Source organism: Mesoplodon densirostris, chromosome 1 (genome assembly GCF_025265405.1).
Source record: "Mesoplodon densirostris isolate mMesDen1 chromosome 1, mMesDen1 primary haplotype, whole genome shotgun sequence".
Lineage (NCBI taxonomy): Eukaryota > Metazoa > Chordata > Mammalia > Artiodactyla > Ziphiidae > Mesoplodon > Mesoplodon densirostris.
The window spans coordinates 190,330,955-190,614,364 of NC_082661.1; the positions used below are offsets into that span (position 1 = coordinate 190,330,955).

A 283,410-nucleotide genomic window follows, 5' to 3' on the forward strand; every position below is an offset into this window, starting at 1 on the left:
CTACTACAATCACCCGACTCACGCCCTTACTTTCACAGTCTTTGTCCCCAAAACACCTTAAACCCAATTACCCTGTGCAATCATGTTAGCGAATGGACTTCTCGGCTTGAAGGAATCCTCTCAGAATGCTCTCAAAACATCACTGACCCCTGGCTGACAAATGCCAATAGCTCCATTCCCACAAATTCACCAATAAACAATGCCACTTAGCTGGAGTCCTTTGTGCTCATCCGGTTTCATCTTCGTTTGTGAAGGATGGCATCAGCCCTGGGTTTATAAATGTCTGGATAGTTGGTGAATGGGAGGACAATTCTCGTTAGGATATCTAGTTGTTCAACTATCCATTCATAACCGATCTGAAACCAATCTCTGGGCCAACCCCTTAAGCCCACTTCAAAGAACCTAATGTTAAGTGCCCAACAGGGTCCATGACTCTGGGTCTGTCTCCTTGGCAGATCTTTCCTCCTTTCTTGGTTTGGAGTACACATCAATGAGCACATGATTAGAAATCTATCCATTATCCTAAGTTACACAGCTGATTCCACCCCTAAAGCAACAGCTGCCCAACAACAGGCTTAGATTCTGTCAACTTTAGTAATAGAAGAGCCAGTTTTTTCGCTAGCAAAAGCAAGTTTATTTGGGAATAGCCACAGGAATTACAATTCAGGATATGCAAACTATAGCAAACCATAGACAAATCCAGAAAACAGGAAAGAGGAGTTTGCTTTTATAGGGAAAAGAGGGAGTTGGGATAGACTGTAATAACGAAAGAGTTCACTGCAGGAGGCTAGGGGTCCAAAGTACGGAGGCTTCTCATTGGTTGGGCAGCTACCGGCTGATTGGCTGGGCTGTCATCAGACGGTGAGTTTTCTTCTTCCTGCTGGATAGTAGAGTAGGCAACACCTTCCTGTCTGAGATACAGGTGCATATCTCTTCCTGTTTGGCGTAATCGGTGATGCACTGGTTGGGGGACTCCCCCTACAGGTCTGTCTCCACTCCAATTTTAGCTGAGATTTCTTTAATTAATACCACAATTCCTTAGCTAAGGTGGTATTAGACAAATTGCCCTTAGCTAACTCCTAGTAGAACAAGGTAGTATATGCTGGCAGCAAGAACAACTTGCTGCACATGGATAACTTTCTTCAGGGAAGTAGAGACTCAATTACATAAAATCAGGGAACAAGTACACTGATTACAAGTTTCAACTGATTCCCCATGGTCCTTCAATCTTTAGGACAATTATACAAACTGGATTTGTCATATTACTTTTAATTTTGACTTGTATAATCATTTTAAAACTTTGTACCAGAGGAGAGGGGATTAAGAGCACTGCTTAAAGGAGCTCCAGAGATGGGCGGGAGCCGTGGCTATCAGCAGACCCCAGAGACGGGCATGAGACGCTAAGGCTGCTGCTGCCGCCACCAAGAAGCCTGTGTGCGAGCACAGGTCACTATCCACACTTATCCTCCCGGGAGCCTGTGCAGCCCGCCACTGCCAGGGTCCCGGGATCCAGGGACAACTTCCCCGGGAGAATGCACGGCACGCCTCAGGTTGGTACAATGTCATGCCGGCCTCTGCCGCCGCAGGCTCCCCCGGCATCCGTACCCCTCCCTCCCCCGGGCCTGAGTGAGCCAGAGCCCCCGAAGCAGGTGCTCCTTTAACCCCGTCCTGTCTGAGGGAAGAACAGACGCCCTCCGGCCACCTACACGCAGAGACGAGGCCAAATCCAAAGCTGAGCCCCGAGAGGTGTGCGAACAAAGAAGAGAAAGGGAAATATCTCCCAGCAGCCTCAGGAGCACCGGATTAAATCTCCACAATCAACTTGATGTACCCTGCATCGGTAGGAATACCTGAATAGACAACGAATCATCCCAAATTGAGGAGGTGGGCTTTGAGAGCAAGATATATTATTTTTTCCCCTTTTCCTCTTTTTGTGAGTGTGTCTGTGTATGCTTCTATGGGAGATTTTGTCTGTATAGCTTTGCTTTCACCATTTGTCCTAGGGTTCTGTCTGTCTGATTTTTGCTTTTCTTTTTTACTTAAAAAATTTTTTTTCTTAATAATTATTTTTTATTTTAATAACTTTATTTTCTTTTATCTTACTTTATTTTATCTTCCTTCCGACCTCTCTCCCTCCCTCCTTTCTTTCTTTTCTTTCTTTCTTTCTTCCTCTCTCTCTCTCTCTCTTTCTTTGTTTCTTTCTTTTTCTCCCTTTTATTCTGAGCCGTGTGGATGAAAGGCTCTTGGTGCTGCAGCCAGAAGTCAGTGCTGTGCCTCTGAAGTGGGAGAGCCAACTTCAGGACACTGGTCCACAAGAGACCTCCCAGCTCCATGTAATATCAAATGGCAAAAACTTCCCAGAGATCTCCATCTCAACACCAACACCCAGCTTCACTCAATGACCAGCAAGCTACAGTGCTGGACACCCTATGCAAAACAACTAGCAAGACAGAAACACAACCCCACCCATTAGCAGAGAGGCTGACTAAAAACATAATTAAGGCCACAGACACTCCAAAACACACCACCAGACATGGACCTGCCCAGCAGAAAGACAAGATCCAGCCTCATCCACCAGAACACAGGCACTAGTCCCCTCCACCAGGAAGCCTACACAACCCACTGAACCAACATTAGCCACTGGGGACAGACACCAAAAACAACGGGAACTACGAACCTGCAGCCTGCAAAAAGGAGACCCCAAACACAGTAAGATAAGCAAAATGAGAAGACACAAAAACACACAGCAGAAGAAGGAGCAAGATAAAAACCCACCAGGCCTAACAAATGAAGAGGAAATAGGCAGCCTACCTGAAAAAGAATTCAGAATAATGATAGTAAAGATGATCCAAAATCTTGGAAATAGAATAAAGAAAATGCAAGAAACATTTAACAAGGACTTAGAAGAACTAAAGAGGAAACAAGCAACGATGAACAACAAAGTAAATGAAATTAAAAATACTCTAGAAGGGATCAATAGCAGAATAACTGAGGCAGAAGAACGGATAAGTGACCTGGAAGATAAAATAGTGGAAATAACTACTGCAGAGCAGAATAAAGAAAAAAGAATGAAAAGAATTGAGGACAGTCTCAGAGACCTCTGGGACAACATTAAACGCACCAACATTCGAATTATAGGGGTCCCAGAAGAAGAGAAAAAGAAAGGGACTGAGAAAATATTTGAAGAGATTATAGTTGAAAACTTCCCTAATATGGGAAAGGAAATAGTTAATCAAGTCCAGGAAGCACAGAGAGTCCCATACAGGATAAATCCAAGGAGAAACATGCCAAGACACATATTAAACTGTCAAAAATTAAATACAAAGAAAACATATTAAAAGCAGCAAGGGAAAAACGACAAATAACACACAAGGGAATCCCCATAAGGTTAACAGCTGATCTTTGAGCAGAAACTCTGCAAGCCAGAAGGGAGTGGAAGGACATATTTAAAGTAATGAAGGAGAAAAACCTACAACCAAGATTACTCTACCCAGTAAGGATCTCATTCAGATTTGATGGAGAAATTAAAACCTTTACAAAAAAGCAAAAGCTGAGAGTTCAGCACCACCAAACCAGCTTTACAACAAATGCTAAAGGAACTTCTCTAGGCAAGAAACACAAGAGAAGGAAAAGACTTACAATAACAAACACAAAACAATTAAGAAAATGGTAATAGGAACATACATATTGATAATTACCTTAAATGTAAATGGATTAAATGCTCCCACCAAAAGACAGAGACTGGCTGAATGGATACAAAAACAAGACCCATATACAGGCTGTCTACAAGAGACCCACTTCAGAGCTAGGGACACATACAGACTGGAAGTGAGGGGATGGAAAAAGATATTCCATGCAAATGGAAATCAAAAGAAAGCTGCAGTAGCCATTCTCATATCAGACAAAACAGACTTTAAAATAAAGATGATTACAAGAGACAAAGAAGGACACTACATAATGATCAAGGGAGCATTCCAAGAAGAAGATATAACAATTGTAAATATTTATGCATCCAACATAGGAGCACCTCAATACATAAGGCAAATGCTAACAGCCATAAAAGGGGAAATTGACAGTAACGCATTCATGGTAGGGGACTTTAACACCCCACTTTCACCAATGGACAGATCATCCAAAATGAAAATAAGGAAACACAAGCTTTAAATGATACATTAAACAAGATGGACTTAATTGATATTTATAGGACATTCTATCCAAAAGCAACAGAATACACATTTTTCTCAAGTGCTCATGGAACATTCTCAAGGATAGATCATATCTTGGGTCACAAATCAAGCCTTGGTAAATTTAAGAAAATTGAAATTGTATCAAGTATCTTTTCCGACCACAATGCTATGAGACTAGACATCAATTACAGGAAAAGATCTGTAAAAAATACAAACACATGGAGGCTAAACAATACACTACTCAATCACGAAGTGATCACTGAAGAAATCAAAGAGGAAATTAAAAAATACCTAGAAACAAATGACAATGGAGACACGACGACCCAAAACCTATGGGATGCAGCAAAAGCAGTTCTAAGGGGGAAGTTTATAGCAATACAATCCCACCTTAAGAAACAGGAAACATCTCGAGTAAACAACCTGACCCTGCACCTAAAGCAATTAGAGAAAGAAGAACAAAAAACCCCCAAAGTTAGCAGAAGGAAAGAAATCATAAAGATCAGATCAGAAATAAATGAAAAAGAAATGAAGGAAACGATAGCAAAGATCAACCAAACTAAAAGCTGGTTCTTTGAGAAGATAAACAAAATTGACAAACCATTAGCCAGACTCATCAAGAAAAAAAGGGAGAAGACTCAGATCAAGAGAATTAGAAATGAAAAAGGAGAAGTAACAACTGACACTGCAGAAATACAAAGGTTCATGAGAGATTACTACAAGCGACTCTGTGCCAATAAAATGGACAACCTGGAAGAAATGGACAAATTCTTAGAAATGCACAACCTGCCAAGACTGAATCAGGAAGAAATAGAAAATACAAATAGACCAATCACAAGCACTGAAATTGAAACTCTGATTAAAAATCTTCCAACAAACAAAAGCCCAGGACCAGATGGCTTCACAGGCGAATTCTATCAAACATTTAGAGAAGAGCTAACACCCATCCTTCTCAAACTCTTCCAAACAACATCAGAGGAAGGAACACTCCCAAACTCATTCTACGAGGCCACCATCACCTTGATACCAAAACCAGGCAAGGATGTCACAAAGAAAGAAAACTACAGGCCAATATCACTGATGAACCTACATGCAAAAATCCTCAACAAAATACTAGCAAACAGAATCCAACAGCACATTAAAAGGATCATACACCATGATCAAGTGGGGTTTATTCCAGGAATGCAAGGATTCTTCAATATACGCAAATCAATCAACGTGATACACCATATTAACAAATTGAAGGAGAAAAACCATATGATCATCTCAATAGATGCAGAGAAAGCTTTCGACAAAATTCAACACCCATTTATGATAAAAAACCTCCAGAAAGTAGGCATAGAGGGAACTTTCCTCAACATAATAAAGGCCATATATGACAAACCCACAGCCAACATCGTCCTCAATGGTGAAAAACTGAAAGCATTTCCACTAAGATCAGGAAGAAGACAAGGTTGCCCACTCTCACCACTCTTATTCAACATAGTTTTGGAAGTTTTAGCCACAGCAATCATAGAAGAAAAGGAAATAAAAGGAATCCAAATCGGAAAAGAAGAAGTAAAGATGTCACTGTTTGCAGGTGACATGATACTATACATAGAGAATCCTAAAGATGCTACCAGAAAACTACTAGAGCTAATCAATGAATTTGGTAAAGTAGCAGGATACAAAATTAATGCACAGAAATCTCTGGCATTCATATACACTAATGATGAAAAATCTGAAAGTGAAATTAAGCAAACACTCCCATTTACCATTGTAACAAAAAGAATAAAATATCTAGGAATAAACCTACCTAAGGAGACAAAAGACCTGTATGCAGAAAATTATAAGACACTGATGAAAGAAATTAAATGTGATACAAACAGATGGAGAGATATACCATGTTCTTAGATTGGAAGAATCAACATTGTGAAAATGACTATACTACCCAAAGCAATCTACAGATTCAATGCAATCCCTATGAAAATACCACTGGCAGTTTTCACAGAACAAGAACAAAAAATTTCAAAATTTGTATGGAAACACAGCAGACCCCGAATAGCCAAAGCAATCTTGAGAAAGAAAAATGGAGCTGGAGGAATCAGGCTCCCTGACTTCAGACTATACTACAAAGCTACAGTAATCAAGACAGTACGGTACTGGCACAAAAACAGAAATATAGATCAATGGAACAGGATAGAAAGCCCAGAGATAAACCCACGGACATATGGTCACCTTACCTTTGATAAAGGAGGCAGGAATGTACAGTGGAGAAAGGACAGCCTCTTCACTAAGTGGTGCTGGGAAAACTGGACACAGACATGTAAAAGTATGAGCTTAGAACACTCCCTAACACCATACACAAAAATAAGCTTAAAATGGATTAAAAACCTAAATGTAAGGCCGGAAACTATCAAACTCTTAGAGGAAAACATAGGCAGAACACTCTATGACATAAATCACAGCAAGATCCTTTTTGACCCACCTCCCAGAGAAATGGAAATAAAAACAAAAATAAACAAATGGGACCTAATGAAACTTAAAAGCTTTTGCACAGCAAAGGAAACCATAAATAAGACCAAAAGACAACCCTCAGAATGGGAGGAAATATTTGCAAATGAAGCAACTGACAAAGGATTAATCTCCAAAATATACAAGCAGCTCATGCAGCTCAATAACAAAAAAAACAAATAACCCAATCCAAAAATGGGCAGAAGACCTAAATAGACATTTCTCCAAAGAAGATATACACGCTGCCAACAAACACATGAAAGAATGCTCATCATCATTAATCACTAGAGAAATGCAAATCAAAACTACAATGAGATATCATCTCACACCAGTCAGAATGGCCATCATCAAAAAATCTAGAAACAATAAATGCTGGAGAGTGTGTAGAGAAAAGGGAACACTCTTGCACTGCTGGTGGGAATGTGAATCGGTACAGCCACTATGGAGAACAGTATGGAGGTTCCTTAAAAAACTACGAATAGAACTACCATACGACCCAGCAATCCCACTACTGGGCATATACCCTGAGAAAACCATAATTCAAAGAGTCATGTACCAAAATGTTCATTGCAGCTCTATTTACAATAGCCCGGAGATGGAAACAACCTAAGTGTCCATCATCGGATGAATGGGTAAAGAAGACGTGGCACATATATACAATGGAATATTACTCAGCCATAAAAAGAAACGAAATTGAGCTATTTGTAATGAGGTGGATGGACCTAGAGCCTGTCATACAGAGTGAAGTAAGTCAGAAAGAGAAAGACAAATACTGTATGCTGACACATATATATGGAATCTAAGAAAAAAAATGTCATGAAGAACCTAGGGGTAAGACAGGAATAAAGACACAGACCTACTAGAGAATGGACATGAGGATATAGGGAGGGGGAAGGGTAAGCTGTGACAAAGTGATAGAGTGGCATGGACATATATACACTACCAAACATAAAATAGATAGCTAGTGGGAAGAAGCCGCATAGCACAGGGAGATCAGCTGAGTGCTTTGTGACCACCTAGCAGGGTGGGATAGGGAGGGTGGGAGGGAGGGAGATGCAAGAGGGAAGAGATATGGGAACATATTTATATGTATAACTGATTCACTTTGTTGTAAAGCAGAAACTAACACACCATTGTAAAGCAATTATATTCCAATAAATATGTAAAAAAACAAAACAAACAAACAGAAAAAAACCTTTGTACCTGTTGCCTGTCAAACATCTGCAGAAATGATGCACCAAACAGTATTATGTCAGCTCAGTGCTTTGAGATGATCTCCAAGGCTTACAACCTTGATAAGACATCATTTAAGAATGGGAGACGCCTGAGAGCTCCTCCTTGTACCTTCTGTGTTGCTCAAATGTGGCCCTGCGGTTTCCAAATGCTACTTGCTCTTTCTCCCCAACATAACTCCCAGGAAAGGTCCTTCCCAGCAATGAGGGACACAGACAAAAAAATTTCAACCAAAAGAAAAAAAACCAACCTGATGCTGCATCAGTTATGCTTTCAGAGAAAGATCTTGATCAAAAAGGAGAAATGTGAAAATGGATAAAGCATACTTGATTTTAAATGGAGTGGGAAAGCCACAAAAGAAGAGTTCTTATCCTTGGTTTCAACTCACACAGCCAGCAGGAAGAATGATTTTTGCATTTCTCAGTAACAGCAAACGGACCGTCACTTACAACCAACGTGAAACTGCAAGAACCCTGAACTCTTGTTCTCCTCTAATGAACTTTTATTCAAAACAACACTCCCGGGCTTCCCTAGTGGCGCAGTGGTTGAGTCCGCCTGCCTATGCAGGGGACGCGGGTTCGTGCCCCGGTCCGGGAAGATCTCACATGACGCGGAGCGGCTGGGCCCGTGAGCCATGGCCGCTGAGCCTGCGCGGCCGGAGCCTGTGCTCCGCAACAGGAGAGGCCACAACAGTGAGAGGCCCACATACCACCAAAAAAAAAAAAAAAAAGAAAAACCACACCCCGGTTTCCTCCCAGATTCCAATAAAAGCTAACCTTCCCTTTGTTCCTCAGATTTGCCTATGGTTTGCCATGGTTTGCTTGTCCCGAATAGTAATTCCTCTGCTATTCCCTCTGCTAAACTCATCTTTGCTTAATAATAATTGTTGTTAATTTTATTTATGTTTGGCAGACTCTTCCAGAAGCACTTCATAATGAACAAAGAGGTCTTGCCCGCTCATTTCTTTGTAAACTGAGGTATGACAAAATAGCTGTTAAGTAATGGTGAGAAGCTGGGAATAAAGCCCGAGGATATGGCTCGCCCTCTGAGACCGATTATATTTGAGTTGTTAAAGCCAGAACAGAAGAAGCTAAGAGATGGTCAAGGCAAGCACTGAAGGAAGGGGAATGAGGACAGCTATTACCCCACTTTACCACAACATGCTCCAAACTCATCCTCCTGCCCCCACTTCATAAGGTTGAAAAGTTTAATGAGGAAAGAGCCTGTATTGGTCATAAAGTATAATCTTTTCACTTTATTTTTTCAAGTGCAGCTCTTCAAAAATTTCCTTTAAAAAGATCATCTGTAAGGAAAAAAAATGTGCTTAATTTAAACACTGATTTTAAACATCCCCATAAGTGAATGAACAAAACATCAGGCTAGGTTTATAAACTCCAGGAGATCCCTGCAACAGGAAAAGGTGGCCTGTCAATAGGTGGCTGCCAAGATGATTTGATTTTAGGGACAGCAGAAAGGACTCCTGCTTTTTTCCTCATGTCTTTCCTCTCACCTATGGCCGCACTGATGCCTGAAATCAATTTTGAGTGTCCTGGGTCCTTCAGTGTCTGTCTGATCCTGCAAAGGAGCTGGGCCTCCCTCACTGTGACTTTGGAGACACACAGGTCTTACCAGATATTTTCCCCTCTGCGTAAGTGAAGAGGTAACGCTTTGCCCTGAAAGCAGGTTTTAATCAGGGGCAAAGGGCACTGAGCACCAGAAGACTAGCTTTCATACAAACAATTCAAAATAAATACTTAAGAGTGACATTAACATGACACAAATAACAACCATACACTCAATGCCTGTCAGATGCCTGTATAATGTTAAGGATGCTACTATCTTCTAGGAGAAATACCAGCCTATGTCCTCCTTCCCCCATCCCTAACCGCTGCCCTCCCCCCACCAAAAAAAAAAACTTTAGCAAACCTTCATAGCATAGGTGAATTCACTCTCTGCTTTTAACTCGCGTTTCTGATCCTAGTCATGTACTTGTCTGGGCTGGCAGCACTCATTACCGTAGTATAAACTGTGTAGCTGAAAATGAGAGGAATTTTAACATATACATCATTTTCTCTAATATTCCAAAGAGGGGAAAAAAATCCGAAGCTCTTTTCCTAATACTTGGGACCCAGGACAAGAATACAAATAGAGACCCACATGTCAGGCTATTTAAAAGTTATAATTCAAAAGCAACCACACAAGTGTTCTTTCCTATGTTGACAACACTGTGGAAGGCCAAGTTCAAAATTCTCAGACTCCCCAGAGTTCCACACTGTGGCAATGAGGGAGAGCTGGCCTTGGCCTGCAGCCCTGCTCTGCCCACCCCACATATGGCATATATGTGGACACTCATCTAGGCTTCACGCACCACCCCCAGCAAACAGCCATCCCTTGGCCACCACCAGGCACAGGATGTCCATGAAGGCTGCACACCACCATCAGGAGACCAACACCCAGGGAAGTGGACCACACAAGCCCTGGAAATGGCTTGGGTGCTGTTCAGGACGAGAATTCCAGGGTTCTGGGTACTTGGGCCAGACTCTGAGTGGATTCTTTATATCATGGGAGAGTCAGAGGAAGGCCAGAGTGGGGCCCCGAAAGCTCAGGGATCAAGACAGGGGGTCCACTGGCCCAGATCTAAGGATGAAAAGTACAATGTCACTTACTCAACATTCTGCAGAGCAAGAGACCCAAATAACTTGTGCACATGCACATACGCATGCACATACACACTGAGGCTCCTACCCTTCACTCCCTTTGACTACCTTTTGCCCCAGACACCAGCTGGGATGCCTGCTCAAAGCATTGGGAGCGGGGCAGTTTAGGAATAGGCACTGGCACCCCACAGCTGAATCAAACACTGGGCTGAAGACAGCACTATGAGAACATGAAAAGCTTGTCCAAGGGGAACAAAGGTTCCCTGAACAGGACCTCAGCTGCTTATTTACTTTAGTCATAATTTTTTTTCCTTCAAAAAAAAATTTTTTTTTTTGGCTGCGTTGGGTCTTCATTGCTGCGCGCAGGCTCTCTGTAGTTGCGGTGAGCGTGGGCTACTCTTCGTTGCCAGCTTCTCACTGTGGTGGCTTCTCTTGTTGTGAAGCATGGGCTCTAGGTGTGCGGGCTTCAGTAGTTGTGGCACGCGGGTTCAGTAGTTGTGGCTCGCAGGCTCTAGAGTGCAGGCTCAGTAGCTGTGGTGCAGGGGTTTAGTTGCTCCGTGGCATGTGGGATCTTCCTGGACCAGGGCTCAAACCTGTGTCCCTTGCAGCAGGCCGATTCTTAACCACTGCACCACCAGGGAAGCCCTTTAGTCATAATTCTATTCTCCATCACTGTTTTAATATTGTCTCTGCTTATAGCCACAGCAGAGGATGGAGTTCCAGGGCAGGGGACTGTAATTTTGTAGCATAGCACAAGGGGGCAGCATAGAGATCCTTGCTTCTGTTCAGACATTTCTAAATATTAACCTCACACACTGAACAGACGTAGCTGATGGTAATCATTGCATGTAAAAGGCCTGAGAGTCAGGGATCTGTGTTATTTCTGGTTCACTGGTGATAATCATTTAAATGTAGATCCTGTTGGGTTTTCAATTATACAATAAAGAAAAATGCTTCTTGGTAAACTGTTTATAACTTCTGACAATTCTATTTCGACAAAACATTCGCCATTTAAACATTCATAGCCTTTAAGTCAGTAATCCTACTTCTGGGAATTCAGCCAAGGAAAATAATACAAAAACGGGGGAAATGTACAAATATATTTATTTCAGAGTTTTAATAGAGGAAAAACTAACAACTGGAGAATCTTTAATTCAATTATACTACATTCAATTGGTTATGATGCAGCTATTTAAAATTATAAGGGCTGTTCACAGCATGGAAAATGCTTTATTAAAATAAATATAAAAACTATTTGATTATACTATTAATCTTTAAATGAAATATTTATCATTTATATAACTATTTAAAAAACTATAAGAACACAAAAATAGGTTAACTATTTTTTAAATGACTATTAAAAAGGCAAAATTGTGCCCATCTGGAAAGGGTAATGGTGAGTTGGAGCTCACTCCTACAGGCTGGTGAGAGTCAATGGTTAAATATGCAGGAAGTTTATGAGCCAACTGTAAGCTTGAAATAGGCCAGGGTGAGTATTTACACCAAGGAAATCAATAAATGCTACAAATCAGGAGAGTCTTTTGTTTTTGCTCTCTCTGCCCTCAAAGAACTAGTTCACTAGCATAGTGCTAGGTATCATTTGTGACCCAACTAGCTCATTTGTTAGAGTGGGAAATACTGATCTGCTTTTCTGTAGAAGATTGTTTTAGCTGTTAGAATATCGTTTATGGAATTAATTTTTTAGCAATAATCTTTTTATCTGGACATACTTAAAGAAAAAAATTTCAAAGAGATATATTCCTATTACAGTGCAAAGTGAACAGAGTAACACCAGTTTTGAAAATGTCATTATACCTAAGGAATCTTAGAGCACCCAAATATACAAAAGTTAATCTAGAGGCCGTCAGGAAAACTACTGTTTTATATTTGTGTGAAAGAGGATCATTTCAAAGAAAAAAATCAATTGGGTATTTGAAACTAAAAATCCCTTTACAAGTTTTATCCATATTAGGCTATTTCTTGAAGAATACCATTTTTGATATTCTTGCCTTGAAGAAAGAAGGATGTTGAGAAAGTAGGAAATGCTGGGTTTTGGAATTTATGGAGGTAAAAGAAGGAGATAAGACTCTGTGATGACTTGCTGCCTCTTCTATTTTAGGCCCTACCTCACTGAGCTGGTCTTGGGCACAGAGAAGGCGATCAGGCAACACCTTGAGGGGCATGCGGCCACGAAGTGCGGGCTCTTGGCCTATTCAGCCGTGCTGTGATGGTGACGGCGGACCTTCAGAGTTCCCTGTACAAGTCTGGTGGGGTCTGCGTCTCAAGTTTAACTAACCACTTCCTGTGGCAGTGGCAGTGGCAGCCTGGCCCAGCGGTTCACCTCAAAAAAAAGGAGGTGGGTAAAATCCCAGGCTGTAGACCCAAGAAGCCATTGCTCACAGAATGCTACTATCAAGGGCACAGGCTAAAAGGGAAACATTAACTTAGGCACTGAATCAGCTGTGAAATGAGCACGGGGGTAGCAGAAACTCCCCGGGAAGATAAAGGAAAGCCAAAGGTATCTAAAGCTTAGTACTAACAGTGAAATTAAGGAGCTCCCAAGCAGCAAAGGTGGTCCCCAGGTAGACGGATTTAGGATGAGCATGTCATGCCCTCCTCCTTCCAGATCACTCTATCCTCCTCACCTTTGTTTTTCTCCATGGACTCCTCACCTGACTTTTGCTACATTTGTTTATCTGTCCCTCCCTGCCAGTAGAATGCTGGTCCCAGGAGAGCAAAGAGTCTGTTTTGTCACGGCTGGATCCATAGCACCTAGAAAACCTGCTCTGTGGGAGCCCTCAGATCCCTGCTGAGCCAAAGAGTGCAGGAGAGAGTCTACTGTGCCACGGTGATGTATGAACAGACGTGCTTAACATGTCACTTACTTGTTATAAACCGGAAACACTGACAAAACCTGCATAGGAGAAATCATATTAAAAATGATTAGAAATTCGAAAAGATTCATGCACCCTAATGTTCATATCAGCACTATTCACAATAGCCAAGATATGGAAGCAACCTAAGTGTCCATCAACAGATGAATGGATAAAGAAGATGTGGTGTATATATACAATGGAATATTACTCAGCCACAAAAAAGAATAAAATTTTGCCATTTACACAACATGGATGGACTTGGAGGGCAATATGCTTAGTGAAGTAAGTCAGACAGAGAAAGACAAATGCTGTATGCTATCATCTATATGTGGAATCTAAAAACAATACAAGTGAATATATATAGCAAACAGAAACAGACTCACAGATATAGAGAACAAACTAGTGGGAGAGGAGGAGGAGGAGAGGGGCAAATTAGGGGTATGGGATTAAGAGGTACAAACTACTATGCATAGGGACTTCCCTGATGGCGCAGTGGTTAAGAATCCGCCTGCCAATGCAGGGGACACGGGTTCGACCCCTGGTCCAGGAAGATGCCACATGCCATGGAGCAACTAAGCCCATGCACCACAACTACCAAGCCTGTGTTCTAGAGGCCACGAGCCACAACTACTGAACCCGCGTGCCACAACTACTGAAGCCCATGTGCCATGTGCCCTGTGCTCTGCAACAAGAGAAGCCACTGCAATGAGAAGCCTGCGCACCACAATGAAGAGTAGCCCCCGCTCGCCGCAACTAGAGAAAGCCCGTGCACAGCAACAAAGACCCAATGCAGCCAAAAAAAAAAAAACAAAAACCGAAACAAAACTATTATGTATAAAATTAGCTACAAATATATTATATGGTACAACACAGGAAATACAGCCAATATCTTATAATAATTATAAATGGAATATAACCTTTAAAAATTGTAAATCACTATGTTGTACACCTGAAATTTATGTAACATTGTACATCAACTATACCTCAGTAAAATAATAATAATAATAAAAGACTATTAAAAGGTAGGAGAAATACACGCAGAATATCAATAGGAATAAAATAACCACTGAACACTTCGGTGTATCTTGGGGTGACAGAGTTAGACTTTTGAAACCTTTCTCTTTTTTTTCTTTTAAACAAATGAACACGTTACAACTACGCTTTTTTTTTAACATGCAGAAAAACTCAGGTGAAGATGATACCTTAACCTAAATGGTTACAAGTTCAGAAAATGTTTTTCTTTTAAATGTTTTCAACCAGGTAAAACTTCTACTCTAATATTACTTGATTTCAGAAGAATTTTTTTTTTTAAATCACTATTGAGAAAGACACCAAACATCCTGGGTAAAAGCTAGACATCGTGACACAAGTTACCTGAAAGAGCGTCTCCAGGCTGAGGTTTCCCTGGCCCGTGGCATTAAGAGCTTTGATGGCAGGTGTTCTGTAAGGACAATGGTCAAAGGTCACTTGGCACTTCAGGAAACTCTGAGTCCCACAAGCTCTCATTTTGGGAGGCTCAATGCAAGGCCTAGCCTCATTATCTCCCTTTCCCCCAAACAGACTCTGGCCCCCATGCATGTTTGCTACCTTGTCTCAAATCACCATGTGGAATTAATTCAACCCCATCTGCTCAAGGAAGCCAGGATGATGAAAATGTTTTCTGTGAATTGAACAGTTGCCACCAAACACACAGGTCAGTAAAGCCAAGGAAAAATATATAACTACTTGCCTTTTGGGGACGCACTGACTTATAATTATAGAATTTTCAAAATTAGAAGGGAAATTAAAGCCCCCCAAAAGCTTATTTATTTAAGTGCAGGGAAATGTTTTCCTTCCCAAAAAGTCTCACATAGAAAACCATGAACCTTGTTCCATCCTTTCCTTTTACAGATGGGTGAACAGAGGCCCAAGAGGCCACCCAGTGAGTCATCAGCAGAGCTAGTGGTGGAATCTAGAACTCCTGAGCCTGAGGCAAGAACCAACCTTGTCTTCCCAACACCCAGCCATCTGCCAAGAAGCTCCTTGCCATGCTCTCCACCACATACCACACTCTCCCATCCTGGCCAAGGGCTAAGGTACATTTTCTGGGAGGGGACAGCACCTATAGTCCTCTCCAGTTCCCGTAGCAAGAGGAGCACATTCTCCTGACCGCAAGAAAACACTGCAAACCAGGGAGTGTTTAGAGACTACCTTCGGTCATCTCTCTTAGGCACTGGCTTCCAATGGTCATAATTTGTCTCAACTCGGAACCACCTGCAACACAGCACATCATCTTGTCTTAGCCAAGGTCATTTGGGACACAGCTAAAGAAAAAGTATAGAAAAATTAAAAAATACCTTGTTTCACCAATTAAAGAAAAAAAAAAGATTACTGATACAAAATGACCAGAGCCTTTAATTCTACTCACGCTCCATTTAAAGGATCTAGAGGCCATATGTCTGCTGGGCCATCTCTGTTCCTTGTGATGACCACTCCCTCCCGGGGGAATGTGCCACCAACAATGTAATAAACATCAGCAATAAGGGGAGCCTTGGCCAATTTGTAAACAGCTGCTTCAAAGTTTTCTGATTCACTCAGGGTCTGAACAAAAAAAAACAAACCTGCATTAGCATCATCATATGCGGCAGTTATCCATACCAACTGATGGACAGCTGGTCCAAAGCACACTCTCCTGCTATATTAAGCCATGGCTATAATCTTCAACTTCTGTGACCACATTCTCTTGTCATCAGGGCTCCTGAGATGGAAAAAGCCTCGATGGAAAGCCAACAGCAGCAGGGTTTTTCTCACAAAAGAAGAGAACTTTGACAAGTTCTCTTTGGTGAGAGACCCAGCTCACCAAACACAGGCTGCATGATTTCGAGGCAGATCACCCTCGCAAAGATCTCCCCATGCTTCTTCATTCATTTGTTCTTTTAGCAGATATTTCCTGAATGCCTGCTATGTGCTAGGCACTGTGCTGGTGTGGGAACAGAGCCGTGAATATGATGGACCCAGTCCTTGTTCTCCCCAGACTTCCAAAGATGAAAGTAAAGTCAACAGGCAATAGTGACACAATGTAAGTGTCAACACAGGAGAAGGAGATGCTGTGGAAGTCACAGCAGGGGACCCATCCTTACCCAGGCCATTGAGAAGGTCCCTCAGGGAGGTATCGCATGAGCTGAGGTCAGAGAGACAAACAGAAGTCAGACCAGAGAAAACCATGGTTGTGGGGTTGGGAGTGGGCGTGGGGAAGAGAGTTGTAGCTCAATGGAATAGACTGGCAAAGGGCTGGAGATGAAAGACAGCGTGCTGCATTAGAACATCGAGCTGAACTGGGCTTCATCAACACTTCCATAGGTCTGCGGCATGGATGGATAAGAGGATCACTTTCCAAATATTCAGCTTCCACGTGTGCTCCTTCCTCAAGCTCATCTGCTCGAGAACGTCCTGGGTAGAGGGCCAGCCCCTCCCACCTATACCTTCACCAACACTCTTCCACCACTTTTGGAAAGGACAGCCATCCTGCTCACCCATCCTGAATAGTGCCAAAGCACAGTGTCAAGGGCGGGGAGAGGGTCAAACAAAAGAACAATCCAAAACATTGGTGTCTGCAAAGGTGCCATCGTTCAACACCATAAACCATTAACCACGGCAAGCTCTGCGGATGGTTCCCTGCCTTATACATATCACTGTTAGGGTGGGGGATTTAGACTTGAGTTGGTTTGTTCTAAACTCAGCAAAATTATAAGTGAGGCAATAGGAGTGATGGAATAGTTTTTGGATTACATCACCTATAGCATCCCCCAACTACTATCTAAGAATTCATCGCCTCTAACAGAATTCTATGAGAACAATGCAAAAGAACATCAGTAAGAAATACTGAAGGCAGTGGTGCCTGATTTCATTCACCCAAGTGGCACACTCAGGGGGAGACGGGTACCTTATCTATCTCAGGGAATGGAGGAAATGGGCAGTGACTGCTAATGAGTACAGAGTTTCTCTTTAGGGAAATTAAGATGTTCTAAAACTGACTGTAGTGATGGCTGCACAACTCTGATAAGTACACTAAAAACCAGTGAGTTGTATACTTTAGATAGATGAATTGTATGGCATGTGACTTGTATGGCATTACCTCAATTAAATATATGTCTACCTTATGACCCAACAATTCCACTCTTAAGTACTTCATAACCAACTGAAATGGATATATGTTTACAAAAAGACTTGTACAAGAATTTCTACAGCAGCCTTATTCACAATAGCCCCAAACTGGAAACAACCCAATGCCTATCAACAATGAAATGTATGAATTGTGGTATACTCACACAATTGAATCTTCTTCAATAAAAAAAAGGAATGAGCTAGTGATACAAGCAAGGATGAATCTGAAAAACATTATGCTGAGTGAAAGAAAAAGAGTCCATATACTATGATTTCATGTATACGAATTCTAGAACAGGCAAAACTTCCTATAGTGATAGAAGTCGGAGTGGTGACTGGGGGAGGTTGGGTGTTGGAGGAGGTTAGAAATTGACCGGAAAGGAGCACTAGGGAAATTTCCAGGGACATTTGGAAATGTCGGCCAACTAAACATGGTCACTCACCATCTGCCTCTACAAGGATTAGGTCACTAGCCACTGCAGTCGCTGACCTTCAACACATCCTGAAAGGAGTTCAGGGTGGAGATCAGGAATAAAGCACTCTGTGCTCTGGGAAAAACTGGCAGAACAGGTCTTCAGATAGTTAGATATTTTCAGGAGAAGATTTTATGAGCCCAGTTCTTGCATCTCCTCGTACCTAGAAAAGCACTAAAATCATTAATGGTGACATCTGCTCCTTGTGACCAGCAGTGAGCCTCAGCCAAAATGTGTGCCTGACTACACATACCCTCTTCACTAAAATCATATATAACACTGACCACTCCCCCTACCTCTCTGAAGCAGTTTCTCAGAGCTATGTGAAATGCTGTCTCCCAGACTATAGTCCTCATTTTGCCCCAAATAAAACAACTCACAGCTCTCATATTGTGCTTTTTTTTTTTTTAGTTGATACACTCTATATCTTGTTTTGTTGGTGGTTACATGGATGGATAAATGAGTGTGTAAAATTGTTAAAACACACTGAATTAAACCCTTAATATCTGTGCATTTCATTGTATGTAAATTATATCTAAAAATTTTTTTAAATCACTGGTGTTTAGATTCCCCTAGATTGACTGATTGATTGATTGATTGATTTGTGTGGCTGCACCAGATCTTACTTGTGGCATGCAGGATCTTTGGTTGTGGCATGTGGGATCTAATTCCCTGACCAGGGATCGAAGCCGGACCCCCTGCATTGGGAGCACAGAGCCTTAACCACTGGACCACCAGGGAAGTCCCTCCCCTGGATAGATTTTAAATTATAGTTGTATTTTTAAATGTCAACATGTACAATACACTGGATTTCTGCAGCTTTTTAATCTTATGATGAAATACTTTAGAAGTCATCTTTAAAAATATGTGAAAGATGCATAGTTTGTCAACATCTTTAGGGAATATTTAAGTAAAACATTTAGGAGAGGGCTTCCTTGTTGGCACAGTGGTTGAGAATCTGCCTGCCAATGCAGGGGACAAGGGTTTGAGCCCCGGTCCAGGAAGATCCCACATGCCGCGGAGCAACTAAGCCTGTGCGCCACAACTACTGAGCCTGTGCTCTAGAGCCCACGAGCCACAACTACTGAGCCCGTGTGCTGCAACTACTGAAGCCCATGTGCCTAGAGCCCGTCCTCCGCAACAAGAAAAGCCACCACGATGAGAAGTCCGTGAACCGCAATGAAGAGTAACCCCCAGCTCGTCGCAACTAGAGAAAGCCCGTACGCAGCAACGAAGACCCAAGACGGCCAAAAGTAAGTAAATAAAAAAATTTATATAAGAAAAAAAGTTTAGGAGAATTTCAAGTCCACAGGGGCTTGATCATTTAGAGCAGGACAAGGAAGGGCCAAAAAGGCTAAACCCAGGCAGGGCCAGATCCTTTCACCAGAGATGTGCTCCTGAAAATGTGCTTTCTGTGGTCAGATTACAAGTTATATGTGGCCTGGAACCCTGCTGACTAATAGCGAACCTAAAGCTGATGTTCCTTTTGTTGTGTGTAGAGCTACCTTCTAATGCATTTGTTTTGCTAATTCAGATACTTGCAAATGGAGATTAAGATATCTGCAATTGGAGATTCTAAAAGGAAGGCACATCTATATCTGTAGAAAAACATATCCTTTATCTCAATTAGCTATTGTGGAAAACTCTAGCCTATGACAAAGATTCTCTTCTTGACCGAACTCTATCCAGGCTCCTGGAGCCCTCTTCTCAACTATGCCTTAACCTCAGCCTATAAAGACTTGGACAAACACTATCACAGCTTCTGACAGCTCAAGGCCGCATTCTTACGATGACTGCAGCCCCCTTACAGTGCCTGCCTGAAAAAACTCAAGGCTTCCCAAAGAATTTACAGCTAATACCTGAAGATAGGGCCCCTATGTCCCAGTCTCTGCGGGAGGGTAGGAGGCTGACTTACTTCACATGGACAACTCCTTCCTTTCTACTTTTGCTTATTTTTCACTTCTCTGATTCTACTGTGCTCCCCTCACCCCCTCCCCATTCCCTCATTCTCCCTTTAAAATATTCAGTCAAGTAGAAATTAAGTTCCATTCACGCTGGACAATTTTCCCTATTGCAATATTATACTACTGATAAAAATCTGTCCTTAACACTTTAACTAGTGTCCCGCTTTATCTTTGGTACTTATTATCAGAAAAGGTGATAGGCATTTTGTAAACCTTTAAATGCTTATTCTTGTCAGGAGCTTCTTACATTAAAAACAACATTGTTAAATGACACAGCATCATAACATGAACACAGTTTAGAACATGACATTAGGGTGATGTGGGCTCGACAGTAAAAATACTCACAGTGCGGATCACCCAGCTGACCGGTGAGTGTCTCTGAAAAAGGGCAGCAATCATATTCTCCCACCACCAGCCTTTATCTGCCAAGGATGGAACAATAAGTATATGCTCGAGTTGCTGCCCCAGAGCCACGTTTTAAAATTCCTAAATTTTGTTTCTTTCCCACAGTACAAGTTGATGTGGGAGAAATGGTGGTGGATGAAGAGTGATTTTATTAGCAACCAGTTTTCAAAGATGAAGCCCAAATTTTATGGCAACATATAAACATGTATATGTATATGTGTGAGTGTATATGCATGTATATGTGTATTTCATATGTGTGTATGTATGTGTGTGTATATATAGTCTTTTACCTGGAAACAATGAAAATTATGTTAAAGGAAATCACTCTATTATATTACTTCGTGCAAAATGAAATTATGTAGCTAATAAGAAAAGTGACTCAATGGTATTTGGAAGGGCTTCCCTGGTGGTGCAGTGGTTAAGAATCCGCCTGCCAATGCAGGGGACACGGGTTTGAGTCCTGGTCCGGGAAGATCCCACCTGCAGCAGAGCAGCTAAGCCTGTGCGCCACAACTACTGAGCCTGTGCTAGAGCCCGCGAGCCACAACTGCTGAAGTCTGTGCGCCTAGAGCCTGTGCTCTGCAACAAGACACCACAATGAGAAGCCTGTGCACTGCAACAAAGAGTAGCCCCCGCTCGCCACAAGTAGAGAAAGCCCGGGTGCAGCAACAAAGACCCAAAGCAGCCAAAAATAAATAAAAATAAAATAAATAAATTTATATAAAAACACAGTATTTGGAAGACTGTAGAGCACGTATATATTTCAGAACTTTAAGTAAGATTTGGGCTCATTTATTTTAATGCTTTTTAACATCTTTAAAATTATCTGTAGGGTATTTCCAAAGAAAAATTTTCATTCAAGCAATATGCATTTCATTCAAGAAATAAGCATCTACTAGCCACCATATCCAGACTTGGTCCAGACCCTTGGAATTTAACAGTAACCAGAAGAAACTAGTGTACCATTAAATAACAAGGTTTTGATAACCATAATAAAGTAAAACAAGAATGTAATCATGAGTGACAAGAGAGGACTCCTCTGAGAGGAGCGTAAGGATAGCCCCTCTGAGTTATGGACATCTAGCTAAGGCGGGCAGAGCATTCCAGACAGAAGGCATAGGTGTCAAGCCTAAGGCAGGAACAAGCTTGGCAGCTGTCAAGAAAAAAAAGAACGCCAGTGAGGTCCAGGTGGAGTGAGGGAGAAGGAGAAGCATAAAATGAGGTGCTGGAGGTGATCACGTAGAGTTTTTTTTGTTGTTGTTTTTTGTTTGTTTGTTTGTTTGCGGTACACATGCCTCTCACTGTTGTGGCCTCTCCCGTTGCGGAGCACAGGCTCCGGACGCGCAGGCTCAGCGGCCATGGCTCACGGGCCCAGCCGCTCCATGGCATGTGGGATCTTCCCAGACCAGGGCACGAACCCGCGTCCCCTGAATCGTCAGGCAGACTCTCAACCACTGCGCCACCAGGGAAGCCCGATCACGTAGAGTTTTGAGGTCAGAGTCAGGGCTCTGGATTTGTCACGTAAAATGGAAAGTCAGGGACTTCCCTGGTTGGTCCAGTGGTTGAGAATCCACCTTGCAATGCGGGGGACGCCAGTTTGATCCCTGGTCGGGGAGCTAAGATCCCACATGCCACGGGGCAACTAAGCCCGTGTGCTGCAACTACTGAGCCCATGGGCTCTGGAGCCCGTGCATCACAACTAGAGAGGAGCCCACGTACCACAACCAAGAGCCCACGCGCTGCAACAAAAGATCCCATGTGCCTCAACTATGCAGCCAATAAATAAATAAATAAAAATTTTTTTTTTAAAGAAAGAAGAAGAAATGGCAAGTCATGGTAGGTTTTAAGCAAGGGAACAACCTGATCATGCAGCTTCAGGGTGGGGAAAGTACAGGGGGGTGAGAACAGTAGTGGGGAGACCAGATGGACAGCTAGGCAGCAGCACAGGTGTGATAGCCTAGCAGGGAAGGTGGAGAGAACGGACAGGGAGAGTCTCGTTTTGGTGGTAGAGCTGACAAAGCTTAGGGACCGAGGGGTCAAAGGATTCTCCTGGTAGCAAGTGGTTCAGGAGAAGTGCCATTCCCTGAGACATGGAAAATTAGGAGAGGTGTAACTTTGGGTGGAGGAGGTTACTAAGGGCAGGGAAAGGGGAAAAGAAAAGAGCACGAGATGTGCTTGAACATGTTAAGTTTGGGATGCCTAGGAGACATCAACGTGGAGATGCTGAGCAGGGAGTTGGACACTTCAATCTGGGGCTCAGAAGAGGGCCAGCCCAGAGATGCAACAACAATCACAGATACGTCTATGGCCCTTGCTCTGTGCCAGGCATTGCTCTAGATACCTTACATACACGAACTCATTTCATCCTACAGTGGCTATTATCGTCTCTGTTTTTCAGATGAAGAAACTGAGGCACAGAAAGGTTGAGCACCTTGGTCATGATCACCAGCTAGCAAGTGACAGCACCAAGGTATAAGCCCAGGCGGCCTGGCTCTGGGGTCTGAGATCTTATCCGCAGGTGGTTAGGTCCCCCCCACTCTATGCCATTTGTTAGTCCTCCTCCTTTTCTTATCCTTATTCATATACTAAAGGCACTGTTGGCCCTCTCCATAATATCCAGAAACTTAATTGAAGATCTTAATTAGCGCTATTAATGAAGAGATGTTATTTTATCATTCAGGCATTTTAACTCAGTCTTCGCAGACTAAAGATATAACTAGTTTTCGTTAGCTTAAGGTCTAAAAAAATTTTTTAAAGAAATCTGACAGTATTTAATTAAATGTGTATGTAAAAGAATAACTCAGTTACTTTTAAACTGCTCATACCAGAACTATCAGTTAAATAATTTGAGTCACAAAATGATGGAAACAAAGCCCCTTTTGTTTACACATGTTTACAGTCATTCTCTGTAAAACTTCAGTAACTGTCATGCTGTGGTTTGGGTACCACTGGTTGAGAATTAGTCTCACTCACAGCTGCCATTTGAGAAAATGATGAAGAAATACATGAGGATAAAGAACTGAGTCCCTTGGACATTGATATATCCTTAACCAGCATCTTCCTGGTCCAGCCTATGTAAAAAGATAAGAATACATCAAAGGAAACAACAAGTTGATCAGGGGTTCATCAGATGACCAACACTACACTTTAAGAGGCTCCATGTACCTGTCTTTCTCCTTTATTCAGCTGTAATTCCTGAGGACAGAGACCAAAGCTGGCTTATCTCAGGGTTTCCCACATATTGGGAAACTGAGTGGTGTCCCCTGAGATTTAGGGGATGGCAGTGGGGTTATTTAATAGAGCAACCAGGCAAGGACCCAGGAGATCAATTTGAGAACCATCTCTCCCATCAACTAGCTGTCCTTTTATCTTGCAGCCTTAGTTTCCTCCTTTGCATAATGGATGCGGTTCATAATATCAGCCAGGCCTATCTAATAGGACTGTTGTGAGGGCCTAATGAGAAAACTTAGGAGTAAGTGCACAGAAAACCTTAAAGTGTTTTACTTGTATAATGCCACCATATATCCTCTGATTACTGCAATAGCTTCCAGACAGTCTTCTGCTTCCATCTTAACCCAACATGATCTAGTCTCTACAAAGCAGCCAATGATAGTTAAGAATATAAAGGTAAAACAGATCTGTTCACTCCCTGGCCTACACTCTTCCTAGGGCCTCCATTTTGCTTAAAACCCAAACTCCCCCTCATGACCCTGCACCATGGCCTCAGCCTTCCTCTCTGTCTCTACTGTTGCCACGGACCAGCCGGAGAAAGAGGATTTCACCGCCCAGGGTCAGAAGGGAAGGGGTAAGGAACTGAAATAGCACCAACGAATGGGGTCAGAAGGACCAAGACAACTGATGGTTGCAAGGCAAATTTTATTATGCTATAGTTGCAGATTATATAGACTAGAAAAAGGGAGGTTGGTTGCCAGATGGTGGGTTACATCATCTACAGACTGTCTCGGCTTCAAGGTTAACTTCCCTGGGAGGAAACCCATAAGCCCAGAATCATCCAAAATAACCTGCACGTGTAGGGGGGAGACAGCTTTGCTTGTCTCATTTTACATTCTTTCTGATTTCTGGGCCCTGGTGATTTATCTCTCATGGAATGAAACAAGGAGGGGAACAAGTAGGCACAGTCCCTCCGAGCAGCAGTGGCATGCCTGGCATGTCCGCAGCTTGCTCTCAAGGCCGACCGTTTCCCACATACTGTCACTCCCCACTTACTCCATCCTGTAGCCACATTACACAGTCTTTTGTGTCTGGAATGCACCAGGAATGGTCCTCCCCCAGCTTCTGCACACCTGGATCATGTGAGTCAGGCCCTCCCTGACCTTATACCTGCAGCACCTGCTGCACGCCCTCCTTCATTCTCTATCACATCTTTCTGTTTTACTTTCTTGGTAGCATTTATCAGTAGCTGAAATAATCTTCATTGCTTACTTGCACACTGCCCACCTTCCCCCACTAGAATGGAAGCATGTAGCGTGGAAGGTGTTCCATATGTTCTGTTGGGTGAGTGAATGAAGTACTTGGATAAAACTGAACAGGGATAGGGCTAAAAGTGCTTGGGAGTTTGTTTTGATTACCTCGTTCGTCGCCAGAAACGGTAAACTTGTGTGGACTCTGACCAGTCCATAATCCTACATAGCCAATAAAGGTGGTTCCTGTGAAGGCAACCTGAAATCAAGAAATAAGGCATCATCTCAACACTCCAACCAAATGTACATTGCAATCGCCTGTTTTGTCCCACAACTTCATGGATTGTTTTTTTCTTACAAGTTCCAACATAATAGAATAAAAACTCTGAAATAGCCTTCTAGAAGATTTAACTTTGGGGGTCCATGGATAGAAGTCAGTGGATCTGTGACCTCAGATGGAAAAAGAAAAAAAAAGGTACATCTTTATTTTCACTAGCCTCTCACTGAAATTTTACTCCCTCTGTAATGCATGCATGCAAGAACTCATGTAGTCATAGCAGTGCGTGTGACTCCATCACCAGGAGAAATTCAAGTATTTTCACATACATAATGGCATCATACCTATGTTGATATGGTATACATACATATCTTGAAATATCAGTCATACTTATCACTACTCTGAATTTATGGTAGTTTCTAGACATACTGCTAAGTTTTACCAGTTAACGTGTTAAGAAAAAGTATAATATTGAAATGGCTGTATTTCAACATAACTGGTTTCTTCACAATCTCATGAATTTTATGTATTTATGAAACATTATTTTGAGAAGGGATCAATAAGCTTCATCAAAGGGCTCCTCGCAGAAAAAAGTTAAGAAGCTCCATCCTAGAAGTAGCAAATGGGCTTCCATTTAAAAACTTATGTTGACTCGATTATAAGAGGTTAATATCATGCATCTTACAAGCCCTGTTGAAGGGGAAACAAGTGAGACGGTTTGTCAGTAATAATCAAATTTAAATTTTAAATATTAAAAAATTCTTTTACATACATCTTTCATTTAATCCTCATGATTATTCCATGAGTTGTTGGGATCACACCCACTTTTCTTTTTCTTTTTTTTGCTTTGCTCCCACTTTAAATGAAGGAAATGAACTCTAGTGATTACAAGACACCACTATATCCCTGAGGAGAAAAACAAACTCTATCAGTTATTTCAGATACCAGACACCCAGCTCACATGGTTCGGTAAAGATGAACTAATACTTCTGTATTTTGAGAAATGAACGGGCCTAGCTTACTTTTTTCCTAGAAATCTGAATTTTAAGTCAGTAACTTTGCATTTAATTGTTTATTTCTACCTCGTCTGGTTGTAAAATAAAGTGGCTAAATTACAAGGGGAAAATGCAATGGTCTTAATTTCATAAAGGACCTCTTCCCTGAGACTCAATGAGGGTCTTCCATGAATTTTCCCCATTTCCATTCACGGCAGTAAAACAGAAATAAGTCTACCTCACTACTAAAGCCCTTATAAAACATAACTATAGGGGAAAAAGTAATCACACAGTCACTTCATTCACATGGCACACCAACCCTCACATCAGTGTTACTCTTGAAGAGCCAGCAAATTAAAGTTACAAAAATCAAAATCCCTGGTAGTTTCCAAGATAGTTTATAACACGTAACTACAAATAATGATAAGATATTATTTGTATGATATTGTATCTTGTAGCTGTGAAAAACTGTATTTCTAAATGTCTACGCCTTCCAACCGTCCGTGCTAGGTCAGTTAACATAAACAAAGCCCTAGCTGGGGCAGGAGACTCTAATTTACAATCTGAGTTTTGGGGAGCCAGCTACTTGAAGGCTGAAGGCCTGGGTTTTGTCCCACCTCTGCCTCATCTCCTCGTGTGATGTGGAGCAAGTTAGTCTCCGTAAGTCTCGGCCCTTTCATCTGAAAAATGAGGACAGAAATGTTGACTTGAGCCTGCCTCGCAGGACTATCATGAAGACCAAAGGAATTCCTGTATCTGAAAGTACTTTTAAAACTATGAACACTAGATAAGAATAAGGGCTTAATTATTGGATGAATAACCTGTTCTTAATTTAGCAAAGCAATTTACTAGCCATGAGCCCTCAGCAGAAAGACAATACCCAAGTGTAAACTGTTAAATTCGGTAATAATAGCCTGAGCACTGAGATAAGCCACACCAATAGACCATTTCCCATGAGAGCTCCAGGAGAAACAGAAACAAGTGAAGCAACACCTGTTAGTTAGGGTGAGTCTAGAGGGAACAGTTGAAATTATTTTTATTGCATTTAATCTTTTGTTGATTTTTAAGAATTTTTGCTCATTGTAGAATAATGGAGAAAAGCATAAAGTAGTAAAAATAATTATTGTCCCCTATTATTATTCAGTAATAATTACTAACATTTTAGCAGCTGTCCTTTCAGAATTTATTTTCATGGATATTCTGTCATTGCTATCACTTAAAACCATTTTTGAAGTAAATCTTCAGCTATAAATTAAATTGGTAATTGTGGTGAAGTAAAGGAATGAAACTGGGAAAGTAGAAACTTTCACCTTAAATATTTCTGTACTGTTTGAATGTTTTATGAGAAAGTTTTTGTTTGTAAAAGCAGATGACCAACTGAGTATTTAGTGAATGAGTTTCTAGTATTTGTGACTCAACCCCTAAATGCAAAGAACTAAATAAAGTCCTTAAACAGTGTCCCCCCACCAAAGCCAAGATCTGACTTTTGCATTCTCTGTTCTGTTTCATGCAATGACATGCTTTGTGTACACAATGAACATTGATTACTGCTATCTCTCTAGATATTTACACAGAAATGTGACAATAGTACATACTAGGTTGTACTTTTAAAGGAACTATGATGAAAATAAAATGATGTATACGTATAATTTCTTAAAGATCAAAAATAAGAGTAGTGTGGGTCAATTATACTTTTAGAGTGAAGGACTATTTATTATTTGGCCACTATTTATCAAGCATCTACCATATGCTTTGCATAGATTACTTCATTTAACCTTTATAACTATCTCCACAAAGTAGTTATTAACCTCTCTGGGCTGTAATCTGCAAAATGGGTTTAAGTAATTTCCCAAGCTCACAAAGGAAGTGACAGAAGCAAACTTCAAACCCAAGACTGTCAGATCCCAAAATTAGGTGTTCCTAGACATTACACTACCCAGCCCCTCTATGCTAGAAGCAGCCTGAACATGGGAAAGCAAAGGAAAGAGCTGATTTAGCATCATAAATGGAGACCGATTATTCACCCACAGAAATTTCCCTAGGGAAAACTGATTGACCTCTGTAAGTAGATTCTCAATAATAATAAATGACCCTTGTTTCTACAAGCATACTTGATGTAAATCTCTCTTATGGTTTTGTTTTTCCAGGAGATTGATTTTTTTTCTATCTTAAATTGATAACACAGTTAAGCTGCAGACCATCCAAGTGACGGCTAACTTGGGTTGGCAAGTCTCTATGATTTCTGAATCTTACACTGTACGGACTATACCTGCCCATTCTTTATGAACTGCACATCCACTGTCAACTTGCGTAAGAAATTTCCAAAAGAGTAATCCAGATTCCGGCCATGATAAATGTTGCCTTTGGAGTCCTGAGCCACAATACTGGTGCAGAATCTGGGAAAAGGGAAAAATTCAACATAAGTGAACAAGAAAAAGGAAATGAGTTCTTCCTTTTAAAAATAAGTCCTCAAATTAAAACAGCTTTCTTCCTTATAACAGACACATATGCTATATAATCCCTGTGGATCATAATTCAAGATGAAAAAGACAACTGGACACAACTCAACAGCATTTGTTCAGTGTTACTAGACCTCTGCCCTCAGCACACAGGACACTGAAAACATATTGAATGCAAATTTCATCCTAAATCTAAATCTGAAACGGACTCATTCTGGGCTCAGCGAGTTCACTGAAATTTGCTTAGTCCTCTGCTTGGCAGTATGTAGTCTATTTAATACACCATTCAAGGCTGGCTCAAACTAAACCCTCTCTTCTCTGGATTTCTGAGAGCAAGCACCATGGAAACTAACTATTTTGCTCCACAAATTGTTTCACTTGGTCTCCTAGGAAAAAGGGTGAACTATTTAGGGGCTTGCCACTTTCCCTGTCCCCCTTAAAGCTCCCTGCAGAGAGCTAATAAGAGAAAAGGATCTTTTAAGAACTCCCAGCCAGAGAGATATATTTTGAGGAAAAGACGAAGAGGTTTGTTAAGATGTCCAAAGGTTCATATTCTCTGAGAATATGTAATGTTATGTAAAAAATACTTGAATACATCATGTCCAATTCTGGGACAGGGGAAAGATATGTATACACACACACACACACACACACACACACACACACACGAAATATCCTGAAGGATGGATAGTCATTTCTGAGTAACAGGATTGTGGTTAATTTTCTTTATACTTTTCTGTATTTACTAATTTTCTATGATTACATATTGTCTTTATAATTAAGAGAAAACAAATGTTACCTCCTTTTCTGTTTGTTTAAAAAAGGAAGCTTGGTCAGATTTTAATTTTTTCCAAGGTCTCTGATTTTCAAAGAGTTCACATCAAGAAGCAAACTGATCAAACACTGGAAGTCGCTAAAGCAAAGTTTGTAGACTCTCAAAGGTGATTTTTCAAAACTGGAGAGACAATTCTTTCATGTCATGCCCAAATGTTTTGGTGTGAGGTGGCCCACAAGCACAGGGAACAACTAGGGAGCCAGGCTCTGCTTTGGGAGATGCACTGCACTGTGCTGGGGACACGCGCTTTTAGCAGCAACTCTGACCACTCACCGTGCACCTGACTTTCAGCAAATTGTCCCCTCTGAGGCTTGGTTTCCACATCACAAAAGATAATACAATCTCCAGTGCCTCATACCCAGTAGGCTCAATAAAGCGTCGCTAGTCTTACTTAATCTGATTCAAAAAGCCTTATACCAGAAATGAGGACAAAACATTTCCTTTGTTAATGCTAGTGGAGTCTGATGGTGCTTTTTCTTGCCAGGCGATTCAGTATATACCTTAATATCAAATCCAAAAGTTAGAATTTTTTTTACTAGAATTTTTGCTCTAGTTGATTTGAATACAGTGACTCCAACAAAGGAAGGGGAAAATGAAAATAAATTGATTTTTTTCACTGAGAAAACCACATGTCAGAATAGGAAAAAGATGGGGGTAGGAGGCGAGGAATGGCAAAATTAACTTAGGTCAATTGAAAGGCACTTTAACACATCTGTGTCTTATCTGTGTCTTAAAATATTTCCCTGAAGAGGAAGGCAGTCACAGTGCTTCTTAACCCACTCTACCTAGATGTTCTGGGAAGATGGCAGCAGGCAGTAAAGTTTCATTATCCACAGGAAAAAAAATTTTTTTAAACATCTTTCGGCAGCGAGAAGCTATAAGTATCTACAAGATGTTACTAATGAGTCCGGTCTGGTGGCAAAACAGTAAGTCCTGAAGACAGAAACCAAGTCAAATCTCTCTTAATTCCAGGACCTGTTACTGAGCCCACAGACTTGAGGCTCTCCCTGCACTTTGCCTGGGATCAACCACACACTCCGTATTGCTTTCCCGTGTGTGTGCCACAGTTGATCATGTCCACTCCAGGTACCAAATACTGGCTTGCCCCTACTAGCCAGAACAGTGTAGCCTGTGACCCCAGCCCTGGAGGCAAAAGGCTGAAAAAGAGGAACCATGATCGCTAGCCATGATGAACATGGAAAGTCAAATGCAGGGGGACAAATGAATGCTGGCACAGCCCCCTGCATTATAAGGCTGGGCAGTCATTGGATTAACTTGAGTGGGATTATTCCAAGACCTTCCTGGGAAAGTACATGTTGAGCAGAGTTTCAAAAGTGGGATGCTACCTGGATTGATGAAGGGAGAAAAAAGGGGACTTCAGGTAGAGGAACAGTTCAGTGTTGAGGTCAGAGAAGCTGCTTTCCTTCTCGAAGCTCATAATCTGCTGCTCAGCTTTACCCAGAGAAGCAAAGAGGAAGCACTGGTGGTTTCTGGGCAGCCCGGTCACCACCCTGCTTTTATTACACTGAAAACATGTCTCCTTCCACTCAGATGTGGCAGGAATCCGGGTCAAGTCTCAAGTTAATCCGCGCTTGCGCGGGGCACTCACGCGGTGGACTCGTAGGCCAGGTTAAGGAGGATGCAGTCGGCCAGGTTGAAGTTCAGAGCGTCGCACTGGCCGCGGATCTCGTCGGTGAAGGGCTGGGGCAGGAAGAGCTCCAGCTCCCAGACCGCCTTTCGGATCAATGCGAGGACCCATTTGGGGACATTATCCCTAGAAATGAAGAACCACGAGAGTGTCTGATCTGATCAGAGGTTCGGAGGGGTGTGTGTGTACTGGGGGAGAGGGTACCTAAAGCTCTCATCCTTAGGAGTGAGTTCTAGGTGCCTCGCTTACCCAGAGAGCTCACAGTCCAGGTCCAGCAGGCATCACCCAAAACGCAGTGTCCAGAAGAGAAAAGAACACTCCGAGAGAGGGAAGTAGGGCGACCGAGAGTGGTTCCCAAAGGGGTGGGCCTGGGGGCCCATGAGGCCTGCTAGGGGTGCGGGGCTGCGTCCCCTACTCGGTAGCTGAGCAGCCAGCCGGGGCGACAGCCCGGGAGACAACCCGCGCGCCACCCTGATCCAGAATGGCTGGTGGACTGGCGTGCCACTGGAGACACCGAACTTGAAAGTCAAACCAGCTGCGCGGGATCATCCCCAGCCCCGGCGCTGCCTGGGGCACTAGCAAATGCCAGTTCTGGTCCCCGCCACCCCCGCACACGCCAGACGCCCGGGGTGAGCCGCATGGGGTGGAGGGCAAGGCTGTCCGAGAGGGAGGGGAGGGTCACAAATCTCAGTTTGACGCACATTTGGCAGCAAGCATCAGGGCTTTGCCTCTCTCCGACCCCCGCCCGCTCCCCCTGTCCTACGCTCACCCGATGATACGCGCCATAGAGGCGCGCAAGAAGTCGCGGTCGAAGTGCTGCAGCACTGGCAGCCAGCGCAGCTCGGGGGCCACGTCCAGGCTCACGTTGAAGAGCGGCGGAGCGGGGGACGAGGCGGCGGCCGACACCCCGGCCCCGGCCAGCAGCAGGAGAGCCAGGGCCGTGCGCGTACTCGGACCGGCGGCACTCATAACTTGGGCGGCCTCAGTTGGACCCCTGCGGCCGCTGCCCGCGCACTGGGGAAGCGCTGGAGGAAGAGGAGGAGGCGGAGCCTGGGCGGAGCGGGGAGGGCTGGAGGCGGAGCCCGCGCGCCGCTTGGCCCGGCTAGTCACGCGGGACCCGGAACGGTGAGGGGAGCCACCTCCCCAAGTCTAACATCTGCGCTTCTCGCTCCAGTGCCTCCGTGCCACGCCCCTGCCCCCGCCCCCGGCCAAGGGTGCCGCCCTGCTCCAGGTCCCCCGGGGGCGCTAAATGCGGCCGCTAGCTTCTAGCCCCCGAGTCTCCGCCCCATCCCACCCACGTGGGCCGAGAGAGCGTAATCGGCGGCCTGGAGGGCGTTTACGAAAATGGTTTTCAGCGGCGAAGAGGGAGCCAGGAGAGTCCTATTGCGGTAGGAAGGGCCTTCCCACCCCCGCCTCATTTGCTCTTATTTAAATTCTTCAAAGGTTTATCTGGATTTTATAAGGGGAAGGAGAGCTTTTTCAGTTCAGCAGTCCCACTTCTTTTCAGTTACTTTAAAAAAGCTAGAAAGGTAGCTAACATTTACGTGCAAAGTGTTTTGCCCACTCTGTGTCATTTGACCATCAAAACAAGCCAGAAGATACGTTCTCCTGACTCATCCCTGTTTTCCTGATGAGGAGTGTTATGTAATTTGCCCGCGGTCACATCGCTGGTGAGCTAGCCTCAAAGCCAGACTGTCAAAATCCAAATTCCACTTTCACAATCATTAACCTGAAGCAGCCTCACCTTTTCGCCTTCCCAGTTTGGGAGACAAAAGGTGTTAGGCTCAGGAAAATCACCAGACTTAATAAGGGTGGAACATTCTTTAATGGTTAGCACGGTCGTCCTTAGGTAGAGTAAGTGTGTAGGGGAAACTTGGAAAGTTCGCTTTTTTCAGCCCCCTCCCCCAACTAGAATACACCATCACTACCTCTGATTTTTTCTCTTTTTTTAAATTGAAGTATAGTTGACTTATAATGTGTTAATTTATGCTGTACAGCAAAGTGATTCAGTTATACACGTATATATATGCTTTTTTATATTCCTTTCCATTATGGTTTATCACAGGATATTGAAGATAGTTCCCTGTGCTGTACAGTAGGGCCTTGTTGTTTATCCATCCTTTATATAATAGTTTGCATCTGCTCATCCCAAACCCCCAATCCATCCTTCCTGCACCCTCCTCCTCCTGGCAACCACAAGTCTGTTCTCTAGTTCTGTTTCGTAGATAGGTTCATTTGCACCATATTTTAGATTCCACTGACTTTTCCCATTTTTGTGGCTTACATGTCATTGGGCTAAAGTTTCAAGCCTCTGTTCCCATTTCTTCCTGGTCTTTCTGTAAAATTTAAGACCCAGGTGTTAATTTGCTGATTTGCAAAGCCTGAGTAACAGCAGTTGCCTGCTTAAGCCATAGGTGCATTGAGAGAATCACCAAGGGAGCAAACAGATTAGCTGGGTTCAAAGAGATGTGCTTGCATTGAAAAAAAAAAAAAGTGACTTCCTGTCACTTCAAGAGTGATATTAAAAAGATAAAAATTAAAAACAAATGCAGAATTTTTAAAACAACCATGATAAAATGTATTCAATGAACAAATCTACAGTGTGGTAAAATAGGTGTTATTCACAATTAAGCTTAACTAAATATAATTTCATAAAATCTATTCCTCTATTATTAAAAAGTTATACATATGTTACAGGACAGTTTAAAACAAAGATAAAAGGGAGATCTGGAATAACAAAACTATGAGCCCTCTCCCTTCTGCTGCTTCTATATGCTGTGCAGATTTCAGAGATGCTATACACTGATTTCATGGTTTATTTATGGAACTGAATCTACAGTTTAAAAGATACTTCTGTGGAGCGTGCAAGAAGGTAGATGATATATCAGAAACATGGGATATAATGTTTTTATAGCTTGCATCTCATTTTGTTCAGTTTAAAAGTAGTGTGGGGACTTTCCTGGTGGTCCAGTGCTTGAGTCTCCGCGCTCCCAATGCAGAGGGCCCGGGGTTCAATCCCTGATCAGGGAACTAGATCCTGCATGCCACAACTAAGGCCCGGGGCAGCCAAATTAAAAAAAAAAAAAAAAGTAGTATGGTAGTTTTAAAATAGATCTACATATTCTTCAATACGCCTCCCTTCCAATGGTGGAGCCTAATTCCCCTCCTCTTGACTGTGGGTTACATTTAGTGACTTGTTTCTAACATGTAGAATATAGCCAAAGAAGTAATGGTGTCTGACTTCCAAGACTAGGTCACAAAAGACATTTTGGACTCCTTGCACTCTCTCTCGGATTGCTCACCCTGAAGGAAGCCAGCTGTCGTGTTCTGAGGACACTAAAGAAGTCTTATGAAAAGGTCCCTAACTTGAGGAACTGAGACCTTCTACCAAGAGCTGGAGAGGAACTGAGGCTTCTTCTTACTAACAGTAGTATGAATAAGCCATTTGGGGAGTGGATTCTCTAGCCCCAGCTAAGCCACCTGAAATTCCTGACCCACAGAAACTGTGAAATAATGTTCATTGCTTTAAGCCACTAAATTTTGTGGTGTTTTGTTATGCAGCAATAGATAACTAGTACAGATCTGGGTAATGCAAGTGGAGTGATAGCAAATACCTAGAACCGTGGGTGTGGCTTTGGAACTGGGAAGCTAGAAGGAAGATAGTTTGGTGATTTCTTACAAAACTTAACGTACTTTTACCATATGATTTAGCAATCACTCTCTTTGGTATTTACCCAAAGGAATTGAAAACTCAGGCCCACACAAAAACTTGCACATGGATATTTATAGCAGAATTTTTAAATGGCAAAAAAGTGAAAAAACCTAACTGCTCTTCGGTAGGGTAATGATAAATTGTGGATTTATGGATAAATAATGGAAAACTATTACAACAGTTAAATGATAGAATCTTCATTTATCCAGAATCTAATGTTGAGTTATAGTCAGCAAAAGGATATATACAATGATACTATATACGTAAAACTTTAAGATACTTACTCAATGATACTTTTATTACACACACACACATACATATACATGCACAAATATAGTAAAAAGAAAAACCTAAAGGAATAATAGGCATCAACTGCAAAATAGTAGTTATCCCTGAGAAAGGGAGAAAATGGCTGAGTGGGACTTCAGTTATACTCTTAACATTTTATTTCTTTAAAACAAACCAAAAAAGGTAAAAATTAATATTGAATAAATCTAGGAGATGGATATGTTTCATTATTTTCTATATGTTTAAAAATATCACAATTAAAATGGTAAAATGTTTCTAAAATTTTTAAAAAGAGGAAGATTCAAGTATCCTTAAAGTAAGTTGTGAAGTATCATAATTTATTCTTAGTTTTCATGTCATCCTTTTATACTTCCCCTTCTGTAACACTTTCCACAATTAGGTTCCCACGTCGTCTTAATTTTCCTTTACCCCTTAGCCAAATTCCCTCTTAAAGCACTCCTGGATCTGATCTTACTATCTAAATAATAGGAATACTAGGTATACCAAAATTGGATCTTGTTATAAGAATGGAACTAGAGGTGTTTTATATTTAAAAAAAAAAAGGGGGGGGCCATTGGCACTCCTGATTCTCAGGCCTTCAGGTTTGGACTGAATTACACCACTGGCTTCCCCAGTTCTCCAGCTTGCAGACAGCTGATTGCAGGATTTCTCGGCCTCTATAATCTCCTGAACCAAATCCTATGATAAATCTCCTCATATACATAGGATATATATGATATATATATCCCCTATTGGTTCTCCTAATACATGCTTAATACGTAGAGAAAAGAAAACCCAATCAGCTGTATTCGCACCACACTATTTTCATATTGCATATTATACTCACAAAATTGTAAGTTGTAAGAAAGCACCATTATTTTTTGTATCTTAAAGAGAAACTTGCTGACATTTAAACTACAACACAATGCTTTCTTATTAGAATTTTAAAATGTGTATGTATTGAAAGAATTCTAAGTCTTTTGTCACATACATTTAAAAATAAAATACCTGCTCTTGTACATGGTTGAGGAAGCAAAACAAATTGGTTAACATATGGCATAAGCTTCTTTGTATTCAAAATCAGACCCTTGTGAGTCTGTTTGACTTGGCTGACATCCTAGATGCCCGTGTTTTTCCATAACACACTTGTGTCATTAAGAACCTTGGTGTTGCAGCATTTCTTGAGTTCTCCACTCGAAAGGGGACTTCTGAGGTGTTGGTAATATTGTTTCTTGATCTGGTTGCTGATAACCAGGGATGTATTCAACTTGTGAAAATTCATTGAGTTTAAGTACATTTAACGATACTTGTTTCTTCAAGTATGTATTATACATCAATAAAGAACTGAAAATTTCAGAAAAATGTTCCACTTTTTTTTTTCTGGAATTTTCTTACCAGCTACTGACTCCCCTTCTGCAAGTTTTGATGCTGGTCCTTGCTTGATCTAAGCAAATGTCAACTTAAGATTTTCAGACCAAGTTCATGAATGTGCATGAATGTACAACTATGTCAAGACTGTCATTTGGCTGCAAAAATTTTAAGACGCATCCCAATTTCATGAATTAAAAGTGTGAAAAATGTTTGTCTTAAAATCACGTTACACTGATACTTGGCTTTTGAAAATAATGGCATAGTATTTTTCACATTGCTGTAGTGTTCATACCTTATTATTATTATTATTTTTTTGGCATTTCAAAACTGGCTTTAAATACTCATCAGGGTGCCATGCAAAGGGGCTGAGGTGAGAGCTTGTTACATATGAATGGGGGCTGGGGTGCCTGAGCGAGAAGGGACCCATCCATCAGGGTAGCTGGGGTGCCCCACCCCAAACCTGGGATAAGGCAACAGAGTAGAGGCCCTCTCTGGAGGGTCCCAGGACCAACTGAGAGCCAGCCCTCCCTTTGAGGTAGATCATCAGGGAGGGAACCGAGGAGGAGCTCCCACGGTGGTGGTGACAGGCGGTCACTTCCTCAGTGGTATTGCCGATAGCTGGGGTAGCCTGGGGCTGGGGTACCCTCCTTAGGGGGCAGCTGGCTGGGGTCCTCCAGGAATGGGGATGTAGTGCGGAACGGCTGCGAGTGAGGAGGATGCCCGCATCCTCGATGAGGGCCAACAGAATGCCTCCCATCATTGCTGAGCCCACCGTGGCCAATGGGCCACTGCAGGCAGCCAGCACAGCCCCGGTCAATGCTCCACTGGTGATGGAGTTCCAGGGATCTTCCTTGCCACGCAGCCACACCAGACCGCAGTTGATGGTGAACAGGCTCCCCCGCACCGCGAAGCTACCTCCAATCTGAGGGGCTCGGATCCTCACAGCTTTGACACTGCCTCTCATTCAGTGCCGAATTCCGACAGGGGCATTGCGGAAGCCCTTAATGGCCTGGAAGACTCCACCGCCGATTACACCCATAGTGAAGGCTCCACCGCAGTCATCCACAACTCACCATGGGCAAGGCTCCCAACCGTACTCCTCCATGGCGCCCTATACCTTATTTTTAAAATAACTCTATCAAAGTACTTAATGGCTGGATATTCCATCCGAGGTTGCTTAACTAGTCCCATATTTTGATATATTTTCTTGCACCCATTTTTGCCGCTATAAATTATGTTGCAATGGATATTTCCCTACAGTTAGCTTGTGGTAGACATTGCCGGTTGCCTACCCCGAATCTACTAAATACTTCCCTCTCTTCATTGTGAACAGAAGCCCAGTTCTGTTGGGGTTGTTACAGTCCATTTAAGTTGAGCGGGTCAACAATCCTGTTTCCTGCTTTCACGGCTTCCACTGTTGGTAGCGTAGCCATATAACCCAATTCTGGCTAATGAGACTTAAGGGAAGGCTGTTGCAGGGATCCTGGAAAAGCTTTTTGCTTTCCTAGTAAAAGGGATACATGTGACAATGCCCCTTCTTGTTGCCTTAAACTTAGAAGAAATGTTTATGAAGGTAAGGTATTATCAGCTCCATTGTACAGACAAGGAGACATGGGCACAGAAATGTTGAGTAACTTGCCTGTGGTCATACAGCTGTCAGTTGGCATTCAAATCTTAGTGTGTGGCTCCAACACACTACGAATGACAAAGCAGAAAAGGAGCCCAAGATCTCGAAGGCGTCACTGAGCAGCTGAACCCAGGCCAGCAACTGTTTACCTCCAGACTTATGTGAGACTCCAATTTGGTTAGACTATTTTTATTTATTTATTGGCTGCGTCAGGGCTTAGTTGCAGCACCTGGGATCTTCGCTGAGGCATGCAGGATCTTTCATTGCAGCGAGTGGGCTCTTTGTTGTGGTGTGCGGGCTTCTCTCTAGTTGTGGCCTGCAGGTTCTTCTCTCTTTAGTTGTGGCGTGAGGGTTCCAGGGCATGTGGACTCTGTAGTTTGCAGCACGAGGGCTCTCTAGTCGAGGTGCGCGAGCTCAGGAGTTGTGGCGCAAGGGCTTAGCTGCCCTGCGGCACGTGGTAACCTAGTTCCCCGACCAGGGATCGAACCCTCGTCCCCTGCATTGGAAGGCGGATTCTTTACCACTGGACCACCAGGGAGGCCCCAGACTATTTTTAGATATACTGTTACTTGCAGCAGAAACACACCCAAACACATCTTTTGGGCTGCCATATTTTGGACCATTTTCTTTGATTAGACTCTCAAAGTGGGTTTGAGTCAAATATTATGACTAGTTTTAAAGGCTCTTGGTACACAGCACTAATTATTTTCCCTAAGAATTGTACTAACTCAGCACTCTCTTAGCACTGGGTATTGCTGACTAGATTCAGAGGGTGTCAAACTAAGGATGACTAGTACCATCAATAAACCAGTGGAAGAGGGTGAGACTGTAACTCCTCTGGAGTATTTTCAAATCAATCCTTGCCTTGCTTTTAAGGTGCATTCCTCTTGTGATTAAAAAAAAAAAAATTCATGAGTCTTAAGGTACGTTATTCCCCAGCCTCAAATAAGTTATTTTTCTTCTTACACAATAACACAAATAAAAACACAGGTACTGTAAAAGACTGAGAAAGCAAACTAGAAAGAAAAAAAACCCTTACATGTGATCTCAATACCAAAGAAAATCACTTTACTATTTGGTGGCTTTCTTCTTGGGCTTTTATTATTCCCCATATTCTTACAAGTGTAATTGGATTACACTATAAGTATTTTTATATTTTGTTCTTTTATAATAAGCATTTCCTATTGTGAATATTTTAATGGTTGCATAATATTCCATCCTGTGGATAAATCATAGTTTATTCTTCCATTTCTGGATTGACAAAACAACAAAAGCAGAATCTGCAGAAGGAAGTAAAATTACCACCTCAGGTATGTGCTATATACAAATATATGGTATTTAAATAGTACAGAATTAGCTATGCTCTCAGTTCTTAACTTGCATATCAAAGACTCTGTAATAGGGAAGGAAAAGGTCATTTTCTTATAAAAGAGAAAAGGCACCATGTCAGTGCTTTACCTTCCTATTCATATTCAAGATCTTTTAAAAATACATTCTAAAAATACGTAAGCAGTAGTCAATTTTGTTTTATTTTTATACAATGAAAGGATGCCACTTGACAGAAGTTTAAAAATGTGTTTATCTAAAATAGTTTGAAGAACAGAATATTCTGATTAAACATTCTGGTTAATACTGAGTTGCCATGTAACACTATATAGATTATAAATTTTCAAAGAATTAGGATATGAGGTAATGAAAACAAAATTTATATTAATCATGTTTTAAAAAATTACACCAACTTTTAAACCCTTTCTTTTATGATTCAGGAATTTATCTCCTACTGCTGCCCTGTTCATTTGTTAAGTATCAGTGTGTTAGCAAACAGGCATTTCACCGATGCCCCTAGCCCAGTGCTGTGCCTTTTTTATACAGTCATTTTGTAAGTCTATTTCCTTCACTGGATTAAAAGTTGCTATATAGCAGGAACATTGTGTTTGCAACACACACAGCTTCTAGCAGAGCACTTTGCACACAGTGAGCATTCAATAGACATTTTTATATTTCAAACTAGTTCCCCCTAAATGGATAAGGGGTAAAACAAGTATTTGTAGCAATGGCAATTGTTTCAAGTAAATTAAGCAAAAAAACAAGAACAGAAAAACCTTAATAGATATCTAATCTTTGATGAGAAATTTACTGAATGCTTTCTTTGTGGCAAATACCATGCTAAGTGCTTATAAACGTTAGTTGTCAAAATTCTCAAAACAATCAAGAGGTAGGTGGTATTTTGTTTATTTATTTTTATTTTTGGCTGCGTTGGGCCTTCGTTGCATCTTCGTTGCTGTGCGCAGGCTTTCTCTAGTTGTGGCGAGCAGGGGCTTGTCTTCGTTGCGGTGCACGGGCTTCTCATTGTGGTGGCTTCTCTTGTTGCAGAGCACGGGCTCTAGGCACGGGCTTCAGTAGTTGTGGCACACGGGCTCAGTAGTTGTGGTTCGCAGGCTCCAGAGCTCAGGCTCAGCAGTTGTGGTGCACGGGCTTAGTTGCTCTGCGGCATGTGGGATCTTCCCAGACCAGGGCTCGAACCTGTGTCTCCTGCATTGGCAGGCGGATTTCTTTTTCTTTTCTTTTCTTTTTTTTTTTTTTTGCAGTACGCGGGCCTCTCACTGTTGTGGCCTCTCCCGTTGAGGAGCACAGGCTCCGGACGCGCAGGCTCAGCGGCCATGGCTCACGGGCCCAGCCGCTCCGCAGCATGTGGGATCCCCCCGGACTGGGGCACGAACCCACGTCCCCTACATCGGCAGGCGGACTCTCAACCACTGCGCCACCAGGGAAGCCCCAGGCGGATTCATAACCACTGTGCCACCAGGGAAGCCCTAGGTGGTATTTTATTTACAGAGAGAATACAGACAGGAGTTATATCCGGTATTCAAATATTTGTTGAGCACCTACATACTGGGCACTGAACTAGCATCAAACAGCATTGAAGTCTGCCTTCTGCGGAGCTTATTTTCTAGTAGAACTTGCTAAGATCACATATATATCAGTATTCTAGATTTACACATTACTTTATATATATTATGAATTTGGACAATGTGAATTCATCCCTGAAATGGACCCATTCTCAGTGTTGACAAAAATTTGAGACTAAAAAGCTGAAGTTCAAACCCTGGTGACTTCTTCAATGTAAAAGTCACCCTGAAGGTTACTCTGCCTTTGCTGGAAGCATCCTTGTGAGGATCTGACCTCCAAATTTAGAGTAAACAGAATATTCTCAAGAGAAGACTTATAAAATAATAAAAGGAACCTACTACAGGATTAAAGAAGTAGAAGTTAAGGCTATAGCTTTTAAAGCCAGATACCTAGCTTCCATATAAACCTCAGTTAAGAATAGTAGAAGAACAGAAGTCAGAACACAGAATGGACTGGGCTCTTGGCAGCTAAGTGGGGTGGGAAAGTCTAGGGGAAGGATGGAAGTTCCAGGCATCATCACAATTCACACAGCAAAGCTACAGACCCTAGGTGCTAGGCCATTTTGAATTTTATATACTTCTCTCTAGAGCTAGACACATAAGGAGACACCCAGTTCAAAAATGCAAAGAGGGCTGTGCTCTGCAGCGGGAGAGGCCACAACAGTGAGAGGCCCGCGCACCGCAAAAAAAAAAAAAAAAGGCAAAGAGAGAAGAGAGGAGTTTCAGGTCTGAAACATTCATCGGACACTTCCTGTGAAACACTGAAGTTGCTGGGGGTTGACTGAGGGCTCCTCTCACTAGGCCAGTGCAATTTAATCAGTAAACCACAAGGTCTTCATAACTAATCCCCAGTGGTATGGGGCGTCTTAGGAAAAGTCACAAAGTTTCATTCAAATAAAACTGAAGTTGAACTGAGAAAGTGAACAGAAGATGCTGGAAAAGGAGTAAGAAAAGTGGTTTTAGAAGCTGCTGAGTGGGCAGAAAATTGCCTTTTCCTCTAGCTTGAAGCAATTTTCCCAACTACCACACTACCTAAGAAATCTGAGACAAAGATCACCAAACTATTTCCAAACACAACAACTTGCAAACAGCTGACCACGGCTCTTGTACAGTGACCCCTGAAATCTACTCAAGCACACCTAGTGAAGGGAGACAACACACACCACTCAGCACACAGAGTACCTATTTGACATTAGAAACCTTTTTATTGAGTGAAACAAGGCAAACGGCAGGATGAAAATATTACAGGGTGAAGGAAGGCTGAGGAAACCAATCTAACTTCTTTTTCCTCTATGGAAGAATGAGCAGCCCAAATGATGAACTGAAGCCACTCCAAGATTACTATTTATATGTAAGGCAATGTAAAAAGCGAGGTTTTCACCAAAAAGCCTGTATCTGGCACTAAAAAAAAAAATTACATCTTTTGGATGGATGGACTAAAAAAGCTATACTGTCTACCCAAAATCTGTACAGCAGGGACCTGCTTTCAGCAGGTAAGCCTATTTACAAGTAAGATCCTCTTACTCTTGTAACATTGTCCTGTTTTAAGAGAATATATAACTCCCATCCCCTGCAGAGTTAGTCCTCTGTGACCCCATAGAAGCATGAACCTATCTCTACTAGAGAACTATTTATACAACACTGTAAGTACACAGATACATACTTGCCCCTCGCCCCATCCTACACATAGGCTATAAATACCTTGAGTGAGGAGTTGTGGCTCATTCAATTTTATATCTTCAGTGACAATAGGCACTCTCTCTTTCTCTCTCTCTATATATATTTTTTGCATGAACACTAAATGAAAATGATTTTACAACACCACTACTGTTTACATTTCAAACATTCCCACCCCTACCCATCTCTAAAATAAGAACACCAGAAGCTACCAAGTTTACTCTGGTTTTCACAATATAGTGCTTTTGGACTTTTTAATGTAAACATTCTTAATGTACTAGTTTTCAGAGTAATGACAGGAATTTAGCATTCTCCCTGGAATGGAAAACTTGCTTGGAAGTTACTTCATTCTTTTTCTCTTTTTCAAGAGAGCATCTCGTAACGCCAGCTGGAAGATAAAAAAGAAAAAAATGTAAATATGATCTATAGAAAAAGACCACAGGACCAATGTTCACAGCGAACCTATGAACATCCTTATAAAGTCTTACAGTTCCCGAAAGAAAACAACAGAATATTAAATAAAAGATTATTAAGAATAAACCCAAATTATAAAAAGAAGATAACCAAGGTCAATGTATACATCTTAAGTGTGTGATGGATATTATTCCATTAATTCCCAAGCACCCACCACTCTTTGAGTCCTAGAAACTTTAGAGCATTTTTTGGGGTGGAAGCTGCCTGGCTCTAATGAAGCTTTTTGAATTTTATGACTTTAAGTTATTGACTTCTTGCCTTTAGCTCAGATCTGGGTCTTGGTATGTCTTTGTAGATATGCAGAATAACTGGGACGCTTATGGTAGGAAAACAAAATCAACCAGTTCATTTTAACCTAATTTGCACACCTAAGAAGGTATTTCTCAGATTCAGCTATCTATGTCTTATTTTCTCATTTGTACAGTTTAATCACAGTATCTGTTCATATTGTTCACATGAACTAGCACATATCCAGTGAGCTAACTTCCTCTTACAAAATTCTTTCATCTTTGAGAGAACTATTTTATACTGAAAGAGGTACTGACAGGAACAAAGCAAGGCTTCTCTATCATGCCAAAAAAAGGCATGCTAAAAAATAGAGGAAGTAGGGGCTAGGGGAACACCCCTAGATAAAATGCAGCAAGGTCACAAAAACCTCAAAATGAAGCAAGGCCTGCCAACTGGATGATCATTATTTCCTTGACCCAAAAATCTTATAAAGGGCAGGGGAAGGATAAACTAATGAATTTAATCAATTCAACCATGCATTTAAATTGAATTGGCAAAAGTCAAGACTATTTAACAGCACCTTTCCTTTCACCTAAACTTGCAACAAATTCTAATCAAAATTACTGCCACTTTATTACTTACATAACATGGTTGAAGAGCTTACAACTAGAAAGATTAAATAAACAGAGTTACTCATACTGACTTGGTTCCCACACCGATGGAGCCCTGCCCTGGAGAGCTGTCACATTCAGGCCAGGCAGGCTCATCCTTGGCTTGCAATTTAGGAACGCTGGTTCAGAATGTGGCACTATTTTACCCTTGACCTGACCTCCTAGAGATTCTTCCTAGTACATTTAGATATACACTCTGGTACACTGGCAGTAGAGGAGGATATAAAAACATAAATTTGTTTTACTACAATGAATTATGAAATAAGCAAGCCAACAGAGCAGCCCAGGACTACCAATCAAAGACTGAAAATGGATAAAATGCAATTCCAAAGGTCTGTAAACATAATGGCTTTGCAAAAGGGTACACAGAGAAAGGATCATGCCAACAACAGAACTGTTAGTTTGTACTGCTTTCCTGAAACTGTTAATGAGATATTACCACACATAATGATTGCTTTTTGGAAAAAAGTACCATATAAGAAACACTCAAAAATTATTATTCAGTTAATTTTGATATATTTCACAGATGCAATGTCAAGAGAATTTTAGCATAGGAATGGACCTCAGAGCTCATCTAGTTTAAACTCCTATATTTATAGAGGAGGAAAATGGCCTCCCTTTGGTCACACAGCTGAATCTCAACAAAGTCAAGTCTAGGTTACAAGCCCTGACCGCTTTCCACCTCTCCATGCTCTCCAATAATGCACCCCATTAATCCTAAGACACACACAATACAAGGTTTTAGAAGGCACAACTCCACTCAAATGTAGAGAAGTCTTAGAACAACAATACCACTCTACCCAGTCAAGCTTCAAGTTGAGCTCACCTGCTTTTCTCGGAAGGAACGCTTATTTTTTGACCGGACGTTATGACTATACCGTATCATCATGAAGTTCTTCTGTTTTTTCTTCTCCTTATTCGTGGAACTGGAAAATGGATTCATTTTGGTTTTCCTCCTCACAAATTCTTTTCGGTCTGTTTTTCCAGCCTATCAGCACACACACACAAAAATATCACTGCAGGAGTTATCTCATCAACATACACGTCTCCTCTGTGCCAGCTCCACTGGATGCCAAGGACACTAAGGTGGAGGGAACACACAGTCACTGCTCCCCAGAGACTCAGTTCAGTCCAGGGGAAGAAATGACCATGATGTGTTGTAATGGGGCAAGGGGAGCTCAGTGGAAGAAAAGGCTTCTTAGAGGCCAGAGGAGTCTCTGAGAGAGGGAGACCCTGTAAGCTGTTTTTTGCAGGATGAAGGCCTTCCTGGTGAGGGAAGGAGGGAAGGGTAGAGCATTTCAGGTAGGAATAGTATATGCAAAGTTGCGGTGGAGAAGGAACGTGGGTTTTCAAACTTATCTAAACAAGTGTCAGTACAAATGGAATAGAGGGTAATGCGGAGCCCATTTGGAATGGCGTCTGAAACAAGTCAAGGTAGAGAAAATGAATCTGGAAAGGTAGGCAGGCTGCAGTCTCAAACAGCCACAGGACTTGCCCGAGGCAGCTCTGTCGCTGGCTTTTCTTTAATGACTTAAACATTCCCCTGCTTTTCTCATAGCTCTGGTAAATGTACTGAGCCTCCCTGAGACCCTGAACATATAACGGTGCCTTTCTGGGCTCTACAGCTTGTCTTAGACAGTGGTTACATACGTGGCTATCAAGTTGTTAAAACTCATCTAACTGAACACCTCTTATCTGTGCCTTTTAATCTATGTTAATTATACTTTTAGTTAAAACATTAAAATAAAATACTGTAGGGACTTCCCTGGTGGCGCAGTGGTTAAGAATCTGCCTGCTTGGGCCTCCCTGGTGGCGCAGTGGTTAAGAGTCCGCCTGCCGATGCAGGGGATACGGGTTCGTGCCCCGGTCTGGGAGGATCCCATATGCCGCGGAGCGGCTGGGCCCGTGAGCCATGGCCGCTGGGCCTGCGCATCCGGAGCCTGTGCTCCGCAACGGGAGAGGCCACAACAGTGAGAGGCCCGCATACCGCAAAAAGAAAAAAAAAAAAAAAGAATCTGCCTGCCAACGCAGGGGACACGGGTTCAATCCCTGGTCCGGGAAGATTCCACATGCCGCGGAGCAACTAAGCTGCTGCGCCACACGACTTCTGAGCCTGCGCTCTAGAGCCCGCGAGCCACAACTACTGAGCCCATGCGCTGCAACTGCTAAAGCCCGTGCGCCTAGAGCCTGTGCTCCACAACAAGAGAAGCCACTGCAATGGGAAGCCCGTGCATCTCAACGCAGAGTAGCCCCCGCTCACCGCAACTAGAGAAAGCTCGCGCAACGAAGACCCAATGCAGCCAAAAAAACCCTGCAGTTCTGTGCCTATACAAGTTCTGAGTCATATTTCACTTTATCTGCTTTCTGTTCAAACAACTAGGCAATGACATGCCCCACTCACCACTGCAGTTGCGAGTCTTGTCTCCTTGTCAGACTTTGGCTTTTTATGAAGGCGTTCAATGTCCCGAAGAGAAAGTAACTCACCCCTGGGGTGAAGGAAAAAATGTAATATGTAACAAGGATGGAATTCCTTTTCCTAATACTTTCATAATCACGTGAGCTGACTGAAGACCTGGTGTACACACTGTCTTACCGGGGCTCCTCATCACTGTCTATTTCAATGTACTTCCTCTTTTGGGCTTTCCCAGGGGCAGCGTCGAGTTCCTTCCTCATTTGGGCCATTCGGATTTTCTGGAAGTCTTCCTGACTTAACACTCGGCTAGTGCTGACGGCCGCGGCTTTGGCTTTCCGCTCCTCCAAGGGCATGCTGTTCAGCTTCTCAGACTTGAAAGGACACAACACAGGCTTTAAACGGCTATTAGCTCCAGTGAGGGCGTGGCCCCTCAACACTGAGAAAAGGACATTTGAGGACTTACGATTTCTTTCTGTTCTTCATCGCAAGAATGGTGCACGTCAACCCATTCGCCATCGGAAACTGCCTCATCACTGAGACTGGTGTTTTCCCACTCATCTGTGTGAAAAAGAGCACACCATTAGCACCCACTTTATGTTGAGTGTTCATGGTACATTGAGATAAATCAAGCAAAAGAAAACTTAGGTAATGAACCTCAAATAGATGCTTACCAAGAACTGAGCAATATTATTGTTAAATAAACCATATCAATTTAATTAAGTCAAGGAACGGAGAATAAGCCCTGATCAATTATCCACCGTGAGCCCAAACTTTGCAATCTTTCTCTAACTCTCGTGACTCAACACAAGAGAAACAGAGTCCAGGGTTAAGTAACCTGCCCCGGGCCACACTGCCAGAAATGCAGCCTCCACGGACATTAGGAAAATCATGTATGACTCTAGAGCCCACGTTCCTTCCACCAAACTAGCCATGTCCATCAGAACTGTACCTGTACATTTACAGTGGCCACATACAAGTTATTTAACTTGTCTAAGCACATCTGCACGTTTGAGAAATTAGTTAGAAACAAGTCATTCAGAGAACCAAGGTAGAAACTTTTGGTTGTGTAAGAACCTTGGAGACACCTCAGTAAAGAGGTATCAGAGTTCCTAACGGAGCCACCACAGTAAGCTTTCAAAATGAAGGCTACCTGCAGTCTCTCAGCAGATGCCCATGTTCTGTAAGACAGCGTCCCAGCTCTTAGGCCTGGCCTACACAGCCACTCACGTGAGGCCCCACCTCTATCTCTAGCCTCATCGCTTTCTGTGCATCACCTTGTATCCTACATTCTAATAGTTTCCTGAACCCTTCAGTACTTTGCTCACAGCTTGCCTGGAAAGTCTCCACTCTACTACCATTGCTCACTAATCATTCCAAATACGGCTCATGGGTCACCATTTCCTTGAAGCCTTTGTTGAACCTCTGAGGTGGACCTGACCTCTCTCCAGCCCTTATACCCCACTCCAATCATAAATCCTGTTAATGATTTATTAGCTGTTTATGAAAGACCCTCAAGGACAAGAACCATATCATTCATCTTTGCTTTGACAGTGGCTGGCTCATAGCTAATGCTTACGAAAGTTTTGTTGAAATAATGAAGGAATGAACGGGAAGAAGACAGGACCCTAGCGACCAATGCAGTAAATGCTAACCCTGGAAATGAGAATGGAGTTCCTCAAGCATTCTTCGACCAGTTCAACAAGCATTCTCCTTCAACAGGAGGACTGCTATAGACTAATCTTCATTATTTTTTCTAGGCAACAAAAGAAACCCATTATCTTTCCCAAGTGTCAAACAGCATGCCCTTGATAAGGGGCAGCCAATCTGAAGGACATGAAAAGGCATTTCCTACACCAGAATGTAAATTCTCTCAGAGCAGGACCATGCCCATTTGACCTTTAGTGCCCGTAACAGGGCGTGGCACACAGTCATTACTCAGGAAACATCTGCTGAATGAATGTCCAAACAGTATAAAGGTTTCAAGATCAATACAGATATAGCAGGAGTGATTTTGTCCTGAATAATGGTGAAACAAAAATGAACCTTCATCATCTTCAGCATTTTTTTCTTCTTTTTCAACTTCCAGAACTTCTGCTCCTGGAATGTAATCTTTAGCATCTAGTTCTCCATATTCTTGCACTCTTGCTTCTATGGAGGCCTCTGTAGGCTTACCCTAAAGGAAAGGAAGTAGTTTTTAATGAGGTCCTTAAACTGCAAAACATTATTCATGAAAAGGATTCTCTAGGATTATGAATTGAGAGGGAGAATCACAAAAAATGGAAGCAATCGAATGACAAAAACAGTCCACCAATGTCTTCGGTCAAAGTAAATCCCCCAGCCAGAACTTTGCCCACTGTTTTCTTGCTTTCTTCTGATCCACCTCAGGAAACTTCAGTTAAGTCTTGAGATCTCTCCTTCTGTTACATACATGCATCTTTCTTTGTCCCAACTTGAAGGAGGTAGTATCTGGTTAGGGAACAGCCTGTTCAATACTGGCATCAGTTACTGACTTCAAACAGTCTAACAGGTCTATAAGAGTCATTCATCATCAAAGAGCATATACCAACTATAAAACAGTTAAGCAACAGTATTCAATCAATTTTATTCTGAGCTTAAAGAATAAAACTACATGTATCACCAATACTCCTACTGGAAGCATCAGAAATACTCAAACTCAAATTGCAGGAAATTACCCTTACTTTCTGAGACCAAATCCTTGATCAACATATGTATGCTTCACCTACCCGGAATTTCTTTTGTAAGATCTGAGGATTCAGTGTTCGGAAGAGCTGAATCAAAGTTCTAGCAGACATCATCACATCTGGAAAATAATACCTTTAATTAGAAACTTCAGAGCAAAGAGTCTACTGAGGTAAAAATGAGTTACTCTGTACTCTTTGATCTACTGAGAATAACACACCACTTACTCTTATCTTTGTGTGTTTTATACTGAGCCAGGTCTTGGAGAAGTTCTTCAGTCATGGCTAGAGGACATCGAGCTGTTATTTCTTTTATAGCATTGATTCTAAAAAAAGGAAAAAAATAAATTAAAACAAACAAACAAAAAACCCCCAGCAGTTTCATGTGGTTCAACCTAAGAATATTTTCTAAAAAGACTAAATCAAAAGGAATGTAAGTTGGGTTTTATAGGTCTTAGGTCTCTAAAACTGCAGCATGGTAGAGTGTGAGGTTGGGGAGCCTCAGAGGGCTTTGATTCCAGACAGGTTACTGCCATTTCCTCTACTAGAAGAATAAGAAACAGTGTCATCTCTGTAAAATACAGGCATACCTCAGAGATATTGCAGGTTTGGTTCCAGACCACTGCAATAAAGTGAGTCACACATATTTTTTGGTTTCCTAGTACATACAAAAGTTATGTTTAACTATACTGTAGTCTACTAAGTGTACAATAGCATTATGTCTTAAAAAGTACATAACTTAATTAAAAAATACTTTATTGCTAAAAATGTAACCTTCATCTGAGCCTTCAGTGAGGCATAATCTTTTTGCTGGTGGAGAGTTTGAAATATTGTGAGAATTACCAAAATGTTACACAGAGGCATGAAGTCAGCCAGTGCTGCTGCAAAAATGTCACCGATAGACTTGCTCCGCACAAAGTTGCCACAAACCTTCAATTTGTAAAAAAACGCAGTATCTGTGAAGAGCAATATAGCAAAGGGCAATAAAAGGAAGTGTGCCTGTATATGACAGCAGCGTTTATTCGCCAACTCTAGGGGAGATAGTACTAGGTCAAATAAGGAAAAGTTAAAGGTCTTTAGGGCTGTTATCCCAGCAATAGTTTCCAAGGGAGATAAAAAGCAGCTGTTCAGCATACTGCTTAGTTATCAGGACAGATCAGTCGTCCTTAAATTAGTGCTCACACTCATTAAGTGCTTTTGAATTAATCAAAAGGGCCACTGAACCACCTTGGGATTAAAAAATGATTCCATAACGAATCATTTGTTCTAGGGAAGATAGGAATTCAGGGTAGAAGACAGAAGAAAAACATTTAGGTTGCCACACAAGCATTCATTTGAAAGAGGGAAAGCGAGTTAAAAAATAAAATGTTGATTAGAAGGGCAAATATCTTTTCTCTGGCTCAAAGTTCTGACCAATAAATTAAAAATACCAAGCCTGCTGAGAAGACTGAAATGTACTTTAAACTGTTTTTGCAGAGAGCACATTATAGATGAAATTTTACATCTTGGTAATGGAAAGCAAACCCAGTGCGTTACAACCATACCCACTGCCTATAGCCACATTCTACATACCCTACTGTCATGACCTCTCCAGAGTTCTTGTCGGTAACAAAATTGTTGGCCACAGTCATGAGCAATGACTGCGTGATCTGAACGGGAGGGAGAGAAAGGATATGAGTGCTGGTAAAACGTCTACACCTACTCAAACGCTTGACGATGAAGGGACCATAAACTATTACAGTGGAAAAACAGCCCTCCACCTTCGGTTTGGGAGTTGGAAGGATCAAGACTGAGGAAGACTGAGAGAAAAATATTCCACGTTGGGTGTTAGCCTTCTTCTTAGCTATCCTCAGATTAAATTAGGCTCGCCTTTAATATTAGTTTTCAACATGGATTAAAAATTGCTTTGACCCACGATCATCCAACACTATTTTAATCAAAGAAAGAAACGATCAGTTTTGAATAATAATCACTATAAATTCACTGATATTCTTGCCTCCCCAGCATAAAATTTGGCAATTAAACAAAACCAGAATTCTCAACAACTTGTCCAAAATACACTTTACTTTCTACAGTAAAATGTTTTTACTTCTATGAGTAAACTTCTATGGATATCTCCTTAAGAGCTAGTGTCTCTTCTACTCAGTTTAAAAAAGGCAGGGAGGTCAGTAATCCCTGTGGGAAAGGCCACCATGATATACTTAGTGGAAGGGCTACATAGGCACTAGATCCTGACAGAAGTAAAGTTGAAGAGTTCTCACCTCTGGGGGTACTAAGTGATGAGATGCCTGTGCAGCAAACAGAAGGATCTTTGTTACTTCTAAAAATGTCAGAGATGGGAAAGGCCACAGTCAGTTTATTGCCCTGCCCTCAGGACCACAGCAAACATGGCCAGCACACGCTGGCCATCATGCTCCTGCTGCTTACTCTGCCCCAACACCCAACCCCCGACATCTGCCTAGCTCACTGCCTCGCTTCCTCCTGGCCCTGCTTAACAGCATAAAATTAGTGCTCACACTAATTATCAAAATGATTTCCTGACCACATAATCTAGACAGAACCCACCCCAGCACTCCCTACTGTCCTCACCTGCTTCCTTTTTCCTCAAAATACTTACTGTCACCTGGACATATTATACACAGCACTCTGTGGATCTTCCTCTAGAATGTAAGCTCTATGAAGGTGAGGATGTTACTTTGTGTTCACTGGTGTCTAATGCAGTGCTCAGACTAGCACTCACTCAATAAATGAATAAATACAACACATATATACACACACTCTCCCTTTAAAGGGGCAGTATGGATAAAGAACAAGGCCTCTGGCAAAACAAAGAAGTGAGGTGAAGCCTGATCAGCCATTATTTGCTGAGTGATCTTGGTCTTTTGTTTTTTCTTTCTACATCTCTCAGGATTGAAGTGAGGATTAAATGAGATGACTGTATGTAAAGTACTTAGCACAGTGCTTGGCTCATGTTGAATGTTCAATGAACGTTCATTTCTTTCCTACCTTGGTTCAAGTTCAAATGCAAAAACCACCATCTCTTCCTTCCTGCTTTCATGTTGCTTTTAATTAAGAATATAAATGAGGGCAATGAAAGCAGTAAGTTAAACCCTGGTATCTAAAATGAAGTTACAATAAATAGTCAAAATTCTTTTTTAGAATTTTTCACATGAGTATTTATAGTATTACAAAAAGACTTGCTTTGAAAAACCAACATTTTGTTTCGGTGTTTTTTCCCCCCCTCAAATAATTATTTCTTAAAGCAGAACAATTACCTCATGGCAGAATCTGGAAAGAAAACATACAGGTTTCTCTCCTTGTCTCTGAAGCAGAACACACTTCACTCCTAACTCTTGTCTTTAGTATTAATTCCAGGACAAAAGACTCTGGATGGTTAACCCCAAGGCCATCAAAGGAACACGGCAAGTGGAAGCCTTACCTCTTTGGTGGGGCTGCAGAAACCTCTGCACAAAGGGGTAGAAGTTGAAGAGGAAAAGCTGTGGAAAGAAGAATGCACTGACTTTAATATATATCTAGTTGAGCTGTGGAGTTTCATTTCTCCATGATGCAATTATATCACCAAGCTCAACTAACTGGGAATCATTTTTTTACTTTCTTTTTTTCTCAACAAGCATTCATGCTACAGGATGATTCAATGTGCTGTATTAACCAAAGAAAGGAAGGCCTTGTTCCTATCCTATTATGTCAAGGAAGAAGAAAGTGTACACAGAATAAACCAGGGGGTGAAAAGGCAGTCAAAAAGCAACTTTCTTCTACTTTTAAATTAGTGTGGCTGCAGAACCAATTTTTTAGTCTTCAAAGATAATAGTAACTCAAATCTGAATAGTGCCTAGTGTACTCTGATCACCAAAAAACCCAGTCTAGTTCTGTTATGGGATAGCAGTCCAACCACACTGGAGGAATTACTCTGAGCTCCATATTTTAGACAGAAACCACTAACACTCTGGAGTCTACCTAGATAAAGGAGACAAGGATCCAGTTATTAAAGCAATTGTAATCTTTAACTTCAAGAAGAGAAACTTTGGAGATGGCCTGGTCTTCTTCAAAGTTCATCATGTGAGAATAAATTTTTTTCTATTTTAGCCACAGAGCAAAACCAGGACCAGAGAAGTAAAAGGGAAGACTTGGGTTCAATACAGAGATGGGTGTTCAATTGTAGCCAGTTGTGAAACTCCAGTATCATTTCCACCAAACCATGCTTGAATTGAGAATCACTTTTGCTTTTCCATTGAGCTCAAATTCAGGTGTGACTTGAAATTACTGCACAAATGTAACAAGAATTGACCTGGTAATCCTGCTTTAGAACTGCAGCCCATGTAGAAAAAGCAATTTATTCACCAAAATGTTAAGTTTTTCTTAGAGAAATGGAATAAGTGCATTTATTCATTTTTAACTTGATATATGTCTATACTGTTTGATTTTCAAAGAAGGAGCCTGTTTTACTTCTTGTTTTTTTTGAAGAAAGCAACACATTCAGTGATGATCAGAACAGCACTATAGAGAACAACCTCAATGGTCATTTCTTCATGGGCTGAATTTCTGGGAATCCCTCCTTTTCTACAATGGCAGTTAGTCTGAGTATGTGTGAGGTTTCCATATGTATACACAATATGTATACATTATACCACCAAGGAGCTCTTGCAATCTAATTTAATATAAAGTGAATGACCAGAGAATTCAGCTTTGCAAACATGATCCTCCTGCTAGAGTGGGCTGGAAGTCAGGAAAGCTATGAAGGGGTAAACTGTGAAATGTAATAACAGTTGATAAAAATATGTGGGCTCTGTTGGCTCAGGAAAATGTCTAAGTGAAACATAGATAAAATAAAATAAAAAGTAGAAAAACAGAACAAAAATAGTCTGTCCATAAACTGAATACATGTACAATTCAACATCCATACTAACTGATAAGAAAACAAAGCGACAAAGACAGCTATTTTCAGAGAGAAAGATTTTATCCCTTTGTAAAACTGTATGGGTTTAAATGGTTTGGGAGGATAAAATTAAGCCACTGCTCTACCTTTGTGTCCTTTTACCAAGAAAAATTCTACTTCTAATATCCATCGAGAGAAACATAATGTAATTCAAACCTCGTGAATTCCCACCAATCTGGAGATGAGGTTCATGAGCATCATCTTCACTTCAAACCTCTCCTTAGAGCTCTCTAGCTGCTTCAGTAGTTTTTCTGCAAAATCTGGAAAGGAGAATATCAGAGAAGTATACTGTGGGCCCATGGTCTACACAACATAATCTAACAGGTGTAGAGAAAAGCAGTAGTTTGATCACTGACTCTGGTATGGCTGTGCCTGAAATCACTCTGCAGAACCAGGATGGTAAACACAGCAGCATAACTGAAGGTGAAAAGACTCACACACAGGCAAATATACCTTCAATGGTGCCCAAAGTTAAGTCTTAAGGATTTCCAAGATTTTTAGCATCAACACCTTGAGTTACTGTTGACAGATGCTCCACTTATAGTTCTCTGGGGCCCTGCTCCTCAAAGTGTGGTCTGCAGACCACCAGCAGCTGTCCACCTAATAGCTTGTTAGAAATACTGAACTGCAGGCCCCACCCCCAGACCTATTGAATCAGACAGAATCTGTACTTTAACAGGATCCCAAGGTGATCAGTATGTGCCTTAAAGTCCGAGAAACACTGACCTAGAGAAAGGGTCAGCAAACTAAAACTAAAATACAGAGAGCATTTAAAAGCCCCACTGCCCAGCCATACTCCATATCACCTAATCGGTCTCTGGGAATAACAAGACCCAAGTACCAGTATAGTTTTATAAATTCCCCAAGTGATTCCAATGTGCACTCTAGTTTGAGAACTAGTGTTCTAGAACAGGGTTTCCCAAACTTTTGGTTTCCACATACCAGTTAAAAAAAAAGGGACTAATAAAAGATTGTCAATTTTTCATTTGGTCAAGCACAATGTCTTATACTACAAGTACTGTGTTATTAAAGACATGAATTGCAAAGAGAGCTGTTCCTCCATGTTTTTCTTATTTTGCTGTGGATTGGGAATCACTGCTTTGGAATAGAATTCTCTAGGCTACAACCAATAGGTAACAACTAAGCATTTACTGATTGTCTATTAAGTGCCAAGGATTTTATATTCCCTGGTAACCTTGAAGGTAGGAATCTAAATAGGCAGGTAAAGCCAACAAGGAACTTGGGAGGTCATAATTATAGTACCTTGGGGATCATGAATCAAGTGAATAGCTGAAAAGTTAAACACCTCCGGTTTTTTCTTCTTCTTTTGTTTCTGAAAGAAAGGGAGAGGAAAACATTTACATTCTGAATTACAGTGAAGAGGCCCTTGGGATTAAACGTGCTAATGTGCTAAAGGCTGTTATCAACTCCATTACACTATTTATATTTATTTTATTTATTTTCCTTATTTTTTTTGGCTGCGTCGGGTCTTAGTTGCAGCACACTGGATCTTTTGTTTAGGCATGCGGGATCTTTTCGTTATGGCATGCAGTCTTCTTGGGTTTCTCTCTAGCTGTGGCACGTGGGTTTTCTCTCTCTAGTTGTGGTGCATGGGCTCCAGAGCATGTGGGCTCTGTAGTTTGCAGCACAAGGGCTCTCTCATTGAGGCACCGCAATGAAGAGTGGCCCCCGCTCGCCGCAACTATAGAAAGCCTGTGCACAGCAACAAAGACCCAACGTGGCCAAAAATAAAAAATTAAACCTTGGAAATGTTCTAGCTATTAGCACCTGTGAGACTTAAAGAGATTTGGAAATAGGAACATTAAAAAACACACAAGGACCAAATTAATGACTTTCAAATAATTATTACAAAACAAAATGTACTTCATTTGCATACTCTTCTGAGAAGACATCGTGATCAAAACAAATGAATTTAATCAAGCCACAGATCTTGCTAGAGCTGAGAACATTTATTCATCTAAAAAATTAGTGCTTAAAAAGTCATCACACATTTCTAAGTCTTTCAAACATGCTATTTTCTCTATTCCAAATGCTTAAAAGCTTTTCTAAAGACCACATATTCTGCATTCTAATGATTCCTATCTCATTTCCGAGGTACAAGTCTCACCTTGAGGACTTTCATGGCCTTTTCCAACTTTTTCTTGTTTTTGGAGCTTTTCTTCCCTGTGGCATACTGCACTAGCAGGTCTCTTGCTGTTGGTCCTTCATCCTGAAGAATAAACTACTTTGTAAAACTATAAACAAGGAAAATCTGCATAGAAGCAAGGAATAACCCTTTCAATCACTTCTTTGTACTTATACTCTTTGCATGCAGCTATTAAAAATAAACACAACTTTAAAAATTCAATAAAAAACAAATTTGCCCATCTGCAGGAACAGGCACATACAAAGACTTTCACTGCAACACTGACTTTTGTTTTTATTTTGCTTTTAGTTTTTGGGTTTTTTTTTGCGGTATGCTGGCCTCTCACTGTTGTGGCCTCTCCCGTTGCGGAGCACAGGCTCCAGACGTGCAGGCTCTGGACGCGCAGGCTCAGCGGCCATGGCTCATGGGCCCAGCCACTCCGTGGCATGTGGGATCTTCCCGGACCGGGGCACGAACCCGTGTCCCCTGCATCGGCAGGCAGACTCTCAACTACTGCGCCACCAGGGAAGCCCCTTGCTTTTAGTTTTTATTGAAGTATTAATATACAGACAGAATGAAACTTTGTTTTTATTTGAAAAAAGAAACTGGAAACAAATATTTATCAATAGGGAAATGCTTAAACTATAGTACATCCATATTCTGAAATATTATGTGGAGGTTAAAAGAATGAGGTAGATCTATGTGTACTAATAGAAGAATATCTAAATGCACTGGTACATCTATATATGTCATCACAAAGGAAGCAGGTTGCAAAATAATACATATATTATTTATATATATTTTAAAAACAGACCACACACATAAGACAATATGTATACACATCCACACAGAAATGCATGGGAAACGAAATGGTTATCTATGAAGAAGGAACTGGGAAGTGGCAATAAGAAAGGATCAAGATAACTTTTATCTATAGTACCTGAAATTTTATACAGTAAGAATGTATTGTTCATACATTATTTACTAAAGTAATAACAAAAGGTGTTATCCCATATTCCAGTATTCTTGTTACCAAAATGCTAAAATGGGAAGGGAATTTCTTTTAGAATTTCTTTTTAATATTAATAAAAAATATTTTTTAATGAAGAAAATTTCATGACATCATAAATTGATTCTTCCTTTTAAAGATGCTGTACTACCCTTCTCCGTTTCTCCACTCTAAACTTCCATGATGTCAACACTCTACCTCAAAAATATATTGGCAGTAATTTTTATTCTAAGTTCATATAGTGAGATATAGGTATAGCTTTAGCACTAAGAACAAGGTTGAATGAATCTAAGTTTTATTAGTTACTTAACCTATCTTTCTGAATGTAAGTGACAAGTTCTAAATAGAATAAAATCTCAGCATGGCAGAACTCAATAAAGGATAAAGGTAGCATCTAAGTTTCTTTCCAACTTTTACAATCTGTACTGAAAACAATAACAAAATCTGCTAAACTGTAAAGTTCAGAAGTATCTATGGTTAAACTAACCTCAGATTCTGAGTCACTGTCCTGTTTCTCCTCTTCATCTTTTCCAAGGAAGAATGTCAAAGCAGCAACTAATATCTAAAGACCAATTCAAAGTCAATTACTCATCCCAGCTTACAACAAAGAATAAATACTTCTGTCTATATTTTACACATGCATATGAACTAGGATCTGAAGAAAAAAAAAAAAACAAAGAATGGTAGGATTTGGGCTCATCTGTCTTAGCCCGGCTCTACACAGTTGTTATCCTTCAAGTAGGAAGTCAGGAACTTCTACATCTCCCCACAAGAAAAGTGATATAGCCCCTCTAAGAGAAAGTCAAACACGTCCTTAAATTTCTTTCAGCTGTGCCTGAGTCCAATAAAAGAGCAGTCAAGAATTACAGAGGAAAACATAAAATAAACGCTAAGGCTATCATTTAATACCAAGCATTTTAAAAACTCATAATTTTGCGTGACTCCTCTAAAGTGCAGATAAACCAGGGAAGCAGCCTAAGCACAAGCAGCACATCCGCACACCACCTCTTCCTCGCATACCCATCTCCTTCACCTTCTAGCTGGAGAAGCGGGCTACTCACAGACAGTGCCTTCACACAGCCATACACGTGCTCACCTTGGTGACCTTAGAGAAACATGCTGTGGTGATCACATTGACAGTTTTGGCATCATTCCTGGGGGAAGACAGTTGAGTGTTTTATTTTTTTATTTTTTTATTTTTTTTCTTTTTGCAGTACACGGGCCTCTCACTGCTGTAGCCTCTCCCGTTGCAGAGCACAGGATCCGGATGCGCAGGCTCAGCGGCCATGGCTCACGGGCCCAGCCACTCCACGGCATGTGGGATCTTCCCGGACCGGGGCACGAACCCGCATCCCCTGCATCGGCAGGCGGACTCCCAACCACTGCGCCACCAGGGAAGCCCCAGTTGAGTGTTTTAAAGCGAATTTTCATTCGACTGTATTTGACAGCATAGACAATGGCACAAAATAAGTCGTAAATATTTCTGACATGTTAAAATTCATAGTTTATAATATTTCAAAAAGTCACGGGTTGCTAAACAGTCAACTACAGGCAAACATTTAATTCAATTTTAGCCCAGTCTTGTGTCAGAAAATTATGCAGCCATGCAGATGTATTTTTTGAAGAATTTTTAATGACATAAAACCTGCTCAAGATAACTGGGGGGGGGAATAAAAAACCAATAAAAAACTAAAATACAGCAAAATTCCAACCATACTTTAAAATTCACATTAAAGAAAGGACAGGAGGAAATATCATAAAATATTAACTGATTATCCCTAGGGGGTGGGACTATCAATAATTAAAAATAAGAACTTTCTAGCTTCTCCAAATCTTCTGCTGCAACGAATATTACTTTTATACTTAAAAAAAATTAGTGAATAAAAAAAGCAAAAGACATGAGTTGGGACACTGTACCAACAAGCCAAAGTTTATGAAACATGATAATTTAAGTATATAAGGTAAATTGATTTGAAAATCTTCAGAGAGGCTGAGTAGAAAGAGCCCGGATTTCAGTCAGACAGATTGGGTTTGAATTTCAATTCTGCCTTTTACTAGCTACTAAACTTAAACTTATGAACCTATGGGTTTCATTACCTATAAGGTGGGAATAATCCCAAATAAGCTGCATTACACTGTTCTGAAGGTTGAATGAGGTAAGGCATAGTGCAAGTGCTCAAGAAATGGTAGTGAATATTGTTATTAGTCGTTTGGATTGCCTCCATATTTCTACTTCCAACTTAATCTATGGCAGAGATATATTAAAGAGCTCAAAACCAAGAAAAATATTTGTGTATGTGTTCTGTGGTAATTACAAATGAAAAAAAGACTATTTCGAAAGAGACAGGTACATAGGTATTACCAGATGTTTCTTCTGTAGAGTTCAATCATCACATCCAAAGATATCTTGGCTGCAGTTGCATTGCTATCTCTTAACATGGTATACATGAAATTCTGCAATACCTGAAGAAAAAGAGGAGAAAGAAGACTTAATAAACTGCATGATACTGTAGTACAATGCTGCAAACATGGAAAACAAAAGGGTACTTACTACATTCACTTTATTGTTCTTGTGTTTTGCATTTATATTCTTGATATCAGTCACAATATGAGTATATAAAGTCTGAGGAAAAGAAACAAAAACATATACACATTAACCGACATTTCTAACCTTGCTTAATTTGGAGAGAAATATAAATGTACTGGAGGATTTAATTTTCCGCACTTTTCATTCTATCACAAGAGACCAAAAACAAATAAAACAAACAAAAAAAAGCAGGTAGAGCAAAATGAAAGTTACCCTCAAAAGGTTAAATATGAAGTTATATGACCCAACATTTCCACTCCTGGTTATATATCCAAAAGAAATGAAAATATATTTCCAACCAATGTTCACACAAATATTCATAGCTGCATTATTCACAACAGCCAGAAAGTGAAAACAACCCAAATGTCCATTAATTGATGAGTGGATAAACAAAATGTGGTATAACCAGACAATGAAATATTATTTGGCAACAAAAAGTAATGAACACTGACACGCTACAACATGAATGAACTTTGAAAACATTATGCTAAGTGAAAGAAGCCAGTCACAAAACAATTACATTTTTTTAAAGTATTTTATTTTTTAAATTTTATTTTATTTATTTATTTATTTATTTATTTATTTATGGCTGTTTTGGGTCTTCGTTTCTGTGCGAGAGCTTTCTCTAGTTGTGGCAAGCGGGGGCCACTCTTTATCGCACGCGCAGGCTCAGTAATTGTGGCTCACGGGCCCAGTTGCTCCGCGGCATGTGGGATCCTCCCAGACCAGGGCTTGAACCCGTGTTCCCTGCATTGGCAGGCAGATTCTCAACCACTGCGCCACCAGGGAAGCCCGACAATTACATATTATATGATTCCATTTACACGAACTATCCCGAGTAGGCAAATCTATAGAGACCAAAAGTACATTGGTGGTTGCCTTGGGCTGGGACAGATGGGAAAATGGAAAGTAACTGCTAATGGGAATGGGGTTTCTTTTGGGGGTGCTATAAGTGTTCTAAAACTGACTGGTGATGGTTGCAAAACTCTGTGACTACACTAAAAACCCCTGAATTGTACATTTAAATGGATGCATTGTATGTGAATTACATCTCAAAACATTTGCTTTTTTTGTTTTGTTTTGTTTTGTTTTTACAAAGGAAAGTCGGGGCTTCCCTGGTGGCGCAGTGGTTAAGAATCCGCCTGTCAATGCAGGGGACATGGGTTCGAGCCCTGGTCTGGGAAGATCACACATGCCATGGAGCAACTAAGCCCATGTGCCACAACTACTGAGCCTGTGCTCTAGAGCCCGCGAGCCACAACTACTGAGCCTGTGTGCCACAACTACTGAAGCCCGTGTGCCCTAGAGCCCGTGCTCCGCAATGAGAAGCCCAAGCACCACAACAAAGAGTAGCCCCCGCTCGCCGCAACTAGAGAAAGCCCACACACAGCAACGAAGACCCAACGCAGCCAAAAATAAATAAATTAAAAAAATAAAAAGGAAAGTCCAAGCCCCTAACTGCATGCAAGACAATATTGGCAATTTTACAAGTATCATTGGTACCCAAAATATGCTTCCCTGGATCACTTTTATTCACAAGTTAGTCCAAGAAGTACAACTGCTAAAATCAAATGGTTGCAGTGTCTTAATATTTTGGAAAAAAAAAAATTTTTTTTTAAGTTAATGTATGTAAACTTTAGTTTCTCTTTCTTAAAATTATTTCATAAATCTTCAACTTCTGGTCTTACTTATACAAGCAAAAACGAAGTCACAGGGAAATATTAATAACAAAAAAAGTCAGTTTTGGGGGGAAGAGGGTGGGAGTGGTTACAGCCACGAGTGTCCAGTCCATGCTCTGATTTAGCTGGTCAGTACAGCACAGTGGAAAAGGGCTTGGGTTCTGGAGCCAGGTTCCCTGGGTTTATGTTCCTGCCTCACCACTCAGAAGCTGTGTGACCCTGGGAACATCACTCTCTCTCTCTGTGCCTCAGCCTTTTCATCTATAAAATAACAACAACAATAACCCCTATCTCATGGCACTTTGTGAGTAAACAAATACGTAAAATGCTCTGAAAATGGTAACCTAGCAAAAAGTAAACAATAAATGTTAGCTATCACCACTATATTGCATGCACACAATGGTCAATTTTTTTCCTATCAAAATTATTCTTAGCTGTATCCAATAGTATGAAGCATCAAGAGACTCCAAATGCTATAAGTTTCATGTCACTGCAAGGAAGAATGAGATATGGAGCGGAGCGGGGAGTGATTTTGCTCTTTACCTTTCGAAGAAGCTTATCGTGGCAACGCAGAAGTTCAAAGAAGAGTTCTAGCAAACTTGATGGATTGATGAGATTCTTATTTCTCAGCAAGATCAAAGCTTTGCAAAATGTCTCAGGAAGGAAAAAGAAACATACTATAAGATAATGATAAAGTTAGGATGAGAAAATGGAGCAAGTATATCCCAAAAGCACTTAATGTCTTCTACTAACTAGGCATTATTCTAGGCATGGGAACAGAACAGTCAGACTCTGCCCTCGTGGAGCTTACACTGGGGGTGGAGCAGAAGAGGGGACAGGCAAGCAAGTAAGCATATCAACAGGTATACCTCGTACAGGAAGGAAATAAAACAGGGTAATATAATTGATACATAGTGACTGCAGGAGGGCTCCTTTACACAGGAGGTCAAGGAAGTGTCAACATAGAAAAACGCAGTGATCAGTAAATCCACAGAGATAAGAAAGGTGGGTTACAATAACATAACACACTAAATTGGGATAATCAAACTGAATTTGTGACCTTACAAGGCATTCTTTTGAAATACAGTTTGTAGTAAGAACGGTCCAATGGTAGTTGTAGCACCCTTGCTTACCACCAACTTTCACAAGTACACTCTAAAGAGGAATGCTAATTATACAGACTCAACCTCTTGCTTCCTAGCAACGTCCTAATTATTTTTAAAAACCCACTAATCATCATAAAACACTATAAAGAAATACACACACACATTTAGTTATTTAATAATGCCTGTAGACCAATTTGGTTGGGTACTGTTAGCACACAAAACTTAAAGAAGACCTAATTACTTGGAAAGACACTAGGTCTCCACACTCAAAATCTCAAATCTGTATGGCCCACAAGGACTTGACCTAAGTCTTGACCTAAGTAAAAGTCTTCTGTAATGGTTCAAGTTTGAAGCCTGTTAGGCTGTGCTGTCAGGTCCCATGTCCCAGCTGAGAGTTAATCAGAGACTCCAACCTTGGCTTGTCTGAGATGGTATTCTTTTTTTTTTTTTTTTGGCCTGATCAAATTAAGATAATCCTAGAGAAGTATAAACATTGAAGAATTACAGAAAGCCTGGGAAAATGCAAGAATAAGAAACAAAGTTGAATCTACAGACTTAGCATTTTTATAAGTTTTGGTAAAGGATATTAGTATGTTTTGAGATCATAATATTTGTGTAAGTTCTACCAGCTGTAAAGGTGTTTGAAAAGCTGATATATAAAATTTGAAAATGCCTCTGGTTGGGTTCCCTAGAAGCAGAACCCAATTTATTACAGAGGTTTGTTCAGGGTGTGCTCTCTTCTAGAAGGGAAGTAAAAGAAGCAGGATACGGCAGAGAAAAGCTGGGCAAGGATGTGTCCTTGGCTGGAGACTAGCTTTAGTCTGATTACAGAGAAGCTCTGGAGCACAAACTGCAACACAAAGTTGGACCTTTGGGAAGGGTTGGGCTTTTGAACATCTGGGTTAGTCAGATACCACCTGTGGGCTGGGAGGGCCACTTCCCAGGTGTTAGGGCTCCCATTTAGCTGAAGACAGTGATCCAGAGAAAGGGCAGCTGGGGGCCATTAGCAGCCAACATTCCCCGTGGGTGGGGGAAATGGGAGCATTGGCCTGGTAAAGGGGATCCCAGACAGGACCCAATGTCAATCACTAAGGTAACAATGTTTAAATGCTCAAACTGGCTAATTAATAGATAAATGTCTAAACTAAGCTTTATAAAAACTATAGGTTATAATTAGGGTTCTTCATGCATTTGAGATTTGAATGACTAGAAGGAATCACCTAATCAAAAAAGGGAAAAGAGCATCTTGGCAGGGTTAGCATACTGGCAGAACTGAGAGATCAGAGAGAGGAGTGCAGCAGAGAGAGGAGTGCAGCAAAAAAGGAAGTGAGGCCAAAAACACAGGAAGGAAGCAAATCATGTAGGGACTTACAGGCTAAGTTAATAAATTTGAGTTTTATTCTGTGTAAATGAAAAGCAACAGAAGGATTTTAAGGAACGGGTGACACACTGATTTACATTTTAGAAAGATGTTTAGATGACAGGCTGTTCTCCTTTAAACACATATTACACGCACATGTGAACACAGCACAATTTATCAATCCAACTACTGGTCCTACCATTCGGAGATCTGGATCCAAGACAGTGTGGTTGTAGGAGAGAAGATCTTTCAGCTCTTGAGGAAAGTTACTTAAATGTTCTGGATAACAGTGACCAATCTGTAATAAAGCAAAGGCTCTTCTGAAGTTTTTCTTTCTCTCCTATAATTCATATGCACATATTAAGGATGTTCTGCAAAAGGAGAATAAAAGGCTATGTTTCATAGAAGTAGATGGCTCCAAACCATCTCTTTTTCTTCTACATGCTAATCTCTCTGACCCCTTTCATATTTCCTCTAGTCTTAGTAAAGTAGGTGACATGATTCAGAATTTGCTTTTATGATGAATTTGAAGAAAACAAATAGTTTGAAAGCTTTTTTGCTCCAGCTGGTTCTGTGAAAAGCTCTAGTGAAATCCTCTAACTGAACATAAGGAGGAAATAAAATCTGCAAAAAGGGAAAACTAATTTTCTTTTTAAAATTAAGTTCCCGGGCTTCCCTGGTGGCGCAGTGGTTGAGAGTCCGCCTGCCGATGCAGGGGACATGGGTTCGTGCCCCGGTCCGGGAAGATCCCACATGCCGCAGAGCGGCTGGGCCCGTGAGCCATGGCCGCTGAGCCTGTGCGTCTGGAGCCTGTGCTCCGCAACGGGAGAGGCCACAACAGTGAGAGGCCCGCGTACCGCAAAAAAAAAAAAAAAAAACAAAACAAAATAAAATTAAGTTCCCATTCCCGAATGGAATGAGGTTGGGTGTAAGTGAAAAATATTCTGCAAGCTGTGTGCAACAACTGGTCTTTGTTTTACTCAAAAGTTATCTTCTTACCTGTGCCATAAACATCACCAGCTCTGCCAGTTCTTTGCTGGGTTTATTTGGTTGTAATTTGAAAATCTCCACATTGGATTTGTAGTGATTATACTGCTGTAGAAACTGTAGAAAAATAAAATTTAAATTGGTCACCTTCTGTTATAAGACTTTCTCAGTAGAGAATTAAAAATTACTTAGAAATCTTTGATAATGGCATTGAGAAAAAGATGTGGCAAAGGTATGTAGAAACACTATGTTTTCCTTATCAGAATTCTTCAAAATGAGTTTTGAAAAATCTCTGCACATTTTGCGTAATCTAAAGACCCTTTCCCTTATCATTAGAAATTTAGGTAGTAAGGTATAAAGAACAGTGAAACAAGAGTCAAAAACTCAGATCTGGCTCTCTACTGCCATTCACTATCTAAATGACCCCCTACTATATTGTCCATGTATATAGAGCACTAATATCTGCAGAAATATGTGAGTCAGAAAATGTAAATTATAATTCACGTACACAAAGCTCTCTAGTCAAAATTCCCCTCTTCTTTTAAATAATAATTATGATTTTATCCTGGAGTTCTAGATAAGATGTGTTAACAGGCAAAAGCAATAGACACACAGAAATAATAGCTTCCATTTATTCAGCACTTGCTGTGTGCCAAACTCATCATGTACATTATTTCATTTAATTATGTTTAATCCTAACAACAACCCAACAATCTAATGTTGGAACTCACAAGGCCTCAGTTCCACACCCTACAGCTACTCTCATGCCTAGGCCATGGCTTTAAACTATGTGTATATGTGTTAGATAGAGTGGTAGGGAGAAAGGAGGAGAGGGGGAAGGGAAGGGAATGGGGAGAGACACTCAGAAAGAGAATGAGTATTTCTTTCTTTCTTTCTTTCTTTTTTTTTAAAATTTGGCTGCTCCAGGTCTTAGTTGCAGCACGTGGGAGCTTTGTTGTGGCCTGAGGGATCTAGTTCCCTGACCAGGGATTGAACCCAGGCCCCCAGCATTGGGAGCATGGAGTCTTAACCACTGTGCCACCATGGAAGTCCCAAGAATGAGTATTTCTTTATATTACCAGCCCTAACTGGTTCAGTGAGCTCCAAATTCATATACCCAATTGCCTGTTTAGATGTCTAACAGACATCTTAAACTTAGCCTAGTCAAAAAACATAACCCCTGATTTTCCCAACAAAACTGCTAAGCCTCCAGTTTTTTCCAAGAGTAGGAATCAAGAGGGAGACCTGCAGTCCCTACATGCTTCAGTTAAGACCCTACCTCCCTTAACTCCACGTCACCACTGACAAGTGAAGAGAGGGCTCCATAACTCAGTGTGCTCCTGGCAAGATTCTTATCCCACTTCTTCCCCTAGATGACTAGAATGTAATCTAATGAGAAAAGTATTTTTATCTGTACTGCTCACTACCATAGTCCTAGTACCTAGTACATAACAGGTACTAAATAGTATTTGTCAAATACCCAGATGCAGAAATAAAAAACCTGAACCATCCTTCCTTCCTTCTTTTTTCCTTATCCCTCATATTCACTCCACCAGGAAGTCCTACTAGCTCTACTTCCATGTAGAGCTAGTCCCAATTTGTTCACTTCTCTCCACCTGTGTTGGTAATTCCAGTGGCATCACCATCCCTTGCCTAGGCTATTCCGACAGGTGTCATATTAGTTACCCTGCTTCCAATCTTGCTGCTCTACAATCCATTCTATCTACAGCCTCCAGAATAAATTTTTAATAATATAAATCAGATCATGTCACACCTCTGCTTAAAACTCTTCAATGGCTCCCTAACACACTAAGAGTAAAATCTTAATTCCTTACCGTGTTTTTTTTTTTTTTTTTTTTTTTTTTTTTTTTTTTTGCGGTATGCGGGCCTCTCACTGTTGCGGCCTCCCCCGTTGCGGAGCACAGGCTCCGGACGCGCAGGCTCAGCGGCCATGGCCCACGGGCCCAGCCGCTCCGCGGCATATGGGATCCTCCCAGACCGGGGCACGAACCCGTATCCCCTGCATCGGCAGGCGGACTCTCAACCACTTGCGCCACCAGGGAGGCCCCTTACCGTGTTTTAAAAGGCCCCACATCATTCCACCTCTGTCTGCCTGCATTTCGCACATCATCTTACACTACCCTTTTCTGTGCTCACTACAGGTAAATTCTCACATCCAGGTCATGCCAGCTTCCGATGAGACTGAATCCTGTTTTGTAACTAGATAATACTAAGCTCTTATGTCTGTCCCTTATACTTGAGAATACTCCCTCCTTCCCAACACAGTCCATGGCACAGAGCGCGGGCTCCCGGAAACAGACGTCGGTGGGAAACAATCTAAACAAAAGTTTCATCCACTGTTACAGACTAATTCCATTTAGGGGTTTCAGAAAAGAAAAGGCTTGAGAAACCTGTGTGGAAGTCAGAGGTTGGGGGCGGACCATTTGTCTCTAGACCTCAGTGAGGTCGGGAGATAACCCCTAAAGCAAAAATGAGGTCTTTTAAATGGTGTTTCTGTGGCAGCAGGGTCTAAGGAGCAGGCAGAAAACCCAGACGGGCAGCAGATTTCAAAAGGTGGGGAACGAACCTTGTGGCATGTCTCTCCCTTAACCCCCTTTCTCCTCTCGAGGAACCCCTGAACTTAAGAGCAGAACACGAGGCGAGCCAGGACCCCTGCTCCACTCCACGCCTCCCTCCAGCCACTGTCTCAACCAGACGCGTCCCGGCTTCTAGCCTCACCGCGCCGCATTCCTACCTCCTCCACGTAAGCCGGCGGGTCTCGCTTGATCAGATTCTGTAACTGCGGCAGGTTGCTGGGCAGCTTGTTATTGTTTCTGCTAGACATGTTAGCTGCTGACTGGCTCCGCGACGAGCAGTTTTAAGAAAACCCACACCACTGGCAATTGCCAACAGTCTCAGCTACGGCTGGGAGTCGTGCTTCCGGGTACGACCGGAAACAGCACATGGGTAGCTCGGCCGGCGGCGCCATCTTGGCTCTTAAAGCGAGCTTGACTACGGGAGCCTCAGAGTGTCAAACTTACTCTCACGGCGAAATACTCTATAGTGGTTTTTACGAGGTTTTTGCTTTTTTCCTCGATCAACCGCTGCTACTGTCTAGCGTTCCTGAAATAATCTGAAATGCAAAGACTTTCTTCACACACCTTAGTTTATTTCATCATCCTGACACTCTTATGAAACAGACAGATGAGAATTAATAGTTTTTATTAAAAAACTCACAGCCTAAAGTTAGAAGCTGAAAATATCCCTGGGGAGTTGATAGCACTATCCTATTTTGGAGAGGGGGAAAAAGGTCAATGAGGGGTGTAAATTAGTTTTCTTGTATATTTTAAATAGCTGTTCTTGTGTTGTTTTTAATTGTTTCAACCCAATGTAACCAAGGGAAAAGGGTGTGAACTGGATAAAATGTAGTCATGTTGTTTGTTTTAAAATGCAAATGAATTTGTATTTAAAAGCCAACTATTGTTATAACCTTTGTAAGTACTGTTCAGCCAGAGTTTTAAATTCAGATCCTGGTAATTTGAAGAGACTACATTTCCACAGTTTCATGGAGTGCAAAAATAAATATGTGGAGAATGAATTAATGAAATAGAGTGTTTTAATATAAAGAGACACTTGATCACTCACTCTGTTTCAAGCCCTTCACTTGTATTTAATCCTGAGAAGAGCCCTCTAAAATATGTACTATAATTATCCACACTTTGCAGATGAGGAAACAGGTTCAGACAAGTTGACTGCTTAAGTTCATAGCAGGTGAGGAAGCTGGGATTTCAATCCAGGCAGTCTTGATTGTAAACAGATGAGAAAGAAAAATGTAGCCTAACAGTTGTCAGCTGGTAAGCTGGTCTGGCATCAGTAGATGAACCATGGTATTCCCCTGCTTAACATGAGCAATTTAACACAACACCAACTTCAGTCCAGGTCATCTCAGGTCGGAATGAGCCAAAAACAAGGCAACTCTGTAACCACATCTAGGCACAAGCAAATTCAAGCACATTGTGCAAACCACTATTAGTTTTTCTGCCACATTTGGAGAATGACTATTTTATTTATTAATCATTGAATCAGGTACTCGTGAAATTATTAAGAAGTAAATGTAAGCAATAAATCTTTTTTTTAAAAAAACCCTTTCACAGATTTAAATTAAAAACATTGTTTTTGGTTGGTTGGATTAGTAAGAAAAAAGGCATCCTCAAAACAAAACATACTGAAATTATTTAATATAATTCCTGTCAAAATCGTAAGCTTGGGCTTCCCTGGTGGCGCAGTGGTTGGGAGTCCACCTGCCGATGCAGGGGACATGGGTTCGTGCCCCGGTCTGGGAAGATCCCACATGCCGCGGAGCGTCTGGGCCCGTGAGCCATGGCCGCTGAGCCTGCGCGTCCGGAGCCTGTGCTCCGCAATGGGAGAGGCCACAACAGTGAGAGGCCCGCGTACCACAAAACAAAACAAACAAACAAAAAAAAATCGTAAGCTTATGTACTATGAATATTTAAGTCACTAAAATGTGACTTATGAGTAAAACATTCAGGCCATGTCACAAGCTTTTACAGTATTCACAGTCTGTCAGGCACTAGGGTAAGTGTTTTTTTGTGTGCTTTCCCGGTTTTTTTGGCCGTGCCACGCGGCTTGCGGGATCTTAGTTCCCAGACGAAGGATCAAACCCAGCTGGCAGTGAAAGCGCAGAGTCCTAACCACTGGACCAACTAAGTGTTTTCAGTACAAAAATAAATAAGGCGTGGGCATTTACCCTTAGGAAACTCACAGACTAATGAGAGAGAGAAATAGAAAATACTTTTTAAATTATTTATTTATTTATTTATTTATTTTTGGCTGCATTGCGTTTTTGTTGCTGCGCTCAGGCTTTGTCTAGTTGTGGTGCACGGGTTTCTCACTGCAGTGGCTTCTCCTGTTGCAGGACACAGGCTCTAGGTGCGTGGGCTTCAGTGGTTGTGGCACGTGGGCTCAGTAGATGTGGCTCACGGGCTCTAGAGTGTAGGCTCAGTAGTCATGGTACACGGGCTTATTTGCTCCATAACTGCGGGATCTTCCCGGACCAGGGCTCAAACCTGTGTCCCCTGCATTGGCAGGAGGATTCTTAACCACTGTGCCACCAGGGAAGCCCAGAAGTACTCTTAAAATGAATAAATGTGTTCTTACGATAGAGGAGTGGAAGCAATAGGACAACATAGCCAGAGGAATCAGAATGTTTCACAGTTATGGTACCATTTGATTGAAATTCTGGAAGATGAGGAGTTTTTTTGGAGAAGGAAAAGAAAGGCTTTCTACATAAAGAAAGCAACCAGTGTAAAGGTGCAAAGGCTTGAAAAAGTCTGGTGGAATTAAAGGATGACCAGAAGTCTGGGTGTGACTAATGGTTGGGAGGGTTGTGTGCAGCAAGGAAGGAGCTGAGGAAAATGAGTCGAGTGAGGTTATGGAGTCCTGATGATGAAAGGCTTTACATGCTAATCTAAGGAGGGCACATGGGTCTGCTCATTTTACCCCCCAAACACCCTGAAGCAGGATTTTTTTTTGATAGATGAGAAAACTAAGGCTGAGAGTGGCTAACTAAATATGTATCTTTTAAATGTTAAATAATGGCTATATTATATGCAATGCTATGTACATATGTTTAATGTATATTAGTCAGATCAACACCAAGAAAACTCCATATCACTTCTGTATTTAGTCTTGAATTGGCAAAGGAACTTTCCATCTTTTTCTGATCCCCAAATGATTTTTAACCTAAAGTGAATTATTTTAGAAAAGAAACTATTCCTTTATACCTTTGCAAAAGAGAACCTATTATTATAATTATAAAATGGATCATAATATCTGGATTCAAATGACTTAAAAATTTCTTATTTGAAGGAGCCTAGTCTAGAGGACTATTTTAAATTGTTTGCATAAGAAGCACATTCTTTTGACTTATATCTCTACTTGGGGTGCCTTTTTGGTAATAGTCTAGACAGAAGCTTGAGCACCAATCTTGAGCCATTAAATCTTATTCCAAGTACATTAGTAGGAAGGAGGAAGGTGGGGAAGGGCAAAATGGTACACCTCCCAGCTGAACTAGCCCTACAAAATTTCCAAACAATATAGTACTTTTTTTTTCTTGTGGCCGAGTCACTCATGCCTTACAGGATCTCAGTTCCACAACCAGGGATTGAACCCGGGCCACAGCAGTGAAAGACTGGAATCCCAACCACTAGGAAAGCAGGGAACTCCCCCCAAACAATAATGTATAATACTTCTGCATCTATCTCCTTGGTCAGAACTTAGTGAGATGGATAGTACTACAAGCAAGTCTTTGCTGGGTACAATAAGGCTCTGACTAAAGGAAGGAGAGGTCTTGTTTGTTTTGAGGAATAAGGAAAGGCTTCATGAGGATGGATGATGTATTTGAGATGTCTTGAAGGATGTGTACAGTTTTGATGAGAGGATACACAGGGAATAAATAAACAAGAACTCAACTGGGACAGGTAGTAATCTCCATAAGAGTTTATTAGTATAATTTATTTAAGAGAACTTTGTGGCATTCCTTAGGAAATCCTTCCTTCTTTATAAAATGAGAGTGTTGAACAAAGCCAATTCTCATGCCAACCTCATAACTTTATTATACTGCCATGTGGATGTACGGTTCACATGATGATCAACTGAATCTTTCTTCAAATTGATGCTTAAGTATATGCTATTCATTTTACCTTATCCAAAGCAATAATATCTGGGAATGATGGGTTTGATGTGCTGGTTATATTTTCTAAATACACATCAAAATAGGATGGAAAATTCCTGAGCGTAGCTAAGACCAAGTCCTCTGCTTCCACATGAGGTCCCACCCTTTATTTTTTATGCTAATGTCTTTACTTATTTTATAGCTTTATTAAGGTATTAATTTACAAGAAACTGGCCACAAAGTGTACAATTTGATGAGTTTTGATACATGTATGCACCCATGAAATCATCATCACAATCAGGGTAATGAATATATCCATTATTCCCAAGTTTCCTTGTGCTGCACCACCCCAGACAAACACACATCTGCTTTCTGTCACCACAGATAAGTTTGCACTGGCAGAACTTTTATACAAATGGAATCATACAGTATCGATTCTTTTGTGTCAGACTTCTTTCACTTATAATTATTTAAAAATTCATCAATGTTGTATCAGTAGTTTGCCCCTTTTATTTTTTAGTAGTATTCCATCATATGGATATATTGCAATATGTTTATCTGTTCACCTGTTGTTGAATATTTGGGTTGTGTCCAGTTTGGGGCTATCAATATTCGCATTCAATTCTTTCTATGGATATATGTTTCCTTTTCTCTTGGTAAATGCCTAGGGGTGGAACGGCTAGATCACATGATAGGTTTATATTTAACTTGTTAAGAAATGCCAGTTAGTCTTTTGCTTCCATCATTCCACTGAAACTGTTTTTATCAAGATCACCAATCACCTTGATGTTGCTAAGTCCAGTGGTCAGTTTTCATTCTTTAACTTACCTGCAGCATTGGATACAGTTGGTCTCTCCCTCCTTCTAGAAACATATGTGGTAATTGGCCTTCAAATGGTCTCTCTGCTCCTTCCCTTGCCCCTGTTGTGTATTTTCTTGTAGTGGTGGCCAGAGGGATCCTTAAATAGATCCAGTTACTCCTCCAGCTTCCCTTCTCTCTCAGATTTAAAGCTAAAGTCCTTCAGGAACATAGAAGACCATTTATAACCAGACCCCACGTTACCTCTCTGAGCTCCCCTCCCATCACGCCCCCCTTTGTCCACTCTGCACAGGAAAACGGCCTCTTAGCTTCCCTCAACATGTCAAGCCTCAGGGCCTTCACACTTTCTGTCTCCTCTGTCCTAAGCACCACACATCTTGCTCCCTCACTTTCCTGCTCTCTGCTCAAGTGACATCTTATTAGGGAGACTTTGCCTGACCTCCCATCCTGCCTCCCACCCTACACTCCCTTCTCCTGCTTTATTTCTTCCATTACCTTGTAAGCCTCTGGCATAATATGTATTCACTAGCTTAATTGTTTGTTGTCTGTCTTTCTGCACTAGAATATGAGTTTAATAAGTCCCTTTTCTTGTTCACTGCTCTATACTCAACACTTGGTGCAATGCATGGCACATAGTAGGTAATCAGTTAATATTTGTTGAAGGAATGAATAAACAATTTCTAGTCTTCCAATTCTTCAATTGTGTGATTTAAGTAAGAACTTAAAATATCTTAGCTATCTACAGACAAAATTTGTCTCAAAATCAGTGAGTGACTTACATGTGAATTCTAGTTATTGTCTCTCTCATTAGAAACCAATGATGGTGACTGTTCAGAAAAGACAGGCATGTGTCCGTTCTTTTCTAATTAAAAAAATTTTTTAATTGTTAGATTAGCCACTGGAGGGAGCTCATGCTTTTCTTTTTAACAAGAAAATTATACCATTTAACAAAATGACTACATACAAACTCAGCAGGAAACTTGTATTGGAAGAACTTTTAGTTTTCATATTTTCATCAGTTCTTTTAATTTTTTTTTATTGTTCTTTCTTTTCCCTCCTCTTTTTCCAGCTTTATTGTGAGTTTTATCCATAATTCCATCTATCCTTTCCTCCTTGTGGACAGTGAGGACTATTGGGTCGGCCTTTGGACAAATCTATCAACCTCAGATTCAATAGGGACTAATTCCATCATCTTTCTTGGATTTTTTCTCTTAAACCACCGTAGCCAAGTTCTTAAAGTCAAAATGTTTCTCAAGAACCAGCTAATGGTTTATATATTCTATGTGGTTACACTTAAACCTGAAAGCATGATTTCAGTTGGCTTTGAGCGAATGATTTTGTGAATAGAGAGGAGATAACCAGCTCCTTTGTAGGTAGACCACTGCACATTGTAGCACCATTTAATCTCAGAATGGGTAACAGAAACAAAGACTTGCTTTTATCCTTTTGCCAGATTTCTTGGGTGTGCCAGCTGAACCTGATGCTGTTCACTGCCTTATTCTGTAAAAATCTACTGTTACTGCTGGATTAATTTAGACTGTGTAAGACTATTAATGTGATTGACTTTGGGTGTTTCTGATTTTCACTGATTAAGAAATTTTCCCTCTTGGGGCCCCAAATCTCCTGATACCATTACATCATTTTTCTATTTCATGGGAAATAGGGTAGGCTGTGGATGGTATTTTTAAAGTTTTTAAGCAAGATATAAGATTTTGGGGTCCTTTTTCAAAAGACAAGTTACAATAAGGGGAGAGAACACGTAATGTGTGTAAATTCCCTGTTTCTTTCTTTGCTTTTGTTTTTTTTCTTTGCTTCTAAATCATACTTGCTTGCTTTTTAAAAAATTTCTATAAGTTTTTAGGAAGAAAGCTGTTCCTCTGTAACCCAAATGACAGGAAAGTTGTGGAGGGATGTCCTCGAGGATCTACAACCTCAAGGATCTTATTTATTTCAGGAAATAAATAAAAGTGGTAAGACCACCTCTCTCTCCTCCCCTGAAACGTTCTCCTGGTTATATCCTCAGAGTCTCAGTTACAAAAGGAATAACATCCCCTCTTTTGGCTATCCCCAACCTGAGGGACCCACAGGGGTAACTGGACAATTGGAAAATCCCACCAGCAGGCAGAAAGATAGAGCAATGTGAGAACTACCTGGACATCACTTGGCATTGCTCTTGATAGGGAATAAAGAAAGAACGAAACCTTTTTCGAGTCTTGTAATTTCCATCTCATGTTATCAAAATAATCTAAGACTGGAGAAGTGGGCTTCTCACATTTCGTCAGTCCTAAACTAGTTCCCCATGGCAGTTTATCTTAAAATACAAATATATTTAAAGGAGTACAGGGAACATCATTGTAAAAGGTGGTCAAGTTAAGGTATCCAATTAGCAAAAACTGTGGTGTACTGGGCAGAAAGCTGAAAAGGGATAATGTTTGGGGAGCCCTTAGAGAAACCTTAGAGATCATAGTCTCTCATGCTTCAGTTTGCAGATGAAGAAGAGGCCATGAGACTTAAGGCTACACAGCCCATTGGAAATTCCCTGGCGGTGCAGTGGTTAGGACTCCCTGATTCCACTGCATGGGGCATGGGTTCGATCCCTGGTCGGGGAACTAAGATCCTGCATGCTACAAGGAGCTGCCAAAAAAAAGGAAAAAAAAACAATTTTTAAAAAGGCTACATGGCTCATGAGTGGCAGGATCAGAAATATCTCCCAGTCTCTTGGTTTTGAGGCTCTTGGTTGTCCTTCCATCTGGAAGGTTTCTCCCAGTGTTAAAAGTCTGTGTTTGGGGTTATAGGAGGTAATCATAAAGATAATAGAAGCTAATATTTATAGATTAAAATAAAAAGTATATTATATGTAACCTGTGTCATTTGGGCTCTCTGGGAAGCAGGCACTGAGACAGAATCAGATGTGCAAGAGGTTTATTGGTGGGACCCTTTATAAAAATAAAAGTGGGAGGAAGCAGAATTGAGCAGAGACTGCCTCAGACTTGGATACAGATCTGTCAAAGTTTTAGTCAATCCAGTGGGGAGCTCCTGATGAAAGACTGCCCATCTGGGCGGAAACGACCAGGCCCTAGTATTTCTTCTATACTCAGTCATTGGCTGGAGGCTGCCCAGTAAGAGCGTGGTCTCAAAATCTGGGGTGAGTCCAAGGTGTTGCTGTTGCTTGTGGTCAGCTAACCACTCTTATTGCAGCTGAACAGCAAGTTCTTTGTTGAAGGGTGATCCAAGCAGCACACCTCCATGGCTGCCACATAACCCAAGCAGCCCGAAGTTCTCTGTTTGTCTGGAGTTACCTTCAATATCCAAATAAAGTGACTTAATTCCCCCAATTATGAGAAATCTAAAATCGTTCCTAATATTTTCAGAGTCCCAGCCAGGCTGGCATTTAAAACTGAATATTTAAGAAAAAAACAAATGTCATGAAGAACCTAGGGGTAAAACAGAAATAAAGACACAGACCTACTTAAGAATGGACTTGAGGATATGGGGAGGGGGAAGGGTAAGCTGTGACAAAGTGAGAGAGAGGCATGGACATATATACAGTACCAAACGTAAGGTAGATAGCTAGTGGGAAGCAGCCGCATAGCACAGGGAGATCAGCTCTGTGCTTTGTGACCGCCTGGAGGGGTGGGATAGGGAGGGTGGGAGGGAGGGAGACACAAGAGGGAAGGGATATGGGAACAGATGTATATGTTTAACTGATTCACTTTGTTATAAAGCAAAACTAATACACCATTATGAAACAATTATACTCCAATAAAGTTGTAAAAAAATTAAAAACAATAAAATAAAAACAAATAAAATAAAAAAATAAGTATATCTGCTCAAAAGAAAAAAAACTGAATGTGTAAGGCAGGGAGGGATAAACTGGGAGATTGGGATTGACATGTACACACTACTATATATAACATAGATAACCAATAAAAACCTGCTATATAGCACAGGGAACTCTACTCAATACTCTGTAATGGCCTATACAGTATGGGAAAAGAATCTTAAAAAAAAAAAAGAGAGGATATATGTATATATATATATATATATATATATATATATAAAACTGATTCATTTTGCTGTACACCTGAAACTAACACAACATTGTAAATCAACTATACTCCAATAAAATTTTTTGAAAAACAAACTGTGTTACACAGCAGTGTTTTAAAGCTGGTCATCCCTTAGATGTTCATCTTTTTGGTTAATTCTAAATAGTTTTACCAAAACGGAATAGCAATTTTTGTCCCCACTAACAGTGCATGAGAGTTCCTGTTGCTGTGCACTGTCATAGACAAGCCATATTGTCTGTTTTATCAATTTTAGCCATTTTGGTGGGTATGTAGTCATATATTGTTACAACTTCCATTTTTATTTAATTAACTATAAATAAAGTAAGTATAGTAAGTAAATCAACTATACTCCAATAAAAATTATAAAAAAAAAAGCAAACAAGCAAGCTGGTCATCCCACCAAAGGAAATTTCTCACTGGTCTTCTATACCTTTACTCCAGCCTCCTGCCATTTTTACAGTGGCATTTTACTCCCATCTCCTTCTTCTGCCTCTCTTTTTGCTGTTCCAGAATTCCCAACACCCTGCCTAGCTGCCAGAGGTAATTTCTATTCCCTTACTATTCAGGGAAATTTATCTTGCATTTGCTTTAACTTCCATTCCATAAAAACCCCCAGCCAGTCTGGCCCTCATCAAAGTCTCCAAACAAGAGACATCTGCCTTGAGGTATGTTCTGCTGCTTTTAATATTGTAGAAGTGATTGCTGGCATTACTCTTTCTAAGTAACAACACTTTTTCCCTCTCTGTTAATAACTTACTTTGTCATTTCTCCTCTCACACTTATAGATTTTGATGTTAGTTCCTCCTTCTGTTGGAAGTTCAGGTTGTCTACTCAGATGGTTAAGAAAAGCTGATGGTAGGTGGCTGGGCCCACTTGGTCCTACACTCTACACAGAAGGCAGAGGCCATGGCCTCATTCCCTGAAGATAGAGGTCCCAGCAACTTTTTTCTTTTTTTTAAGCAAAAAAATTCCTTATGAAAATAGTCAACTTGAAACAGTAAAGTGAAATAGTATATTTAAAGGATGAGATTTTAAAATTTGTATAGCAAACTTTTCTTTTTTAATTAATTAATTAATTGATTGATTGATTATTTTGGCTGTGTCGGGTCTTCATTGCTGCGTGCAGGCTTTCTCTAGTTGTAGTGAGCAGGGGCTACTCTTCATTGCAGTGCGCGGGCTTCTCATCGCAGTGGCTTCTCTTGTTGCACAGCGTGGGCTCTAGGTGCACAGGCTGCAGTAGTTGTGGCACGCAGGCGCAGTAGTTGTGGCACGCAGGCTCAGTAGTTGTGGCTCGCGGGCTCTAGAGCAAAGGCTCAGTAGTGGTGGCGCACGGGCTTAGTTGATCCGTGGCATGTGTGATCTTCCCAGGCTAGGGCTCGAACCCGTGTCCCCTGCATTGGCAGGTGGATTGTAAACCACTGTGCCACCAGGGAAGTCCATTATATAGCAAACTTTTAAAGAAAGCAAATAGTTATGTATTATAGAACTTGACACCTTTCCCTGTAATCTTTTACCAATTTGCCCCAGTTCACACTCTCATTCACAGACTTAGGTTTGATTACTCATTTGTGATTTACTTACTTCCTTAAAATGTAGGATCAAAAACTCTCCTGGGAACTTTAAATTAACTTGCCTCAAAATGCCTCAGGTGACTGCCTAGAAGCTAATTAACTCCTTATATGTAAGAAAGGTTGCTTGTGTTCCCTTCTCACCTAATTTCATCCTCTCTATACCAGCCAAAATACAGTGACCATATTCTAAAGCACCTATGATTGCAGTTTCTCTCTTTATCTTCCTTTCTAATAAGAAAGCAACTTTGCACCTTCCTAGGAGGGATAAAGGAACCTCAAATAGCTTTCTCCTAATTAACTGACCGAGAGATCACTGGCATTTCAGTTTAAACATATAGCTTACAGATTTAATATTTTCACTGAATACCCATTGCTCTAATATATAAATTTTGTTCTGATACGAACTGATTTCTGGTATAGCAAAATAATTTAAATTTTAAATCAGAGAACAATTCCTAAGAGTTAGGGTCACTTTACAACAGGGCAGTCACAGGGAGAGGAATTCAGTGTGACTGGGAGCATTCTGGGATGGAAAAGCAAGAGTTGAATCATATATAGGTGGGAATCAGTTAGATGGGGGTGGGAGGTGAGTGGAGCAGGTGAATAAAAGAGCATGAGCAAAGCTGAAGGCAGAAGTGAGCATGGTAAGTTTAGATGTCATGACAAGAGTAGTTCAGATTGATTTGGAAAAGACATGAAAGAAAATTTAAGGTAAAGCATATGTCAATCAACTGAAAAAATACATATTAAGTGCTTCCTAAGTGCCAGGCACTGCTCTAGACACTATAGATGCAGTGGTGAAGAGAATAAACTTTTCTGCAGTCAAGAAAATTATTGTTTGTTGTGGGGTGGGGGACAGGAAATAGCTATATAAATATTTTTAAAAGATAATTTTAGATTGTGATGAAGTTAGATTGATTTATCTGATAAAAGAGAATGAAACAGACCATAGCTACCAGATTTTTAAAAATCGTATGCCTTCTAGGTAAAATTGGAACAGGCATCCCCTGTATGGATGTTTTATTCTTTTGTTAGTTTGTTTGCATTATTATTATTACCTTCCACATGAATTTCTTAGTAGGAATCTTTTTCTTTTTTAAGAAACATTTATTTATTTATTTGGCTGCATCAGGTCTTAGTTGCGGCATGCATGTGGGTTCTAGTTCCCTGACCAGGGATTGACCCCGGGCCCCAAGCATTGGGAGCGTGGAGTCTTAACCACTGGACCACCAGGGAAGTCCGCTTAGGAATCTTTTAAAGCCACTTGCCCATTTTTGTCAAGATTGGCTTAGTTAGCAGTCTGTCTTATTATCCTCATGATCCTGGTTCTAGTTTAGAGTTAGCCATAGAGGACTGTGCCCACATAAGTGGCAACCCATTGTTGCAAAGTGAAGAAAGTGACTGAATGAGGGCACGTGTCAATCCCTCTCAGGTAAGGAAGTCTCACTTTTTCCACAGGAAATCAGTATGTGACACAGGCTCACCTGACAAATGCATTGAGCGAAACTGCCAGTATCAATTGCTGACTTCAGATTTATAGTAAATCTTCACTTCTTTCTTATTTTTCAGACAAAATATGTTATAAATACTCTAATTTTATCTACCCCATAGGGTGTACACATCCCACTTTGGAAAGCACTACAACAGACAGGGTCTGGGGAGAGGATGGTTATTTCACTAAGGGTGATAAGGGAAGGAGACTGTGAAGTGACACTGAAGCTGAAATTCAAATGAAGAGGCAGGAACAGCTGTGCAAAGAAGAGTGCTTCGGGCACAGGTGTATCAGTTAGGGAAGCAGAGTCGCCCTGAATATTAAGGGATTAGAGGATTTACTATAGGAGTCAGATGTTACACAGATGAGGGAGGATCTTGGGAAATGAAAGTCTGGGAGGATAGTCAAGGGACTGGAGAAAGATTCACTGACCAAACTTTCAGAAGCACTGGGACAGTTATACACATAAGGGTTTGTGAGAAAAATCCAAGAAGCTAAGACTGTCCAGCTGCCAAACTGGGATTGCTAGGGACCTATGGGAAGCTATTGCTCCTATGTAACTAGTGCCTCTCTAGGTCCACTTCCAAGCCTCTGGTGGAGGACCTGGGACCGTTGTTGGTCAAAAGGCCACCAGTCATGAAGACAAAGTGAACTCAGAGGAGAGCAAGTGCAAGCTGGGATCCACAGGATCCACCGTGTCTGTCACTATATCTAATCAAGAGTAATGGCCGGGCTTCCCTGGTGGTGCAGTGGTTGAGAGTCTGCCTGCTGATGCAGGGGACACGGGATCGTGCCCCCGTCCGGGAAGATCCCACATGCCGCGGAGCGGCTGGGCCCGTGAGCCATGGCCGCTGAGCCTGCGCGTCCAGAGCCTGTGCTCCGCAACGGGAGAGGCCACAACAGTGAGAGGCCCGCGTACCGCAAAAAAAAAAAAAAAAAAAAAAAAAGTGTAATGGCCACTCCTTCACTTCTGCCTTCCAAAATCTTACACACATACCTCTTTGGCTAACTGTAACCTAGAACCTCACAGGGAAGAGGATTTTGGGAAACAGAGCTCCCAGCTTAACCAACTTGATATAGCACAACCCAGCCTAGCAGGGAACAGCATATGCAGAGGCCCTGAGAAGGAAATGAACTCAGTGTACTTCAGAGTTAGAAAGGAGGTGAGGCTGAGGCTCAATAAGTGATGGGAAGAATGAAGGCAGCGTGGTCAGGGAAGCAGGCAGAGCCTAACTCGTGTAGGGCTTGGTAGGCCTTGGTATGTATGACTCAATCCTAAATTACAGGATTTTAAGTAAGGTGGCAGTCTTCTGTGAATGATGCTTTGAAAGGATCATTCTGGCTGTCATGAATGGTAAGGAAGCAAGAGAAAAGTTGAGAAAAAGAAGCAGCAGAGAAAAGAGTAAGCTCTTGAGGTAGCCTAGGAAAGAGACATTGATGGCCTGGACTATGGGTATAAAAATATAGATACAGAGAACTGGTCAGGCAGGCTTTTGATCTCATTTCTCCAACCTCTTTTTTCAGTCCTGGAAACATCTCTCTGTGTGTATGAGATGTGAAACACCCTCTATTGCGAAGAAAGTGCAGCAGAGGTAAATGGTCGGGGGAGGCTGGGACTGACCCTGAGGACTTGCTATGCACCAAGATCTATGCTGGGCCTGTTCCTCACAACAATCATGGAGGAGGAACTTGGTGTACAGGGAGGTTAAAAAGTGTGCTTGAACCAAGGTCACACAGCTAATAAGTGGGGGGGGATTGATCTTAACTCAGATATCTCAGAAGCCAGAATCTTAGCTCTCTCCACAGCATACTGCTGTGTCTCAGGTTAAGGTCCTTGTGGACTCTGTCATGTTCACCATCAGCAGCTGCTACCTGCCCAAATATCACACATATCTGGCCTCTCAGTGTATCTCAAACGTACAAGGCTGGTAGTCTCTGTCCACTCCCAACCTTCTTAGAGACTCCATACTGCATAATACCTCCAGCCCAAGTTTTCTGGACTCTGGAATAACTTATCCTATGTTTGGGTCTCCATAACTCCTTGAGGCTTTATAATATTTAAACATATATAGTTTTAGGTTATGGAAAAGAGTCAGGACATTTTTGGTCTCCTGGGTATATTTCTTATTGGAATAGCATTGCCCTTGAGGATTAGGAAATAAATTGCATTCCGCATAAACTCTTGTTAAGTCAATGTTTTTATAAGGTATTGTCAGATTTTACGCTGAAGTTTTTTTATGTCTCCAAAGAGCACTTTAAAGAGCTTCCATGTCTTTATCTCAATTACACTTTATTTGAGATGAAACCAAATGAATAAGGACACATGAGAATTACTGTTACACGTGCAGTAGTTGAGGTACATGTCTGAGACATTTAAAAATCAAGACTTGTTTTCTGATCAGTGGTGCATTTATTGATAGCATTGTCTTTTAACAAAGAAACTATTTCAAAGTACAGGGTATATATGTCAATACTGCTTTGCACTTAATTATTTGTTTAGATAGTGTACATGTATATATAAATGATGAATGATTATCATGTATATATATGCCATAGCTACTTAGTCAAAACATGTGGTCTTTGGGTATCAGTTATACACTGTCCACTTTACCAGTGAGATGCAAGGTAACTGGGTCAGACTCTCAGACTATGAAACATTTAGATTTTTCAGGGGGAGTTACATGAAAGGAGCTAAAGAGTTTCATGATTAGTTAAGCTGTTGTTTGGGATCACCACTGGAAAGCACTGAAAATCATCTGCAGTGTAAGGAGTGACAAAAATTGGGAAAGTAGGCATAGATTTAAATGCTGGCCAAAGACATTCTCTCTTACACAGTTCTCAGAATCTCCTCTTTAAGAGGGTTTTCAAGCCCTGCAGAGGCTAACTGGGCACCAGCCATGCTTCCAATAACAGGATTTACTGCTCCCTCTAGCTCTTGGTAACTTAATATCCCCTTTCTTCATGAGAGCTGGTGTGGTAATCGATAACGACAATACTTTACAAACTTTGAAACAAGTTAAACTGACAGTGAAATTCATATCTACCTAAAATGAGTTTTTGAAACGATCTTGGTGGCTTTCTCATAAGATCATAGAAAAGTGAGGCTTGTCAGGAATGGTATTGAAGGAATTTTTGTATTGGGTGGGGAAAGGCTGGGCACTGGGTGATCTCTAAAGCCCCTTCCCATTGTAAGATTCTATGATTCTAAGTATCCTGTATGCTTAATGACAACAGTTTAGAATATCCATAAGTGATTTAAACATTTCCTTTTTATCTTTTGGAGAGGCCAAGTTAACATCCTGTCAGAAGAAAACAAGGATGTTGCATCACCCCCAGTCCCCAAAGTGATAATGGCCTGAGGATAATGAGTAGAAGATGTTACCAGGGGTTAGATAAATGGAGTAGCCAATAAATAGCCAGCTCCTGCTTTGAGGAGATGGTCTGGTTGCCCTCCTACCTGTAACAACTGCAATCAACAAATTATTTGAAACCTAGTTCCACAGTATATTAGGCACAGTGGCAGATTCGGGGGAATAAACTGTGTCCCCTGCCCTCAAGGAGCTGACAATCTTGTTGGAGAGTTAAAATTAACAGACAAAAAATAATTAGAAAACAACTAAGTGCTCACCTGTATGGTACTGAACACAAGTGAAATAGGAGTTTTAAAATAATCCAAGTATTCAGAAGATTTTATTTAAGAGGCAGGATTAAAATGAGCTTCAAAGACTGAATCAAGTGAGGATGAGTGAAGAGAAGGAGGTATTTCTGTGGGGTGTTGGGGAAAGAGTGAGAAAGCAGTAGACGCAGGTGAGTGAGAGCGTGACCTGTATAGCAGAGGGGGCAGGCACTGAATTGTGGTAGGAGGGTGAGGAACTGGCTTGACTGAAGCAGAGGCAACAGTGAGGAATAAAGCGGTTACCCTGGCGGGCAAGATGGAGTCACATGGCCTCAAAACCAGACAGAAGGTTCTGAAAGCCAATTGCTAGTGTTCTCCAGTGGTGATCCCCAGAAACAACAAGCACGAATATCTCAGATGCATTGTATGAGAGGCCCACAGGCAGATTCAAATACAGATACTGATGGCTATGGCAGCTTGGTGAGGTCCAGCTCGATTCCAAACTGCTCCGCTTACCAGCATGCTGCCGGGCTGGGGCCTGCTGACGTGTGCCTCAGGATATTCTCTGGGGTCCTGGGAAGCCTACAGCTGTTCTCCCAGGCAGCTCTTGTGTGTGGGATGTGGTTGTGAGGACATTTGTTCAGATGTGGGCGTTACTGAGATTGTGGGCTTAAGCATGATGAAATTCAGTTGGTCAGAGGTGGAAGAACAAAGACAAACTCTAGCCTCTAACAATTCTTCACATTTGGATTTTAAAAGCAACTTTCTACCTTTAATTACAATTTCAAAATAATGCTTTACATTTTCTAGTTCAAATAATCAACAAGGTATGTATTAAGATGCCATTCCTTTTTGGAATTATTTCAGTATAGTTAAAAAGAAACTTTTAAACACAAAATACTTGCTGGTAAAATGGTAGCTCATGTAGTCTTCTTTTGAGGAGGATGTAGAGATTTTTTAGCTTTTGGAAGTTTCTTGTTTTTTTTATATTTTTTCCCTTTCTTTTGCTTTTTCTTTTGGTTGACCTGTGAGGAGACAGAAAAAAAAAGGGTAATGTTTCTCTATCTTACCATTTTTCCTTCCTTATATATTATATTTGGACTCTCCAGACTGTGGTCTTCCTTTATCCTCGGAACCAGTTTAAAGCCGCTTCAGTCTCAGAGGGGCTCTTTTTGATTCTATCTCACTCACTTTGATGCGGAGGCAGTAGCCTTCTGACTGGTTCTCTTTTGTCCATTTTCTGGGCTCATTACTACCCCCACTCCAATCTTGCTTATGACCCACCTGTACCAACTATAGTTTTCTGAGGTTGGTACTATTATCATCCAATGTTTACCGATGAGGAGACTGAGGCTCGGAGCGGGTGACTTGCCCAAAGTTGCACAACTAGTATGTGGCAGAACTGCTAGTCTGTCAGAGTCCAGAACCAAGCGCCCAACTACCTATTCTGTGGCCCTCTTCACACTTAACCCCTTAGCACACCATGCAGGATTCTTCCCCCTTGCCTGGTCTACTTTTCTATCTCAATCCCTTCACTCCCTCCACACAAACTCCAGCCACATTACCCGGGGTTCCTGGAGCACAGTGAGCTCTCTCATGATTCTAGTCTTGTTTTTCATGCTGTCCTTACCCTCCTGGTGAACTACTTATCCTTCAAGACCCAAATCAAATGTCACCTGATATGAAAAGTCTTCCTTAACCCTTTCTTCCTGTTCCCTCACTTCTGGCAAAGTTAATTACTCCTTCTTCTATTATCTTCAAGATTCTTGTACATATATTTATTTTATATTTTTCACATTGTACTATAATTAGTTGTTAGCAAATTTGCTACAGCAGGAAGGGACTTTATCTTATTACCTTTTTTTTTTTTGGTTGTGCTATGCGGTAGTTCTCCAACCAGGGATTGAACCCGGGCCCTGGCAGTGAAAGTGCCAAGTCCTAACCACTGGACCACCATGGAATTCCCTACCTTATTTCCTTTCTATCCTCACTGTCTACCATTCAATACACATTTATTGTATTGGATAAGAAAGACAAGCTCCCTACCCTCATGGAACACACATTCTAGTGGGAGAGATAGACAAGTGATACTGTAAGCAGGACTACCATTACACCTCAAGGTGATGACATCATTCTATGAAAGAAATAGGAGCACAATAACATGAATGAAGAATGTATCTTTAAAGGAACCACATGATTCTTTGTCTTCCAAAGTTAATTTCTCAAAGAAAGAAAATTTTGTTCCTTTTTTTCACCAACCTGTTTCTCCCACTCTTTAATCAATTCTTTCACATCTGTTGAATCTGGGTTTAGACAGGTTTGATCCCCGTTCTTCATTGTAGCACTACCAAAGAAATAGCAACAAGATTTTTTTTTTACTTTTAATAATTTAAATGCTTCATCTTATCCACAGAATTCAATTCCCCAATTAAAAATGTATTTGTGTCATCACCATAAGCATCTGAGACTTCCAGTCTTTTTCCTACCTTTTCATTTTTTAAGTGACTGAGGGGACTTAGATACATTTCTAGGATAGCACATAACTCTAAATTTAAAAAAATCCAACAGTATATGCAATAGGAGAAACTTAAATCTAAGGATAATATTGGTTCTGTTATGCTGGAAAAAGCTATTTATGTTTAAGTGAAAATATAAAATAGAAAAGTTGCCAATATATCTACTTTCTTTTCCCCCAAAACAATGAAAATGAGCATGAATTTTGCTAAATTTTCTTGTGAAACAACTTAAAACATAAATAAAATGTTTTCCTAAGACAAGATTAACAGACTGGTTGAATTTTTAAAATTACATCAGACTCTCCAGGAACATTTAAAGACTTTTTTCTTTAATTTCTGTCTAATCTAAGAATAAGAGTAGTCATTCTATACATCATCCTTGATTTAGGTTTCAAAAAACTTACAATAGGCCTATCCTTTAATCTAGCAATTCTAATCTCTAGAAGGGTATTACTAATAGGAAAGAATTAAAGATACAATATTGCTACAATAGCAGTTTGTTTTCAATAGCAAAAAAAATTGGAAATAACCTACATTTAGGTGTTGGTCATATAGTTATGGTACGTCCACATGACAGAATAAAATTTGGCCATTAAAATTGACATTATTAGGAAAAAATGATGTTATTACAGAAGATTTACTGACAGGAAATGTTCATTATATAGTGTTAATGTAAAAGCAGATTACAAAACAGTATGTAGTGTATGATTTTATTTTTGTGTACATATATTGTGTGTATAAATATATATATATAGTTAGTGTCTATATATGTACACACAAAGCCAATGAGGGAGATTTGGAAGACTATATGCAGAGAGCTTAACACTACCTATCACTAAATGGTAGGATTGTAGACGATTTTTAATTTCTTCTTTTGGGTTATTTACATTAAACATTTTCTACAATGAACATGTCATCTTTGGTTCCTAATCTCTACCAGAAATTTCTTGTTTTTTTTAGAAGAAAAGGAAGAAGTAGACCGGATTTATGGAGGGGCAACTATCTGCATTTTAAGTGTCTGAATGGGCAAGTATTCTGAGGGTAATACTCACACTAAACTTATTGCTGGAGCATATGTGTTGGATGAGTTTTTACTTACATGATTTCAGTTTTCTCACAAGAAGGGCTTGGGGCAAATTGTTTAAGGTCCTTTAAGGATTTTGAATGGATCCTTCCCGGGCTGGTGTTGATGCAGGAACAGCGTCCATTCCTCATTGTTGGAATTCCTAAGGGAAAAAGAGAGGTAGACAACATCGATTTAGACCAATGTCTCAATTTAGGCGATCCACCCAAATGATACATTTGACTTAGTCATGATTATTACTATCATTTACTGAGTGTCTGTTAATCATTACCACGAGATTTTGAGTAGGTGTTATCTCCGTTTTATAGATAAACAATCCAAGGTTCAGAGAAGTTAAGTAAAAAACAAAGCCTTTCAGCTTTTAGGGGACAAGTGCAGGGTCTCAGCTCAGGTTTCTTTGGGTCCAAAGGCATTACTCTTAACTACCATATTTTACAACCTTAGGAAAAGGGATTTTTATAATATTCAATAAATGTCTATCACAGGTCAGATACACAGATACCTAATTCATGTGTGCTATGCAGACGATAGTATCTCAAGCAACTCCCAAAGCCATTTTTTATCTGACCTTAGTGAAATGGAGTTGGTACTCGTTTCAACAAAAAGCTCCACTTACAATAACTAATTACCACCACCATCCTGATTTTTCCCACTGCCTTGGTTTTCAGTAGCACTTTAAACTTTTGAAAATTCTTTAAAATACACTATCTTCATTCCTTAATTTTTTCATTTATTCAACATACATTTACTCAGTACTTCCTATATGCCATACATTGTATAGTAGGTAGAAAAAGCATAACTATAAAATTTCCATTTTACAGCTGAGGAAACTGAAGTCTAGAAAAGTTCATTAATTTGCCCCAAATAACAAAGGTAGTTAGTAAACAGATTAGGGACAACCTCTCTGATTATTGGATACTTAATTAGTTAACCACAGACATACTTATCAAGAAACACTGTCAGGGTGACAAAAATAATTTAGGAGACAAAGTCTTCCATCTCATTATCACTCAGTTCAACAAACATTTATTGAACACTTACTCTGTGCCAGGAATTCACACACATGGACTGAGAAGACTTGTATTTGACTTGGCAGGTCCAAGATATGAACTTTGGATAATTGACCAAAACTGACTCACATCACTTTCTGATGCACACAAAGCAGTTACCTTTACTGGCAAATCAAGAGACTTTTCTAGCAGTTCACATCTCTGAGTTTACTAACCCAATATAACTCAGACTCCCTTACCTTGAACTCCAGTCAGAGTCAGGAAGATGATACCCAAAAGGAGAGGAACACCACTTTTCTTCATAGTGGTAGAATGGAGTCGCTCCTGTATTTGTTCTACTGAGTCACTCCTGTATTAGATTTTAAGCCTGAGAAATTCTTTAGAGAACATGCTCTTGGAAATCATATTTATTTAGGGAATCCATTTCCCTCCTAAAATCTGATTGGCTGGTTGTCTTAGCTGATCCAGCTAAACTGACCACAAACTTAATTGTGCTGGGGGAAACCCTACTCTCTGATCCAAGGGAATTTCTGCATGCTTTATATCTTTCCATTTCACAATAATGGGTAGTTTATCATAAGAGATGTGAAACCATCATCACTGGCAGTCTTTAGCACACTCACAGCTGCTCACCTTGATGAAGAATAAGTTATATAATGAATATAATAACATCATACAAGAAGGGCTGGAGATGTGGTTTCCAGTTGGGAAATATTAAAGTCCAGATAAGTAAAACACTATTCAAATTTTCTTACTATTTGTAGAATATCTTTATGTATAATATATGGCCACATTTATTTTTTCTTATATTGCTTACCCAACAATCTTAAACAATCAAAATACATTTAAAGGCATCTTAATTAATTCAGGGACTAGGTCATTTTCTACTGTGGTAGGCTCTTTTTGTTTTTTATGTCATTGCTGCTACAGATTATTATTTTTTTAAATAGATAGAATAATGGATCAGTTGAAAATAGACAATGGGTACTACATCAAACTTAAAAACTTCTGTGTATCAAAGAAAACAATCAACAGAGTGAAAAAGCAACCTATGGAATGGGAGCAAATAATTGCAAAACATATATCTGATAAGGAGTTAATATTATATGGAACTTCTACAACAAAATCCAAATAACCTGATTAAAAAATGGGCAGACTCGAATACATATTCCTCTAAAGAAGATATACAAATGGGCAATAAGCACATGAAAAAGGTTCAACGTCACTAATTGTTAGGGAAATGCAAATCAAAACCACAATGAGTTATTGCTGCGGACCAGCCGGAAGAAGACCAAACCGATCAGAGCCAGAAGGGAAGGGGTAAGGAACTGAAATAGCATTGATGAATGGGGTCAGAAGGACCAAGACAACTGCTGGTTGCAAGGCAAATTTTATTGCGCTACAGTTGCAGATTATATAGACTAGAAAAGGGAAGGTTGCCAGACGGTGGTTTACATTATCTGAAGACTGCCTCGGCTCAAGGTTAACTTCCCTGGGAGAAAACCCATAAACCCAGAATCATCAAAAATAACCTGCACGTGCAGGGGGGAGACAGCTTTGCTTGTCTCATTTTACATTCTTTCTGATCTCTGGGCCCTGGTAATTTATCTCCCATGGAATGGAACAAGGAGGGGAACAAGTAGGGACAGTCCCTTCGAGCAGTGGCGGCATGCCTGGCACGTCCGCAGCCTGCTCTCATGGCTGACTGCTTCCCACAAGTTATCACCTCATACACACCAGGATGCCACTATCAAAAAACAGAAAATAACAAGTGTTGGCGAGGATGTGGAAAAGTTGGAACCCTTGTGCACTGTTGGTGGGAATGTAAAATGATGCAGCCATTATGGAAAACAATATAGAGGTTCCTTAAAAAATTAGAGGCTTCTCAAAAATTAAAAATAGAATTACCATATGATCCAACAATCCCACTTCTGGGAATATGTTCAAAAGAATTCAAAGCAGGATCTCAAAGAGATATTTGCACACCCATGCTCATCGCAGCATTATTCACAATAGCTAAGAAATGAAGCAACCCAAATGTCCATTGACAGATGAATGGATAAAGAAAACGTTGTATATACATGCAATGTAATATTATGCAGCCTAAAAAAGAAGGAAATCTTGTCACATGCTACAACATGGATGAACCTTGAGAATATTAAGCTCAGCAAAATAAACCAGTCACAAAAGAACAAATAGTCATAGGAAGTATCTAAAGTCAAATCTTAGAAACAGAAAGTAGAAAGGTGGGTGTCAAGGGCTGGGGGAAAGGGTGAGATGAAATTAATCTTTAGTGGGTTTAGGGTTTCAGTGTTGCAAGATGAAAAAGTTCTAGAGATCTGTTGTACAATAACGTGAATATACTTAACACTACTGAACTGCATATTTAGAAATGGTTCAGATGGTAAATTTGATGCTACATGTTTTTTACCACAATAAAATAAAATAAGAGTAAGGGATCAGTTGCATGTAATGAAAATCCAAATTAATAGTGGCTAACTAGATAAAAGTGTGTTTCCCCAAACAGAGGCAGGTGACTAGGGCTTGTACCGTGGTTCTGAGGTCTCCATGAGGTCTCCCGGGCTCCTTCTATCTTGTTGCTTTATCACCATCTCTACATTCCTGCCCTCATGCAAGTGGCCAACGGGGGCTTGCCACCATGTCCACTTTCAAAGTACAGCTTGGTGGGAAGGCAGAAAAAGGGCATGCCTCTCATTTCTTCACATCACTTAACCATACCCTGGACAAGAATTTATTCACATGGCCACAGCTAGCTGCAGGGAAAGTTAAGAAATGTGATCTTTATTCTGGTTGATCCACTAAAATTTGAGGGTTCCATTACTGTAGAACAGTGTTTCTCAACCTTTTTTTTTTCATAATTGCTTCTCCTGAGATAAACTAGATCAAATTTAAATTAACATAAATCTAAATTTAATTTAATTTCTTCCTAAAGAGAAAAATTAAATATTAAGAAATAAAATTTTGTTGGGTAGGGTTGAACTTTGGTGGACCATAAGTCATTGTAATATCTAAGATTTTTTAGCCCCCCAAGGAACCAATTTTCTGTCTCCTTGAGGGCAATCCTTCCTCCCCCGCATTGAGAATGCACGCCGTAGAGTAGGAGGGGAACAGATACTAGCATTTTCTGTTACACAATGAACATTTTTGGACTGGTTTCTAGATGGATTATTATGCTTAAATACAATATTAAGAATTCTTTTTGAAGAAAACTTGTGGTGATCTTTGACACAGCTTATTCATTTGGTTATGTTTAATTTTTGGTAATGACTGTGACCATGGGTAGGGTGGAGCTGGGTTCAGGTCCCAGCCTTGCTACTTAACATCTGTGTGCCAAATACTTAACTTCTATGAGCCTCAGTTCCCTCAGCTGAGAAAACTATTACTAACCTCACAGGTTGGTGAAATTAATGGTAACAAGGAATTTCAACTGCAAAACACCATAGAGCTAGTGACCATTTTTTCTAGCAAAGGAAGTTAGATGGAACCTTCTTAGGATAAAGAACAAGGCCTAGAATGGTCTGCCCGTGCCCACCTTTCAAGTCTCTTCTTGCATAACTCTCTGCTTTCCCTCCTTCAGTTCCTCAGAGGGGCAATGCTTCTTCCCATCACACTCTTTTTGCTCATGCTGTTCCCTGCCTGGAATGCTGTGCCTAATCTGCCTCCCTATCCTACTGCTTAGTAATTTACCCACCTTAAGATTTCCAGGTTAGCATTTCCCCTGCGGAGCCTTCCCTGATCCCCAGACTTGGTCAGGTCCCCCACCATGTGATTTCACGGCACTATGCGCCTCTCCTCATTCAAAGGACATGCAAGGCAATGTTACGTTATCTGCTATCTTACGGTGAACATCTCCTTCCACCACTAGAACAGGGAAGGCTTGTGAAGGTCCACGCCGGCGCGCAGTGCCGAGCGCAGTTCCTGGCACTCAGTAGGCGCACAGTTAACACGTGCGCAGGGAAACAGTGAGGGAAGCGAGGCCCCCGGCCTGGCTCCGCACTGCGCTTGCGAGGCGCTTCCGGGCTCAGCAGGGGTAAGCACACGGCTCATGCCCAGCCAGTCAGTTTATAGAACCTTAGGTGGGGAAGCTGCCGTCGCAGCCGGAGCATCTTGCTCCGCTGGTGGCCCTGCTGGTGTTTCCGCTCCCTGCGCCGCTCCCACCGTGAAGCACGTCGAGAAGAAAGGTAGTGGGTGTGCGCCTCGGGATCTCTCCCTTCTGCCTTCTGCGTGTCCCCTCGACCCTCACCTCCCAACCCGAGGGGGTGGCGCTTCCCCGAAGGACGCCGGGAGCGGGGTCCGGTTTGCAGCTTCCACGCGAGGCTTGGGCTGAGGCCGGCGGGGCTCTTGGCCTCGGAGGGGCCCGGTCATTGCGGCGGAGGCCGCCGGGCCAGGTCTAGGAGGGTCGTTCGGCCTTGGGTCGCGGTGACTGGGACGGAAGTCTACCGAACGAGAGGAGGAGGTGCTGGGGTCATTTAGGAGTCACTCGAGGACCCGTCTTATTTTTTTTATCCGGAGGTGGCGAACTTTCTCCGGTTGCCTGCAGGACGGAGGCCCCGCCGAGTGGTCGGGCTGCTCCTCATGCGGCGGCGCGGAGCAGGTTTGGCCCTTGGGCCTGAAGGCTGGAGCCGCCGCCCTCAGATGAGGCGCGTTCCTCGCTTGTTTCCCAGGCCTCCTATTGGAAATTGTCCAGACAAGGCTGAGAGAAAACACGTTTACGACTGAAAACCCCACCGAAGGGGCGTTTATGACTAGATGGGGCATTTAGGGGAAACAGAAACCTGGGGAGAGGACTCTGCGGGCAGTTCTCACAGCCCGGGGAAGGAAGCCAAGGATTAGAAGCCCCGCGAAACTAACAGATAATTGCCAGTTTCCCTTTGGATGGAGTTTTAACCTCATTTGCCTCCTGTCCCCGAGGCACTAAATGCTGATGTCACCCTGCCGGGCAGAGCAGGGTTCTGTTTTCACATGCGCTTGCCCGCCTCCCTCCTTCGTCTGTTTGGTTATGGGGCCAGTGCTGTCTGTTTGATTATATACACAGCCTGACCCTGCTGCGGTGAAAATCTGAGTCTTCCCTTTTACTTTGAAAGGGGAAGTTAATTTCTCTCATAGTGAAACCCCCAGGCCTGTTTGAATTTCTTGCCGCGTGGACTTCCCCTCCTCTCAGCAGCTATTGCTAGTATTAAAGGATGCTGACTTGAAAAGACCTTATTTCTTGAAAGCCTCAGAAGCCCCTACTTAGCATTCTGATTTTTCTTCTTTGCTCTTTTCTCCCCATGCAGGGAGTCATTCCTTCCTTCCAAAGTATTACAGTATGGGAAGTTGCCTAGAAGCACATCATAGCTGGAGGGGGGTGAGGGGTGGAGTGGGGTTCATGTCCTGTCTGTGTCTCAGGTAACGAAGAGAAAAGAGCAAGTTCTTCCTTTACTGATCTTAATATCTGGCCTCCTGGTTTATAATTTTTTATCTAAAGTTTATGGAGTGGATAAAATATGTGAAGAAACTGTCCTGAGAGGGAATGTCAGTACATCATTTAAAGGACAGCTGCAGCTGAATGCTGGCAGTAACACATTTTTGCTCTATGACTTTTGGCAAGTCAGCTTATAGTCTGATAAAATGTAACCATAGTTATTAAGAAGCTGCTGCCTAACTTGAAAAGAAGTTATCCTGAAAAGGAAGAACATATTTTTGTTTAACATATCCACGTTAAAGCGATTTACGTTCAGATTGCTTATCTAAGTAACTTTAAGTAACTTTACAAGGAAAAAAATCCATGTTCTTGAAACCCTCCATTTACTGTTTATCATTATTTCATTCATCAGGCTTTTATTATCGTTCTAGGACACAAATATGAACAATCATCAGTCTCTGCCCTCAAAGAGCTCATAGTTGAGTGAAAGAGAGCAGCATGTAAATTAGCAATTACTGTAGAAGAAGTGGTATGATAAAGGATTGTACACAATGATTGGAGGTGCAGGAAAGGTCACAACTTTGGCTCATGGCCTCAAACACAGTTTGAGTTAGTTCTGGAAGGAGATTTGGTTGGAATTAGTTACTAGGGGAAGGTGGGCGGCAGGGAAGCATTCTGAGCAGGAGGCATGAAAAAGTGTGCTGCTAAGTTTTAGAAACTGCAAAAACTGCAAGAACTTTGGTAAGGGCGAAGGGTAGAGTGATAATGGGGGAGTGGTGAGAAATGAGGCTAGAAATGTAGCAGGATCCAGAGGATGAAGGGCCTTGTAAATCCCTGTGTGGTGAGGAGACATTGAAGGATTTTACCCAAGGAAGTGACATGAGAACATTCACAAACACATACCCACACATATATACCTGTATCTAATCTGACTCTTGTCACTAAAAAATATCATTTAATTTATCTTATTTTACATAAACATTTCCCGGTATCTGTGTAGTTTATACATTTTAAAAATGGTTCTTGGTATTTGTAGTCTGTTTTTCCTCAGTGCTGGGCATTGTAGTTGTTTCCCTTGGTTCAGTAGTACAACAAGTACTCTTATTTTTTTAGAGATTTTACTTTCTTGGGATATTTTCCTTCTTTGGAAGTTTAGAGACAGAGGTTAAAAACATTTTTATCTCTTTTGTAACATTTTAACAGTTCCCTTGTCAGAAAGATTGGACTAATTTTGTAATGCCTTCATCAGTATATAGATATACCAGTTTCCCAATTCTCTTGTCATTTGTATTTACTTTCATTCATTTAATATGTGAAACTGGACGCCTGAGATCAGTACTTATTTCAGTTTTTTTACTTATTGACAGTGTGTGTTGGCTTAATATCTCCATCTTCAACCTTTTCAGGATGACTTGTCAAGTGGAGTCAGGGTGTTGACTTTATAAATCCATGTCATTTCTTTACAGATTTTGAATAGGAAGATTTAATCCATTTTCAGTTAAAATACCTGCTTTTTCTATTTTGTTGCCTTCATTTCTTGCATGTTTCTTACACCATTTTTTGAAGTATAACACGTTATATGTGCTGAATAGTGTCGCCCCAAATTCATATGTTGAAATTCTAACTGCCAGTACCTCAGAATGTGACTTTACTTAAAGATAGGATTTTTTTTTTTTTTTGCGGTACGCGGGCCTATCACCATTGTGGCCTCTCCCGTTGTGGAGCACAGGCTCCAGACGCGCAGGCTTAGCGGCCATGGCTCACGGGCCCAGCTGCTCCGCGGCATGTGGGATCTTCCCGGACCGGGGCACGAACCCGTGTCCCCTGCATCGGCAGGCGGACTCTCAACCACTGCGCCACCAGGGAAGCCCTATGTGGGCTTTTCTTAATAAAATACCATTGATAAGATGAGAAGTCCTATTATCTACACAATTTAGAGTGGCACATTTATGATTTAGTCTTAATTTTATCCCTATTCCATTTAGTCAAAATGTGACTTTGATCTCTGTTCATCTCACATGATTGCAAGAATATAAGCATTCTTTAATTTTATCTTGAAAAAAGTTAATTTGTATCTCTGTAGGGTTTTAGTGATATTTATATATTCCTTTGAATTTAATACATTGTATTTCTACTAACTATATCTAAGATGTTTATCACTTCCAACATAATAGATTTCTTTATTGATCAGCATTACTTAAAATACCACTTATTTAAATATTAGTGCTTCCTACCTTTGGTTGCTGGTGACATTTTCTTTATATATGTGCTTTGTTTCCTGTAGATTATAATAATTTTAAGGTGAGGTACCATGTTGTCTTTGTTTGCCTCATTGGATCTTGAAGGTAGTAGGTGCACAGTAAGTATTCACTAAGTTGAATTTGATTGAATTGAGAATCCTCCAAGAATCTTTCCCTTTAATCTCATATAATAATTTGAAGGAGGTCTTTAATTTCTTTTTTTAATAATTTATTCCAGACTTAGATTCCTCTTTTTCTTTTTAATGAATTTATTTATTTTTATTTATTTATTTTTGGCTGCATTGGGTCTTTGTTGCTGCACACAGGCTTTCTCTAGTTGCAGTGAGTGGGGGTTACTCTTTGTTGTGGTGTGTGGGCTCATTGTGGTGGCTTCTCCTGTTGCACAGCATGGACTCTAGGTGCATGGGCTTCAGTAGTTGTGGTATGCGGGCTCAGTAGTTGTGGCTCGTGGGCTCTAGAGCGCAGGCTCAGTAGTTGCGGTGCACAGGCTTAGTTGCTCCACGGCTGTGGGATCTTCCCAGACCAGGGCTTGAACCTGTGTTGACTGCATTGGCAGGCAGATTCTTAACCACTGTGCCACCGGGGAAGTCCCAGGTCTTTAATTTCTAACAACAGAGCAAGTTTGTGCCCTCAGTGGTTCTAGAAGTAAAAAAAAATAAAAGAAAAAGGGTGGTATTATGGTTAATAAAATAGTTCAGATAGTCTTGAAATTCTAGGAATACCTTGGAAATAATGACTATTAATATCTCCTTTAGGGCCCAGCTCTTGAAGTCAGCTCAGGTTTCTTAAATAAATCCCCAAGGTAGCCCAAGATTTCCAGTGTCATTTGCATGTAAGTTTACCCAGACATGACGTGCGTATACTGATGTCCCTATGGCCTGAAGTGAATGCTCTGCAAACTGATATGGTCTGTTCAAGGTCTGTGATGAATTAGGACAGACTCATGGTTTTTAGCCATTTGGAGATTACAGAGCTCTATGAGAATCTGGTAAAGGCTACAGATATGTGCACATTTGTACAATTTGCTTATAATTTTAGGGAATTGTTGATCCCTGAAAATCACACAGACCAAGGTAAAAGTGTTCTGTTCTGGGAATGATGGCATTGCAAAGACTCTGTAACTCTCCTTAAGGTCAGATTGATGTTAAACTTTTTTCAGTTTCTCCTTCTTTTTTTCTCCTCTTTTCCCATTCTAAAGTTAACTGAGGGAGTTTCTCTCTTGCATCTGAGCCTAGGAAATGAGATGGCCATGTTATTCTGGCTCCAGTTAGATTTGAGTGTCCTGGGAAAATGTTGCATAATATGTAAACAACATGCTTGTCTGTATCACAAGGAAAATAAAACAAGTTATTTTTTATTTTGAAAGAAGTATCTCTCAGAATGAAACCCTGAGGGGCATGGATTTCCCCTTCTCTTAATAGCTATTGCTGCTATTAAAGCATTAGACTTAGTTTTAAAGCACTTTTATTTTTGAAAGTTATATAAACTCCTGCTTAAAACCTTAATTCCATTCCCAATAGGGACCTCTTGTCATCTAGTAAACAGTTTGCCAGTACACATATTGTATATTTTAATGGGAGAAGGTCACCATTCCTTCTGTGTCTATCTGATGATTCAAAAAAACTAGTAAGCTTCTCTTTATTTCCAAGTTTGGAAGGTTGTCCTGTCCTTGGAGGGAACACTGATTTCCAAAGGATTCTAGCTATGGCAAATGTCAGTAACTCATTTATTCATTTGGTTAACAAGTATTTATTGAGCATGACTGTGGGTCCAGTACTCTTGTAGATACCAAGGATACAGTGGTAAGTTAGGCAGGTATAGTCCCTGCTCTTATACAACTTTGTGGGGATAGAGAATAAACAGATAATTAAATATATACAGTTGACCCTTGAACAACATAGGCTTGAACTGCATGAGCCCACTTATAAGCAGATTTTTTTCAGTAAAACTACAGTATTATGCTGATCCGTGGTTGGTTGAAACCAGAGATGTGGAGCTGCGGGTACAGAGGAACCTCGGAACTGGAGGGCCAACTAGAAAATTATACTTGGATTTTTGTCTGCCTGGGGGGAGATCGGCATGCCTAACTCCTGCAATGTTCAAGGGTCAACTGTATTTACATGTAGTGATAAAGGCTATAAAGGAGGGTAACGAGATAGAGAGTGATAGAAATGGTGCTATTTTCAATAGATTGGTGAGGAAAGCCTCTGAGAAGGTGATATTTGAGCAGAGATAAGGAATAAAGAAAGCTTTGGAAGTGATGAGTATATGTTTGCTGTACTTGAGAAGCAGTAGGAGGCCAGTATGGAGGGAGTAGAAAGGCAGGGGTGGGGAGTGGTAGGAATGAGGTGGGAGATTTATGTAGAGCCTTACAGACTATGATGGATTTTGGATTTCATGTGAAGTGTGGTGGAATTCTATTGGAAGGATAAAACCAGGGGAGAAACATAATCTTATTTATGTTTCATAAATATTGCAATTACTGTTGTATAGTGAATAAACTGTAGCAGGCAAGAGGGTAAACAGGGAGACTGACGACATACACATTATTATCTGGTGACCTGAAATACATTCACTAATAGTTCAATGATTTACAACACAAGGTATTAAGTTCTAGCCTAGCATGGAGAAGTTCTGGTATGTATATGACTGTTTTCAATTCAGATCTTTCTTCAGAGATGATTAGTTTTATGAAGATCACTGAGAACATAAATCCTAGCCCTTTAAGCTTGACACTTAAAATTCAGTGTCTTTGAAAATTGCTTAAATTTTTTTCTTCTAATTAAAAACAGTAAAAGTATTCTGTTTAGAAAACTTAGAAAATAGAATCAAAAAGAAATAAAATCATATATAATCCTATCACACAGAAATAGTATTTAAATTAACTCTTGACAGTTATTTCTCTTAGCAACATTTCTGGAAGATTTCTATTTCTACTTCACTTTTATTTGAGAAAACAGAGGCCCACACAAGCCTTAATGACTTATTAAGTATTGTATTCTTACTGCTCTATTGAGGTTCTCAGCAAGCCTCTGAATGGAGGAAGAACAGTGTTAGTCAGTTATCAACGTCTAGATATGGGACAGTGAATTAACTATGTATGGTCTGACAAAGAAAATTGAGAGATAAAATTACAATCATTTTTCTCTTTCCCATTTCCCCTTCCTTGTAAGAGGCCAATGTTCCTAAACCAGGTTGCAACATATTGATCACTGTGGGCCATTTATTTCCCCAGAAAAAGAGGTTCTCCCACTGAGATTTACAACATGACCGTAATACAGTAGATATGTCCCTTTTGTTCACTGTTACATCAAATTTTATTTGTGTACATCAAACAGAGAGCTTTTTGCTCAGAAAAGACCTTCTTCTTCACCTCTTATCTAACTTCCTTAGGAATAGAGACTTTTATTTTTTTAAATATCTGCCTAGACTTCTCTTTCTGAACTAGATTTCTGATGAGCCTTGTTTTCTGGCTTATATTATAATTTTTAAAAATCTCATTAAAATTTTTTTTTCTATTTGTGGAGGAGACAAGTACACTTTCCCTTCCAAGTTTATATCCCTCCTGGCAATTAAGTAAGGCAATACCTTGTTCTGGACAAGGCAGTGTAGACTATAGTATTTAAGAGCCAGTATGCCACTTCCATCCTTCTCTTCCTGACATGACAACCCTTGATTGAGATAGAGGGAGACTATATTCTTGAGTTAGCATAGAGGCCCTGCCAACCTGCATGGAACTTTGAGTGAGCAAGAAATAAACTTTCATTGTGTTAGGTCTTTAATATTTTGAGAACTTTGTTACCACAGCATAGTCTAGCAATATTGTACATTTTGGTGGGTATGTTTTATAATATGTGTACAGCTTATAAATAGTAATGATGGTGATGGCATACTAAGAATAGAAAGGCTCTCATGATCTAATTCCTGTCTGTCTCTCCAATGTCATTTCCCACAATATCCATACCTCTAACTTTAAGCTTACATTCCTCCAGATTGAATATGCTGATTCACACCTGTGTCTTTGTACATGCTCTTTCCTCTACTAGAATTCACTTTTATCCTTCTACCTATCAGATATATATGCGTCTTTCAAATTCCAGATTTGCCATCACTTTCCCAGGAAAGGCTTCCCTGATTTTCTGTGCTTTCTTTGTACATTTGGAAGTTTTTCAGTCCATGGAGTTTTTTCAGTTCAAATTTATTTACCTTTGTCTTTGTCATTAATAGTAAATTATAAACTCATAGTGTAGTAATTTCTTTTAACCTGGTATATAATGAGGATAAATAAATGTTTGTTAAATGAATGCCCTGCTTTTGAACAGAGAGCAATTTAAATCTCTATTGGTTAATGCCTCCTGAAAATTAGTTCACAGTCAGTTGAGAATAAGAGAGGGAACTTTTGTATAGATTCATGGGGTCAGAAAGAAAAAGAAAATGAGAGGGCAGGAAGGAGAAATTCTGCCACTTCAGTTTTGCTGTAATCCAGTTAAGGTTTTCATAGTAATGGTCATATACTGTATTCCTTTGTTACATGCCAGAATGTGTTACTATTCGCGCTTTCTCTCTCTTTTTTGACATTGCATTAGATTTTTATTTATTTTTTTTTCAGTTTCCCCTATTGAGGTATAATTGACATATAATATTAGCTTCAGATTTAGAACCTAATGATTCAGTATTTGTGTATATTGTGAAATGATCACCACAGTAAGTCTAGTTAACATCTGTCACATAGTTACAGTTTTTTCCTTGTGATGAGAACTTTTAAGATTTACTCTCTGAGCAAGTTTCCAATGTGCAGTACAGCATTATTAACTATAGTCACCATGCTGCACATCACATCCCCAGTGATAGCTCTCTTATCCTTTCATTTTTGCTGGGTGAAGTTGTTTGACATACATGAAGACATCTCACAGTTGGTAACATTCTGGAGTTTTTTGTTTCTTTGCTAGTTTGTTTTGCCTTTTTAATGTAAAATAGAGCATGTGTTTAAAAATTAAAAGTGTATAGGTAAAGATTAAAGAACAAATTCTTATGTACCCACTATCTAGGTAAAAAATAGAACTTTACTGTAGTCCAGAAGCCCCTTATGTGCTCTTCCCTGATTACATATCCTTCTCACCTCCTGAAATAATCACCATCCTGAACTTTATCATTCCTTCTGTTTTTTGTTTTTATCAGATGTGTCTTTACTGCTAAATAACATTTGACCCTTGAACAAAGTAGGGATTGGGGTACTGACCTCTCCCCCTAAGTCAAAAATCCATGTATAACTTTACAGTCAGCTCTCCATATCTGTGGTTCTACATCTGTGGGTTCAGCCAACTGGAGATCGTGTGGTACTATAGTATGTATTGAAAAAAATCCCCATGTAAGTGGACCCACATAATTCAAACTTGTGTGTTCAAGGGTCTTTGTACGATGTTAACTTTGCCTATTTTATTTTTTTTTTTATTTTTTTTTATTTTTATTTTTTTTTTTATTTTTTTTTATTTTTTTGCTGTACGCGGGCCTCTCACTGCTGTGGCCCCTCCCGTTGCGGAGCACAGGCTCCGGACACACAGGCTCCGCGGCCATGGCTCGCGGGCCCAGCCGCTCCGCGGCATGTGGGATCCTCCGGGATCGGGGCACGAACCCGTGTCCCCTGCATCGGCAGGCGGACTCTCAACCACTGCGCCACCAGGGAGGCCCAACTTTGCCTATTTTAAAACTTTATAGTAAATGGAATCATGCTGCATGCACTTTTCTGTGACATGCTTCTTTTGTGCAAAATTATTTTTGAAATTCATCCATGTTGATGTATATAGTTGTACTTCATTTATTTCCATGCTGTATAATATTCCATTGAATTAAAATACCCTAATTTACTTACCATTCTATTTATGAACATTTGGATTTATATCCAGAGTTTTACTACTATAAACAATGTTGCTATAACATTCTCTCATAAATATCCTATACAAGAATTTATCTGTGGTGTCTACATAGTAGTATAATTGCTAAGGCATAGAGTGTGCACATGTTAAATTGTATAAGATAATACCAGATGGGTTTTCAAGGTAGTTATAGCTATTTTCTCTTTCATCAGAAGTAGAGGTATCTCATTTTCTAGATACCTTCCTGACACTTGCTATTACCCAACTTAAAACATTTTTCTAGTCTGGTGGTATGAAATGGTATATTATAATGATTCCAAAGTACATGTTCCTCTGCGGTGGCTGGGGGGAAGCTTCGGAGCCACAGAGGAGAGCACAGCAACAGGGATGAGGAGGGCAAAGCGGGGAGATTCCTGCACAGAGGATAGCTGCTGACCAGCACTCACCAGCCGGAGAAGCTTGTCTGCTCACCCACTGGGGTGGGCGGGGGCTGGGAGCTGAGGCTCGGGCTTCTATCGGATCCCAGGGAGAGGACTGGGGTTGGTTGCGTGAACACAGCCTGAAGGGGGCTAGTGCACCACAGCTAGCCAGGAGGGAGTCCGGGAAAAAGTCTGGAGCTACCGAAGAGGCAAGAGACTTTTTCTTGCCTTTTTGTTTCCTGGTGCGCGAGCAGAGGGGATTAAGAGCGCTGCTTAAAGGAGCTCCAGAGATGGGCGGGAGCTGCGGCTATCAATGTGGACCCCAGAGACGGGCATGAGACGCTACTGCAGCCACCAAGAAGCCAGTGTGCAAGTGCAGGTCACTGTCCACACATCCCCTCCCGGGAGCCTGTGCAGCCCGCCATTGCCAGGGTCCCATGATCCAGGGACAACTTCCCCAGGAGGACGCATGGCACACCTCAGGCTGGTGCACCATCATGCCGGCCTCTGCCACTGCAGGCTCGCCTTGAATTCCGTACCCCTCCCTCCACCCAGCCTGAGTGAGCCAGAGCCCCCAAATCAGCTGCTCCTTTAACCCCGTCCTGTCTGAGGGAAGAACAGACACCCTCAGGCGACCTACATGCAGAGGCAGGTCCAAATCCAAAGCTGAACCCCAGGAGCTGTGCGAACAAAGAAGAGAAAGGAAAATCTATCCCAGCAGCCTCAGGAGCAGTGGATTAAATCTCCACAATCAACTTGATGTACCCTGCATCTGTGGAATACCTGAATAGACAGCGAATCATCCCAAATTGAGGAGGTGGACTTTGGGAGCAACTATATATATATATATTTTTCCCTCCTTTTTCTCTTTTTGTGAGTGTATATGCGTATGCTTCTGTGTGTGATTTTGTCTGCATAGTTTTGCTTTTACCATTTGTTGTAGGGTTCTGTCTGTCCATTTTTCTGTTTTGTTTTGTTTTGTTTTAGTATAGTTTTCAGCACTTGTTATCATTAGTGGATTTGTGTTTTGGTTTGGTTGTTCTTTCTTTCTTTTTACTTAAAAATTTTTTTTAATAATTATTTTTTGTTTTTTACTTTAATAACTTTTTTGTTTTATACTGTTTTCTCTTTTTCTTTCTTTCTTTCTTTTTTCCTCCCTTTTATTCTGTGCCATGTGGATGACAGGCTCTTGTTGCTCCAGCCAGGTGTCAGGCCTGTGCCTCTTAGGTGGGAGACCCAAGTTCAGGGCATTGGTCCATAAGAGACTTCCCAGCTCCACGTAATATCAAACAGCAAAAATCTCCTAGATATCTCCATCTCAAGGCCAAGACCCAGCTCCACTCAATGACCAGCAAGCTACAGTGCCAGACACCCTATGCCAAACAACTAGCAAGACAGGAACACAACTCAACCCATTAGCAGAGAGGCTGCCTAAAATCAAAATAAGGTCACAGACACCCCAAAAACCACCACCAGACGTGGGCCTGCCCACCAGAAAGACAAGATCCAGCCTCATCCACCAGAACACAGGCACTAGTCCCCTCCACCAGGAAGCCTATACAACCTACTGAACCAACCTTAGCCACTGGGGGCAGACACCAAAAAAAACGGGAACTACGAACTTGCAGCCTGAGAAAAGGAGACCCCAAACACAGTAAGTTAAGCAAAATGAGAAGACAAAGAAACAGCAGATGAATGAGCAAGGTAAAAACCCACCAGACCTAACAAATGAAGAGGAAATAGGCAGTCTACCTGAAAAAGAATTCAGAATAATGATAGTAGAGGTGATCCAAAATCTTGGAAATAGAATGGAGAAAATACAAGAAACGTTTAACAAGGACCTAGAAGAACAAAAGAGAAAACAAACAATGATGAACAACACAATAAATGAAATTAAAAATTCTCTAGAACAGATAAGTAGCAGCATAACTGAGGCAGAAGAACGGATAAATGACCTGGAAGATAAAATAGTGGAAATAACTACTTCAGAGCAGAATAAAGAAAAAAGAATGAAAAGAATTGAGGACAGTCTCAGAGACCTCTGGGACAACATTAAACGCACCAACATTCGAATTATAGGGGTCCCAGAAGAAGAAGAGAAAAAGAAACGGACTGAGAAAATATTTGAAATGATTATAGTTGAAAACTTCTCTAATATGGGAAAGGAAAAAGTTAATCAAGTCCAGGAAGCACAGAGAGTCCCATACAGGATAAATCCAAGGAGAAACACGCCAAGACACATATTAATCAAACTATCAAAAATTAAATAAAAGAAAAATATTAAAAGTAGCAAGGGTAAAACAACAAATAACACATAAGGGAATCCCCATAAGGTTAACAGCTGATCTTTCAGCAGAAACTCTGCAAGCCAGAAGGGAGTGGCAGGACATACTTAAAGTGATGAAAGGGAAAAACTTAAAACCAAGATTACTCTATCCAGCAAGGATCTCATTCAGATTTGACGGAGAAATTAAAATCTTTACAGACAAGCAAAAGCTAAGAGAATTCAGCACAACCAAACCAGTTTTACAACAAATGCTAAAGGAACTTTTCTAGGCAAGAAACACAAGAGAAGGAAAAGACCTACAATAACAAACCCAAAACAATTAAGAAAATGGGAATAGGAACATACATACTGATAGTTATCTTAAACGTAAATGGATTAAATGCTCCAAGCAAAAGACATTGAGTGGCTGAATGGATACAAAAACAAGACCCATATATATGCTGTCTACAAGAGACCCACTTCAGACCTAGGGACACATACAGACTGAAAGTGAGGGAATGGAAAAAGATATTCCATGCAAATGGAAATCAAAAGAAAGCTGAAGTAGCAATTCTCATATCAGACAAAATAGACTTTAAAACAGACTATTTCAAGAGACAAAGAAGGACACTACATAATGATCAAGGGATCAATCCAAGAAGAAGATATAATAATTGTAAATATTTATGCACCCAACATAGGAGCACCTCAATACATAAGGCAAATACTAACAGCCATAAAAGGGGAAATTGACAGTAACACAATCATAGTAGGGGACTTTAACACCTCACTTTCACCAATGGACAGATCATCCAAAATGAAAATAAGGAAACACAAGCTTTAAATGATACATTAAACAAGATGGACTTAATTGATATTTATAGGACATTCCATTGCAAAACAGCAGATTACACTTTCTTCTCAAGTGTGCATAGGACATTCTCCAGGATAGATCACATCTTGGGTCACAAATCAAGCCTCAGTAAATTTAAGAAAATTGAAATCATATCAAGCATCTTTTCTGACCACAACACTATGAGATTAGAAATGACTTACAGGGAAAAAAACGTAAAAAACAGAAATAGATGGAGGCTAAACAATACATTAATAAATAACCAAGAGATCACTGAAGAAATCAAAGAGGAAACCAAAAAATACCTAGAGACAAATGACAATGAAAACATGAGGATCCAAAATCTATGGGATGCAGCAAAAGCAGTTCTAAAAGGGAAGTTTATAGCTATACAAGCCTACCTCAAGAAACAAGAAAAATCTCACATAAACAATCTAACCTTACAGCTATAGGAACTACAGAAAGAACAAACAAAACCCAAAGTTAGCAGAAGGAAAGAAATCATAAAGATCAGAGCAGAAATAAATGAAATAGAAACAATAAAACAATAGTAAAGATCAATAAAATTAAAGCTGGTTCTTTGAGAAGATAAACAAAATTGATAAACCATTAGCCAGACTCATTGAGAAAAAGATGGAGAGGACTCAAATCAATAAAATCAGAAATGAAAAAGGAGAAGTTACAACAGACACCGCAGAAATACAAAGCATCCTAAGAGACTACTATAAGCAACTCTATGCCAGTAAAATGGACAACCTGGAAGAAATGGACAAATTCTTACAAAGGTATAACCTTCCATGACTGAACCAGGAAGAGATAGAAAATATGAACAGACCAATAAGAAGCACTGAAATTGAAAGTGTGATTAAAAATCTTCCAACAAACAAAAGTCCAGGACCAGGTGGCTTCAAAGGTGAATTCTGTCAAACATTTAGAGAAGAGCTAACACCCATCCTTCTCAAACTCTTCCAAAAAATTGCAGAAAAAGGAACACTCCCAAACTCATTGTATGAGGCCACCATCACCCTGATAACCAAAACCAGGCAAAGATACTACAAAAATAGAAAATTACAGACCAATATCACTCATGAATATAGATGCAAAAATCCTCAACAAAATACTAGCAAACAGAATCCAACAGCACATTAAAAGGATCATACACCATGATCGAGTGGGATTTATCCCAGGAATGCAAAGATTGTTCAATATATGTAAATCAATCAATGTGATAAACCATATTAACAAATAGAAGAATAAAAACCATATGATCATCTCAATAGATGCACAAAAAGCTTTTGACAAAATTCAACACCCATTTATGATAAAAACTCTCCAGAAAGTGGGCATAGAGTGAACCTACCTCAAGATAATAGAGGCCATATGCAACAAACCCACAGCAAACATCATTCTCAATGGTGAAAAACTGAAAGCATTTCCTCTAAGATCAGGAACAAGACAAGGATGTCCACTCTCACCACTATTATTCAACATAGTTTTGGAAGTCCTACCACAGCAATCAGAGAAGAAAAAGAAATAAAAGGAATACAAATTGGAAAAGAAGAAGTAAAGCTGTCACTGTTTGCAGATGATGTGATACTATACATTGAGAATCCTAAAGATGCCACCAGAAAACTACTAGAGCTAATCAATGAATTTGGTAAAGTTGCAGGATACAAAATTAATGCACAGAAACCTCTTGCATTCCTATACACTAATGATGAAAAATCTGAAAGTGAAATTAAGAAAACACTCCCATTTATCATTGCAACAAAAATAATAAAATACCTAGGAATAAACCTACCTAAGGAGACAAAAGACCTGTATGCAGAAAATTATAAGACATAGATGAAGAAATTAAAGATGATATGAACAGATGGATATATATACCATGTTCTTGGATTGGAAGAATCAACATTGTGAAAGTGACTCTACTACCCAAAGCAATCTACAGATTCAATGCAATCCCTATCAAACTACCACTGGCATTTTTCACAGAACTAGAACAAAAAATTTCACAATTTGTATTGAAACACAAAAGACCCCAAATAGCCAAAGCAATCTTGAGAAAGAAGAACAGAGCTGGAGGAATCAGGCTCCTGGACTTCAGACTATACTTCAAAGCTACAGTAATTAAGACACTATGGTACTGGCACAAAAACAGAAATATAGATCAATGGAACAGGATAGAAAGCCCAGAGATAAACCCACGCACATATGGTCACCTTATCTTTGATAAAGGAGGCAAGAGTATACAATGGAGAAAAGACAGCCTCTTCAATAAGTGGTGCTGGGAAAACTGGACAGCTACATGTAAAAGAATGAAATTAGAACCCTCCCTAACACCATACACAAAAATAAACTCCAAATGGATTAAAGACCTAAATGTAAGGCCAGAAACTATCAAACTCTTAGCGGAAAACATAGGCAGAACACTCTATGACATAAATCACAGCAAGATCCTTTTGGACCCACCTCCCAGAGAAATGGAAATAAAAACAAAAATAAACAAATGGTACCTAATGAAACTTAAAAGCTTTTGCACAGCAAAGGAAACCATAAACAAGACCAAAAGACAACCCTCAGAATGGGAGGAAATATTTGCAAATGAAGCAACTGACAAAGGATTAATCTCCAAAATTTACAAGCAGCTCATGCAGCTCAATATCAAAAAAGCAACCCAATCCAAAAATGGGCAGAAGACCTAAATAGACATTTCTCCAAAGAAGATATACAGATTGCCAACAAACACATGAAAGGGGGCTCAACATCATTAATCATTAGAGAGATGCAAATCAAAACTACAATGAGATATCATCTCACACCGGTCAGAATGGCCATCATCAAAAAATCTACAAACAGGGTTTCCCTGGTGGTGCAGTGGTTGGGAGTCTGCCTGCTGATGCAGGGGACGCGGGTTCGTGCCCCATTCCGGGAGGATCCCACATGCCGTGGAGCAGCTGGGCCCGTGAGCCACGGCCGCTGAGCCTGCGTGTCCGGAGCCTGTGCTCCACAGCAGGAGAGGCCACAACAGTGAGAGGCCCGCATACTGCAAAAAAAAAAAAAAAAAATCTACAAACGCTGGAGAGGGTGTGGAGAAAAGGGAACACTCTTGCACTGTTGGTGGGAATGTAAGTTGATACAGCCACTATGGAGAACAGTATGGAGGTTCCTTAAAAAACTAAAAATAGAACTACCATACGACCCAGCAATCCCACTACTGGGCATATACCCTGAGAAAACCATAATTCAAACAGCGTCACGTGGGCTTCCCTTGTGGCGCACTGGTTGAGAGTCTGCCTGCCGATGCAGGGGACACAGGTTCATGCCCCGGTCCAGGAAGATCCCACGTGCCACGGAGCGGCTAGGCCCGTGAGTCATGGCCGCTGAGCCTGTGCTCCGAAACGGGAGAGACCACAGCAGTGAGAAGCCCGCGTACCGCAAAGAAAAAAAAAAGCGTCATGTACCACAATGTTCATTGCAGCTCTATTTACAGTAGCCAGGACATGGAAGCAACCTAAGTGTCCATCGAAACATGAATGGATAAAGAAGATGTGGTACATATATACAATGGAATATTACACAGCCATAAAAAGAAACGAAATTAAGTATTTGTAGTGAGGTGGATGGACCTAGAGTCTGTCATACAGAGTGAAGTAAGTCAGAGAGAGAAAAACAAATATCATATGCTAACACATATATATGGAATCTAAAAAAAAAAAAGGTCGTGAAGAACCTAGGGGCAAGACAGGAAGAAAGACACAGAGCTACTAGAGAATGGAGTTGAGGACACTGGGAGGGGGAAGGGTAAGTTGGGACAAAGTGAGAGAGTGGTAGTGTATATATGGACATATATATACTACCAAATGTGAAATAGATAGCTAGTGGGAAGCAGTCACATAGCACAGGGAGATCAGCTCTGTGCTTTGTGACCAGCTAGAAGGGTGGGATAGGGAGGGTGGGAGGGAGGGAGATGCAAGAGGGAAGAGATATGGGGATATATGTGTACGTATAACTGATTCACTTTGTTATAAAGCAGAAACTAATACACCATTGTAAAGCAATTATACTCCAATAAAAACGTTAAAAAAAAAGAAAGTACATGTCCCTGATTACTAATGAAATTGAGCATGTTTTCATATGTCAAGGGCTTGTGTTTTCTTCTTTTGTGAAATTTCTATTCATTTGTTTCCTGTTTTTCAGCTAGCTATCTTTTCCTTTTTTATTCATAGGAGTTCTCTATATGTTTTATTTTTTTAAAATATTTTATTTATTTATTTATTTTGGCTGTGCTGGGTCTTGGTTGCCTCATGCGGCTTGTTGGATCTGCTTCCCTGACCAGGGATTGAACCTGGGCCCCCTGCATTGGAAGCGTGGCATCTTAACCGCTGGACCACCAGGGAAGTCCCCTCTATATGTTTTAGATACTAATAATTTGCCAACTAAATGCATTGCAAATACCTTCTTGATGACAAATTGGATATGAGGCAAGGGAGAAGAAGGAGTGTAGAATTACTCCTAGAATTCTCATTTGGGGAACTGAATGGATGATGGTGCTGTTAAACTAGTATATAGAATAGAGGAGGAGAAATAGATCTGGGGGAGGGAGGAATTAATTTAAGACATTTTGGAGTTTGATGTTTCCATGGGATGTTGAGTTGCAAATGTCTCATAGAAAGTTGGCTCTAACGATCTGAAGCTCAGGCCAAGGTCTGTTATGCCACATAAGTCCTGAAGGACTCCTGTATGATGGGCCTTCCAGGAGACTATAGTTGGAAGGAATATGGTAATTCTTAAACCCATTTGTCCTCTACCCATCCTTACTTCTTCTCTAGGCTATGGATTCTCCAATCTAAGCTTTTTATGAAATGAATGTCCCAAATGACCCACCAGACACTTCATCTTAGTTATAATTACTTTATTATGCTTTGGTCTCTAAACAGTTAAATAATCTTTCTTAATATTTCTAGGAGAGAACATTACTTTTATTTTGAAAAGCATTCAGCATATTTGTCTTACATAACATGCAGAACATGTATTTAAATTTAAAAATTTCTTCCATTGCAGTACTTAATTACACAAATTATTCCATAAACACTGAAAACAATATAAGAAACATATACATCTAAGAATTCTACTTTGTGTAGTCTTTGACTAAATAATACTGTTTTCATATACATTTCCAGATATTTCTAGCTGCTTCTGTGTATTTGGAATTATGTATATAACACCCAGAAGAATATGGGCCCCTTGGAGGGATGGCAGTAGAAGCCCATGGAGTAAAGGTCTTTCTTTAAAAGGCAGATTGTCTTGTTGCTTTGAATACCTTTTAGTTATTTGAGATTCTAAGATCCCTGATAAGCCCAGAGGGGGAAGACCCCTTCATAACCCCCTTTAGAAGATAGAAAAGGTGAGGAAGCTGTCAGTAGCAGGGCTAGGGCTTGGCACACTCATTAAGAATGTAGCGCCTCAGCATAGCTTATAGTCTAGTGCCAGGGCAGAGTTACTCCCAAACAGCTCAGGATGATGAGCCATCCACCGCCGTGCAGGAGCAGTAGCAGCAGCAGCTAATTTGGTGACTGTGGTTGGTCACCTTTTAGGAGAACTGCAATCCACGGACAATTAGGGCTTGACATATACTGTGTGTAGGGAAATGACGGCAGAGATAGCTTCTCTGTGGTCCATCCTTATCGGTAGTGCAGTGATTATGCCTCTTTCTTTGTTTGAGATCTTTTAGACCTGTAAGAAGAGAAGGAGAGTGTAAATGACTCTGACTTCAGTCTGAATTCTGCTTGGAACATGCTGAATTCATAGATAATCCTAAGTCTTCAGGTGAAGTGTGTGGTTAGCTTTCCTGATGCTACGCAATGATTGTGGGTTACACGGGATGCTTTTTTTTTTTTTTTTTTGCGGTACGCGGGCCTCTCACTGTTGTGGCCTCTCCTGCTGCGGAGCACAGCCTCCGGACGCGCAGGCTCAGCGGCCATGGCTCACGGGACCAGCCGCTCCGCGGCATGTGGGATCTTCCCGGACCGGGGCACGAACCCGTGTCCCCTGCATCGGCAGGCGGACTCTCAACCACTGCGCCACCAGGAAAGCCCCGGGATGCTTTTTTAAGGCCAAGAAAAGCTTGGGGTAAATTCGGCATCTTTGCTTGGATAGTTATAGCTCTGCTTTAAGGTTAAAGTGACCTATTGACACTTCTAGACAGTAATTAGGGTAACTTTTGATACCACACAAGATGACACCTCAGTATATAAATAGATGGAGGTAGTGGAAGCATGGTGGTACACCGTTTTAAGCCAAGAATTCCACAGGAAAGCCTTATGTAGATATTTCTAACTTCACAAGATCAACATTTCTTAAAGAGCAGTTCTTCTGCAAGCAGTAGCAAACCTACCTTTCCTTGCTAATTGCTTTCAGTAAATTCTTGATGGTCTTAGACTCCGGATTAAGACATCTTTTCTCCCTGTTCTTTTTCATTGTGGCACTATAGAAGTAAATAGGAGTGAAAATATTTAAAACAATATTGGGCCAATAAAACAGATGGAATATACAGTTTTAAAGTCAGACATTTAGGTTTCACTTTAGATGTTTCCCTTTGCTGTACAGAAGCCCTAGAATCATCACAAACCCTTTACTGATTTTTGTAATCATCATCATGTATTTAGTTGTATGATTACCACCAGGGAGGTGATCATTAGGTGGGATTTTACTCACATGATCTCAACACGTGGGCAAGATTGACTTGCAGGAATCACTTCAAGTTTTTCTAAGGACCTTGGATTAACAGGTCGATCACTGATCTCGATACACGTACAGCGTGTAGTCCTAGAGAGCGGTATTTCTGCAGGAAAAGAAACAGGTACAGCAGACGACGTTAGCGCAGTTTTCATTTTAGGCATTTAATGTGGATTGGGTAGTACTTAGCTGAACCTGGACCTCTGTGTAATCACATACTCAATTTGTGATCATATAGCTCTGTATGATTAATTAGTTGATTCTCTGAAGAATGGAATTGCAGCTTGTTGATTGTAAGATCATACCCTTGAGCCCAGGTCATATAGTTACTTAAGTTAACTAAGGAGATACCTGTCTCATCCTCTTTCTCCTCCTTCCCTCACACTTTCTGTCTTGTCCCTCTTCCTCTTCCACTCCCACCTTCCTCCTTCTCTCATTCTTTTATTCCACTTCTCTGACTATAAACTCTGACCAGAAGGAATCCCTGCTCATTTACCCTTCATTTAAAAGGCAGGCTGTAAAACTTTTGCAAATACATTATTTCTGCACTTAAAGAGTTTATACCCAGTCCTATTTCTGATCTTACAAATTAAATATCCCTGGATGTTCCTCACCTTGAGTTCCTCTTAGAGTCAGAAGGATAAGGCAGAAAATAAGAACGGCACTTTGGTTCATGGTGCTGCAACTGAAGGTTCTTCTGTAGTAGGCTCAGACTGCCTGAACAGTTGAGGAGCGTCTCTGAAAACGTCGGGCTAGGTTGCAGTATTTATTTGCAAAGGCACTTTCCCTCTCTAACTCTGATTGGATAACATTACAGTTGACTTGAGAAAACCTGTGTCTCTTCCTTGGGGAAGTCCCATGTTGCAGAACCAAAGATATTATTTGTATTTATTGTGGCTTCTGAGTTATGGAATTTCCCTCCACCTCCTTTGTTTCAGTAAGAGTGAGCTACGTTTCACTTTCTAAATCATGAACTATTTCTTGAAAAACATAACTTTACTGCAAATATAAATAGTTTTTAAAAAAATGGAACTTGGATTCTCATCTCGTACCTCCTGAAAAATGCAAATGTCAACTTAAACTCAAGTTAAAGTCTTAAACACAGTTTTAAAACAAGTAAGCCTTAATATTTTGTTTTGAATCCATTTAAATTTGCAGCAGTAAGGCATGAATAGGAATATCTTACATTTATTCACTTTTTATGGGTTTCAGAGATGTTGTATACTTTCTCATTTTATTTCTACAGTAATCCTGTAAGAAGGTAGGAAATTGTTTTATAAGTGGAAGAATAATCTTCAAGGTTAGATAACTATGTTAGGTCATACAAAGGTTGCCACCAATTTATTCTAACTATGATGCTTTTCTTCCAACATTTATTTTAAATTTTGGTAATACTTTCAGAGGCTAGATAATTTTTTAAAATTCCACAGTAATAGCAATTTTTCAACCTTTGGAGGTAAATCTAATTTTTGGAAACAGTGGTTTAGCCAAGCACCGCAGTGTTTGATCAGTATTACAGAGTAATAGGTTTGGTCTTCTTGGACAAGGTCAAAGATATAGAACTGGCAAGGTTCAAGGAATTCCAGAAGTGCTCTGATTATTCATAACATCATTAGGATAAGTGAATAGATTCCAACATAATTATTTCTAGGGAAAACACTACTCATTTGGATATCTGATTTCTGGTATGTTATTAAACAAGTTTCATGTATTATAGTCAGTCCTTGAAATGAAAACATCGTAAGACAATATCCAGAATGGAGTAAGGAAAGGATTTGTAGCTATAGTAGGGTTATTGCAAAAAAACAAAAGATGCTTTTTGAGGAAATAAACTTAAAAGAGGGGCATAAATAGAGATGGGAGAACAGAATGGAAATAGAGAGGTTGATTTAAGATGGGTACAGCTCTAAGAGAATGTCGCATGCAAAGCAAAGGCAAAAAAGTGTTAGCCTTTGAGCTGGTAACATTGATAACTGAAATAAGCATAGTTTCAACTGGGCAAATAGGGTCAAAACTTGGCCTCTTATCTTAGCATTCAGTAGTACTTGGCTGACACCATCAGTAAGAAGTAGGTGATACTCATGTAGTATAACATATGTTGGAAGTTCACCAATATCCAAGGGTTACATAGTCTGGTTGTGTTCTTTGCAAGTGATTGGCAACAGGGGATACAAAATGAAATACTATTCTAAATGCAGGCATCAGATGCTGGTGATACTTGGAACCTAGGAAAGTATTTGGGAGGTCTTTTCATAGTCAGCTAGGCTGCAGCAATGTAGGGATAGTCCAGGGAAAGGTAGGTCTGCCATCCTAGGGTTAGACTAGTGTACCTGGCAGAGACTGGCCTACAGCTTGGCATAGAGGCCAAGATAAAAGCCCATATCTGAAAACTGGACACACATAAGACTTGGAACCTCAGGTACAGGAGATCTGTCATCAGAGCAGTGAGGTGTTGCTTGGGGAGGTGGAAATTGCTGGATCCCAGGTTGGTCTGTTCCAGGGACTGGGTAGAGCTAAGCTTCCCAGTGGGTAAGTCAGTGAGTGGACTTAACTGTGGGGAAACTGGAAGCTCAGAAGGAGGGGAAGTGAGGCAGAGACTGATAGAGCCGAGAAGACTTTCACTCAGTAAAAAGGCCTTCTTCTGATGAGGGAAAGGTTTGTGCGAGACAGTGACATGGAAGGGCCCTCCCACGGCTGTTTGTGCAGCATAAAAATTGGACTGTGAGTAAAAATGCCAAACATTTTTTGGGGAAATGTCTGACATCATGGATGGAAGAGGCACTGAACAGTTCAACATTAAACAATAAAAAGATACATGGTGATAATTTTACTTTTGTTAGTGTCTCAGTTCTCAGCTAAGATGCTGTCTATATAGCAAAGTAAAAGGAGAGTTGAGGTAGATGCCTGCTAGTGGATTGTTATTAATGAGAAAATATTTCTTATTTGTTTAATTGATTTTTAATTAAGTATTACATAGCATTAACTGTATGCTAGGCATTGTTTGAAGTGCTTTATGAATATTGACTTATTTACTCCTTAAATAGTGACTCATGTTACTCAGTAACCCACGCTAGAGTCCATTTTCTCAACAACTTTGTTATGCTGCCTCTCAGAGAGAACATTGTTCTTGGTTTGGATTTCTGATTTCCATTCTGTCTTGATTGGCTGAAGCCATCTTTAATGTTATTTTGATGCCTCAGTAATTAAACACCTAGAAAAGGTTTAAGATATATCGATCTTACACTGAATTCATACTGAAATGAAAAATGCTGTAGTATATATATGTTAAACCCATGTATACAGATATACACGTGTTAGTAAACATTCATATAGATACACATTTATTTACTTATAGTATTTTTAAAAGGTAGTTTCCTTGCCTAAAACAGACGATGTTCAGTTGGATTCATTTTATTAATTAATTATTTTAATTAATTAATTATTTTTTGGCTGCATTGGTCTGCATTTCTGCTCATGGGCTTTCTCTAGTTGTGGCGAGCGGGGGCTACTCTTTGTTGTGGTGTGTGGGCTTCTCACTGTGGTGGCTTCTCTTGTTGCAGAGCACGAGCTCTAGGCACATGGGCTTCAGTAGTTGTGGCGCACGGGCTTTAGAGCGCAGGGGCTTAGTTGCTTGGTGGCATGTGGGATCTTCCCGGACCAGGGCTCGAACCCGTGTTCCACGCATTGGCAGGCGGATTCTTAACCACTGCGCCACAAGGGAAGTCCCAGTTTAGATTATATTGAACATTGTGATCCTGAGATTTTTGTGACTGGGGGAAAAAGACATTTATTTCTTCCTAGTTCTGATATTTGTATTCTAATTGTGTTAAAATATGTAAATTTTGTTTCTTTAAGAGTTGGGTTTTATTGCAATTTTTAAAACACTGCAAATAGATTTAATCATTCAGCACCTTGTTATTTCTGCAATTAGACAATTCCTCGGTTATATTCATCAGCCTACTCAACTTTTCTTTCATCAGAAATATAGATGTCTCCCAAATTGTTTTTATATTCTTATTTTTAACTGCTGTGACTTCCTGAATCATTATAAATTACCTTTCTTTGTCTCTACTAACAATTTTTTGTCTGGTCTATTAAATATAGCTAATTCAGCTCTCTTCTGGTTACTGTCAGCATGATATATCTTTTTCTGTTATTTAACTTTTAACCTGTTTATGTCAGTGAATATAAACTATGCCTCTTGTAAAAACTGTACAGTTGGATCATACTTTTTAAAAATCCATTTTCTGGAGAGCAGTCAATATAACAGAGTAGAAAGACTCTGAGCTCACCTCCTTTCATGAGCACACTAAGATCACAACTATCTGCAAAACAACCATTGATGAAAAAGACTGGAACCTACCAGAAAAGATGTTATACAACAAAGATATAAAGAAGGGACCACAATGAGATGAGTAGGAGGGGTGGACTTGCGATAAAATCAAATCCCATACCTCTTGGAGTGCAACCCACAAACTGGAGAATAATTATATTGCAGAAGTTCTCCCATACAAGTGAGAGTTCTGAGCTCCATGTCAGGCTCCCCAGCCTGGGGGTCTTGCACCAGGAAGACGAACTGCTAGAGCATTTGGCATTGAAGGCCAGTGGGTCTTAATTTCAGGAGCCCCACAGGACTGGGGAAAGTAGAGAGTTTACTCTTAAAGGGTGCACACAAAATCTCATGTGCACTGGGACCCAGGGAAAAAGCAGTGATTTGATAGGAGCCTGGGCCAGACCTACCCTCTGGTCTTGGAGAGTCCTAACCATCAGCAGACAGGCTGCCTAAGGACTTTCTGAGTCCACAGCCACCTTTAGACATGCCTCTAGACATGGCCCTGCCCACCAGAGGGCCAATACCTAGCTTTACCCAGCAGTGGGCAGGCACTGGCCCTCCCCTCCAGTAAACCTGCACTAACTTCTAGACAAGGCTCACCAACCAAGGAACAGACACCAGACACAAGAAAACTACAATCCCACGGCCTATAGACCCAGCCTGTCCACAGCAGGCCAGATCCTACCCTGACAGCTGGGTCCTGGCTCTGTCCACTAGCAGGCCAACACAAGCTTCAGGATACCCTCGACCCCCAACTGTGTCAGAAACTGGGCCTCCAACCAATGATCTGAAATGAGCTCTGGGATCCCTGGGCCCTGCAGCCAGACTCCAGGAACCAGCTCTGCCTGTCGGTAGTCAGGCACTAACCCCAGGACCTGGTTTCATTTGCCAGTGGCTGGGCAACAGTCAGTCTTTGGGATCTGACTCTGCCTACCAGTGAGCCACTGCTAGAGCTGGGACTCTCTAGGGTTCTGCAGCCAGCTGCCTTGTGACCAGGCCCTGCTAAAGAGCAGCCAGCAGCTTCTGCATATGACAGGGCCTGGCCAGTCAGACAAGAAAAAAAAAAAAAAGGAATCCAAACTGGAAAAGAAGAAGTAAAACTGTCACTGTTTGCAGATGACGTGCTACTATACATAGAAAATCCTAAGGATGCTACCAGAAAACTACTAGAGCTCAGCAATGAATTTAGTAAAGTTGCAGGATACAAAATTAATGCATAGAAATGTATTGCATTTCTATACGCTAACAAGGAAAGATCAGAAAGAGAAATTAAAGAAGCAATTCCATTTACCATCGCATCAAAAAGAATAAGATACCTAGGAATAAACCTACCTAAGGAGATAAACGACCTATACTCTGAAAACTATAATACACTGATGAAAGAAATTGAAGATGACACAAACAGATGGAAAGATATACCATGTTCTTGGATTGGAAGAATCAGTATTGTCAAAATGACTGTAACACCCAAGGCAATCTACAGATTCAGTGCAATCCCTATCAAATTACCAATGGCATTTTTCACAGAACTAGAGCAAAAAAAATCTTAGAATTTGTATGGAGACACAAAAGATCCCGAATAGCAAAGCAAACTTGAGAAAGAAAAATGGAGCTGGAGGAATCAGGCTTCCTGACTTCAGACTATACTACAAAGCTACAGCAATCAAGACAGTATGGTACTGGCACAAAAACAGACATATAGATCAATGGTATAGGATAGAAAGCACAGAGATAAACCCTTGCACCTATGGTCATTTAATCTATGACAAAGGGGGCAAGAATATACAGTGGAGAAAAGACAGTCTCTTCAATAAGTGGTACTGGGAAAACTGGACAGCTACATCTAAAAGAATGAAATTAGAACACTCTGTAACAACATACACAAAAATAAACTCAAAATGCCTTAAAGACCTGAATGTAAATCCAGACACTATAAAACTCTTAGAGGAAAACATAGGAAAAACACTCTTTGACATAAATCGCAGCAAGATCTTTTTTTGATCCACCTCCTAGAGTAATGAAAATAAAAACAAAAATAAACAAATGGGGCCAATTAAACTTACAAGCTTTTGCACAGCAAAGGAAACCATAAACAAGATGAAAATACAACCCTCAGAATGGGAGAAAATATTTGCAAATGAAGCAACTGACAAGGGATTAATCTCCAAAATATGCAAACAGCTCATGCAGCTAAATATAAAAAAAACCAAACAACCCAATCAGAAAAATGGGCAGAAGACCTAAGCAGACATTTCTCCAAAGAAGACATACAGATGGCCAACAAACACATGAAAAGATTCTCAGCATCACTAATTATTAGAGAAATGCAGATCAAAACAATAATGAGGTATTACCTCACACCAATCAGAATGGCCATCATCAAAAAATCTGCAAACAATAAATGCTGGAGAGGGTGTGGAGAAAAGGGAACCCTCTTGCACTGTTGGTGGGAATGTAAATTGATACAGCCACTATGGAGAACAGTATGGAGGTTCCTTAAAAAACTAAAAATAGAACTACCATATGATCCAGCAATCCTACTCCTGGGCATATTTCCTGAGAAAACCATAATTCAAAAAGATACATGCACCCCAGTGTTCACTGCAACACTGTTTACAATAGCCAGGACATGGAAGCAACCTAAATGCCCATCAACAGAGGAATGGATAAAGAAGATGTGGTGCATATATACAGTGGAATATTACTCAGCCATAAAAAGGAACGAAATTGTGCCATCTGCAGAGATGTGGATGGACCTAGAGACTGCCATACAGAGTGAAGTAAGTCAGAAAGAGAAAAACAAATATTGCACATTAACGCATATATGTGGAATCTGGAAAAATGGTGTAGATGAAATTATTTGCAAAGCAGAAATAGAGACAAAAACATAGAGAACAAATGTGTGGATAACAAGGGGGGGAAGGAGGAGGTGGAGTGGATTGGGAGATTGGGATTGACATATATACACTACTATGTATAAAATAGCTAACTAATGAGAACCGATTGTATAGCACTGGGAACTCTACTCAGTGCTGTGTGGTGATGTAAAGGGGAAGGAAATCCAAAAAAAGAGGGGATATATGTATATGTAAAGCTGATTCACTTTACTGTATAGCAGAAACTAACATAACATTGTAAAGCAACTATGCTCCAATAAAATAAAAAAAAAAATAGATGTGGTGCATATATACAATGGAATATTACTCAGCCATATAAAAGAATGAAATAATGCTATTTGCAGCAACATGGATGGACCTGGAGATAATCGTATTAAGTGATGTTCATCAGACAGAGAAAGACAAATGTCATATGCTATCGCTTATACGGGGAATCTAAAAAAAAAAGATATGCATGAATTTATTTACCAAACAGAAACAGACTCACAGACTTAGAGAACGAACTTATGGTTACCAGGGGGGAAGGGTTGTGGGGAAGGGATAGATTTGGAGTTCGGGATTGACATGTACACACTGCCATATATATATATATATATATATATATATATATATATATGTATTTATATATATATACACACACACATCTAGTTATTTGTTTTTGGCTGCGCCCACGCGGCACGCAGAATCTTAGTTCCCTGACCAGGGATCAAACCTGTGTCCTCTGCAGTGAAAGTGTGGGAGTCTTAACCATTGGACTGCCAGGGACATTTCCACACTGCTGTATTTAAAATAGATAACCAGCAAGGACCTACTGTATAGCACAGGGAACAGGGCTCAATGTTCTGTAATAACATAAATGGGAAAAGAATTTGAAAAATGGTAGATACATGTATATGTATAACTGAATCACTTTGCTGTACACCTGAAACTAACACAACATCGTTAATCAACTATGCTCCAGTATAAAATTTAAAAGCCCATAGTCATCATGTTACTCCTCTGCTTAAGACCCTCCAATAACTTACAGTTATATTTAGAATTAAATCCAATTTTGTATGCTGTTTTACTAGGTCCTCTATGATCTAGCTGCTACTGGTTTCTCCAGCTTCATCTCACACTGTTCCCTCTTAACCACTATACTCCAGTCACAGAGGCCTTTTATACTAGCAATTTTCTGTATCTGGAATGCTTTTCCCCCTGTTCTTTGTTTTGGTGGTTCCTTCTGGATGTTTGGATATTAGCTAAATGTTATAGTACTTTCTCTTACCAAACAATCTAGAGCAGCCATGACCTTATTTTAATTCTCTGGCATTTCTCACTCTCTGATATTTGCTTAGTTTACTTTTTATTTTTTTAATGTCTATTTCTTCACATTCAAATATAAGCCCCCAAAGAGCAGGGACCTTATCAGTCTTACTCAGAGCTTATCCCCAGCAACTAGAGCATCACCGGGCATATGGAAGGTATTCAGTAAATATTGGATGGATGGATAGATGTATAAATTTCTTCCAGACTTTAAGCAGTGGCACAAATAAGAGTTATACATCTTCAAAAAGAATTTCCATTGACTCATCACATTTTTACATTAGGACATGGGTATTACTGTTTCCTCTAGCTTTAGGAACCAAGTTTAACCTAAGAAAACTACAGTTTCCCCAGAAGTTAGCACAGATTCAGATAGGTAGAATCAATATAGGCATTCTCAGCTAGCCATAGGTCAAAATCTTTATTCCTAGGACTATGGGGTAAATATATAAAGGGTGGTACACCTAAAAACTTTTAAATTATTCATTGGAAGTTCTCTGCAATTATGCATTGAATGAATGAAGGAATGCAAGTCTCTTCAGTGAATATTGCATATATGTTTGTGGGTGGTTTTGGAAGCAGAAGAATGAGGAGGGTTGTACTTGTTCTCATTATTACGTCTGTACTTTGTGTAGGGAACCAAGCTAATCTCAGGGGATACTGGGAGGGATAAGATCCCTTGTCTGTCCTTGATGGGACTTGCATTCTAATTGGAAAGATCAACAAATATGAAACAATAAATATCAACAAAAGAAACTCTATGATCAGTGACAAATGAATGGTATAGACAATAAATACTATGGGGGTTCATAGGAGATTATATTCATTAAGACCAGGAGTGCTCAGATGAACCTTAAAGTATGGATTGTACTTAAGACAAGTGGCCAGGAAGGGAAAGCATATGCAATTAGAGAAGTGTCACCAAAAATGGTATTGAGCAATGCCAGCCAACCAGTCAGGCAGGTTGGCACAGTCTCACAGGGATGGTAATACCTTGTTAGGGTTCTGTAGTATCTGGTCCTCAGTTTTACAGGTCCAGAAACTGCTGAAATGGAAAACCTGCAACCCAGGATACTCTACTGAGCAAGAGTACCGTTTAGGATAGAAGGAGAAATAAAAAAACTTCTCAGACAAGCAGAAACTGAAAGAATTCGTCAATACTAAACATACCCTACAAGAAATGTTGAAGGGTCTTCTCTAAATGGAAAAGAAGTAGAATCTAAGGGAAAGAGAGAATGCCAATAAGAAAGGCAAATATAGGGCTTCCCTGGAAGCTCAGTGGTTAAGAATCCGCCTGCCAATGCAGGGGACACGCGTTCAAGCCTTGGCCCGGGAAGATCCCACATGCTGCAGAGCAACTAAGCCCGTGCGCCACAACTACTGAGCCTGTGCTCTAGAGCCCGCAAGCCACAACTACTGAGCCCGTGTGCCTGGAGCCCATGCTCCGCAGCAGGGGGCCCACCACAGTGAGAGGCCTGCGGGCTGCAATGGGGAGTGACTTCTGCTCGCTGCAGCTGGGGAGGGCCTGTGCACAGCAGCGAAGACCCAGTGCAGCCAAAAATACATAAATAAAATTAATTTTTAAAAAAGGTTTAAAAAAAATGAAAGGCAAATATATAGGAAGGATTTAAGATTACTTAAATAAGCCAGTATGTAGATAAAAAGACAATGAAAATTGTAAAAGCAGCTATAACTACACTAAACAGTTAAGGGATAAGCATGAAAATGTAAAATATGACATTCTAATCATCCAGGGTAAACATGTTCTCAAAGAGTTAATTCTGCTAACCAAATCTACAAGAATCTAAGATGCAAATTGAAAAGACAGTTTATTCATTCTTTTTTTTTTAATGCGGACCATTTTAAAGTCTTTATTGAATTTGTTACAATATTGCTTCTGTTTTATGTTTTGGTTTTTTGGCCATGAGGTATGTGGCATCTTAGCTCCCCGACCCGGGGTTGAACCCACACCCCCTGCATCAGAAGGCGAAGTCTTAACCACTGGAGTGCCAGGGAAGTCCCAGTTTATTCATTTATAACGAGGACCTTCCAGTGTCTGGAATGATTGGGTCTGATAACCAAGTCACACTTTTCTAGTAACAGAGTACCTGGGAAGTTGAATTAGTTATCAGATTGTTTTCTGGTGAAAACAGAATCAAAACAAAGGACCATTCTCCTCTTATTTTGAATAGGGATCTGCTCAGGAGAGAAACCTTATAAGTGTGATCAATGTGGAGAAGAATTCAGAAAACAATCAAACTTTAGAGACAACAGGAAGCCAACTATTACTTGTTATATCCACAGCCAACCTTACCTGAACCACTTGAATAAAAATTAAATTATAACTCTTTTAAAATTTATATTTTAATTTTTGCCAGGCTTTTGATATATTCACTTTTTACAAAATAAATAAATATATTTATTTATTTTTGGCTGCACTGGGTCTTAGTTGCTGTGCGCCGGCTTTCTCTAGTTGCGGTGAGCGGGGGCTACTCTTCGTTGCGGTGCGCCGGCTTCTCATCGTGGTGACTTCTCTTGTTGCAGAGCACGGGCTCTAGGCGCGCGGGCTTCAGTAGTTGTGGCTCGCAGGCTCTAGAGCACAGGCTCAGTAGTTGTGGCACACGGGCTTAGTTGCTGTAAGGCATGTGGGATCTTCCCGGGCCAGGGCTCAAATCCGTGTCCCCTGCATTGGCAGGCAGATTCTTAACCACTGCGCCACCAGGGAAGCCCATATTCACTTTTTAGTGTTCACTGATCTGAGTCTAGTTTTGAAAGAAAACAAGAATCAAGGAAATAGTCCATCTTTAGTTTCAGTTTCATTTGCTGTTGGTTTAAGACTAACTATGGCATCAGGCCAAAAGAAACAGTCTGCCCTAACAGACTTGTTGCAGACCCAGAAAAAAAGCTTTTCCGAGAAACTAATGTGCTTAGAAGAAATTTCCTAAAAAGCGAGCTGGAGGAGTTCAGTGATTTCTGTAGACTGGGAATCCCCTCAGCTGATTTACATTACACCTTGGAAAGTCTGGGAGAGGAGGGCAAAGCTTTGCTTTTCATAGTTTTGACTGAGTTGCAAAAAGATTCTCTTAGCTAACAGTGTGGTAATACTGGCTACATGCTTGTGAGTTACTGATGTGTCTCAATATTCACAACCAGGGCAAAGCTGGTGATGCATACTTAAAATCATCATGCTTGGGAAAGCCTGAGAATAGCTTCTGTTTGTATGCATATTGAGACCCTGCAGCATTTTGCTTTTCTCACACTTGATGGCATGATGAGATGGGCTGGGAATCTACAGATAACAGTATATAGTTTTGTGTCTCACTTGCTCTATGGTCTTGGACAAACTGTTAGGTCTATCTATGCTTCAGTTTTCCTATTTTCAAATATGCACTGTGGTATCTAACCTACATTAGATACTCTAATTCTAAAGTATGACAGAATTCTAAAGATGACAGATTATTTAAAAAATAATTAATTATTATTAAAAAGTCTAAATGAAGTTTTCACTGGCCAACATTTCAAAAATATAGCCAGCTCTCTGGCCAAGTATCAGCTTATCTCCTAGGTGCAACAGATAGTATTTTCTCTCTGGATGATGTAGTTATTCATGTGATCAGATGTGTCTGTTAGTTTATAGCATTGACCAGCCATAGCATGCCTCTCCTGGTGGAACTGAGGGCTGGAATCATGCAGCATTTCCCTCTTAGGAAAGGGCTTATTTAGGTAACCTGTTTTATCTCTGATGAATAAGAGTACACTGAATTTACAAAAAAAGACACACATGCCCATTTTTCACTTCTCTTCTTTGAGCTATATAGGTCCTAGCCTGGAAAAAAAAAACAACAAAGAAAAGAAGAAAGAAAGAAATTCAAGCCATAAGAATTGGAAGGGAAGAAATAAAATTTTGCATAGAAGATTTTCTGCATAGAAACCACCCACCCCCAATTTACTAAGTTTTAGAAATAATAGAATTTATCAAAGTGGATACCTAGAAGATCAATGTACTATGCTTTCTACATCAATAACAAAATAATTTTAACGTTATTTTATAAAAAATTTACAGAAGCAACAATAAGTACTTAAAAACATAAAATACTTAGGAAGGAATGAAACTAACAAAAGGCGAGACTTATTTGCAGAATATGCAGATGACTTTTTCTAAAAGAATGTCATGGGCTTCCCTGGTGGTGCAGTGGTTGAGAGTCCGCCTGCCGATGCAGGGGACACAGGTTCGTGTCCCGGTCCGGGAAGATCCCACATGCCGCAGAGCAGCTGGGCCCGTGAGCCATGGCCGCTAAGCCCGCGCGTCCAGAGCCTGTGCTCCGCAACGGGAGAGGCTGCAGCAGTGAGAGGCCCGCGTACTGCAACAACAACAACAACAACAACAAAAGAATGTCATGTAAAATAATGTTGAGATTCAATACAGAAAGACTACCCTTTTGATAAAGTTAAGCAAAACTAAAGTTAAATAATACTTTGTTGAGCTGTGTGTATATAAATAAAACTAATTTTAAAAAGCAAGGGAGTGATGGGTGCACAACAATGTGAATGTACTTAATGCCACTGAACTGACACTTAAAAATGTTTAAGACAGGGACTTCCCTGGTGGCGCAGTGGTTAAGAATCTGCCTGCCAATGCAGGGGACAGGGGTTCGATCCCTGGTCCGGGAAGATCCCACATGCTGCGGAGCAGCTAAGCCCCTGCGCCACAACTACTGAGCCTGCGCTCTAGTGCCCGTGAGCTGCAACTGCTGACCCACACGCCTAGAGCCTGTGCTCTGCAACAAGAGAAGCCACAGTAATGAGAAGCCCGTTCACTACAACAAGGAGTAGTCCCTGCTCGCCACAACTAGAGAAAGCCCGCATGCAGCAGCAAAGACCCAACACAGCCAGAAGTGAAGGGAGGAAGGGAGGGAGGGAGGAAGGGAGGGAGGGAGGAAGGAAGGAAGGAAAAATGTGTAAGGTAGTAAAATGTTATGTGTATTTTACCCAAATACTTTTTTAACATCTTTATTGGAGTATAATTGCTTTACAGTGTTGTGCTAGTTTCTGCTGTATAACAAAGTGAATCATCTGTATGCATATGTATATCCCTATATCCCCTCCCCCTTACGTCTCCCTCCCACCCTCCTTATCCCACCCCTCTAGGTGGTCGCAAAGTACCGAGCTGATCTCCCTGTGCCATGCAGCTGCTTCCCACTAGCTATCTATTTTACATTTTGTAGTATATATATGTCAATGCTACTCTCTTACTTCATCCCAGCTCACCCTTCCCCCTCCCTGTGTCCTCAAGTCCATTCTCTACATCTGTGTCTTTACTCCTGTCCTGCTCCTAGGTTCATCAGAACGATTTTTTTTTTAGATTCCATATATATGTGTTAGCATACGGTATTTGTTTTTCTCTTTCTGACTTACTTCACTCTGTATGACAGACTCTAGGTCCATCCACCTCATTACAAATAACTCAGTTTTGTTCCCTTTTATGGCTGAGTAATATTCCATTGTATATATGTACCATATCTTCTTTATACATTGATGTGTCGATGGACACTTAGGTTGCTTCCATGTCCTGGCTATTGTAAATAGAGCTGCAATGAACATTGTGGTACATGATGCTTTCTGAATTATGGTTTTCTCAGGGTATATGCCCAGTAGTGGGATTGCTGGGTCATATGGTGGTTCTATTATTATTCTTTTAAGGAACCTTCATATTATTCTCTATAGTGGCTGTACCAATTTACATTCCCACCAACAGTGCAAGAGTGTTCCCTTTTCTCCACACCCTCTCCAGCATTTATTGTTTGTAGATTTTTTTGACAATGGCCCTTCTGACTAGTGTGAGGTGATACCTCATTGTAGTTTATATTTGCATTTCTCTAATGATTGGTCATGTTGACCATCTTTTCATGTGTTTGTTGGCCATCTGTATATCTTCTTTGGAGAAATGTCTATTTAGGTCTTCTGCCCATTTTTGGATTGGGTCTTGGTTTTTCTGATATTGAGCTGCATGAGCTGCTTGTAAATTTTGGAGATGAATCCTTTGCCAGTTGCTTCATTTGCAAATATTTTCTCCCATTCTGAGGGTTGTCTTTTCGTCTTGTTTTTGGTTTCATTTGCTGTGCAAAAGCTTTTAAGTTTCATTATGTCCCATTTGTTTATTTTTGTTTTTATTTCCATTCCTCTAGGAGGTGGGTCAAAAAGGATCTTGCTGTGATTTATGTCATAGAGTGTTCTGCCTATGTTTTCCTCTAAAGGTTTTATAGTGTCTGGCCTTACACTTAGGTCTTTAATCCATTTTGAGTTTATTTTTGTGTATGGTGTTCTAATTTCTTTCTTTTTTTTTTTTTTTTTGCGGTACGCGGGCCTCTCACTGTTGTGGACTCTCCCGTTGTGGAGCACAGGCTCTGGACGTGCAGGCTCAGCGGCCATGGCTCACAGGCCCAGCCGCTCCGCAGCATGTGGGATCTTCCCAGACCGGGGCACGAACCCGCAACCCCTGCATCGGCAGGCAGACTCTCAACCACTGTGCCACCAGGGAAGCCCTCTTTTTTTTTTTTTTTTATGATACGCGGGCCTCTCACTGTTGTGGCCTCTCCCATTGCAGAGCACAGGCTCCGGACACACAGGCTCAGCGGCCATGGCTCACGGGCCTAGCTGCTCCGCAGCATGTGGGATCTTCCCAGACCAGTGTCCCCTGTATCGGCAGGTGGACTCTCAACCACTGCGCCACCAGGGCAGCCCCTAATTTCATTCTTTTACATGTAGCTGTCCAGTTCTCCCAGCACCATTTATTGAAGAGGCTGTCTTTTCTCCATTGTATACTCTTGCCTCCTTTATCAAAGATAAGGTGACCATATGTGCATGGGTTTATCTCTGGGCTTTCTATCCTGTTCCATTGATCTATATTTCTGTTTTTGTGCTGGTACCATACTGCCGTGATTACTGTAGCTTTGTAGTATAGTCTGAAGTCTGGGAGCCTGATTCCTCCAGCTCTGTTTTTCTTTCTCAAGGTTGTTTTGGCTATTTGGGGTCTTTTGTGTTTCTATACAAATTGTGCAATTTTTTGTTCTAGTTCTCTGAAAAATGCCATTAGTAGTTTGATAGGGATTGCACTGAATCTGTAGATTGCTTTGGGTAGTATAGTCACTTTCACAATGTTGATTCTTCCAATTCAAGAACATAGTATATCTCTCCATTTGTTTGTATCATCTTTAATTTCTTTCATCAGTGTCTTATAGTTTTCTGCATTCAGGTCTTTTGTCTCCTTAGGTAGGTTTACTCCTAGATATTTTATTCTTTTTGTTGCAGTGGTAAGTGGGAGTGTTTCCTTCATTTCTCTTTCAGAATTTTCATCATTAGTGTATGGGAATGCAAGAGATTTCTGTGCATTAATTTTGTATCCTTCTACTCTACCAGAATCATTGATTAGCCCTAGTAGTTTTCTGGTAGCATCTTTAGGATGCTCTATGTGTAGTATCATGTCATCTGCAAACAGTAACAGTTTTCCTTCTTCTTTTCCAATTTGGATTCATTTTTATTTGTCTTTCTTCTCTTGTTGCTGTGGCTAAAACTTCCAAAACTGTGTTGAATAATAGTGGTGAGAGTGGCAACCTTGTCTTGTTCCTGATCTTAGAGGAAATGGTTTCAGTTTTTCACCACTGAGGATGATGTTGGCTATGTGTTTGTCATATATAGCCTTTATTATGTTGAGGTAGGGTCCTTCTGTGCCTACTTTCTGGAGAGTTTTTATCATAAATGGGTGTTGAATTTTGCTGAAAGCTTTTTCTGCATCTATTGAGATGATCAGATGGTTTTTCTCCTTCAATTTGTTGATATGGTGTATCACATTGATTGATTTACATATATTGAAGAATCCTTGCATTCCTGGGATAAACCCCACTTGATCATGGTGTATGATCCTTTTAATATGCTGTTGGATTCTGTTTGCTAGTATTTTGTTGAGGATTTTTGTATCTATGTTCATCAGTAATATTGGCCTGTAGTTTTCTTTTTTTGTGACATCTGTGTCTGGTTTTGGTATCAGGGTGATGGTGGCCTTGTAGAATGAGTTTGGGAGTGTTCCTCCCTCTGCTCTATCTTGGAAGAGTTTGAGAAGGATAGGTGTTAGCTCTTCTCTAAATGTTTGATAGAATTCGCCTGTGAAGCCATTTGGTTCTGGACTTTTGTTTGTTGGAAGATTTTTTTTGTGTGTGTGTGGTTTGTGGGCCTCTCACTGTTGTGGCCTCTCCCATTGCAGAGCACAGGCTCCGGACATGCAGGCTCAGCAGCCATGGCTCACGGGCCCAGCCGCTCCACGACATGTGGGATCCTCCCAGACCGGGGCACGAACCTGCGTCCCCTGCATCGGCAGGTGGACTCTCAACCACTGCGCCACCAGGGAAGCCCTGTTGGCAGATTTTTAATCACACTTTCATTTTCAGTGCTTGGATTGGTCTGTTTATATTTTCTATTTCTTCTTGGTTCAGTCTTGGACGGTTGTTACCACAATTTTTAAAAAAGCAAAGGAAGAATAAACACAGAATTCAGGATAGTGATTGTCTTGGAGTTGGAAGAGGCAAGGGAATAGGAAAGGGAAGGAACACATAGCTATATTTTAAGTTATTATTCATGTTGTAGTTCTTGATTTGGGTAGTGAGTTCATGGGTCTTCACTGTATTACAAACATATAATATATGCATGCATGGATCAGAGATGACAATATATGTATCATCAACTAAAATGATTAATCCAAATCTGTACACCAAATCTGTGGTCCATTAAAAAGTAATTGACTGTAAACTTGTCATTTCAGCACAGGAGTGAGAGTAAGTTTTAGATTCCTGGTTCCTCCTTTGGAGAGAAGCAAAAGGAATGTGGCATAATTATGCCACTGCTTTTCTGAGTTATTTCTTTTACTTTTTTTTTTTTTTTTTTCGGTACGCGGGTCTCTCACTGTTGTGGCCTCTCCCGTTGCGGAGCACAGGCTCTGGACGCGCAGGCTCAGCGGCCATGGCTCACGGGCCCAGCCGCTCCGCAGCATGTGGGATCTTCCCAGACTGGGGCACGAACCCGTGTCCCCTCCATCGGCAGGGGGACTCTCAACCACTGTGCCACCAGGGAAGCCCAGTAGTTTTCTTTACTATTCATATTTTCCTCTGAGTTTGGATGTTGTGGTTTTCATGTCAGACATTCATTTGGGGAAATTCTCAGTCTTTTAAAAAAATATTTTCTCTTCTTTATTATCTTTATCCTCCTCCTGCCATACCCATTATGTATATTTCTCCTCAGCCAGCTCTTTGACTGCTTTTTTTTTAGATTCCACATATAAGCAATATCATATGACATTGTCCCTCTGTGTCTGACTCGCTGCACTCAATATAACCATCTCTAGGTCCATCCATGTTGCTGCAAAACCCTTCATTGTTAAGGATAACTCTCAGTTTTTTCCAGTGTTGTCAGCAGTTCTTTCTGGCAGACGTGATAACACTTTTTAAACAGGGGTATTGAGACCAAGGCTCCTGACCTCTGACATGTTGACGTCCAAATAGAAAAATCCTTTCTCTGTGTGAATAAAGGTGGTCATCGAGATCCAGGTTTCAGGGAACTGGCCCAGGGTCCCAAGGATGGTTGTGGCTTCAGCTGGTGGGGTCCCTCCAGAGCTGGCAGCCTCAGTGAGGCCACCCTCCCATTGGGCTCCGGGGCAGCTCAGTGACAGCAGAGGGAAGAGACCCCGAGCCAAGAGTTCTAGCTCTGCGGAAATGCGGGCTCCATTCTGGGTGCTGGGGGTGGGGCTATATCACCATTTAGTTTTCTTCAAGCTCTTACTGACAATTTGTCTTTTCTTTGTGAACAATATACAGAAGAACGCTAAATCATGATCTATGGGAAATTATATGAAGCCTGTAATTTACCTCAGGGCATTTCCAATATACTAGCAGTTTATTGAGCAGCCATCACCAAGCAAATATATCTGCATTTATGGTGCTAGGATTTCCAGCAAATGTAGTTGTCTTTCTTTGATACTTAAGTGAAACTATAGTTGCAGTGTACGTAATGATCTCAGTCTCAAATAAAATTTGTAGACAAGGCAAGAAGAAGCAACTAACTTTGTCTTGCCACCCACCTGCAGAAAACCCCACAAAAAAACCCAAACAGTTGTGTGTGTGAGAGTGTACTATTATACACCACAGAATGCATTGAATACATCATAAAGATTTATATTTATTGGTTCTGGAAATCTTTAAGGAACATATATACTAAAGAGGTATATTAATTCTGTATGGGTATATTAAATACCATACTCAGTAGCCAAAAATAATTAAATATAATCTTTCTTTTTCTACCAGTATTATCCAAAACTGCTTCATCTGTTTCAAAGCTTCTCTTGGTTAACTAGAAGAAACAGTTCTGAACTTCTAAATCACTGTGGATATTTGGCATCTCAGGTTCCATATATTTAAAACCCAACCTTCAGTTTTCTCTGCTAAACCACACCTTCCCCTGATCTACCTATTCCTGTTAGTGGCAGTACTTTTCTTTTAAACCTCAAAACCTCAGCTTCTTTTCTCGATTCCTTTCACTGCCTCTACTTCAAATTCAAATCCTTAGCATTTTCCTCGATTCCTTTCCTCAGCTTCAGCCTTCACGTACAATCTATCACTAAGTCTTATTCTTTTTGCAGTGTAATCTCATTATATTTCCATTTTCACCATTACCACCTTATTTTAGCCATTATTATTTTTGTGGTAAAATACACATAACATAAATGTTACCATTTTAACCATGTAAAATTATAAAATTCAGTGGCATTAAGTACATTCACAGTGTTGTATGATCATCATTAGAATCTAGTTCCAGAACTTTTATCACCAACCCAAGCAGAAACTCTGGATCCATTAAGCAGTCTCTCCTCATTACCTCCTCCCCGTAGGCCCTGACAACTATTAATCTGCTTTCTGTTTCTGTGGATTTGCCTATTCAGAGTATTTCATATAAATGCAATCATACAATATGTTGCCTTTTGCATTGGGCTTTTTTTTTTTTTTACTGAGTATGTTTTCAGGGTTCATCCATGTTGTAGCATGTATCAGTATTTCATTCATTTAAAATTTTTTTAAATTTTATTTTGGAGTATAGTTGACTTAAAATGTTGAGTTAGTTTCAGGTGTACAGCAAAGTGATTCAGTTATACATATATCTATTCTTTTTCAGATTCTTTTCCCATATAGGTTATTACAGAGTATTTATTTATTTACTTATTTATTATTGGAGTATAGTTGCTCTACAATGTTGTGTCAGTTTCTGCTGTACAATGAAGTGAATCAGCCATATGTATACATATATCCCCATATCTCCTCCCTCTTGGACCTCCCTCCCACTGCCCCCCCCCCATCCCACCCATCTTGTTCATCACAGAGCATGGAGCTGAGCTCCCTGTGCTATAAAACAGGTTCCCACTAGCTATCAGTTTTACACATGGTAGTGTATATATGTCAATCCCAGTCTCCCAGTCCATCCCACCTCCCCCTCCCACGCCTTGTTATCCATTTATTTGTTCTCCATGTTTTTGTCTCTATTTCTGCTTTGCAAATAAGTTCATCTATACTATTTTTCCAGATTCCACATATATGCATTAATATGTGATATTTGTTTTTCTCTTTCTGACTTACTTCACTCTGTATGGCAGTCTCTAGGTCCGTCCACATCTCTGCAAATGGCACAGTTTCGTTCCTTTTTATGGCTGAGTAATATTCCATTGTATATATGTACTAAATCTTCTTTATTCCTCTGTTGATGGGCATTTAGGTTGCTTCCATGTCTTGGCTATTGTAAATAGTGCTGCAGTGAACATTGGGGTGCATGTATCTTTTTGAATTATGGTTTTCTCAGGGTATGTGCCCAGGAATGGGATTGCTGGATCACATGGTAATTCTGTTTTTAGTTTTTTAAGGAACCTCCATACTGTTCTCCATAGTGGCTGTATCAATTTACATTCCCACCAACAGTGAAAGAGTGTTCCTTTTTCTCCCCAGCCTCTCCAGCATTTATTTTTTGTAGATTTTTTTGATGATGGCCATTCTGACTGGTGTGAGGTGATACCTCATTATAGTTTTGATCTGCATTTCTGTAGTAATTAGTGTTGTTGAGCATCTTTTCATGTGTTTGTTGGCCATCTGTATGTCTTCTTTCAAGAAATGTTTGTTGAAGTCTTCTGCCCATTTTTTTGATTAGGTTGTTTGGTTTTTTTGATATTGAGCCACATGAACTGTTTGCATATTTTGGAGATTAATCCCTTGTCAGTTGCTTTGTTTGCAAATATTTTCTCCCATTCTGAGGGTTGTCTTTTCATCTTGTTTTTGGTTTCCTTTGCTGTGCAAAAGCTTGTAAGTTTAATTGGTCCCATTTGTTTATTTTTGTTTTTATCTTCATTACTCTAGGAGGTGGGTCAAAAAAGATCTTGCTGCGATTTATGTCAAAGAGTGTTTTTCCTATGTTTTCCTCTAAGAGTTTTATAGTGTCTGGATTTACATTCAGGTCTTTAATCCATTTTGAGTTTATTTTTGTGTATGCTGTTACAGAGTGTTCTAATTTCATTCTTTTAGATGTAGCTGTCCAGTTTTCCCAGCACCACTTATTGAAGAGACTGTCCTTTCTCCATTGTATATTCTTGCCTCTTTTGTCATAGATTAATTGACCATATGTGCATGGGTTTATCTCTGGGCTTTCTACCCTGTACCATTGATTTATATTTCTGTTTTTGTGCCAGTACCATACTGTCTTGATTGCTGTAGCTCTGTAGTATAGTCTGAAGTCAGGGAGCCTGATTCCTCCAGTTCCATTTTTCTTTCTCAAGATTGATTTGGCTCTTTGGGGTCTTCTGTGTTTCCATACAAATTAAAAAATTTTTTCTTCCATTTCTGTGAAAAATGCCATTGGCATTTTGATAGGGGTTGCATTGAATCTGTAAATTGCCTTGGGTAGTATAGTTGTTTTGATAATGTTGATTCTTACAGTCCAGAAACATGGTATAACTTACCATCTGTTTGTGTCGTCTTCGATTTCTTTCATCAGTATCTTATAGTTTTCTGCATACAGGTCTTTTGCCTTGTTAGGTAGGTTTATTCCTAGGTATTGTATTCTTTTTGATGTGATGGTATATGAGACTACTTCTTTAATTTCTCTGTGATTTTTTTGTTGTTAGTGTATAGAAATGCAACAGATTTCTGTGTATTAATTTTGTATCCTGCAACTTTACTGAATTCATTGATGAGCTCTAGTAGTTTTCTGGTAGCATCTTTAGGACTTTTTATGTATATCATGTCATCTGCAAACAGTGACAGTTTTATTTCTTCTTTTCCAATTTGTATTCCTTTTATTTCTTTTTCTTCTCTGATTGCCATGGCTAGGACTTCCAAAACTATGTTGAATAATAGTGGTGAGAGTGGACATCCTTGTCTTGGTCCTGATCTTAGAGGAAATTATTTCAGCTTTTCACTGTTGAGTGTGATGTTACCTGTGGATTTGTCATATATGGCCTTTATTATGTTGAGGTACGTTCCCTAGGCCCCCACTTTCTGGAGAGTTTTTATCATAAATGGGTGTTGAATTTTGTCAAAAGCTTTTTCTGCATCTATTGAGATGATCATATGATTTTTATTCTTCAGTTTGTTAATGTGGTGTATCACACTGATTTGTAGGTATTGAAAAATCCTTGCATCCCTGGGATAAATTCTACTTGATTGTGGTGTATGATCCTTTTACTGTATTGTTGGATTCAGTTTGCTAGTATTTTGTAGAGGATATTTGCATCTATGTTCATCAGTGATACTGACCTGTAATTTTCTTTTTCTTGTGGTATCTTTGTCTGGTTTTGGTATCAGGGTGATAGTGGCCTCATAGAATGAGTCTGGGAGTGTTCCTTTGCAAGATTTTGGAATAGTTTCAGATGGATAGGTGTTAACTCTTCTCTAAATGTTTCATAAAATTCACCTGTGAAGCCATCTGTCCTGGACTTCTGTTTGTTGGGAGTTTTTAAAATCACAGTTTCAACTTTAGTACTTGTGATTGGCCTGTTCATATTTTCTATATCTTCCTGGTTCAGTTTTGAGAGATTGTACCTTTCTGAGAATTTGTCTTATTTCCTTTTATTGTTACATTTTATTTCTATAGCAAGTGATGCTGATTTCACATGTACAGTAGTGAAAGTTTGCTTTTTATGCAAATGTAAGCAAAATAAAGGTGGTACACAGAAGTTGCTAAGGATAGTGAAGATTGATCAGAAATATGGTAAAAAAATTTGTTATGATGATATGAGAATGACTTGAATTTTGGTAAATACAGACCTGAGCTATGGCAACGTATTCCCTTTGCCAAGCTTTTCTAGTTCCAGTCAACCTTCTATACCATTCCCAGAATAATTTAGAATAACTTGTAATAACTTGGATAGGGTCATCCTCTTATTCATGAACATTTAGTGAATCCCCATTTTTTTTTTTTTTTTTTTTGCCGTATGCGGGCCTCTCACTGTTGTGGCCTCTCCCGTTGCGGAGCACAGGCTCCAGACGCACAGGCTCAGTGGCCATGGCTCACGGGCCCAGCCGCTCCGTGGCATGTGGGATCTTCCCAGACCAGGGCACGAACCCGTGTCCCCTGCATCGGCAGGCGGACTCTCAACCACTGCACCACCAGGGAAGCCCCAGAATCCCCATTTTATACAAAGTAAAATTCAAGGTTGTTTAGCTAGACATTTGCTGTCCTTCATACTCATTCAACCAAACTAATTTAATTATTATTTTCAAAGCTCACCTTATACTTTCCTACCATTGTGCATTCCTTCATGTCATTCCTCTGCTGTAAGTTCCTTTCCTCTAGTTTCTATTGCCCTTCAGTCATTGTATTCTTAAATATTTGTCAAGGGGTCTGATATCTCCTAGGCACTGTACTGTGGGCTAGGACTACAGTAGCTTTCTTATTGAGCTTACACTTGTGGGAGAGGAGATATTAAGTACAGTAATACTTCTTTACTTGCAACAAATAGTGTCATGAAAAAGTAGAGTGTTCTGAAAACAAATAAGACACCTAATCTAGTTGAGATTGAAGGGGTTGTTTCAAAGATGACCACCTGGAGAAAATGTCACTTAAGCTGAGATCTTATTGATGAATAGGCATTAGCTTAATGAAGGAATGGGCTAAGGGAATAGTCTGTGCAAAGGTACTGAGGTGGGAAGGATCTTGGCTCAAGTATGTTAATTCATTCATATGTTTATTTTGCTATGAAGAAATTTAAGTTTTTTGTTGTTTCTCAATAATAATGTACTGGTCTATGCTACTTTACTTTAAAAAGATAAATATCTCAATCATATGTTTTTTCTATGATATATAATATAGATATATAGTTTAAAAAATACCAAATTTATCATGTAGCTCTTACTCAGTGAATTTTTTTATTTTTAAAGATACTCTTAAAAAAATCACTGTAAATAGTCAAATAATAGATCCAGGTTTTAAAACTATCCAGGGAATTCATCTAGAAGTCCCATTTTTATGTAGAAATTTATATAGATTTGTGATATATGCACATATAATATTTATACTACATATCTATATTATATATCATAGAATAAACATATGATTAAGATATTTATTTATTTATATACAAATCCCCTAGATAACATTTTGGTTTCTCATTATTGCTTGTAGGCACCAGTCAGAAAGTTAGTCAGTAGGAGGGCCTATTAGGTTCCAGGCAGCCTGCTCTGCTATTTACTTTTCTGTCCATTCTCTGATCTGCTTTATGGTTGGCTCTTTGATATCGATGAAAAGGATACACCAAAGATGCATTTAAATTGTTCTTTTGTTTTCAACTAAACAGAAATACCTGATTTTTGGTAATTCTATAAATATTTTCATTTTTCAAATGTATAGTTGTCTATATAAAGAGTGATGTAACAGCTAAGGTTTTTTTTTTAACATCTTTATTGGCGTATAATTGCTTTACAGTGATGTGTTAGTTTCTGCTTTATAACAAAGTGAATCTATTATACATATACATATGTTCCCATATCTCTTCCCTCTTATGTCTCCCTCCCTCCCACCCGCCCTATCCCACCCCTCTAGGTGGTCACAAAGCACCGAGCTGATCTCCCTGTGCCTTGCGGCTGCTTCCCACTAGCTAGCTATTTTACGTTTGGTAGTGTAAATATGTCCATGCCACTCTCTCACTTTGTCACAACAGCTAAGGTTTTTGGATACACACAGAGAAACCAATTCTGGCTAGCTTCAGCAGGAAAGGAATTTAATTGGTAGTTGAAGAAGCCACAGGAAGACTGAAGAATCAGACTTGGAAAATATACAAAACCTAAGGGTGCTAGGTGGCAGGAAGGACTATAGCCAAAGTCATGCTACAGGAACGTGTTGGGAAGCCTCTACTATCAGACTTACACTGTTACTACTGCCACTTTAAATATTTCTTACTGATAGCATCTTTGTGGTGCTAGCTGGAGTTGAGTCTAGGGTAGGAGTGGTCTGGCTAAGACCTTGTTCTGGCTGCCAGGGAGGAACTTCTTCCTTTGGCTTCTACCTTTTGGCTTCCCACCAAAGCTCACATAATAAGAAATTTGCCCTGAGTAAGAAGGGAGTTTGAGCCTAGGAAGACCCTTTAAAAAGAGATAGCTGTCCTTCACAACTACTCGCTAAAATATATTTCAAAACAATTCTGTGTGATGACAGGTAGCTGTATGCCTCTTGAAATACAAGGTGAATTGTTCAAGGCATCTCACATTTCTTGAAAACATATAATTGTTTCTGTTTTAAGAAGGGTTGTGGTAGTTTATTAGAGAAAAATTATTTTCTTTTCAAAGTGAAACTGTCATAGATATCTCTAAATTTTATAGTACAGGCATGACTAAAATAGATTAGATATGTATTTTTCTAAGAAAAAGAATCACACGAAGTAAAGATGATTGCCAGATATGCACATATACTTATTTCAACATTTTTCTTTGGTAGAAAAAAGCATTTCATATTTTAAATGTGTTCAAAATATTAGTATAATTTATAACAGTAGATAAACCCAAAATTCACGGTAAACACATACATCCTAATTGCTTCAAAATATCTCAATGAAAAAAAAGGTTGTTAAAAAAAATCAAGGGCTTCCCTGGTGGAGCGGTGGTTAAGGATCTGCCTGCCAATGCAGGGCACACGGGTTCGAGCCCTGGTCCTGGTCTGGGAAGATCCCACATGCCACGGAACAGCTAAGCCCGTGCGCCACAACTACTGAGCCTGTGCTCTAGAGCCCACGAGCCACAACTACTGAAGCCCGCGTGCCGCAACTACTGAAGCCCATGCGCCTAGAGCCCATGCTCCGCAACAAGAGAAGTCACCACAACGAGAAGCCCGTGCACCACAACGAAGAGTAGCCCCTGCTCGCCGCAACTAGAGAAAGCCTGCACGCAGCAATGAAGACCCAATGCAGCCAAAAATAAATAAATAAAATAAATTTTAAAAAAATCAAGTCAAGACCAGAGCTACTAATTCTGTTATGAAATATTTGCACTCTTACCAGTTACCCTTAGCTTATAATTGTCTTCATAGTACATTTCATGAATTACAGCCTTTTTTATAAAACAAGATGGTGTTTAAGGACTTTTTCCAATTTTTAGGGAAAGGAATGTGGATTTGCATAAAAAGTATTTAGGGAATGTTCATGGATGCTTTTGACTTATGAGTCATGGTCTTGATTTCAGTAATAATACATATTGTAATATAAAATATAGGTCAAATACAGACATAATTTTTAGAGACAGAAACGTTTTCATAGCCACAGCAGAATAGTTACAAGCATCAAATCTCCTAGAAAGTTTCCTAACCTAGAAATGCATGAATGTTCATTACAACAGGCAGGAGAAAGTCAGTTTCCTATTGCAGAATTCTTATCATGTCAGTAGTCAGTGACACTTGTTCTAGAGTTTCAAGTTCTCCTTTCCAGGACTTCATACTTTTTGATATTTTAAAAAATTCATTCTTTCAGCTTTCTGTAATGAGAAGAGGAGAGTTTTACCACCTTGTGCTGTTCTTGTTTCCCAGTGATTTAGGAGTTGACATGCAAAAACATACAGCAGGAAAGGGAATCTAATTATAACCAGAGACCCCTTATCAAAACATTTACACAGGATCATAGCAGAACAATTCTGCAGTTGTCAATTTTATTTTTTCGAAAGATTTGTCTTGGATAATACAGATTATAAAATGGAAGTAATCTGGTAACCTACCTTGATTATAACTTTTGCTTGCTTTGACTTGGTATTTAGGCATCTTTGTCCTTTATGTGTTTTCAGGGTGATACTGTTAAGGGAAGATCCAAAACAGTCTTAAATTTTGGATGGAAAAACATAAGAAAAAGAAAGCAAAAAAGCCACCACCATTGTTATCTTCAGTGAGTCCATTACTTACATCACTTCTGTTTTGTCACAGTTATTACTTGGGTAAATTATGGAGACTTTCTCAATATTTGCCACTTTCACTGCTTTTACTCCAGGGCCTGTGCAAAGACACCGTCCCCCTTTGAACATGGGGAAGCCTAGAACAGATCATAGCATCAGTTACTAATACATCTGATTGCAATCATATAGCTATGATTTATGTATAACCTTGATTGAAGAATGTGGGCCAGGTTTTCATTAAGGCTAAAGATAGTAATTTGTCAAATAGCACTCAACACTGCTGTTACTGGGAAAGGAGCTTATGTAAGAAGTTGATGATCTTCTCTTTAAATTTGTAAGCAAACTATTAAAGAATAAGGGGAAGAATGAAAGACGTTTTTTGGAGATCAAGCTTATTTGCCTCTTGCTTTTATGCTCAAGAATTTTTCCAGAAAGCTAATAACATTATCTCATATAAAATCTTCTTAGCAGACATTTAGAACTATTGCTAAAGGCTCTTGCCAGATTTTGCAGCCAAATAAGATATTCTATTAAATTTATCATCTCTAGCTTAAATCATCATCTCTAGTATTTTAAACATTTCCAATATTCTCTGCCAAACCCATAGTAACTTCTTTTTTTTTTTTTTTTTTTTTTTTTTTTTTTTTTGCGGTATGCGGGCCTCTCACTGCTGTGGCCTCTCCCGTTGCGGAGCACAGGCTCCGCGGCCATGGCTCGCGGGCCCAGCCGCTCCGCGGCATGTGGGATCTTCCGGGATCGGGGCACGAACCCGTGTCCCCTGCATCGGCAGGCGGACTCTCAACCACTGCGCCACCAGGGAAGCCCCATAGTAACTTCTAATGTGTGAGGTTAAATAAAAATTTACTGTATCTTTTAGGATAAAAGTGGAAGAAAAAGACATTTGAAGCATTAGAAAAGAAATTTATAGGTTGAGAAGTAAAAAGTACCATATACCTTGAACAATTGTAGCACAGAATATCACAGCCAGGACTGTAGCCATGCCCTTCATATTCATGTTTGTCTGTTGCTGCTGCTTTGGCTTTGATACTCTTCTTGGAGGGAGTAGAAATGCTGATCATGGAAGAGAGGTCTTAATTGGCATATATAAGGCATTTTATACACCAGCAATCCTCTTACAGCAATAGGAATTTCCCTCCTTGAGTCATGTTCCTTTCTTCCAATAGTTTCTATTTTGTTCTCATCTAAATATTACTGTCCCTTCCTTTTGTCACAGGGTTGAAAGTAATACGAATGTGAAAGTGCTTTGTAGATAGGAAAGTGCCGTATAAATATAGAATAGAGTACACCCACATGGGAACCAGCCTTAAGGTAGCATTTCCTAGAAATGTATTTAATTATTGGACTACCCTGGACAGTGAAATTCTGATTGCCATTCATTCTTCCATTCAGGAAGATTGTCTTCCTATATTCAGTCCTTTCACTCTCCATCCTGCACATAACTATATAAAAGAACATTCTTTTAAAAAATTGTAATTTTTTGGACTTCCCTGGTGGCACAGTGGTTAAGAATCCACCTGCCAATGCAGGGGACACGGGTTCGATTCCTGGTCCAGGAAGACCCCACATGCCGCGGAGCAACTAAGCCCGTGCTTGACAACTACTGAGTCTGTGCTCTAGAGCCCGCGAACCACAACTGCTGAGCCTGTGCGCCACAACTGCTGAAGCCTGCATTCCCTAGAGCCCATGCTCCGCAACAAGAGAAGCCACGCAATGAGAAGCCCATGCACCACAACAAAGAGTAACTCCCACTCACTGCAACTAGAGAAAACCTGCGTGCAGCAATGAAGACCCAACACAGACAAAAAAATAAATAAATAACTAAATAAAGTAAAAAATATATATATACTTTTTCTTTTGCTTTTAAGTCCAAACTCTTACATGTAAGGCCTATTTTATTTGACATCAAACGACCTTTTATTTCACCTTATTTATATTTTTCTGACTATAATTGCATGTCTGAAGAAGTCTCCTAAACAGCTATACTTCTGAATTTATATACGTTTCTTTTTGCATGTTTAACAATTTTTACATATATATATATACGTCTCAAGCACTGTTATTTAGTACATAAAGTTGTATGAGTTGTGGATTTTTAAAAAATGATTGTCTTTTCTAATGTGATGTTTTTATTTCTTGGATTCTACTTCCATGTAACCCCTGTTTTCTTTTTCTTTTAACCTTTCCCTCTTAAGCTTTCTAAGTCTGTTTATTTTAAATATGTCACTTGCAAACACTTAAAAAATCATATCAAAGGGAACTTTTTTTTTTTTTTTTTTTTTGCGGTACTCAGGCCTCTCACTGTTGTGGCCTCACCCGTTGTGGAGCACAGGCTCCAGACGTGCAGGCTCAGCAGCCATGGCTCACGGGCCTAGCCGCTCCGCGGCATGTGGGATCTTCCCAGACCAGGGCATGAACCCATGTCCCCTGCATTGGCAGGCAGACTCTCAACCACTGCGCCACCAGGGAAGCCTCAAAGGGAATTTTTAATAGGTGAATTTAATTATTTTCCGTGTGATTGGTAATCTGTAAGCTTTTTAAAATGCTTCCTTCATGTATCTTTTCTGTCTTTGTTTTCTTTGATTTCTTTCTAACTTTACATATATTTTCTTTAACATTTTCTTATGTGATTTGAACAAAATACATTGTTTTGTGTTTTGCTAGTAATCTTAGAAAAAGCCAGGTTAAAAAATTTTTTAATAATTTACATCAACCATAATAGAATCTTCTGGTTCCTCCCTTTGTAAGATGAGAAGAATCACTGTAACTTTCTTTCAAACATTTCTTCCTATTTCCTAGTTTTGTTGGTATAATCTGGGGTTCATAGCTAGTTTGCTATTTTCAGATGATTATTTCACATTGCTCAACTTCTTTTCTGAGAATTATGATTACATTTTATTCTGAAATTATATATTTATTTAGACATATCCTACATTTAAATTATTTTATCAAACACTACAAGTCTTTAAAACCTCTTTGTCTTTATTTTAATTAATCTCAAAGTAGCTGGATATTATTTCTCTTTCTCATTCATTCATTCATTCATTTAACATATATGATTCAAGGCAAATTTTCTCACAGGAAAACTGGTAAAGTATCAATAAAAGGAATATGTTCTTGGATTTCACAAATCCTTATCCATTATTTTTTCTTCACTTCAAGTTCTCAGGTAATACGTACATCCAAAATTATGCAGAGTTGGGACAGGAGGTGGTTTTGTGCTTTAACCTTTTTACTTCTTTATTTGAAACATACAAAAAGTAAGCCTAATTAGGCTCTGGCAGGTGCTAATATGGATGCTCTCTCTTTCCTGAACACTCTCTCCCTTTTTCCTGCCTCTTCCTCCCAGAGTCCCTGCCTTAAAGTTTACTAGAAAGCACCACCCCATTCTACAGTAGTTCATTGCTCATTCATTCATAAAACAAATATTTATCTTAGGTGTCTATTACATGCCTGGCACTCTTTTGAGATTTGAAAATAGAGCAGTGAAAAAATCAACCAAGTTCATTTTTGTGTCTTTCAAGTTTTACAGTGCCCTGTTGTAGAAGGCAGTCTGCCTAATTTCTATTGGTCCTGTAGATGTGTGTCTTTAAGACTATGACTTCTTCTGACGTAAATACTTTCTATTATCACATGAGGAGGATTAATTTCTATTCATATGTTATGGTTCCTTTAGCACTTTCCTCAGCTTTCCTGTATCCTTTCCTTCTTTTAAGTTTTGATATCTTCATAAAGTTTTCTTCAATACATAGTGATTTCTTCTCCTGGCTTTAGAGCACTTACTGTCTTGTCTACCTTTATCCAGAAGAAATATAATGGCCACCTACTTAATTTTAAATATTCTAGTAACCACATTTTTTTTTTTTTCCGTACGTGGGCCTCTCACTGCCGTGGCCTCTCCCGTTGCGGAGCACAGGCTCCGGATGCGCAGGCCCAGCGGCCACGGCTCACGGGCCCAGCCGCTCTGCGGCATGCGGGATCCTCCCGGACCGGGGCACGAACCCATGGCCCCTGCGTCGGCAGGCAGACTCTCAACCACTGTGCCACCAGGGAAGCCCCACATTTTTAAACGTTTTTTATTTTTATTTTTTTGGCCATGCTGCACGGCTTGTGGGATCCTTGTTCTCCAGCCAGGTATCAAGCCCGTGCTCCCTGCAGTGGAATTGCGGAGTCCTAACCACTGGACCGCCAGGGAATTACCTCTAGTGGCCACATTTAAAAAGTAAAGAGAAACAGGTAAAATTAATTTTAATAACATATTTTATGAAACAGGAATAAGTTATTTCAAAGTGTAATCATTATAAAAGCATTAAGAGATTTTAATTTTTTTAGTACTACATCTTCAAATTAGACTAGCCACATTTCAGATGCTTAGTAGCCACATGTGTTTAGAGATGACCATATTGGACAGTACATGTCTAGTTATTCAGTTAGCATATTCTACTACCTTGATACTAAATTTTAAATAAAGATGGGTATGGAAAGAAGGAGAGATACTGTGCTTTTTTTTTTTTTGGTTTGTTTTAGAAACTTTTCTAAATCTTCCTAGTCCTTTTGTTCTTTCTCTCTTCACTAAGTCATTATATCTTATTGCTCTTTCTTTTTGATTAAGCAGGACAAAGATTATACTGTATTCTCTCTCTTTTTCATAGTGTTTGCCATCTTTTGGTTGTTTCTGGAATTGGACTATTCTAAGTTCATCCACTCAAACAAGTTTCCCCTTGAATTTGAAGGAGAATCCCAGGAAACGAATGAGGTTTTATAATTAATAACCAAAACCCTTTCCAGCTTAACATTTCTATAATCTGTGATTCATATGAAGTTTTAGTTATGATCCCCAATTATGCAGTTAATGTAGAATTTTAAAATGTTTTCAAGCAGGAAGAGATTAGTGCAAGGCATTTAAAGATAATTCTCGACCCACCATTCACTAAGTATTTGAATAATATATTGCTTGCAGAGAAAAGTAATTGAGACTCTTTTGCCAGTTAAATTAGTGAAAAATGGGTTAGGAATGGAACCGTTCCCATTTATTATAAATCAGTATAATGTAACAGAATCGTGTTGTTCTGAGCTTATCACTCCTAGGAAAGAGGTTGCCACACATGTGATAGGCACCTAAAATAATGAATAGATGGAACAGATTGACATAGAGTTCTTAACTCTTAAAAGTATAGTAGTACAGGGCTTCCCTGGTGGCGCAGTGGTTGAGAGTCTGCCTGCCGATGCAGGGGACACGGGTTCGTGCCCCCGTCCGGGAAGATCCCACATGCCGCCGAGCGGCTAGGCCCGTGAGCCATGGCCGCTGAGCCTGCGCGTCCGGAGCCTGTGCTCCGCAACGGGAGAGGCCACAACAGTGAGAGGCCCGCGTACCAAAAAAAAAAAAAAGAAAGAAAGAAAAAAAAAAGTATAGTAGTACAAAACCTGAATGCTCTTTTATAAAGGGATTAAGGCATATAAGGAGCTGCCAGTGGATTTTTTCAGAAACCCTTAGTGGAATACTACTTCTGTGATTTTCTTATAACATTATTAAAATACTTTTCCCAGAAATCAGATAGATCCTACAGACTGTATTCAAGGCAGTTATTAGGCACTGGGCAAGGCTGTTATTTTTCCAAAAAAATTTTTGGGAAAAAATTGTATAAACAATAAAAAAATCATTAAGGCACTATGGAATAGTGCATATTTTATTGCTGTTTGAAATCATTCCACAGAGACAGTGAATTTTGAATAAGGATGTTTCTGAGCCTATACTTAATCTCTTTCTGGGACTTTGACATAAGAAGACATTTTCAAAAGCTGTACCCCAATAATGTAATCTGGTATTTGAGAATGAGATGTACAAAAGCTCACATTTCATAAGGGCGACTTTATCCGTGATATGTGCTACCCCAAACATTGCAGTCTCAAATGCACACACAAAAGAAGAACCAATTTTCAGGGGCCTCCATCACCGTACTGACCAACTGCTAGCCATCTACCTTTCCTCTCCTTTTCAGAATGACAGAAGGAATGGAATCAGAACCTGATACACCTTGCATCAAAGATTACTGAATTCTACCAAATTTCTGATGTTAAAGGAGAGACAGTTATCTGTACTCTGAAGGATGAACACAAAAAGAAAAATGACCTTTTAGCTTTCAGTGATTGAAAATTTGAAAGTTACTGACAGTTCAGTTTACTTTGCTTTTTAACTATGCCTTTTCATGCTGGTCAGACACAGGCTATCTGTATCTTCTTCCTGGAGTTGAATGGCTTTCCATTATCTTAATTAAATTTATTGCAAAGGAGAGGGTTTCCTGGAACAGCTAAGCTACAGGTGATTTATTGAACTATAACTCTTTCATTTTCTGGGAAATAAGTTGATTACAATTTCAATCTACCATTCTTCTTCTGAAAAGAAACTTAATGTTTTACCTTTTTGGAAGGAGAGTTATCAAATAATCATTATTTGCTTTTGTTTTCTAACATCATAATTGGAGTATAATTGCTTTACAATGTTGTGTTAGTTTCTGCTGTATAACAAAGTGAATCAGCTGTATGTATACATATATCCCCGTATCCCCTCCCTTTTGCGTCTCCCTCCCACCCCTCTAGATGGGCACAAAGCACGAGCTGATCTCCCTGTGCAATGCAACTGCTTCCCACTAGCTATCTGTTTTACATTTAGTAGTGTATATATGTCAGTGCTACTCTCTCACTTTGTCCCAGCTTACCCTTCCCCCTCCCCGTGTCCTCAAGTCTCTTCTCTACGTCTGTGTCTTTATTCCTGTCCTGCCCCTAGGTTCATCAGAACCATTTTTTTTTTTTAGATTCCATATATATGTGTTAGCATACGGTATTTGTTTTCGTCTTTCTGACTTACTTCACTCTGTATGACAGATTCTAGGTCCATCCACCTCACTACAAATAACTCAATTTCGTTTCTTTTTATGGCTGAGTAATATTCCATTGTATATATGTGCCACATTTTTTTTAACATCTTTATTGGGGTATGATTGCTTTACAATGTTGTGTTAGTTTCTGCTTTATAACAAAGTGAATCAGCTATACATATACATATATCCCCATATCCCCTCCCTCTTGCGTCTCCCTCCCACTTTCCCTATCCCACCCCTCTAGGTGGTCACAAAGCACTGAGCTGATCTCCTATGTGCCACACCTTCTTTATCCATTCATCTGTTGATGGACACTTAGGTTGCTTCCATGTCCTGGCTATTGTATATTACCTTTTTTTTTTTTTTGTAACCTGTTTGTTTTATGTAGAATCAAACTTACTTGCCTTGGAATATTACTTTTGACCAAGTTGATTTTATTAGAGTGTAATTAACAAGCGTCAAAGAGAAGCTACTTGATTCGTTTTCACAGTAATTCAGAAGGAAAAAAAAACCACATGGGTTTAAAAATGAATTACTTTCCTCTAGAATTTTAGGTAAAATTTTAAGACCTCATGTGTTAAAATTAGTCAAGTTCTGTTATCTCACTGAATAGATTAACCCTCTTTTCCATGTCTTCTATACTCCTCACAGAATGTTTGCTGCTATTTGCATGTATTTGAGCCAGTAGCAGTGGGTTGTATAAAGCAGCTTCAACATCACCATAAACTTCAAAGAAATCATTTTTCTCACAGCAAAGGCAGCCCTGTGCATGGCCTTAAATTGCTTGCCTGGAAAATGACTGCAATCTACAACTGCCAGGTCAATGTAGATGTTCATGTTAATTTTCCAAGTTGGGAAACAACATGCTTATTGTTAGGTGATAGAAACATGTGAGAGATTAGCAATGAGCAACTTTACAAACAACTGACTGAAAGAAGCTTAATTCAATATGAGGAAGGAAAATTTTGCAGTAGCCTCCCTTATCATTACTCTATTTTTTCTGCTACTCAGAGAAGCTGAAGGAGAGGGAAAAATAGATCTGGCAGATAGTATTTCAGGGCTAGTTGAAAAGAGGGTAATGCACAAAAGGATCTTGCCTGGAGAGATGAGTACTGCATGTGAATGTTAGAGGCACTATGTATGTAAGGTATGAAGTTGCATTGGATTTATTTGTATTTTTAAAAAATAGGATAAATGGTGATTTATAACGAGCATTTCAGTACACATGGTTTGACAATAAGAACTTTAACTAAATGTAATGTTTTAAATAGGAGATACAGTCAGGAATGTGAAAAAAAGAACTGGAAGGACTCTTTTGTTACAAAATTTTATTTCTTATATTATCTTGATACTTATAATAAATGAATGTCTTTTGGATTCAAAACAAGAACGACTCTTTAAAATATTTAGATAGGCTGTGTATTATTTTTATTTTATAGATTATGCTGAATGCTATTTCCCTTTTTGATAAAAAGCCAACAAAATGTTCTTGTCTTTTTACTATTTCTAAGATTTTCTGGTTATTGGTTTCACCTTAGAAGCATACATAATCTAGCTTACTTTCCATGTTTCTTGCTTCTCTAGTCTTTAACCTAATTTACTTATTTTTTAACATCTTTATTGGAGTATAATTGCTTAACAATGTTGTGTTAGTTTCTGCTGTATAACAAAGTGAGTCAGATATATGTATACATATATCCACATATCCCCTCCCTTTTGCGTCTCCCTCCCACACTCCCTATCCCACCCCTCTAGGTGGTCACGAAGCACGGAGCTAATCTCCCTATCTTATGCAGCTGCTTCCCACTAGCTATCTATTTTGCATTTGGTAGTGTATACATGTCAGTGCTACTCTCACTTTGTCCCAGCTTACCTTTCTCCCTCCCTGTGACCTAAATTCCATTCTCTATGTGTGCCTCTTTTTTTTTTTTTTTTAGATTTTTTTTAAATTTTATTTTACAAATTTAATCAGTTATACATATACATATGTTCCCATATCCCCTCCCTTTTGCGTCTCCCTCCCACCCTCCCTATCCCACCCCTCCAGGCGGTCACAAAGAACTGAGCTGATCTCCCTGTGCTATGCGGCTGCTTCCCACTAGCTATCTACCTTACGTTTGGTAGTGTATATATGTCCATGCCGCTCTTTCACTTTGTCACAGCTTACCCTTCCCCCTCCCCATATCCTCAAGTCCATGCTCTAGTAGGTCTGTGTCTTTATTCCTGTCTTACCCCTATGTTCTTCATGACATTTTTTTTTCTTAAATTCCATATATATGTGTCAGCATACAGTATTTGTCTTTCTCTTTCTGACCTACTTCACTCTGTATGACAGACTCTAGGTCCATCCACCTCATTACAAATAGCTCAATTTCATTTCTTTTTATGGCTGAGTAATATTCCATTGTATATATGTGCCACATCTTCTTTACCCATTCATCCGATGATGGACACTTAAGTTGTTTCCATCTCCGGGCTATTGTAAATAGGGCTGCTATGAACATTTTGGTACATGTCTCTTTTTTTTTTTTTTTTTTTTCTTTTTGCGGTATGCGGGCCTCTCACTGTTGTGGTCTCTCCCGTTGCGGAGCACAGGCTCCGGATGCGCAGGCCCGGCGGCCATGGCTCACGGGCCCAGCCGCTCCGCGGCATATGGGATCCTCCCAGACCGGGGCACGAACCCGTATCCCCTGCATCGGCAGGCGGACTCTCAACCACTGCGCCACCAGGGAGGCCCGGTACATGTCTCTTTTTGAATTATGGTTTTCTCAGGGTATATGCCCAGTAGTGGGATTGCTGGGTCATATGGTAGTTCTATTTGTAGTTTTTTAAGGAACCTCCATACCGTTCTCCATAGTGGCTGTACCAATTCACATTCCCACCAGCAGTGCAAGAGTGTTCCCTTTTTTCCACACCCTCTCCAGCATTTATTGTTTCTAGATTTTTTGATGATGGCCATTCTGACTGGTGTGAGATGATATCTCATTGTAGTTTTGATTTGCATTTCTCTAATGAGTAAAGATGTTGAGCATCCTTTCATGTGTTTGTTGGCAGTGTGTATATCTTCTGTGGAGAAATGTCTATTTAGGTCTTCTGCCCATTTTTGGATTGGGTTGTTTGTTTTTTTTGCTATTGAGCTGCATGAGCTGCTTATAAATTTTGGAGGTTAATCCTTTGTCAGTTGCTTCATTTGCAAATATTTTCTCCCATTCTGAGGGTTGTCTTTTCGTCTTGTTTATGGTTTCCTTTGCTGTGCAAAAGCTTTGAAGTTTCATTAGGTCCCATGTGTTTATTTTTGTCTTTATTTCCATTTCTCTAGGAGGTGGGTCAAAAAGGATCTTGCTGTGATTTATGTCATAGAGTGTTCTGCCTATGTTTTCCTCTAGGAGTTTGATAGTGTCTGGCCTTACATTTAGATCTTTAATCCATTTTGAGCTAATTTTTGTGTATGGTGTTAGGGAGTGATCTAATCTCATACTTTTACATGTCCCTGTCCAGTTTTCCCAGCACCACTTATTGAAGAGACTGTCCTTTCTCCACTGTACATTCCTGCCTCCTTTATCAAAGATAAGGTGACCATATGTCTGTGGGTTTATCTCTGGGCTTTCTATCCTGTTCCATTGATCTATCTTTCTGTTTTTGTGCCAGTACCATACTGTCTTGATTACTGTAGCTTTGTAGTATAGTCTGAAGTCAGGGAGCCTGATTCCTCCAGCTCCATTTTTCGTTCTCAAGATTGCTTTGGCTATTCGGGGTCTTTTGTGTTTCCATACAAATTGTGAAATTTTTTGCTCTAGTTCTGTGAAAAATGCCAGTGGTAGTTTGATAGGGATTGCATTGAATCTGTAGATTGCTTTGGGTAGTAGAGTCATTTTCACAATGTTGATTCTTCCAATCCAAGAACATGGTACATCTCTCCATCTATTTGTATCATCTTTAATTTCTTTCAGCAGTGTCTTATAATTTTCTGCATACAGGTCTTTTGTCTCCTTAGGTAGGTTTATTCCTAGATATTTTATTCTTTTTGTTGCAATGGTAAATGGGAGTGTTTCCTTGATTTCACTTTCAGATTTTTCATCATTAGTATATAGGAATGCCAGAGATTTCTGTGCATTAATTTTGTATCCTGCAACTTTACCAAATTCATTGATTAGCTCTAGTAGTTTTCTGGTAGCATCTTTAGGATTCTCTATGTATAGTATCATGTCATCTGCAAACAGTGACAGCTTTACTTCTTCTTTTCCCATTTGGATTCCTTTTATTTCCTTTTCTTCTCTGATTGCTGTGGCTAAAACTTCCAAAACTATGTTGAATAAGAGTGGTGAGAGTGGGCAACCTTGTCTTGTTCCTGATCTTAGTGGAAATGGTTTCAGTTTTTCACCATTGAGGACGATGCTGGCTGTGGGTTTGTCATATATGGCCTTTATTATGTTGAGGAAAGTTCCCTCTATGCCTACTTTCTGCAGGGTTTTTATCATAAATGGATGTTGAATTTTGTCGAAAGCTTTCTCTGCATCTATTGAGATGATCATATGGTTTTTCTCCTTCAATTTGTTAATATGGTGTATCACGTTGATTGATTTGCGTATATTGAAGAATCCTTGCATTCCTGGAATAAACCCCACTTGATCATGGTGTATGATCCTTTTAATGTGCTGTTGGATTCTGTTTGCTAGTATTTTGTTGAGGATTTTTGCATCTATGTTCATCAGTGATATTGGCCTGTAGTTTTCTTTCTTTGTGACATCCTTGTCTGGTTTTGGTATCAAGGTGATGGTGGCCTCATAGAATGAGTTTGGGAGTGTTCCTCCCTCTGCTATATTTTGGAAGAGTTTCAGAAGGATAGGTGTTAGCTCTTCTCTAAATGCTTGATAGAATTCGCCTGTGAAGCCATCTGGTCCTGGGCTTTTGTTTGTCGGAAGATTTTTTATCACAGTTTCAATTTCAGTGCTTGTGATTGGTCTGTTCATATTTTCTATTTCTTCCTGATTCAGTCTTGGCAGGTTGTGCATTTCTAAGAATTTGTCCATTTCTTCCAGGTTGTCCATTTTATTGGCATAGAGTTGCTTATAGTAATCTCTCATGATCTTTTGTATTTCTGCAGTGTCAGTTGTTACTTCTCCTTTTTCATTTCTAATTCTATTGATTTGAGTCTTCTCCCTTTTTTTCTTGATGAGTCTGGCTAATGGTTTATCAATTTTGTTTATCTTCTCAAAGAACCAGCTTTTAGTTTTATTGATCTTTGCTATCGTTTCCTTCATTTCTTTTTCATTTATTTCTGATCTGATTTTTATGATTTCTTTCCTTCTGCTAACTTTGAGATGTTTTTGTTCTTCTTTCTCTAATTGCTTTAGGTGCAAGGTTAGGTTGTTTATTCGAGATGTTTCCTGTTTCTTAAGGTGGGATTGTATTGCCATAAACTTCCCTCTTAGAACTGCTTTTGCTGCATCCCATAGGTTTTGGGTCGTCGTGTCTCCATTGTCATTTGTTTCTAGGTATTTTTTAATTTCCTCTTTGATTTCTTCAGTGATCACTTCGTTATTAAGTAGTGTATTGTTTAGCCTCCATGTGTTTGTATGTTTTACAGCTTTTTTCCTGTAATTGATATCTAGTCTCATAGCATTGTGGTCGGAAAAGATACTTGATACGATTTCAATTTTCTTAAATTTACCAAGGCTTGATTTGTGACCCAAGATATGATCTATCCTGGAGAATGTTCCATGAGCACTTGAGAAAAATGTGTATTCTGTTGTTTTTGGATGGAATGTCCTATAAATATCAATTAAGTCCATCTTGTTTAATGTATCATTTAAAGCTTGTGTTTCCTTATTTATTTTCATTTTGGATGATCTGTCCATTGGTGAAAGTGGGGTGTTAAAGTCCCCTACTGTGAATGTGTTACTGTCAGTTTCCCCTTTTATGGCTGTTAGTATTTGCCTTATATATTGAGGTGCTCCTATGTTGGGTGCATAAATATTTACAATTGTTATATCTTCTTCTTGGATCGATCCCTTGATCATTATGTAGTGTCCTTCTTTGTCTCTTCTAGTAGTCTTTATTTTAAAGTCTATTTTGTCTGATATGAGAATCGCTACTCCAGCTTTCTTTTGGTTTTTTGCATGGAATATCTTTTTCCATCCCCTTACTTTCAGTCTGTATGTGTCTCTAGCTCTGAAGTGGGTCTCTTGTAGACAGCATATATATGGGTCTTGTTTTTGTATCCATTCAGCCAGTCTGTGTCTTTTGGTGGGAGCATTTAGTCCATTTACATTTAAGGTAATTATTGATATGTATGTTCCTATTCCCATTTTCTTAATTGTTTTGGGTTCGTTATTGTAGTTCTTTTCCTTCTGTTGTGTTTCTTGCCTAGAGAAGTTCCTTTAGCATTTGTTGTAAAGCTGGTTTGGTGGTGCTGAACTCTCTCAGCTTTTGCTTGTCTGTAAACGTTTTAATTTCTCCATCAAATCTGAATGAGATCCTTGCTGGGTAGAGTAATCTTGGTTGCAGGTTTTTCTCCTTTATCACTTTAATTATGTCCTGCCACTCCCTTCTGGCTTGTAGAGTTTCTGCTGAGAGATCAGCTGTTATCCTGATGGGGATTCCCTTGTGTGTTATTTGTTGTTTTTGCCTTGCTGCTTTTAATATGATTTCTTTGTGTTTAATTTTTGACAGTTTGATTAATATGTGTCTTGGTGTATTTCTCCTTGGATTTATTCTGTATGGGACTCTCTGTGCCTCCTGGACTTGATTAACTATTTCCTTTCCCATATTAGGGAAGTTTTCAACTATAATCTCTTCAAATATTTTCTCAGTCCCTTTCTTTTTCTCTTCTTCTTCTGGAACCCCTATAATTCGAATGTTGGTGCGTTTAATGTTGTCCCAGAGGTCTCTGAGACTGTCCTCTGTTCTTTTCATTCTTTTTTCTTTATTTTGCTCTGCAGCAGTTATTTCCACTATTTTATCTTCCACCTCACTTATCCGTTCTTCTGCCTCAGTTATTCTGCTATTGATCCCATCTAGAGTATTTTTTATTTCATTTATTGTGTTTTTAATCGATGCTTGATTCATCTTTAGTTCTTCTAGGTCCTTGTTAACTGTTTCTTGCATTTTGTCTATTCTATTTCCAAGATTTTGGATCATCTTTACCATCATTATTCTGAATTCTTTTTCAGGTAGACTGCCTATTACCTCTTCATTTGTTAGGTCTGGTGGGTTTTTATCTTGCTCCTTCTCCTGCTGTGTGTTTTTCTGTCTTCTCATTTTGCTTATGTTACTGTGTTTGGGGTCTCCTTTTTGCAGGCTGCAGGTTCGTAGTTCCCATTGTTTTTGGTGTGTGTCCCCAGTGGCTAAGGTTGGTTTAGTGGGTTGTGTAGGCTTCTTGGTGGAGGGGACTACTGCCTGTGTTCTGGTGGATGAGGCTGGATCTTGTCTTTCTGGTGGGCAGGTCCACGTCTGGTGGTGTGTTTTGGGGTGTCTGCGGACTTTTTATGATTTTAGGCCACCTCTCTGCTAATGGGTGGCGTTGTGTTCCTGTCTTGCTAGTTGTTTGGCATAGGGTGTCCAGCACTGTAGCTTGCTGGTCGTTGAGTGAAGCTGGGTGCTGGTGTTGAGATGGAGATCTCTGGAAGATTTTCGCCGTTTGATATTATGTGGAGCTGGGAGGTCTCTTGTGGACCAGTGTCCTGAAGTTGGCTCTCCCACCTCAGAGGCACAGCACTGACTCCTGGCTCCTCAATTTGGGATGATTTGTTGTCTATTCATGTATTCCACAGATGCAGGGTACATCAAGTTGATTGTGGAGCTTTAATCCGCTGCTTCTGAGGCTGCTGGGAGAGGTTTCCCTTTCTCTTCTTTGTTCTCACAGCTCCTGGGTCTCAGCTTTGGATTTGGCCCCGCCTCTGCGTGTAGGTCGCTGGAGGGCGTCTGTTCTTCGCTCAGACAGGACAGGGTTAAAGGAGCAGCCTCTTCGGGGGCTCTGGCTCACTCAGGCCGGGCGGGAGGGAGGGGCACGGAGTGCGGGGCGAGCCTGCAGCGGCAGAGGTCAGCGTGACGTTGCACCAGCCCGAGGCGCGCCGTGCGTTCTCCCAGGGAAGCCGCCCCTGGATCCCGGGACCCCGGCAGTGGCAGGCTGCACAGGCTCCCGGAAGGGCGGTGTGGACAGTGACCTGCGCTCGCACACAGGCTTCTTGGCGGCAGCAGCAGCAGCCCCAGCGTCCCACGCCCGTCTCTGGGCTCCGCGCTTTCAGCCGCGACTCGCGCCCGTCTCTGGAGCTCCTTTACGCGGCGCTCTTAATCCCCTCTCCTCGCGCACCAGGAAACCAAGAGGGAAGAAAAAGTCTCCTGCCTCTTCGGCAGCTCCAGAGTTTTCCCGGACTCCCTCCCGGCTAGCTGTGGCACATTAGCCCCCTTCAGGCTGAGTTCTCGCCGCCAGCCCCAGTCCTCTCGCTGCGCTCTGATCGAAGCCCGAGCCTGAGCTCCAGCGCCGCCCGCCCCGGTGGGGGAGCAGACAAGCCTCTCGGGCTGGTGAGTGCCACTCGGCACCGCTCCTCTGTGCGGGAATCTCTCCGCTTTGCCCTACCCAGGTATGTGGGGAGTTTCTTGCCTTTTGGGAGGTCTGGGGTCTTCTGCCAGCGTTCAGTAGGTGTTCTGTAGGAGTTGTTCCACGTGTAGCTGTATTTCTGGTGTATCTGTGGGGAGGAAGGTGATCTCCGCGTCTTACTCTTCCGCCATCTTACCCGGAAGTCTATGTGTGCCTCTTTATTCCACTCCTGCTTCTAGGTTCATAAGAACCATATTTTTTTTTAGATTCCATATATATGTGTTAGCATTCAGTATTTGTTTTTCTCTTTCTGACTTACTTCACTCTGTATGACAGACTCTAGGTCCATCCACCTCACTACAAATAACTCAATTGCATTTCTTTTTTATAGCTGAGTAATATTCCATTGTATATATGTGCCACATCTTCTTTATCCATTCATCCGATGATGGACACTTAGGTTGTTTCCATCACCGGGCTATTGTAATTAAGGCTGCTATGAACATTTTGGTACATGACTCTTTTTGAATTATGGTTTTCTCAGGGTATATGCCCAGTAGTGGGATTGCTGGGTCATATGGTAGTTCTATTTGTAGTTTTTTAAGGAACCTCCATACCGTTCTCCATAGTGGCTGTACCAATTCACATTCCCACCAGCAGTGCAAGAGTGTTCCCTTTTCTCCACACCCTCTCCAGCATTTATTGTTTCTAGATTTCTTGATGATGGCCATTCTGACTGGTGTGAGATGATATCTCATTGTAGTTTTAATTTGCATCTCTCTAATGATTAATGATGTTGAGAATCCTTTCATGTGTTTGTTGGCAGTCTGTATACCTTCTTTGGAGAAATGTCTATTTAGGTCTTCTGTGCATTTTTGGATTGGGTTGTTTGTTTTTTTGATATTGAGCTGCATGAGCTGCTTGTAAATTTTGGAGATGAATCCTTTGTCAGTTGCTTCATTTGCAAAATATTTTCTCCCATTCTGAGGGTTGTCTTTTTGTCTTGTTTATGGTCTCCTTTGCTGTGCAAAAGCTTTTAAGTTTCATTAGGTCACATTTGTTTACTTATGTTTTTATTTCCATTTCTCTAGGAGGTGGGTCAAAAAGGATCTTGCTGTGATTTATGTCATACAGTGTTCTGCTTATGTTTCCTCTAAGAGTTTGATAGTGTCTGGCCTTACATTTAGGTCTTTAATCCATTTTGAGTTTATTTTTGTATATGGTGTTAGGAAGTGCTCTAATTTCATTTTCTTACATGTAACTGTCCAGTTTTCCCAGCACCACTTATTGAAGAGGCTGTCTTTTCTCCATTGTATATTCTTGCCTCCTTTATCAAAGATAAGGTGACCATATGTGCGTGGGTTTATCTCAGGATTTCTGTCCTGTTCCATTGATCTATATTTCTGTTTTTGTGCCAGTACCATACTTTCTTAATTACTGTAGCTTTGTAGTATAGTCTGAAGTCCAGGAGCCTGATTCCTTCAGCTCTGTTTTTTTTTTTTTCTCAAGTTTGCTTTGGCTATTCGGGGTCTTTTGTGTTTCCATACAAATTGTGAAATTTTTTCTTCTGCTTCTTTGAAGAATGCCATTGGTATTTTCATAGGGATTGCATTGAATCTGTAGATTACTTTGGGTACTTTAGTCATTTTCACAATATTGATTCTTCCAATCCAAGAACATGGTATATCTCTCCATCTGTTTGTATCATCTTTAATTTCTTTCATCAGTGTCATAGTTTTCTGCATACAGGTCTTTTGTCTCCTTAGGTAGGTTTATTCGTAGGTATTTTATTCTTTTTGTTGCAGGGGTAAGTGGGAGTGTTTCCTTAATTTCACTTTCAGATTTGTCATCATTAGTGTGTAGGAATGCAAGAGATTTCTGTGCATTAATTTTGTATCCTGCTACTCTACCAAAATCATTGATTAGCTCTAGTAGTTTTCTGGTAGCCTCTTTAGGATTCTCTATGTATAGTATCATGTCATCTGCAAGCAGTGACAGTTTTCCTTCTTCTTTTCTGATTTGGATTCCTTTTATTTCTTCTTCTTCTCTAATTGCCAGGGCTAAAGCTTCCAAAACTAAGTTGAATAATAGTGGTGAGAGTGGGCAACCTTGTCTTGTTCCTGATCTTAGAGGAAATGGTTTCAGTTTTTCACCATTGAGAACGATATTGGCTGTGGGTTTGTCATATATGGCCTTTATTATGTTGAGGTAGTTTCCCTCTATGCCTACTTTCTGGAGAGTTTTCATCATAAATGGGTGTTGAATTTTGTTGAAAGCTTTCTCTGCATCTATTGAGATGATCATATGGTCTTTATCCTTCAATTTGTTAATATGGTGTATCACATAGATTGATTTGCATATACTGAAGAATCCTTGCATCCCTGGGATAAATCGCACTTGATCATGGTGTATGATCCTTTTAATGTGTTGTTGGATTCTGTTTGCTTGTATCTCATTGAGGATTTTTGCATCTATGTTCATCAGTGATATTGGCCTGTAGTTTTCTTTTTTTGTGACATCTTTGGTTTTGGTGTCAGGGTGATGGTGGCCTTGTAGAATAAGTTTGGGAGTATTCCTCCCTCTGCTCTATCTTGGAAGAGTTTGAGAAGGATAGGTGTTAGCTCTTCTCTAAATGTTTGATGGAATTCGCCTGTGAAGCCATCTGGTCCTGGGCTTTTGTTTGTTGGAAGATTCTTAATCACAGTTTCAATATCAGTGCTTGCGATTGGTCTGTTCATATTTTCTATTTCTTCCTGGTTCAGTCTTGGAATGTTGTGCTTTTCTGAGAATTCGTCCATTTCTTCCAGGTTGTCCATTTTATTGGCATATAGTTGCTTATAGTAATCTCCTATGATCCTTTGTATTTATGCAGTGTGAGTTGTTACTTCTCCTTTTTCATTTCTAATTCTGTTGATTTGAGTTTTCTCCCTTTTTTTCTTGATGAGTCTGGCTAATGGTTTATCAATTTTGTTTATCTTCTCAAAGAACCAGCTTTTAGTCTTATTGTTCTTTGCTATTGTTTCCTTCATTTCTTTTTCATTTATTTCTGATCTGATCTTTATGATTTCTTTCCTTCTGCTAACTTAGGGGTTTTTTGTTCTTCTTTCTCTATTTGCTTTAGGTGTAAGGTTAGGTTGTTTCGGTGAGATTTTTCTTGTTTCTTGAGGTAGAATTGTATTGCTATAAACTTCCCTCTTAGAACTGCTTTTGTTGCATCCCATAGGTTTTGGGTTGTTGTGTTTTCATTGTCATTTTTTTCTCGGCATTTTTTGATTTCCTCTTTGATTTCTTCAGTAATCTCTTGGTTATTTAATAGTGTATTGTTTAGTCACCATGTGTTTGTATTTTTTACAGTTTTTTTCCTGTAATTGATATCTAGTTTCATAGCATTGTGGTCGGAAAAAATTCATGATATGATTTCAGTTTTCTTAAATTTACCAAGGCTTTATTTACGACCCAAGATATGATCTATCCTGGAGAATGTTCTATGAGCACTTGAGAAGAACGTGTATTCTGTTGTTTTTGGATGGAATGTCCTATAAATATCAGTTAAGTCCATTTTGTCTAATGTGTTATTTAAAGCTTATGTTTCCTTACTTATTTTCATTTTGGATGATCTGTCCATTGGTGAAAGTGGGGTGTTAAAGTCCCCTACTTTTTTTTTTTTTTTTTTTTTTGCGGTACGCGGGCCTCTCACTGCTGTGGCCTCTCCCGTTGTGGAGCACAGGCTCCGGACGCGCAGGCTCAGCGGCCATGGCTCACGGGCCCAGATGCTCCACGGCATGTGGGATCTTCCCGGACCGGGGCACGAACCCGTGTCCCCTGCATCGGCAGGCAGACTCTCAACCACTGCGCCACCAGGGAAGCCCAGTCCCCTACTATTATTGTGTTACTGTCGGTTTCCCCTTTTATGGCTGTTAGTATTTGCCTTATGTATTAAGGTGCTCCTATGTTGGGTGCATAAATATTTACAATTGTTATATGTTCTTCTTGGATTGATCCCTTGATCCTTGTGTAGTGTCCTTCTTTGTCTCTTCTAATAGTGTTTATTTTAAAGTCAATTATATCTGATATGAGAATGGCTACTCCAGCTCTCTTCTGATATCCATTTGCATGGAATTTTTTTTTACATCCCCTCACCCTCAGTCTGTAAGTGTCCCTAGGTCTAAAGTGGGTCTCTTGTAGACAGCATATATATGGGTCTTGTTTTTGTATCCATTCAGCCAGTCTATGTCTTTTGGTTGGAGCATTTAATCCATTTACATTTAAGGTAATTATTGATATGTATGTTCCTATTTCCATTTTCTTAATTGTTTTTGTTTTGCTTTTGTAAGTCTCTTCTTTCTCTTGTGTTTCCTGCCTAGAGAAGTTCCTTTAGCATTTGTTGTAAAGCTGCTTTGGTGGTGCTGAATTCTCTTAACTTTTGCTTTCCTGTAAAGGTTTTAATTTCTCTGTCAAATCTGAGTGAGATCCTTGCTGGGTAGAGTAATCTTGGTTTTTGGTTTTTCCCTTTCATCACTTTAAATATGTCCTGGCACTCCCTTCTGGCTTACAGAGTTTCTGCTGAAAGATCGCTGTTAACCTTATGGGGATTCCCTTGTATGTTATTTGTTGCTTTTCCCTTGCTGCTTTTAATATTTTTTCTTTGTATTTAATTCTTGATAGTTTGAGTAATATGTGTCTTGGCATGTTTCTCCTTGAATTTTTCCTGTATGGGATTCTCTGTGCCTCCTGAACTCGATTGAGTATTTCCTTTCCCATGTTAGGGAAGTTTTCAACTATAATCTCTTCAAATATTTTCTCAGACCCTTACTTTCCTCCTCTTCTTCTGGGACCCCTATAATTCGAATGTCAGTGTGTTTAATGTTGTCCCAGAGGTCTCTGAGACTGTCCTCAATTCTTTTTATTCTTTATTCTTTATTCTGCTCTGCAGTAGTTATTTCCACTATTGTGTCTTCCAGGTCACTTATCCATTCTTCTGCCTCAGTTATTCTGCTATTAATTCTTTCTAGAGAATTTTAAATTTCATTTATTGTATTGTTCATCATTGTTTGTTTTCTCTTCAGTTCTTCTAAGTCCTTGTTAAATGTTTCTTATATGTTCTCCATTCTACTTCCAAGATTTTGGATCATCTTTACTATCATTATTCTTAATTCTTATTCAGGTAGACTGCCTATTTCCTCTTCATCTGTTTGGTATGGTGGATTTTTACCTTGTTCCTTCATCTGCTGCATATTTCTCTGTCTTCTCATTTTGTTTAACTTACTGTGTTTGGGATCTCCTTTTCACAGGCTACAGGTTCATAGTTCCTGTTGTTTTTTGTGTCTGCCTCCACTGGTGTTGTTGGTTCAGGGGGTTGTGTAGGCTTCCTGGTGGAGGGGACTGGTGCCTGTGTTCTGGTGGGTGTGACTGGATCTTGTCTTTCTTGTGGGCAGGGCTGCATCTGTTTGGGGTGTCTGTGAACTTAGTACGATTTTAGGCAAACTCTCTGCTAATGAGTGGCGTTGTGTCCCTGCCTTGCCACTTGTTTGGCATGGGGCATCCAGCACTGGAGCTTGCTGGCCATTGGGTGGAGCTGGGTCTTAGTGTTGAGACAGAGATCTCTGGGAGAACCCTTGCCAATTGATATTACTTGGAGCTGGGAGGTGTCTGGTGGTCCAATGTCCTGGACTTGGCTCTCCTGCCTCGAAGGCTCAGGCCTGACACCCGGCCAGAGCCCCAAGACCCTGTCAGCCACATGGCTCAGAAGAAAAAGGAGTAAAAAAAGAAAGCAGGGCTTCCCTGGTGGCGCAGTGGTTGAGAGTCCGCCTGCCGATGCAGGGGACATGGGTTCGTGCCCCAGTCTGGGAAGATCCCACATGCCGTGGAGTAGCTGGGCCCGTGAGCCATGGCCGCTGAGCCTGTGCGTCCGGAGCCTGTGCTCCGCAACGGGAGAGGCCACAGCAGTGAGAGGCCCGCATACCGAAAAAAAAAAAAAAAAAAAAGCAAAAAAAACAAAGTAAAAGAATTCAAAAGTGATAAAATAAAAAATAATTAAAATAAATAAATAAATAAATAAATAAATAAATAAAAGAGCAACCAAACCAATAAACAAATCCACCAATGATCACAAGCACTAAAAACTAAGATAAACATAAAAATCAGAAACAAATCAATTGCAGACATCACACCTCAAGTCTACAGTTGCTCCCAAAGTCCACCACCTCAATTTTGAGAACATTTGTTGTCTGTTCAGGTATTCCGCAGATGCAGGGTTCATCAGGTTGACTGTGGGGATTTAATCCACTGCTCCTGAGGTTGCTGAGAGTAATTTCCCTTTCTCTTCTTTGTTCTCACAGCTCCTGGGGTTCAGCTTTGGATTTGGCCCCGCATCTGCGTGTCGGTCACCTGAGGGCGTCTGTTCCCCACCCAGACAGGAGGGGGTTAAAGCAGAGGCTGATTAAGGCTCTCTTGCTTTCTCAGGCTGGGGAGAGGGAGGGGTACAGTAGTCATAATTGGAATGTGGGGCGAGCCTGTGGTGGCAGATGCTGGCGTGACGTTGCACCAGCCTGAGGCATGCTCCGTGTTCTCCCAGGGAAGTTGTCCCTGGATCTTGGGAGCCTGGCAGTGGCGGGCTGCACAGGCTCCCGGGGTGAGGTGTGGGTAGTGAGCTGTGCTTGCACACAGGCTTCTTAGTGGCAGTGGCAGCAACATTAGCGTTCCATGCCTGTCTCTGGGGTCCGAATTCATAGCTGCGGCTTATACCCATCTCTGGAGCTGGCTTAGGTGGTGCTCTGCCTTCTGTGGGCACACTGGGAAGGAATCCCCTCTCCTCGTGCACCCCAAAACAGTGGTCTCTTGCCTCTTCAGCAGTTCCAGACTTTTTCCTGAACTCCTCCTGGCTAGCTGTGGTGCAGTAGCCCCCTTCAGGCTGTCTTCATGCAGCCAACCCCAGTCCTCTCCCTGGGGTCTGATCTCCAAAGCCCGAGCCTCAGCTCTCAGCCCCCGCCACCCCCGGCGGGTGAGCAGAGAAGCCTCTCGGGCTGGTGAGTGCTGGTCGGCACCGATCCTCTGTGCGGGAATCTCTCCGCTTTGCCCTCTGCACCCCTGTTGCTGTGCTCTCCTCCGGGGCTCTGAAGCTTCCCCCTGCACCACCCGCAGTCTCCTCCCGTGAAGGGGCTTCCTAGTGTGTGGACACCTTTCCTCCTTCATGGCTCCCTCCCACTGGTGCAGGTCCCATCCCTATTCTTTTGTCTCTGTTTATTCTTTTTTCTTTTGCCCTACCCATGTACATGGGGAGTTTCTTGCCTTTTGAGAGGTCTGAGGTCTTCGGCCAGCATTCAGTAGGTGTTCTGTAAGAGTTGTTCCACATGTAGATGTATTTTTGATGTATTTGTGGGGAGGAAGGTGATCTCCACATCTTATTCCTCTGCCATCTTGAAGACCCTCCTTAGTCTTTTAATTTTAATGTGTGGGTAGCTGAGCAGTAAGAGGTGTGGTCAGGGAAACATGGCTTACTCCTCAGCTGTGGTCTCCTACTTCTCACCTTGCATCTGTGCCAGTTGGTGGTAGCAGGATGGGTGATGGAGACCATAATATTTGCGATCATTTGTTGGATGCCTGCCATGTGCCAGGTATTGTACACAGTGTCTCACTAGTCTTTACAATAATTCTGTAGGAAAGAGCACTGGTATCCTCTTTTTAAAGAAGAAGAAAATGAGGCTTCACAAGATTATGTAACTCTTCCCCATTAATTAAATTAATACATTTAATAAGTACTAGAGTCAGAGGACAAGAGCAATGAAAAAGCCTACTTGAGTTCCCTTCTTCTGTGATGAAACAGGGGAGTGAAAGGGAACCTCAGAGGTTTGTATAATTCCAGACCCAAACCTCCCCAGAAAATAGAAAGCTCAGAATATTGAAGTAGAGGACCAAGTACGGAACAATTTGGGATAAACAGAATCTGAGGTTTTTGGTGAGAGAAATCAATCAGAAAAGCTTGAGAAAGTGTAGAGCCCCATTTAATTTATATTTCATTGAATACCAGGAGAACGGTTATTGTGACTTAAAACTTGCCCTTTGTTAGTCATGTTTATACTCTATTTCCCCGTCATGGCTAGTAGTCATAACCATTAGAAAACTTTGCTTATTCCAGGGAGAGAGAAAAAGGGAAGAAGACTGTATTCTTTTCTACAATTAGCTGAGATGGACAGAAAGTCTGGTCAGAGGCAGTAGTTGATTTCAGTGCACTAGGCAGCCAGCAGTCCCTGTCCCTGTGAATTTATACCAGATGAAGGCCTTAGATTCTTCCAGGGAAAACAGGGAAGGATAGAGTAGTAGGCAAGGAAACTACTTTAGGACATTAGCACTAATTATTGCAGTGCTGCTCCCTTATTCTCATTCCTCCATTCCACTAACATTTTTTCTCTAGCCTATATTCTAAATCCTTTCTAGAGTACTAGTTGCTACCTCTCCTCATCCCAGGTCCCTTCTGGAACCCTCTAAGTTTGAATTTACATATTTGGAAGGATGCCAAGGATCAGCCCAGCTAGTAGATGGAGTTCTGTAAGAGTTAAACTAGTGGAGGGAGACTTTTACTTATACCTGTGGAGTCTTCTCAAAACCTGAAGAATGTGAAGAGTCCAGAGCTGAGTCTGGGAAGCCTCAGGAAAGAGGCATGTGAACATATTGCCAAAACTGAGGGCTCCAGAAATAGGTCTCAAATTGCCAGGAATCCAAGAGTTTGGGAAAAGGAAAAGAGAAGTAGTTCTAGAGTAAAAGGGGAGCCATCCTGGGAATTACCAAGAACCAGCATTATTGTTTAACAGCAGCAGAGTAATGGAGTGTTGCATGTGTTTAGATAGACCAGGGAAGAGGCGGAGTTCCTGTTGCTCATCAGGTTGGGGACAGAGTAAATAAGAGAAAGAGATGTATTCCTGACATCTCTAGTTGAGACCCATAATACCCTTCTCTCTAGAAAAATAATATATATTAGGTTAGTTAGATTTCTAGGCTAGCCTGCTAAGATAGAGTTACCTCATAATGAACTTGAAACATAGGCTCTGTCATGAAAAAAATCATCTTGGTGGAAAATAATGGTTGTTCAAATGAACTTTTGAATTAGGTTCCATTGATAAGTGGGGAACTACCTGTAAATTAGAATTAAAGTTAGCCAAATTTTGAGGTGTTATCATGGTGTACAGATATTTATTAAAAATATAATTTACTCTTAATTTTTAAAAAGTTAAAAAATGATAGTGATACTTTTGAAGAGTACTGATCAGTTATTTTGTAGAATGTGCCTCAATTTTGGCTTAACTTATGTTTTCTCATAATTGGAATGAGGTTATGCATTTTTGGCAAGAAAACAACCAAATGCTGTTATGTCCTTTTTAGTGTATCATATCAAGGAACTTTTATTGTTGATATGTCTTATGACTAGTGATATTTACTTTGATCATTTGGTTAAGTTTGTGTCTGCAAGGAAGAACGATCACATTTGGAGACTAAGTAGGAATACAATATGGGTCCTGGATAGGATCTTAGAAAAAAAATGTTAGTGGTTAACAATATTGTACCAATGTTCATTTCCTGTTCTTGATAATTGTGCTATGGTAATATAAGATGTTAACATTAGGGGAAGGGAAGTGATGGAGATAAGGATACCTGTACTATTTTTGCAACTTTCTATAGGTCTAAAATTAACTCAGAAAGTTAAAAATTAACATAATGATACCTAATATTTACATAGTGCCTACTGTGCGCCAGACTCTATATCTATTAACTCTTTGATTCTTCTCAACCCAGTGAGGGGAACTATTATTATCACCATTGACAGATGAGGAAACTGGATACAGAGAAGTAAGAAATACGTCCATTGTCACATAGTTATTAAGTGATCACATAGCTAGAAAGTGGCTGATTTGGGATTTGAACTGAGGCATTCTGGATCCAGAAATCCATTATGTTATACTGGCTTTCATTGTGATATGTGTGTGTGTGTGTATGCACACACACACACACAGTTTAAAAATAATTCAGACATACAGAAAACAGGTCTACCTTCCCCTGAGGCAACCTCTGTTACTAAGGTTTTCGTTGTTGTTTGTTTGAAACCTTCAGAGAAGAATTTACTCTTGAACATTGATAGTAGCCCATTTTGGTTTTTATCCATAATATTCAGAGTTGCGCTGTCTCAGTGTTTTGTTCTCTCTTCAGAAGCTTCTTGTGGTATGCTGACTATTAGAGATAGCAACTGTATTGGAAACTTAGGGAATCCTTTCTGAGATGGTTGGACAGGAAACCTTTATGAATAAGGTGCTAATTACTCATAACTACAAGGTGCATTCTGTATGATAAGATTAGGTAGAACCAAACTTAGTTCAGAATTTAGCCAAGAAGTTCTGCTGTCGCTCTCATGAATGCTTTAATTAGTATAAATGTTTTTTTATCTTAGTATTGAGATTATTTATTTATATTTAAAAAACCCCAACTTGGTAGCCATTGTAACAATAGATTTGTTTGTATTCTTTGAAAATAAAGAAAGATTATTATATATGGAATACTGTAGATAGGCCCTTTGGGAGTCTGCATGAATTACTTGAGTCTGGTTACCAGATAAGGTAGAGACTGAACCTGAGCTTCCTGTAATGGCTAGAGGTACAGGGTTTCACAAAGAACATATTACTCTGAAGAAAGATTTTATCTTTGAGTGAAATAGAAAGTTGATAAAATACATATATTAACACTTACTGACTCACTGAGCTTTATAATTCTAGGAATTAATCATTGCTGATGCATATGTTTAAAGAAATTCATTTCTACCTTTCATCTTGGCCAAAAAGAAGAGAAACTAGCTATTTAAAAGGTGATAAAAAGAGTAGGAATTTCCTGCCTATTTATGTACATATAGTCTTTGCTGCAGAAGCAACTAGTGTTTGTCTTTCTTTCCATGGTTAGGGCATTTTTTCCTATGTTTTGAATTAAATTTGTAAACAGCAGCAATAGTGACTTCTTTCCTGTTAGCTTTGTATTCATGGTGCAGGGGATGAATCTCATAGCAGATATTTGCTTTGGAAAATCCAAAGGTCAGAGTTCTTTTAATTTTCTTAGTGTCTTTCCTTCCCTTTCTCTTACTTTTATTTCACAATTTATTCATATCTCTATCTTTCTTCATCCTTACTTTTTAATTGATTGTAATATGGAATTAAAAATTTTTAAATATCTGTAAAATTTATTTTTAAAAAGTTATTTCTTGAAAAAAAGTTATTTCTGTGTTTTAAATTTAAAAGGTTGTGAGTTGAACCTTTCTTATTTCTCTAAAAACTTGAATTAAGTGGCTTTTTACTTATATTCTCAATCGTTCTCAATTGATTTTTCCCCTTTTAGGGAAAAAGAAATGTCTTTTACTTGCGGCTCAGTACTCTCATTACATATTCAGGCCATTCCAAATTGTGTGAATAACTAAATTAAACTACTAAGTGACTTTGACTATTTAGAGAAATGAATAAGTGTGAAGTGCAGTAGCATTAAGGGCAAGGGAATTAAGAGAGTAGACTATAGAAATATGAGCTGGAGAACTACTATATTTGTGCATGTATGACAAAGAGAGATGAAGGACACCATCTCTCACCAAAATAAACCATTAGCTAAATATGAGTTAAATGTGCATCACTTGAAGCTAATGTATGTGAATTATACTTCAATAAAAAATCTATTTCCAAAAAAAAAATGTGCATCACTAACATTTATAAAATTAGGAAAAGGGTTGTTGATGGGGTGATATTCAAGATATCTGTGAGATACTGGTTAGGAAATCAGAACCTACTTTCCTATAGATGTTAAAATGATGGTGGTGATTGTTAAACTTGAGAGGTCCTTCCAGGGCAGGAACCTTGTCTGATTTATTGTTTATCTCCTATTTATTTGCCTTGCATAAAGTAAAGTGTGTGTGTGTATAAATAATTGAGATTTCAGGTGTAAAACATAATGATTTGATTTTTGTATATACTGCAAAATGATCACCACAGTAAGTTTAGTGAACATCTACCACCATACAATAATTACAGAATATTTTTCTTCTGATGAAAAATTTTAAGATCTACTCTCTCAGGAACTTTCAAATATGCCATACAGTATTATTATTAACTATAGTCACCATGATGTGAATTAGATCCCTGGGACTTATTTATTTTATAACTGGAAGTTTGTATATTTTGACTCTCTTCATGCATTTTGCCCATTCTCCCCCGCTGCCCCCTCCCTGCACCCCCCTCCCCCGGGCAGCCAGTCTGTTCTCTGTATCTATGAGCTTGGTTTTTTTAGATTCCACATATAATTGAGATCAAGTAAAGTCTTCATAAATATATTTATGTAATCCTTGGCCTCCAAAATGTAGTTAACTTTTAAAGTACTTTTAAATTCAAGCCCAAAAGTACTATAGTACTTAGCCATTATATAATAATAATGTCTTTGGAAGTTGTTGTAAGGTGTTGCCACAACTTCCCTCTCTCCTTACGTCCTTTTTCTGGCCACTAGCCACTGCATACCTGTACCCGCACCTAGCCTAGGGCAAGAAAGAGTAAACTGGGACAATTTTTTTTTTTTTTTTTTTTCTTTTTGCGGTATGTGGGCCTCTCACTGTTGTGGCCTCTCCCGTTGCGGAGCACAGGCTCCGGATGCGCAGGCCCAGCGGCCATGGCTCACGGGCCCAGCCGCTCCGCGGCATATGGGATCCTCCCAGACCGGGGCACGAACCCGTATCCCCTGCATCGGCAGGCGGACTCTTAACCACTTGCGCCACCAGGGAGGCCCTGGGACAATTTTGATCTCAGGAAAACCTATTATATGCAATGGATAGAGAAGGGGAGGTGTGAAGAAGCGGGAAACCTCAGAATCCCGTGCTGTGTTTCTGGGTTGGAAAACAGAACCTTTCTGGTTTGTCAACCAGTCTACTGATGCTGAGGTGGTATGTAAAGGATGTACCATAATAATCAGTTACGCTAATTAGGTGCATTAGGATTAACCCACGTGGGAATCCTGTGTTACAGAATCAAATATCTATTTCCAAAACTTATTAGCATTGTCATATATTCTAAGACTTTCATGGATACACAAAAGGTCTTCATTCATTCTAATCCTATATAAGTTTAGGAAGGAAGCCTCTTAAATTAAAAAAAATTGATTAACCATCTACTTCAGAGACTGGTATTGACAGTGTGAAACAACTAGGGTGTCTATAAATGTAAACAGAAATCAAAAAACCCAGCAGCTGCGTTGGGACAATGCATCAGTTTAAAAGGTGATGCTATTCTTTAATAGCATGGAGCGAGGAGCAGGGTTTGGGACAGACACTAAAACAATCTTTCCAGCCCATCTTGAGACGTGTTTTGACAGGACTGTTCTTTATTTTAAAGTATTATGGGCTCCTGGTTATCAGTCATAAACCAAATTCAGATGTTAAGATACTTTGAAAATGAAATATATTCCAAAAACAAATGAGTTTTGAATTATCCACTGTCGAATTGATTGTCTGTGGAATATGTTTCCCTCATTCAAAAGATAATTTAAAATTGGCTATATGGTACTCATAATAATTGCCTCAATTGTCTCTGTCATGTAAAATCACTGAATAAAAGGGGAGGAAAGAGACTGTGTCCCATCTTCCTGCAGTCCTTCCACCTCTCCTTCCTTTATTTCTCCCTCCCTTTATCTCTGTGGGGCTGAACTTTTCATTTTACCTGGGCAAGAGAGGATGACTGAGTATGTCAACTTGACAAAGAGTTAGGTTCCAGGTCTTTCTTCCAATTGTTTCCCAGTTAAGCAGTCTTTCCTTTGAATACAAAGTGTAGGATGCTGTGCTGAGATACTGATGCATAACAGCTTTAGTAGGGGCGGCGGGGTCGGGGGGGGGGTTGGCTGGGGGTGGCAGCTTATTTTCTGGTTGCAAGAGCCAGAACAATCAACAACCTAATTTAGGGTTTAGTGAAGGCTTCTCTTAGAATGGATTATGATTTAAGGACTTGGAGAACCTTCAGAAGTATGGCATTAAAATAGCCAGAGGTTTGATGAAAGACTAAAGTAGTAGAGGTGATTTAATTAGAAAGGAAAAGCAGAGTCAAGTAATCGTCATCAGGCAAATGAGTGTATGAAAAGAGTATTGACCTATGTATTGGGAATTATGGGTTTAATCTAGATTCTACTAGTTAACTAGTGTATTACCTGAATCCTAATTCCATAATTTGGGAAATAATGGGGCACTGGATGATGTCTCAGTTCCCTTTAAACTCTGATAGTCTGTGAATTGGTGTCTGTCAGCAGCATTTTATACTTTTGAACCCTTCCTCCTTGAAATTCTCTTCCTTTGGTGTCTGTGATACTCATGGTTTTCCTCCTGCCTCCCTTGCTCTTCCTTCTTTGCAGGCTCATCTTCCTCTCCCTGATAATTAAATGTTGTGTATATTTTCAAGATTTAGGCCTAGGCATTCTTTTATCACTTTCTATCCTATATCTTCCATCCTATAACACTAGCTATATCTTAGACAGAGTAGTCAATGATCGTACTTCAGTAATTATGTATATATGTCAGTGGTTCCCAAATTATATTTCCAATCTAGACCTCTTCTCTGAGTTCTAGACCTGTGTATAAACTGCTTACTCAGCATCCCTATTTGAGTAGTTAAGAGACACCTCAAACTCAACATACCCAAAACCAAACTCATAAAATCTTTCCCTCTACAGTGTACCTAATCTGAGTGTATGGCACCATCACCCATCAGTTACAACCAGTTGTGCAAGCCAGAAACATGGGAGTCTGCTGTAGTCTCTCAATAGATCAACCCGCATCTGTTCTGTTTTCCCCCTAGTCTAGTCTCTACAGTGGAGCCAGAGGGATTTTTTTTAAGGCAGATCTAATCTTGTGTCTCTGTGATACTCTTAAAATATTCCAACAGCCTTTAAGATTAAGACCAAATGCATTATCATGGCCCTGCCTGCCTCCCCAGCTTCATCTTCCACCATTCTGTGCTTTGTTATTTCAACACCAACCACACTAACCTTCTTTCATTTCCTCACGTATGCCATAGCCCTCCCACACCTCCCACAGGGTATGTGCCTTGCTCTTCCTTGTGCCCAGAATATGACCCATCCCCTTCCCCATTGCACATATCACTCGTTCTTCTGTTTTGAGCTCAGTAGTAACTTTCTTTTAGAGTAGTCTTCCCTGACCACCCCCAATCTAGATCAGGTTCCTTTATTAAGTGTTCTCTTAGAAGTATGTTCTTTTCTTTCATAGCACTTATCTCAGTTTATTATTACATAATCCTTCCTGATTATTTAATTAGTCCTGCCTCCCCCACTAGACTGTAAGTACTATAAGGGCAAGGACAGTTTCTGGTTTTTGCTCACTGTTATAAGATTCTTGTATTGTGCCTGTCACATGATAAGTAGTTAAGAATTATTTGTAGAGGGAATGACTTAAATAGCTGTGCATTGTAACTTTTATTTTTCAGTTTTCATCAAGATCAGGGCAGAAGCTAAAAGTGGAACAGTAGAATCACTCTTCAACCTCTCCCTTTCTCTGAGCTTTTTCCTATTTAGCGTATTATCTTGTTCAAGCCATTCTTAGCTTTGGACTAGTAAAAACAAGACAACAGCAAAGGAAAGAACAAAAAACCTTCCTCATCTTCATATTCTCACCTGGCTGCTGTCTTATTTGTTTCTGTTCCATTACAGCTATTTAAAAAGTAGAGATAGCATTGTGTTTGAAAACATGGGCTTAAGCTAAAAGACCAGGATTCAAGTTTCAGCTCTGCCACTTGTAGATGTATGACTTTGCTTCAGCTTTTCAAATGATAAAATGAGAGAAATAATGGTTCTTTATAGGTTTGCTTTGAGGATCAAATGACAATACATGTGAAATGTTTAGCACTATGCCTGGCATACAGTAAGCACTCCATAAACGTTAGCAGCAATCATTATTGTCATCATCGTCATCATCGTAGTTATAAGCTGAGTTGTGTTCTCTCATAATTTATAGCTTGAAGCCCTAAAACCCATTGTGACTGTATTTGGAGATCGGGCCTTTAAGGAGATAATTGAGGTTAAATGAGGTTATAAGACTGGAGGCCCTAATCCAATAGGAACAGTGTCCTTGCAAGAAAAGGAAGAGGCATCAGGGGCATGTGCACAAAGAAAAAGGCCCTGTGAGGACATAGAGAAAAGGTGGCCTTCTGCAAGCCAAGGAGAGAGGCCTCAAGAGAAACAAAACCTGTTGGCACCTTGATCTTGGACTTCCAGCCTCCAGGACTGTGAGAAAATAAATTTCTGTTGTTTAAGCCACCCAGTGTGTACTATTTGTTATGGCAGCACGAGTGAACTAACACCGCCACCAACACTACCACCATCATCATCATCGTCCCATTCTTTCAGTAAGGATCCCATCCTTTCTCCCATTTTCTCCTTAATCTGCTGATGTCAGAATTTCTTCTGTTGTGGAACTGTCATAAGTTACTGGTTATTCTTATATAACCAAGTTCAAAAGACTCTTTTTGTGTCTTATATAGCTTGACTTTGTGGTCCTTGAAAGTCAACTTTTCCTCCCTCATAAAATCTCTCTTCTTTTTTTTATTGAAGTATAGTTGTTTTACAATATTTTGTTAGTTTCGGGTGTACAGCAAAGTGATTCAGTTATGTATATATTTTTTCAGATTATTTTCCATTATAGGTTGTTGTAAGTTATTGAATATTGTTCCCTGTGTTACATAGTAAATCCTTATTGCCTATGTATTTTATATATAGTAGTGTGTATCTGTTAATCCCACGTTCCTAATTTGTCCCTCCCCCTCCTACCTTTTCCCTTTGGTAACCATAAGTTAGTTTTCTATGTCTGTGAGTCTGTTTCTATTTTGTAAATAGATTCATTTGTATTATTTTGTATTTTTAAATTTTTATTTTATTTTTTTGGCCATGCAGCATGTGGGATCTTAGTTCCCTGACTAGGGATCAGACCTGTGCCCCTCTCAGTGGAAGCACAGAGTCTCAACCACTGGACCACCAAGGAATTCCCTGTATTATTTTTTAGATTCCACATGTAAGTGATATCATATAATATTTGTCTTTGTCTGACTGACTTCACTTAGTATGATATTCTCTAGGTCATCCATGTTGCTGCAAATGACAATATTTCATTCTTTTTATGGCAGTATTTCATTCTTTTTATGCACATCTTCTTTATCCATTCATCTGTTGATGGCCACTTATGTTCCTTCCATGTCTTGGCTATTGTAAATAGTGCTGCTGTGAACATTGGGGTGCATGTATCTTTCTGAATTAGAGTTTTCATCTTTTCCAGATATGTGCCCAGGAGTGGGATTGCTGGTAGCTCTAAAAAATCTCTCTTCTTGAAACTTCTGCTTAGTCTCCTTCTTAATTTCCATCTTGAACCTTGTTTCCAGCTGCACCTAAGTACCAGTGTTTTCCAGGGCATTATCCCCTGATTCAAGTCTACCACACCATTTGTCTGATACGATAGGCAGACTAATGCCTGCCCCCCGGATGTCCATGCTCTACTCTTTTGAAGCTGTGAATATGACAAAAGGAACCTTGCAGTTGGAGTTAAGGTTATGCACCTTAAAATATATACATACATATATTAAGTGGAATCAATGTAATCACATGGGTGCTTAAGAGTAAAAGAGGAAGACAGAATAGTTAGAGAGATACAGCAAAAGAAGAGGAAGGGGGGACTCGAGTGTGAGAGGGACTCCACCTGCTGTTGTTGGCTTTGAAGAGGGAGGAAAGGGGCCAGAAACCAAGGAATGTGGTGTCCTATAGAAACTGGGAATAGCTCTCAGCCGACAGCCAGCAAAGAAATAGGGATTTCAGTCCTACATCTATCTACAAGGAACAGAAATCTACCAAAAACCTGAATGAGAAAAGAAATGGATTCTCCCCTAGAGCCTCTAGAAAGGATGTCGAGTCACATATAAGAAAGCTACCAGACCTGTTCATGTAATCATTAACTTCTCTCATCCCCTTAAGGGACCACCCCTTTTAGTTTTGCTTCCCTTTTTTTAAAAGCTAAGATTTTCTGTTCCAGAAGAGAGTAAGCTTAATTTGAAAAGCATTAGGTTATCTTCAGTTTTCTTTTAAGTTTGAATGATGTTCCAACAGTAGTTGCTTCATGGGGGTTTCCAGCTTTGACAAAAAAGTTAATAACTAAACTCTTGATTACAACATTAGCCATGCCTAGGGACAGAATTTTTCTCTATTCTTCATGTTATATAAAATGCTCACCTTTTTAATAATGTTCCTATGCATTTTAAAAAAATGTACAGGCTTGAAAGTAAACATTATTCTTCCTATTTTCCCCTTCTTATTTAGGAATGCGTAACTTCCACAGGATTTTCCAACCAGTAAATCAGATCCTGTTTACCCTTATTTTGTGTCCTCAGTCCACAAGATCCCACACAATTTTGGACATCTTATAGCTGATAAGTGAATGAAAATAGCTTATTTTCCATCTGATTTAAAAAGCTTTTTTTCTTTCTAAATCTATGTTAATTAATCAATTTTGTATTGTATGGAGAAAAAATGCAGATGAAGATATGGCTATTGCTTCAGCTGCTCTTGAAATTTATTTAATAAAAGAAGTCTTGGGCTTCCCTGGTGGCGCAGTGGTTGAGAGTCCGCCTGCCGATGCAGGGGACACGGGTTCGTGCCCCGAGCCGGGAAGATCCCACATGCCGCGGAGCGGCTGGGCCCGTGAGTCATGGCCACTGAGCCTGCGCATCCAGAGCCTGTGCTCCACAACGGGAGAGGCCACAATGGTGAGAGGCCCGAGTACCGCAAAAGAAAAAAATAAAAGAAGTCTTAATAAGCCCCCCGCTCCCCCCCAGTCTCCCACCCTGAGGAGAAGGACTGAACAAAATGGGAGGTTCCCATTTCTTCAGGGAGAGAGAGGGTGAGTGCTGCCCTGGATCAGGGATCCTTTCCCTAGGTTTAAAAGGTATATGAGCACCTACATGATATGGACCCTTTACCTCTCTGACCTCATCATCTGCTGTACTTTTCACTCACCCACCATCAGCCAGCCACAATTACCTTTCCTCAGACATAGGAGGAAGGCTGCCTCTTCTAGCTCAGTGTTGTCCAAAAGAAATATAAAGCAAACCACATGTGCAAGTTAACATTTTCTAGCAGCAAGGGGGACGTTCCTGGCAGTCCAGTGGTTAAGACTCCACGTTTCCAGTGCACGGGGCATGGGTTCACTCCCTGGTTGGGGAACTAAGATCCCTCATGCCGCACAGTGTGGCCAAAAAAAAAAAAAAAAAAAAAAGGAAGTAAATAGATAAATTAAAATTTCTAGCAGCACCATTAAAAAAGATTAAAAGAAGCAAGTGAAATTAATTTTATTAATGAATTATTTAACCCAATATATCTAAATAAGAAGTTTTACTGTTTTTTCTCCTACTTTGTGTTTGAAATCTGTATTTTACACTGACAGCACATTTCACTTGGACACTGAATTTTCATCAGAGATACTTGATCTGTATTTAGATTTTATAAAGTTTACAGTTGAAGCATAGAATCACATATCCTAGTTATTCTAAACATAACTTAAATTTTTTCAAATAAATCCATTATCAGCTTTTAAGTTTAAATTAAATAAGTTGAAACACAGTAAAAACAATTCAGTTCCTTAGCCACCAAGTCACATTTCAAGTGTTCAGTAGGCATAGTTGTTACTGGACAGTGCAGTTCTAACTATTCTCTCTCTGTAAAGAATGCTTTCCTGCAGATAACGGCTTGGTTAGCTCCCTTCCCTCCTTAAGTTTTTTCTCAAATCTCACCTTCTCAGTGAGGCCTGCCAACCATTCTACTTAATACTACAATGTGCCCATAACTCACCATACTCCATACTTCTAATCTGCCGTACTCCACCCTACTTCATCTCTCTTGTATAATTGCTAATTTATTATTTTCATTGTCAGTTGCTTCCCTCCCTTTCTTCTACTACTTGCTAGATGGAAGCTTCCTGAAGGCAGAGATCTTTGTTTTGTTCACTGATATATCCCAATACCTAGAATAGTGCTTAGCCTATAACAGGTACTCAATAAACATTTAGATCAAATTTATTCAATGAATGAATCATTATAAAAACTTGTTGAATTTATTAATAAATACATATTAGGTTCTAGATATAATTCAGACAGAGTTAAAAAGCATTATTGACCAAATTCTGCTTAAATATATCTTGAATGCATTCTTTGTACCTTATATTGTTTTAATCTGGGAGTCATGGGAAGAGAAATGAGGAGTACAAAAGAAGTTTATAATCTAGTTAGGAAGGTTGATTCACAAAAAAGAGAAAATATGAAAAATGATGCATTCTGCTGCAAACATTAGAGAATTGACTTGAAATATGGTGCCTCTAGTTGTGCTGCATATATTCCTTTGAGAATTTCTCAATATATATTTATATATATATTTATGTGTTTATCATTTGACAAGACTTGAACACAACAAATAGAAAAACTAAAAGTATTATAAAACCTACACTTGAAAACTAGATAGAACAATGACAAAGAGAGAATAATTTCAGTTCTAAAAATTGAATTTGGCAAAAATAATCTTTTAAAGAAATGTTGCTGGAACAACTAGACATAGACATGCAAAAGAATGAATCTAGTCTCAGACCTTATACCATTCACAAAAATTAACTCAAAATATATCACAGACCTAAATATGAAATAGAAAACTATAAAACTAGAAGATAACATAAGGAAAAACCTAGATAGCCTTGGGTATGGTGATGATTTTTTGGCTATAACACTAAAGGGCACAATCCATGAAAGAAATAATTGTTAAGTTGGACTTAGTTAAAATTAAAAAGTTCTGCTCTGTGAGGGATAATGTTAAGAGAATAAGAAGGCAAGCCACAGACTGGGAGAAAATATTTGCAGAGACACATCTGATAAAGGACTGTTACCCAAAATATACAAAGAAATCTTAAAACTCAACAATAAGAAAACAAAAAACCTGATTAAAAATGGGCCAAAGACCTTAATAGAAATCTCACTATAGAAGATATACAAATGGCAAATAAAGCACATGAAAAGATGCTCCACATCATCTCACATCAGATGCAAATTAACACAACTATGAAATATTAGACACCTATTAGAATGGCCGAATCTGCAAGACTGATGACAACAAATGCTGGTGCAAAAATGTGGAGCAACAGAAACTCTCATTAATTGCTGATGGAAATGCAAAATTATGCAACCACTTTGGAAGACAGTTTGGGGAGTTCTTACAAAACTAAATATACAACATGGTCCATCAGTCACACTCCTTGGTATTTACCCAAATGAATTGAAAACTCAGGTCCACACAGAAGCCTGTACATGGATATTTATAGCAGCTTTAACCATAACTGCCAGAACTGGGAAGCAACCAAGATGTCCTTCAGTAGGTGAATGGATAAATAAACTGGGGTACATCCAGACAATGGAATATTCCTCCCTAAAAAGAAATGAGTTATCATGCTTTGAAAAGATATGGGGGAAGACTAAAATTAGACTTCAAGAGCAAGCACAGAATAGATTTCATTCAATAAAATTGGAAACAGAAATACATTAGAGATATGATGGAGGCATTATTTCTCCTAAGAGCAACATCAAAGTCCCTGGGAAACTCAAGGAAAAATAAAAAAATTGTAATGATCCAAATATGAAACAGACCAAAATGGGGTATGATTTCAAGTGATTAGTGGAGTATATTCCACTAGAAAGGATTTTTCATTTGATCTTAACACTAAAATGCTTTACTTTGTGTGTGATAGTGATCTTGACATTGGAACAGAACAGCAGAGATGGAAGTACAATCCTAGGTGTTTCTTGGCTTTATCCTAAAGAATATTTATGTGGTTGCAATGTTATAAACAATATTTTTGGGTTTTGTTGTTTTTATTGAAGTATAGTTGATTTACAGTATTAGTTTCAGGTGTATGACATAGTGATTCAATATCTTTATAGATTATATTCCATTTAAAGTTACTAGAAAATAATGGCTTACTTCCACTGTGCTATACAATATATCCTTGTTGCTTATCTATTTTATACATAGTAGTTTGTATCTCTTAATCTCATACCCCTATCATGCCTCTACCCCTGGTAACCACTAATTTGTCCTCTATGTCTGTGAATCTGTTTCTGTTACATATATTTGTTTATTTTTTAGATTCCACATATAAGTGATAGAGTATTTGTCTTTATCTGGCTTATTTCGCTAATAATCTGTGGGTCCATCCACATTGTTGCAAATGGCAGAATATCATTCTTTTTTATGACTGAGTAATATTCCATTGTCTATGTATACCATATCTTCTTTACCCATTCATCTGTTCATGGACACTTAGGTTTGCTTTCATATCTTGGCTGTTGTAAATAATGCTGCTCTGAACATTGGGGTGCATTTATCTTTTCAAATTAGTGTTTTTGTTTTCTTTGGATGTAGACCCAGGAGTGGAATTGCTGAATAATATGGTAGTTCTATTTTTAGTGTTTTGAAGACCTGCTGTACTTTTTTCCACAGCGGCTTCACCAACTTACATTCCCATCAACAGTTACAAGGATTCTTTTTTATGTACATCCTCATCAGCATTTGTTATTTGTAGACTTCTTGATGTAGCCATTCTGACAGGTGTGAAGAGATATCTCATCATGGTTTTGATTTGCATTTCTCTGATGATTAGTGTTGTGGAGCATCTTTTCATGTGCCTCTTGGCCATCTGTATGTCTTCTTTTTTTTTTTTTTCTTTTTTTGGTACGCGGGCCTCTCACTGTTGTTGCCTCTCCCGTTGCGGAGCACAGGCTCTGGACGCGCAGGCTCAGCGGCCATGGATCACGGGTCCAGCCACTTCGCGGCATGTGGGATCTTCCTGGACCAGGGCATGAACCCATGTCCCCTGCATTGGCAGGCGGACTCTCAACCACTGCGCCACCAGGGAAGCCCTGTATGTCTTCTTTGGAGAATTGTCTATTTAGGTCTTCTGCCCATTTGGTTATGGGTTTCTTTTGATATTGAGTTGTATGAACTCTTTATATATTTTGGATATCAACCGCTTATTGGTGATATCATTTGCAAATATTTTCTCCCATTTTTTAGGATGTTTTTTCTTTTGTTGATGATTTTCTTTGCTATGCAAAAGTTTTATGTTTAATTAGGTCCTGTTTGTCTACTTTTGCTTTTATTTCTTTTGCCTTAGGAGACAGATCCAAAAAAATATTGCTACAATTTATGTCAGAGACTGTTCTGCCTATGTTTTCTTCCTAGCTTTATGGTTTCCAGTCTTACACTGATACCTGTAATCCATTTTGAGTTTGGTTTTGTATATGGTGTGAGGAAATGTTCTAATCTAACTCTTTTACATGTATCTGCCAGTTTTCCCAGCACCACTTATTGATGAGTCTTTTCTCCATTGTATATTCTTGACTCCTTTTTGTAGATTAATTGACTATAAGTGCATGGGTTTATTTCTGGGCTCTCTGTTCCTGTTCCATTGATCTAGGTGTCTGTTTTTTCCTAGTACCATGCTGTTTTCATTACTGTAGTTTTGTAGTGTAGTCTGAAGTCAGGGAGGGTGATACCACCAGCTTTGTTCTTTTTTCTCAAGATTGCTTTGGCAATTAGGGGTCTTTTGGGGTTCCATATAAATTTTAGGATTATTTGTTGTAGTTCTATGAAAAATGCCATGGGTATTTTGATGAGGATTGTGTTAAATCTGTAGGTTGCCTTGGTTAGTATGGACATTTTAGTAATATTAATCCTTCCAATCCAAGAACATAGAATATCTTTCTATTTCTTTGTATCATTTTCACATTCCTTCATCAGTGTTTTATAGTTTTCAGAGTATAGGTCTTTCACCTCTTTGTTTAAGTTTATTCCTAGGTACTTTGTTCTCTTTGATGCAATTGTAAATGGGATTGTTTTCTTGAATTCTCTGTTGATTCATTGTTAGTGTATAGAAAAGCAGCGGATTTCTGTGCATTAATCTTATATCCTGCAAATTACTGAATTCATTTATTCTAATAGTTTTTGGTGGAAACTTTGGGTTTTCTATATGTAGTATCACGTCATCTGCAAATCTGAAGATTACTTCTTTCCTTCCAGTTTGGGTGCCTTTTATTTATTTATTTATTGTTTGTTTTTTTGTCTGCTGTGGCTAGGACTTCCAATACTGTGTTAAGTGGAAGTGGCAAGAGTAGGTACCTTGTCTTGTTCCTGATTTTAGAGGAAAGGTTTTCAGCTTTTCATCATTGAGTATGATGTTAGCTGTTAGTTTGTCATAAATGGTGTTTATTATGTTGAAGTATGTTCCCTCTATACCAATTTTGATGAGAGTTTTTATCATAAATGGGTGTTTAATTTTGTCAAATGCTTTTTTCTGTGTCTCTTGAGATTATCATGTGATTTTTATCCTTCCTTTGGTTAATGTGGTGTATCACATTGATTGATTTGCAAATATTGAACTCTCTTTGCATCTGTGAAATAAATTGCTCTTGAGAATGGTGTATGTTCCTTTTTATATACTGTTGAATTTCATTTGCTAATATTTTGTTGAGGAGTTTTACATCTACATTCATCAGAGATATTGGCCTGTAATTTTCTTTCTTTGTAGTGTCTTTGTCTAGTTTTGGTATCAGGGTAAAGGTAGCTTCATAGAATGAATTTGTGAGTATTCCTTTCTCTTTAATTTTTTGGAATAAGTTTGAGAAGGATAGGTATTAGCTCTTGTTTATATGTTCAGTAGAATTCCCCAATGAAGTCATCCAGTCTTGGATTTTTGTTTGCTGGGAATTTTTAAATTATAAATTCAGTTTCACTACTAGGGAATAGTCAGTTCAGCTTGTCTATTTCTTTTTGTTCAGTCTTGGCAGATTGTATGTTTCTAGGAATTTGTCAGTTTTTTCTAGGTTGTCATTTGGTTGGCATATAACTGTTTTGTAGTGTTCTCTATGAGTTTTTTTGTATTTCTATGGTGTTAGGTGTGATTTCTCTTCTTTCATTTCTTACTTAATTTATCTGGGTCCTCTCTCTTTTTTTCTTAATGAGTGAGGCTAAAGCTTTATCAATTCTGTTTATCTTTTCCAAAAACCAGCTCTTGGTTTCATGGATCTTCTCTTTTCTTTCTTTCTATTTTTTGTCTATTTCCTCTTTGATCATTATTATTTCTTTCCTTCTGCTGAATTTGGATTTTGTTTTTTTTTCAAATTCCTTTAGATGGTAGGTGAGGTTTTTAATTTGAGATTTTTCTTGTTTTTTGAGATAAACCTGTATTGCTGTAAACTTCCCTCAGAACTGCTTTTGCTGCATCCCATAGATTTTGAAAGTTGTGTTTTCATTTTCATTTGTCTCAAGGTATTTTCTGGTTTCCTCTTTGATTTCTTTATTGACACATTGGTTTTTTAGTAGCATGTTATTTAGTCTCCATGTGTTTGTGCTTTTCCATTTTTCTTCCTGTAATTGATTTCTAGTCATATTGTTGCTGTCAGAGAAAATGCTTGATACGATTTCTATCCTCTTAAATTTGTTGAGACTTATTTTGTGGCCTAGCATCTATCCTGGAGAATGTTCCATGTGCACTTGAAAAGAATATGTATTCTGCTGTTTTTGGATGGAATATCCTGTAGATATCTATTAAATCCAACTGCTCTGTTGTGTCATTTAAGAATACTGTTGCCTTATTGATTTTCTGTCTGAATGATCTCTCCATTGATATAAGTGGGCTGTTAAAGTCCCTTATTTTTATTATATTATTGTCAGTTTCTCCATTTATGTCTGTTAATGTTTGCTTTATATGTTTAGCTGTTCCTGTATTGGGTTAAAAATATATTGGGTTGGCCAAAATGTGCTTTCAGTTTTTAAGTAAAAATAAAGGACACATTTTTCATTTTCACCAAGAACTTGATTGAACAATGTATTCACCCTTTTGTTCCCCTACCTTCTGCCATTTTTCAGGCAACTTCATAATTCCACCTTCCCAAAACTTTTTATCTTTTTGAGCAAAGAACTGTTCTGGGTGCCTTTTACAGTCTTCCAGGGAATTGAAATTTTTTCCACTAAGAGAATTTTGTAAAGACCGAAATAAATGGAAATCCGAAGGTGCAATGTCTGGTGAATACAGCGGTTGAATCAGAACTTCCCAGCCAAGCTGTAACAGTTTTTGTCTGGTCATCAAAGAAACATGCTGTCTTGTGTCATTCTGATGGAAGATTATTCGTTTTCTGTTGACTAATTCTGGACACTTTTCATCGAGTGCTGCTTTCAGTTGGTCTCACTGGGAGCAGTACTTGGAATTAATCGTTTGGTTTTCCGGAAGGAGCTCATAATAGAGGACTCCCTTCCAATCCCACCATCACCATCTTTAGATGAAGACTGGCCTTTGCTGTGGTTGGTGGTGGTTCATTTCGCTTGCCCCACAATCTCTTCCATTCCACATTATTGTACAATATTCACTTTTCATCGTCCGTCACAATTTGTTTAAAAGCAGAACATTTTCATTACATTTAAGTAGAGAATCACATGCGGAAATACAGTCAAGAGGTTTTTTTCACTGGTGTGGAACCCAAATGGCAAAGCGAGTCACATAACCAAGCTGGTGCAAATGATTTTCAGCACTTGATTTGGATATCTTGAGTATGTCGGCTATCTCCTGCATGGTGTAATGTCGATTGTTCTCAATTAATGTCTTGATTTGATCACTTTCAACTTCAACTGGTCTGCCCAACTGTGGAGCATCATCCAGCAAGAAAACTCCAGCACAAAACTTCGCAAACCGCTTTTGACATGTTCCATCAGTCACAGCACTTTCTCCATACACTGCACAAATCTTTTTTTGTGTTTCAGTTGCGTTTTTATCTTCCTTGAAATAATAAAGCATAATATTATAAAAAGCATAATGTTGCTTTTTTCTTCCATCTTCCATATTAAAATGGATACACAAAAACTAACCAATTTTGATGTCTTTTTTTAAATGCATGCCGATATGACAGTTGTCACATACAGTCTAACAAAATTGTTTCAAATGAAGTTAAAGATAACTAAGTGCTACTAGAGCCATCTTACAGAAAAAACTGAATGAACCTTTTGGCCAACCCAATATAATGAGTGTAATATCCTCTTCTTGTATTGACCCCTTTGTTGTTACATAGTGCCCTTCCTTTGTCTTTTGTTATAGAGTTTGTTTAGAGTCTATTTTGTCTGATCTGAGTATTGCTACCCCACTTTCTTGTCATTTCCATTTGAATGAAATATCTTTTCCTATCCCCTCATTTCAGTCTCTGTGTCTTTAGCTCTGAAGTGAGTCTCTTGCAAGCACATAGATGGATTTTTTTTAAATTTTAGAATAGACCTATAATCAAAATATGGAAGATTTTATTATGGCTGTAGAATAGAAAGCAAATATTATTAAATTTTAACAATGTAAAGATAAAAGAATTACTGACAGGAATTGGAAGGTAGAAGGCAGTAAAGAGATGAAGGGAAGGATAGGAGTGCTAATGTCCTCCTATTATAAAATGAGTTCAGAAAGAGAATGTTGAAAGCTGATCCTTTTAAATATACTAAAACTACTTTTAAAATTATCAGTATTGGGAGGAAGAAGGGAGTTTGAATAGTGTAAAATTTTTGTCTATAATAGTAAGAAGTCAGTAGATTTATTTTCAAGTTGATATACTAGTAGTATAAACAGAAGAACTTGAAATAGAAGTGATTATTTCTGGGAACAAATGGAGCACTGGCTATTGTTTACCATCTATATAGCCTCTGAAATATTTGATGTTTAAGCTATATGTATTACTTGTATAAAATTTAACTTAAAAAGTTAACTTTATGAGGCCTTGGATAATAGACACTTTGAAATTGATGTATTCAGAAGAGAGGATCATTATAAGGCAATATCCTTTGGAGGAAAACCAAATTATATATCTGTAAGAAAGAAAAATTCTTCTTACCAAGACTTCTCTGTTCCTTCCTAGTGATATTATGATCCTAAACTTCTTCATCTTAAATCTGTTACCATCACCAGATGGTATCTTGAGGCCAAGAACTCTCTTAAAATTTTTAGTATCCTTCACCTGACTTAACACATAGTACTCAATAAATATTTAAGTTGCTTGTTTGTGTAAACCTTGTATGCACTTAAGGTTCAGATTACCCTATTCAGAGGCAGAGTGAGGTATAGAGGTGTCACATACACTTGGCCTTAGTTTCCATCCAGTACCTAGGAGAATACTTAACAGATAACTCAGTGCTTCCCATTGACAAGTGTTTCTATCACAGTGGTGAAGAAAATTAAGTTAATTTACAAATATTAGAACACTGACATTGAACACTATAGTCTGGCATATAGTAGACACCTCAAGTGGTTTTTTTTTTTTTTGATTAAGTATTTGAGTGAATGAACAAATGAATAAATGAACGACTACCTTTGCTGAATCATATGGATACAGAGAATCCCACAAAAATATAATCTCTGGAGTTACCTGTGTAATCAGTCAGTCACTCAGGAATGGGCCCTTGCCTGGAGAAGAATTCTGATGTAGTTGACTCCTGTGTACTGTGTTCTTGCATCTCCCTTTTCTACAGAGTATCTTTTAAGTGTCGTCTCCTAGATTATTGATACCTTTTCTCATTCTTTTAAAGTACTTCATGAGCTCAAAGGAATCTCTAATTTTACTAATGTCATATTTCATTTTTTGCTTTTCTACTTTAGTATAAATATTGTTCTCAATCAGAAGTTCTATTTACAGTCCATTGTCCCAGAATCTTGGTTTGCAAGTTTTAGAGGTCTTCTGAAAGCATGGAATGCAAGGGGAAATTGTCATACGCCCTTATTTCTTTTCCTCGGAGGTGCTTTACTATCCAAGTCAGTGATTAGTATATGAGAAACCAAATCCTCAGCAGTTACCATGGGTTCATTCATACTTGGTTGAGTGATGTCTGCCTACGACATTTTGGGTGCTCAGTAAAACGATTCTCTAAATAGTTTTTTTTAAAACTTATGCCACAGTAGTCTCAGTTACTCTTTTTCCATGGTGATTGTTTGTGGGTTGGACTCTGGAGTTTTACTCTGCAAAAAAGACAATTGCTAATAACTTCATGATCTTGGTCTAGATTTCTTGACAACCAACCAAATTATCTGATTTAAATAATCAAATAAAGGCTGCCTGTAGATTTCAGTGTACTAAAAAAATATTCCTGGGGTGATTCCTAGTACTGCAAAAGAGATTTGTAAGACCATAACAGGTTAGCTAAGTACAGTCACAGTTCACTTGGCTTTAGCCTCCTTCCAGCATATAGGAAAATACTCACCAGATAGCTTAGTGCTTCCCACTTGCAAGTGCTCCTATCACAGTGGTGAAGAAAATAAAGTTAATTTGCAAATATTAAAGAGCACTGACATTGAACTCTGTGGCCTGGAACGTAGTGTTATATGTGAACTTGCGACTGAGTGTGTCTGTGTGTGTAATAGGTATAAATAAATAGTACAAGGGCTTCCCTGGTGGCGCAGTGGTTGGGAGTCCACCTGCCGATGCGGGGGACACGGGTTCGTGCCCCAGTCCGGGAGGATCCCACATGCCGCGGAGCGGCTGGGCCCGTGAGCCATGGCCGCTGAGCCTGCGCGTCCGGAGCCTGTGCTCCGAATAGTACAAGACTGCTGAAGTATATGGTTTCAAGTCATAGTTCATCTAAGTGTTCATTGAAGCCTAAATTGTAAGTCCAGGTAACCAAAACCAGGACAAATTAATACTTTTACTGGGAAGTCCCTATGAGTAAAGCATCTTCCCCAAAGTAGGCACATTAGATCTAGTTACAAAAACTAAATAGTTTGCCTTAGTGTCTGAAGATGTTGATACTGTTACTGCTAATGTTCATCCTGCAAATCTCATTAAGCTTAGTAAGGCTTTCTTTCCTCTCTCTCTCCTTCCCTCTCTTTCCTTGTTTCATAAACATTTTTGAAGCTCTCATAGTGTAAAAGACATATACTAAGGAGAATTCTAGGAGATTCAAAGATAAGTTAACATATGTCATGAAGGACATGTGAAAAATATCTGAAGGCATTTAAAAAAAATACTGTGTCTCTCACACTGTATTATAACCCACTCCACTCATACACATAAACACTTTTAAATCATTGCCATAGAGATCCATTGTCCTTGATAAGACTGTGTCTCTAGTTGTAGTAGAAAAAGAAGTTGAGGATTAAAGCCTAGAGACTTAAAATTTACCAACAGAAACATATCTACAAATATAATAATATATTTTAATCATTGTATATTGAATGTTATAGGGTTAATATTCTGGATTATTTTGAAAATACTAAATAAATATGCTCTCATTCCCTCTGTAGATTCTGTTCTGTCTGTTCTCCAAACACCTTTAAGATTAAGTCATTAGGGCTTCCCTGGTGGCGCAGTGGTTGAGAGTCCGCCTGCCGATGCAGGGGACAAGAGTTTGTGCCCCAGTCTGGGAAGATCCCGCATGCCGCGGAGCGGCTGGGCCCGTGAGCCATGGCTGCTGAGCCTGTGCGTCCGGAGCCTGTGCTCCGCAATGGGAGAGGCCACAACAGTGAGAGGCCCGGGTACCGCAAAAAAAAAAAAAAAAAAAAAGATTAAGTCATTAGTAGTCCAAGGGAAGGAAAAGGTAGAAAATGCAGAACAAGGAGGTTCATAGGCTAGAGGAGGAGGAAATAGCATGTCGGAAGTCCCCTACAGGAACTGGGAGTAGAAGAGTGAAACAGAAAGAAAAGGAAAAGGGGAAGATCAGACTCCTGTGTCCTGGCTCCTCCAGCTGAAACTCTGGAAAGGGCTGGTGTAGGAGTTGAGAAACAACCTGTTTCAGGGGCTCCTGGCACAGTAGTGATTGTTTTCTTTTGCCTCTCCTTGGGCAAACTGGGCCATTTTCAAGGTCTCTTAGAAAACCATCCTGTATAACATGAGACCACCCAAGCAATAATTTGGAAATAGCAAGGTAACAGAATGAGTTGGGAGCAGACAAAGGTTCCTTCTCTCCAGTTTTCTACAAAATCAAGGTGTTATGGTGGAAGTCCTAGGTTTCCCTTTGGGCTTATGAAGGTAACTGGGGCACAGACCAGCTATAATCTTCTGTAAGAAGATACCCAGCAAGGCCAAGGAAGCTCATCTAGAGTTTGTGGGAGGACCACCCAATACAGGTGAGAGGACATAGAAATTGTTCTTTAGAATCCCCAGGGCCAGGAGGCTGTAATGGGGGGATTTACTGATGGGGGCATTGACCGACAGGGCACCCAACAAGCTGTAGAAAATACTAAGTCATTAAACCAGCAATTAAGTGTCACCATTGCTGGAGACCATACCAACAGCTAGAGCCAGCAGAGAACACAGTACAGTTTTCCCCAACAGCAGAGTGCCACAATGTAGATGGGGAACCATGTGCAAAAAGGAAACCGTATTTGTCTATATTGGAAATAAACATAATTCACAAACTCTCATGTCCACTAATGGTAGAACATTAATCTTGCCAATTAAAATTTAGTTAATTCTGAGTTGAAGCAGTCTTCTTTAGGCAAAAATTAGTTAAATTCGGAATTATTTTCTCCCCTTCTCCTCTTTGTCCTTCCCAACAGCAAGCTAAGTCCTGCCATTGTGGTGAGAGGTAACTTGTTCTGGTGCTGACCTCTAGTGGTCTCTGGCCTTCACTGAAGTGTCTGATCCTGCTGGTCTTTGGATGATGGTAATCTGTAATTTACTTTCTCTGCTTAATATCCTGCCTTGGCCTCCAGTCTCTAAGATAACATGTCCTTTGCATTATCTGATCACAACCCTGAGCTCCTTTGGATTTCCTAGCTCTCTTTCAAGCCTCTTCCTTTAGCCATTGCAACATTACAGATGCTTTCCAATAGTAGCCTTCAAACTGGGATACATATAAGTCTGGAGGTCATGAAAACATTCCAGGGAGTATGTGGGCAAGGTTGTTGTTGTTATTGTTATTTTTAAAAATTAACTGTATTTATGATTTATATAAATAAAATTCATCAACTTTAAGTGTACAATTCTATGACCCTTAACAAATGTGTATCATCATGTAACTACCAATACAACCATAATATAAAACATTTTGTCACCCCAAAAGGTTTGTAGTCAGTCTCCTCCCTCCATCCAAGGCCCTGGCAGTCACTGATCTGCTTTCTGTCACTACATTTTTGTCTTTTCTGGAATGACAAAGTTCTAGAATGACAAAGTTTCTGTACGGTGTTATGGAAAAACCCAAACGAACTTTTTGGCCAACCCAATATTATCATACTAGTGTAATGCTTTTCAGATTCATCCATGTTATTTGTATCAGCAGTTCATTCCTCTTTTAAAAAACAGCTTTACTGAGATTTAATTCAGATACCATGAAATTCACATATTTAAAGTATATGATTCAGGGAATTCGCTGGTGGTCCGGTGGTTAGGACTCTGCCCTCTCACTGCTGAGGGCCCGGGTTCAATCCCCAGTCGGGGAACTAACATCCTGCAAACTGTGCAGCACAGCCAAAAAAATAAATAAGATAAATAAATAAAGTATACAATTCATTGGTCTTTGGTATATTCAAAGAATTTTGAAACCATCACTGTAGTTAGTTTTAGAACTATTGATGCGTGCAACAACATGGGTAGATTTCAAAGCGTTATGCTAAGAACCCAGTCACAACCTCACCGCCTTTATTGCTGCCATCTTAGTTCAAGCCACCATAATCTCTGCTTGCATTATCATAATAACCTGTAAACTGGTTGACTTTCACTCTATAGACTATTCTCAGCATAACAGCCAGGGTCATCATCTTAAAAAATAAGTCAAATCTTTTCATGATTCCATTCAAACCTTGTGATTTGCTCCCTTTCTCTTAGAGTAAAATCCTAGATTCTTAAAATAGCCTACAAAGACTTATCTTCCCACTACCTCCCTTACCTTGCTGACCTTATCTCCTACAACTCTTCCCTTACTTAATGACTCTTCTGTTCCAGCCATATCAGCCTCTTCTATTCCTTCTGCCTGACCACTCTTCCACCACATGGCTGATCTCCCTCATCTCCTTCAAGTCTTTGCTTATATATCACGTTTTCAGGGATTCCCCCAACCATCCAATTTAAATGACAAACTCTCCATGTACTCCCAGTCTCTCTTGTATTACTTTTTAAAAAACGTAACCTTACTATATTCTAACATACTTACATAATTTACTTATTTATTTTAGTTGTTATTTGACTGCCCCCCTCCCACAAAATGCATTTAACAAGGGCAAGATGTTTATTTTGTTCACTGATATACCTTCAGTACCTAAAACAGTTCCTGGAACATTGTGAGGACTCAAATATTTGTTGAATGAATGGATGGATGAATGAAATGAAGAGTTGAAAACTGGAGGTTCCAGTTCAAGATAGCGACCTAAAAAGATCCTGAACTCACCTCCTCCCATGGGCATACCAAATCTACAGCCATATATGGAACAGTTTCCTCTGGGTAAAAGCTAAAAACAGGTGGAGCAATCCTTCACATTAGACAAATGGGAAGGAAACCACATTTAAGTGGGTAGGAAAGGCTGAGGCACAATCTTGCCATAAATTCCACCTCTGATGCTGCGACCCACAATTGGAAGGTAGCTCAGAACTTGGAGCTTTGCTTTGAGGAGTAAAGGGTTCTTACTGCACACTGGGCACCCCAACTTTAAAGACAGTCACCTGAGAGACAAGCCCTCAAAACACCTGGGTCTAAAGACCAACAGGGCTCACATACACAAGACCTATGGGGCTGAGGCAAACCGAGGTGCAGTTCGTAAAGGGACCATGTGCAGACTCACCTGCTCTAGTGTGCAGCGCAGAAGCAGCCCTTGAAAATCGCCCAGACTTATATGTAGAAGACTCATTTGCTAATTTTAAAGCAATTGGTCTGAGGAGCAGGGGCCTGCTGGAATATTCTCCTGGGACGGAGGCTAGTGGGCGCCGTCATCATGCCCTCCCTCTCCTTTGCTAAAGCCCACGGGTGCCATCTTTTATTCTTATTTCTTTTTTCCCCCTTGGGTGTCATCTTTATGCTCCAAATGGTGGGTGCCATTTTTCACAATTCCTTTCTGTCTTGCTGAAACCAGTGGGAGCCATCTCCCCCGACTTTTAAAAAATTTGTTTCTTTATTTTTCCTTTTTTTGGCAGGTGCCATTTTGGCACACCCTCCCCCCACCCACCTCCCTCTAGCCAGTGGGTGCCATTTTGTTCTCTCTCCCTGCTGCACTCCAGAACACTCGTATTTCTCAGAGAGGAGCTTCTGTATACATCCAGTGCCCTGGTTTTCATATTTGGTGACCCAGTTTTTGCAGCTACCACCTGGGGGATCACCTGGCTTTGGAGGCCAAGAGGACTTGTGCTCTTGGGTTTCATGGGACTGTAACAATCAGAGATTCAGTTCTTGGCAGACTACCACTCCTAGGGCACTGCACAGAAAGCAGACTAAAACACACTTCTAGTCTTTCTGAGGAAGAGACCTATTTGCTTGTCCGGGCGCTTTGGCCTGAGGGACAGACTTCTGGTTTGGCATACTTATAGGGGCTTATAGAGCTGCTCTCAGGGAATGGAGGCAGGTAGACTCCGTCTTTGCGCTCTCCCTCTGCTTTATTCCAGCTCGCTGCTATCTTCCAGAAAGGAGCTTATAGCCTTCTCTGGTGCCCTGATTTTTGCAGATGCTACCAGGGGACACCTCTACATCACTTGGCTCTGGTGGCCAGCCAGGTTTAGCTTGTGGGCCCCACGAGACTATAACCAACGAGAAAGAATTCTTAAACAGCAACTACCCCCAGGGCACAGCAGGAGGTAACAGACTCAGGAGCTCAATGTTTTTGTGAAAAATGCCTATTAGCTTATCATTATTGCTGCAACATGAGGGGCAGGCTTCTAATTAAACACACAGCTAAGGGCTGACTGTAAACCTTTCCTGAGAACTCGGAGGGCAGGCATTATCTTCCCCTTCTCCTGCTGTACCCCAGAGTGTCAGCATCTCTTGAAAGGGAGCTCTTATAAGTGTCTGGGGTCCCAGTTTTTGCATCTGGTGCCCTGGTTTTTGCAGCTGCTGCCCAGGGAGTATCCCTTGATTGCCTAACTCTGGTGGTTGGGGGGGATGATGTTCCTAGGTCCCACAGGATTGTAACAATTAGTTCTTGGAAGGCTACCATCCCCAGGGCACTGCACAGACAGTGGACTAAAACACTCCCCTAGTCTTTCTGTGAAAGACGCCTACTTGCTAGTCCTGGAACTTTGGCCACAGGGACAGGCCTCAGGTATGAAACATGTTCAGAGGCTACAGAGGTGCTCTCAGGGAATGTAGGCTGGGGAATACCATCTTTTTGCCCTCCCTCTGCCTTGCGACAGCTTACTGGTATCTCCCAGAAAGGAGCTTACACACTAATCTGGAGCCCTGATTTTTATGATTGCTGCCCAGGGGATACCTCCAGATCACTTGGCTCTGGGAGCCAGCAGGGCTTGCACTTGTGGTCTGAAAAAACTGTTTATTTTATATTTTTAAAAGCTGCTGCCTGAGGGTCTGGCTTGTAATCAGCCTGAACTAGATGCTGAGTGAGATCCTTCCCTTTGGGACACTAACTAGTCTTAGCGCACCCTCAGCTACTGGGAGCTATTAAATATAAAATAGGCTGCTTGGATAATCACAAACATGTTGAGAAACAACCAAGAGTGCTAGGGCAGGGTTGAATGATAAGGTTTGTGTCCTACACAGGGCCAACCTTTCAGAACTGGGAGAAGCAGCTCTTTCATCTAATGCATAGAAACCAACATAGAGAGTCAAGCAAAGTGAAGAAACAGAGGAGTGTGTTCCAAATGAAAGAACAAGATAAAACCTCAGGAAAAAATCAATAAAATAGAGATAAGTAATTAACCCGATAAAGGGTTCAAAGGTAGTGGTCATAAAAATGCTCACTGCGCAAGAGGGAGGAGATATGGGGATATATGTATATGTATAGCTGATTCACTTTGTTATAAAGCAGAAATTAACACACCATTGTAAAGAAATTACACTCCAATAAAGGTGCTAAAAACATAAAAAAATAATAATTTGAAAAAAAAATGTTCACTGAACTCAGAAGAGGAATGGATGAACACAGTGAGAACTTCAACAAAGACATAGAAAATATTTAAAAGTTGTGAACAGAAGTCACAGAGCAAAGAATATGGTAACTGAACTGAAAAATACACTAGTGGATTCAACAGCAGACTAGATGAAACAGAAGAAAGGGTCAGTGAACTCAAAGACAGGGTAGAAGAACTCACCAAATCAGAGTAGCAAAAAAAGAAAAAAGAATGCAAAAAAGTGAAGATAGCATAAGGAACTTATGGGGCAACATCAGGTGGACTAACGTTTGTATTATAGGAGTCCCAGAAGGACAGGAGAGAGAGAAAGGGGAGAAAATTTATTTGAATAAATGATGGTTGAAACTTCCCTAACCTGGGGAAGGAAACAGACATCCAGATCCAGGAAACCCAGAGAGTTCCAAATAAGATGAACCTAAAGAAACCCACAATAAAACTCATTATAATTAAAATGTCAAAAGTTAAAGACAAGGAGGGAATCTTAAAACAGAAAGAGAAAAACAACTTGTTATTTATAGGGGAACCCCCATAAGACCAGCAGCAGATTTTTCAGCAGAAACTTTGCAGACCAGAAGGGAGTGGCAAGGAAAGGAAAAAAACCTACCACCAAGAATACTCTACCTGCAAAGTTATCATTCAGAACTGAAGGAGAGATAAGAGTTTCCAGACAAGCAAAAGCTAAAGGAGTGCATCACCACTAAACTGTCATTACAAGAAATGTTAAAGGGACATATTTAAGCTGAAAAGAAAGGACACTAATTAGTAACAACAAACCACATGAAAGTATAAAACTCACTGCTAAAGATAAATATATGAGCATACTTCAGAGAGATGGTGGCTTGGTTCCAGACCACCACAAAAACGTGAATATCACAATAAAGCAAGTCACATGAATTTTTTGGTTTCCCAATGCATATAAAATTTATGTTTATTCTGTACTATAGACTATTAAGTATGCAATAGCATATGCCTAAAAAACCAGTATGCATACCTTAATTTAAAAATACTTTATTGCTAAAAAATGCTAACCATTATCTGAGCCTTCAGCAAGCTGTATAGTAGTACCATCAAAGATCACAGATCACCATGACATAATAATTTAAAAGTGTGAAATTTTTCAAGAATTACCAAAATATAACAGAGAGACATGAAGTGAGCAAATGCTGTTGGAAAAATAGCACCTACAGAACTGGTCAGGGCAAGGTTGCCACAAACCTTTGATTTGTTAAAAAAAAATGTAATATTTATGGAGCACAATGAAGTACAATAAAATAAGGTATTCCTGTATGGTAAAGGTAGTAGATTAGTCACTTTTAAAGCTAGTATGAAGGTTAAAAGACAAAGTAGTAAAAGTAACCGTAACTACCATAATTAGTTAAGGAATACACACTATTAAAAGATGTAAAATATGACATCAAAAACATAAGTTGTGGGGGATGGGAGAATAAAAATGTAGAACTTTAGAATGCATTCAAAGTTAAGTTGTTATCATCTTAAAATAGACTATTACAAGCTGTTATATGTAAGCTTCACGATAACCACAAAGCAAAAACCTATATTAGATACACAAAAGGCAATGAGAAAGGAATATGAAATAGCACTAAAAAAATCATCAGCCACAAAGGAGGAGACCAAGAGAAGAAGAAAGGAACAGAGGAACTACAAAGCAGCCAGAAAACAATGAACAAAATGGCAATAAGAACATACCTTTCAATAATCACTTTAAATGTAAAATGAACTAAATTTTCCAATCAAAAGATATAAAATGGGGCCTCCCTGGTGGCGCAGTGGTTGAGAGTCCGCCTGCCGATGCAGGGGATACGGGTTCGTGCCCCGGTCTGGGAGGATCCCATATGCCGCGGAGCGGCTGGGCCCGTGAGCCATGGCCGCTGGGCCTGCGCGTCCGGAGCCTGTGCTCCGCAACGGGAGAGGCCACAACAGTGAGAGGCCCGCATACCGCAAAAAGAAAAAAAAAAAAAAAAAAAAAAAAAAGATATAAAATGATTGAGTGACAAAAACAAGACCCATCTATATGCTGCCTACAGAAGACTCACTTCAGACTTAAGGACACACACAGGTTGAAAGTGAAGGGATGGGGACTTCCCTGGCAGTCCAGTGGTTAAGACTCTGCCTTCCAGTGCAGTGGGTGCGGGTTCCATTCCTGGTTGGGGAGCTAAGATCCCACATGCCTCATGGCCAAAAACCAAAACATAAAACAGAAGAAATATTGTAACAAATCAATAAAGACTTTAAAAATGGTCCACATCAAAAAAAAAACTTAAAAAAAAAAAGAAAGTAAAGGGATGGAAAAAGATATTCCATGCAAATAGAAACCAAAAGAAAGCTGGGGTAGCTATACTTACATTACGAACGCAAGTCTATGTGCCTGATGCACAGTGAGGCCAAATAATACCAAAATGTCAGAGTTTGGTTTATTGCAGGGCCATGCAAGGAGATGGGTGGCTCATGCCTGAAAAAAACACAAACTCCTCCAAAACTTTCAGCAAAGCCCTTTTATAGGAAAGGTGAGGGAGGGGCATGGTTAGTTGTTGCAGACTTCTTGGTGTCAGATCCTTTGTTCTTGAGGTCAGGTCATGGTCAGGTCACAATGTTCCTATAAACCACCAAAACAAATGTTATTCTCTGTTCTAACAAGAAAGGGCAAGGTGTCAAGTCTCAACTTTCACCCACCAAGTTCCAGGTCCTGGCTAAGAGAAGGGGATCCCTACACAGGTGGGTTACCCTGCCCGGGAGCATTCATCCAGCACCCAGCCTGGGTCCTCCCACCAGTGCCCAGGCCCAGCTGAAGAGGCAGATCTCAGCTGGCAGCACCCTCAGGGCCAGGTTCCCAAACCCTGCCCAGCCATCATCACTAAGGGAGCAAGGCACCCAGGATCCAGCCAGCTCTCAGGCTTTTCATTTAAACTGGAGAGGCTCTGAGGCCTCCATGGCCTGCAACCCATGGAGACCGCTGTTACCTTAATGGCAGTGTCTGTATATTCCAGTTGCTGAGGGCTCCCTGGGCTGCAACCCATGGAGACTGCTGCCACCATTAGGTTGCAGAGGTGCGGATGGAGGAGAGGTTCACTGCTGCTTCAAGGCCTGGGGCCAGCCAGTGGGCGGCTGTAGCAAGGGCTCTGGAGGTCTGCAGGACACAGCCCTCAGCCTGAGGCCAGCAGACCTGGAGGGCCTGGAGAAGGCTGTGATCTGCTTCTCACCACACTCTCTGCCCCAGGACCACTCTTCGGCTGACTGTTGGTGGAGCTGGACCTCTAACTGCCATGTGCTAATGGTCATGAGCTAACGGCTGTGTGCCTGCCCTGCCCCTGTTACAGCGGCAGGTACATCTGCAGGTCAGGTTCTCACGGCCAAGTGGGCACAGGCATGTGCCACCTCCTTCCCCTCTTCCTGGCCGCCTGCTTCACCTTCCTGTCACAGTCGTCCCAGCAGGGAGTCCAGCAGGAGTCAGGGACTGCCAGGCCAGGCCAGGCTGGGGGCAGCGGCAGTGGCATGAGGTGGGGCAGCACTGGGCAAGCTGGCTCAATCGGATGTGGTGCGCGAAGCCACGGTTCATATCCAGCCACCTGCCAGGCTTGCAGCAGAGCCCTGGCCTGGGGCCTGGCACCACTTCCATCTGGAGCCCCTATGTATCTGACGTTCTGGTATTGTTTGGCCTCACTGTGCGTCAAGCATACAGAGTTGCATTTGGTAACACTTATATCAGACAAAATATACTTTAAAACAAAGACTGTGATAAGGGACAAAGAAGGGGATTATACAGTGATAAAGGAGTCAGTCCAACAAGATGATGTAACATTTGTAAATGTTTATGCATCCAGTATAGGAGCACCTAAATATATAAAGCAAATATTAACAGACCTAAAGGGAGAAATAGACAACAGTACAACAATAGTAGGGGACTTTAATACCCCACTTACATCAGTGGATAGATCATCCAGATAATAAATAAGGAAACATTGGCCTTAAATGACACATTAGACCAGATGGACTTAACAGAAATATACAGGACATTCCATCCAAAATCAATCTCAAGTATGCATGGAACATTCTCTAGGATAGATCATACGTTAGGCCACAAAACAGGTCTTAACAAATTTAATAAAATTGAAATCATATCAAGCACCTTTTCCAATCGCAGTGGCATAAAACTAGAAATCAATTATAAGAAGAAAACTGAAAATTCATAAATATGTGAATATTAAACAGCATGCTCCTGTACAGCCAATAGGTCAAAGAAAAAACTGAAAGCAAAATCAAAAAATACCTTGAGACAAACAAAAATGGAAATATAACATACCAAAATTCATGGGCTGCAGTAAAAGCAGTTCTAAGAGGAAAGTTCATAGTGATAAATGCCTACTGCAAGAAACAAGAAAAATCTCAAATAAACAACCTAACTTTATACCTCAAAGAACTAGAAAGAGGGGCTTCCCTGGTGGCGCAGTGGTTGAGAGTCCGCCTGCCGATGCAGGGGACGCGGGTTCGTGTCCCGGTCTGGGAGGATCCCACATGCCGCGGAGTGGCTGGGCCCGTAAGCCATGGCCGCTGGGCCTGCGTGTCCGGAGCCTGTGCTCCGCAGCGGGAGAGGCCACAACAGTGAGAGGCCCACGTAACGCAAAAAAAAAAAAAAAAAAAAAAAAAAGAACTAGAAAGAGAAGAATAAATAAAGCCTGAAGTTAGTAGAAGGAAAGAAATAACCAAGATCATAGTAGACATAAATGAAAACAAACAAAGACAATAGAGAAGATCAATGAAACCAAGAGCTGTTATTTTTAAATAAACAAAATCAACAAACCTTTAGCTAGACTCACTAAGAAGAGAGGACCCAAATAAATAAAATCAGAAATGAAAGAGAAAACATTACAAATGATACCACAGAAATATAAAGGATCATAAGAGACTACTACAAATAAAGTATATGCCAAAAAATTGGGCAACCTAGAAGAAATGGATAAATTCCTAGAAACAAACAACCTTCCAGGAGTGAATCAGGAAGAAACAGAAAATCTGAACAGACTGATTATTAGTAAGTAGATTGAATCAGTAATTAAAAACTTCCCCCAAATAAAAGTCCAGATGGTGTCACTGGCAAATTCTACTAAACATTTGAAAAGAATTAACACCAATCCTTTTCAAACTCTTCCAAGAAATAGAAGAGGAGTGAACACTTCTGAGCTCACAACTCAGTTTATGGCCAGCATTATCCTGATACCAAAACCAGACAAAGACACAACAAAAATGAGAATTACAGGCCAGTATCCCTGAGGAACATAGATGCAAAAATCCTTAAAATGTTAGCAAACTGAGTTCAACAATACATTGAAAGGATTATATACCATAATCAATTGGGATTTATTCCAGGGATGCAAAGATGGTTCGATATTCACAAATCAATCAGTGAGATACTCCAGATTAACGAAATGAAGGATAAAAATCATGTGATCATCACAAAAGATGCAGAAAAAGCGCTTGACAAAATTTTAACAGACATTTTTGATAAAAAATTCTCAACAAAGTCAGTATAGAGGGAATGTGCCTCGACATAGTAAAGGCTAATCTATGAGAGCCCACAGCTAATATGCTCAGTGGTGAAAAGCCAAAAGCTTTTCCTCTAAAATCATGTTCAAACAAGGATGGCTACTCGTATCACTTCTGTTCAACATAGTATTAGAAGTCCTAGCCAGAGCAATCCAGCAAGGAAAATAAATTAAGGCATCTGAATTGGAAAGGAAGAAGTAAAACTGTCATTTGCAGATGACATGATATTATATACAGAAAACCCTGAAGACTCCTCCCAAAACCAGAACTAATAAATTCAGTGAATTTGCAGGCTGCAAAATCAATACACAGAAATCTGTTGTGTTTCTATACACTGATAATGAATTATCAGAAAGAGAAATAAAGAAAATAATCCCATTTATAATTGCACCAAAAATAAAAAAATACCTGTGAATAAATTTAACCAAGGAGGTGAAAAACCTGTATGCTGAAAACTGTAGACATTGATGAAAAAAGGTGAAGAAGACTCAGATGAATAGAAGGATAGCCCATGCTCTTGGACTGGAAGAATCCATATTGTTAAAATATCCATACTACCCAAAGCAATCTACATAGTCAGTGCAATCCCTTTCAAAATTCCAATGGCACTTTTCACAGAAATAGGACCAAAAAAAAAATCCTAAAACTTGTATGGAACCACAAAAACCCCCAAGCAATCTTGAGAAAGAAGAACAAAGCTGAAGGCATTGTGCTCCATGATTTCAAACTATATTATAAAGCTATAGTAATCAAAACAGTATGGTATTGGCATAAAAACAGACACATAGATAAGTGAAATAGGATGCAAGCCCAGAAATAAACTCATGTGTATATGGTCAATTAACTTATGACAAAGGAGCCAGTATACAGTGGGGAAAGGACAGTCTCTTTAGTAAATGGTGTTTGGAAAACTGAACAGCCACAGGCAAAAGAATGAAACTGGACCACTATCTTACATCATACCTAAGAATTAACTCAAAATGTATTAAACACTTGAATGTACTGGTTGGCCAAAAAGTTTGTTTGGGTTTTTCCATAACATGGGAAAACCTGAGTGAACTTTTTGGCCAACTCATAAGACCTGAACCATAAAACTCCTAGAGGAAACATAAGTGGTAAGCACCTTGACATTGGACTTGGCAGTGATTTTTTGGATATGACACCAAAAGCAAAAGCAACAAAAGCAAAAATCAAGTGGGACTATACCAAACTAAGAAGTTTCTGCACAGCAAAGGAAACCGTCTAAAATCGAAAATACAGGGGACTTTCCTGGTGGCACAGTGGTTAGGAGTCCACCTACCAATGGACTCGAGCCCTGGTCCGGGAAGATCCCACATGCCGTGGAGCAACTAAGCCCGTGCGTCACAGCTACTGAGCCTGCTCTCTAGAGCCCGTGAGCCACAACTGCTGAAGCCCCCATGCCTAGAGCCCCTGCTCCGCAACAGGAGAAGCCACCACAATGAGAAGGCCGTGCACCGCAACGAAGAGTAGCCCCCACACACCGCAACTAGAGAAAAGCCTGTATGCAGCAATGAAGACCCACTGCAGCCAAAAATGAATGATATAAATTAATTAATTAATTTTTTTAAAAGGCCCCCAGGGACTTACCTGGTTAAAAGAAAAAAAAATGAAAATACAGCCTGATTGGGAGGTAATATGCAAATCATACATATCATAAAGGGTTAATATCCAAAATATATAAAGAACTCATACAACTCAATAGGAAAAATACAATCTATATAAAAAATGGGCAAAGACCTGAATAGATAGTTTTTCAAATAAGATATACAGATGGCCAGCAGACACATGGAAAGATCAACATCACTAATCATCAAGAAAATGCAAATCAAAACCACAATGAGAAGGACTTCCCTGGCTGTCCAGTGGTTAGGACTCTGCACTTCCACTGCAGGGGGCATGGGTTCAATCCCTGGTCAGGGAACTGAGATCCTACATGCTGTGCAGTGCGGCCAAGAAAAAAAAAAATTAAAAAAACCACAATGAGATATCACCTCACACCTGTTAGAATGGCTATTATCAAAAAGACAAGAAATAACAGATGTTAGGATATGAAGAAGGAAACCTTTGTACACTACTGGTGAGAATGTAAATTGGTGCAGTCACTATGAAAAACAGTATGAGGGTTCCTCAAAAAATTAAAAATAGAACTTCTGTATGATCCAACAATTTCACTTCCGGGTATTTACCCAAAGAAAATGAAAACAGTTGGAAAGATTTCCGCACCTCCATGTTCTTTGTGGCATTATTTACAGCCAAGGTATGGAAGCCACCTAAGTGTCCATCGACAGATGAATGGATAAAGAAGATGTGACACCTATATGCAATGGAATATTACTCAGCCATAAAAAGAATGAAATAATGTCATTTGCAACAACATGGATGGATCTTGAGGGCATTTTGCCAAGTGAAATAAGTTAGATGGAGAAAAACAAATAACTTATGATCTCACTTATATGTGGAATCTAAAAACAAAAGCAACCACCAAGCTCATAGATACAGAGAACAGATTGGTGGCTGCCAGAGACGGGGGGTGGGGGTTGAGCAGAATGGGTGAAGAGAGTCAAAATGCACAAACTTCCAGTTACAAAGTAAGTAAGTCATGGGGATCTAATTGGCAACTAGAGTTCATAATACTATATTGCACATTTGCGAGTTGCCAAGAGACTAAATCCTAAAAGTTCTCATCACACAAAAAAATATTCTGTAACTGTGTATGGTAATGGATGTTAATTAGACTTAATTGTGGTGATCATGTCACAGTATATACAAATATCAAGTCACTATATTTTCTTGAAAGAAAACAAGAATGGAGCAAAAGCATACTGGGAATAAATAGGTCAAACTTGCCTTGAACTTCATGCAGTGTTTGTTATGCTCTTTTTGGTAGACTTAGTCTTTTGTGTGGTTTATTGATGAATCTGATAAGCTTTAGGGGGCCAAATACAGGAAAATCCCACTACTTCATTCCCTGTAGGCCCACATGCCTGGGCCTAAAATGCCGGTCATTGTGAGCCTAAGGACTGAAAACATGTGCAAACTTTTTCCTTTCTAACTAAACTCTACTTTTTTAAATGATACAATTACTGAGAGCCTATTCAGTGTATTTAATCTTAAATTGCTTAGCCAGTGAGGTGGGTAGAGGCTAGACATCTAGAAGAGTCTGAGGAGGAGAGATGGGTTTTGTAAAAGTAGGTTCACTTCGTGACAGTTTAAAATGTTTCATTGAGTAAATATGTATGTACACACAGAGAGAGAAAAATACATTTAAGTGTGTAATAGCTTGGTGAATTTTCATAAACAATATATCAGTGTAATCGAGACCCAGAACCAAAAACAGAACCTAACCAGCATCCCAGGTGCTCCCCTTGTGCCTCTTCCAGTTACTACCTCCCACTCAGGGTACTATTCTGACATCTGATGCCATAGAAGTGTTTTGGCTGATTTTGTACTCTATACTAATTAAATCATTCAGTGTGTAGATGTTTGTATCTGTTCATAGGTTTAAAATTTGTGGCATTTATGCACATACATATAGTTAAGAGTTTATTAATTTTCAATACTATACAAAATTCCATGGTATAAATACACCACAATTTATCCATTCTACTATTTATAGGCATTTGGATGGTTTGCAGTTTGGGGCTTTTATGAATAGTGCTACTTTCTAAATATTCTATTAATTAATTTTGATACACATATGCGTGAATTTCCTAGGACATTTCATGGTTTTATATCCATAGTCCGTGAATTCTTAAGTATTCTTCAGCACTGCAGTCAATATATTTACTAGGTGTACTTTACTCAGATGAGAGCTATAGTTGTAGATATTACCAAATCCTTCCCTTCTTAGTGTTCTCACTGGGCTTTGCCTGTAAGTAAGATTCTTGACATGTATTCTGGTTAAGTATGCATACTCATGTCTTTTGTTAGTCTGAGTGCTTTTCAGCTTTATTTTACTTACTTGTGTGTCCCAGCACCTGGCATAGTACCTAAAATACAGTAAGCTGGTTGAGTGAATGGTGATAGCCATCACCATTGCCAGTGATTAACACAGCAAGTCCCCTGAGTTATGTGAACCATTTAGCTAGGGTAAAATCCTTGCTTTAGTCTGACATCTCAGAGTCAAAGGGTCAAAGGTTCAAAGGGTTAGGAATGGGAAGTGATCACTCTCTGAGAAGCCCAGAACTGAGGGCTCAGAGCTGAACATGCTGTGTGGTTAGAGGGAATTGCTGTGGCTTTACAAGCCTCTTGGAGATTTCATGTGTTAACAGTAATGATTCCAAGGGATAGTCTGGGGGACAGGTATAAATAGCAGAACACAAATGAGGTAATGTGCCACTGCCAAGCTATTGCTGGGGATGTTTATAAAAAGAAAAGCATTCCCTTCTCAGCTCTCAGTGTCAACAGCCTCCTATCCTGAAGACACGCTCACCACCACTGAGAGAGTGGGGAAACAGTTTGAGACCTAGCATCATTTAAACCTCCACAGGCAGAAAAGCCAGGTAAACATTTTGACTTATTTACACTCAGACTATGGAAGTGAAGAATTTTCAAGAAAATCCTGATTCAGACCTTGCTTGGTACATACTGCCTTGTGACAGTTATCTGTCAAGTATTATTTTCCAAATCTTCTTTTAAAGAAGTGGCATGTTTGTACTATCTTTTGATATCTTTAGTGAAAGAAACTGCTCCTGAATATATATGGGGATCTGGGGCCAAAGGGAAGACTGTCTTCTTTCCCTTGTGCTGTTCTTCCCCATTTTCAGATGCCATAATATGGTGATTGGTAGGATAAAAAAAGAGATTTCAGTTCAGTTCCAGCCATGTCAACTTTGTTGTAGGTATGTGGAAGGAACTATAAACCAGTCTTTAATTGAATCAGTTAATGGCTCTGGGACAGCTTCAGCCCTTGATGGCCTCTTACCCTCCTGTTTACCTGCTCCTGTCTCATGAACTTTGGGATGAATATTGGGCATTCACCCAATAGAATTATATAATCTTACTAGAATTGCTTCCTACCCATTTCCTTCTTATTCCTGCCTTCAGAAAGTTATGCAAAACACTTGTTTTATCCTTGGCTTCTCTTAAATGTGAATATTTGGGAGAAGCAGACTTGCCTCAGATAACCTTCTGGTTTTTACCACTACTGGCCCTCCATCCTAGCCAAATGGGCATGACTTGGTTTGCAAAGAGGATCAAAGAATGGATGACATGCGTGGATACTAACTCCTGGAGAATTCTTGGAGACTGGGAGCTAGGGGACCAATTTGAAATGGTTGTTTTTTAGTTTGTGATTTCCTTTGTATGCTGAGGGGAGATTTAGAGATAGGAAGAAAAAATGACTACCAGTGACTATGGTGGGAGAGACGACATGTCTAAAAGAGAATGGAAATGGACAGATTTAATCTTGAGCAAACTGCTGAAGTTCTCTGAGCTTTGGTTTCCTCATCTGTAGAATGAGGGTGTTAGACCACCAGACAAAGTCTAATGACCCTTCCAGCCATTGGAAATTTATTAATAATCACTTCCTAACCATTATGATACCCACTCTTACCCAGAATGAAAAAATATATATAGTGTGTCATCATGTTCTACTTCCCTAAACCTTGTCTTTAAGTCTACTAAATTGGAATTTTTTCTTTTTAATTTAGAAGAGAAAAATGAAGGCAGGACATTTTGAAATGGTCACCATGCTGCTGGCACCTATGATTCTAATGGACATCTTCCAGGTAATGTTAGGAATGGGAAGCATGTGGTCACTGGAATGGGAACTCTTGATATAAGGTTGCCTGAGGCATTTGTGTGGGTTGATGATAGAAATGAGAACAGAGACAGTAGGTAAATTAGTTTTTTACAAGTAGATCTTATCTGTTACACACTGATATGTGTTAACTGTAGAAAATTAAAAAATTAAAATTAATCAAAAAGAGGAAAGTAAAAATCATCCACAATGTTCCACCCAGAGGGAAAGGCTCAATCTGTTGGTGTGTATTCTTCTCAGCTTTCTTCTATGTGTTTATGTTTGTAATTTACAAAAATGGATTCACACTATATATATATATATATATATATATATATATGGTATCTTTACTATATATATATAGTAAAAAAATATAGCTATATATAGCTATATATAGCTAAAAAATATATATAGCTATATATAACTATATATAGCTATATATAGCTATATATAGTATTTTTTTTACCTTTTTAAGTTAATATTGTGCTGCAGACGTCTGTCCATGGCATCAGATATTCTAAAAATATGTATTCTTCTTCAGATAAGATGACACTGCAATGTTTATCTACATGTTTTCCGTTAAACTATATAGCGACTATTTTCCCACATTCAGTATTCTTTTTTTTTCTGATAGTTTATGATTTTATTTTTTACAATTGAATCTTTAAACATTCTGTATCATATTTTTATGTAAAATATGAGCCAGGTATCTCACTTGATATTTCCCGCCACATTGTTAGCTCTCACATCACTACTGAATGAGTGTTTGTCCACTGACTTGAAGTACATTCTTTAAAATGTGTTAAATTCTTAAAATTTTACCCATTTTTAAATTTAATATTCTGATATATTGTTTATAGAATCACTGTGTACTCTGTTACCTGGTCTGCAGTGTGACTTTTTAAAAATTGAAGTATAATTCACGTATAAAAATATACCATTTTACTTAAAAAAAATTTTTTTAAATTTATTTATTTTGGCTGTTTTGGGTCTTCGTTGCTGCGCGTGGGCTTTCTATAGTTGCGGCAAGTGGGGGATACTCTTTGTTGCGGTGTGCAGGCTTCTCAATGTGGTAGCTTCTCTTGTTGCAGAGCACGGGCTCTAGGCGCACGGGCTTCAGTAGTTGTGGCACACGGGCTCAGTAGTTGTGGCTTGTGGGCTCTAGAGTGCAGTCTCAGTAGTTGTGGCGCACGGGCTTAGTTGCTCTGCGGCATGTGGGATCTTCCTGGCCCAGGGATCGAATCCGTGTCCCCTGCATTGGCAGGTGGATTCTTAACCGCTGCTCCACCAGGGAAGTCCCCAAAATATACCATTTTAAAGTGTACAGTTCAGTGATTTTCATATATTCACTATGCTGTGCAACCATCACCACTATCTCATTTTAGGACATTCCCATCATGCCAAAAAAGAAATCCTGTAGCTATTAGCAGTCAGCCCAATTCCCTCTTCCCTGCATCCCCTGGGATGCACTTTGTCTCTATGGATTTGCATATTCTGGACATTTTATCTGAATGGAATCATACAATATCTGGCCTTTTGTGTGGCTTCTTTTACTTAGCATAACATTTTCAAGATTCATCCATGTTGCAGTGTATATTGGCACATCCTTCTTTTTTATAGTTTAATAATATTCCATTGCATGGTTATGCCACATTTTTTTTATCCATTCATTAATTGATGGACATTTGGGTTGGCCCCACTTTTTTGTTCTTATGAATGAATAGTCCTGCCACAAACTTTCATGCAAAGGTTTTTGTTTGTGGGAACATATATTTTCAGTTCTCTTGGGTATATACCCAGGAGTAGAATTGCTGGGTCATGTTACTCTATGTTTAACATTTTGACTAAGTGCCCCAAACTTTTCCACAGTGGCTGTACCATTTTAATTACTTATACAGCAGGGTATGAGGGTTCTATTTCTCTACATCCTTGCTGACACTTGCTATTTTCCGTTTTTTTGGCTGTGTTGGCTCTTTGTTGCTGCGCGCAGGCTTTCTCTAGTTGCAATGAGCGGGGGCTACTCTTTGTTGCGGTGCACAGGCTTCTCATTGCGGTGGCTTCTCTTGTTGCGGAGCACGGGCTCTAGGCACGTGAGCTTCGGTAGTTGTGGAACGCAAGCTCAGTAGTTGTGACGCACGGGCTTAGTTGTTCCGAGGTATGTGGGATCTTCCCAGACCAGAGGTCGAACCTGTGTCTCTTGTCTCCTGCCTTGGCAGGCAGATTCTTAACCACTGTGCTGCCAGGGAAGTCCCTATTTTCCTTTTTCTTCCTTATCTTTATAGCCATCCTAATGGGTGTGAGGTGGTATCTCACTGTGGTTTTGATTTGCCTTTTTAATATTCTTCTGCAACATAAATTTGATGTGTTTGTTTTATGAATGTTTCATAATTGGTTTAACCAATTTCTTTTTTAACCATTTAGGTCATTTTTACATTTTTGTAATAAACTTTTGGTAATTGAATTTCATCCATATAGGCTTTTGTTTCAATGGATAACTCAGAGGAAGAAAATATAATCAGTGTGTTCACCTAGCCTTTGTACCTGTTCCTTGTCCATTCAGTTTCCCCTGAATTGTGGTGGCATTTGTGGGCTTTTTCAGTGCTCAAGGTACTCACTATACAGAACACACAATCAATGGTGGCCTTTGGCCAGAAAGACTTGATGTCTAAAATTAGACATGCAGAGACTGGTTAGAGGCACAGCGGGAAAGACAGGATCATATTGGATCAACCCTTGATATGATGTGAGGAATGTGGGGTGGTGGTTTCAGGGTGTGATGTCTTATAAGATGTTGAAGTCTTGAAGATAAATTAGGCATTGGCACCCAAGATGCACTCTGGTACATTCTGTGCTGTGGAGGAAAGTGCATTTCTTGGCTAGGAGATGGCAATGATTTGATCTCATGAAGCTCAAATTTCCACTTCAAGAAAGTGACCTACAGACCCAGGAGTTCAGGGGTCTCAGTGACGTCCCCAGAATATTCTGTGGCTGGTAATCAAGACAATTTCTGATGCCAGCACAATTCCTACATTGGTAAAAAGGTGTTGTAAATTGTCTGCCCAGCCTTTCATAAGGGTTGTTAAGAGGACAAAATTAAACTTTTTTTTAAAAAAGTGCTACATAAATGTCAGTGATCTTCATCATCAGAAACACAACACTTTGGTTAAGAGAACGGACTCTGGAGCCAGATTGCCTGGGTTCAAATATCAATTCCAAACAAGTTAATCTCTCTGTGCCTTAGTTTCCTCATCCTTAAAAAAGGAACAAATAATAGTACCTACCTACCTCACAGGGTTACCATGAAGATTAAATGAATTAATATATATGAACACTTAGTGCTTCACATACAGAAAGCACTCTGGAGAAGTTTGTTAGGCCTTAATGATGAAGTGGCCACAGGGGTGACTGAGAAGGAGAAATCTAAGAAAATTTCACAAATGAATAGATGGTTTTATATAAGGACTAGGTTCATGGTAGTTGTAGGCAGTAAGATTATAAATTTTGTCTTGGTCTTAGATTGTTTTGTTTGAAGGGTCTTTGAGCAATTCAAGTGGAGTTATTAAGTAGGCAGTTGCTGTACAGATCTCGCACTTACAGGACAGGTCAGAGGTATTTAGATGATAACTGAAACTATGGGTCTTATATAATTGCCTAAGGGTAGAATTGAGAGTTGGAAAATAAGTAGCCTTGAGAAACACCAGCATTTAATGGCCAGCTAAAATGTGCTAGATCTGCAAAGGAGTCTAAGAAGAAATGTTTCCTTAGTGAGAGCTGTTTGGATGGAGGAATGGGGGTGGGAAACCGGATTGAAGAGGGTTGGGATATGAGTGGAAATGAAACGGAGATGGCAAAGATAGATGTCTTTTTGAAGAAGTTTGACTATGAGGGGAGAAGATAGTGAGAAGGAGATAGTGTGGGATATGGAATCAAGTTATATTTTGCTTTCTTAAGTTGGTTCCCTGCACCGCCTCTTCCTTTCCACACACACACTCACACACTTTAAGAATCATTCACATGGAGCCTGCAACTTTAACAGAGCCTGGCTAAGTGTTTCTATAAAGTCTCCAACTGAGGTTGCAACTTATGCAGTCAGTGTACCATACAAGTATAGAGTAGTGGAAAGAGACAATGATATGGAGGGCATTACCCTTTTACTTGTAGAAACCCTTAGATGGTGTCTCTGGGCAGATGTGCTCATCCTGTGTTTTGATCCGTAGGCCTGAGCACAGGGTTCTTACTTAGTTCACTTGAACTAAATATTTTGCCAGTTGCTATGCTAGATGCTTGGAATTCAGAAGATAAATATGATACATATCGTGCCCTTGAGGAACTTACAGTATAATACAGTCTGCCCTCCATATCCATACATACATGACCCCGCAGATAGAGAGGGCCCACTGTATTCATTGTACTGTGCCTTTTTTTTTTTTTTTTTTTTTTTTTTTGGCTGCACCACATGGCATGCAGGATCTTAGTTCCCCGACCAGGGTTCAAACCAGCACCCCTGCTTTGTGCAAGCACGGAGCCTTAACCACTGGACCACCGGGGAAGGCTGTACTATGCCAGTTTTATAAGGAACTTGAGCACTTGTGGATTTTGGTGTTTGCAGGGGCTCCTGGAACCAATCCCCCATGGATACTGAGGGAAGACTGTACATATATTCCTATTACAAAATGATAAGAATAACCACAGCTTGTTGAAGGCTTGATATGTGCCAGGCATGGGGCTAAGGACTTTGCATATATTCATTATATCATTTAATCCTCACAACAATCCTGCAATTAAGATATTATTTCCTCATGTTATCCCCATTTTTTAGATGAAAAAAATTGAAGCTCAGAAATGTCAAGTAACTTTCCCATAAGTAATTAGTACCTAGTTAGTAACAGAAATGGAATTTGAACCCAGATCTATCTGATTCAAAGCTAGTAGTGTTCGTTACACTACACTGCCCTGCTTCTTACGTTATGTGTGTCATTTAAAGATGCTTAGTCCTTTTCCAGTTACTTGTAACGGAAAGACAATTCAAACTAGCTCAGATAGATAGGGAATTTACTGATTCTTATGACTGAAGTAAAATACAGTTTCCAGGTAAAGCTAGACTCAGGCCTTAAGTAATGTTATCAGGGCCTCATCTCTCTCTTCACCTCTCAGCTCTGCAAACCTCCCTTTGTTGGCTTTATTTGTAGACAGCATTCTCCATGGGACTAAATGGATAACTATTGGCTGCTGCAAGCCAGTATTATCCTTAGAACTTATGGTTATAGGGAAAGAAAGCCTTTTGTTTTCCTGGGAGTGCTCTGGTTTTTAAGCCTGCATTGTTGCTTATCATAGGGGCTGAAGATGCAGAATCAGTCCTAGCTGAACCACACAGACAAGGGGGAGGGGGCATCCTCAAAGCAGAAGGGGTAATATTTGCCTTTATATATTTATCCTTGATGTAAAGTGTTTCACACAAGGTATTTCAAATTCACTCAACAGTCTTGAGTGGTTGAGGAAATTAGCTAAGAATATTGTTCAAAGCCAGGACTGCCACCTGTTTTCTTCAGTTTCACCCTCATTGTTCTTTCCTCTGTACCACAGGGTTCAAACGAATGAGTTGTAGGCATGGTCATTTACTCTTCCATACAAATATGTGAGAAAAGTTATCATTAGCAGTGGAAGATACTTCCTACGTAAAAACATATCCAAAGTTCATTGTAAGCAAGGGAGAGAGTCTTGGCATGAGGGGGTGGATGCGATAAATTGAGAGAAATGATGTACACCAAATATCTTTATTTCAAGAGTATTAATGCCCTTTTCCTTTGAAGGTACAAGCTGAAATGTTAGATATGGCAGCTAATGCATTTGATGATGAATACCTGAAATGCACTGACAGGATGGAAATCAAATATGTTCCCCAGTTGCTCAAGGAGGAAAAAGCAAGCCTCCAGCTCTTGGAAGATGTGTGGGAAAATGCAGAAGCCAAGTGGGAAGCTCGGAAGACTCAGCTCCTTCTCCCTATGGGTTTTAAGGATAACCATGGAATAGCCCTGATGGCATATATTTCTGAAGCTCAAGAGCAAACTTCCTTTTACCATCTGTTCAATGAAGCTGGGAAAATGGCTGGCAAGTCTCGAAAAGATTATGTCTATGGCTTCCAGTTCAAAGCTTTTCATTTTTACCTGACAAAAGCTCTGCAGTTGCTGAGAAGATCTTGTGAGAACAGTTACAAAAATGTGGTGTATAGCGTAAGGCAGACTACTTTATTTACATTTGGAGGACTAAACCAAGTCCGATTTGGCCATTTCACCTTGGCATATTCAACCAAACCTCAAGTTGCTAATGACCAAGACGTTCTGTTAACCATCAACACATGCTTTGGAATTGCTGTTGAAAAATTTTTTGATAAAGAAAGTGAAAGAATTATTTTAATACCTCTGAATGAGGTTTTTCATGTGTCACAGGATGGGGCTGGCAATAACCTTATCCTTCAAAGCACAAACAAGACCTGCAGCCATTATGAGTGTGCATTTCTAGGTGGTAAGTGTCTGTTCTGTCTGTGCTTGTCTGGGAAAGAAGGAGTGAGACTCTTAGGCCCAGGGAGAGGTCAGGAAGAAAATTGGGAGGTTTTAAAAGGAGACAAAACATTGGTGGTCTCTCGTCTAGCTCTTTTCATACTGTTAGTTTCTTTTTTTCATAATTTAATTGTATCAAAATAATACATTTACGGTATTATTGAAAGTTAAAAAAACGAAATACTAATATAAGGTAATGGTTCTCAACTAGAAGTTTTGCCCACTAGGGTCAGTTGACCATAACTGGAAACATTTTTAATTGTCACGACTATCTTTAGTTGCTGCTAGCATCTAGTGGGTATAGGCCAAGGAACAAAACCTGCCTGGCGGCTCTCATTTAATTGGAAGTCTAGAGGTGGGCTGTCCAGAGTTGGTACAGGGGCTCAACTACATCATGAGTAACTCAGACTCTTTGTCATCCACCAATTTTAGCATGTTGGTTTGTTGATTCATGTTTTCAGTGTGACTGTTGGCAGCTGTAGGCATCAATCCATGTTCAAGACAAAAAGAAAGGATAGGAGGATCCAGCCAAATCTGCCTGTTTAATCAGGAGAGTAAAAGCTTTCCCAGAAATTCCGAGTAGACTTCTGGTTGCATATCATTACCAGAACAGCTACTTGATCGTCTGTAACTACAAGAAAATCTTGAAAAGAGGGTAATTAGCTTTTCCAGACTCTGTCGTGTGGGGAGGCAGGGGAGAAGGGAATTAGAAGAATCTGATCACCACCACCCTCCTCAACATTTGTGCATTTCCCCTTCCCATTCTCGCAGTGTAGTAAAGACTGGTACCATTTTGTTTTTAAGTACTACTTTTACCTCAGAGTTATTAGTTGTATGATTTTCTCTTTCCTTAGCTTTTTATATCCCATCAATAATTCACCCCCTGAATCCTTAGAAATATAAATCTCCTCTTAATACATTTAGGTATATCAGATTCTCTCTCTCTCTTTTTTTTTTCTTTCTGGATATACTCCTGGATTCCATCATCTTACTTTATGAAAATATCCTGAAATCTCTCCTCACTACTATTCTGAGACTTTCTTTTGCTTCTACCCTATGAGGAATCCCCTATATCTTGGATTTCCTTCTCTTTCTTGAATTACTCCTTAGTTTGGAAGGGGTAGGGATTCTTCAGAAGTTTTCTGAGAAAAGAGATATTGAGGCAAATTTTCTGAGACTTTGTATACCTGAAAAATCTATCTTTGAGACCTTGAATAATAGTTTGTAGATTTGTATTTTTGTCTTAGAAATTATTTTCCTTGGAATTTTGGAGATGTTCCTTCATTGTCTTTTAGTTTCTGAAACTGCTGTTAAAAAGTGTGAAGCCGGGCTTCCCTGGTGGCGCAGTGGTTGAGAGTCCGCCTGCTGATGCAGAGGACACAGGTTCGTGCCCCAGTCCAGGAAGATCCCACATGCCGCGGAGCGGCTGGGCCCGTGAGCCATGGCCGCTGAGCCTGCGCGTCTGGAGCCTGTGCTCCACAAAGGGAGAGGCCTGCGTACCGAAAAAAAAAAAAGTGTGAAGCCATTCTAATTACTAAAACTTTGAATGAGACTTGTTTTTCCCTCTGGGAGGTTTTAGGGTATTTTCTTTATCGCCAGTGTTCTGAAATTTTATGGTATTGTGCTTTGGGTTATATGAGTAAAGGGTTAACAAAACCCTTTCTCCTTCCTCTTATGAAAATGGCCTCTTGTTGATCTTCTTCTAGCACTATTTCTCTGTAATCTACTAAAGGTGGAATGACAACTGTATAACCATACAACACTGCCTAATGGTAAACATAACCGTTGATTGTTACAGTGCATCTGAGCTGGGAGGTTGTAAATGAAGTATAAATACCTGGAGGGAAGCCATAGCTTTGGGCATTCCTGAATGTGGTGTGACATACTGAGGTATTCTTCTTGCTGAGTCCTGGAGTATACTCATGGCGTGATTGATATAAGAGATGTTGTCTTCTATGTGTGGCATGAGGCTACTAAGCTAGGATAGTTCTTGCACCCATCTGTGTAACCTTGTTTTCTTGTATTTGAGATGTCATTCTGGGGACTGAAGGACAGCCCTGGACTGCTGTGAGGACTTGCATTGAAGGTGTATCACTCATGCTACCCTTTAATAGGTATGCTGTGTTCCCTGCCTTGCATTCTTCTGCAAAACTGAGTAAACTGGTGAGGGGATGCCTTTTGGAGTCTTATGATTATGATTGTCTAGCTGAACCCAAAACTGTAGCTGCTGGTCAAGCAGAGCGAGTATTGAAGTAGGGCCTTGGAAGTGGGATAGACTTTTAGACCTTGACTCAAATGTGCCAGTGTATTATGAGATTAAAAAGAACAGGTAGAGAAGTGCTGATGAGATTATACCTGTGAGATGGAGTGGGGAGGGGAGCTGGTCCACTTTTGATTTAATGGCAGAAGCTATGTGGCCATTGAGATCCCTGGGGCACAAAATTTAAGGATGTCTTCATACTTAGGATCATATACTTGCACAACCTGCACCTGCATGATCCTAAGAGTGAGCGCCTCCTTAAATTTTGCACTCTAAACACCTCATTTGCCTCACCTTAGTCCTGGCCCTGAGTTGGAAGTTAGACCAACTGTTCTCCCTGAGGGGGCAGACGAAGACTGAAGTGAGCAAATTTATGTTGAGAGGAAGAGTGCCCATTTCCCTCACCCAACCATACACTGGACCTGACCAAAAACGAAGCCAGTTGGAGTCAGTTCATGCCAGCTGACTGTGGGCATATATCTCTTGGCAATTCCTCATACGTCACGATGGCTTGAAATTGGCCGTGGATGAGAGTTATACCATGGACATCAGCAAACCCTACAAATCAGAACCCCCATTCTCCACCCCAGAACCTGTTCAATTTTACCAGCACATTATAGCCAGAAACCCAGTTGCAGCTGGGCTGACAAAATGATACCACTTTTGGTGCTTCTAATGCACTCAGCCAAATGCTATTTGTGGAGGCATTGGTTCTGCAGAAACCCTAGCTACGGTAGCTGCAGTAGGCCAGATCAGTCACTCGTATCTGGTTGATGAACAGAGGTGGGCAGTGGAGCCCACAGAGTTCATGTTTGTGAGTAGCATTACGATAAACAAAAGGGGTGGAGCCACTGGGTTGATTCAGAATGAGCCAAGTCCCAGACCTACATGGGGAAGTGTGTTATGAGCCCAGTGTGAGGAAAGGGGAGGAGAGTGGGCAAACTTCTGCGGGCCTGCCCAGAAAGTCAGGCAGAGGCTACGCAGCAGGTTAATTTCCAGACCAGCCACAAGGGAAAACCTCCGTGGAGGCTCACCTGTACTATTTGTTTGGAGAGCTCTGGCAGAGTCAGGCCACTGCACTTGATTGTGTTGCTTTACCTCTAAACTGGAGTCTGACCAATGTCCTCTGCTGCCATCTGGAGATAACAAATGGGAACTCAGGATCAAAAACACCCTGAAGTGATCATTAAAGCTAGGCTGTTTGAAACACTATGAAGGATAATAACCAGGGGTTTTAAAAGCTCAAGCCAGGAGGATATAATCAGAACCTTGTTCCATTGTGACTGAATATACCTCTGGATGTAAAAAGGCAGCATTTATGAAAGTGATTAAAAAATTATACTGTGCTAAATTTAGTGTGCTAACACAGTCCTGTGCTGTTACTTTAAACTTGCTTGTGATTTTCAAGATAAAAATGTATGTGGGCCTTACAAAAACTAGTTAGCTAAAGAAAATAGTTCAGTTGGTTAGGAAATGGAGAGGATAATTCCTGGTGGTCAAAGATACTCATATTAATCCAAGATAATGGGAGTAAGTAAATGGTAACAAAACCCTTGATCTGTCCTTATGGGAAAATTACCACAGGTTAACCTTCTTTTATACTGTTTTTCTAGAAAACTTGATAAAAGTAGAATGTCAGCTGTGTAATCAGGCTACATTCCTCATCGTTTAAAATGACCCCATTTGAAAACTGCACTTGGATTGGGAGGACTATAGATGAATTATAAATACCTGGTAGGAAGCCATAGCTTTGAGATTTCATGCACCTTACAGTGTAGATATAATATGATTTATTGGAAGAAAACTTATAAGCAGAGAAATAGTAGAGTATACCTCATCCCCTGAACTCTCATCATTTTACTGAACAGACTGGTCATAGATCATCTGGTATTTTGGACAGTATTTCCATGGAGAGGGACCAGACGGTATATATGTAAATATATTTTACATGTTAATAGAGTCATGGGGGCAGGGAATATCAGTGTTCCCTGACTGCAAAAGTAATCTTGTTAGAAAGGAAGAGGCCCTGAACTCCAGTGGCTGGTGTTAGTCTATTTTGTTGAGCAACTCTTTGAGGCAACTCTCTGCTAAGCCTTTTGTGCAATGGGTTTTGAGGCAACTCTCTGCTAAGCCATCAAAAGGGGGAAAGAAGATGAACCTACAGAGCTATCCAGATTTATTTTTTATAAATCCACCCCTAGCACTTGAGGGTTCATCAAATATAAGTACCTTCATTGGTTCTGATGGACACTCTTTTAGCCTTCCCTGGAAGTAGCGAAGTTTCTGTGTTGTTGTCTGGGATTGGGGATTCAACAAGATTCGGTATAGATAAACCAGATAAGAAGTGACATATCACATATCCATCACCTCGAGAAATTCACATTATGAATCAGTGCCTAGAACATTTGGAAGGCTGTTCAGACTGTTTATTCCATATTTATAGGAAAAGGGAGAACTCTTCGTTACCAACCCCCTCCAGACTTTCACCCACCAGACTTGTTCATGCTGATTGTATCAGTCAAGGTTTCCAACCAGAGAAACAGAATCAGTTGTAAGGAATTGGCTTACATGATTGTATGGGCTAGCAAGACAAGTCTGAAATCCATAGGTCAGGCTGTCAGGAAGGGCAGGCTGGAACTCTTGGGTATGAGCTGAAGCTGTGCCCACAGGCAGCATTTCTTCTTTTGGGAAGCCTAAGTGCTTAAGGCCTTTCTACCCATTGTATCATGCCCACCAGATTATCTTGGATAATCTCCCTTATATAAAGGTAACTAATTGTAGATTTTAATCCCATCTACAAAATACCTTCAAGGCAACAACTTAGATTAATGTTTGATTGAATAACTAGGGACTGTATCTTAGACAAGTTGATACATAAAACTGACCCTCACACCTGTATTAGTTATCCATCACTGCATAACAAATTACTCCAAAATTTAGTGGCTAAAAACAACATTTATTGTCTCATAGTTGCTGTGTCAGGAATCTGGGTTCAGTGTACCTCGGTCTTTTGACTTGGGATCTCTCACAAGGCTGCAGTCATCATAATACTTGACTGGGGAAGATGTGCTTCCCAGCTCACTCACATGATTGATGGCAAGATTCAGTTCCTAGTGGGTTGTTGACTAAGGCCTTAGTTCCTCATGAGCTGTTGGCTGGGGGCCTCCCTTGTTCCTAACTACATAGGCCTCTCCATAGACTGTCTCACAGCATGGCAGCTGTCTTTGCAGGTGTGAAATCTTACAGGTAAGGCCCCCATTGAGCCAATAGTTTGGATAAAGTAGTAGGTGAGGCTTTGTACTGTTTAATGCAGAGGTTCTCAGACTTTCTTGGTTCATGGTGTCCTTAGTGTTGTCATAATTTTTTTCAGTGTCCCTAGGCTAAAATAAATGCCTAAAAATTCCATTTATTAAGTAAACTCAAGCAACTCAATAAGTATTTATGTCCTAATATCTTAGTAGCTGTTTTTAAGAAGTAATATATATAAAAAGTTTTAAGAACTATTATTTCATTTTTAACCACAGTGACTTGCTAATGGGATGTATGTACCTATTGGACGCTGACTGCACAGCTTCTCAAGCCTTGGTATCAGATTAGATACCATCTTATTTCCTGATCCACATTGATTTTTCACATATACTTGCTTTTTATCACAACAATTGCTAAAAACTCAGCTTTGCAAATATATGATGTTATCGAATAGAATGTAACCTAACTTTGAAACTGTGTTCTGTCTAAAGCTAGTAGTTCATGCAGTGTCTGAAAGATATCAAGTCGGGCTGTGTTTGTCTTGAAATTTTAAAATATCCCTTGGTACCCCTGTGAATTTGCTAGAGCGTGCAGGGACACCTCTACCACTGTTTGGAAACTGCAGGTCTAATGGATGGGCAGCCATTTATTTGCGGAAGTGGCTAAGGCTTTAGGAGCCAGGTTTGACCCTTAATTGGAGGTAAAATTTCCATGTGACAGTGGAACTTTTGGGAGTTTGTCCTACTTCATGGGAATTTAGTTCAAAGAGAACCCATTGCACAATAAGTTATTAGGTTGGAGAATCATGACTTTTCTTTTGGTGAGACCATCTGTCTCATTAGGACCAGTAACAGGCTAGCAGTAGCAGGGCCTACAAAGGGAGGGGTCCTTGTGTCCAAAAGTGCAGTGGCCAACAAATACTGCTGTAGTCTTGTTGCCAGAAATTCCAATCAGCTATGAGTTTGGTCACAGACATCTGTAATTTCTTGAGATCTGAAGGAGATAGGAACTCCTGGGAGGGCTTTATTTACTGTTGTCTGAACTGCTTCCAAGGCTTCTTACTGTAGAGCTCCCTGCTAAAATAACGACTTATAAGGTTTTCCAGTGTGGCTGGTAGGAATAGTCACTGTTCTTCATCCTTTGAGTTCTTTCCCTGGCCTTGGGTAGTTTCCTTAGACAAGTATAAACTGATCAGTACTTTGCTGAGTACTGGAAACCCTTTGAAGATCTCTGGGGTTCTCTGTGCAGCTCCTTTCTCTTTAGTACTCTGTAAAAACTAAACTATCCTGGTATTTTTCATTGTGGAAAAAGTTTAAACTGCTTAATAGTTATAATACCATGTGAGTTTTCTGTTTATTCTTGAGTTATTTTTGATAAGTTACATTTTTCTAGGAATTGTCCATTTGTCTTACATTTCAAATTTATTGGCATAAAGCTAGTCACAGTAATCTCAGGTCTTTTTACACCTGCTGAATCCATGGTTATATTCCCTTTTTCAATCCCTATATATATTTGTGTCTTCTCCCATTTATTTCTGGATCAATCTCTTACCCATTTTTAACCCTCCTACTTTTTTTTTATTGAAGTATAGTTGATTTACAATATTGTGTTAGGTTCAGGTGTACAGCAAAGTGATTCAGTTATATATATATATATTTTCAGATTATTTTCCATTATAGGTTATACAGGACATTATGAATATAGTTCCTTATGTTATACAGTAAATCCTTATTGCTTATCTATTTTATATATAGTAGTTTGTATCTGTTAATCACCTATTCCTAATTTATCCCTACCCCCTCCTCCCTTTCCCCTTTGGTAACCATAAGTTTGTTTTCTGTGTCTGTGAATCTGTTTGTTTTGTATATAGATTCATTTGTATTATTTTTTAGTTTCTACATATAAGAGATATAATATTTGTATTTCTCTGTTTGACTTACTTCACTTAGTATGATGTTCTCTAGGTCCATCCACGTTGCCGCAAATGACAGTATTTCATTCTTTTTTATGGCTAATATTCCATTGTGTTTATACATATACATACACAATGGAATATTATATATATAATATATTATAATACATATATGTGGTATATAGATATATATACCACATCTTCTTAAGCCAATCATCTATTGATGGGCACTTAGGTTGTTTCCATGTCTTGGCTATTCTAAGTAGTGCTGCTATGAACATTGAGGTGTATGTATCTTTTTGAATTAGGTTTTTCATCTTTTCTGGATATATGCTCAGGAGTGGGATTGCTGGATCATATGGTAGCTCTATTTTTAGTTTCTTAAGGAACCTCCATACTGTTTTCCATAGTGGCTGCACCAATTTACATTCCCACCAACAGTGTAGGAGGGTTTCCTTTTCTCTACACGCTCTCCAGCATTTATTGTTTGCAGACTTTTTGATGATAGACATTCTGATAGGTGTGAGGTGATATCTCATTGTAGTTTTGATTTACTTGTCTCTAATAATTATGATGTTGAGCATCTTTTCATGTGCCTGTTGGCCATCTGTATGTCTTCTTTGGAAAAATATCTATTCAAGTTTTCTTTCTATTTTTTGTTTGGATTGTTTGTTTATTTGCTGTTGAGTTGTATGAGCTGTTTGTATATTTTGGATATTAACTCCTGTCAGTTGCATTCCGTAGGTTGTCTTTTTTTGTTGTTGATTGTTTCCTTTGCTGTGCAAAAGCTTTTATGTTTGTTTAGGTCCCATTTGCTTATTTTTGCTTTAATTTTTTCTTTTCTTTTTTTTTTTGTGCCTTGGGAGACTGATCTAAGAAAATACTGCTACAATTTATGTCAGAGAATGTTTTGCCTGTGTTCTCTTCTAGGAATTATATGGAATTATGTCTTATATTTAGGTCTTTAAACCATTTGAGTTTATTTTTGTATATGCTATGGGAGAGTGTTCTAATTTCATTGATTTTTTATGTAGCTGTCCAGCTTTCCCAACACCACTTGTTGAAGAGACTGTCTTTTCTCCATTGTATGTTCTTGCCTCCTTTGTTGTAATTGACCATAGGTGTGTTGGTTTATTTCTGGACTCTCTATTCTGTTCCATTGATCTATTTGTTTTTGTGCCAATTCCACGCTATTTTGATTACTGTAGCTTTGTAGTATTGTCTGAAGTCTTGGGAGGGTTATACCTCCAGCTTTGTTCTTTTTCCTCAGAATTGCTTTGGCAATTCTGGGTCTTCCATGGTTCCATATAAATTTTAGGATTATTAGTTCTAGTATTGTGAAAATGGAATGGATATTTTGACAGGGATTACACTAAATCTGTAGATTGCTTCGGGTAGTATGACCATTTTAATAATATTAATTTTTCTAATCCAAGAGCATGGGATACCTTTCCATTTCTTTGAATCATCTTCAGTCTCTTTATCAGTGTTTTATAGTTTTCAATGTATAGGTCTTTCACCTCCTTGCTTAAAAGTTTTTTTCCTAGTTTTTTTTTTTGACATGATTTTAAACGGGATTTTTTTTTCATTTACTTTCTGATATTTCATTGTTAGTGTAAAGAAATACAACAGATTTCTGTATATCAATCTTATATCCTGCTACCTTGCTGAGTTCATTTATTAGTTCTAATAGTTTTTGTGTGGAGTCTTTAGAGTTCTCTATATAGAGTATCATGTCATCTGCAAATAGTGACAGTTTTACCTCTTCCCTTCAAATTTGGATACCTTTTGTTTTTCTTGTCTGATTGCTGTGCTAGGATTTCTAATACTGTGTTGAATAGAAGTGGTGAGAGTGAGCAGCCTTGTCTTATTCCTGAATTTAGCAGGAAGGCTTTCAGCTTTTTCTGTTGAGTATGATGTTGGCTGTGGGTTTGTTGTAAATGGCTTTTATTGTGTTGAGTTATGTTCCCTCTATACCCACTTCGGTGAGAGTTTTTTTCTTGAATGGATGTTGAATTTTATCAAATGCTTTTTCTGCATCTATTGAGATGGTCATGTGGTTTTGTCTTTTCTTTTGTTGATGTGGTGTATCACATTGATTGATTTACTTATTTGAACCATCCTTGTGACCCTGGAATGAATCCAACTTAAACATTCTGCATGACCTTTTTTAGGTATTGTTAGATTAGGCTTGCTAATATTTTATTGAGGATTTTTGATCTATATTCATCAAAGATATTGGCCTGTAATTTTCATTTTTTGTAGTGTTTTTGTCTGGTTTTGGTATCAGGGTGATGGTGGCTTCATAAGAATTTGGGAGCGTTCCCTCCTCTTCAGTCTCTTGGAATAGTTTGAGAAGGATAGGCATAAGTTCTTCTTTATATGTTTGGTAGAATTCCCCATTGAAGCCATCCATTCCTAGACTTTTGTTTGCAGGGAATTTTTAAATTATGGATTTTATTTCACTTCTAATGATTGGTTTGTTCAAATTATCTCTTTCTTTTTGACTCAATTTTGGCAGGCTATATGTTTCTAGAAACTTTTCCATTTCTTCTAAGTTGTCCAATTTGTTGGCATATAACCGTTCATAGTATTCTCTTATGATTTTTTTGTATTTCTGCACTATTGGCTGTTATTTCTCCTCTTTCATTTCTTATTTTGTTTATTTGGGTCCTCTTTCTTTTCTTCTTGGTGAGCCTGGCTAGAGGTTTGTCGATTTTGTTTATCTTTTAAAAAAACCAACTCTTGGTTTTATTGATTTTTTTCTATTGTTTTTTAATCTCTATTTTTATTTAGTTCCTCTCTGATCTTTATTATTTCCTTCCTTCTGCTGACTTTGGGTTTTGTTTGGTCTTTTCCTAATTCTTTTAGGTGACAGTTTGTTTATTTGAGACTTGTTTCTTAAGGAAGGCCTGTATTGCTATGACCTTCTCTCTTAGAACTGCTTTTGCTATATCCCATAGATTTTGTAAGGCTGTATTTTCATTGTCATTTGTTTCAAGGTGTTCTCTGATTTCCTCTTTGAATTCATCATCAACCCATTGTTTTTTTTAGTAGCATGTTGTTTAGTCTCCATGTGATTGGTTTCTACCTTTTTTTTCTTTTCGTGGTTGATTTCTAGTTTCATACTGTGGTGGTCAGAAAAGATGCTTGAAATAACTTCTATCCTCTTAAAATTGTTGAGGCTTGTTTTGTGTCCTAGTATGTGGTCTATTCTAGAGAATGGTCCATGCACCCTTGAAAAGAATGTGCATTCTGGTTTTTTTTGGATGTAATGTCCTGTAGATATCAATTAAATCCAACTGGTCTATTCTGTCTTTTAGAATCTTTGTTGCCTTATTGATTTCATCTGGAATATTTGTCTATTGACGTCAGTAGAATGTTAGTCTCTTACTATTACTGTATTCCTGTCAGTTTCTCCTTCTATGTCTGTTCGTATTTGTTTTATATATCTAGGTGCTTCTATACTGGGTGAGTATGTTAATGAGCGTAATATCCTCTTCTTGTATTGATCCCTTTATCATTATATGGTGTCCTTCTTTGTTTTTCCTTATGGACTTTGTTTTAGTCTGTATTGTCTGATACGGATATTGCTACCCCCACTTTCTTGTTGTTTTCATTTGCATGAAATACCTTTTTCCATCCCCTCACTTTCAATCTATGAAATACCTTTTTCGATCCCCTCACTTTCAATCTATGTATGTCTTTTGCCCTAAAGTGAGTCTCTTGTAAGCAGCATATTGTAGGTTCTTTTTTTTTTTTAATCTGCCATTCTGTGTCTTTTGATTGGAGCATTTAGTCCATTGACACTTAAAGTAATTATTGACAAGTATGTATTTATTGCCATTTTAAACCTTGTTTTCAAGGTGATTTTGTAGTTCTTCCTTGTTCATTTCTTCTTTTTGTTTTTTTTATGGTTTGATGGTTTTCTTTTGTATTATGCTTGAATTGCTTTCTCTTTTTTTTGGTGAATCTATCATATGGTTTTGACTTGTGGTTACCCTTGTTTTCAAGTATGTTAACCCATAACTATATCTACTTGCTTTAGACTGGTAGTCATATAAGTTCAAACACATTCTAAAAGATCTACAATTTTAATCCCCTCCCCCATATTTCATGATTTTGATGTCCTGTTTTACATCTTAATGTTTATGTTCTTGCTGTTAATTGTAGTTATAAACACTTTTACAGAATTTTTCTGATTGTTTTTTAATCTGTGTACTGGCTTATTTAAGTGGTCTTCAATCCTTTTATACATTTGCCATTCCTATTGTGACTTTCCCTTTCCTATAGATTTTTGATTCTTTTCTATTTAGAGAGGACCTTTCAATATTTCTTTTAGGTTAGGTTTAGTATTGCTGTATTCTTGTAGTTTTTGCTTGTCTGAGACATCCTTTATCTCCTTCTAGCCTAAAGGATAGTCTTGCTGGGTAGAGTATCCTAGGTTTCAGATTTTTCCCTTTCATGACTTTGTTTGACAGTGTTTCTGCAGAGAAATTAGCTAAGAGCTTTATGGGGGTTCCTTTGTAACTGACTCTTTGTTTCTCTTTTGCTGCCTTTAGATTCCTCTCTTTATCTTGAACTTTTTCCATTTTAATTATAATATGTCTTGGTGTTGGTTTGTTTAGGTTCATCTTATTTGGGACCCTCTGTGCTTCCGGTACCTAGATATCTTTTTCCTTCTTTAGGTTTGGGAAGGTTTCAGCCATAATTTCTTCAAATATATATATATATATATATATATATATATTTTGGCCTTGCCATGCAGCTTGTGGGACCTTAAGTTTGGCACGTTTTATATCATCCCATAGACCTCGTATGTTGCTTTCATTTTTTTTTTCATTTGTCTTTCTGTCTTTTGTTCTGATTGGGTGATTTCCATTATTCTGTCTTCCAGATCACTTATTTGTTCTGCTACATTATTTAGTCTGCTATTCATTGCTTCTAGATTGGCTTTTATCTTGGTAATTGAGTTGTTTTTGATTGGCTCCTCTTTATAGTTTCTAATTCCTCGTTACAGTGATTCTGCATTTCTATCAATAATTGTTCTTAATTCATTTAGCATATTTATTACCTCCTTTTTGAACTCAGGGTCAAGTAGAGTGGAGGGGTCTGTTTCATTGTTCTTTCAGAGGATTTCTCTCATTTTTTAATTTATTTAAAAAAATTTTTTTATAACTTTAAAATATTTATTTGTTTAATTTATTTATTGTTGGCTGCATTGGGTCTTCATTGCTGCACGCAGGCTTTCTCTAGTTGCAGTGAGCAGGGCCTACTGTTCATTGCAGTGTGTGGGCTTCTCATTGTGGTGGCTTCTCTTGTTGCTGAGCATGGGCTCTAGGTGCGTGGGCTTCAGTAGTAGTGATGTGCTGGCTCAGTAATTGCGGTTCGTGGGCTCTAGAGCGCAGGCTCAGTAGTTGTGGTGCACGGACTTAGTTGCTCCGCCACACGTGGGATCTTCCTGGACCAGGGCTCGAACCTGTGTCCCCTGCGTTGGCAGGTGGATTCTTAACCGCTGCGCCACCAGGGAAGCCCCTCTCTTGTTCTTTAAACTGGGAGCAGTTCCTGTGCTTTTTAAATTTTACTTAAATTTATGTCTCTATAAATTTAGGAGGAACAGTTATCTACTGTTGTCTTGAAGGGCTGGTTTTTATGTGGGAGCATTCCTGAGTAGACTGTATGAGTCCAATAATTTTGGTGCAATGGGTACTTTTGGTATGGATGCTAGTCACATCTTTCCTCAGAGCGTTATCCCCTTGATAGGGCATGTGATTGGTGTTGTGGTGACCAGAGCCTGCACTGGATTTGGGTGGGGCCTCCTCTTTGTTCCATGGAGTCCCATCCCTTTCTTGCCTAGTGCTAGGCTGGTGCTGGGGGCTGGGGTGTTGTGACTGCAGGAATCAAGGTGATGGCGTTGCCACCTGGGACTGGGGCTACCTCTATGGTAGGGCTCTCCCAGGACCTGTCTGCCCCAAATCTGGCTCCAAGCTGCTGTGTGAGGTGGGCAGAACTGGAGCCCTTCTGCCGGGAAAGGAACATCTGAGTACTCCTCACGTGTGATTCTCTGATGCTGCCTGTCACCTACTGTGCACACCAACAGAGACAACTGCTGGAGCCAAGCCCTGCCATGCACGCTGACAATGAGCTCTGGTTTGGCCCAGATCACACCCCAGGCCCTCCGGGCTGTTTCTGCACAGCTACACAGAGTCCTCTCCCAGGGTCCATCTCCCTGAGTTTCAGTGCCTAGCCACTGCAACTACTAGCAGCCCCACCCAGCAGGCCTTTCAGGCTGGGAAGTGCAGCAAGGTGGAAGCTGTCAGCACCAGCCTCTCTCCACCCTGATTGCTAGCAAGCCATAGTAAAACGTTAGGTTAACTGTTGAGAAGGACATTTAGTATCTGAAGAGAGAATTAGTTAAACAGACAGATAAATTTTCTCCTAATTTTTTCAGACTAATCATATAATCATAAAGTGTTAGCTTGCAGGGGCAGAGTTAAGATGGCAGTGTGGGAAGATGCTGAGTTAGGCCTCCCCACAACTAGGGCGTCTGCTGGCTGCTGATGGGGGACCCTGACGGCCAAGGAGATGGGAAGAACCCCCAAACGAACTGGTAGGACGTGGGGGGACTGAGGGGAGAGGAGAAGTGGAGTCCAGATTGGCGCCCCTGAGGCCAGGGAGATTAGGAAAGGCAGGCAGAGGGGCCCTCCAGGAGGATTGGGAGAGTAGCAGAGGGCAATTGCCCACCCACTCAGGCCCGGGGAGACTGCTGACCTCCCAGGCCAGTCCCCTGCCCTCCAAGGCCCCCCCAACCCCAGCCGCATTGGTCCTGGGGACATAGGAAGGAGGCCAGGGAGATAAGGAGAGGCAGGCAGGAGGAGCCCTCCAGGACCAGAGGAGCGGGAGAGGAAGGCGTTTGCCCATCTCACTCAAGCCTAGGAAGCCTGCTGGGCTCCCAGGTGAGGTCCTCCACCCTCTGAGACTAGGGGTGGGGGGCATGCCTGGGCCCCTTCTGTTCCATTGAGCCTAAGCCCCACCTCCTACAGCCCCCAGGGCCTTTTCCAGCCCTGTGGGTCCTGAGCACTGGCCCTGCCCAATGCCCAAACCTTGCCCTTGCTTAGGCCCCACCCTCCAGAGCCAAGGTGTTTACCCCCCTTTTTTTTTTGCTTTTTTCTTCTTTTCTCTCCTCCCCTCTTTTACTGTTGTGGTACTGTTGTACCTTCTGGTTGTTGTTTCATCTATATTTTAATTTTTATATTCTTTCTAACATATCTGTTAGTTTCCCAGTCTAATTTTATTTTTTACTTTGCTATTGTTCTCTCTTTTTTTTTTTTTTTTTTGCCACCCCACGTGGCTTGTGGGATCTTGGTTCACGAGCTGGGGGGTGAGCGACAGCTCCTGTGGTGGGAGCTCTGAGTCCTAACCACTGGGCTAACAGAGAACCTCAGACACCTCAGAGAATATTCATCAGAGTGAGGTCTCATGGAGGTCCTCATCTCAGCACCAAGACCCAGCTCTATGCAACAGCCTACAAACTCCAGTGTTGGAAGCCTCAGGCCATACAACCAGTAAGACAGGAACACAATCACACTCATTAAAAGAAAAAAAAAAAGAGAGATGGCAAAAAATAGTCACAGATGAAGGAGCAAGGTAAAAACCTACAAGACTAAATAAATGAAGAGGAAATAGGCATCTACTTGAAAAAGAATTCAGAGTAATGATAGTAAAGATGATCCAGAATCTCAGAAATAGAATGGAGGCATGGATTGAGAAAATACAAGAAATGTTTAACAAAGATCTAGAAGAACTAAAGAACAAACAAACAGAGATGAACAACACAGTAACTGAAATGAAAAATACACTAGAAGGAATCAATAACAGAATAACTGAGGCAGAAGAATGAATAAGTGAGCTGGAAGACAAAGCGGTGGAAATAACTACCAAAGAGCAGAATAAAGAACAAAGAATGAAAAGAATTGAAGACAATCTCAGAGACCTCTGAGATAACACTAAACACACCAACATTCGAATTATAGGGGTCCCAGAAGAAGAAAAGAAAAAGAAAGGGTCTGAGAAAATATTTGAAGAAATTATAGTGAAAAACTTCCCTAACATGGGAAAGTAAATAGTCACCCAATTCCAGGAAGCCACAGAGAGTCCCATACAGGATGAACCCTAGGAGAAGCACACCAAGACACATATTAATCAAACTAACAAAAATTAAATTCAAAGAAAAAATATTAAAAGCAGCAAGGGAAAAACAAAAAATAACATACAAAGGAATCCCCATAAGGTTATCAGCTGATTTTTCAGCAGAAACTCTACAGGCCAGAGGGAGTGGCAGGATATACTTAAAGTGATGAAAGAGAAAAACCTACAACCAAGATTACTCTACCCAGCAAGGATCTCATTCAGATTCAAAGGAGAAATCAAAAGCTTTTCAGACAAGCAAAAGCTAAGAGAATTCAGCACCACCAAAGAAACTTCTCTAGGCGGGAAACACAAGAGAAGAAAAAGACCCACAAAACCAAACCCAGAACAATTAAGAAAATGGTAATAGGAACATACATATTGATAATAACCTTGAATGTAAATGGATTAAATGCCCCAACCAAAAGACAAAGACTGGCTGAATGGATACAAAAACAAGATCCGTATATATGCTGTCTGCAAGAGACCCACTTCAGACCTAGGGACACATACAGACTGAAAGTGAAGGGATGGGAAAAGATATTCCATGCAAATGGAAATCGAAAGAAAGCTGGAGTAGCAGTACTCGTATCAGATAAAATAGACTTTAAAATAAAGACTGTTACAAGAGATAAGGAGGGACACTACATAACAGTCAAAGGATCAATCCAAGAAGAAGATATAACAATTGTAAATGTTTATTCACCCAACATAGGAGCACTTCAATACATGAGGCAAATGCTAACAACCATGAAAGGAGAAATCAACAGTAACACAATAATAGTAGGGGACTTGAACACACTACTTACACCAATGGACAGATCATCCAAACAGAAAATAAGTAAGGAAACACAAGCTTTAAATGACACAATAGACCAGATAGATTTAATTGATATCTATAGAACGTTCCACCCGAAAGTGGCAGAATACACTTTCTTCTCAAATGCTCATGGAACATTCTCCAGGATAGATCACATCTTGGGTCACAAATCAAGCCTCCGTAAATTTAAGAAAATTGAAATTGTATCAAGCATCTTTTCTGACCACAACGCTATGAGATTGGAAATCAATTACAGGAAAAAAACTGTAAAAAACACAAATACATGGAGGCTAAACAACCAAGAGATCAGTGAAGAAGTCAAAGAAGGAATAAAAAAATACATAGAATCAAATGACAACGAAAATATGATGACCCAAAACCTATAGGACACAGCAAAAGCAGTTCTAAGAAGGAAGTTTATAACAATTCAATCTCACCTCAAGAAACAAGAAAAATCTCAAATAAACAATCTAACCCTACACTTAAAACATCTAGAGAAAGAAGAACAAAGAAAACCCAAAGTCAGTAGAAGGAAATAAATCATAAAGATCAGAGCAGAAATAAATGAAATAGAAATGAAGAAAACAATAACAAAGGTCAATAAAACTAAAATCTAAAATCTTTGAGAAGATAAACAAAATTGATAAACCCTTAGCCAGCCTCATGAAGAAAAAAAGAGGATGCAAGTCAATAAAATTAGAAATGAAATAGCAGAAACCACAACTGACACTGCAGAAATACAAAGGATTATAAGAGACTACTACAAACAACTATATGCCAATAAAATGGACAGCCACGAAGCAGTGGACAAATTCTTGGAAAGATACAATTTTCCAAGACTGAACCAGGAAGAATTAGAAAATATAAACAGACCAATCACAAGTAATGAAATTGAAATGGTAATTAAAACTCTTTCAACAAACAAAAGTCCAGGAACAGATGGCTTCACAGGTGAATTCTATCAAACATTTAGAGAAGAGCTAACACTGACCCTTCTCAAGAGTTTGATCCTTCTCAAACTCTTCCAAAAAATTGCAGAGAGAGAAACACTCCCAAATTCATTCTACGAAGTCACCATCACCCTGATACCCAAACCAGAAAAAGATATCACAAAAGAAGAAAATTATAGACCAATATCACTGGTGAACATAGATGCAAAAGTCCTGAGCAAAATGCTAGCAAACAGAATCCAACAACATATTAAAAGGATCATACACCATGATCAAGTAGAATTTATCCCAGGGATGCAAGGATTCTTCAATATATGCAAATAAATCAACGTGATACACCACCTTAACAAATTAAGGAATAAAAACCATATGATCATCTCAATAGATGCAGAAAATGCCTTTGACAAAATTCAACACCCATTTATGATAAAAGCTCTCCAGAAAATGGGCATAGAGGGAACCTACCTCAACATAAAAAAGGCCATATATGACAAATCCACAGCAAGCATCATACTCAATGGTGAAAAACTGAAAGCATTTCCACTAAGATCAGGAGCAAGACAAGGATGTCCACTCGCCACTCTTATTCAACATAGTTTTGGAAGTCCTAGCCACGGCCATCAGAGAAGAAAAAGAAGTAAAAGAATACAAATGGGAAAAGAAGTAGCAAACTGTCACTGTTTGCAGATGACATGATACTATACATAGAGAATCCTAAAGATGCCACCAGAAACCTACTAGAAAACAGTATGGAGGTTCCTTAAAAAACTAAAAATAGAACTACCATGTGACCCAGCAATCCCACTACTGGGCATATACCCTGAGAAAACTGTAATTCAAAAAGACATGTACCACAATGTTCATTGCAGCACTATTTACAATAGCCAGGGCATGGAGCCTACCAAAATGTCCATCAACAGATGAACGGATAAAGAAGATATGGCACATATATACAATGGAATGTTACTCAGTCATAAAAAGGAGGGAAATTGAGTTATTTGTAGTGAGATGGATAGACCTATAGTCTGTCATACAGAGTGAAGTAAGTCAGAAAGACAAAAACAAATATCGTATGCTAACACATACGTATGGAATCCAAAAAAATTGGTACTGGTGAACCTAGTTGCAGAGCAGGAATAAAGATGTAGACATAGAGAATGGACTTGAGGACATGGGGTGAGAGGGGGAAGCTGGGGTGAAGTGAGAGTAGCATCGACATATATACACTACCGAATGTAAAATAGTTAGTTAGTGAGAAGCAGCAGCATAGCATAGGGAGATCAGCTCCGTGCTCTGTGACCACCTAGAGGGGTGGGATAGGGAGGGTGGGAGGGAGATGCAAGAGGGAGGGGATATGGGGACATGTGTATACATACAGCTTATTCACTTTGTTATACAGCAGAAACCAACACAGTATTGTGAAGCAATTATACTCCAATAAAGATCTATTAAAAATAAATGCATAAATAAATAAAGTGTTAGCTTTGGATGGGACTCTGGAGGTCATTTGAAGCAATCTCCCAATAAAAGATACACACAAGGGAACTGAATTCCAGAAAAGTTAGATGTTTTATCTAGAGCTACTGTTCTTTGGTGACTGTATTATGAATACAAAAATGTAATTTGCTTCCCACTAAATTATGAGTCTGATAGACTAGGAGCTGACAGATTAGATTACCAGTAGGCACAGACCAATTTGAAATCTTTACTAAGGTAGATTGTGTCTAACTAATAAAACTTTATGTTTCAGGACTAAAAACTGCAAATTGTGTTGAGAACATGGGTAAGATATGCTCTAGAGTATTATCTCTGTAATGGGAATTTTATCAGTGTTATTTCTCACAGGAATAGGTCAGAGCCACCCCACTGTACTGTCATACTGTCAGCCATTGTCTTCTCAAGGCTGAGTTGTGCTACTGCTACTACCTTTTCAGGGGGAGGGTACAGGAGCCCACCCTAAGCCTATCCCAGCCTTGCCTGTGGCTGTTCTCTCAAGCATTGCATTTGCCTTGGGCATGCAGGGACCATGCCACTCTGACCCTAGCCTATCATTACAGGATTTTGACTCCTGAATACTCCTACATGACTCCTATGCACAGAGTTATACTTGTATTCCTTTGTTTTGACATCTTGGGAAGTAATATTTGGGAGACTGATGAAGGATTCCTTCCTTCATCAGGGGAAAGACTTGGGGGACAGAACAGTAATGTGGTCTGTTTCCTCTTCCTCAGGGAAAAATGGAGAATATAACAAAAATAGTCTCTCTTAGAGGACCATGGAAAAGAGTTGGGAAGGTAAACAGGAATTCTAAGAGTATTCAGGAACAACTTTATCAAATTAGGCTCAACAGATCTGAACCAAAGTTGACAGGAAATGCCTTGGACTGATGCATGCTTTGGGTGGATCCTTTTGAAGTTTTATTTAAATAGTTTGAAAATAAGGGTCCATTTCTAGCTGTCTTCCTGGCTAGTTTTTCTTTGAATTCTTCTTAAAGTAATTAAAATGAATTTATATCCATTTATTTTTGAGACTGAAATTTTATATTTCTCATATTGCCATATTTTGCATGTATCTTGACCGAACCTGACATTCACATCTAAGTGTAGTACTATGTAATGAAAACATGTTTGTATTTCAGAATATTTTCAACACATCAGTGTCTACAACTCTGGTAAGTATGCTCTATTTTTAAAAATAATGGATGTTTATTAGCTACACGGATGTTTAATAGCTCTTTCCTGTTCAGCAAATTCAGTTCTTAGCTGACAAAAAAAGAGTACTTTGCACATATGAAGGAGTAACCTGGCAGATATGAGGCAGAAAAAAAGAATCCATTCTGGGGAAATTTACCTCCTTGCAAATGAGAGAGTTGGCTCTCTGGAGATCTGAACAATATGGAACCATTCTGGGGAATAAGGCTGGGCAGACCTGAAGAGCTAGGCACTCTTGACAGGTCTGAGGCCTCTTATGTATAGCTCTATTCTCAGTCGTTGAGATTAGCCTGTGTGACACCAAACATCCAGATGAAAGTAGAAAAAGTTAGTCATTTGCCTTTTTCAAGTAAGGTGATGTTTGTTATCATTTGACTAAAACATCTGAGTGATTAGACGCTTTCCCCAGCCCCTAAGTTTCCACTTATGGTGATATGGCCCAAATCACTTCTTTGCATTTAAGTTCCTTGTTATGTATTTGGCCCATGCAGCTACAATAAGTTTTTCTTTATTGAAGAGAGAAAAGTATCTGGCCTTTCCTTAAGTATGCAGTTTACCTGACGTTTGGAAGATATTTCCTGTCCTTGTGTGAAACATTTCATGCCTCTGAGGACTTGCTTAGTAACACTTCTTATTGGCAGGGCAGCCACAAGTTTTACTGGTCACTTCACAGGGACTTCAGCTAACTCTTCAAGACAGACATTTTTCTAGCTTGTGGAGATCGCTAGGAGACTTACTGTGTATAACAGTTTCTCTTAGTATGAGGGTCCAGAGGAACGTTCCAGCCCAATTAGCCAAGGTGCATTTAGACTGTGGCTGACACTTAAATTTAGTAGCATTAGCTTACTGGATATATCAAGTGGACCTTTATGGCCATAATTACCTGAAAATAGTTCTGCTCCAACTGTGGTAACTCCCAATTACTTTGTTCTATCATTAAAACGGGTAAGTTTCTTTTTGTAACTTAAGTGAGAAAAACCAGAAACTTGGAGACCCTGGTAAGACATTTTCATAAACTCTAGGGGCTTACGTTTGTAAGACAGCTTCCTTAGGGGTGGGAGCAGGTGGGCATGGCATGGTAAGGAAAAGTGGGAAGAAAGCAGAACCCACATTAGCTTACTAGTTTGGTATATAAGAGACGCTCCTGAGTTCCAGATATCCTTCTTTATAAGGACCACCCAGCAGCTCTGTCTGTCTCCTATCTAACAATCCATAGGTCATCCCAGCGGAGCAGTTAGAGACATGACATAAGAAACTAGTTCTAGAGAATTTACTATCTTCTGCTTTAGGCTAGCTGTTACATGGATAGAGGATGGTGTGACTAATTATTCCACAAACTCTGTAACATAGGGTGTTCATCAGGAGCATAAAAAATGGCATTTTTTCCTAAATTAAAATGATTTTATATATGTGTATATATTTCTGTTTCTAGCAATCTGAGTAACAAATGCTATTAGCTATATCCATTTGATTATTTAGTATATTCCAAAGTATGACTCATTCCCAATTTTTTTTGTCTTTCTTAAAAATGATATTCCTCAAGGGTGCTGGGACAGAAACATTCTCATAAATTACTGGTGAGATTATAAGTTGGAACTTTTCTGGAGGACAATTTCAATAGTATGTATCACTAGCCTTAAAAATGTCCATACCTTTTAACCTAGCTATAACACTTTTAGATATTTGTCCTAAGGAAATAAACATAAAAATTTGTGTACAAAATATGTACAGAAATGTTTATGCAGTGTTATGGTAGCCAAAATTTATAAATAACCTTAGTATCCAACAGTTGGGTATTGTTAAATAAGTTATATCCATACTATGAAACACTAACCAATTTAAAAACCATGTTTTTGAAAAATATCTAAAGATATGAGAAAGTACTTATAATACAGTGACAATAAAAATAGGATAAAAACAAACTCTACTCAATACTCTGTAATGGCCTATATGGGAAAAGAATCTAAAAAAGAGTGGATATATGTATATATATAACAGATTCACTTTGCTGTACACCTGAAACTAACACATTGTAAATCAACTATACTCCAATAAAAATTTTTTAGAAGATAGGATAAAAACAGCATATGGAGTATACTATCAAATTTATTTTAAAATGTCAAAAGGTACAAACTTCCAGTTATAAGATAAATAAGTACAGAGGATGTAATGTGCAACATGACTATAGTTAACAGCTGTGTGGTGTATTTGAAAGCTGTTAAGAGAATAGATCCTAAGAGTTCTCATCACAAGGAAAACCATTTTTTCCTTTTTTTTTTTTGTATCTGTATGAGATGACGGATGTTAGCTAAACTTATTGTGGTAATCCTGTCACAATATATGTAACTCAAGTCATTATGCTGTATACCATAAACTTATACAGTGTTTTATGTCAATTATATCTCAATAAAACTGAGAAAAATAGTAAAAAATGTATATGAGCATGTACATATATATATATATATAGCAAAGAGACAGGAAATATACCAAAATGTTACGATTGAATAGCTCTGATATCTGGGATTATGAGTAATTTTTAATAATTTCCTATATTTTTCCAAAGTATCTGTAATTATATTACTTACATAATCAAGAAGTTTCATTTTTAAAAATAAATCATGACAAATGTAGGTCAGAGTCTAAAAAAGAATCAACAAGAGATATTTTGCTTAATCTAGGAGAGTGCCTGGATCACTAGCCATAGTTCTCACAGTAAGTTAGGCACCAGTGGGTTAAATCTCCTTCCCTTTTACCCAAAACTCTAAAAGCTTTGAGAGTGGGTCATCTCTCAAAGCTTTTAGAGTTTTCCACTGTAAATAGCTATATAAATATAAGGTTAAAATTTCAAGCTTACTGCGTTTATCACTAAATATTTCCTATTCTCATCTTCAGGAAAGAAAAGCCAGGAGCCCACAGTCTTACCTGGTAAGTGATCTTTTACTTACTCTCAGAGACCAGCTACAAGGTTAGAAGGAGGCATGAGGACTCCTAGAACTAAGGACGTTACTGGACATGGAGAGTTTGAGGAATAAGTTAAGTCAAAACAGAGGGACTCTAGTTATTGAGAGATTATGTTCCATGCAGTAATGTACTAAGCAGTTTTATAATGTATCACCTTTAATCACCACTTACTACAAACCTACAAGGTATTTCTTTTGCCTAAATAAGGAAACGAAGGTCAGAGGGATTAAGCCTGCCCAATCATAGAGCTAATAACTATAATGACAATAGAGCTAAACCAAGCAGAGTCTTAGACCCAGTACTATTTCATTTAAAAACCGATGTACTAGGACTGACTGCCTTATGAAGATAAGGTTGGCCAGATAATGAAGTTCTTAAACTCTACCATAGGAGTTTGGGCTTTGTCCAGTTAGAGAATGAAGAGCAATTGAAAGGTGTTTTTGTTACTGTTTTCTTTTTCCTTTTTTGGGGGGTGGGGGTGGGGTTGAAGATGGGGGAGGTATAGACCAAAGGGAGCATTAACAATGCAAGATAGTTGATTAACACTAACCAATATTCATTTCTGTCTTCAGGTGTGAAGAGCCAAGAAGCCACCCAAATACCTGGTAAGACAGCTTTATTTACTTTCTTGGCCAAAGTATGAGAAGAGAAGGATCCCCCCGTGTATTAAAGAGAATATTGTCATGAGATTATTATTCATTAATATTTCGCTTACAGCTACCTGCCAGTCATTCTACAAAGATTTAGCTGGGGAAGAGAGTAGAAAAGTACCTTTCCTCCCTAGTGTTCATGCCTTCCTGGAACAGGAAAGTTAGCTGTGCCGGGGGCATGGCTGAAGGCAAGGCTTTTGGGACCTGGATGCATGCAGTCCAGCCTTAGATTCTATAGCTAAAGGTACTCAAGAGAAACTTCAACTTCATGCAGAAGCTAACTGTTAGCTTTGGCTAATAACATCTCAGCATCTAGGATTGCCAGGTAACTAAGCATAGTACTCTCCTGGTATAGAGGCAGACTTAATGAGGCGCCGTGGCAGGCTTCTCTGAGTTTGGCATGGATTTGCACAGTGAAGGTTCGTGTAGCCAGAACTTTCAAGTAAAAAGCCAGAAACTACAGTGCAGTGGGACCTTTGGTGCTTGTATCTCGAGTTCATGAGACAAGGAGGAGTTTGGAAATTGTACTCACTGGAACAAACTGCAAATCACTGAAAATTTCTTTCTCACGTAGGAATGAAAACTCCAGAACCTTTTTCACTACCTGGTAAGCAATGCTAGGCATGCTGGAGGGGAAGCTGCCAATCTGGGGAGTATAGATATAATTGTCACCATTAGATACGCAAGGGAGGCTAAGTACTTTGCACAGCAAGATCACGTGAGTGAGTGAAGGACCCAGGTCTCTTACCTTATGACTAAGTACCTGTTTCTTAAAACTTGTGGTTCCTCTAGTGTTTTTCCAGTGTACTTATCATGACACATTTAACCTACCTTCAAGATATAACCATGAAAGCAGGTATTCAAAAAGTATGAGGCTGTTGCTGAGTGTGGGGCCTTGAGTTTCTGTGGTCAGAGAAACTGAACAGTATGACTCCTGTCAAGTCAAAAGGGCCTCAGAACTCACGCTTACAGGGGAGGAAAAAAATGAAACGGCCCTCAAACTTAATTTTTTTCCTGAGACAAGGAGAAGTTAAAAAAAAAAACTGGACATTATCTAATATTTTACCAGAGAGCTATGGACAGTAATAAGACTTCTCTAGGCCTCAGAATTGTCATCTTTCAAAGGTGGCTAACACATATCATGTTACCTTATAGGGATATCTGTAAGGACTATATAAACACAAAATCTCAGGGCACAAGCCCCTATCTAATGGTTCAGTCCTGCTTCCGAGTTCATGTAGTGTTTTGAAAATAATTTGTGTTAGGTTTTGTTATTATGGAATGATCATCTGTTAAGGAAATTAGATTGTTGGCATCTGCTAAATGACATCCATCCGCACAGTACTGAGCTTTGCCTCACAGTGCTGCCTTTGGATATTGTGTGCTGTGTACAGAAACAGCCATTCCCAGTTCATGATCTAAAGCACTGACAGACTCAGAGAGAGAGGTTCCAGCAATACTTTTATATTCACCCAGATTTGAACTGTTGGACTTATTTGGCCGCGACTTTGAAGTGAACCTCTAATGACACACTTGGTGTGTCTACACTCTTCCGCTCGCTGGACCTGAGTTTGCATAGGACTCTCGCTGGCACCTTACTAGGCGCCCCGGCGGCCTGAAAGGCAGCTGCTGAGTGGCATGTGGAGGATGACCACGGCCTGGTCTGTGTGGACAGACAGACCCAACGTCATGAAGCCTGTCCTCTGCCGTGTTCCTCTGGGCAGCTTTGTGTAGAGGTCACGTGAGTTCACTTTCCTGCCCCTCTGCTCCCATGTCTGTACAAGGGAGAAAATTTCTGTCTTGCAAGACTGATGAACATCCTAATGAGATAAAAGTACTGGCAAAATGAACGGTGCTTTAAAATAGTAGTAAATGGTAGATGCCTTTATTAGTATCTGAAAATCTGTTTTTCATTTAGGAATAAAAATGTTACAACCGGGTGAAAAACCTGGTAATAAATTCTTTTCTGGGGGTGGAGGCACCACGGGGTTCTGAGTCCTTTACCATAATCGTTCAGTTAGCTCCATCTAAAGGGGGATGGGGAGAGGACACTTGAGCTGCACAGCCTCTGACACCCCAGGCTGCAAGCCAGACGGGGAAATGTCGAGAACTCCCTTCAGTGTGTGCATCAGACTGTTATTATGGCTCCCGGGGTCAGGCAGAGAAAAAGGCAGTTGACCTGAAACTGGGACAGTTGGCTTCCCGCTGCGCCTGTCTATTCCAGAATGGGACAGGAGGCTTCCCAGGGTGCGCAGGTTACCGTGAGAGAATCTGTAGTTACAGGAAGAGCATCATCAAAGAGGTGTGTGTGAGAACCGTACAGTGTAGGACCATTCATTCTGTGCCCCTTATCTCCATGTCCTCCAACAAATAGGCCACTCAGTTTTGCTGGGACTGTTTTGTGTTGTGCCCTCTCCTAGAAAGCTGTGTGCAGTGCAGGCTTTTTAAAAAGTGGTGTCAAACCATTTCCACAGGATCTCATATAATCCAATAAAAGAAATATTGTTATCACCGTTTGAGAGATGGAAACATGGAATACGGGAAGTTAAGGAACCTGTCAAAGGCTAGAATGAGACAGTCAAGACCCAAACTTTTCAAGTTTTGTTCATTTTCTGTCACATGACACTTGTCTTCCAGCTAGATGTAGTTATAGAAAATACACCTCTAACCTGGGCTCCTAGAATTGGCATTTGGCTTCAAAGCCGTCAGAATATGGCAATATTGTAATATTTCAATGCTAACATACTAGGAGTTAGAATAGCATAGTAAGTAGGAGCAGAGGGTTTGAAAGCAGGCATTCCTACCACTGATTACCTCTGTGATTTTATGCAAGTTTTGGGGAACTTCTGTATAATATGGATAACTCTACTACCTACTAGGAGTGTAACAAGTAAAGGTAATAATGTACATAAAGCATTTGGTCAATGTGTGACACACAGTAAGCATTCAATAAATGATTAGTGTTACGGTTGTGCTTGGGAATCTGAGTTCAATATGTAGAAAAAAGACTTTTCTTTTTTAACAAAGTTTAACCTTTTCTAACAAAGTTTAACCTTTCTTTTAATGGAAACACACACACATGGTAAAAAATTTCAAAGCATGCAAACCTGTAAACACTGAACCCTTCCCCCAGTCCCACCTATACCTCTAAAACTAATGCCCTGCCCCTCAGTCCCACACGCAGAGATAACCAAGTTAGCTTAATCATTTAACCAGATTTTTTTCTTTGGGATAAATCTGTGTACAATGCAGTTAACTCAAAATCTGTTTATATTTTAGAAGACAAAAGTCAAGATATGGACAGTCCTGGTAAGAAATATCTCATTTCCTTAGTTGATAAATGTCTGTTTCTGCAATACAGAAAAACTGAGAAATTTATTTTCTCTCAATAAAAGGAACAAAATCTCAAGAGTTTAAAGCATCATAACAGAGTAGAATGTCATATCCAAATGCTTGTATTTGCAAATGGGGGGGGCAACTTGATTTTGCTTCTTAAGCACTCATTTTCAACTGTGTATATAGACTGTACTTTTTCGAGCAATGGTTCTCAACCCTGCAACCCAATTCTGTCTTTTTAGAACAAATATTTTATAAAGGTATCCTGAAATAAGATTCATAAATGTCCCACTTGCACCATAAAAAAATCAATATGTCCTAACAACTATGTAACAAAATTATATACATTTCAATATGTAAATGCCTAGATTATTCTAGAAGACGTCATGAAGTAGATTGTTTTTATTTACACAGAGAAATCTGGATTTAAGAGAGAGGACTAGAAGCTATTCTATACAAATATAAGAAAATGAAAGTGAAGAAATACCATGAGCACTAGAATAGAAACCAATGTTTATTAAAACTATCCAAAAATATTTTGCATATATGTAAAACTTAGGTTCTGGGTTTGAGCATTATAAATAGGTTTTTAACATATATATGTCTAGCAGTGCATTTGAAATTTATGTGCAAGTGGGTCGATTTTTCATTGTGCAAGACTCTCGAGAGCACTGCAGGATACTAGCCCTCTACTTCCAGTGCTGTGACAATCAAAAATATACTCTGACAAATTTCCAAACTGCCTTAGGGGGCAATGCAGCCCCCTTGAGAACCACTGCTCTCTAGTAACAAACCAATGTATGAGTGCATCTGCTTGTCCGTTTTCCCCACCTGTATACATATAACTGCACGTTTATAATTATGGCAAGTAAATTTATGAGTTGAAGGTTTTTATAACATTTACTAGCTGTTTCTCTTGGTTTCACTTATGTGAGTGGTGATCCCATTTGGAAATTTCCAATCAGTCTTCCCTTGTACAGTCTAAACCAAAACACAGCCAGAAGTCAGATATCTGAGTTAAGGGCAGTGTGAAACAGACCATCCTGAGATGGCTGGACTCCACTGTACCTCTCTCCACTAGTTCAGGTGAAAGGGAAGCAGTTTTCTCCAGAGTAGTGTTTTATGTATAGAGGGAAAAAAATTTATCAGCTTGCAGGGCTGTTTAAAAAATGCAATGCAATTTTTTACACTGTAAAATATTACACTGTATATTGGTAGAATATGCATATGAAATAGACTATCTTGAAATAGAAAAGACACAGAATTAAACTTGCATATACAGAAAATGAAAATTTTAAATTGCCAAGAAATTCTAGAGAACTTGAACAAAAAACTACCTTGTCTACAGAGATACTAAAAAGCCTGTGAAATCTTAAGATAAAACCTAGATCAGCACACCCTGATGATGTATATGAAAATATAGCCCCAAATCTGTAATGAACTATATTTATTTTAAAGTTGTCCTGGTTAGAATTACTTCATGTAAAACTCAACCTGAATGTTCACATATTCAGGATATATGGTATAGGTGGATGACACTTGATACTAAAAATGACATGTGTCAATGACTATGTCTTCTCATTAACAGCTCCAGCTCCAGCTCCAGGTCCAGTTCCAGGTCCCAAAACCCATACTCCTGCATCTTCTGGCAAAATGCTCCTTCCACCGTTTGGGACATTCATCATTTTAATCAGTGTTTCTGCTATAAATCTCTGTCACTCTGTAGTCTGATACATTCTTTTTAATTTTTTTGGGGGGGGGGCGCTGATTTATTTATTTATTAGACTCGAGTGCTTTAGTACAGAACGGTACAGAGATGTTTGTGCTTCAATACTTTCAAACACTGAGATTCTGATAATTTCAAGGTAAACAAGTTTCAAGACAGACTAGCTTTTTGATACATTCTTTATTACTTGAAATATGCTACAGGCATCCCACAGAAATCATCAAAAGGAATGATGTATTTTTCACTTGTTGGCCAAAGTCATTTGATAAAATGAGAATTACATATTTGTTAATGTAATTAGCAAATTCAGGTAGCTGACCCAGATGTCACAGAATTCATTTTTCACTTATTTCTATGTTAATCTTATGATTGCAAAAAACTGTATACTTTTGGTTTAATTCAATGACTTTAAAATTATTAGCTATAATTTCAGTAGAATTGCTAGATATTAAAATGTCAGTAATGCTAGTGGTTAACATGAATTTAATTCCTATTTAGAATTTAAAGGTGTTCTACTTATCTTTAAAGGATCAAACTTTGACTTCAAATAGTGTATTCAGTCTCATTTTCCTTCTATATATGAACACCTTATATTTTTATAAACACAACAGTTTACCAAGTATGTCAAATACGTAGTCCCTAACTTGAACCTCCTGTTAACCCAGGAAGGCAGACAGTACTGAATGAATATGTGGGCTGGGCTCAATAAGCAAGGAAAATGAGTACAGTACAGTAGTCTTTCACCCCAGGTATTATGGTGGTTGAAAAGTAATTGATTTAGGCATGGGCTTTGGTAACTGACACTTGTTTACACTGCCAGTGTTTCAAAAAAGGACTTAAGGCCACTTTCAGAGATTCAGAAAAACTACATGAAATCTCAACTAGGTGTTAGGGGTTCAGTGTGCTTTAATTCTACCATTTACCTCTCTTCATGTTCAGAATTTTGAGTGGACTTACCACAAGAACCATAAGCCAGTTCACAGAACGTCTATAAATTGTGCTGGAGAACACAACTTAGTCCAGAGGCCAAAGTTGGTCTTTTCTTCTCATTTCCACCCAGATCTAGAACTTGGTTATCAGTTGCTTGGAACACAACTCAGGTACAGACCAAGTCCAGTTATCTAACCAGCTACATGAACAAGGACCACAGGTCTTGCCTTACACATGTAGTCACCAGCAGGATCAAAACTTAGGAGGCTAACTGGGCCTGTCTTTAAAAGGCAGACCCCAAGCCCTATCTAGGGCTTGTGAAATTAGAAACCTAACAATACGAGAGGACGAAAAATGAAAGGCTAGAGAAGTAAGCATGGTATGCATGATTAGCCATCTGCCCAACAGAGAATGTGGCTCAATAAGTAACAGTTCTCATCTATTAGCTCACCAACTCTTCCTACAGTGAGAGGGTGTGCAGAGGGGCAAACTCCTTCCACATTTAGCTACATGGATGAGAAAGATGAGAGGTGTTATGAGAAACAGCCCCGTGAACCTTGTTTGTGTCTCCTACACAACTGTTAGCTAGCTAGTCTGCATCTTGACAGATTCCTTCAGTGGGATCTCAGAGGGAGGCCTCTGGATATACAGTGCATCACACTCCTTGCCATCCTCATAATAAACACAGTGGCACGGTTCATGGGGCTGTTTCTTTTAACACCTCTCATCATAAGACAAAGCATTACGCAGAAATGCACAGTTAAAGCACTCCAAGAGGGCCAACATGATGCAGCCCAGGTGTGCAGTTTGTAGTCAGAAGAATTGTTTAAAATTATCTAGTTGTTTAAGAATCACTATTGCACATTATCATGTCTAATTCAGATTTTCCAGTGTTTTCAGATACTAATGATGTATTAGAGAATTCTTTATCCTGGATGATATAGGAAGTAATTTTTATTTGCTGTACCCCAGTCAAAATATATCAGTATTGATATACTTTCCTTAGAGGGTAAAGTCAAGACTTAAATCCAGGTTAAAACTGAAATTCTTGAGCTGTGATTATGATTTAATATTTGTGTGGACATGAATGGTCATTCTCCCAGAGCCAAATAAAGCACCAGACAGAATTATATAAAAAGTAATTATAATCAAGAATTTATTTATAACTTTTCATCTTTTTTAGAAATAAAAAGGTTTAAAAAAAAGTTGTAAAAATGATAAAATGTAATTTTGTTATATCCTAATTGCTTAGGTGTGTTCTGTAAATTCCAAATAAGTAAAATAATATAAAAATATATTTTCAAATCTTTATAGAATGAAAAGAAAACCACATTAATCATTAAATACTCTTGGATTTTCTTTACTCCTCCCACAGATGAATTCACAAATATAAAAACTGACATACATTTACATTCTGAAGTACAAATCTCCAACAGCCAAGTAATTATACTGTTTGTTATGTGCAAAGTAGACATTTCCTATTTACTTGCTATGGAGAGCAGAGTACAGGCTCAATGGAGAATAATCATTAAACAACTGATGATTATTTTTAAGAAGAATGCTGTTGTAAAAATATACAATAGGAAATATTTTTGGTAATTATGTACTTCTTTTTTAAAGTAATTACAGCTTTTAGATGTAAATCTTTCAAAGGCTATCTCTGAAGAGCAGTGAAGTGACAGTTATTTCAGATTTGGTGAATAATAATTTGTCAGGAACCTTCTCAAAAACCAAGCCAGGAGAGAGGATTGTTTTCTTTCTTTTCCCCTCCACGTGGTCAGTTTCATTCTTAAGGAAGGTCTGATATAACAAGAAAACGTATTTCACAAACCTTTAACACAAGATTGTGAACTGTCAACTGAAGGCACCACCTCTGATGTGGATGGTTTCATTCAATCCATGTTCTACCAACTTGATATCTTCTAAATCATCTTTTATGATGCTAATCAAGTGGCTAAGGCCTTCCTGTTGTTGTTTCAAATGCTAGAAGGAATTTTAAAAATATCAATGTATTTATTAAACTGCACGCTACTCACAGGAAAAAAGGCTGTTTTTCACTGTTTTACCATCAACACAGCACTTAGTGGCTGCTCTCATTACCTGCATATTTAAACATTTGTACTGTATCTTTTGCTAACACTTTTAAATACAGTAAAATACTACTGTAAAAAGCAATAAAATCAAATATACAATGAACAATATCTGTAACAGAAATTTTACAAAAGACGCAGAGTTTTAAAGGTTCCTTTAAAAACAAAGGTATATTAAAACAATGCAAGAAGGTACTCAAATATAGATGACTAGCAAAATAATAATTCTGAAAACTGAGGATTTCCATGTTTTAAAGTACAAAGTATAAACTGATGATAATGGTGATAACTACAATTGCTAGCATTTTAAAGAGTCCTTCCCAGATGTTAAGGCAGCTTGAAGAGTTTCATGGGTATTAACTCATTTAAAATCCCTTTGAGCACACACTTTGGGGGTACCATTATTACCTCTTCTCTACAGATAAAGAAACTGAGATACAGGTGATGAGCCATGATGCTTCAATTCCAAAACAATATACTGCTTTTCATCGTTTTAGGTAGGTGTTTATATTATTCCCAATTTTACTGCATACATAAACTCTTTTATATAGTTCTTTATTCCAATATGCTGGAATCTTTCTCAGTTAATTTTATTGTAAATATGAATATAATCAAGTGTATGTATACTTTTCGAGAACCCAAAAGCCAAACTAGTTTTTAGTTGCATGTAACGGCAATATCCATTCTAAAGCACATAATAAAATCAGATTTGTTGATGACATTTATAACTACCTAAGATCCTCAGGGTCATACCAACCTGCCACGCCAATTAATCCTACCTGATATGTTCCACAAAGTTTACCATCTTAATATATTTTTTTAGACACAGTTGATGGTTGGATAGCTTTTATTAAACCAATCTATATTTATACTAATGAAACTAAACTAGAGCAGTATGTCCCAACTTCTTCATAGAAAGTGAGCCTTAGACAAGTGGTTGGAGGTTTTGGCTACCCCAGCCTACACCCAGGTCCCCTGAGGGCTGACAGGATCAGTAACTCTACATATTTATAATTGATATGTGGCATCATATAAGTTGGGAATATGTGATATAGAGCAGTTACTTCTCAAACTTTAACTGTGCATACAAATCACTCTGTGATCTTGAAAAATATAGCTTCCGGACGTCTGGAGTACGGACTGAGCGTCTGCATGTCTAACGACCCCCAGGTGCTGCTGCTGCTGCCCACACACAGCAGCAGGGTCTAGGGTACTTCAGTTGTCTGTATTACCTCGGAATTCATCGATGTGGGGGACAGGGGAAGAGAACGATTAACTTTTTTTTGGTGGGAAAATATACATAACATGTCCATTTTAACCATTTTATGTCCAGTCCGGTAGCACTGAGTAAATCATGTTGTGCAACAATCACTACCATCTATCTGTAGAACTTTTTCATCTTCTCAAACTGAAATTCTGTACCCGTTAAACACTAGCTCCCCATTCCCCTTCCCCTCAGCCCCTGGCAACTACCACTGTACTCTCTATGAATTGGACTACTCTAGGTACTCCATATAAGTGGAATCATACAACTTTTGTCCTTTTAAACTGGCTTATTTCACATAATGTCTTCAAAATTCACCCATGTAGTGTGTGCATGTGAGAATTTCCTTCCTTTTAAGGCTAATATTCCATTGTATATATACCATATTTTGTTTATTCATCCATCTATGCACACTTGGATTGCTTCCACTTTGGCTACTGTGAATAATGCTTCTATGAACATGGCTATACAAATAATCTGTTTGAGTTCCTACTTTCAATTCTTTTAGGTATGCACCCAGAAGCAGAACTGCTGGACTATATTGTAATTCTATGTTTAATTTTTTGAGGAATCATTTTTCACAGTGGCTGCATGCACCATTTTTACATTGCCGCTAGCAATGCATGAGGGTTCTATTTTCTTCACATCTTCTAAACCCTTGTTATTTTCTGGGTTTTTTTTTTTTTTTTTTTTTTTTTTGGATAATAGCCATCCTAATGGATGTGAAGTGGTGAATTCACCTTTTTAAAAGGTGACTCTAGTGCAACACTTACCTGCTTGATTTCTCGTAACAGATCTGCATCTATGTAGTATCTTTCTTCAGATTTGACTGCTCCAAAATGATTCTGCATCCTGATTTGGGACATCAGTTCATTCAGTCGGCCCTAAAAATAATACAGAGTTGAGGGACTTCCCTGGTGTCACGGTGGATAGGACTCGGCACTCCCAATGCAGGGGGCCTGGGTTCGACCCCTGGTCAGAGAACTAGATCCCACATGCATGCCGCAACTAAAAGTTTGCATACCAAAACTAAGGAGCCCGCCTGCTGCAACTAAGCCATCAAGCCGCAACTAAGGAGCCTGCTTGCCATAACTAAGACCCGGCACAACCAAATAAATAAATAAATAAATAAAAATACTGAGTTGAATTACAACTGCTCATAACAGCAACCATTTCTAAAAGAGAATGTTTTATTTTAAAAGGATAGGTACTACTATAATTAAAGGTGTCAATTCTCCCTCTGTACATTATTTGAAACACTAATACAAGCCCAAAACATCATGATTAAGAGTCTACTTTAAAAAGGAAGTTTTGATTAAAGAGAACAAATACTTAATAAAAAACAAGTATACAAAATTCCTCTTTTTGAAGACCCAAGTAACATTTCTCTGCAGATCCACCTGAAACAAATTCTAGCTTTATGGTCTTATAAGTGCTTACCTTAAACTGAGTAGGGGCATTTAGTTCACACTGAATTGTATCTAGTTGAACTCGCAACTGCTCTTCATCAGCTTGGATGGCATACCCACTCTTCCTCTGAATTTCCTGTTTGATTAGGACCTATACAAAGAAAACCCACCGATAACGATAGAATCATCTCTTTTCAGTTATGCAAGTAATATTACACATCAATTGTTGAAAGAAATTAGATGAATACACTAACAATAGTTAGAATCATTAACAGTTCAAGATTTGAATTATGTTTGCCCATTTTTATTAGGCAAGTTACATTAATTTGTTACTTTTAGTGACTACATAATTTTCATGCATTATTATTATTATTATTATTATTTTTTTTTGCTGTACGCGGGCCTCTCACCGCTGCAGCCTCTGCCGTTGCGGAGCACAGGCTCCGGACACACAGGCTCCGCGGCCATGGCTCGCGGGCCCAGCCGCTCCGCGGCATGTGGGATCCTCCGGGATAGGGGCATGAACCCGTGTCCCCTGCATCGGCAGGCGGACTCTCAACCACTGCGCCACCAGGGAAGCCCTTTCATGCATTATTAATAATAAACTCAAGTATTCTTATGTTGAGGGGCATATATTTTATTTCTAGTTTTGACACTATGAACAATGCTGTAATAAACATTTTTGTATACATAACTTTATTTACTTGTATAGACCCCCAGGAATTAGATTGCTGGGTTTAAAAGTGTGTGTGTTTAGTCTTTAGAAGCTGCTAGATTGCTTTCCCAAAGATCCTCCTGATGAGTATTAAAGAGATCACACAAATTTTTTTAAAAACCTGCATTCCCTTGAATGTGTTTTTTTGTTTTTTTTTTTTTGGCCGTGCCACTTGGCCTGTGGGATCGGCTAGCAGGATCTTAGTTCCCCGACCAGGGATCAAACCCGGGCCCTCTGCAGTGGAAGCGCAGGGTCATAATCACTGGACCACCAAGGAATTCCCCCCTTGAATGTTAAAGGATCGTCTTTTAACGGTTAAGAACTACTTTGCATTTGTTCTTCTGTGAACTGCCTTTATACATTCTTTGCCCGTATTTCACTTGGGGTTTTTTTAGGTCAAATTATAGGATATCTGTATAATACAAACACTACAACTGAAATCAGTGCTGTTTGCAAATTCAAATTTTTCTTTTTCTGAAATCACTTGACTATTGACAAATGGCTTCTGTTACCTTTTACTATACAAAATTTTCTAATTCTTACATAGTCGATTTTGTTTTACAGTTTCTGGCTTTCTAGCTAAAAGTCTCTCCAGTCCCTAGGTTGTACATGCAGCCTCATAAATTTCTTAGAGTTAAGTCTGTAATACACCTTATTTTTGTATATGGTGTGATACAGTGGTCTAATTTTATTTTCCAGATGGATAGCCAATTACTCTAGCATTACTTATTAAATAAACCCACTGAATTGAAATACCACCTTTGTCATATTAAGATACATGTGCATCTATTTCTGGATTGTCTATTCTTTTCTATGGATCTTTATATCCAATCCTTCACCAATCCCATACTGATTTGATTACAAGAGCTTTAAATAGGTTCTAAAATTTGATAAGGCAAGTCCCCTTCACTATCTTTTTCCCCCCAGAAGCTATTCTCAAAACAGTTATCTTTATTTATGAACTGACAGATTTTAATCAATTTTTTTAAAGTTGTAATTAATTTTTAAATTTTATAAAGTAGATATTGTCTTCTCATCTAAGAATATGGTTTATCTGTCTATTTGTGAAAACCTTAATTCAGATTGTATATTTTCCTCAAATTTATTCCTAAGTATTTTACAGTTTTTTCATAATAGTGAATGAAATATTTTCCTATTTCCATTAATAGTATAAAGAAACACTGATTTTTGTACATTTACCTCATATTGAGCCATCTTGCCACATTAATTCTATAGTTTATTTCCTTGGGTTTTCTAGATATACAATCATGTCATCAGCAAAAAGAGATGATCTCTTTTCAATGTTTATACTAGTTAACTACCCTGCTCATTACATTTGTGAAAACTTATATATTTTCCACATGTTGCTATGATAAATTACGTTGCTAGATATCCTGTTACAAAACCAACCCTCCATTCCTGAAATAAACCTCAAAGTATATTCCTTTAGAATTTGATAAATAGCTGGATTCTCTTTACCTGTATTTCATTTAGAATTTCTGCATTTGTTTTCTTTGGTCAGATTTATTGAGGTATAATCCACATACAACAAAATTGATGCTTTTTAGGTGGACAGTTCTATGTATTTGGACAAACAAGTTCCCATCACCACAGCCAAGATACAGAACATTTCCATCACCCCAAAAAGTTCCCTCCTGCCTCCTGTAGCCTCCTCTCCCTTACCTCCAGCTCCTAGCAACTACTGATCTGTTTCCCACCTCCAGTTGTACCTTTTGCATGAATCATATAAATGGAATCATACCATATGCAGCCCTTTCAGTCTGGCTTCTTTTGCTTAGTGTAATTTGCATCTCTACTAGAATTATCTGTTTATACATTTTTGTTTTGGGGTACTAAAAACAGAGATGTAAAATGCTGCCACTGCTCTGAGAAACAATTTGGTAGTTCTTCAAAGAGTTGAACATACGAGTTACCACATGACCAAGCAATTCCCATTCTAGGTTTATGTATCCAAGAGAAGCAAAAGCATACATCCACACAAACACTTGTACACAAGCATTAATAGCAACATTATTCATATTAGCCAAAAAGTGGAAAACAACCAAAATGTTTATCAATTGATGAATAAATTAAAATGTTGTACAGTCATACAATGAAATATTATTCATCAATAAAAAGGAATGAAGTGCTGTTACATGCTACAACATGAATGAACCTTGAAAATATTATGCTATGTGAGAGAAAGCCAGTCAAAAAATACCACATACCATATGATTTCATTTATATGAAGTGTCCAAAAGAGGCAAATCCATACAAACAAAAAGTGGTTGCTTAGGGCTGGGGGGGTTTGGGATGAAATGGGGAGTTGCTGCTAATGGGTATGGAGTTTGTTTTTAGAGTGATGAAAATGTTCTAAAACTGACTGTGGTGATGGCTGTACAAAACTATGAATATACTAAAAATCACTGAATTACATTGAATAGGTGAATTGTATGGTATGTGAATTATATCTCAATGAAACTGTTTAAAAAAATCTATATTTTTCATTTTGTCTGAAATAAAGTAACTTTGGAATTAGCTCTAATGGTTAGACAAAATTCAGCAATGAAACTATCTGACCTTGGTGCTTTTTCCATGGTTGATCTTTAATAACTTTCCCAATTGCTTCTATGGTATTTGTCTATTTAAGATTTTTCTCTGTAGATCAATTTTGCTAGAAAATCATGTTTTCTCTAACTTCTCAGTTTACTGCTGTGAATTCCATTGCAGTATTTTCTTATTCTCTTGGGTATATCTGTGGTAATGTCTCCTTTCTCACTTCTAATTTTTCTTTACCTTCTTCAGGCTCATGAGATGAGTCTTTTTTTCCTTCTTCAGACTCATGTTTCGCCGTTTTAATGGTCTTTTTTTCTTCCTTAAATTATTTATTTATTTATTTGGCTGTGTCAGGTCTTAGTTGCAGCGTGCAGAATCTTTTAGTTGCAGCCTGTGGGATCTTTTAGTTGCAGCATGCAGGATCTTTAGTTGCAGCATGCAAACCCGTAGCTGCAGCATATGGGATATAGTTCCCTGACCAGGGATCAAACCCAGGCCCCCTGCATTGGGAGTGTGGAAGTCTTAGCCACTGGGCCACCAGGGAAGTCCCTTAATGGTCTTTTCAAAGAAACAGCTTTTCCATTTAATCTTTCTATTATGATTAGTTTTTTTTGTTTTACTTATTTCACTTTATCTTTATTTCTCTCTTACTGGTTTCTGTTGGCTTAGCAGTAGTATTTTTCTAACTTAAGATCAGTACTAAGTTCTTTACTTTTTGCATTTGTACTTTTAAAAATGGAGACTTTTTAAGGTTATAAATTGTCCTCTGAGTGCAGCTTTTGCTGTATCCCATTGATTCTGCTATATAATGTTTGTTTTCATGATAATTTCAACTTTTGTTGCTATTCATTCTTTTACTTCCTCTTGTTAATTTGCAAGTTCTACTGCTTTTCATTCATTAACAGTTACACTCCCTTTTCTAGTACTCAAAATCAAAACTGTATTTTTCTACTATTTTTATGAAAACCAGATATTAATGATCTGATGCATACTTTTCTTGCACCAAGATGATTTTTTTTTTCCACTGCTTTCCCACCACCCTCTCAATAAAATGCTAATTTTAGGACATTTTCACGTTCTTCACCCAGTCCTGTAAGATGTCTCCTCCAACTTCCAGGTTTTAATGAGAAAGTTTGGTACTTTCAGTTTCAGACTATTATTTCCTTTTAGTCTGTTTTTTTCTATTGCAAAAATCCATATTTAGCATTTCCATCATGTATACAGTCTTATAAATGTTGGAAAAAAGTCCAAATTACTACCTGTAAGGTTCTATGGGAAAGGTCCATGAGTTTCCTCTTGTATTGTGCAATTTTGGCCATAGTTGTAGTTTGATTCTTCTGTAATTCACCAATATCTTCAGATATGATCTGTTTTTAAAAAAATTTTTTTTAAGGTAAGTCAAATATAGGTATCACAACTATTTATCAGGTTTACCTATATGCAAAAAATGAGCCTAAGATTCATCTTTCAAAATATAAACTTTTTCTTTAAATCTCCTTTTATATTTTTTCCCCTTTTGTACATCTAAAAATTAGAAAGTACCATTCAAAAATTTCTTTAGAGCTCCAGAAAATTTAGTGATGAGGCAAAGTATATAGAAAAATAATATATTTCAGAAATAATTAAGGAACTTGAAGTAATACTGTAGAACAGAGCCAACAACCAGGCCATTAATGGAAAAAGTTAAGATCTATAAAGTGACATGCAGGAGGGGCCTAAAATATAGTATATAGTCCAATATCAACTGTAACAGAATATTATGGAGGGATATGCTCACAGTGGAGGGGAAAAGGAAGGATATTAATTATACAACTGAAGACATTTTTATGTCTCTGGATCTTTGATTTGCTCTTTCCCTAGCCTGAAATCCTACTGTTCCACCTTATGAAAGTCTTAACCTTACAGAGTGAGTTAAAATCCTATTTTATTATAGCTTCCCAATCAAAATTAACCCCATTATTGTTCCTATCATAATTAATCATTCTGTGACACTGGCTTATATTGAGATGTTATAAGTAAGAGGGTAAGAAGATCGTACAAGACATATTTTAGCATGTCTACCTACACATGTCACCTTTTAAGGAAACGTTCCAATGCCAGGCCATGTTGAAGGGACAAAATTAGGTGACCATATTTTATATTATGTAACCCAGGCACCCTCCCCATCTCAGTTTTGAAAAGTTGGCAGGGCTTCTAGACAAAAAAGTAATTATTCTTCTATACCAGCAATACTAAGAAAAATAGAAATGTTACCACTCCCAGTATTTACTGACAAACACTAAAACAGTCTAGGAATTAACCAAGAAAAAATGCCTATGATTTTTAAAGAGGTTGTTTTAAATCTGTTACAAAGGACACAGGAGACCTCAATGAGTAAAGAAACATGTTCATGATGGAATAATTTAATATTATTAAGATTCAATTATCTACAAATTATATATTTAATGTAATTCCAATTAAAATTCTAGCATTTTGACAAACTCATTCTAAAACTGTTATAGAAGAATGAAGATCCATAAAGAGCTTAAAAATTTGAAAAGAACGAAGATTGGAGATTCACTCTACCACATATATTTAAGATATACTACACAAAGCCATAAGAGTAAAATAATGTGAAACTGATTTAAGAACAGACTACATCACATATATATGGGAACTTGGTTTGATAAATGCTTTGATAAATCATTGAGGAAAATAGTTTTTTTGTGAATGACACTGGAAAAATTGACCCACAATTTAGAGAAAGTTGGGTTCATGTCACTTAGTATATATAAAGTGAACTCCATGAGGACAGACGACTCAAATGTGAAAGGTTAAAGTCTAAAATAATAGAAAAAAAAATGTAGGAGACTCTAAGACCTTGGGTGAGGAATGATTTCTTAAGCAAATTCCCAAAAAAGAAAACACAAGGCCAAAACAAACCAATGGATATCATTACATTAAAATTAAGGTTTTCATAAACAACAAGATCCTACTGTATAGCACAGGGAACTATATTCAATATCCTGTGATACACCATAATGGAAAAGAATACGACAAACAATATATATATGTATGTAACACTGAATCACTTTGCTGTATAGTAGAAATTAACACAGCATTGTAAATCCACAACAACAACAAAATAAAGGTTTGCTGTTCAACTATGGACACTAAAGACAGAGCAGAGAGATGAGAAAAGTAGGAGACATTTAAAATGTTATAAACAAACTAGGGGTTAAAATCTATAATAAACGATGAGCTCCTGAAATTCAAAAAGGAAAGATATGAGGCTCAATAGAAAAACTGGACAAGATAGACTAGGTACATGCCATTCTATCTCTCCTGTTGAAGACAGCCGTAAAATGAACAGAATGCATGGGCAACTACCTGAGGACTCTGAAAAATGAAAAGTGGCAGGAGGAAGAAGACATGAATTTGAAGTACCACTGAACTAGTGGTGAGTTTACCATTATTTTCCTCTCTGGCAGCCCCCAAAGTTTGGTTTCAACACAGCCCAAAACCTGGAAGTTTTGGGCTGTGTTGAAACCCAGCTCTAGCTCTAGTGCAAGGAAATACATTATGGTATCTAGAAAAGAGTTTCTCAGTTTTAACACTATTAATTCAGGCCAGATAATTCTTCGTTGGAGTGCTACTGTTCTGTACAGTGTAGGATACTTATCAGAATCCTGGCTTCTACCCACTAGATGCCTGTAGCATCCCCCAACCCCCCAGCTGTAACAACCAAAGAAGTCTCCAGATACTGCCAAATGTGCCCTGGGGGACAAAATCACCACCACCACAACCCCCAATGAGAACTACTGCCCTCGAGCAACCACTAAAAAAACTGATAGTTGAAATGACAATAAATTAAAAACAATACTAAAAAATGTCCAAATAACCCAGAAGAATGCAAAAAAGAGGAAAGAGAGGAAGGAAAAACAGAGCGAACAGTTAATAAGATTGTAGGTCTAAATCTAAATTTTATGCTGTCTACAGAAAACGTACTTCAAATATGATAAACGAAGGTTAAAAGTAAAAGGACGGAGGAAGACATACCATACAAACACTAAACAAAAGAAAGCTAGAGTGGCTTTATGTTAATATCAGAGAAAGTAGACTTCCGAGCAAAGAGGATTCCCAGGGATAAAGAGGAACATTATGGAATAATAAAAAGTATATATGCCAAAAAAATGTAACAATCCTAGATACTCTGGTACTTAACAGCAAACCTTCAAAATACATGAAAGGAGAAAAAGACAAATCCATAATTGTAGCCGGAGACTTCAACTCTCCTCTTACAATAGAATTAGTAGACAGAAAATTCAGTAAGAATATAGAAAAACTGAACAATCTATCAAATGGATCTCACATTAACAGAAAACTCCAAGAATAGCAGAATCCACATTCTTTTCATAGGCATGTGGGTTAAAAACCTTTACAAAGTTAAGGACTTCCCTGGTGGCGCAGTGGTTAAGAATCTGCCTGACAATTCAGGGGACATGGGTTCAAGCCCTGGTCCTGGAAGATCCCACATGCCACGGAACAACTAAGCACATGCGCCACAATTACTGAGCCTGTGCTCTAGAGCCCGCGAGCCACAACTACTGAGCCCGTGTGCCACAACTACTGAAGCCCGCGCACCTAGAGCCCATGCTCCCCAACAAGAGAAGCCACCGCACCGCAACAAAGAGTAGCCCCCGCTCGCCACAACTAGAGAAAGCCCGTGTGCAGCAACAAAGACCCAATGCAGCCAAAATAAACAAATAAATAAATTTATTTATTTATTAAAAAAAACCCTTTACAAAGTTAAAAGAATTGAAATCATACAAAGTTCTCTGACCATACAGAATTAGACTAGATAACAACAGAGTAACAGAAAAATCTCCAGACACTTGAATATGAAACAAGTTTAAATAATCCATTAGGTCCCTGGGGGAAGACGGCGGCAGAGTAAGACGCGGAGATCACCTTCCTCCCCAGAGATACACCAGAAGTTCATCTACACTTGGAACAACTCCTACAGAACACCTACTGAACGCTGGCAGAAGACCTCAGACCCCCCAAAAGGCAAGAAACTCCCCCACGTACCTGGGTAGGGCAAAAGAAAAAAGAAACAGAGACAAAAGGATAGGGACGGGACCTGCACCAGTGGGAGGGAGCCGTGAAGGAGGAAAGGTTTCCACACACTAGAAGCCCCTTCGCGGGCAGAGACTGCGGGTGGCGGAGGGGGAAAGCTTCGGAGTAGCGGAGGAGAGCGCAGCAGCAGGGGTGCAGAGGGCAAAGCGGGGAGATTCCCGCACAGAGGATCAGTGCCGACCGGCACTCACCAGCCCGAGAGGCTTGTCTGCTCTGCAGCCGGGGCAGGCGGTGCTGGGAGCTGAGGCTGGGTTTCTGTTGGAGCGCAGGAAGTGAACACAGCCTGAAGGGGTTAGTGCACCATGGCTGGCCGGGAGGGAGTCCGGGAAAAAGTCTGGACCTGCCGAAGAGGCAAGAGACTTTTTCTTGCCTCTTTGTTTCCTGGTGCGCGAGGAGAGGGGATTAAGAGCACCGCTTAAAGGAGCTCCAGAGACGGAAGCGAGCCGCAGCTATCAGCGCGGACCCCAGAGACGGGCGTGGGACGGTGGGGCTGCTGCTGCCGCCGCCAAGAGGCCTGTGTGCGAGCGCAGGTCACTGTCCACGCCCCCTTTCCGGGGAGCCTGTGCAGCCCGCCACTGCCGGGGTCCCGGTATCCAGGGACGGCTTTCCTGGGAGAGCACACGGCGCGCCTCGGGCTGGTGCAACGTCACGCTGGCCTCTGCCGCCGCAGGCTCGCCCCACACTCCGTACCCCTGCCTCCCCCCGGCCTGAGTGGGCCAGAGTCCCCGAAGCAGCTGCTCCTTAAACCCCATCCTGTCTGAGTAAAGAACAGACGCCCTCCGGCGACCTACACGCAGAGGCGGGCCAAATCCAAAGCTGAGACCTGGGAGCTGTGAGAATAAAGAAGAGAAAGGGAAATCTCTCCTAGCATCCTCAGAAGCAGATTAATTCTCCACAACCAACTTGATGTACCCTGCATCTGTGGAATACATGAATAGACGACGAATCATCCCAAATTGAGGAGGTGGACTTTGAGAGCAAGATTTACGATTTTTTCCCCTTTTCCTCTTTTTGTGAATGTGTATGTGTATTCTTCTGTGTGAGATTTTGTCTATATAGTTTTGCTTCCACCATTTGTCCCAGGGTTCTATCCGTCCATTTTTATTCTATTTTTCAATTTTTTAATAATTATTTTTTATTTTAATAACGCTATTATCATACTTTATTCTATTTTATCTTCTCTCTTTCTCTTTTTCCTATCTTCCCTCCTCCCTCCCTCCTTTCTTTCTTTCTTTCTTCTTCTACTAATTCTTCCTTTCTACTTTTTCCTCCCTTTTATTCTGAGCCGTGTGGATGAAAGGCTCTTGGTGCTGCAGCCAGGAGTCAGTGCTGTGCCTCTGAGGTGGGAGAGCCAACTTCAGGACACTGGTCCACAAGAGACCTCCCAGCTCCACATAATATCAAACGCCGAAAATCTCGCAGAGATCTCCATCTCAACACCAGCACCCAGCTTCACTCAACGACCAGCAAGCTACAGTGCTGGACACCCTATGCCAAGCAACTAGCAAGACAGGAACACAACCCCGCCCATTAGCAGAGAGGCTGCCTAAAAACATAATAAGGCCACAGGCACCCCAAAACACACCACCAGACGTGGACCTGCCCACCAGAAAGACAAGATCGAGCCTCATCCACCAGAACACAGGCACCAGTCCCCTCCAACAGGAAGCCTACACAACCCACTGAAACAACCTTAGCCACTGGGGACAGACACCAAAAACAACAGGAACTATGAACCTGCAGCCTGCAAAAAGGAGACCCCAAACACAGTAACATAAGCAAAATGAGAAGACACAAAAAAGCACAGCAGAAGAAGGAGCAAGATAAAAACCCACCAGACCTAACAAATGAAGAGGAAATAGGCAGTTTAACTGAAAAAGAATTCAGAATAATGATAGTAAAGATGATCCAAAATCTTGGAAATAGAATAGACAAGATGCAAGAAACAGTTAACAAGGAACTAGAAGAACTAAAGAAGAATCAAGCAACGATTAAAAACACAATAAATGAAATGAAAAATACTCTAGATGGGATCAATAGCAGAATAACTGAGGCAGAAGAACGGATAAGTGACGTGGAAGATAAAATAGTGGAAATAACTACTGCAGAGCAGAATAAAGAAAAAAGAATGAAAAGAACTGAGGACAGTCTCAGAGACCTCTGGGACAACATTAAACGCACCAACATTCGAATTATAGGGGTTCCACAAGAAGAAGAGAAAAAGAAAGGGACTGAGAAAATATTTGAAGAGATTAGAGTTGAAAACTTCCCTAATATGGGAAAGGAAATAGTTAATCAAGTCCAGGAGGCACAGAGAGTCCCATACAGAATAAATCCAAAGAGAAATACGCCAAGACACATGTTAATCAAACTGTCAAAAATTAAACACAAATAAAACATATTAAAAGCAGCAAGGGAAAAACAACAAATAACACAAAAGGGAATCCCCATCAGGTTAACAGCTGATCTTTCAGCAGAAATTCTACAAGCCAGAAGGGAGTGGAAGGACATATTTAAAGTGATGAAGGAGAAAAACCTGCAACCAAGATTACTCTACCCAGCAAGGATCTCATTCAGATTTGATGGAGAAATTAAAACATTTACAGAAAAGCAAAAGCTGAGAGAGTTCAGCACCACCAAACCAGCTTTACAACAAATGCTAAAGGAACTTCTCTAGGCAAGAAACACAAGAGAAGGAAAAGACCTACAATAACAAACCCAAAACAATTAAGAAAATGGGAATAGGAACATACATATCGATAATTACCTTAAATGTAAATGGACTAAATGCTCCCACCAAAAGACACAGATTGGCTGAATGGATACAAAAACAAGACCCATATATATGCTGTCTTCAAGAGACCCACTTCAGACCTAGAGACACATACAGATTGAAAGTAAGGGGATGGAAAAAGATATTCCATGCAAATGGAAATCAAAAGAAAGCTGGAGTAGCAATTTTCATACCAGACAAAATAGACTTTAAAATAAATACTATTAGAAGAGACAAAGAAGGACACTACATAATAATCAAGGGATTGATCCAAGAAGAAGATATAACAATTGTAAATATTTATGCACCCAACATAGGAGCACCTCAATACATAAGACAAATACTAACAGCCATAAAAGGGGAAATTGACAGCAACACATTCATAGTAGGGAACTTTAACACCCCACTTTCACCAATGGACAGATCATCCAAAATGAAAATAAATAAGGAAACACAAGCTTTAAATGATATATTAAACAAGATGGACTTAATTGATATTTCTAGGACATTCCATCCAAAAACAACAGAATATACATTTTTCTCAAGTGCTCATGGAACATTCCCCAGGATAGATCATATCTTGGGTCACAAATCAAGCCTTGGTAAATTTAAGAAAAATGAAATTGTATCAAGTATCTTTTCCGACCACAATGCTATGAGAATAGATATCAATTACAGGAAAAGATCTGTAAAAAATACTAACACTTGGAGGCTAAACAATACACTACTTAATAACGAAGTGATCACTGAAGAAATCAAAGAGGAAATTAAAAAATACCTAGAAACAAATGACAATGGAGACACGACGACCCAAAACCTATGGCATGCAGCAAAAGCAGTTCTAAGAGGGAAGTTTATAGCAATACAATCCCACCTTAAGAAACAGGAAACATCTCGAATAAACAACCTAACCTTGCACCTAAAGCAATTAGAGAAAGAAGAACAAAAACACCCCAAAGTTAGCAGAAGGAAAGAAATCATAAAGATCAGATCAGAAATAAATGAAAAAGAAATGAAGGAAACAATAGCAAAGATCAATAAAACTAAAAGCTGGTTCTTTGAGAAGAAGATAAACAAAATTGATAAACCTTTAGCCAGACTCATCAAGAAAAAAAGGGAGAAGACTCAGATCAATAGAAATAGAAATGAAAAAGGAGAAGTAACAACTGACACTGCAGAAATACAAAGGTTCATGAGAGATTACTATAAGCAACTCTATGCCAATAAAATGGACAACCTGGAAGAAATGGACAAATTCTTAGAAATGCACAACCTTACAAGACTGAATCAAAGAATCAGGAAGAAACAGAAAATATGAACGGGACAATCACAAGCACTGAAATTGAAACTGTGATTAAAAATCTTCCAACAAACAAAAGCCCAGGACCAGATGGCTTCACAGGCGAATTCTATCAAACATTTAGAGAAGAGCTAACTCCTATCCTTCTCAAACTCTTCCAAAATACAGCAGAGGGAGGAACACTCCCAAACTCATTCTACGAGGCCACCATCACCCTGATACCAAAACCAGAGAAGGATCTCACAAAGAAAGAAAACTGCAGGCTAATATCACTGATGAACATAGATGCAAAAATCCTCAACAAAATACTAGCAAACAGAATCCAACAGCACATTAAAAGGATCATACACCATGATCAAGTGGGGTTTATTCCAGGAATGCAAGGATTCTTCAATATACGCAAATCAATCAACGTGATACACCATATTAACAAATTGAAGAAGAAAAACCATATGATCATCTCAATAGATGCAAAGAAAGCTTTAGACAAAATTCAACACCCATTTATGATAAAAACCCTGCAGAAAGTAGGCATAGAGGGAACTTTCCTCAACATAATAAAGGCCATATATGAGAAAACCACAGCCAACATCGTACTCAATGGTGAAAAACTGAAACCATTTCCACTAAGATCAGGAAGAAGACAAGGCTGCCCACTCTCACCACTCTTATTCAACATAGTTTTGGAAGTTTTAGCCACAGCAATCAGAGAAGAGAAGGAAATAAAAGGAATCCGAATCGGAAAAGAAGAAGTAAAGCTGTCACTGTTTGCAGATGACATGATACTATACATAGAGAAACCTAAAGATGCTACCAGAAAACTACTAGAGCTAATCAATGAATTTGGTAAAGTAGCAGGATACAAAATTAATGCACAGAAATCTCTGGCATTCCTGTACACTAATGATGAAAAATCTTAAAGTGAAATCAAGAAAACACTCCCATTTACTACTGCAACAAAAAGAATAAAATATCTAGGAATAAACCTACCTAAAGAGACAAAAGACCTGTATGCAGAAAATTATAAGACACTGATGAAAGAAATTAAAGATGATACAAATAGATGGAGAGATATACCATGTTCTTGGATTGGAAGAATCAATATTGTGAAAATGACTCTACTACCCAAAGCAATCTACAGATTCAATGCAATCCCTATCAAACTACCACTGGCATTTTTCACAGAACTAGAACAAAAAAATTCAAAATTTGTTTGGAAAAACAAAAGACCCCAAATAGCCAAAGCAATCTTGAGAACGAAAAACGGAGCTGGAGGAATCAGGCTCCCTGATTTCAGACTATACTACAAAGCTACAGTAATCAAGACAGTGTGGTACTGGCACAAAAACAGAAAGATAGACCAATGGAACAGGATAGAAAGCCCAGAGATAAACCCACACACATATGGTCACCTTATCTTTGATAAAGAGGCAGGAATGTACAGTGGAGAAAGGACAGCCTCTTCCATAAGTGGTGCTGGGAAAACTGGACAGGGACATGTAAAAGTATGAGATTAGATCATTCCCTAACACCATACACAAAAATAAGCTCAAAATGGATTAAAGACCTAAATGTGAGGCCAGAAACTATCAAACTCTTAGAGGAAAACATAGGCAGAACACTCTATGACATAAATCACAGCAAGATCCTTTTGGACCCACCTCCTAGAGAAATGGAAATAAAAACAAAGATAAACAAATGGGACCTAATGAAACTTCAAAGCTTTTGCACAACAAAGGAAACCATAAACAAGACCAAAAGACAACCCTCAGAATGGGAGAAAATATTTGCAAATGAAGCAACTGACAAAGGAATAATCTCCAAAATTTATAAACAGCTCATGCAGCTCAATAGCAAAAAAACAAACAACCCAATCCAAAAATGGGCAGAAGACCTAAATAGACATTTCTCCAAAGAAGATATACACACTGCCAACACATGAAAGAATGCTCAACATCATTAATCATTAGAGAAATGCAAATCAAAACTACAATGAGATATCATCTCACACCAGTCAGAATGGCCATCATCAAAAAATCTAGAAACAATAAATGCTGGAGAGGGTGTGGAGAAAAGGGAACACTCTTGCACTGCTGGTGGGAATGTGAATTGGTACAGCCACTATGGAGAACAGTATGGAGGTTCCTTAAAAAACTAAAAATAGAACTACCATATGACCCAGCAATCCCACTACTAGGCATATACCCTGAGAAAACCATAATTCAAAAAGAGACATGTACCAAAATGTTCATTGCAGCTCTATTCACAATAGCCCAGAGATGGACACAACCTAAGTGTCCATCATCCACTGAATGGATAAAGAAAATGTGGCACATATATACAATGGAATATTACTCAGCCATAAAAAGAAATGAAATTGAGCTATTTGTAATGAGGTGGTTAGACCTAGAGTCTGTCATACAGAGTGAAGTAAGTCAGAAAGAGGAAGACAAATACCGTATGCTAACACATATATATGGAATTTAAGAAAAAAAAATGTCATGAAGAACCTAGGGGTAAAACAGGAATAAAGACACAGACCTGCTTGAGAATGGACTTGAGGATATGGGGAGGGGGAAGGGTAAGCTGTGACAAAGCGAGAGAGAGGCATGGACATATATACACTACTAAACGTAAGGTAGATAGATAGTGGGAAGCAGCCGCATACAACAGGGAGATCAGCTTGGTGCTTTGTGACTGCCTGGAGGGGTGGGATAGGGAGGGTGGGAGGGAGGGAGACGCAAGAGGGAAGGGATATGGGAACAGATGTATATGTATAACTGATTCACTTTGTTATAAAGCAGAAACTAATAAAAAAAATCCATTAGTCAAAAAAATCCAATAGTCAAAGAGAACCCTCATGGGAAATTAGTAAATATTTTTAATGAATCAAAGATGACAAATAGAACATTATCAAAATTTGGGGGATTCAGGTAAAGCAGCGCTTAGAAGGCAATTAACAGCACCAAATGCCTTTATTAGAAGTCTCAATAACCTAAGTTGCTACCTTAAGAAACTAGAAAAGGAAGAGAAAAACCCAAAGCAAACAGAATAAAGGAAATGGTTAAGAGCAAAAATTTATGAAACTGTAAACAGAAAATCAGAAGAAGAAAAAAATCAACGAAACCAAGAACTTCTTCTTTGAAAAGATCAATAAAATTGACAAACCTCTAGCGAGGCTGATAAAAATATAGAGAAATAATAGCTTCTTTGGCTTTACTTTGAAGAACTTTGGTCACACCCCATTTATAGTACTATGGACAACTCATTTTAAAAGTGATGCCAATAAATTCAGTGTATCCAGCCTAAGATAATAAGGCCTGGGTATCATGTCACATTAAAGAACCATGCTGGAGGGCTTCCCTGGTGGCGCAGTGGTTGGGAGTCCGACTGCCGATGCAGGGGACAAGGGTTCGTGCCCCGGTCTGGGAGGATCCCACGTGCCGGAGCGGCTGGGTCTGTGCGCCATGGCCGCTGGGCCTGCGCATCCGGAGCCTGTGCTCCGCAACGGGAGAGGCCACAGCAGTGAGAAGCCCGCGTAACGCAAAAAAAAAAAAAAAAAAAAAAAAAACCATGCTGGAATTTTTAGCCAGAGAAAATAATACTAAAAAGGAAGAACGGGGCTTCCCTGGTGGCGCAGTGGTTGAGAATCTGCCTGCCAATGCAGGGGACACAGGTTCGAGCCTTGGTCTGGGAAGATCCCACATGCCGTGGAGCAACTAGCCCCGTGAACCACAATTACTGAGCCTGCGCGTCTGGAGCCTGTGCTCCGCAACAAGAGAGGCCGCGATAGTGAGAGGCCCGCGCACCGCGATGAGGAGTGGCCCCCGCTTGCCGCAACTAAAGAAAGCCCTGGCACAGAAACGAAGAGCCAACACAGCCATAAATAAATAAATAAATAAATAAATAAATAAATAAAATTTTTTAAAAAAAGGAAGAACGATTATGAAGTTCAAATATCTGTACGGCTATCATAGGAACATAGTGATTACCTACAAAACATGCCAGAGAAAACGGGTGTAAATTATAGCAAGGCAGATTCTGGGTCAATGTAAGAAAGAGAACTTGTATCAATTAGAGCTGACAATGAAATGGGTTGCTTCATAAAACAGTAAGCTTTTCATTACTCAAACAGAGTCCAAATGAATATCTATTTAGGAATTCCATATAAGAGAACATGGAGGTGATGTCTAAGCACCTTTAGGCATTTGATTACAAAAGTCTACTTCATAAAATATTAAGTAGATTTAAGCATTCAATAATTTAAATTTGCTTCATTAACCTACAAATTATAATACACTATGACAACATAATCATAATTGTAGCCTTCATTTTCAAAAGTGTTTAATAAAACAATATGCATTCTCTGGTTGGAATTGAAAATAACAGTCTAATTAATCTGTTAAAGCCAACAATTCTGGGACTTCCTTGGTGGCGCAGTGGTTAAGAATCCGCCTGCCAATGCAGGGGACACAGATTCGAGCCCTGGTCCGGGAAGATACCACATGCCATAGAGCAACTAAGTCCATGCGCCACAGCTACTGAGCCTGCGTTCTAGAGCCCGCGAGCCACAACTACTGAAGCCCGTGCACCTAGAGCCTGTGCTCCGCAACAAGAGAAGCCACCGCAATGAGAAGACCGTGCACCGCAAAGAAGAGTAGCCCCACTTGCCGCAACTAGAGAAAGCCCACACACAGCAACCAAGACCCAATGCAGCCAAAAATAAATACATAAATAAATAAATTTATATTACATAAAAAAAGCCAACAATTCTAAATTCATTGTTAAAATATATCAAATCAGATTTACATGTTTTTGGAGGCTCCATAATAAAGAAACTATATAAAAGTATAATTGTTAATTTGCAGTATATACTATATTGTTTCCCCTAAGACAGAACAGTAACTAAAACACATGGTAAAAATAAAGGTCTGTAACCCTTATACTACTCCTAGGGCCAGAGAATGAAGCTAGATTCTTACATCTAATCTGGTCTGATGCTGCTTAGTCATCTGATCTTGAACCTTCAGTCTTCGAAGAAGTTCTTTGAAACCCACCATTGGTACAGGAATTAACCTGAAGAAATACAAGTGGTTAATTTTCAGACCTAAACCTATTATTACAAAATACACGGTAAGGTTTTCATAATAACACTCATGTAATTTCACTATATTTCTAGGGTTCAAAGGCAGATCTATGACTATGAAATCAATAATGTTACACCACAGAGATTTCATCTAACCTCATTTTACAAATGAGGAAATACAGTTTGGTCAAAAACTGCATTATTAAATGCAAATATATAACTAGGGCACTAGTACTCAGATTTTAATGTTTTCACCACACTGTGCTGCTTTACCATAATCAACATTCTTTAAAAAGCAATGAAAAGAAAAATAAACTCACCTCGAATGTAAGAATTATAGTTAACAGCTTGCATTTGTTTGCTTCCTTGGTAGTATATATTAGTTCTTATATGAAAGCAAGATGAAGATACACTTACTTTTCAGAATCAGGGTTATCCACCTTGGCTTGTTCCCAGATAATTGGATCAACACCTACCACAAAGAAGAAATACTTTTTCTAAAAGGAACTATTTTCCATTTTTATATTTGTATGGGAAAAGCCCTGCTAAAGAAAGACACAAAACCTAGAAGCTGCAATGAAAAATGATTGTCAAATATGACCACAAGGGCTTCCCTGGTGGCACAGTGGTTGGGAGTCCGCCTGCCGATGCAGGGGACACGGGTTCGTGCCCCAGTCCGGGAAGATCCCACATGCCGCGAAGCGGCTGGGCCCATGAGCCATGGCCGCTGAGCCTGCGTGTCCGGAGCCTGTGCTCCGCAACGGGAGAGGCCACAGTAGTGAGAGGCCCACGTACCACAAAAAAAAAAACCCAAAAATATGACCACAAACAAAAAATTGTAGGATAAAGCTAAAAAAAAAAGTGACTTGAAAGCAAGTATCTATAACCTATAGGGTAACAGATTAACCTCCAGAATATAGAAAGAGCTCCTCTAAATCAGAAAGACAAAAAGTTTAATAGAAAATGGGCAAATGACATGAATAGGTAATTCACAAAAATTATAAACATGGGACTAATAAACATACAAAAAGCTGGTCAACTTTAGTAGTAATCAGGGAAATGCAAATGAAAATAAGTATTAATTTTTTGCCATCAGAATGGCAAAATTAAAGACTGATAATCTCCATTGTTGGCAAAAATAGAGCAGAATGAGAAAACATTAGAAAAATTTTAAATATGAGGAAAAGTAACACATTCCTGTTATGAATGTAAATGGTAGAACTTCCCCTGGAGAGCCATTTGGCAGTTCTAACAATATGTTAAGTACAGTCATGCCTCTGGCATCCAGAGGATAGGGTTCAGGCCCACCCCACTCCTTGGGGATGCTCAAGTCCCTTGTAAAAAATAGCGTAGTATTTGCAAATAATCTACAGCCATCCTACCATACACTTTAAATCATTTGTAGGTTACTTACACCTAATACAATGTAAATGCTTTGTAAATAGCTGCCAAGGCGCAGCAATTCAAATTTTGTTTTTTGGAACCTCCTAAAAACTTTTTTTCTCCTATTTTGGAGCTGTGGTTAGTTGAATGTGCAAATGCAGAACCTGCAGATGTGGAACTCCCAGATACAGAGGGCTGACTGTATACATAATCTTGACTCAAAAATTTCAGTACCAGAGATTACTCTAAAAAAATACACGCCTATGTGTTCTAAGACGTATTTACAAGGATGTTAATTGTTGCATAGTTTATAATAGTAAAAGGTAGAAACAACCTAGAGGTTAAATTCAGTAAGGTACATCCACAGTATTCCACACAGCTTTTAAAAAGAATAAGATTTATCTTTATGTACTGACACGGAAAATACTAAGAAATACTATAAGTAAAAAGGCTATAGTGCAGAATACTTTTTTCAAGGACTTAGTATACATATGCTTACATTAAAATTACAGATAAAGGATTAATAAAGTTCAATAAATTATTGATAATAATTACTTCTATGGAAGAGAGGTAAAGATTTATCACACAGTCAATCTAGAAACTTTTATGGTGAGAACACATTCAGGTTTTACTTGAATACTTAGTTAAAATAAGATAAGCTAGACAAAAATAAAATACTAAGATTACATTGTCTTTGGGTCGATGGAGTATGGACTATTTTTCTTTAGTTCATCATTGCCCAAATTTCTAACAAACATATTAGCTATATAATAGAAAAAACTAAATGAATGAATACAATAAAAACATTCAAAACTATGTCCCAAATAAGCAGACACAATAAGCTGACACTGGTGTTATTAATATTAATAACCAAGCAACACCTCCCAAAATAGAGGAAGCGTGTATTTCTAAATTTTTCATTTCCTCAACTCCATGACTCTGGAAACATACCAGCAGGAGGATTCTGTAAAAGCTGTTTGATCTGTGCAGGAGAAAGTTCTGTTCTAGTCATAGAAAGGGTTACACCAAGTTGCTGCAACTGTGTTTTTATATTGGTTTGTTCAAAATGGGCATATAATGTTGTAGCTGGAACTCTTCTTGAAGTACCATTTGGAGAACGCTCAACAACATAAATGACAACTTCTGTCCTGGGGGAAAGATAACCAAGTTATAAAATATGGAGCACATTAACTCACAGCCACAAATATCAATGCAGCATGTGATTTTAGAAGGGTGCTAGCTGAATTCAGAAGCACCCTTCTAAATTAAAGGGTGCTAAATAAAGTTAAAATGAGGTAGGTAAGTAAGATATTATCTATAAAAGGTATGCTTAGCTGCAAAGTCCTATGTAAATGTTTTTTTTTTTTCCCCAGAATTGAGAAGTACTTTGGAGATTCTGTTGAAGTTTATGGGTTGCTTCATTGCAATTTAGTCCAAAAAGTAAAATCTGATTTCAGTTATTATATCTCACTGATAACAATAATTCTTCTAACCCAAGATATCCTAAAGCAAATGTCTTGCCACTAAGCATGATAATTATACATAGGACAAGGGAAGTTAATCATATTTACCCATGAATGAACATGTACAGCAATCAGTTAAAACATTCCAATGTCTTTGTGGCCCCTAATTTGCACACAGCCATAATTAAGTTTCCTCCTGTTTCTGAATGAGAAATCTAAGAAATTATTAGCATCTAACAAGAAACCCAAGATTAAGAAAAAAGCTTTTAAACAAATGCTTCTATAAATACTGAAGAATCACTAGCTGAGAAATATTCTGCTTTGAGATTTAATTTGTGCTTTAGCAACAAAAACACTGTTGATTACTCTCTTTGGACCAAGGCACACAGAAATATATAGTATATTTAATGTATACTTACTGATCATCTGGCAATGTTTTAATACCCTCTACATTTACAGTAAGGGTCTGGTTTCCTCCCAAAACTTTATGCAATGATTCTACCAATTGCTGTTGCTGGCTTCGAACATCTGTTTCTTTTTTGTTGAAAACTAAAACCACTAGCCCATCTTCATCTTTATTATTGGGCATACAACTATAACCTACTGCCTGTGGAATGACAAAACAAACAATATCAAAAACATGTACAGATCTCAAATCACGTGTTTAATATTAACAGCTTAACATCTGCTAAAACAGCTTAATGTCTGGTAATGAAGGGAATATGTAATGATTCTTTCCACAACTCTGTGCCCTAGGAGGTCACACAATTATAAAGAGAAACTTTCTAACCCAAGAATAACATAAACTTAGAGAGAGAAATTAAAATTTCCTCTTCCACAGAGTAACTAAATAGCTTTCTCCTCTGAAAAACTTTGATATCCATCATTGTTGGGTGTTTCCGAACACTGTGGAAACAACTCTGAATGCCATAAAAATGACTGCAGAAGTCATGGACCAAAATGTAATTTACTTGATTATATATTTGACTCATGGAATCTTAAGCGAAGTTTATATAAAGATATATAAAGAAATGTTTACCAAATAAATACTTTTAAAGTACCATAATAACACTGTCAACTTATAAATGCTATAAACAATGTCGACATTATTTTATGGTTTCATGTAATATAAAACTTTATGAAACAGGTTACTTTTTTACATATATTAAATGACAAACTATACCTTTCTAAAGAATTACTCTTTTAGACAGAAGCCTTTTTTCTCTTTTGTCACCACTTATAATGCAATTTTTTAAAAAGAATTTAAATTCACTCTGTATTAGTTCATTATGCATTTTACCATATGTATGTTAATATATCAATTAAAAAAGAAAAAAATTAAATTGTTATATTCAACCTACGTCTACTATATACCTCTTAGTCACTACACAAAAGCATTAAAATTTTAACTGTATACACTCAAAGGGTACACTTTCTTTTTGTAGAGTGATGAGATAAAGAGATATTCCCTAACAAGACGGGTTGGTCACTTTCTGTTGTTTAACCATGTTCAAGGATCTGATCCTCAGCCTTGCAACTCCAAACACCAGCCTATGTACACACTAATTAAGTTTAAGAGACTGACATAGGCCAACAAAACTTAAAAGAGGCTGACGTATAAACTGGATTGAAATGCGTTAATTTTTTATGAAAAATACATCACCAAATTGACCTAAATCTCACTGGCTGATAAGCAGAATCTCTGAGAAGCTAAATTCAAATGAGAAAGTTTTTTGGTAGGCATGGAATCAGAGCAAAGAAAACATACTATGCTGCTGTAGTACTGGCTTTGGCAGTCAGCTATAATAGTGACAACAGTATACATGCCAAGCAGAAGAGTTACTCCGATATGCTGGTTATTGTACTTTCCAGGACAATATTAGATGAAAACCACTAAATTCTAGTTTTGGGTCTCCCCTTTATAGGTGCCAAGCAGACCATTTCTGGTTAATGTTAAATGTGTTAACATTTTTTCCTGCTATAAATTACATTCTAGTCACATCTTCCTTCAGTCATATTCTAGTCATCTCAATCACACATATGTAAGAAATCACTTCAATTTTATAGTTTCTGTACTTTTAAAACGAAAGTGTTATTGTACCATGTTCAAGGAGTACTAAAAAACCAAGCAATTGTTTTCTTAGTATTATTTTAATCCAAATATCACATTTCCTCATACACTCTTCAAGTGAAGATCAAAAGCAGTATTAATACCTTAAAACGGCAAAATGGGTTTTCTTGTGTGAATTCCACAGGTGGAATGTTACTGTTGAAATATCCTTTTCCTGTTCCCCAAAAGGCCTGTAGTTGATTCCATTTTGCCAAAATAGCATCTCTCTCATCTCCCAGTAGTGTTGGAGCAGAAAGAGCACTTGCAGTATTTATCAGTTGGTTGGACTGGGCAGGAGCTTGTGTAGGCTGGCTGAAGAGACCACCTAATGCTAAAAATGTACCCCAAAGTTAGTTTTTCAAAAAAAGAATCAGTCAATTCAGGTCCTAGATATGATAAGCAGAATAATATACCCTGCCCCAAGAGATCCACATCCTAATCCCCAGAACCTGTAAATATGTTACCTTGTATAGCAAAAGGGACTTTGCAGATGTGATTAAATCAACTAAACTGAGATTATCCTGGATCATCAGAGTGGGTTCAACATAATATAAGGGCTCTTTAAAAGGGAAGAGGGAGGGGCTTCCCTGGTGGCACAGTGGTTGAAAGTCCGCCTGCCGATGCACGGGACATGGGTTCGTGCCCCGGTCCGGGAAGATCCCACATGCTGCAGAGCGGCTGGGCCCGTGAGCCATGGCCGCTGAGCCTGCGCGTCCGGAGTCTGTGCTCTGCAACGGGAGAGGCCACAACAGTGAGAGGCCCGTGTATCGACAAAAAAAAAAAAAAAAAAAAGGGAAGAGGGATGTCAGAGTCGAAGTGAGATTTGAAGATGCTATGCTGCTGGCTTTGAAGATGGAGGAAGGAGCTATAAGCTAAGAAATGGAGACTCTAGAAGCTGGACAAGGCAAGGGGATGGATTCTCCCCACAGCCTCCAGAAGTAATGCAGTCCTATCAACACCTTGATTTTAGCTCAGTGAAATTTAGTTCTGGATTTCTGATTCCAGAACTGTAAGGTAATATGTTTTAAGTGACTAAGTTTGTGACGCTTTGTTATGGCAATAATAGGAAAGTAATATGCCAGAACCACCCTTATAATGTTAAACTTGCATTTCTGATATCATCTTAATACAATTAATTCCATTAAACAATTTAGATCCATGATATTAATATTAGACCCACACCAAAAAAAGGGTAAAGTCTGTGAAGTTGCAGAATTTTTTTTTTTTTTTTTTTCTTTTTTCTTTTTGCGGTATGTGGGCCTCTCACTGTTGTGGCCTCTCCCGTTGCGGAGCACAGGCTCCGGACGCGCAGGCCCAGCGGCCATGGCTCACGGGCCCAGCCGCTCCGCGGCATATGGGATCCTCCCAGACCGGGGCACGAACCCGTATCCCCTGCATCGGCAGGCGGACTCTCAACCACTTGCGCCACCAGGGAGGCCCCAGAATTATTTTTTTAAACAACCTTTACTACTGTTATATTTGTGTAATATATACAAATTGGAGGATACAAAATAAGCAAAAAGAATCATTATACCAATGTTATGTCAATATCAGCTTAATAAACAATTTCCTTCTCTTAGTGCAAAGAAATATATAGTAAAAAAAAAAACAACAACAACAACAAATGGGCAAATCCTAAGCTAAAGCTTTAGTTGGCTGTGTAACTTTGGACAAGTTACTTATTCTGTGTTAAAATTTCTCCAATAAAAGAAGGGCTGAGTTGTTAGATCAGATCAGTATTTCCAAAGTGCTAGATAAGTAAATAACCTTGGTACATGAAATTATTTTGTCAAGCAACAGTTGAGTCACCAGATGGACTAAATCATATGACAAAAACTTCTCATTTAATTATCTGATTATATATATTTTTAAAGTCTCAGTTTGGTGCTAGTATGCCTTTAATGCCTCGTGTCATCACTTATCTCACTTTTTAACAAAGGGGAGAACAAATCTAAGACTAGGAGCTTAAAGCAAAGGTATCTAGCTAGAATTTATTAACACTATTATATTTTCTGTGGACTTAAGTTCAATTATTGTTTCTTTAGAAAGAAACAATAGCTATAGCAAGTGATACTGGTTTTCCATTTATAGCAATAGTTTGGATTTTCCTTTCAAAATAAACATTTAATGTTTAAAAGTAAATTGATTTAAAGAAAATTCTCTAATAATACAAATGGCATGTAGATAAAAGAAAAATCATGAATACCAAAATGACCTGAGTTTTAGGACCACTATATTAGATGATATTTAAGTTTTCTTTCAGCTTTAAAGATTGCAAGTACCACAAGGCCAATGCGGCTTCTACAGGGCTAGAGAGGGGCTGCTATTACCCTCAACGTGAGTATTATTAATTCTCAAATGGGCATTTATGAAAATGGTAAAGAAGTGGATTAGAAGCCAGAAGACTTGAATCCTGATTTGCTACATGCTCACTTTGTAGCTTCCGACAAGAAATTCCTAGGTTTTATCTTCCTCAACTTTTAAATAAGATTAACAAAACTATCATCTATACTAATTTACACTTCACACTAGATTCCAACCACACTAGTCTACTCAGAGCTCACTAGCTGACATTTGAGAAATGCAAATAACAAAATCCAACAGACGCTTTTAAAGCCTTAGCATATTAGATTTCTCACACCTTTCTACCTTCTCAGGCCCTCATGTTGTTGATTATTCATTCCTTCAATCCTCAAAGAAAATCTTCAACTTTCACTGAATACACATCCTTCTTGAAAAACTCTTCTCCCTTAGATTTCCTGACAATACAGTCTCTCCTGGTTTTACATATCATACATATATACATACATGCATATTTTCATTCATTCATTCACCATGCATTCATTCAACAAATATTTACTGAGTACCCCTGAAGTGTCAGACATAGAGGCAAACACTAAGGATATGGTGGTAAACGAGACTGGTTCTTTAAACAAACTGAGCATATCAAACAAATATTAACAGTTGTGATAAGTGCCTCGAAGTACAGGCTCTGAGAGTCCTAAGTGAGGAAGCTAATCAAGCTTGGGGCAGGAAGGTTAAGAGAAGGCTGTCCCATAAGAACTTCAGCTAAGGTCTAAAGGAAGTAGTCAGCCAGGCCATGGGGTAGTGTCAAAGAAGAACAGCATGTGCAAAATCTCTGTGTCAAAGAGGAGGGGAAGATGAGCTGGCAAAAGGAATATGGAGTGCTAAACAACAGGGTAAGAGAAAAAAAAGACCAGACTATGATTGAAGTTGAGGGCTCACACTGGCCAAAAATGTGACAATTTGAGCATCAAAAAGAATAATGAATGCATCCAACTCAAACACATTCAATTTATTAAATCTCATGCATTCAAAATGATAATTTTTAAAAGTAAAAATCAAAAATTCAGAAAAATCTCAACACCTTGGACACCACTGGAAATAATCAGGCCACCAACAACTTCTTACAAAAACTGTCAGTTAAAAAGAAAGAATTTATCCTGCCTTTCCTATACAGATTTCATTTCAGGGTGACCAAGCAGTCTTGGGGGGGATGAAGAAAAACTCCTTTTACAGAAGACTTTCAGTGTGGAAGAGAGGGCAGAATTAGAAAATCACTAACTCCTAATTTTGCAACTCCTAATAAAATAACTGATTGAGGCAATGACCGTCAATGAATGAAACCATCAGGTTAAAGACTGATGGGGAACTTTACAAGACAGACTGGCTCTCACCACCTGAACCCACTGATCAATCTTTGCATCTCTAAAAGAGATGGCCTCATAACATGATACAATAGGAAGCACACAGCACCACCCGCAAAGTATTCATGCCAAAAAGTCAAACTTAAACCTAATAAAGTACCTAAAGCTAACTTCATTTACCAGAAATATGGGGCATAAAGTCAAATGATTCTACAAGGAAACAAATCTAGATTGGGGGATATTTCACAGGACAACTGGTCCAGTTTCTGTAACAATTCATGAGTGGGGTAAAAAAACCCAAGCAGGGAATTCTCTATACTAAAAAGAAGCTTAAGAGACATAACGTGTGGACCTTGTTTAGATCATCATTCAAATAAACCAACTGAAGAAAACTTTACTGAGACATATGGGGAAATCTGATTAAGGATGATACCAAGGAATTAGTAATTGTGAGTTGGAATGACTCCATGTTTTTAAAGAGAGAAGCACAGTAAAGCAGTAAGGTAAGGGTGAAATAACATGTTTGGGATTTGCTTTAAAGTACTGATACTTCAGCAATTCAGAAAAAAAAGGAGGGGGAGAGGAAGGAGGATATAGATAAAACAAATGTGGCAAGTTCTGACTTTTGTTGAATCTACTTGGTACAACATGGGGTTATTTTACTATTTTTGTGTTAGAATTTTTCACAATTAAAGAACAGTAGATGTTCATTGGATTTGAGATGATTAATGACCATAACTATTTGACTGGGTAAAGAAAGTAGAAAACAGATTAGTGTGGGCTAAGAGGTAACAGAAGACAGCAGCAGGGGATCCCATTCTTCTATATCTATTTCAAGTAGTTTATGAAGGGGAGAAGAGAGTGACAGCAAGAGATAACTGAAGTGAGATGTGAAATTAAAGTAGTTTTATTTTTTGTTTCTGTTTTAAGAAAAAAGAAACTTCAGACGTTTAAATGTGAATGAGAATAATCCTTGGATAGAGAAGCTGAAGACTTTGTTTTTGGTGCGGGGTGAGAGGTGGAATGGGGTTGGGGTCTGCTGGGAAAAATAATCAACAGCACAAGGAGCCCCAGAAGGTGGGAGGATATGAGATCCAGAGCACAGGCGAAAAGAGAAAAGGATGGGTTACAGCAGTAGGTAGATAAATAAGATTCAGTAGTGGGCAACTGAAGGAATTACAATAAGGGATTCTATTTTCTCTTTGAAGCAGAGGTCAAGGCCATCTACTAAAAGTGAGAACAGAGAACTTTGAGATTTGAAGAGAATAAAGGTTTAAAATAACTTACAGAAAGTGGGAGAAAAATTTGAAAATAAAAACTTAATAGGATTACCAGGCAATGTTGAGCCCCAACTTGGGTTGGTGATTAAGAATTTAGAGATTCAGGGCTTCCCTGGTGGCGCAGTGGTTGAGAGTCCGCCTGCCGATGCAGGGGACACGGGTTTGTGCACCGGTCCGGGAAGATCCCACATGCCGCGGAGCGGCTGGGCCCGTGAGCCACGGCCGCTGAGCCTGCACGTCTGGAGCCTGTGCTCCACAGCGGGAGAGGCTGCAACAGTGAGAGGCCCGCGTACCGCAAAAAAAAAAAAAAAAAAAAGAATTTAGAGATTCAATCTTCTGTACTGTATGATTTTCTCAAGCAGTATCTAGACAGACAGTTGGGCTTACAGAGGCTTGGGGTTGTTTTTTCCAGCAGACATGATACAAGGATAAGGAAGTTTACCATACTGGCAAGAGTGACTGAAATGGAAGGACAAGGGCTCTAAGCTAATTAGAAAGGACAGTGAGACAGGAAGGAGCTGATGGAAGAGCAGAAAGTGTCAGTGCTCTAAGATCCTAATGAGGTCTAAGAACAGCTATGTTGGAAGTAGTTGAAAAGGCAGGCTAAAAGAGCAATAGGTTGTGGGATGTTTGATTATGGATTATTATTGATGATTGGAATTAGATTATTGATTAATTATGGAATTAGAACAGTTTCAGATGTTGCCAAAGTCCAAGGTAAGAATTGTGGCTAAAGTGAAATGGAGGTCTTTGGAATAAAAGGTAGATGGTATGGCCGTCTGAGTACATAGCCATGTGAATGCTAAAATAACCCAGATTGATAGTACAAGTTGGAAAGAAAAGCAAGACTCAGAGCCAGCTGCCAAAGTGTTCAATGAACAAAAGGTACTGTCCAGGAAATCAGCAGATAACAGAGATTAGACATATCAGAGATGGTGTAACCAGACAGCAAGCACCTCATATAAGCAGGAGTTTTTAAAAATGAGGCAAAAGCTCCACAATCTTTGCAGATTAAACTCAAACTCCTTTCAACAGCAGGTCCCGAATTCATCATGCCATGCCATGCATTCGTGCCTTTGTCACTGTTATTCCCTCTGCCTGGAATACCCTTTTCTGACTTTATCCAACTGGCTAATTCCCTTAAGATTCAATTCTTTCTCTACATTCCAAAGCACCCTGTATGGGTCTATTTTAGTGCTTTCACACATATATATTTTTTATAATTGAATGTTTATTATTCTATCTAATTGGATGTTTGTTATTCTATCTCCTTATAGACTATGAGCAACCTTATATACCCAGTACATATACCTTATATACCCAGTACATATACCTTATATACCCAGTACCTATACCTTATATACCCAGTACCTATACCTTATATACCCAGTGCCTGACATAAAACATACACTCAGCAGAATGAGCCCTTTTCATTCTGAAAATGAACAGCACCAGATTCAAATTCCCATTTTTCCTAACAAGAGTAAGCACAACTATAATAACTTATAGTTGAAGAGACTTTATGTCAAGAAACAAAGAAAAAACTTCACTTTTCCTTTCTTCTCCTTAACTACTTGGATTTCCATCAAACTTTGTATTGTTGCAGGAGGACAGTAAGAAAGATATAATTGTAATACCATAAAGAATAATTCTATTATCTTCATCCTATTGGTTAGATAATTCTTGAAATTCATGTTTAATATGTTACTAATCTTCAATGACTGAGTAGGGTGCATTTCAGCCAATCAATCAACTTACCTAAGAAAAATGAAACAAGAGTGATTTTAAGAGGTAGCAAACTATGGGAAAGCAAAAGAAGCATTACAAAGGAAGTCGAGGAACTTGAATTTATGTTCCTATACTACATCTTGGAAGATATATGGAAATGTCACAATTTTCTCAGTTACCTCTCTTCACCTATAAAATGGAGGTAACAAGAGTTCTATTTCATAGAGTTCTTGTGATAATTAAATAAACTAATCCGTACAAGATAACCCTGGAACATACTGCCAGACCAGCTAGTAAGGAAGCTATCAAAGACTAATTCTACACTTGTCTGAAAGAACCTGGGAACCAACCTAAAGAGGCTTACACTGGCCAAAGATGGAACAATTTAAACATCAATATGGAAAACTGCAATGGACTGAAAAATATCAAATAATTTAAACGCTTGAATTCCTGACATAAAAAAAAAAATTGGTTACCTCTGGAGAATGACAGGGAACCAACTCTTTATTTTGAAAGCTAAGAATAAAGGGAAAGAATCAACCAAATAGTGGATGAGGTCAAGTTTCTCTTTATAGAAGTATTTCAACAAATAAATGACAAAGGAATCAGACGGTTGGAATAATACCATTTTACAACGCCTAATGAATTAATGGATCTAGGTAATGATCACCAATGGCTGCTGCTAACATCACAAAAAATAGAGAGAATCAGACATTATATGCCTCTTGATAAAAATACAACACTACCTATAAAGTAGTCTTGCAAACAAACAAAAAACTGAACTATCAACATAAATAAGCCCCTAGATTCAACCCAATTTACAAGAAATACAGAGGACAAAGGGATATGCTAACTATACAAAGGGATATGCTAACTATACAATAGGAATGCAATCAGTAAAGTTCTGACTGACAACCTCTACAGGACAAATGATCTGATTTCTTCAACAAGTTGAAAAATAAATAAAACAGAAAGAGCTAAAAGGGGAACTTACAGAGATTTAAGACAAATGAAACTAAACAATACAAGACAAAACCATAAAGAAAAGTAAGGAAGTGATCAACACAAAAGGCAAAACTATATTTCCTCTGATGGGGAAGTGACTAGGAGGGAAACGTGGAGGGCTTCTGAAGTGGCTGGCCAGGGTCTACCTCCTGACATGGGCAGTGGTTACAATGGCGTTCATCTTATATACAATTCACGAAGCTGTACTTTTGTGCCGCTTTCTATATTTGTGTTATTTTTCTCAACAACAACAAAAATTTTAAAGGAATGATACTAAACACAAGAGGCCTTATAATCAGAATCATGCCAACCTGTCTCTTTCCCAGGTGCTATCATCATATATAAACACAAGAAGTAGCTTTTGGAATACTTTATAATTCCTCCAAAAAAAAAAAAAAAAAGATATCCACAAAAGAGTTTTGAACAGTGCACTCAACAATGTTGCCTACATTGTTATGGTTTTATATCTGAAAATGAAAACCTCTTATACTTACTAGTTTGTTGCTGCTGCTGCTGCTGTGTATGAAATCCTCCAAATCCAAGTCCAGTTCCCAAACCAGTACCTAAACCAGTACTAGTTCCAGCTGTTGTGCCAAAGCCAGTGCCAAATCCAAAACCTTTGTTCTGAGCACCACCAAAGAGTCCTTTGAATGAAAAATTTAAATTGTTTAAGGCATAAAAAAGCTGACTCGTAGTTCATTTGCTTCTACAAATGATATAAGATGTCCTCTTGGGCTTCCCTTGTGGCGCAGTGGTTAAGAATCCACCTGCCAATGCAGGGGACACAGGTTCGAGCCCTAGTCTGGGAAGATCCCACATGCTGCGGTGTGGCTGGGCCCGTGAGCCACAACTACTGAGCCTGCGCTCTAGAGCCCGCGAGCCACAACTATTGAGCCCACGCTCTAGAGCTTGTGCTCTGCAACAAGAGAAGCCACCGCGATAAGAAGCCCGCGCACGGCAACGAAGAGTAGCCCCAGCTCGCCACAACCAGAGAAAGGCTGCACGCAGCAACGAGGACCCAACACAGCCAAATAAAAAATAAAATTAAAAAAAAAAAAACAACAACGATGTCCTCTTACCGGTAGTGCCCGTGTTAGCTGGAGCAGAAAAGCTGAATGCAGAACCTGCTGTTGTAGATGGTGTCCCAAATCCACTAAACCCACCTAATTAAAAAAGGATAAATAAAATAGCAAGGAAGAATCTTTTGTATACATATGAGGTAATCTCCTTTTCAAATTACATAATAAGCAATTGCTCCATATAAAGACAAAATATATTAGTCTAACTTTTCCTTTCTCTACTTTAATGTCAATTTAAAAAAAACTATACTACTAATCAAGAAGTCAATATGTTGCAAGAAATGAGCCACCAAGTACTTAAAGTAGAAATACCACAATGCAATATATACCTTTCAACTAAAGAGGTGATTAAGCTACAGCTGAGTAAACATGTTAATAAGCCTATTGCCATAGTGTTAACGCTAAAATGACTGTGTATTTTTACAGCAGGGGTTGCAAATTCAAATGCCTACAAGATACAGGCTGATAACGTTCATGAATGAAATAGACGGTGTTTATTGACTGCCAGAACGGATCAGTGTGAAGTTTTTTTTAAATGGCAGTAGTTCCTAAATTCCAGCAAATTACTGCTGCAGGAGAATTTAGCAGTGCGCGGGCCTTAGAATTTAGAATTTAGTAGCAGTAGTTTAGTAGTGTTATACATTCCCATTTTTCCCGAGAAATAGAAAATCTAGATTTTCTGTGTGAAATTTACACAATTTTAAACCTGAAGTCAATTGATTTTTTTGCAACTAATTCAAATATTTTTAAAACAGTGACAAACAGATCATACTGGCAGACTGTGCTGCCAGTGTGCAACCCTGGCTTCAGTGATTTAATTTATACTCTACTTTAGCTTATATTTCTACTTAGTCTCCATCAAGACTGAGCAACTTTTCAAATGAAACATACCAATATACTGACTCTTATATTGGTATGCAAACAAGCATGTGTTTCTTGAAGACATAAGGGGGAAAAAAATCACAAGGCAGCAGCGGCCGGCAAGGAGAGCAGAGCTATCACAGGGCCCTGCGCCACAACACTGACAGGTCCACAAAGTTCACTTTTAGATAAGTCGAGAGACAAAATTAATCTTAACCATATCGAAGCTGACATAGGAATGGAATGGAAGTCTGGCCAATACACAAGGGCTTTTTTCCCCTTACTGTCAGTCTTTACCTGATTACCAATGTGGTGTCAAAAAAGACTTTTAAGACAAATGTTTGAACCATTAGTGCTGAGATATGCTGCAGACTCTCTGGGATTCTAACTTTTAGTCTCATATATTTCTGGCATAAGAGACAGAGATTCATCAATATTGTAACGTAAAAGATATAAGAAGGAAAAAAACCCAACCCACTGACAGTCATCATATGACTCTGACTTGGAAAATTACTCAAGAATAGACTACATGCTGCATGCAGGCACAACCCAATACTCTATTTACTTGTAGGTTCTATTGCAGTACTGCAAACTGTAAACATTTTGATAAAAATCACCTAAAGTACTGAACATTGTTCCTAATCTTTTTCATTACTTCTAATTTTCACAGAAAAACTAAGATATATTCTGAATTGGCTATACAATAAAGACATTGGTATATTAACATGCTCCATAATATGAACATGTTTATTAGTAAAAATGTATCCACAAGGATATAAAATAAAAAAGTAAACGAGAATTTCAATCAGCTTTTGCCAAAGTTGATCAACATACATAAACATACATAAAAGTAGTTAAAATAGTTATATTGTCACAACTCAAAACTTCACAGTGATAACTCCAAATGAACATGAAATCAAGCAAATACCAACAGGTTTATTTATTACTGTTGAATTATGAGCTGGGTGGGTTTGTTCGGAAACACAAACTTCAAAATAATGTTTCTGTTTTACCCAGTGCCAATTTTAAGCAAACAGGGAAAAGTAAACATACCAAACAACAGTGATATGTGATCACTTTAAATATACCTTAGTGATAATGGATTGTTTAATCTTTGGAATTTCAAGTATTCTTCAAAACGTTTTCGAATCAGATTGCCAAGGTCATATTCATACTGCAGTAACAAGTAACTGCACAAAATGCCAGACTTCCCAAATATGTCGTAGGGAATAAATCATGCTTACCAAATGCATATAATTGGCATGGGCATAAGTGGCATATGTAAGAGAATATGAATAATAAATTCATATACGAGCAGCTGAGGAACAAGGCTTTTCTATAGGGTCACAGTATGCAAGGTACATATAGACCTATTTTAAATTTATATATATATATATATATATATATATATATATATACACACACACACACACGTTAGTTTGTGTTTTGCAGAATTTCCAACGAGCTTCAAACAATCCATATAGATACCAGAATCTTCATAATTACCTTTTTGAGTACAGAGACGTCTAGCCTATCTTTTAGAAGCTAATACTATCTGACAATAAATTAAATTGCTCTCTCTGATCATTTCTCAAAAAATCCAGTAAAGAACTGGGGATTCTTTCTATAATTGCGTTATCTTATAGAAATGTATCCTAATCTGCTCAGTTGGCCAAAGAAACACATTATTATTATTGTACAGGTTAAAAAACAAGACAGGTTGCTGCTGTTCGTATAAGACTTGTTTCTCTCAGGAAACACAAGGACGATCAAATGAAATTCCAATGAAAGATGCAGGAAAAATGGGAAAAAATGACTGCAGGAGTCCAAGAATTCCAGGAAAATGGGCCTGACTGTTGAGCTTATACTTCGAAAGAGACATCTAATAATTTGGAAGCCATATTCTACTCAAAATAAAAATCCATTCCAGATACTTATCACTTGGAAGGTATATTCTGTTCAATTAAATGCAAATTTAACACAGGAACTTTATAACTTGCAAGACTTCCCAAACCAAATCTTTTAAGAGAGTCAAAACTTGGGACAAATGTTTTTGATTCGACATTAGGAAATGAATTTCCTTTCCTTGTTAGACAAGTCGCTGTTCTTTCCCAAACTCTGGAACCACAAAATATTCTTGGACTCCAGCTCCCAACATTCGTTACACAGACGACCCGCATATCTACCTGCACTTGCCAGACTGTTACCAAAATTGAACGGAGTCGCCGAGGTAGTAGAAACACCGAAATTCCCAATATTAAAGTTCACTGCAGGATTAGCAGTTAATCCGAAACCCCCAAAATTAAACCCACTGGCGGTGGAGTTGGCAGTCTCAAGCCCACCAAATCCTGATAGGCGTGTAGGCAAAGAAACAAACAGAATTTTAAAAGGGGGAGGGGGGAAGAAGAAAGAAGAAAAAGAAAAGAAAGCAAGGTAAGGAAGAGTTTGCAAGAGGTTTCAAAGAAGTGAACAAAGACAAACCCTGACTTTGCTCCACGAGTTAAGAAAGCCGAGGAGGCGGGGACGGGAAGGAGGAGCAGGAACGTGTAGTCCCGCAGCAAGAACCGAAGGGGCCAGGGCCGAGGGAGCTGCAGAGCAGCGCCCAAGGCTCCCCAGCCCTGTCCTCGCCGAGCCCAGCAGCGGGAACCAAGCGAGCGTTCGCGCCCGTCCCGGACGCTGAGGTGGGGAGGGGTGAGTAGGGTTCGGGAGGGAAGGATGGGTCTCCGGCAAAGGGTGAGAGGAGCCGCCTCCGGTCTCTCCGAGTCCAACTCCCGGGCGGCGGGAAACGAGCCCTAGGAGGAGAGGGCCCTGCGGGGACCCAACCGCAGCGCGCGAGCTCCAGGTTGGGCCTCCATTCTCCCCGCGGCCTCCTCAGGAGCCGCCTCCGCCCGCTCTGCTGCCGCCCGCCCTTTTCCGAAGCCCCTAAAGTCTCCGCGCGGGCAGGAGACCCCAGGATCCCCAAGCCGAAGAGTCTCGGACCGAAGGGCTGGACCAAAGGCCTTCCCTCCTCCCCGGGAGAAGGCCCGGGGGACTCACTCACCCGCGGGGGCCGCGGTGGCTGCAGCGGTACCAGAGGTGCCTGAGGGAGCCCCAAAGTTGAAGGCCATGTCGCGGGAGCAGGGGACCAGGGTGCCGCTCCCGCGGCACTCGGTGCACTCCGCTCTTCGATCCGTGGGGAAACCACCCCCGGATCTCGGAGTTCCGCCTCTTTTCCGGCCTAGCCTAAGAAGCCGGAACGCTTGAAAGGCGTAGGGGGTGGAGCGTGGAGAGGGAACGCCCCCGGCCGGGCTTGCTTCCGGGGGCCTGTGGCTTCACGTGGTGTGGAGCGTCGCAACCAATATGAGATTCTGGGAAGCTCGCCGTGGCGTGCTGCCTGAGAGCCCTTAAAAACTTGCTTTAGGGAGACCCCTTGGAAAAGATGTGCAGCAGGCTGAATACCAGTGTCCAATGAAGACAGGGTAGGAAAGAAAGCTAAATCCTCATTCTCCATAGTGGAGAGACAGTGGATAACACTAAAACTGAAAATTCACGAAGCAGCATGTCATTTAAAGTCATGGGTAATGGTGGGGAAAAGAAGAAGAAAGAAAGAAAGAAAAAAGAAGGCTAAAAGAAGTGCCTCTGAGAATGATGTCCATTTAGGTTTTTGGCTTTGTAGAATTCTTGGTAGAAGCTTTGTAGAATTATTTGCTTCTTAAATCAATGTGCTTCTGTAACTTTAATAAAAATAAAAGCAAAGTCATTGTGTCTATCGAAATTAAAATTTTCTTTGGACCTAGCAATGCTACTAATAGGAATCTATCTTGTAAATGATTTGGCAAAATTAATGGAATACAAGGTTATAGGTTACAGCATTATTTATAATAACAAATGATTGGAAACAGTGTTCTGCTTTAATAGTTGCATTTATACAAAGGAATACTATTCAGCCAAGTAAAGCTCTTTATGTACTGAAAAGAAAGATCTCAAAGGTAAATTATATAAACACAATTTAGAACACTATATGGTATGCTACAATTTGGGTGGGAAAAAAAGAGGGCTAGAATATGTAATTACATACATTTGTATGAAATATTCCTGGAAAGATACTTTTTTTTTTTTTTTTTGCGGTACGCAGGCCTCTCACTGTTGTGGCCTCTCGCATTGCGGAGCACAGGCTCCGGACGCGCAGGCTCAGCGGCCATGGCTCACGGGCCTAGCCGCTCCGCGGCATGGGGGATCTTCTCGGACCGGGCTACGAACCTGTATCCCCTGCGTCGGCAGGCGGATTCTCAACCACTGTGCCACCAGGGAAGCCTGAAAGATACATTTTTTAAATGAATAACATCGGTTGCCTCTGAGAGGATGAATTGGGTGGCAAGAAGATGGGTGGAGGAGGACTTTGCAGTATAAACCCCGTTTAGTTTTTGAAAATGTAAATGGGTTACCTACTCATACAATTAAATAATGCTAATAGTGGTCATTGCAGAAGTCCCAGTGAGAACGCTGATATACGGATGAGGACAGCAGGAATGAAGACTGAGGAGCAGGTGGACTTGATTGATGGGGTGTGGAGAGGCAGGCAAAGAGGAGTCTAGCAAGGGTCCCTGGTTCCTGGCTTGTACACTGTGATGCCATTGGAATTTGGGAGGGAGACAAGAAAAAATGAGTTCCTTTCTTTACTTACTGGGTTTGAGGACAAACTGACTGAGGATATCCAGCTGGCACTTGGATATGTGGGACTGAGGTGGAACAGAGAGGCCCATGTTTAGGGTGTAATTGAAGTCTGGGTGCCAATGAGATTGTCAGGGAGAGAGGATCAAGTGAGAAGATGCAGCTGAGCATCAGTAATTAGACCACAGGAGACAGCCCTCAAGAGAGCCTGCGAGAAAGAAGCAGCAGCAGCCAAGCCAAATCACAGAAATTATGGATGGAAGGGGAGAACGATCTCAGATGGAAAAGAATGGGTGATTATTTCTTCAGTAGGAAGCCATCCCTGATCACCCTTTCTAAAACTGCACATCCCACTCCTGTCACTGGCTGCTTTAATATTCTTAGCATAACCACCACCTATGTATTGCCCCCCAGCCCCCATTTAATGTTAGCTACATGAGGGCAGCAAACTTTATTTACTGGCTGTGTCCCTGGTGCTACCAGAGTGCCCACCCACATGATAGGCCCTTATTCAGTACTGTGGAATGAATGAATGATTTCCTTGACATGTTTCTCTCCCTTGCCTTTCCCATTTTCATCTCCAAGTCCTATATATTTTATCTTTTGAATATTTCTAAAATATTTCATTTCCACTGCCATCTTCCTGATTCAAATTACCGTAATCTCTTGCCTTGACCAGGCATCAGCAGACAGCCCATGAGCCAAATGTGGGCTGCTGCCTATTTTGTACACAGTTTCGTTGGAACACAGACATATGCATTTGCTTACATGTTGTCTATGACTGCTGTCATGCTACAAGTACAGAGTTGAGTAGTTGTGACAGAGAGGCTTGCGAAGCCAAAACTATTTTCTAAGTGGCCCTTTACAGAAAAAAAGTTTGCCAGCTCCTACCTAGACTACCACAGTGCAATGAGCAAGATTCATTCTAGGTTGCCTGGCAAATGAGCTAGCTGTGGCTGGGGGTTCCCCCTTCTCCTAGGGGAGGGGAAGGGGCTGCAGCCAACCTTATGTCCCACGTAACTGGTGTCTTCTTCACCCCAGCAGTGGAGGTTGCAACGTTCCATGGGCAGCCCAAGTCGAAACTGCTGCTTGTTCAGTTGCTTGTGTATTCCTCCATTGACAATACTTTGCCCTATAAAAAGGTGGACTAGAAGGAATATGCCCTCTTCACTGAGACCAAACAGTGCCCTGGCCCTCAGCTTGCCTCACCATGGGATGACAGGAAGATGGAGGGTCTGTGCCTTCCTTTTTCCAGAATTTTTTTCCCCCATTAAAGCCATTACTTGACCTGTGCTATGTATGTGGCTTTGTGGAATTCACCCTGCAGGCTAGTGCATGACACCCAGACAAGATCCAGTGGGGACCCTAAAGGAACCACCTAACACAACAGGCTCCTAACTGACCTCCCTGTATCCACGCTCTCTTCCAATTTATTCACCCTGCAACTAGAGTGAGTCTTTCTAAACAAACCTGTCATATCTCCCATTCCACCCCCCGCTACACACACACACGCACACACACACTGACCAACAACCCAGTTCACAATACTTCAATGGCTTCCCGTTTGCCAAAAGGACCAAAACCTTTGACATGGCTCAGTAAGGCTGCCTTTCTCTTCAGCCTCATCTCCCACTATTCTTCTTTCTTCTCTGAATCCCAGCCAAATATTTTCTCAGTCGCTTGTAACATGTTCCTGGGCACCTCCTGCTACCTCTGTCTGAAATGCTTCGCTTTGCCTCATTAACACCTATTCTTCAGTCTCAGTTAAATGTTACTTCCTTGGGCAAGCCTTTCCTCAACTCCGAGTCAGGTTCCCAGAGCATCATGAAACTTAGTTGAAAGTTTACATTTCTGAGCAAACAAGGAGCTTCTCCTATGACAGGAGCCAGTTAAGCAGATTTGGGATTCCTAGGAAGCACTTATGCTGAGGTTCAAGTGTCCTTAATACATAAGGACATTTGTAACACTGAACCAAATATTTTATGATTGACCTGGATTTGCTGTGACTTCAGAAATAAGTTGCAATATTATTGGGATGGGAAAGGTTTTAAAGGTAATCTAAACTTTTGGACTAATAACTTCAGTCCAAATGTCCACAGAAACAAAGGTCTGGTATTTCTCCAACAGCTCTCTGATCTTGCTGAGCCTTCTGGGTGGACTTGTCTGCACTTCAGTTTTCGTTTACCTGGAAGCAGGCTTGAATAAGGCTGTTAGTGCAGGTAGATTATTTGGTTGGAAGCAGCAGTGAGGGGGTGGGTAGAGTGAGACAGGGCGTGAAGAAATGATGACAGGAAACAGTTTCTGGTGTGGGCAACCCTAGCTGAGGAACCAAGTAGAATGAGCCTGAGAACTGTCCCTCTGAGGACTGCAACCCTTGTCAGCTGACTCTTGCCCCCTTTGATTGAGCGTCAATACATAGGAGTATCAACCCCCATGCTCCTGAGGGGCTTCCGGGGCTCTGGAGAAAGCTCTGAGGCAGAAGAGCACAGTGTGGGACCTGCTTGAAGTGGGGCTTGTCAGGCTGCCTATAACTGCAGCTGAGCTGAAATCAGAGGTGGCCCAAGGGTGTGACTCAGGCCTGAGTCCGTCAGGAGGGCAAAGAGCATCTTTCAAATGAAACTCCGTAGACCACTGAACATCTGATGACATAACATACAATTTCCAGTGCAATTTCATAGAAAGTTTTTTTATTAGTGAAATATTTCATTACATTAAGGGTAGAAATAAACATGTCAAGAATCACATGAAAGGAACCAGCAGTATAAACTATTCTGGTCAGCATTCTCTTTAATAGCCACAAGCAATTAATCCTAGTGATAATGCCCAGAGGGCCAAGGATGGTGGTCATCTTTTACAGAACTCTTATCTTGAGCAACTGAAATAAAAAATTAGCCTCTCTTAAGTAAAAACCCCGATAAAGGTTAGTTGTGTAGTACTTGGTCTGCCTGACCATTAGTGAGCTTTCTAGAATAAAGTCTAGTGGGAAAAGCCTGGAGCTGAAAGTGGCAAAGACCATTTCCTGTCCTGTGTTCAACTCCTGATTTTCCCTGAGAGAAGTGAGGTAACCTCTCTCTGTTTGGTTTCTCCCTAAATTGAGTATCATAGTACAGGACACCGTATTCTTTGATTGTGACAATCACAAAGCTTTTGGGGACCTTTCTAGGATAATGGCTCCACAAAAATAAGCATGAGGAACTGTTTGTTATTTCAACCTAAAACCAAATAGGTACATTCATTCTTCTTAACCAATCTACAACCTTGACTGCAGTGTATGGGTTTGCCACAGATTTTTCAGAAAGAAAATATCAAATGTGATTTTTAAGCCAAGTAACTATTAAGAATCATATGAAAATATTATGCTTTTGGCCTCCCTGACTGTGTGGGATTCAATCAAAAGGTGTACATCACTAACTGTAATATTATCTCTCACAGTGTTTAAAAATTTCCTCCTCACAGATGATTATATTCTGGTAAGAGAATGAATCAGTGGGTACGCACTGACTTATCAGTTTTATTAGTGTGAATAAATGGGTGCATAACAGAATAAGATGTGCCAATTATCTAGTTAAATATTGATAAATTTTAAAAAATCTAGATATTTGGCATTATTGAAGACAAAATATCTTCAATTTAGCTTTTCACATTTCGGTGATTTGGGGTATCTGTAGGTTCTATCTTAATTTATAGAGAAATTGAGAGTTTAATGAACTGCCCCTTCAAAAAGGGAAACATTACAAACTGCTTTAGTATAGAGAGTAGGAAAATTGGGGCAAGGAAACGAAATGATTTATTACCTCCATACAGGGATCAGAAGTTGTATTTGTGAAATCTGTGGCTTTTTTTCCTTCATTTGCTTACACTGAAACCCAGTTTTAAACAAAAAAATCCTGCAGAATGATTCAGTTGTTAAGAAATTATCTGTGCATTTTGCCATATTAACTGTACAGGTTTCTCAATCAAAAATGAATAGTGAACGTTGAGAATCAAAGAAACTGCCCTTAAGTATGCTTGAATTCTGTGACAGCTGATGGTTCCCAAACCTGATTAGGTTACAATTGAAAGCCA

The 283,410-nt window shown here is 39.6% G+C and overlaps 7 protein-coding genes, 1 non-coding gene and 1 pseudogene across 11 annotated transcripts; 1 reads left to right on the forward strand and 8 right to left on the reverse strand.

Annotated features, from left to right (window-relative positions):
* Nucleotides 1-9,139: 9,139 nt before the first annotated feature.
* Nucleotides 9,140-32,081, reverse strand: NAAA (N-acylethanolamine acid amidase). 2 transcript variants are annotated; one of them, XM_060092878.1, is made up of 11 exons: nucleotides 31,833-32,081; nucleotides 31,025-31,189; nucleotides 28,391-28,517; nucleotides 25,018-25,108; nucleotides 20,369-20,445; nucleotides 15,851-16,023; nucleotides 15,634-15,696; nucleotides 14,818-14,884; nucleotides 13,453-13,481; nucleotides 9,837-9,944; nucleotides 9,140-9,213 (listed from the first exon to the last, which is right to left on the reverse strand). In XM_060092878.1, the coding sequence occupies exons 1-10, from the start codon at nucleotides 32,030-32,032 to the stop codon at nucleotides 9,869-9,871; spliced, it is 1,068 nt and encodes a 355-aa protein (XP_059948861.1). In that variant the 5' UTR covers nucleotides 32,033-32,081; the 3' UTR covers nucleotides 9,140-9,213; nucleotides 9,837-9,868. The 2 variants fall into 2 exon arrangements, with proteins under 2 accessions (XP_059948861.1, XP_059948870.1); XM_060092887.1 differs by lacking the exons at nucleotides 9,140-9,213; nucleotides 9,837-9,944; nucleotides 13,453-13,481 and adding an exon at nucleotides 15,031-15,103 and having other exon boundaries at nucleotides 14,816-14,884.
* Nucleotides 32,082-37,027: 4,946 nt separating this feature from the next.
* On the reverse strand, nucleotides 37,028-37,539 carry LOC132486125 (mitochondrial import inner membrane translocase subunit Tim17-B-like; annotated as a pseudogene).
* A 4,616-nt stretch (nucleotides 37,540-42,155) lies between these two features.
* On the reverse strand, nucleotides 42,156-67,915 carry SDAD1 (SDA1 domain containing 1). Its single transcript, XM_060113512.1, has 22 exons — nucleotides 67,716-67,915; nucleotides 64,973-65,077; nucleotides 64,173-64,271; nucleotides 62,051-62,161; nucleotides 59,793-59,864; nucleotides 59,604-59,704; nucleotides 58,338-58,395; nucleotides 57,729-57,803; nucleotides 56,215-56,316; nucleotides 55,350-55,419; nucleotides 54,243-54,346; nucleotides 52,572-52,629; nucleotides 51,394-51,452; nucleotides 50,705-50,781; nucleotides 49,361-49,458; nucleotides 49,178-49,254; nucleotides 48,477-48,606; nucleotides 46,897-46,991; nucleotides 46,614-46,804; nucleotides 46,422-46,506; nucleotides 44,847-45,008; nucleotides 42,156-43,035 (listed from the first exon to the last, which is right to left on the reverse strand). Exons 1-22 carry the CDS (start codon nucleotides 67,803-67,805, stop codon nucleotides 42,988-42,990), a joined length of 2,067 nt encoding a protein of 688 aa, XP_059969495.1. The 5' UTR covers nucleotides 67,806-67,915; the 3' UTR covers nucleotides 42,156-42,987.
* A 16,227-nt stretch (nucleotides 67,916-84,142) lies between these two features.
* On the reverse strand, nucleotides 84,143-88,237 carry CXCL9 (C-X-C motif chemokine ligand 9). The gene is given in 4 exon segments (XM_060092910.1): nucleotides 84,143-84,247; nucleotides 85,482-85,566; nucleotides 86,838-86,964; nucleotides 88,072-88,237. Coding segments are annotated over 4 exon segments (483 nt in total).
* Nucleotides 88,238-109,256: 21,019 nt separating this feature from the next.
* Nucleotides 109,257-109,329, reverse strand: TRNAW-CCA (transfer RNA tryptophan (anticodon CCA)). The gene has a single exon. It is a non-coding gene; the product is annotated as a tRNA-Trp (tRNA).
* Nucleotides 109,330-110,631: 1,302 nt separating this feature from the next.
* Nucleotides 110,632-112,342, reverse strand: CXCL10 (C-X-C motif chemokine ligand 10). Its single transcript, XM_060092920.1, has 4 exons — nucleotides 112,282-112,342; nucleotides 111,647-111,773; nucleotides 111,327-111,416; nucleotides 110,632-110,665 (listed from the first exon to the last, which is right to left on the reverse strand). The coding sequence occupies exons 1-4, from the start codon at nucleotides 112,340-112,342 to the stop codon at nucleotides 110,632-110,634; spliced, it is 312 nt and encodes a 103-aa protein (XP_059948903.1).
* A 25,853-nt stretch (nucleotides 112,343-138,195) lies between these two features.
* Nucleotides 138,196-139,675, reverse strand: CXCL11 (C-X-C motif chemokine ligand 11). Of its 2 annotated transcripts, none has more exons than XM_060092940.1 (4): nucleotides 139,600-139,675; nucleotides 138,656-138,782; nucleotides 138,475-138,547; nucleotides 138,196-138,237 (listed from the first exon to the last, which is right to left on the reverse strand). In XM_060092940.1, exons 1-4 carry the CDS (start codon nucleotides 139,658-139,660, stop codon nucleotides 138,196-138,198), a joined length of 303 nt encoding a protein of 100 aa, XP_059948923.1. In that variant the 5' UTR covers nucleotides 139,661-139,675. The 2 variants fall into 2 exon arrangements, with proteins under 2 accessions (XP_059948923.1, XP_059948915.1); XM_060092932.1 differs by having other exon boundaries at nucleotides 138,222-138,233; nucleotides 139,600-139,660.
* A 61,803-nt stretch (nucleotides 139,676-201,478) lies between these two features.
* Nucleotides 201,479-236,882, forward strand: ART3 (ADP-ribosyltransferase 3 (inactive)). Of its 2 annotated transcripts, XM_060092954.1 has the most exons (11): nucleotides 201,479-201,547; nucleotides 207,369-208,080; nucleotides 227,244-227,276; nucleotides 228,132-228,168; nucleotides 229,174-229,202; nucleotides 231,097-231,129; nucleotides 231,738-231,770; nucleotides 232,390-232,422; nucleotides 233,734-233,766; nucleotides 235,095-235,124; nucleotides 236,740-236,882. In XM_060092954.1, the coding sequence occupies exons 1-11, from the start codon at nucleotides 201,479-201,481 to the stop codon at nucleotides 236,880-236,882; spliced, it is 1,185 nt and encodes a 394-aa protein (XP_059948937.1). The 2 variants fall into 2 exon arrangements, with proteins under 2 accessions (XP_059948937.1, XP_059948948.1); XM_060092965.1 differs by lacking the exon at nucleotides 233,734-233,766 and having other exon boundaries at nucleotides 236,746-236,882.
* A 2,153-nt stretch (nucleotides 236,883-239,035) lies between these two features.
* NUP54 (nucleoporin 54) lies at nucleotides 239,036-277,890 on the reverse strand. Its single transcript, XM_060113524.1, has 12 exons — nucleotides 277,736-277,890; nucleotides 273,835-273,918; nucleotides 273,250-273,399; nucleotides 265,179-265,405; nucleotides 263,384-263,571; nucleotides 262,453-262,649; nucleotides 260,536-260,590; nucleotides 260,015-260,108; nucleotides 247,101-247,208; nucleotides 242,602-242,721; nucleotides 241,935-242,045; nucleotides 239,036-239,790 (listed from the first exon to the last, which is right to left on the reverse strand). The coding sequence occupies exons 1-12, from the start codon at nucleotides 277,800-277,802 to the stop codon at nucleotides 239,662-239,664; spliced, it is 1,530 nt and encodes a 509-aa protein (XP_059969507.1). The 5' UTR covers nucleotides 277,803-277,890; the 3' UTR covers nucleotides 239,036-239,661.
* Nucleotides 277,891-283,410: the final 5,520 nt, after the last annotated feature.

Bases quoted from the DNA above. Each gene is read 5' to 3' on its own strand.
- NAAA (XM_060092878.1), bottom strand. From the start codon at position 32,032: ATGAGTGCCGCCGGTCCGAGTACGCGCACGGCCCTGGCTCTCCTGCTG. The intron at 15,697-15,850 runs GTGAGTAGAATT...GCTGTGTTGCAG, and splicing joins CTAGATCCTTTAAATGGAGC to GTGGTTCCGAGTTGAGACAA. The intron at 14,885-15,633 runs GTAGTCTCTAAA...TTGTCCTTACAG, and splicing joins CCTAAGAGAGATGACCGAAG to AACACCTGCCATCAAAGCTC.
- SDAD1 (XM_060113512.1), bottom strand. From the start codon at position 67,805: ATGTCTAGCAGAAACAATAACAAGCTGCCCAGCAACCTGCCGCAGTTA. The intron at 64,272-64,972 runs GTAAGAAGATAA...GCTTTATTACAG, and splicing joins TGGTGATGTTTATGGCACAG to ATTGGTCACTGTTATCCAGA. The intron at 49,255-49,360 runs GTAAGTGGTGTG...ATTATTTTCCAG, and splicing joins TAAAACACACAAAGATAAGA to ATGTGATGATGTCTGCTAGA.
- CXCL10 (XM_060092920.1), bottom strand. From the start codon at position 112,342: ATGAACCAAAGTGCCGTTCTTATTTTCTGCCTTATCCTTCTGACTCTA. The intron at 111,417-111,646 runs GTGAGTAAAATC...TTACTTCTATAG, and splicing joins TGCCCACGTGTTGAGATCAT to TGCCACAATGAAAAAGAACA. The intron at 110,666-111,326 runs GTAGGTTTGCTA...CTCTTCTTACAG, and splicing joins AAAGCAATTAGCAAGGAAAG to GTCTAAAAGATCTCAAACAA.
- CXCL11 (XM_060092940.1), bottom strand. From the start codon at position 139,660: ATGAATATGAAGGGCATGGCTACAGTCCTGGCTGTGATATTCTGTGCT. The intron at 138,783-139,599 runs GTATATGGTACT...GATCTGTTCTAG, and splicing joins CTGTGCTACAATTGTTCAAG to GCTTCCCCATGTTCAAAGGG. The intron at 138,548-138,655 runs GTAAGTAATGGA...TTCCCTTAACAG, and splicing joins TGTGACAAAACAGAAGTGAT to TATCACCCTGAAAACACATA.
- ART3 (XM_060092954.1), top strand. From the start codon at position 201,479: ATGAAGGCAGGACATTTTGAAATGGTCACCATGCTGCTGGCACCTATG. The intron at 227,277-228,131 runs GTAAGATATGCT...TTTGTATTTCAG, and splicing joins AAATTGTGTTGAGAACATGG to AATATTTTCAACACATCAGT. The intron at 233,767-235,094 runs GTAATAAATTCT...TTTATATTTTAG, and splicing joins ACAACCGGGTGAAAAACCTG to AAGACAAAAGTCAAGATATG.
- NUP54 (XM_060113524.1), bottom strand. From the start codon at position 277,802: ATGGCCTTCAACTTTGGGGCTCCCTCAGGCACCTCTGGTACCGCTGCA. The intron at 263,572-265,178 runs GTATTAATACTG...GTCATTCCACAG, and splicing joins ACCCATTTTGCCGTTTTAAG to GCAGTAGGTTATAGTTGTAT. The intron at 242,046-242,601 runs GTAAGCACTTAT...TATTATTTTTAG, and splicing joins ATGCCCCTACTCAGTTTAAG to GGCCGACTGAATGAACTGAT.